The sequence below is a fragment of the Helicoverpa armigera genome, chromosome 17, assembly GCF_030705265.1.
Source record: "Helicoverpa armigera isolate CAAS_96S chromosome 17, ASM3070526v1, whole genome shotgun sequence".
NCBI lineage: Eukaryota > Metazoa > Arthropoda > Insecta > Lepidoptera > Noctuidae > Helicoverpa > Helicoverpa armigera.
The window spans coordinates 2,328,927-2,617,284 of record NC_087136.1 but is presented as its reverse complement, the minus strand read 5'-3'; the positions used below and the strand labels follow the sequence as shown (position 1 = coordinate 2,617,284).

Genomic DNA, 288,358 nt, shown 5'->3' with positions numbered 1-288,358 from the left:
ACCAAAGCGCTGCGGTTGCAAGATTTCATAATACGTGTTCTTATACTGTGATCTGCTTGATAACTAGACGTGGCTTTGGATTAAAATAACTTGTAAAATATGAATTTAATAGAATATTCTAATTTTAGGTATTGTAATAACCATACTCATACACAAGCATCGAACAGTCGAAATTAAAAATAGTTAAAAGTCTTCAACTGTCTTTTAAGAAGTCGAACATACCTAAAAAGTCTTTAATAAATATTTTTTAAATATTTTTCATGATGTTAAAAAAATAAGTAGATTTAACATGTTTAGAATTAAACACACAAACACTTTTTTCCTAATTCTCTGCAGGTATTTATTTATCCTTTTACTTGTCCATAATCACTATAATTTATTTTAGAGTGGCACAGTGTTTTGTATTAATACTAATATAATCACACATAATGCTTGTTAAAGTAAAATATATAGGTATATATTTGACTGTTTATGTAATTGTATCAATAAATACTGCAAGAAATTGATACAATGTTACATTCATACAATTTCAATAGATATTTCATAGCTCCGAGTATTTAATAACCCAATTGCAGTAACACTAAGTATTTGAAATCCTCAAATTCAGTAAGTAACGTTACAATGTCGAACAATTTAACATCAAAATTATTCACGCTATTTCACAAAATATGAACAGTCGATACTCAAAATTGAGAAGGAAGATTTTAAATAATGAACCTTATGCAATTAGCAATAGGTTTCATTATACATTGTACTGATACTCGATGTATAGGTCAAGAGTACAATGGATGAAGTTGCATTAGTTGACATAGTTGTCCTATGTCCACAGTATACTAAGTTTCAGTATGTTAGCATAGAATCTTTGGCTCTGCTGTGATGCTCCAGAAATTCACCTGTGTTCTTACTTGTATTAGACAAGTTTTCGACACCTAATTTGATAGGTTTACCAAGGAGTTCTGATGACGGGATGGAACAAATTTTCATTAATTAGTTAATACTTTATGTTTTCCGATTTTTTAAGTTATTCAAGAAAGAAAGCATGATTTTTACGACTTCTAACTTAATTTGACGAACTTTTCTTCTGTATCCAGAGTACAGTGGCCATTAGCTATCACTGTATTTTAATCATAGTGAAAATAAACAAGAATAAATGAGATTTTTTATCTTTTTACTTGACTACGATACAATTTTGGTCAGTTTCGACTTGGCAACTATGTACCTAAATGCATTAAATACTTTATTATATTTAAGTAAAATAATGACGCCAAACATAAATTAATTATCCACATCCAGTTCCCCAATATCTTTGCACCAGGTATCCGATACAATTTCATGGAAACTTCGCCCGGGAACTCGGCAGCGATTACCGGCATCCGTCCCGCAGCTACCTCTTAATAAATCACCCCCGAGTTATTAAGCAACACGTCTTCTTTTATATTATAACTTGGTTAAACCGTAGTTCGGCAGGTATAATATAGTAGGTACTATGTTTATGAAGTAAATGAAGAAGGCGTTTGAAGGAAACTGTGAAACGTTTAGTTGGCAAAAAGTTGAGAAATTCGTGACCATCAGAATCACTGTAACTCCTCACCGAGGCCCTCAAAATATATATAGAGAGTTGCTACCTAATTGCTACCAGCTAACATAAGTTACAACCAATTGCTACCTCATGGTTTTTCATTTATTAATCAACCAATATAACAAAACCATGAAACTGAGGAACAAATTTGCATAAAAAATTGATGTTTAAAATTAACCAAGGACACAGGCAAAACCTCAGGATATAGGAGGAATAGGTAGTATGCTTACAAAGTAACAACATCTTCGTTTTGTTACTGTATTTCAAGAATTTCTGTTAGATCCCACTTTGTATTTGATACAGATCTTGTTTTCAGGAAGCTCCTTTTAGGTTCGAAGAACTGCAATACCTAGAAAATTTGATTACGAGGTCTCTATGGCTGTACGTTGAATCAGTCTGTTGACTTTGTTTGTCAGTCTTCCCTTGAAACTACAAGTTATCTTCTAGGGGACAGATACTAGCCCACAATAAAAAAAGATGAGAAATCCAGTCTCCGCTTTATTTACATACAAAACAAATATATTTACAATAAAAATTACATAAATGATGGGACATTGAAATTGTTTTAAAACCTCCCACAAAACATTTTTGTAACAGCAACATTTAGTTGACCACAAAAATAAATGACCCTTAACTTATAAAATATTTTCTATTAGAACTCGGAGCGTTATCACCAAAGTTCCAACACAGATTGAACTTATGGATAAATTGATTCAAATATAATATTTTCACGGATAACCAAATGGATAAAGTTGTCGAAACCCTCAGTTATCAAATTAATTTTAGTAATTTGATATTCGTGTTTTTAAACCGATCGCAATAAAAATTTTATTCGGCGGTTTGTTAAAGGATTGTCCGATAAAATTTTAGTGAATTCAAATTGCACGGTATAATGCTTTTCATGCGATTTGATCAGCCATTTTAAATATGAGTTTGAATTAAATTTTGTTTTATTGTAATGGTGGTGCAGATTAAATGTAATATCAATGGCAATATCGTGTTAAGTAGCTAGGCTAAATATACTGGTTCTTTGAGGTTTGATTTCAGGATGTGAAAAATAAATTGTTCTTGTGGGAGCCCTAAATAGTTATTTATATGTACCTACTAGTATTGAGAAAGGGTCATTACTCTTTGTACAAATGTGTTCCAGTTAGTTTGAAAACTAGCTAACTTGTGTCTTTCTAACTTTGATTCAACTAGACGAAAATATAAAAATGGCATATAGTATTTAAATCATGTTGGCACTTCAACGAAGCAGACAGCAATTAATCGTGCTCTTATCTCCAAGGGCGTGGCGTGCTACATGTTAATTCAGAAATTATCACCACTCCTACTTTAAAACGAAAACAAAAGCACCAACAATGATATATAGCAGTGTGCACGCTACACCTGTGTATGACGTCATCACTACCCCCCCTCAACTTACGTGAGCCGAATTTACGAAATAAGGCGGATCACACACTGTCAACAACCACATTGTAATAGGCGTACCTATTTGTAAGTACGAGCGTTGAGGCGCTGTCTGTTGGTTGCACAGTTTAATATACCAACTAAAGAATTTGCAGTGAATGCATCCCTTCTCGACGGAGCGTGGTACATGGTCGTGTGTGACCCCCTTAACTCTGTTATGCAAGTAAATAATTTCACACAAGAGCGAAGAAATTTCTTCAAACCAAAAACATGTACGTAACGACTGAAATCTGAATGAAATAAGAATTTGGGGAGACGAGAGACACTTGAAAATCGGTGGTACGTGCTAAGAATGTATTATGTACCAATTTTTTGTGGAATTTGTACCTGCCGCGAACATTACTGAAGAGGTGATGCGAAGGATTCAAGAATTTGCTTCGGTACTTTCGATTGTTGTAGCAATTCGTAGCGGCGTAGTCGTCCCTCTCCGCTACGCCGTAGCGGGTAATAAAGATTTTCTTAGAAATAAAACTACGCAAGAAAATGCTTATCTATTTTCATATTTTCCCTGTCTACATCATGAATCTTGTTCTGTAGACTTTGTTACAAAGTTGATTTATTTTGTTTTTTTAAAGACAGAATTTAATATAACATTTAAAATTAATAACGTGAACACGTGAGGGGAAAATTTCCCAATGAACATCTGTTGTATCCAATTCAAAGGTACTAATAACCTGCTAGGCTTTATAGCCGCATTTCTGTTAAATTAATGCATTTTCACTGTTGAAAACCGTCGCCGTTATTTCGCGTTCCATACATTCGTCGAATTATGAACACAACACCTTTTAATAAGAGCGACAAGTAAGACCGGGTGCACACAAGAAATTATTTGATACTATATATTTTTTGCTTTTTGTTTAAAAGGTAATTATGTGACATGCCCAATTTTTTTTTTTGTTTTAAATAGGCGTTCCTGAGTCGAGCTAGTTACACGTTCCAAAGTTCTCATGAAGAAGAAAAAGTAAGATCTATTCTGTTGAAATGTATAAATCGTTATATTATTATCACTATTGTTTACCTAGCCTTTTCCTGTGTTAGGGCTTCTGGTCTTATTGGGTGTAGCTAACTACCAGTGTTTTACATGGAGCAAGAAGGGACTGCCTATTTGACCTCGCTCAACTCAGTTACTAGGCCAACTCGATACCTCAAATTTTTTACCCAAAAAGTATATTATTTAGATTGAAAATATTTTTATATCAGTTACAATGTCTCTAAATCGCCACATTATCATGACAGAGTGTCACAAAACTGTCACAAATACATATATTACCGGTGTTGAAGCTCGTGAGTAATTCTCGTGTCATTTCACATACATGTTTGCATCACAATAGTTAGAACGCCCATTAAATATGAACTGCTGTGGAACTTGTCACTATTTTTGGATAAAGTGTTTTATTTAGTTTTTTCTGTCAGATAGTGGATGATAAAACCACATTATAAAGGAACCTACATGACAGGTAATCAGTTATTGATAATAAGTGAATCTTCTAAAATGTCCCACTTGTAAAAGTACATGAGTTGTCACAGTGTGTGCCATTTTTTCAGTGCTTACATTGTGTAATACTTTTTTAATTTATGAAATTGCTGTCACGTCAAAGTTTTATAATCAGCATATACAGATTACATTTTTGCTTGCTCGCCAAATACCAAGAACGCGGTACAAGGCATACTCTTCGATGACTTCGAAGTCTCAAATGTGTCCTCCCCTTACAAAATGTGTGTATAAACCGAAATTCTCAAGCTAACGCCTTGAGGTCGTCGCGACGTGTTGCTGAACATTATTGGCGACGCGCGATGGTGACGCCATTAATTTTAATGCACGCACTGATTTTAGCGTTTTATTGTGAACGTCAAGATTTATACCGCTGCGGTTTGAGTTTCATAAGGTATAGAGTTGATTAATATGGAAATGTTAAAATTATTTGAGGTGTAGGTAAGGTTAGTAGTCCTTATTAGACGCAATTTCGAACAGTGAATATTATTATTCGTAGTGGGTAAGTATTTGATCGAGTGCGATATCAACAAACTCGCTATGAGAGGATTCCGCTAAAATGTTTCATGGTTCACAAAAATGTGTAGTCTACAAATCCGAGTCCACTGCTAGCATGTGTTCACGAACAAATTCACGGTCATTTTAGAAATATTCGCGCGATTTTTTTTATATTCGCCAGAGTGAGTAAACCCGAATCTAAGGCATCGTTCAGACCAAACGTATTGTCGGCCGCTGACTGTGAGCGCGCGTTACGCAGTTTATTGCTTTTCCATATATATTGAAATTGTCGTTCACACCGAACCGACTATACGCTGTTACGTCGTCTGTTGTAGCTGACTCTCAGTGGCCGATTATTTTACTACGCGACTATGCACGGCGGACGTGGATTGGCTACGCGGACGCAGTTGCCGAATAGCGCCGCTCCGCCGCGTACGCACCGCCGCGCCTCGGTACAGCACGTCGATAATTAGTGTCCCTTTTATATAAACTTAAACGTATTAAAGATAGTAACTCATCGAATGTTTTACTGTCATACGAAAATATTTCTTGAACTTATTTGGATAAAGTCTATATTCGAAATATAAAGTATGAAATTGACCAAGAAAACATCTCTTCAAATTTAAGGGATGTACCCACAATCTCTTCTTTTTATTATTTTCGTCTTCCTCTAGAGCTTCGCAAATGGCAACTATCTGAATGCGCATCATTAATTGAAATATCAGTGAAAAGTCTGATTTGAAAAAAAATATGCTAGTTTTATCGTTTATAAAATACTACGAGCAACTCCAAATACTGAGCCCTTTTATGTGTAGAATAGTCAGCCGCTCAGCGTACGCATCTAGTGTGAACCTACAAGAGCCTATTCTTTTGTTCACAAATGTAGCGCATCGTACGCTATAGCCTATTGTCGGCTTGGTGAGTACGCGTACTGCAGATTGAGTCGACGTTCACACTGGGGCAGACAGTGAGTATACTCACAGTCAGCGGCGGACAATACGTTTGGTGTGAACAATCCCATAGTGTTTATTACTGTGCTCACCTGCGTAGCCTTATAATTCAATGGAGCATGCCTGATGAGTACAATTCGAACCTGTACCACTGTACCACAGTTACCACAACAGACAGTACCAAAGCGTAAACCGTGATAGTCAAACACTGAATAAATTCACATTTAAACTAGGAAGCGTCATACTTTGTAGCCCCACCTTTATATGCCTTAGATAGTTCAACTTCGAAGAGAAAGATTTTTTTATAAATGACACGTAGTCAATTTCCTTAGTCAGGAAGAGTAGGCCGGGGGTGGGGGAATTAGAGGGGGGGAGGGGTTGCATGATCATCCATCATATTCAGTTTGACAACCACATGTGTTCTCTGAATTGAACAGTTTCTTCTCCGGGAGCGTAAAGTTGGTACAAGTTATGAGATTCCGGAGTTGATGGTAAGTTATATTGAAAGTGCGGATTTCAGTCAATTTGTTTTTTGTGGATGTACGGTAAGTAATGACAAAGAATACAGTGAAATTTTTAAATTAGTTTTATAAACAGTAGGCAAACATTTCACCAATTTAGTGGTTGAACTATATTATACGTATGAACCGGTGTATTCTTATCCCTTTTTAAACAAATTACGACGGGTAATTTCGTAAGGAAGTAGGCAAATCTGTAGGATTCATTTATTTACAACAACAATTGAGATTTAACGTAGTTTTATTTTTCACAAATATATTTTTAATGTGTTGTAGCATTAATTTTACTGAAATAATATGTAATATCCTATGTTTTTTTTTTAAACGTTAGGGTTTATTTACATAATATTTACATTAATTTAAAAAATTAAAAATAAACTTATATATACAACTTAAAACTAATACATAGCATCAAAAAATTGCTCCTCATCGCTGTCACCTAATATCCTATGTCCCTACAATTTATCGCTAACGCGTTTAACTTACAACGTATACTTACATCTGCCTAGGTTTGTTTGCTTGTAATCTTTCATATTGCGTGACGGATTTGGTTTTTTTAATAGAAACATTTTATCTTCATTTATATCACATACGTTCAAGAATGTACTTAAATCTTATGATATATGATAGTATGTTAAAGTTGTTGACAAGTATCTGATAAAAGCCTGAGTAATTGTGAAGATTGTAAACCTTGGTAAAGAAAAGAAAATATCTTGCGATGTCCTGAGTCGTTTTTCATCCATTATTCAAGTTAATGAGAAACTTCATTAAGGCCGATGGTTGGTTGACAGTTTATTCATAAGGTATTCATGCATCCAATTAAACTTTTTTGTAGGTCTGAAATTGGTCGGATACCCGATACCTGTTCGTTGTAATTTGCACATCCTACATATCAGTACCTTCATATTCCTTAAGTTCAGTTAAGCTTATCGGTTAAATAAAAGTTCACAGTGTGTGGGGGTTCTTAATTTGTTTATTTATCGTGTATCTATATCTTGTCGACATACTGACATGCAATGGTTTTACGCTTTCCTGCAGTGCATTTTTGGTTTCAAACGTTAAGTAGGTAATTTTAAACTTTACCACCTGCTTCCCTCTAAAATAAAATAAAAACAGCAAACCAAAAACCATTCATTTACGTCATAGTTCCCCGTTTCTATTTCCACCCGAAAGATTTTAAAAGCAAAGGTGTAGAAAGATAACCGTACAGTACGTTAGATATTTCAAAACATGAACGTATAAATCAGAGGGTAGTTGAAAAGTACTCGGAAACAACAGATAAATGAGCGTTCTGCTGCATGGTTATAATAAATATAGTTTTGTGGGAATTGTTGCAGTTACGTGCCGTGTTGGGCTGGGAATCGACATGTTTAAGTATAGTAAATAAAAAATCAAATTTGTATAATTGAAACAAGAGTGTCTTCTCCGCAATCTGGGAAATGAACTAAATAATATTTATAAAATAAGAGTTTAATCATAAACTCTTTTTTCTGTGTTATTAAACACAGAAAAAAGCAAAACAAAACAGTGGCTACCTAAAAATAAAATCTAGCATGTCATGCTTTGCGAAAATATGTATGTCATGTACAAATATCTTTTGTTCTAGAAATATAATACCTACTTACCTTTTTACTTTATGTTTATGTTTTATTTTAGTGTATTTAGGTATTTTCGTACAACCTTAATCTTGTATATTTGGTACATGTTATGCCCACGTTTATTTGTCTTATACTTTTACTAGGTAGTCTATATTATGTAGTCATAACATAACGTAGTATTATTAGAACCTTCGTGTAGGTATCTATATACCTTCGTTTAGAGAAAAATAAATAATATAGACATATAATATAGAGGTATGGAAGTGTTTTGGGTAACGCAGGAGTTATAACACTGGCAAACTTTTTTAGCAAGTTGCTACTGGAAGCCACATGCATACTAGATGCTTGGAGGATGAGTACAATAGTCCCTCTCTATAAAGGCAAGGGAAGCCGGTATGAGTGTAACAGCTACAGGAGTATTAAAATGATGTGCCACACTATGAAGTTGTACGAGAGAGTGATAGATACCCGGTTGCGTATGGAATGCTCACTCTCCAAAAACCAGTACGGCTCCGTACGAGGCATTTCAACCATTGACCCAATGTTTGCAATTACCATGATCGCGGAAGAATAGAGAGCAAAGAACCAGCCCCTATATATCGCATTTCTTGACATGGAAAAGGATTTGGTCGTGTGCCTCGAAGTACTATTTGGTGGAGTTTCAGGAGACCGTAGGAGTGACAAAATCCATCCCTGTCACAGAAGGGGTTCATCAAGGCTCGGTTTTGAGCCCATTCTTATTCAGCCTCGTGCTGGGCACGCTCACCGAGGACGCTCAACAGAAAGCATCGTGGACTTTTGTATACGCGGATGATGTAGCAATCTGTACAACGACTCGTGAGGCTCTGAAAGACATTCTGGAGGCATGGAAGAGACAGTTGCAGGCAGGTGGCCTGGTTCTGAGCGTTTCGAAGACCCAGTATATGGAGTGCAACGTGCCTATCCCCCGTACTGACCCGATAGTGGTTTATGGACAAGTAGTTAAAGGAAGCCTGGAAAATAATATTCAGAACCGAGTATCAGCCGCCTGGCTTAAGTGGCGCGAGCTTACAGGAGTTACCTGGGACAGTCGAATGCCCATTAAACTAAAAGGGATTATTTACAAGTCAGTCATAAGACCAGTTCTCATTTATGGAAGCGAGACGTGGGCCGTAACAAAAAACATGTCAGTACCATCCAAGTTGCCGAGATGAAGATGTTGCGGTAGATGTGCGGAGTAATGAGGCTCGATAAGATCCGTAACGAGTACATACGCGGTAGCCTTGGAGTACGCGATGTCGCCGACAAAATACAAGAAACACGGCTGCTATGGTACGGACATGTAAAAAGGGGGCCACCTGAATACATCGGCAATGCGACACTCAATCTCGATATAACCGGTCAAAGGCGCAGAGGCAGGCCAAAACTGCGGTGGTTGAGTGTCGTAAAGAAAGATATGATAATCTGCGAACTCGAAGAGGAAGATGTCCAGGATAGAGCGAAGTGGATGAAGAAGATACGGAAAGCAGACCCCGTCACAAGACGGGATAAACGCTCAGAAGAAGAAGAAGAAGATTAACATCGATAAAAAATAATAGAAAATTTTATAAAGCATAATCGTGGAAAAAAGCCCTGTTACCAAAACACACAAAAATAATCTATGTCACCCAGACAATCGAATCAACAAAAAAGTCTCAAAGTTGTACAAAATATATTTCCATTGGACAGAAATCCTAGTAAAATAAGTTAGGTGACTCGCGAAACTTAGTGAAATAGTAAAAAGAGTTATAAAACTTTTGGTTCGCCGCCGATAAATCGGTTAGTTTGCTGTCTCGTCTGTCGTAAATCGCCAGTTAAATTGGATTTCGGTTAAAGTGGCGAGTTGAACGAAATGGAACTTAATTATCAGTTTTGGATATGATTAACTTTATCGATTAACGTGATCGGGGTGATCGATTGAATCTGATTCGGTTTGAGCATATGTTATGTAGAACCGTATTTAAAAAACGGGCAAATAAACTGCTTCATCATCATCATCTCAGCCATAGGACGTAAACTGCTGAACATAGGCCTCCCCCTTAGATCTCCACATGTACCGCTTGGAAGCGACCTGCGTATAGCGTATCTAATAAACAGCTTGTTGTTAAATTATTGCTTGCATATAGAACATAAAAACTATATGCTATGTAGGTATGTATACCTACTTAATCTCAGATTTCATTCATTTTTGCATTAAAAACATCGCAAAATATTTCAGTTTAGCTTATTGAAATAATGTTCGATTTTCGGGTTATTTATTTAGGTTATGCTTATACGGACTTTAGACATAATTTTAGGAAATGTTATTTGAAATGGTATACCTACTTTCCCTTGAACGAATACAAACATGACGTTACGGAATGTCACTAATTAAATACGATTTATATCAAAGTTCAATTCCAGATGGAATTTAATTTCGCAGAACTGCGTTCATCATCTCAGCCATAGGACGTCCACTGCTGAACATAGGCCTCCCCCTTTGATCTCCACAGATACCTGTTGGAAGCGACCTGCATCCAGCGTCTTCCGGCGACCTTTATAAGGTCGTCTGTCCACCTCGTTGGTGGACGTCCTACGCTGCGCTTGCTAGTCCGTGGTCTCCACTCCAGCACTTTTCGGCCCCATCTGCCATCTGCTCTGCGAGCAATATGGCCTGCCCATTGCCACTTCAACTTGCTAATCCGGTGGGCTATATCGGTCACTTTGGTTCGTCTACGGATCTCCTCGTTTCGGATTCGATCACGTAGAGAAACACCGAGCATAGCCCTCTCCATAGCTCGTTGAGCGACTTTGAGCTTTGAGATGAGGCCGATAGTGAGAGACCACGTTTCGGTGCCGTAAGTCATCACTGGTAACACACATTGGTTGAAGACTTTCGTCTTGAGGCACTGAGGTATGTCGGACGAAAAGACATTGCGTAGTTTCCCGAACGCTGCCCAGCCGAGTTGGATTCGGCGGTTGACCTCTTTCTCGAAGTTGGACCTACCTAATTGGACTACTTGTCCTAGGTAGATATATGAGTCAACAACTTCGAGTACCGAGCTTCCAACAGAGACTGGGGTGGGCTGAACATGGACATTTGACATAATTTTCGTCTTGTCCATGTTCATTTTCAGGCCCACCGTTGTGAAACTCGGTCGAGGCCCTCGAGCATCATACTGAGTTCCTCCATCGACTTTGCCATGACTACGATGTCGTCGGCAAACCGAAGGTGAGTGATGTATTCGCCGTTGATGTTGATGCCAAGTCCTTGCCATTCCAGGAGCTTGAAGGCGTCTTCCATTGCGGCGGTAAACAGTTTCGGGGAGATAACGTCCCTGTCTTACGCCTCTTCTCAATGGAATCGGCTTCGTGCTATGCTCCTGTACTCGGACCGACATGGTGGCGTTATTATACAAACACTTCAACACCTCGATGTACCGATAGTCAATATGGCATCGCTGGAGTGACTCAAGTACCGCCCATGTTTCCACCGAATCGAAGGCTTTCTCATAGTCCACAAACGCTAAGCATAATGGCAAGTTATACTCCTCGGTCTTCTGTATAACTTGCCGCAGCGTATGGATGTGGTCTATGGTACTAAAGCCTCTTCGGAAACCGGCTTGTTCGGGAGGCTGGAAGTCATCAAGCCTGTGTTCGAGACGGTTCGTGATAACCCTTGAAAACAGCTTATAAACATGGCTTAGAAGTGTGATGGGTCTGTAGTTCTTCAACAGGCAGTTGTCACCTTTTTTGAAGAACAACACCACCCCACCCCTGCTCCATGCTTCAGGCGTTTTGCCCTCGGACAGGACGGAGTTAAAGAGCTTCTGGAGGACTTTAAGTACCGGTGTTCCACCCGCTCTCAGAAGCTCTGAAGTGATTCCGTCCTCACCCGGCGCCTTGTTGTTCTTAAGCTGCTTCAGGGCCATCCTAATCTCGTACAGACTGATGTCCGGGATATCTTCGGTATAATGTCGGGACAGCTTGGCTCTTGGATCTCCTGCCAAGCTGTTGACGGGCTTTGCGACCGAAGTGTATAACTGTCCATAGAACCTCTCAATCTCGCCTAAAACCTCTGCCTTGGTCGACGCTATGCTGCCATCTTCCCGTTTCAGCTTAGTCATCTGGCTTTGCCCAATAGACTTGTCCTTTGCGAACACTTTGGAGCCTTGGTTTCGCTGTATGGTCTCTTTAACACGATTCGTATTAAAGAGACGCAGATCGTGTCGCAAGGACTTGGATATTCGTCTATTGAGCTGCCTATATGACTTCGCGTCGTGGGAAGACTGCAACTGTAGCAAGCGTCGTTCAGCCATGAGGTTTAAGGTTTGGTCGGTCAGTTTATGAGGCCTATCTTTACGGCAAGGTCTAAAAAACTTAGCCCCTACCGTGCGGACAGTTTCCACTAGCCCGTCGTTGATCTCGTCCACTGACACTAAGTTCTCGAGGCAAGCAAAGCGATTAGAGAGCTCGAGTTGAAAGCTTTCCGGGTTTTGAATATGGGACCGAGTAGGTCGGAGCGTAGACTTCATCAGACTGGACCTTTCAAGTTTAACATTGATATTCAGTGAGGCTCTTACGATTCGGTGATCGCTTCCGGTTTTTACCCTGTTGATCACAGAGACATCACTGAATATCCGTCTCTTGTCGGTCATGAAGAAGTCTATCTCGTTTCTCGTGAAACCATCGGGACTCAACCAGGTCCATTTCCTGTGAGGCGGCTTCTGGAAGAAAGAGTTCATCATGAAGAGTTCCTCTTTCTCCAGAAAGTCAGCCAGCCTCTGTCCCCTAGGGTTCCGTTGCCCATATCCAAATTGCCCCACTCTCAACTCATCACCGCTTTTCTTGCCCAACCTAGCGTTAAAATCCCCCATAACAACAGTGAAGTGGGTTTTGGAACTATGTATGGCCCTACTTACGTCCTCATACATAGTCTCCACCTCATCATCGGAGTGTGACGAGGTCGGTGCGTATACCTGAATGACCTTCAGCGAATATCTTTCGGATATTCTGAGTATTAGGTATATCACCCTGTTCGACACACTGTCGATGGTTGTTATGTTGTTTACGAGGGACTTGTGAACGAGAAACCCGACACCACCTTGGGACTTTTGGTCGCCCTCCCGGTAGTAGAGCAAGTTACCAGACTTCAGGGTTACGGTGTCCTCTCCCTCTCTACGGACTTCGCATAACCCTATAATGTCCCAATGTAACTTGCTCAACTCCTCTTCCAGCTCGCAGATCTTTTCGTCAGTCCTCAATGTGCGTATGTTGTGTGTTACCAGGGCCAGTCGTCGTGGGGGTGGGTAGCCGGATCTCTTCCGGAGATTCTTAGCACCCCCTGCTCCGCCGTTACCTTGACCGCTACCCGCGCCAGGGATAGCGGAGCTGCCGGGGACTGGGGGCCTGGTTTCTGTGCTTCTCATTGGGGGGTAATTGCCTTTAATCGCCACGCTTGGCAGGCGGGTTGGCGATCGCAGTGAGGGTATGCAGTTGCAGTACGCGGAGGACGCTGCTGCCCGACCTCCGGTTTGTCCCTTAGTCGCCTCTTACGACACCCACGGGATGATTTGGGGGGAGCGCAATTCTAAGCCGGCGTCCCACGGCAAAGCCGGCGTCCCACGGCAAAGCCGAACTGCGTTATTTGATCCATATTGGTGAAATCCGACGTCCATTACGGATTCAAGATAATTATTATTGAAAATAGCTTGCATGGACAGGTGAGAACGGTATTATTTCGCATAAAGTAAATTTCACAGGCTTACCGATTTCATTAAATCGGAACGCATTCCTGTGAACATTTTTCACTTTGTACCGCCAATTATTTCAGTAATTGGCCCGGTTATTTGTTTACGTGATGATGAACGAATAAGGGCGTTTTATACATTAATCGTTTAATATACATAGGTAAGTAGCTTACACATACAGGCAAACACTATCGTCGTTAACTTTTTTGGCAAATTATATTTTATAAAAAAGTTCTTGGCGTTTTTGGTTAAATTGTTATAGTAATATCTTGTGCCTTTTTTGCACTGAATAAACGATTTATCCATCATCCAAACCCATCAAGCCCCATAAGGACGCGGGTAAAACCGAGAGAAACAGCTGCTCTTTAACATATTCCATCATTAACCCGTAACTTGCGACGGATAAGGTCAACCCGAAACCGTCGCCCACACTTAGGATTCACCCCACTGTCACATTTCCCAAAACAACTGCAATATCTAAACGAAATAATATATCATAACAATCATACAAGTCGCGGTAGAACACCCCGTGAATAACAAAAGAGTGGGGGTGGGGGACGGTATTACGTCCACTTATCAACTGTGTCCAGGGGCGACCACTTACAGCTCTAGGGGGTTAATTCCGTAGAAAAAAGGCTGCTCTAAAAATTGCAATTTGTTATTGCCGGTGGTATGGATGTAGGCTTTTGTGAAATACTATGAATAATATCCAGAATTCATAGTTTAGAAGCAGAATTCTCAATATAATATGCGACAAATAAATACAATGGGTATTCAAAAAAATACCAAACTAAATCACATTTTCGCATTTGAGCATTTCAGCAAGCATGCTGACAAACTATTAAAATATTCCTGTCTTCATTAACCTGTTTAATGAAACTACACATTTAGTGCATTTTTCAGTCAGTCTCATTAAAAGGAGCTCCATTAGCCGACAGTTTAAAACAACACAGGTTGAACATTGTCAAACTTAGTTCGGATGCGATAAAGCTTTTAAAACATTGACTAAAGATAGCCTTACATTACGTAGTTTTGTGAAAAGGCGGATAATGTTTGGCTGTGGCTATAAATCATGATTATTGTTGGGAATCCTTTAGATTATGTTATGATCCTTACACACTGGAGTGGGTCAAAGGCCGCAAGGAGAAAGGGCGGAGGATTTAATTCACCGGAGATTGCGGACAGTAGCTTTTGTCCTCAGGTTGGCTGGCGTATGTTTTAGGCCGAGAAGCCAGACGGTTCACCTTGACCAAAGAGAGTGTGGGAATGGGAAATTAAGGTTTCGTAGGTCAATGCCCTCGAAAAGCTCGTGTAGGAAAAGTATTTTTGGGAGCTTTTTGGCACTGTCTTTTGATAAATAGGATGGTTGATTTACAATATTTTCAAAAAATATATATATTTATCTGATACGTATGTACTGACCCTTATCTATATTCCCATTAAAAATTGAAGCAAAACACTTTTAATTCCTTCCTTCCGTACTCAAAATTCAATTAAAAATGCTTTCTTCATTTTAAAGCGATTGGTGACCACAGTAGCCAATATACTGACCGTATGTTACTCTAACATTACAACATTCAACTATCGAACTAAAACATCGAAACCTCAAAAGCTATTTTCCATAAGTTTAAAACTTTACTTTGTAAGTGGAACATCGCATTTCAGCGCCACATGGTACGCAGGGTGGGCGAATAAATCTCTTGGAGCGACTCATCCGCGTTCAGACGACAGAATCAGGACCGCACACTCGCGCCCACTTTTATTATTTAAAACTACTTATATGACAGTTATTGCTAGACATTTAAGTTATTGTTTTTGAATGAGAGGGTTGTGATGTAGCAACAGTTGTAAAAAATTATTAAAGCTTTCTAGAGTTATTAAAAGCACCTTTAGGCTGCTGCATAAAAAGGGAGTGTCAGTCTGACTAACTAAACCAAAACCATGTTTCTTTTGGAGCCGAATATGTTTTTGAACAAGCCCGCAGCCTCAACAGGATCCAGAATCACCAACAACAGATGATAATCATTTATTTTATTTCTTGTAGGCATTTATTGTAACTACATCTTAAGTAAAATAAAACAGAATAAAATAAATAGTTGATCCTATTTCCCGATTCAATTCGATGCGTGGAATTCAATACTGAATATTCAGTTTCCGTATTATTTAAACGGAAGTTATAGTTTTATATATATATACAATGTGTCCCGGGGATAAGTGACCGCCCGAAATTTTTTGAATATTTGTACAAAATTAAGGATAATTTCTTTTATATTTTTGAAAAAAATCATTAAAAAAAAATTATTGTCAGGCCTCTTAATAACAGGCTTTGCTGTTTTTTTTCAAATTTCAACTGACTGTATTTTTGCATTTGTTTGAAATAGCAGCAAACATTGTTCTGAGCTATTGTAGGAAATATCATGTAGTTTATTAATAAATTAAAAGAAAGTGATATTAAGGGGGCATTTATTGGACTTATTTTGAAAAAACTGAAAAAAGGTGTTATTTTCTTTGAATTTTTATTTTCTTTTTTTTCTAATAAATGTTTTATTACATTTTTGTTATGTTTGATAATTTTAATTGATAAACTATGATGTCGGCTAGTCAATAAAGAAAAAAGAATTTAAAAAGATGTAAAAACTTAGGAAATATCTTAAAAAAACTGCAGCACATCACAGTATTTACTAAAAATCATTAAAAAAAAACCAAAGGCGGTAAGTCCCAAATATAAAGGAAATTATCCTTAATTTTGTACAAATATTCAAAAAATTTCGGGCGGTCACTTATCCCCGGGACACATTGTATATATATTAGCATATTTTAAACCCAAAATATATTGCACGAATTCATGACTAACACAGGTCCAGTTAACAAAGTAGGCACTAAATCAAATTGAATATAAATTATTTAATAATTAGGTTCATTTAAGCATAAATCAACGTGTTCCTAACTGGTAAATATACAGCATTTGAGGTTTGTTATCAATTACGAAACAGATACTAGTTTCACAATAAATCAAAGGTCCGATAGTTCGAATTGGCAACAAAAACAAATGCCTAATTACAGGCATTTGGTTGGCCGACACGTTGGTAATTTAATTATTTGAAAAGTCATTGTGACATCTACGGCTACCACTTTAAGCGAATATGATCTATATTGTTTAGCAGCAAGGACCATAGTTCATTGGCATTGGTTGATATTAGTGTTGATTTTGTTTTGATTAGGTTATTAGCAGTCAGTCAGGGTTCAACAAATTCGTGTCTGCCTTCAGGGTTACAGATCAATGTGTAACTTTAGTTAGGTAATTTAAATTGAATTAAGGTCTATCAGAATGTAGCTGTTTAGTTAGAGATGCTTAACTAGCTTACTATATGTACCAACTTGCTTAAAGCTGGCAGTCGCACCCCTTTCTGCAGAACTACTTCTCGCACCTGGATAAAAAGAAGCCAGTATTCTCGGAAAATTAATGGGCTATCACTGAAAGATTTCTTTACATTGGTCCAGTGGATCCTGTTATATCTACAACTGTATTAGAATATGAATATTGAAGAAGGGGTGCTCAACTCCTAACGCCAATCGTGGAACGACTAGCCGCTGTAACAAACCAAAGCTTTAAGGAGTTCTTACACGAAGCTGCGGTTTGTGGTCTGTTGCTAACTTTCTAATGTGCATTGTCATTATATTTAATAGAATGTATTTCCATACGGAATGAGTGAAGTAGTAAAATTATACTATTGGCTAGGTTTATAAGTTAGGAATTAAGACTTCTTCAATGTTTTCTTAGGGGGAAATGTTTCTTATCATCCCGTGCTTGGTAACTAGACTACAGACTAATTTCTATGCATATTTTGATTTAAATCCGAGGCGTACAATATTTATTTACTTTGTACCTACATCCTATTTCATAATATTTCATTTTATTCTTTTGTTTTGATCCTTTTATAAAAGAGATAAAAGCCTTCCAATTTGTTTATTAAAAGCTTATGTCCGAAGGCGCTGTTATATTTTTTCACTAAAGAGGATAAGTTACATATGCCCCAGTTTCAAATAAAACAGTATGAAATGAACAAAAAAAATATCTTCCCACACATTTTTAATTTTCCATATCCCTATAACTCACAACACGGGCCACATTCAAAAGCGGCGAGAAGAAACAAACCCGAAAAAAAAAAAATAAAGCAAAACGAAAATAAAAAACAATATGGCTGCCCGAACGCCATGTAATTCGGCGATAAAGTTGGCGGCCGGCATCAAGCCGCGATTAAAACTTCCCACTGTTCTTTTTTAAAATTTTCGTAGGAAAGAATTAAGTGGTTTTAGTGCCTAACTGTACCTAATGGCAGGCCTAAAACGGGAATCGGACGGACGGTGGAGATTTTTAAAAGAACATTTGCCGGCAATTATCGTTAGCGCGCCATGTCCGAAATCCGTTTTTAATCCTTTCAATTCTTAATCATTTTGCATATTTTAATCATTTTTACTTCGGACTCGTCTGTACAGATTTGCTGGTTATTAGAAAGATTTTAGCCTTCGCATTTTAAAAATGTAAATGTCTTTTTGATTTTTACTCTTTTCCTTGTTAAGTTGATATTTTAATAAAGACAGTTTTATTGCGGAGTTAGAAAATACGTCGGCAAAACTGCTACACAGGAGCAATAAAAATGAAATTAGGAGTAACTTTTTTAATAACACGTCTAATAAATATGAAACAAACAATCATAAAGCGGGGTAACGACAGTTTGCAACCAATCTGCGTAACGTACTTTGTTATACAGTAGGAATTATGTGTACGACTCATGAATGCTCCGCGTTATTGATGATAATAAAATGCTTTGAAAATGGAGTGAGGTTTTTTTACTTTAGTATTGTAAAATTTCATCTTTTGAAAAAAATGCAATGGTAACAACAACGTTATTAAGATTACCCGACAAAAAATTAGACCAAAAAAAATTGGGGGCACGGTAGTACCCCAGCCGAGTCTCGAATAAGGCGGGCACGACCATACTATCCTTTTCTCGAAGCAATTCGCGTCGTTATTACCCGTCATCCTACTTCATCAAAAACAAAACACGATCATAATTCTGTTGTTCCAAAATCGAAACATGAAAAACAAACGTCAAATCCTAAATCGGACAACAAAAGCCCATGTTCAAGCATCCGCAATAAAAAACGTTTTAAAGAGCATCCCTATAATAAATAAATGGTACATATGTCGCAAAACAATGTACGCACATTACCATTGTTTTCGATTGTGGCCCGTATTAAAACCGGTCCGGTTGGAATATCTGACGCGTTTCCGTGTCCGGTCCGGTTATTATCACGGACATTACAATCAGGACGCTTTTGTTTGCTGATCAGGAACTTGGTAAATTGCATTTATTTTTCGTTGTTTATTTGGGTTTGATAGCTGTTTTGCATCGCTTTGGTATGATAAATAACTCCGGATTTTCACTTATATGCAAAAAAATATTTTTTCATATTTTCTTACTTCATATTATGTTTATTAAATTATCTCTATACACATCTTACGTTACTTTATTTATAAGTAAATTCCTTCATAGCTTGAATATCGTTTATAAGAATTTCAACTATTAAAATAAAACAAAAATATTTTCAAATATTACATACTACAAGAAAATAATCTTATTAACCGGCTTTTCCAAGATAATATAAAATGCCAATTTATATCGGGCTCAACCAGCGAATTCTCGCAAAATGCACCATTGAAATGTTCTTTCTATTATTATCTATTTTCGAACTCGTATTACAGTAACTTGGGGTACTAGTTATACAATATAGTGTATTATTACAAGATATTTGTGTTATTATCTTTCAGCAATATAGTTGGGGCAGGCGTGTATCTAAGAATGGAGCGGTACGATTGCAGTATACAAGCTATTTCACGGGCGGTGGCTTGAGTTGTCTTCTGTAGGTAGGCATCCACTGAGATGTTATGCTTGACTTTGAATTAAATCTATAACTTTTATGTCGTTTACTTAGACATTTTTCTTTTGTTTGTTGCAGCGGCTGAACAGCTGTCATCTGTTTAGAGTACCTTTTAAAACTCAATGATTAATTTGACTATCATGTGTGGAACTGTGCTTATGAAAACGGTCGACAAATATTAAGAAAATCATAACATATTTTTAAAATTCTTAGTACTAACTTTGGGGCTGACAAAGTAGTCTCACTTCAAGACATGTCATCGATAGGAAAGAAGAAGAAGAATACTAACTTTGTCAAGCATCGATCACTATTTCCTTATATAAACAGCCGATACCAGGCAGTATCTAAGACGTTACCAAAATCCTCAATGGATGCTATCCTATCTTCAGACGATGGCAGCTCAATCCGTACATTAGCAGTCCGGTCACGCGGCCCAATCGCTGAACTCAGACAGACCAGAATAAATACTGTAAGATAACTCGGCCGGACCCGGGGCGGAACATGTATAGTATATCCTACGAGTCTATGGGGCTTCTCATTCGGTTAAATTTTAAATCCAGTATTGTTGTCGATGGAAAGAAGACGGGAATTTGGAGTGGTGAAGTGGTGAAAAGAAAATTGAGAAGTCGAGTTTCTAATCAGAAGACTGAACGTAAAAATTCTCTTCTATCAGCCGCAGTTTTGAACAGGTTACAAAGTTATTTCACAAGACATCATATTTTACATATATCATACCTACACATACACTAAAACCTTAGATCAACCATGAACTCTTGAAAGATGCCAAACTGAGCCAAGATGATGATGAAAACTGTTGTTGCGTTGCTAAATGTCTGGCACTAAACAAAAGCTCGTAAACTTCCGGCAAGGCTTATTCCAAGGGCACGCATCATGAATGCACATAAAAACATCTGGAAAAGCCCGAGTTGGTCTCGTGGTTTAAGGGTTCCGTACTATGTGCCTATGTAAAACACCATTTAATTTTGTAGGGTGAATACTGTTCGCGTGAATTAATCATATTCAGGTTTGTAGGTAATTAGATCATATTCAGGGGGTCTTTCAACTAAACATGGCTTTCGCGTCCAAATGAAAAAAAATGTTCAGATGAGTACCTACTGGCGGGATGAGGACTTGTAGGACCCCTTGAACCTCTTAAGGAAGGAACCCAAAAAATACGGACCCCCAATACAAAATTCATAACTCACCTTCTTGCGCCGTCGGTCAAAACACTCCTTCGTCCCGCAATGAGTTACACTCCGTACTTAAAATGAGATTGCATTAAATATTTATAAGCTGGCAACATTTTAATATCAAAAGGCTTTGAATGAAACCGTATGTATTTTTTTGTACCGTGAAGAGGCTCAAAAGAAAGCTACCTGTGTTTCAAGGAATCAGTAATTTACATGTATGCTGATGCGCGCGTAGGCTGGTTCAGATTGCCTGGTCTTAAAACATGAGGGCGACCTTAGAGCCTATTTCAGTAATTTCTCTCAGAAATCGTCATACTTGTAAGTAATATTAATACCTGCTTTCGTACCCAAAATTACTCAATTCGCTGAAGTTATTTCACAGATACCATGTAGACTGTAGAGTACTCTAGATGTATAATTTCTAAGCAAGGATTTCTCTAAGGTCTAAGAAAACTGAGTTTCTAATTCCCTAATTCCCAGTCCAGGGCTGCTCCCAGAAATCTCCTGACCTTTGAACGTTAGATAGTATTATTAAGATACTTGAACCTCCCCCACCCAGTAGCAATTTGTCAAACAGATAAGTCGTTTCGTGACCAGAATTATCTTAAACAGTATCCATCTTTTTGAATAATTACAGACATTTTGGCTTAAAAAAGAACAAAACGAATGTTACCTTTATTCATGCAGTTTCTCTGTAGTGATAAGGGAGGAAGCAATTTTGCTCTTCGGAAAGAACCCTTTGAAGTGCCGGGAAATTAATAGGAGCTGTGATTTTTTTTTGTGTAGTATTAAGTGCAATATGTAGGTTGCATTTGGTCCCATATAGGTTGGTAATTTGTGAAAGGATTGGATGTATTTTGCCTTATGTCTGAAATAGTTGAAAGTCCTGATGTTTTACCAAATATTCCTCTTTTCTGTTGGTTAACTTCATTGCTCAATACACCTACCTAAAAGTCAAACTTCTTTATAAATGCGATTTGCTGTAATACGTACACTTACCTACGTAAGTGTGAAAAAGACCACAACATTTACTCCATACATAACTAACATTCGTATTTCGTATTACCCAACCACTAAACCAAGATTTATTTATCTCAACACTACAATGAACCTCGGAGCTAATTTCCATTCGAAAATGGCCGCCTCATAGATCTAGGCACGTAATCGAAAATTCATTTCGCGGCGACACGTCGTACTCCCATAGATTAGTTATAAAATCAAAACGAAATTCCGATTGTGTTCCCGCGTCGTATTTACAAGAGCCGAGGAAGCTATGAATAAATTTCCGACTTCGTTACTGAAGGATCGGCTGCAGTGACTGTCGGTAAGACGGGCGTCAAGTCCCCACGCAAATTATTTTATAGACTACCATTCGTAAATAAATGAGTGTACAGAAGGATGACAAGAAGATTCCTTAGACACACATGCTCACCGCGGTGAGCATGTGTAAATCCCTTCAACGTGGGGGAGGCCCTTGTCCAGCAGTTGATACTGATTTGGCTACGATGACGGAAGATCAAAGATTACCTTAACACGTCCGCGCAGATTTGCTACGCAATGCCGTTCAGAGCACTTAACATGCTCTATCAAACTATATACCTAAAGAATATGGGTCAGTAACAATTTCACACAATTCCTTCCTCTACGGCCACGGCTTCGCAAGTGAGGTCCTTGGATGAACTCTCCTTACCCTTACCTTTTCACCGTCAAAGCCATTCGGCATCAATACGTTCGTTGCTTCATATGTTTGTTTAGAAGTCAACCTTCTGAAGCCACTTATATTGTGCCATCCCACCACTTGATAGATAAATACGCGGTTACTGCAAGGATGGGAGAAAATGGCACCATTCGAAGCTAGAAGTTTATTGTGCCATTACTTTTATGCATAAATCAATTTCTTTTCAATTCTTGTCATTGGTCCAGTTATTGGACTATTTTAATTTATATTACAAGGCTGTTTGAAGCCGGGAGTAGTTATTATTTCTAAATTCTAATATTATTGTTAGTCTTTGGTCCCAGTGGTTGCAAGCGCAATTGGCGTGACGTTTTGTTTCTTTCAGTAATTTTATTTAAATGGGACATTCAGTTCTGTAGCAAAAAGGTATTCTATACATATGGAAAATTTTAAGTGAATCCGCGAGGCATAGATAATTATGAATGCACTGATTTACGTTTTCCAGTCACATACGAGTACTTTGATGACCTATTTTTTGTTCGAATATGTAAGCACGATTTAAACTATAAAATATGTAAAATTATTCATATTTTTCCCTATGATCGGATAAAATTTACCAAGCTACGCATTCCATTAGCCTACCAATAATGAAATTTCAGTGCAATTAATAATAAAGCATGAATTTTCGTGCTTTAATATTTTCTTCGTGATGTTTTCGTGGCGTTTATTTTTGGATATTTTGAATATAAGTATTGTTGAATTGGAGAAATTTTGAGTTTGTTGGTAGGTACAATTGTATTATCATTCGCAGAAATTCTATTAGGTATTCGATTTTGATTCCATTCGCGTAATCATACTGTTTAACCTGATGAGGCAGATGCTATGCCAGAAAATAAAACTACACCCCTTAATAGGGGTGGTGATATCATTTGAACTTGTTTTTTTAACAACGAATCAATATGTTTACATCGCAACATCAACATAGTCTTCTCAAAGTATGTCCCTGTATTCAATATAAATGACACAGCCTTATCAAACCATACCTCTGAATATACCAGACAGTCAGAACTATAAATAAGCATCGCCAATCTAAATATCTTCCGTCCAAAACTGGTCAAAAGCACTCCATATCATCTCAAACAATTAAATCAAGTCCGAGGTCTATTTTGGTCGCAAAATGGACCTCACTAACAGTACTTTGAAGTTGGGATGCGGCCAATACAATCTCATTCAAAGTTACTTGTACCGGAAAATCTTGAAATCGTTTGATTCTTCCATAGAAGATTTCTACAATACTCTACGTATCTTATAGTAATATTGTAAAGGTAAAAGTAAATAGTGGGCTATGTTAATTTTATGTGGCTGAAGAATTAGTTTGTCCGTTTGAATGCGATAATCTCAGGTACCACTAGTAAAATTTTTCAGTTTTAGACAGCCCATCAAGGATATCGAGGACGGCTAAAGGCTAATTTTTATCTAGTTGCGCGCAAAATGATTCCCACGGGCCAAGGCTGAAACCGCTGGCAAATTGGACGAGTAATTCTTGCAATTCCAAGCAAATGAACATACTCTTTAGCTTTATAATATTAGTAGGTATAGGTTATTTTATAGGACCCTTTTTATCAATACATCTGTTTTATACCCAGACAAAGTTACGAGCTACTATTTATAAATAGCGTAAAAATCTTTGTTTATATCTTGTTAGTCGCTATTGTTGTCTGTTTCTTGATATCAGCAATAAGAAAACTTGAAGAAACTTTACGAGATAAACATTTTATGTTTTTGCCGATTTCCAAGCTTTAACAATGTTTGTGACGAGCGACAAATGTAATGTAAGATGTAAACGCGAAAAACGTGGAGTTTGTTTTATTTGAGTTATTTACAGGAATATAATATGGCGAATTTATTTAGGTATACTAAGCTAATTTATATATGTAGGTTAGTTCTATAGAAACATAGTTTATACTTTTATTAAATGGTATGTAAAAGGTAGCTGCATCAAAATGCTGGTAAAAATGGTTTAGTCAGGTTTAAATGATCAACAAATTTGGGGGGCTTTACAAAGTCTAAGTTCATCAATTCATCATCCGTTAAACCTTTTAATCTTACATCTGTAATTCTGTAACTAAATTAAAAAGCTAACTTTGAAGCATCGTAAACCTAAAGTTACTTAATAAAACATAGTTCTAACACAGTCTAAGGTCCACTCAGTCCAGAGGTCCATTAGTGAAACAAGTGCAGCGAAAGGTCGCATTGTAATGGACTTCTCATGTCTTTAAGGTCCTCGATTTAATTTCAGAAAGTGCTGATCGCAATTAATTATAAGTAGAAGGTTTTTTGTAACAATGGACAATGACCTTTGATGTCAAACATTATTGTACTTTGAATTTGGTAAGCTTGTTTTTGAAATGACTTCAAAGGTTTTCTTTGTATTTTTTTTTGGTCGGTACTTCCTGAAAAACGAACATTATTGTTGCAAAATATTGACTAAGTATGTAAAGGACTGGAAGCATTATAATTATGTTATTTTTAACTCCAAAACTGAACTGTGACACAGTGAACTATCCTTGTACTATCTAATCATCATCCTCCGAGCCTATTCCCAATCATGTTGGGGTCGGCTTCCAGTCTAACCGGATTCAGCTGAGTACCAGTGCTTTACAAGAAGCGACTGCCTGTCTGACCTCCTCAACCCAGTTGCCCGGGCAACCCGATACCCCTTGGTTAGACTGGTGTCAGACTTACTGGCTTCTGACTACCCGTAACGACTTGTACTATCTAATCATCTTACAAAATCACCTTCGCATTTTTAATGGACCTAATTTATACCTAAAAGTGCAGTTTCACGGCCCATTAATTGTGAGCGTTAGCATAGAGCGTGAAAAGTTATCAAGTAACAACGATTTGCCTGCTAATACGCGGGAGTATGGCCCGGAACGGCAGCCATTAGCCAGCAGGGAATGCAACGCATTTTTCATCTTACTTTGGTAGCCTGCTGCGTACTGTAAGGGGTATTATAGCAATTATTTTTGTAAGTAAAAATAATGTAGTTACGGGGAATTTATGAAACATAACCGAGTAAATTATGATTTCAGGGTAGATATGTTATTTTGACATATTTGGTCAGGTTTCGTCTCTCAAATAAGTCAGATATTTGTGAGAAAATATTTCGAGAAATACACCTTATAGTGGTCCATTTTGCAGCATAACATACATATGTACTTATATAAATCCAATGTTACGACCGCTTAAACATACCCATGGGATAAACCGTCTGGCGTACCTCTCCAGCCATCTTGTTTCACAAAAACTAAGGTACCTAAGTACCGAGTAAGTACCAAAGTGCTAATATTTCACACGCTAGCACAATGCTCTACTATAAACAGATCCCCTATTCCCTCAAGTGGTATAAATAATAACACTGGAATCGTATATCTCGGTAGGGTGCCCATACTTTGGCTGTACGTTAGGACCCCTGTCCAGTTATACATTGTCTTTCCAGTTTGTGGTCACAATTTATTTATTTACTAAAGTTTTACGGTATGGAGGTCGCTCTGTACCTTTTGTTACCTTTGTGAATCTTTGGGTTTACCTACCTTTTATTTTTTCAGCTCTTGAGGCATGCCATTTTTTTGTTGTGGTAAAGATATGAACAATTTGGCAGTGGTATACAAAGAAAAACATCTCCTAGTATCAAATCAATGGTACCTACACAACGTTCAATTTCATTGAGGATTTAATGATTGAAGAATGATTTTATTCTAATTAAGTAGTTTATTTCAGCAATATATAGCATCCTGCTATCATTTTAGAAGCAGATTCTTCGTGGAAACCTATTGACGTTTTTGAGACATTAAATTAAAAAGTTATCGTGAAATAGCAAAGGCGAATTTCGCTCACTTTTGAAAAATTGCGACGTTGAATTCTGTCATCACCTATAATGTAGGGATTATTATTTAATAACATTTATGTAAAGTAATTTCATATTCCGATTACCAATACGCTTCCCAAAGCTATTAGCGACAGAGTAATATAATTATTATTATTGATTACTCGGATATTGCTACAGTAGGTACTATATGTATACATCAGTTATGCTTAACTTGTATTCCTACGCATTATATGTACTTCATAGAAATCTATAATCAGGACTTTCCAAGTAATACGTTGTAAAAAGCACCCAAAGAATAATTATTTGTATATCAAGCAAAATTATATACCTACCTAATAATTATATCATGATTATAATCTTCATTTTCTTAATTAAATTAAATTCATTCTGTAATTATGAATCTGTTTAAGGAAAAGACGTGCATGCTTGTTATTGATGTTAAACAGTAATTTACTCACATATTATCTGTTTATATCAAGAACTAATAATAACATTTTCTTGACTCGCCGTTAATTAGGTATAAATAATGCTGCCCATTAGTATTTTTTATAAAGTAGGTACTATATAAGGGGGTTGAAATAACGGTATGAATCTATATATACCAATATTTCTTGACTAGTTTCCGCTAATGTAGACCCGCATATCGTAGACCTATTACTACAGATGGGGTTTTTACCCTCACCAAGAATCATAACAGTTTACAAGGTCTCTCCAAAGAACCACAAAAACAATAACAAGAGTCTCCTATCCCTATACCACAATTTTCATTATCAAATACGCGCGCGATTCCCTAACAATGAGTATCGCATACACGCGAAATGGGGCATAAAAATGCCTCGAAAGTATACGCGTTCCCGATTATGTGGTGCTCGAGCAAGCCATGTCAGCTCTTGTAGTTAAAGCCCAGCCAAATTGCGTACATAATTACAACAGTTAAGCTGAGGTATAACCGTTAATGAAACTGAAAACGAGTTAAAGTTTTAAATGCCGCCATGAATGCAAGCTGTTTCTCAATTTCTGTAAATTTGCCACATTTTTATGGCTGCGTTCTCGTTTCGCTGGGTGTTAACGGTTTTTGATGTGATGTGTCTATCTATGTCTATATCTATGTACGCTTTGGGTTGCACAGCCTGGAACCATGGCACTTTATAGTCTTCGTTATATTGCCTTTCATCATTTTTGATATTTCATATTTTACAAACGTCGGTCGAATTAAAATATGACGAGTAAGTTCAATCATTTCTATTCCATAAAAACTGATTCATTTAAAAATGTTATGAGAGCTTGAGATTATTGCAAAAAGGAACATAATAACCTTGATTTATTAAATTCATATTATCTGAATTATAATAATTTGAAGGGTTCACCCAGAAACTTTACATTTCTGGCGTTTACCATAAGAAGCTGAGTAGAAGAGTAATAAATCCGTTGATCCCTTAGGCGTAGTTGATTAACAAACAACTTAACTTACACATTTTGAAGTATTACTAGATTAGTTGCGGTTTGTCTCGAAGCTTAAGCTTCATTCTCCATGTGTCCCTAACCGCCACCTTTACGCTGGAATAAGGGTAATCACAGACGACCACGCAACACCCGTTCATGCGAATATCTTTCTTCAATTTATGGTAGGAGTGAACTAAAGCAGCAAATAGAAATGTTATGAAGGTGGAAAACTTATATGTTTCATCGCTAATCTCAGGGGAACTCAATCAACTACTGGGCTGAAAAAAAAATTCGGTGTCAAGTCACTTATCGAGCAATCTTTTTAATTGGTAGTAGTTTGGCCACACTCATTATTCTTTAAGCATTATGATTATAAAAAACTTTGAATCACCGAGTAAAATATCACATCGATCTTCTTCAAACACAAAAAAATAAATCAAGAACAGACACATAATAACATAAAGTCACTTGACAAACTTCACATCAGATAACAATTTATTCGATCAAAAGTATCGAATAGGATCGTACGAATCGTACGACAAGAGCGAGCGAAGTTTAATTTGCTTCGTATTGATAAGATGACATCATTGGGACATTAGAAACTTTTGTACGATGTCGATGATCAATCACGAGGGGTTTTAAATTGTTTCGAGTTTATAGGAAACATATGAAGTAAAGTCGTGTATATTTGTATGGTTTCTTATGGCTGGAGACTTAATTATGGAATAATTTTTGAAAGTAAAAGTAAAGAAATAATTTCTTAAAGTTTCAGGAATCTGCTTTATTTATTTTGCCGCGCTAAACCTGTAGATAGACTCATAAATGGAAAACTTATAATTAAGACCGTCACTGGACATGACTGTCATGTCAGACATGGAGCGACTGCCTATCTAAATATCTCAATCCATACCCCTCGGTAAAACTGGTTGACAGATTTTCTGGCTTCTGACTATATGTTGCTGGCAACTACCAAAGGTGTTAAAATGACAGCCGGGACTCATCAATTTAACTTGCCTTCCGAAGCCATACCTTGTCATGAATGTATGGACACTCATCTACGGATTGCCAGCGATAAGCGTTGCTTTTCCTAATAATCGATCGACCCATGAGGCAATTAGTCACAAAAATAAACTATTTAGTATCATTAGTACGAAAACAAAAGGTGACTTTTTGCTATCTGGTAATTAAGTCGAATATACACGTACGTTATAGATCCCTGAGGCAAACCAAACTAATGTCCTGTGTCCTCTTGGGATGTACAATAAGCGAAAGGTTTGTTATTAACGACACATCGACAAATAGAGTTATTATTGTTCTAGATATTGGATAAATATAGCTTTGGATTTTTATGTAATTTGTATGTTTTACTTGCATGAAGCATGCTGAAAAAGATGTATGTACTCCCCGGTAAAGAGAGAGAGAGAGAGAGAGTAGAGTCGGTAAAGTCACTCTAAATGACAACATAAATTCTAAATAGGAATTTACCTACCTACTACATATCGAGTTGCCCAGGTAACCTGAGGAAATCAGATAAGCAGTCGCCGAATGTACATTCCTAGTGCTTAGCTGCATTCAGACTTCAAGCCAACGAAGTTAGGAAAAGGCTAGGCAGATTCATATGGAATATACTTTTGATTAAAATTTAACAAAACTCGAACAATTCCTTTCTTCAACAATTTCTACTTCTATATTTAAAGATAAACTTTAAAATAAAGCAGTATGACAATTACAGAAACTTTGTAAACTCCTAGTTTATTTGTTGAAGTTACGTTTCCAAAAGTTTAACTAAATGTATTTAACCTAACTACTGTAGTCTGAACATAAACCGGTGTTTTTATGTAACTTTGTCCTCAAATAGTTTTACTTATGGGCAAGTCTGAAGTCATTCTTTTCAGAATTTATGAACTTAAAACTTAAATGTACTTTTGTATTTTAAATAAATAGAAATAAAAAGAAAAAAATACAACATTGCCGTCTTGTGGTATCGTAAAACGTAAAATTGTATACTTTATTAGATTTTTCATTATCTTTGTTAGTGTTACTGCACTTGAGTCATTTGTTTGAATTTTCGTGGCAGCTATAAAACTTACTGATTCTCTAGTTTGTAACTACGAAACTGCTTCTTATGTAATTCTAATTGTTATATGAACTTTTTATATCCGTTCTTGTAGACTTACTCTATCAGTCCAGACATTACTGATTTGACATTGTGAAAATGAATAGACATAGGTAATGTATGTAATTTCTAGGTATTTTTACTGTACAAAATAAATTGTTTCAAAACATTTAGACAAACATGTAGATTTGTGGTTTTCGTCGTCACTGGTTACCGAGCGTGGGACCTTTTTGAGTTTTGATCCCTTGGGCAAAGTATCATCGGGTTTTTTCCATGTGGAATTTTTCAGAAGGATCCTGAAGTATTTGTACTCACTTGATGGCAATAAACTTGGCTCGTATTACACCCCAACAAACAAAAAATCCTCTCATAGTGGCTAAAAATGCCAAAAATAAATTTCTTATAAGAGCCGTATTAACGCTAATAAGGGTGCGTTTGGGCACAAATTACAAGAACAATAACCTCAAACCCCCCTTATATTTGCTTTATTGTCAGCTTCTTTTTCTTATATGTACTTTATTATAGCAAGCGATAAGGGAGTCAAACTAATAAAAGCAAAAGGATTTGCTCTTAAAAAGCCAACCAACCTTATACATGTTTTGTAATGGCGAGCAACAAGGGAGTAAAACTTATAGCAGCAAGACAAATTCTATTTTAAAGCTATTCGCTTTAAAATCAGTGTTTGAGATTCTGCAACAAGTGTTTTGTTGAGTGATTTTTCACAGTTTGGCAGCGTCAACGAGTATTTTAAAGAAAACAAGAACCATGATTAATTTCATTTATTTTTTTTAGTGTACCTGAATCCGAGAGTATGTTGTGCTTGTTTATTGAGAAAACTGCGTGGGATTTCAAACGTATGATAAAATGTGGTACAAAAAGTGTAATTATATCAACGCGCCCTTGAATTGGAGTAGTTTTGACGTAAAAATGGGAATAATTATTAAGGCATGTTTTTTATAACGCTTTTACAAGGGTAATAATCATTCTCACAACGTCTACAAGATATCTATAAGATTATAAGTTCTGTAATGGCAACATTTATTCCATCTGCTATTGCCATTTTATCTACCGTTAGGGTTCCTTTCATCATTCCGTAGGTGTATTAATATTAGCTATATTACATTTTAGGTATTATCAAAATGGTCGTATTTACGGAGAAGATCTCACTGTCCAAAACCATACCTTCACACTTTGTGATTGGTCGTGAAAAAATAGAAGTTTTGCTACTTTCACCTTCTTGTTTTGTCAAAATTGTAAAGACTATTTGATTTATGATCTTTATTGAAGATGAATGTGAATATTGTAATCCATAATTTTATTACACATTTCTCAGTAGTAATAAAAAATTTCAATACCTAGCAATGGAAAATAATTATTACTAGGTAAATGTAAATAAATAGATATTTTAATAAATAGATTAATAAATAGATTGTAATATTTTTAATAGATCACTCAAAGCCATTGTGAAATATTATTTTTTACTGCCCAGTTTTTGACATCACCACCGATATCCATCTTATTCAACTCAAATTTAGTTGAAAATTTATGTCTTCTTCACTTCCACTACCGTTATATTCTTCTTGACTGATTTCCTGTACTTCATTGTCATCTTCCATAAAATCATTGACGGAACCCTCAAGTGATTTGTTGGTACCGGGTTGTCATTTTGTAGTATTATACTCGTAGCAGTAGAAGTGGTATAAGAATATTTTAATAAGACCATCTAGAGAATAAGACCTTTTTAATGACTATGTAAGTGATTATGGATTGCGTTCATTCTTGTAAAGACCATATAAAATGCAGAATATTGTTTGTTGGGTAGACATCTTATGAAATTCTCCTATGAGTGTAAAAGTATCATAGTTAGCTTATGCATTACTATTATAAGAACAGTTAGCCAAATGAAAAGCTTTTATAAGGTTTTGAATATTATAAGGCTTAAAAGCATTGTAAATGCGCTTATGAGAATAACACATTTTCAATCCTTATTATAATCATGTAATTTGGACATGTTATGGTTTACCCAACCAAATTATAAGAGTAAAGGTAATATTAGCCAAATCTTCTTATATTGTGCCATAATAAGGAACATTGACATGATGAAAGCGATTTTAAAGCAACTATAAGAAATTAGACCTTAAACATATAATTTTATAAGAGTAGCTTGTTTGTTGGGACTACACCTAAATATAATGTGGGGAATGTGTCCTTGCCACGGGGCATCTCTTACACCTACGCTCCTACGTTAATTGTATTTTAGAATTAAAACACCGGTTTATGTGACTTATTTTATTATAGTTTTTATAAGTATTTGCTGTTAAAGCGACAACAGAAATTGATACATCATCTGTTAAAATTTCAGCTATCTAGCTATCATGGTTCATGAGATAAAGCTTTGTGAAAGCGGACGGATAGACAGGCGGACAGGGAAGTCTTAGTAATAAGATACCGTTTCACTCTGTAGGTACGGAACCCTTAAAATGCAATAATTACTTATCATCAGGCCGTGCAGTCTAGAAAGTATGAGTAAACGATCACATTTAACAGTTTTATAAAATCATTCTTATGTATAATATTACTTACACAAAGCTGATCCCTAGATCCTTCTAAAATTGGAAGGCAAACCTGTTTTGAGTATAGGTGTTGATAATGGTAGCGCAGCGGGTCCCGGAAAAATCCGGGGAATCCAACACGAGCGGATTCCACTGCATTTGATCCTTGCTTGCGCAGGCCAAATCCCGGATACACCGGGAATATTGTCGTTCGGAAATAATTCTAAAAGGTATCGCGCAAAAAGAGATAAAAGGTACTCTAAAGCCAGTTCTATTTTAGTTGGAAAAGGATTTAGGCGCGGCTGCAGTTAGTCAGAAGAATATTTTAAAATTCGTTTCAGTCGTTTTTGTTCTCTTTAATAAGGTACATTTTACATTAACCGTTTGTCATTTGCAAGTCAAGCTTTTGATCATATAGCCTTGACTAAACTTGTCTTACATACTGCCTGTATAGCTATGCCCAGATATATAAGGTATGTCATTGAGTACACGGGGGAAAATTAGAAAATGAATTCATTGTCTACCTAATAATTTTAATGAAACTCACTTTCATTTCGTTCAAACAAAATAATGCAATATAAATAACGACCCAAACATCGGTCACAAGGTCGGAAACTAAAACAATTAATTCATCTTTAACTTCAATCACGAAACAAATATTACATCAATGTACCGCAAACCTTTCATCATTTAAATATAGACCCAAAGGTCACAAGAGAATATATTCATTACAAACAAATTCTCGGACAACACGGAAATAACATCCAAATATACGCCTTCTAATATTACAAAGCTGAAAAGTTCATTTGTTTGTCGGTTTGTTTGTTTGCGAGCCTACTGAACCGATTTCAAAAATTCTTTCACTGTTGAAATCCAGGTGCACAAAAGAAGTACCCTCGGTCGGGACGCGGGTGAAACCACGGGAAAACTTGTAGAATTCAAAAAATATTATAAAGTTGAATAGTTTGACCATTTGAAAAATCTTTCAGTGTTAGATAGCTCATTCATCGAGGAAGGCTATAGGCTACCTTTTATGCATGTACTAAAAGAAGTTACCTCGAGATGAGGGTGAAACCGCAGCTCGAAAGCTTGTATCTTAACACATAACAAGTTCCTAAATAAAATACAATCTACATTTCTAATCCCCAAGTTTGAAGAGTGACAGTTTGGCTGACGAGGGCCCCTTACATTCGGCTGACATTTCTATTAAGAGGCAATTTTCATTCCGAAGTGTAATTCTTAAACTTCAACCATGATTGTCAATTTTAACTGAAGTTTTACTTTGATGAGCACAAGGCTCCTGTATGTTTGATATGTTTTTTACTTTTACTGTGGAAAAATACTTTATTGCCGTCTCGATTGCGTTTTGTTTTTTTTATTGTTCTTTTTTTTTTTGGAAGCACGGAGGACTGTGGTTTTAAAGAGGTTATTGCTCTGTTTGTACTTACAGCTTATTTCGTGTTTGTTGAAGTTGTTTCGTATTTTATATGTTAGTTAAAGTTTCGTTTACTTATACCCATTTTCGCAGATAAAATATGGAACGTGAAAATTCATAATGTTAATGTTGTCGGTGAACTTAGACTTGACAAATTCTTCGTTAAATCGTAATAAAGCTTTTGATCTCATATGTCTTTATGATAACTTATTCAAACAGTGTCATACTTACATATGAAATGACAATTTTATGGGAGTTGAAACTCTATAGTGTGTGCGGTGACGCGGTGTTTCTATCATTTGTCTTATTAAAGGTAGCCTTGGGTGGGAATCGGCTTAGATAAATGACAGTTGAAGTTTTACACTGTGTAAAACTGTAATCTATAATGTAGTTTAAGATCTCTCATAAAATCATTCAAATTTCAAATATAGGTCCTAAGCCAAGCGAAGACAGGTATTCAAGACTTTATAACATCTTCAAGAGTACCCAAAGGACGCAAACTCCAGGGTCAACGGAGGCTTTATTCTTATAAGGTCCATTGAAGTAAAATTAAAATGTAACGATTTAAAACGTCGCAAGGGGCATATTACTACGTTCTTTAAAAGGTTCTTTACGATTCTACCGGCTTTTATTCTAGAGAATTATCTCTGAGACGAGCTAAGACTGTCTCAAAGATTTTATGAGGGGGTATGAAAATTTTAGTGTAAGTGGAAAGTGTGGAGTACGGCGTCCTCAAGTCAGTTATGTCTTTTCATTCGATATATATATTGGGACGAATGGCAGCCAAAATAAATATTTTTATTTGCCGATATAAAAATGGGCTTAATATGTAATGGTGGAATACGACATCTCATTTTTGTCGTCATTTCGGAATACGGTCTAAGATATGAGAGAGGAGAATATTCTATAGCCATATATAGCTGTACTTCTAATTTAAAAAAGACGTAACATTTGTTTGTTTGTTTGCACTCGTAAGCAGATTTGAATAATTATTTCATTGTTAGGAAGCTTCTTTGTCCGCAGGTTTCATAGGATATATTTTATCCGGTTAAGGGAAGAAGTTCCCTCGAGCCGAGAGTGAAACCGGGGAAAAGAGCTGTACCTAACAAAAGAGTTTATTAGGCGACAGAAAATAGAAGGTTAATAAAATGTTTAAACTTACTATAATTCTGTAAATGTTTGGTCAGTAAGTATCATGAAGTACAGATATTAATTTGTTGTCAAAAATATGTGGTTGCTATCGTTTCATATCGCCACCGATTATTGTGACCACCCACCATTAATAAAATACCGTCGACTGTACTTTTTACAAGTTGACTATTACGTCATTCGTCACGAAAAAGTCGTGGTAGACCAGTGGGTAAAGAACCAACCTCTCAAGTATAAGTGCGTGGGTTCGAATTCAGGTCAGGTAAGTACCAATACAACTTTTCTAAGTTCGTATGTACTTTTTAAGTATATCTTGGACACCAATGACTGTGTTTCGGTTGGCACGTTAAACTGTAGGTCCTGGCTGAAATTGAACATCCTAGGCAGTCGTTACGAGTTACGGGTAGTCAGAAGCTAGTTAGTCTGACACCAGTCTACCAAGCGGTGCCCGGGTAACTGGGTTGAGGAGGTCAGATAGGCAGTCGCTCCTTATAAACACTGGTACTCAGCTGCATCGGATTAGTCTGGAAGCCGACCCCAACATAGTTGGAAAAAACTCGGAAGATGATGATGATAATGGCACTTTTTACGTGCAGTGTGAAGCTGAATATTACGGCATTATTTAAATAAGTATATTAACGACTACTGAGTATTCTGCAATGTGTAATTAACGGTTTCTCGAAAGTGCTTGAAAGGTTTTTACTGTTTGTTTATTTGTTAGTAAGTAAATAAGATGTTCTTGGAAGATAAAGAAAGAAAGAAGATAAGAATCCTGGGAAAGTACCTACTTATACATTCTGCGGAAAATATAAGTACTTTTATGCTTTAAAGAATCAGTTACTTTTTAAGGGAATTTATATTAAGAGATAAACGTATGTCTGTATTATAAATGGAGAAGAAACTTTTCGTTCAAGTTTTTCTCATAAAAAAAAATTTAAAACCTTCAGTGTAATAGCTGTAAAACAAGTTGTCCTGAAATGTTTTCTACTACAGAACTCAACCAGAACCCACCAATTGCAAATCAAACCGTACATTTACAAGTAAAAAAAAATCGCTTCATTCCGCATTTTTTTCAAAGAGCGACTCATTTGGTTCCTCTCAATATATTGTAACAGCACGTAACTGCAACGAAGCGAATCGCTACGTTATCGACGGACGTTAATATCGCGCCGCTTGCGATCGCAACCAATCGCACAGATTATTGCAACCGCTCTCTGTCTATAAATATGCCGCCGACTGTACTTGCTGTCTGATATATAGCATTCGCTTCGAGAGATTTGTGCGAAACCGAAATACAATACATAATATCTCGTTTTGGTGGTTATTTTATCGCGTTATTTATTGTTTTGGGTGTTTGTTTATTGGGTCAATAGTAAATGTTCTTTGATAGTACGGGATTTTAGTTTGAGCAACGGAATTTGGTGCATTGTTTCTAAATGGTTTGCTTGAATTTTAATTGCGTTGCAAACTATTTTATTCATTTTGGTTCATGTTGAATGTACCTAAAATAATTTGTGCCTGATTTTTCAGATAGGCAATAAATATAGGTACGCTTTTTAAAGTAATCATATTTAAATGACGATTTATAATTCATGTGAAGTCCAAACACAAACTAAATAGTTGTAATTTCACTTTATTTACAATTTGAATAAAATATTTCCTATTTAACCAACCATATTTACGCTTTGTTTAAAAAGTCCGTAATGCACGGAGTTTTCATGTGCATTTTATATCGGTCGGCACGACAGTTCTCAGAACGGCAGCGACAATATTGATTCCATTTAAAATAATTTGTTCGACATACCCGCTAGCTTTAATAAATATTACACTGACCCCAACTCGTATAAAACAATTATTTTTGTCAGAGTAGAAACTGATATCGATTCGATAAATGTAGGTGAAACCGAGAACCTGTAATTAACAGTGAACTATCAATTCGGTTCTAAATGTACGTTGTTGTACGAAAACAACGGTTTAATCGCCTCAGTTGCAATTGCAATATCGCGACACAAATTAGTGTGCGCCTGTAGTTCATACATTTCTGATGGCGACTGTACCTAGTGATAGATTGGTAAGCTTTACAGTAAATAAACTGCATAGAAATCGTGCTCGTTTTAATTTTGTTTTTCAGTGTTCGTTTGTTTTATGTGGTGTGTGCTTTATTTTAATTGCACATTGATTGTACTGTGGAGTAGGTATAATTAAGGTTATTTACATGTTTACCGATAGTATTAAGTACAGGTCTACTCATAATGTTAAAAAACTATGCTAATCTCATAAAACTGAAGAGACTTTTTTCGTTTAAATGCGGATTATCGCGAATTTTCTTCTTCAAAAATTATTTCAGTGTCATATAGCCTATCTATTCAGGAAACCAATAGGCTACTTTGATTTTTATTACTTATATCACTAGCTTTCGGTCGCAGCTTCGCCCGCATCGAGTTCGCCTATTTCGAGTTTTCAAGAGCACTCTTCAAATGTCCGGGATAAAAACTATTCTGTTCTTTCTCTGGGACAACTCTATCTCTGTATACAATTTTATTAAACTCAGTTCAGTGGTTTAGACGTGAAAGCGTGACAGATAGAGTTACTTTTGCTTAATAATATTATTTATATTAGTAGGGATTTGATTATATAACGTAGATATAGATTCCCTTTTCCAAGAAGATTCCCACGTGCCATTTGCCATGCAAAGAGCTAGAAAGTATAGCACGTGCAGCGATGTGGCGCGCGGTGCAACATTTACAACGTGCTGCTCCGTGGCTTATTGCGTTCGTAATGCTTGTTAGGTATCGCCTCTTCTATTGCTTGTTTGATCTGTGGTGCAAGTTATAGAAGTACGGATGATAGCAATCTTTGCAAGGGATAATAAATGTAAAAGTAACTCAGCTGTCACGCTTTTACACCAAATCTTCTTAACCGATTTCAAAAAAAAAAAAAAAAGGTACATAAATAATATAAAAAAAAGAAATTTGGTAAAGGATATTTGTATCAGGATGCCGCTAGTATTTTACTCAGAACACTTTTTTTAACTGGGGTGAAGCTAGTGGATGATGCTAATAATTCCAATTCTGTGAGATTTCTCGTCTGAAGTCTAACGAGGTATGGGGTCGGCTAACCGGATGCAGCTGAGTACCAGTGTTTTACAATCCGTAGTCAATGTATTTATGAACTGAACATATTACCTACAAGTAAATAACCCGCTGCCTCTTACATTTACACACTTCCATCTGGCAGTACATCCCGAGGCAGCAATACACAATACCGGTCTGCATCGCAGTTCCTGCATTTGTTGGCTTCAGCCATTGTCGCCGCGAACAAGACGATCGATCCACTCTTTAATATATGAGTAAATTGCGTTCCTTTAGCTTAGTCTAGTGTGGTGTGGAACCACGTTACCGCTGTGTTGTGATGGCTAATTTATCGTATTGTAGGTAAATGTTCACGTTTTATTGTAGTGTTTATGTCAATTTTGGCTACAGTGGCTGTTCTCCAAATTAAGGAGTTCAGCCGGCTGAGCAGGACATATAGAAGAGAATGTCTAGTGAACAAGCATTTGCGCAGACATAATTGCGCCCTATATTTCATAATTCTCATAGTCCGATAGGATGACAATCGGACACAACAGGGCACAGACCAGGCGCAGGCCCTTTACTTACACGCTTTACAACGGTAATGGGTATCAGCACCAATTTACAGGCTCTGTACTCTGGAATTGAGCTCTGGACACTATGCCGCTGTTAAAACCAACATGCCATAAGTTTCTCTCGCGCTTCCTCACGCGTGAAGAAGTTCCTAAGTTCGAGAAACAAATGAACCTCATAGCATTGCCACTGTTTATACTTAGAAACAAAGTCATAGCTATGCAAGAATGTTGTCAAGTTTCGTATAAGTAAAGTTTGTGAAATGAATGGCTTAACGTTGTGAAGAAATGTTTTTATGTCGCGATAGTAATGATGCAAAGGCGTGTCTGTATGTTGATTTGGTTTCCTGTTTACGAGTTTACCGTTAGAAAGGAAGTCATAATACATATCTACATAAAAATATAAGTAAGGTTCGAAAAAAATGCTTTTTTGAAAGCAAAAGACATAGGTATGCTACGTACTCCCCTATTTATTTACGCAAATTTTCTTTAAAAAATGTCACATCCATAAACAGTCTTTACCACATTATTGACAAGTAAAACGATTTTACTTATAGGCTTGCATACTTATAAAAGTGGTAAAATAAGTGTACCTATACTTAGGATACATTATCAGCATCGTACTTCCTCGAAAACGAAGCGCAAAAATAGTTTCAGACGGTCCTGACACTGTCCAGTGTGCGGACGGACGGAAATCATAATCCAAAGCATTTTGCAAACGCGAAGATTTGCCAGCAAACCTACATACTCGTACTCACTGTACGGCCATTAAGTAAGCGATCCACAGAAGAAAATATCTTTTATTTTTATCTCGTTAGAGTCGGAATTCTTTCTTGTTAGTTCGAGTACTAATTAAGCAGTAGTGAATGCAAATCTTTATTAAGGAAATTAAAGCATTCATTAGTTTCGCTCCAGTTTGCTTGCGGACCTTATTAAAAGAAGTGGTGACATTTTTAAGTAGACGTCTTTGTTAGTGTTGGATGTAGTCGAACTTTTTGAATATGACATGAAAAAAATATAAGCGTGTTCTGTGGAGAATTTAGGTACTTGTTTTTAGGAGTAGACAAACTATATCTACACAATTTGCCAACTATATAGGATTCAATCAATAAGAATGTGACTTTGCTGTCAATATTAGCTATTGCTTAACGAATAATTATTGATTACTGTGTTCTTTTCATTCATTCATCATTTAAATAGAAAAAGGTCAAAGCGATGATACGTAAATGTCGTTTTGAGTTCCCGTAGGTAAAATAAATACCATTTCTTGTTTACGTACCCACGTCGCTGTTTTCGGGGCCGTCACATAAATCTCTGCATTTTACTGGCGCTGATCGCAACGGCGGACGTTTGAATTTTAACACTTCCTTAAAATTGATGCTCGCGACGGATTCCTCATCCGTCTGACCAAAGACCTTATGCAAATACTTGAAAAATATATGTGCAGTGAAAACTTTGGCTTTGTGGATGATTTTAGAGGAGATAATGTACACATTTTGAGAATCTTCGAAAATGTGTAATGCTCTCTGATTTGGTAGGAATTGGTTTTAGGAGCGAAATCGATACGTTCTCGGACATCTATTTTTATTACCTAGTGCTTTTAGCAGTTCCCTAACACAGGTTTGAGAATATACTAGGTACTTATGTCTATTAATATTATAAAGCTGATGAATTGGTTGCATCATAGTAGGTATAAATCCCACGGGACGTAGGTGAAACCACTGGAAGAAGCTGTAGTTTAAAGAAGCAAAAGTATACTTAAAATTACGCAAACATTGTAACACAACGATAACGCTCATGATTTCATCATATTTTTAGTTAAAGAACAAACACGGATCTTTTAAGATTAAAAAAAAACTCGATAAGAATTGAAATCCTGTTTCCAGATGCCCTCAAAACCTTGAAGGTACATCAAGAACCTCTCAGTTTCCAGGTGTATACACGGTTTTAGTACTTAAGTGGTTTCAGTTGTAATAATTCCACTGAAAGATTTTATGACTCAGTTACCGTACAGTTGGCGCTCTGAGCTGCTTTCAGATTTTAAGATGGGATGTGAATATTCTTAATCTATTGAGTGTAGAGATTTTGAAATTTACAATTACAATCAATGTATTAATTATTTAATCTAATCATTAACAGTCTTACTTATAAACGTGAATTAAATAATAAGTTATTCTTAAGGGGTGTTTAAGAAAAAAGCTTACTTATAAACGTGGCTGAACTAAATCATTTTCTTAGCAATGTCTTAAATTAACTGTCAAATTAAGTACCTCACACCCTTGTTTAACCCGCTAATTAGCAAAATGGCTGGATTCGTACCAGTTGATTTTTCATTTCCGGTTTATTGACAGCTCAACTTTTTAATTTTATATTTTACGGATGCCATTGTTGCCATTACACAACGTTTTGATGACAAATATTTTTTTAAGCTACCAACATTCCGGTAGTGTTGGGAAATTAGTATGTTTTTATGTCATTATCTGTTCCTTACTTAAGACATGCTTAAGCAACGTTTATAGGTCAAAATAATTTAATCACTACTTAATGCCTTAAGTAGTAATTAGGTAAAACAATGCTTAGAAGATGATTAGTTGATTTTTATAAGTAAGGCTGTTAATTGTTAAAACAATTAAATGGTTCAGTGACAATTAATACTGCAATGTACAAGCATATAGTGGTTTGAATATAGAATTAAGTTAAAGACCTTTTGAAACAATCGTTCTCTTTTGTTTTCCAAACAAATCTTTGGACGAATTTCCTTTTTTCATTATTGTTCACCCTTTAATAAAAATATTCAGATCTTACACAAGGGGTTTTGCATGGGTTTTACCCACACTAATGAGTTGATTGTCACCACTAGATTGCACAATAATGCGTGCGAAGGGGTGCATATCAAATGAATAGCTTAAATATACATATTTGTTGAACATTCAGCGAGTTAGAAACGAGCAGTTGCGTGCAAATAAATGATACGTTTAGCCACAGAATTGATATGATTTAGCAAAATGGACGCCATTACGGGAGTCAATTATGTTCGTGGAATTTGAATTTTAAAATGTTACACATAGGTATCCAGTTATTTTGTAGCTTTGAATCTATTTTGATAGTTTGAGCTGAGCTTCTGACTAGTGCCTAATTATATTCCGGATTTGAAGTTGCGGATGAAAAAAATATTGTTCGATAAGATTTTTTGTTTTATAGAGGTATATGTAGAGGTAAGGTACATACCTATCTGCTATCTGCCTTTTCGTGGATTGTGATAGCCTAAGTCAGTTGGTCATAACGATGTTAGAAAAAAAAAGAAATCCGGCTTAGTTCAATAAAGACGAAAATAATAAAATTAGGCTGTAACATTTTGATTCAAGCTAAAAAATACACAAGTACCTACATTTTATAACTTTTTATTTCATTAGTACATATTCGCATTAAATATTCAGTCCACAATCTGTTGGTCGGCGTCTATAAGTTAAGGGTAGAACACACTAATATTTAACGAAATAAAAATTCCACTCGCAAGCACAAAACCTTACCTAAGGCTGCGGACACATAATGAATTACACAAAAACCTACAGCCCTTCACTCGGTGACAAATAACACAATGAGATTACGTAGATTGCCAATCATACTAATTGAGTATGGCTCCTACATTTAGTTCATTAGGATCTTCAGAAGGGACTCGTGTTTCCTTTCGTGTGTAACCAGCCTTCTTAATTACTTGCCTAAGCTTTGTAATGAAGAGTTTGTGCGTGGAAATGTTACAATTCTCTGAAAAAAACAAAAGACAAAGGCTTTTTTTTCAAATAATGGTAAATATCTAGGATTTTGGTATCCTAGATATTGATGGTTCTCGTGATTTGACTAGCATTCAAAAGAAATATATCTCACATTTAGACAAAATTCACAATCTTCCAATTTTTGTCTCATTTACGCATTCACACTACGTAAAGCTACCCTTCAGACTCGCGCATTTACAATTACCTATGTGTAAATATTAGAATTGTTACCAATGTGATAGATAAGCGACAATTCAGGACTGATTATAATTTGCAAGTAAAACAACACAATAGATATTATAAACATTTAAATCGCACCATTTTTGACAATCAATTGAAGTACGACGCATTTTCTTACGTACGTAGATAACTTTTTAATCAACGCATTATGTAAATACCTACATTTGCTAACGGCGTTCTAATGAAACATACCCTTAATGACCTAAGCGTGGCCCTAGGGTCTAGCCTAACATTTGATCATTAAAGTAATTGAAAGGCAGCACAGAACACACTAACCCTTCATTGAAAAGGGATCTGGTGAAGGCTAGGCTCGAACATTTTGAGAACAAATGTCAAGTTATTCGTAGTTTATTTATAGACTAGCCACTGCTTGCGTAGTCGCCGGTATGTAAGTCACCAAATCTCTAGTAGTCACTCAGACTCGAAAGCTTTTTCGAACAATCAAGCTCTTTTAAAAAAAAATATGGCATTGGTAATTCCGTACCGAAGTACCTACCTATAAATATGACGACCTCGCTGGCGCAATGATCACCTTGCCCGACTGCCGAAATGATGGCCCCTGGTTTGATTCCCGGTACGCTCAACATTTGTGTGATAAGCATTTGTTGGCTATGGTTTGGGTGTCATGAAGGTAAAGTACCTATATGTAGTTTATCAATTCTGTAGGCACCCGTAAAACAAGCTAATAAATAGCTTACCATGGGGCTAACCGATCGTGTGTGAAGGTGTCGCGATATAAAAAAAAAATATAGATCCTACTCAGTCTGGACGGGGGAATGTGGGAGTGGCAATGGATAGCAGATAGTAACTGTTGACTCATCTGCCTTTATGTTATCGCTTCTCCTTTAGTAAGTTTATACAAACAATAAAATTGTTTTCTTAAAAAACTGCTGACGCAAATACTCAGTCTAACGCAATACGGATATAAAAATATCAAGTTTCGCGATAAGAGAAACTTGATATTTTTATATCTATATAATGTAACGCGATAGTTTTTAAATTAACAAGTCATAATATAAAACATTGAAGGAAAACATGCATATTATAGGTACCTACTAATTTTGGTAGTCGAATTAATATTGTTTACGACTTATTATTTATATTACGCCTCTGTGTTGTAATTACGTTGTATTGAAAAAAAATATAAGATGATGGTGACAGACTGAGACACGCCTTTGATCAATTTGTCACCTTTTAAATGGCTAAAAGAAATGACCTGAAACAAACCACATAACTGCCTCCTTAACCTGCTTCACTAGAAAGCTCTCTGGAAACAATGAGCTGCAGAAAGACTTTCAACAGTCCCGGTCACCAAGCGTTATTTAGCCCTCATTTAAGCTAGGACTTTGTTGGGACAGGAGTCTCCTTACCCGCCCGTTGGGCGTACCTAAGTCCCTCCCCATTTTGTCCTGACTTTATTAACAGCACACATGCGTGAGGACTATGTGTCATCCAGAAAAAACTTCAATTGCCATGAGTATGACGAAAGAGTCTCAATAATTGAATCGTCAAGTGAAGCATTGTAGCATTCACGAGATTGAGGTCATACAATCTATTTGACCCCTCGCAGGGGACTGTTGTAACGTAAATAATAAGAGATAAGTCTTGAGGTTATCGTTAACTGCTAGTACGAAGTAAAGGCAAATAGTTATTCGATTATAACTTTTCATCATCATCCTTATCAATCCTTTAATGTTCTTTTTAATGTAATTAGTTCAGTTGTGTGAAACTACTTAAAGATAGCCGTAGTGGGTGTAGGTATGAGGGAAGGCAGTGTAGGTACAATTCGATCTATATTAGCTAAATTCAGAAATGCAAAGTTAATTGGCGTGAACTATACTAACTTGTAGGTCATCCATTAGTAGATAAGTAGGTAGGTGTGATGATGATGTTCTCCTAGCCGATTATCAGCTACGACGGCTGTTCTCATGTAAGGAGATCAGCCAACTGCGCAGCTAGTATTACCTATAGTGCTCAAGCATCTGCGCAGACACAGGTGCACTCACTATTCCTTCAGTCTCATAGCCCGATGGGAAGGCAATCCGACACGACCGGAGAGAGATCAGGCGCAGGACCGACATTTACGTGCTCTAAGATGCACGGGTGAAGTGGGTATCTAGGTACCTTTGTGGAGGTTTCAAGTTATTAACATTAAGTATTTACTTAACTCCAAGTTTTCTTACTCACGTTCGTTCTGGGCCCGCTGAAGTAATTTCCTTGACATCTCACGTACAAGGAAACGTTTACGTAATTATAATTGAAACACGTGGCGACAACTTTTTCAATTAACTGTGTAAGTAATTAATTTGGGCGAAGACTTGTTCTGAACGAAATATTGCGAACTTGCAGAGGTATAAAGGAAATCGGTCGAGTTGCGTGACAGAAACTAAGAGGTTCAACTGTTCACTTAATGTGCTAAGTACCTAAGTTAGGACTCCTTTGAGATTTTCTAGAAGGAAGGACACTTGTGCCTAAGTTTTTAGAAACGGTATGTTTCTTACTTAGGGAAGTACTTACTTAGGCAACTAGGTACTTCCCATTGAGAAAGTATTTGGATTACCTAATTAATTAACATTAGGGACCTACTTACATGTAGGTAGGTATCACACCAAGGTATGTTTGCTTCTATCATCAACCTTTTACCACTTCCACTGCAAGGCACAAGTCTCTTCTCATACAGAAAAGGAATGACCGTTAGCCACTTCGCTTGTTTGATTCTCAGATCAAGTTTGATTATTCAAAGTGATTTCATACTCTATGGTCCAGTTACGTATACCTATGTTTCGATTTAATAATACTTAAGTTAGGTGTACCTAAAGTTACACGGATATGGCTATCGGTAGGTACCTCTTTTTGCGTTTTTTTTTTAATTTACTTGTTTAATGAACTCTACCAACTCCTACGTGTCAAAGTTCTACCAACTTTAAACTACTTACCGTACCTGAATATAGGTTAGCAAGGAACGTAGGTACCTATTGCCTAGCAAAGGTTAACAATAGAAAATCGATTACCTCTAACCACGGTCATTAATAATAATCGTACCTAGTCGACGGGTTTGCCACATAACTATTACTTTACCTACTGGGTTTGCCCACATACTTGCTATATCACACGCAATCTTGAACTGAGATGAACTTACTATAATGTTTCTCACATGTGACTTGATAAGAGATAACGAGTTTGCCTGGTAACAGTTCTATTCATTTATTTATATCAATGACATCTTATTTACACCTTTGACTTTGGGAACCCTAGAAATTGCTTTAGGTAGGCATCTACTTAGTAAAAAAGATATTATTCGGTAGTAACAATAACCAAATCATAGCTAACCGTCAAATTGAAGCCCATTTGTCTAATCGGTGATTGGACAACTGAAAATGGTTCGGTTACAGTTGAATTGTTCAACCCACTAATATTTCGTTCTGTAGGCGTGACAATTACGTCTATGGGAGATTCAGGTGGTAAGGTATTTTTGTCATTTTGTACTGTACTCGATTGAGTACAGTCATAGGTAATTCCTAAAATTTTGTAATTTTGGACAGTGACTTCTAATAGGTTAAGGTATTTTGTAATTTTGTTGGTGTTAATCGATTTTGTTGCTGACTGCACCAAGGTATGAGAAACATGATCAAATACCCTTTTGCCTGCTTGTATAATGAGTAAGATTTTAATTTTCTTTGGGGGGAAAATTAATAAAATTAAACCAAAATTTAAGATAAGAAAAGTATATTATATAAATAAATAGTTGTATTTAACAACAAACACAATATATTGTCACAAAGACCACTTAGAACTAGGTACATTTAAATATAGCTTCGTCTTTCATGCTTATATTTCAAAAACTATAACAATAATAGAGGTACAATATTAGGATCAGATTAAACAATCAATGTTTTTGTGCATCAAAATTAGGTATTAACTATAACATGTAATATTAAACCTTATTTTCATAGGGTTAAGACAGGAATTTGAAAATCGTCAACTGCGATATGGCATATTGCACTTTAACATGTTTATTATAAAGTTCAATATTGCACAGTATGTATTTCGGCGGATATTTTGAGCAAGCCTCAAAACGTGCTAGTCACATTCACAGCCATTCCTGAATGGAAAGGAATGTTTTGATATAACAATCAATATAACATAGAAATTATTTTTCTAGTACATTTTAAATTAAATAAACAATCTTAAGAGTAACTAATTTACCCACTTATAACAATAATTAATTACATTTATAATACTCAATGATTCTTATACACTAGCTAATAATATAATTTTTTATTTAGGAAATTGTCCACCAATCTAAGGCACAATGGATTTTTTTTTTTTGAGATAAAAAAGGGAATATTTCGAATTAGAGATTCCGATCACGTAACAACTTCAAAACTTTGTCACAAAACAAAGAAATCTTTTCAATTTGTTATACAGTTTAAGTAGATTTATTAATACAAAAAAATAACGAAAAAAGACTAAAAATGCAGATATGCCTCGTAGGCATAAACGTAGCGGCCGGAAGACGTCAGTAGGAATACAGTGATTTTAATCACTGGGCAATATTTAGACACGAGTGTCACCTTAGAAATATAATAGGGCGAAGAAAAGTTAATAGAAAAAACTTTTTGTAGTACCCGTTTTCATTGTGAATATTCATGTATTTTTTTCAATATTTTAAATATTTCGACGGACATTAAAAAAAAATTCTTTCTACCTATAATATTTCAGGGTTTTCACTTGTCTGTTAGAGTTTTACTGCAACTGTGCTTTTGCCCTCTGATGTTTGGCAGCCTGGAATGTGTTGTGCATCAACATGGCGACTGTCATGGGTCCCACTCCACCGGGGACTGGCGTCACGGCACCGGCAACTTTGCTAACCTCTGTTAGAAAAATAAGAAAAAAAGAGTGAGGAACGGAAAAGAAAAAAAAAAAGAATATTCTCCTATTTAAGAAAATTGGAGATATGGTACAGAAAATAAATGTACAAGAAGTTGATGTTATTCAAGGTAAGTTCCAAGGTGCTTGTCTACTTGAGTAGGTAAAATAAATAAAATAGAAAATAAAAAAATCAACAATTATTATCGGAAAATACTTTTGAAAGTAAGACTCCTTGACATACTTATACAAGGTACACGTGAAAAACGTAATCCTTGGCAGTTGAATAATAAACGAAATTAAAATAAAAACTTACCATCATAGTCAACGTCACCAACTAGCCTGGATTTTCCATTTTCGTCAGTAACTTTAGTGATGCCAACATCAATTACCGTAGCACCGGGCTTGATCATGTTTGCTTTGATAAGTTTTGGTACACCTATCACGCAAAAAAAAAAATTGTTTGAAAAAAAGACAAAAAATTATTATATAAAAAGGAGTGAAAAGTGTGAAATACGTTTAAGTAACTTGAAAATTAATTATGTACTTGAAAGTACTGATTCGAGAAGTTATTGAAGAGCTTATCACGTCTAATTAAGGCACACAATAAAATTGCTTCAAGCATTTAATAATACAATTTTCAAATAAATACCTGTGGCAGTAATAATAATATCGGCATTTTGGCAGAAGAATTCCAGCTGTTCTTTAGGTGTATAACGATGGCAGATAGTGACAGTAGCATCCATTCCGAGTCCATTGTCATGTTTCTTGTCACTATGCAACATCATTGCAATAGGCAGACCAACATTCTTTGACCGGCCCACTACGACCGCGTTGCGACCAAAGGTTTCGATGTTGAATCTAAAACAATGTGTGAATTGTCATATCTGTTGCTTACATGATCTTTGGTTGATTTGCTTTCCATTAAAATTCGAAGGGGAATAATTATGACTGTATGTCGAGACTAGTAAATAAGGTATTGATTTTGTTGATTAGATTGATAGTTCCGATTACTTTCTTAACACCTTATTTTTACACATAATACAGAAACAATACGTGTTTGAAAACAAAAATGAACAAAACCCTCAATATTTTAATAATAATTGAAAACTTACCTCTTCAGCATTTCTATCACAGCCAAGGCAGTCGCAGGAACTAACGTTGGCATATCAACACAGAGCTGTCCGATGTTCACAATATGAAAACCATCAACGTCCTTCTCAGGAGCGACCGCATTGCACACTTTTCTCTCACTCATTGTCTCAGGAATTGGCAGTTGTACAAGAATGCCATCAACGGTGCTGTCTGCGTTTAGTGCTTGTATCTCTTGGATAAGTTGGTCTTCTGTTATTGTGCTGTCACGTCTAATGACTTCAGCGTTGATGCCTACATATCTTGCGGCTATGATCTTGTTGTTAACGTAAGTGTGGCTAGCCGGGTCTTCTCCTACTAAGATGCATCGGATAGAAGGTGCTCTGTGTCCCAGGTTAATCCAATTTGCAATTTCTTGCTTCAATTCATCCTTTACTGTTCCTGCCAGTGCTTTGCCGTCGAGGATTCGGGCCATGATGCTGTTTCAACAAAATTAACAAATTATATAAGAAATACATGCTTACAGAGCTTAATTATTGAATTGATTATTTTGATTAGGGACATTAAAAAAAAGTAAACACTCTTTTGATTATTTGGGCTTGTTAATAAATTAATCAACACTATTTTATATTTTAAGGTATTGCACAGGCCAGTCAATAAAACAATATTAATATGTTATGAATTTAGAGTGAGTAGTAAATCATTATCATGTGTGTTCTGAAATTCTTCTAAGTTAACTTTCGATACAATAAAAATTCAAAAGTTGACACTACATTGCTAGCATTGATTCATTGAATCAATAAAATATCATTGTATTATGATTAGAGGCACACAATTATTGAAAGATTGCAAAGTATACTCATCACACATTTAGATAGTGGATATAAGTGTGCAGGTAATATGTAAGTAATCCATAAAACAATAAAATAGATAAGAAAATAATAGTGAAATAATTTTGAAACTAAATAAACTCTCTAATCTCGAAGGCCATCATTTTAAAGCTAAAATACAAGTGAAATTAAATTTAGAATCAAAATAAATTATAACAACACAAATGAACCCAAATACTAAAATATAGAGTGCAAGGTCAAATAAAAAAAAAGAAAATCAAAAAGCAAACAAAAAAAAGTTTGCAAGCCACAACACAATTTCACAGTATTAAAATTTACCTGGCCGAGCCCAAAGAATCAATGTACGTGTGACTTCTCATTGTGGATGTCAGAAGTGAACTGAATACTCGGAGGCGTAGGATTTGCCTCATCGCTTACTGCCAACGTACACGGGTCATTAGGTCAACATGGCCAAACAGTTTACAACAGAGATAACGCATATATTCCAAGTATAGAAACTCATCCAAATTAAACCAGATAATGACAGTTTTAAAATGAGAACATCAATGGGTTACGTAGTTCAGTTAATATCAGCTGGTCAGGTGTAAACTGCTTTTATCCACTTATAGGGGATTTCTTAAAACTGGATACAAGTAAATACTTAACAAATGGTAAGATAAAGCTATTCTGACTTACTACTGGCTGACACAAAACGTACAGAGACAAAATAAAATTAGGTTGCCTGTAATTCTAATTTTGAAATATTAATTGACAGTCCTCGACAAATGTTGAATGAGAAATGGCAGGTTAGAAGGTAATGCTTATTTTAAGTAACAAACTTGTTGAATCAACAGTTTTCTTGAATGGATACAAACTTCCTCATGTTTAGGAACCGAAGTCCAAACATTACTAAGGTATCATGTGTTTTTGGTTAAACAGTTAATTATTTCTACTATACTAACCACGTTTCTGCACTATAATGAGTCTATAATATAGCCTTCACCTCAATGGTAATTCAATCGTCAATTGAGGCAATAAAAAAAGTAATTATTAAATATTTCACTTACATTTTTTAAATTGATTCCTTTTCGAAATTCTTTAAATACTTGGCAGTGCCAACAACGTATACAATACGTGGCTTTTCTGTGGAATGTTTCTAATCAACTATTGAATAGTGTTCAGTACCTTTTATTGGTTATTTTTTTCTTTTATAGTGAACGAAATCAAATCAAAACTTTACTAAACAGCACCTTCAATCGTCATGTGCGAGAAACGTGGGTGTCAAACTTAGCAGGTTATGGTTTTCGAACTTACCTGTTCAAAATAAATAGAATGTGCAAGATAATCAATCAGATTGTAATAGCATAGTAACATAAAACCTTATTTTAGTCGTTTCTTTATCCTTTATGTGATTAGATTAATAAAGAATATACTAATTTACTCTCCTGGTGTGTAATTTGTATTCTATTGTTGTGGTTTTTGAGTGCACCTGCTGGCATTGGTTGGCGGCCTCATTTGACATTGACTTGACATTTGACACTAATTTTGCGTTTTGTTATTCAAAATTTTTGCAACTATAGCCGCTCTACTTATACCTATTGTAAAAGTAGGTAATAATTCATAAATAAATAAAATAACTACCTAGCACAAAGCTATTGTTAAGAAGTGGGTAGGAACCGTTTTATTGTTATAGACGGAATATTTTTCGTAATACTAAGGTTATCATTGTAAGAAATAATATTTATCACTGTAATTAACATGTTACTACCGCGTACAGATGAATCGAACGTTATCTTTGGTTAATACCAAGAAGTAATTAATTAAAGTTGAAACGAAGTAGGAAGAGGCTGTAATACGCACATCTTTTTGTCGTAGACTGATTGGAATCAAATAATTCCAGAAATTCTGTAGGAACTGTTGTAAACTTGAACTAAAAAAAACAAAATTAGGTAGGTTCATACCTACCTACTTAGAATACAATTTGTCATATATATAATACCATACATAATTAATAGGTATCCCCTCGAGAATTTGCCAGCTTTGACATGAGCAATAGGTATAAGAAATGATTAAAAGATGGTACGTACTCCTTCATAATATTAAAAAAAAATACTGTTGACATTTTGATGCTATGTGGTTCATCGCTCAAATATATAGTACCAAGAATCAACGTCAGCGGCTTTTCGGATAAGCCCCTACATGCTTGCAAGTCACGGTGGCGTGCCTCAAGGGTCAATCCTGGGACCCACTGTATACGTTATCTTTATTAATGGTTTCTCATGACGTTCTATTGTATATGAGCAGTTTGATAAAAAAAGAAAACACATAACGTTATCTATTTTTGTAAATTATAAACATAAATGTGTTTTTAAAACCCACGGAATGCCCAATCGATAAGAAGCCATCGCTACGTCATTTATGTGGTATAGAGATATGGCCAGAGAAAAAATACGCACGAGTTTATTATTGTCAATAATTCAGGTTGTTTTCCAGAAGTGCGAAATATCTGGTAAATAATAAAAAAAAATAACGTTAATTTATACGGAAAAACACTCGACCTCCGAATAAAGTTAGTGCAAATAAGATAACGAATAGCGATCATTATTCGGTAAAAATTGCACAATAGTTCGCCGAATTAGGACATAATCTACCTAGTGACAAAGCAATTAAACAAGAAGTGTCCTTGTATATTCTAAAGTTGGTATAGGTAGGTAAAAAGTAAGAAAGTGAAACAGCTAGATCTTCAGTCTGATGGAAATGATTCCTGAAAATACTTCGGGATGTCACCATTGCGTGTATGGCCAAACAATTCGGTTACTTAATTAATAACTATATTATAGTTCAGGCTCAATTTTAGATTGGAACACCATACACCGTGCGCCAGTTAAGTAGGTATGCACCAAATAAATTGAAACTATGAAAATTATAAGACGATATTTAAATATGACGCTCGTGGGTGTGTTCCGTGACGCAAAGGTCATAAGATAACGTATTATGTCAATGTCTCGAAGTAGCAGATAATTTAATTACTGTAATTAGTCATACGCAATAACAACATCTTGTTTCGAGAGCGACTAAACTTTTTTATTGAGATGGAGACAAGTTTAGTTTTTATAAAAAGTAGATTTTACACGCGACGTCTTCCTCGCTATGGTCATCCAGGTAAAAAAGCCAATCTCTGTGTACAAACATTAAAATTTTCGGAGAACAGGCAAACAGACTCGCGTTCGCTCTCTACAGATTTTATTGTTGTGATTTTAATATTCTCAAAATTACAAACAAGTAAACTGACGTTCCCTCTCTGTATTATACCTATTTGATTTTAATATTTTCTAAATTAAACGATTCTTATAAAATAAACCCGTGTAAAAACAGCCTTATCTTGCCAGTTAGATACACGATTCACTAGTAAACGAACTTAAAGTTAACGGAACAATTTTATCTCAATAAAAATGATATTGCTGTGAATTACGTAAGCCAATAATATTAAATTTTCTTATCACATTGCTCATTGGGAAGTTGTGACATATTCACGCGCAATTATTGATGATTTCGTTGATTTTACAGAAATGCGTAGGTAATGCGATGTAAACGGGACGTCTTTAGGTATACCTTTTTTTTGACGTTCAAAATGTACAGTCTACTACTTTTATAAGAATAAGAATATTTATTTGCATAAAAACATGGTATAAAAGGTGCCTATATAGGTAATTTTTATTTTTGCCTTATGATTTTGACCATTAACGTCCATCTAAAAGTGAATCAAAACAAACCAATTTAATTTTGCTAATTAGGTATTCAGTAAAAAAGTCCATAGATAAAAGTCTTTAGACAGACAGTCACGTGAATGAAGTAGGGTAGGTCGTCGATCGTTAGCTAGTACACAACTATAAATAGATAGAATAAAAACATAGTTACGAAACAGTCATGCAAAACACAAACAGCATGTGCATTATAATACTGATAACTGCGTGTTGCTATCTAATTACATATGTATCGATTAATGCGATATTACTTACTATCTTATCGTAATCTGACACGGATAACCTTGCTCTATCGCAAGGTCATGAAAGTATCAGAACTTCATGTCTAATCTGATACCTTTCTCTTGCATTACGAGTGTACGATTGAAGCTTTTGCGTTCTATTTTCCATAAGCAAACGTTTTTTGACGATTTCAACCAATATGTCTAATGTGTTTGATTATAAGAAAATTCCTAAAAAAGTTAGAGTTTTTCAATTCTGATGTTTGTATTTTGTTTTAAAAATATTTTTTCGCGCATCTTTCCGTCGTTTACATAGGTTAATTAAGGCGAATTGAACAATTCTTTTTTAAGTTGAAAAGGTGTACTTCCCAAATGGCTTCCCAGTTTCATCAGGTCCAGAATCTAATGACGGAAACTCAGAGAAATCGAGGGCCGCTCTCGAAAATTATAGGCATGCATAGGTTAAAAACTTGATACTTAGGGCCTATGCACACCCACACCACGTTTTGTAAATGTTTTTTATCCTGCAGAGCAGTTTGCTGTCGATACAAACGCGCGTTTCATCGCGTCTGTATCGCTAAACACGCGCGATTACATCGCGTCTGCATCACTAGAAACGCGCGTCGGCGCATTTAAAAAACGTGGTGTGCATAGGCCCTTAGGTGTATGTCTGATAACACTAATACAACAGTGAAGGATTACAGTTGATTTTCTAAAAACATTAACATGAATCCGAAATCGATGCACCCAATAGCTTTTTTTTTGTTTTAGAAGTCCGTTTAATTTTTTTGTAAAACGTTTTTTTTTTGTATGCAATTTATTTATTAAATAATTAGTTTTTTTTCATAGGTTGGCTTTATATATTTTATAAATTACAATTAATTATTCTGCAGATGAAAACATTACATGAAAATTTTCAAAAGACTCACCTACCAGTCGAAGTACGACGTGTCACCAATTGATATCAAATATTGTATTGCACCCTGCTTTTATATGCAATTCGTGTAGGCCCTAGCTATGTGAAAAGTGCAATGTGGTTAACCATATGCATAGTTTAGATAATTTTGTTATTGATAAGGTGGACTGATAATAATATATTGAGGACAATTACGTCAGTTATATTTTTAGCACATGTAGGAAAATTGTGACTAATTTTGACCGTAGTCATGATGTCATCACAAATGATTTGTAGAAAGACTTTTATAGTAGATACCTTATACCTTCTAAGATAGATGATATCGTAACAGTAAACATATTTAAAACAATATAAGAACAAGGATCATCATATAAGCTTCTTATTTTACAATTGATTCTAACACAATTTCGTTTTGCTGCTGACTAGCGACAATTTACCAAATTCATTGCTGTCTTTTCAATCTTTATTGAGCTCTATAAAAATATACATACAGTTAGTATTTCAGCCAGCTCAGCTCTCCGTCGCCTTGGCAGAACTTTTGATCCTTCAAATTTAATTACTTTTTTACCAGCTCGCATATTTTCGGTACAACTTCAATCTCGGCAAGTTTTAACACAGTGAACGAACAGCTCCAATGAAGAAAGTTACTTTCCATAACCGCTCAGCTGGCTAATATTCAATTAAAAGTTTTTAATTTCTCTCAGACCTTTGGCAATATTTTCTGTTTACGCTGTTGCCCTCGATGAAAAATAAACAATTTATAATAAAGTATTGTAGCAACTTCGCAAAGGACTTATTTGTGTCAGATTGTTTTTGACTTCCATTTGTCGATTGTTATTGTTGTTCCCGTTTTAGTTTTGTGTTGATTATTTTTTTTGTTAAACTTAATGATTTACTGTTGGTTATGGAAACGTTGTTAGGTTAGAAACCTTTTTTTTATGTGTACTTCTACTGTTTTTGTCGGCTGTAAACATGTTTTGACTGTGTATGAAGATCTTAGAAACTATCGTCGCCTGGGACAGTTAAGATTCCTGGTTCTCTATATATGCTACAGCAAAATCCTGTACACCTAGTTCTAGACGACCACAAGCATTTGATATATTTTTCCTAAAACCTTTCTTAGTCCATTAACTAGATTAACTAGATGACTGTTTGCTTCAAAACAACTAAATTCTCCATTCAAAACAGAGGTTTCAATATTCCTGAATAACAATATCAAGAGTTCTGCAGTAAAACATCTTTATTTATTCATTTGGCAACGTTCCACAGTGGAACAAACCGTGGACTCTCAGTTAGACCCTAAACTCAATTTAGTGTAACTTACGCTAAGTGCGTAGTAATTTTGAGACCTCTGTCATTTGAGCGTTCGACTGCGTAGGGTCAATATCAAATGTTGGACTATTTAATAAAAACAGCGAGCACAACAAGTAAAAATGCAGCACCAATTTAAATGTTTAGAATGGAGATATAACCCTTTTCACATCTTACGATAATGTTTAGAAGCGAAAATTAATCATTTCAGATATTGTTTTACTCACCATACCTACTTGCCGTTTGTGCTACTTTCTTTGCCCAACTTAGTATCATGCAGACATTCTGTTGTTCTCTAAACTCTAAACCACTGGTTAAAGGTCGCCCAGGCAAGTAAGAACGACAGTTTTTCAAAATTCTCAGTAACGAGTACACCTATTATGGGATTTTTACATTAACGCAATGAATCACATTAAAAGTTTTACCGCAAAAATACTCCAGTTGTGGAAGCTGTAAAATTTTAATTTCATAAAACCTTTTGCGAACTCGTCTTTAATATCGATATGGTATTGGTGTCGACTATAGGAAAAATAAGTATTGCCAACTTCAAGATTTATATGTCCACGGAGCCAGAAGTGGGTGCCAACATTACAACCAGTGAAATAGTAGATAGATACCTCCGTGTTTGTTTCCTTTCAGAAACATTATTTTTGGACGCTGGTTTTCTGGGATGGATATGCAAATTTTTATGGAAGTTGTAGTTTACAACTAGTCATTCTATTTATTGTAATTCAACCTTTTTACTGTCCCAATGCAGGGCACAGGCCCTCTTATGCAGTGAAAGGCTCAATGTAGCTTAGCAATTTCATACTTTTGAAGTCCGGACGCTAAAGAACGCAGTATAATTTATCCATGTGTTAGGGTTGTTTATCATAATGATACTTGAAATACATTGTCGATAGTATCGATTGATACTATCGTTTTCTCTCTTCGTTTAAATGTTGATTTGAATGTTCAGAGAGAAATTCTACGATTTTTTTTGCAAAGCTGCAGTTCTCCCATTCGTAGAGCAAAAGGCACAATCTTCAACTAATTTATGTAAGATCTCAGCGTTTTAAAGTAATGTCCTTATTTGTTCGAGGGAGCTTGAGAGGCAATTTACTTTAGAAAAATCTAGCTCGTAGTGAGACGTAGGTACTTGCGAACTTGAGATGCATTTCGTTTGTGTGTTTGTGCAACGAAAGTCGTGAACATGTTCTTATTAGGAATAAAAAAAGTTTTTACTGAAAATAAAATTAGCTGTGACAAGTATTAGGTATATGTTAAGTATAAGTCCTAATTTTTAAATAGCTATTTACTCTAACGTATTAAGTCTTCTTACCGAGCTCATATGTACCTACTATATTATGTACCTTCTATGCATTTATTATATAGGTACTTATACTATTTTTTAATATCCATGTGGATTGATTTATTATTTTCTGTAAGTAGAAGTCCTAATAAAACAAATCGTACAAATAGGTATAAAAATAAAACAATATCGAAGAATACAATTTTTAAAGCTGCGTTCACACAGTGTGAGTATTGTGGTCGAGCAAACAAAAACAATATGGCGTCAAACGCGCTGTCATTTTGTCAAAGTGACACCTTTTGATAACCGCGGCGTTGATTACACACGTACCTACCTGCGTTTGATCGTTTCACAGCTTTTTTAAATAGGCTTTTCTAGATTTGATAGCTATTTGTAACACATTTTTCCAAAAAAGGTCACATTATTTTAAGGTCTGCTTTGTTTGGGATAAGGACATTAGGATGAGGAGGCCAATCACCAATGTTTAGGTTATTTATATAGCCGATTACCTGAAATATTTTTTTAAAGTAAAATAAAATAGTATCAACATTAAACATTCCTAATTTACACTTGCTTATATCTTGATCGTAATTAATTTTGTGTCAACATTAAAATCTCACTAATAAACGACTGGCCATCAATCTAAACTACTACAATGTGTACTCGCCCTTAAAACAGTAAACAAGTGAAATCGCGTGCATCTCCGACGAGCGTGGAAAAAGGGGAGAAAATGATATACGGTTATTACTTTATTTTATTATACGTAAAAATATATTAAAGTGAAACTCCGGTCAAAATTAAAAAATATAAATTGAACAGTATTTGAACGAAAATATTGTTCGATATTATTTCAAAGTTCAAAAGTTGTGTTTTTCTTTTGTTTTTTTTCGTGTAATGGGCAATATCTTTTGTCTTTTTTTATCTATTTGTTGCCTTCTTTGCCGATTTGCTATCGATAAAGCTCAGATATCTAATCGCACGATTGTGTATCTAATCGTATGATTGGTTATCCTTAAAAAGAAAGATTTTTACAAGCAAAGCAGGGGTCACAACCACCAAATGTTCATTCTGTTCTAGCCTATCAAATTATTTTAAAGAGAACAGTAAAGAATACTCTGAATCTGTTTATAATAAAATAATTTAATAGACTAGAATAGTATGAGCATTCGGTGGTGGAAATCTCAGATACTGAAAATTATTTCTCGTGTTTAAGTTCAAGTTCTTTGTTCTTTTGGTCAAAATGCACTTATAAATAAAATCTTGTACAGTGGTTGGCCCTATTCGGAATACAGAAATTCATGACACATTAGGCCGTCTAAAAAATAATAAATTGACCATTCAAAAATAGACCACAAACAATATACCAACAAAATAGTCGTTACCAAATTGCTACCCCATCTACCTACGAATGTTTTCTATGTTTTTAAGTGGCAACCAAAATTGCCGGTATTTCGTTGTGGGCTCCACTAAGCGGTTTTTAATGTCATCCGCTCGCGTTGCAATAAACGGTTGGTATATATCACTGTACGGAACCAGAATAGCAGAATGGAAAACACGCTTGCTAGCGTTTATTCTTTGACCCTCTTATTATAAAAACTGCCGCAAGTAGTGGTTTAAACCAGACTGAAGACGTCTTGGTTTGTTACGGTACTTACGATAGTCTTTACATGCTTATTACAAAACGTAGACTAAGAGAAGACTGTTTGGTACTTCGATTTGTCTCTGTGTGTGTGTGGTTCAAATAATATCCAGAGATTATAAGCAACAAATATTTAAATCATTTGTTCAATCGTTCCGAATTCTGTGCGCCGTTCCTTTTTACATTATTTTGTTAAGTCTATTTTGATGAAAAATTAATAACTATGATAATAAAAAAAAATATCTCTGCAGTTGAAAATATTACTTGTTATTATTTAAAGGTAATTTTATATTTCTAGTATCTTTTAACGATATACATGATCCAATTATTCTCTTTTAAACAACTATCGAGTTTGCGCGTATAACGGAACGTCAGCGCGCGTAACCGAGTTATGTTTTGTTTTTAGGTTAGAAATAACTTGGATTATTTTCATCCCGATTTAAATGATTAAATAAGACGTTGTGCATCTAATTAGAACCTCTTCAAAATTAAGTGCACAATAACTTACACACAGAATATCGTGTGCATTAAATTACGAAAAGAAAATGAAACAACATAAAAGTACAAAATTATATTTTATTCCGATGTCTATTTATGCAGTTAAACGCACTGATACATGTTGGACACTGTTCTTCATCACACAATCTTGTTCCCTTGCTCATCTTGGCATTTTTGTACCTACATTTTAGCAAGCTTCCAGTCTTTTACAAACATTGCATATCACTGGCAAAGATACGGCGTGCAAAACGCCAAAATAGTCTTGAATCTGTAAATAAACAGTAAACTGTATGATAATCTGATATATTTTTGAAGTTTCATCAAAATCCATGTGGTAGTTTATGCGTGGAACATAAACAAACATCCATAATAAAAACTTCGACTCTTATATAATTAATAGGATGTTTTGGCAACTTACTTGCCCTGTAAAGGCTACGTACCTTATGGCGAGCCCAGTTGAGCATCATAGGATCATCATGGATTATCATCATGCATTCAATTGACTATTATTTCGAAAAACATAAATCGATATTTATATCGAAAATTGTCGTCAGATAATTTGAAGAGATTTTGTCGATGACGCACACTGTTGGGTCCCCGGACACTTCCAATAGTATTCTAACACATCCAAGTATTCCAAATTACACATATTTATATCCACTTTCGTTTTTTTCATCACAAAACAAATAACCTCAAAATTAAATAGGTAATGTCGGAATTTGACGTTTGTCGACTAAGTACTGCAGTTAAACTAGGGGGCTCGATGGTTTATCTTTTGTACTACAGATAGTAATAGGACTTGCGATAAACTGCGTTTTGTAATAACGTTTTTTCAAGGTCGTACTTACAGCTGGATTAAAGGTAGTACAAAAGCCGATACTTATTTGATACCGCGTTTTATAATAAGAGGGTGAATCTTTATATTGGTGCGATACTTTTTTGTCGCGGCTGTTTTTGTGTGAATTGTTACTTTTCCTTATGTTAACATAATTTTGCTGTGGGGCCCAAACTAATCAAAAATGTTGATCGACTAAAATGTGGCCATACCTAACTGTACTTTTCGTAGCAGTAATGGATATAGTAAGATAATCGTCTCTTTTTTGGTAATTTCTAATTTAAATAACATAAAGGTTTAGTTGTATTTGCTTTGTTAAAAAAACTGACATTGTTTTAAGTTCGGATGCCACGAATCAAAAACAATACAATAAGTAATGTTTTCAAGACTAGAAAATCAATTCTGATCTGAATAAAAAGTTCGAAATTAAGTTTTATGTTGAACAGTATTCTGCTTCCATGATCTTTCACGAAAATTAAAAAAAGTTTCGTTACCGTAGCGATAGTCACTGCTTTTCCGTAAAATATTATATAAGGTATATCCAATCTGCGGTTTGCTGACGATATCGTTCTTTTTGCGTCTACATCAGCAGAGCTCCAAGAAATGCTCCAAGACCTGAGCAAGGCAAGCCGAGAGGTTGGACTTCAAATGAACACGAGCAAGACACACACAATGACCAATAGCACGAAACGTAGGGTCGAGGTAGATGGGCAAGCTCTACACTATGTCGACGAGTACATCTACTTGGGCCAGTTAGTCTCTTTCGACAACAGGCAGGAAAAGGAGATCGACCGCCGCATAGAGAACGCCTGGAAGAGCTACTGGTCCATGAAGCAGTACATGAAAGGGGACCTTCCCCTTTCACTGAAGCGAAAATTAGTCGACATGTGCATCTTGCCCGTCCTAACCTACGGTGCGCAAGCATGGTCTCTTACCGAGTGTCAGAAGTCCAAACTCAAGGTTTGCCAAAGAGCAATGGAACGTAGCCTTTTAGGCATTAAACGGACGGATCGCATCCGGAATACCGTTATACGTTCCAGAACAGGAGTTGCTGATGTAGGCCGAAAGGCGGCAACATTGAAGTGGAACTGGGCCGGACACGTTAGCCGTATGCATCCGGAAAGGTGGGCCACTATTGTCACCCAGTGGACACCCCAGGATGGACACCGCAGGCGGGGTAGGCCCCGCAAGAGATGGCGTGACGAACTGGACACCTACTGTCGAGACTGGTGGACTCGGTCGAAGGATCGGGAAGTGTGGAAGCGAGATGGGGAGGCCTTAGGGCATCTGAGGCGGATGACGGGGAGTAGCGACCCCGCGGGGCTATATATCCGAGTGCTCCAGGGAGAGTATACTGTCCCCCATCTCCGGCTTGCCGGAGTGAAGCATGACGGGGGATAGGTCTCCCGCCTCTTGGCTTGCCTTCACCGGCCGGTCAGAGTGGAGTCGCTAGAGCAATGCTCGGAGGGTAGGTGCCTCGTGGTAAGTGGCGAGTGGGCCGGTGATGCTGGACCCACAGGGAGCGCGTGATCTGCGTTTAAAGTCCGCCGAGGTATCCTCACCCTTCTCAGCCGCTCATGTACCTGTTGCCCTCTTGTTGCTTTTCAGTGACTGATTCCCGGGGGCCCAGTAAGTGAGTTGGCGAGTCTCCACCTGCCATTTTTACGTGTATTTATTACATTGTTATCGGCAGGTGCCATAGTTCCCGTAGTTTCCCCATTCCTAGTCCATTAGCATCCCATCACAATAGCCCAAGTAGTTTTCATCCATAGTTAGCAATAGTTTAGCACAGAACCGGGGATTGTCCTTGGGTACATTTCTATAGTGTATACAGGGATAATCGTCGGTTTTGTGTCACCATTTCATTAAAGTTGTCTCAAAAGGGCTTCAGCGTGTTGGCTTCGGCCCCACGTTCGCCTCCCAAAAATCCGGGACTCTATAGTCCCGAGGTCTGGAAGAGACATACATTTATAATAATAATAAGGTATATTTTCCCAAAGTTTCTGAAGATCAAAGCGTAATTATTACCTAACTATATTACTTTTTAATTATGAACGTCGGCGTCAATATCTTGTAATTAAGTCTCCCTGCCTGCTTTTACTACGCCTACACATTGCCACTTTAATCATTTCAAAATTTCTTGTGTAAAATCTACGGGAATACTAAAACTAATATCGTTGCTAGGGTATTTAATATACGTATAATTTTCACCATATTACCTATTTACGCTTTGACTTTATATTATGATTAATACACCCTCATCGGCCTAGCCTTTTCCTAAATATGTTGGAGGTTTCCAGTCTAACCAAATGCAGCTGAGTGCCAGGGTTTTACAAGGAGCGACTGCCTATCTGACTTCCTCAAACCAGCTACCCAGACAACCCAATACTCCTAGATGAGACTGGTTGTCAGACTTACTGACTTTGACTATGATTAAATCACCATTTAAAGAAGTAAACACAAAACTATCGCTTGCTCCCGAAATAGGCCGCACAATACTTTCCTACTGTCCAGGCCTACTATTAACTCCTGAAAATAAAAATAACACATACCTACTACTGCTCCATTATGAGCTAGCAGTAGGCCCCGACACCGCCTGCGTGGCCTGATAACTAGGCCAAATAACACTTAATAATAGTGTTAAAAGTGTTGACGAACACATAAACGTGATCATTATTGTGTGCTTCGCTCGTAATTATAGGTTTCGAACACGAAATATGGATCCAGAATAGGGTTGATTGCTGTTTTTTTAAGACATCAAAAACTACTTATATTGTTTGAATAATCTTTGTTTTTTGTTTGGTTTACTATCGAGGCTTATTATGTGGTGATGTCTGCTTTTACATGGCTAGATTTTCAGTAGTAATTTGTAACATGGACAACTTTCACGAAAATGCGTAACATTGATTGAAATATAGTAGATAGATACCTACTTAGAGTCCTGCAATATTGTGTAATAAAAATTATTGGAATAAATTGTTTTTCTGTTTATGCTGTTTCAATGCAATCCAAGTATAATTTTTGCTTGTCACTATTCATGAAATATAATACAGTGCGCGTTCTCAATCAGCTTAAGCGTATAAACTTAAAAAAATTACCTTACCCAAAGATGCATTCTGCAATAGGTTACCTAATTTAAATAAATAGTTATTTTAGTTTGAACTGCAATCTCAGCTTTTTTCAAGTCTACGTGTAGCTGAGAGAGCTTGGATAAAAATGCAATAAGTTAGTCTAATGCTTTGAACCGCTAATTTATTGTTCAAGTAGGAAAAATACTAGCGCTTAGGTACTGAGTTCCCGAGATTGGATTCTGCTGTCGGGGACATTTTACGAAGTTTATTTTGATTTGAGAAAATCGGTAAATGTAAAAAGAACTTTTTTAAACATTTCTAATCTAGATTCATAAATAATTTTAGTATATTTATTACTTTTAGTATAATTATTTATTAATTTTCTATACAAAAATCGCTTGCAAGTACAAAATTGCTTTATCTAAGTAGCCTTTGCGATAGCGAGATTCTCAAAACTAACCATGCTAAAAGCCCTTTCTATTATTCCTGAGAAATTAATACTCAATACCTGCACATTAAAAAAATACCGTCAGCTACTTATTTTAAAGCGACTAAAGACCAAATTAAAGGTCAACAACTCTTTGAAAGGCGTTTAATGAATACAGAAGAACAATTTAAAACGGACTCTTCCCCACTCCATAAAGGAAACTCTTTGAGAGCCAACTAATTAAAAAAAAGTTATTAAAAAGCTGAAAACAGCGAGTTGTCAAACTCGATGAATTAATTTAGTTAAAAAATTGAACCTTTTCTTTCTTGTCACTGGGTGTTTTTCTTCGCCACTTTTTTTTTGAAGGAAAGAAGTTTTTCAAACTTTTAATTAATATGTAATTGTATGGCATCCTGTTTGTAAAAAGTGATCGTTAGATTTTTATCGGTTCGATGATGTTTATAATTAATAGATTGTTTGAAACAAAGTTTTAGACGACAGTTGCCTAGTGATAACGACCCCCCAAAAATGGCTTTTGGATAATATTTTTAAAATTTTATTATGCTACGTAAGTAAATCGAAAAAAAAAGTTTCATAAAAGTAAGTCAGCTTCACAGTATTTAATTATTTACGTATATCAACGAGGTTCTTTTTTTAGCAAGTACCCGTGTAGTATATTTTACTAAGAAGGAAAATTAGCGTCAAATATTATTAATTTATAAGTAAAGAAACGTTTCGAAAACTTTGATTGGTATTGTAAGGTTTCCTTTAGAGTTTGTTTAATAAATTACATTGTTCTTACCGCTTAGTTATTTCTTGTCATTTTCCTGTTACATTATACTTTTTTGGGATATTAATAACTTTGTGTTATGCTTTCCAATTCGCACAACACAAAGCACTTGCTTTTCGCCCATAGATATTCATTAGGTATAGGTCTTCTGTAAATTATTGGGGAAATCAAGTATAAAATAAATTGAAAATAGATACTGTTTTGTTGCATTTGTAGATGCTTGAACCACAAGGTAATACTTTCTTTACAAAGCCACATTTGGTTCACATCAGAAAATCACATTTGGTTCACATCTGCTTTCTAAAACTAGCCTTTAGAAAGAAGGGACTCACGACAGCCGCGTGCGGTCAACTCACTTTCTAACCTCAGGTCCATTGAAAGAAAGTGACGTTATTACATACACATACCATAAAAAAACATGAATCCATCCTCTCAATTTATCCAAAACTCCAAATACAAGCTCATCGTAATAACATTTTCCTTCGACGTCATATAAACAAAAGGGGATGGGGATGAAAAATACGTAAAACAAGACAAATGTACCGTAAACGTAGCGTATGAGCGTGATTACTGAAAGATTAGCCTCGCCCGTCTAAGTAAAGTTCAATGAACCGGTCGCTGTGTTACTGATATATCTTTGAGAAGCGATTGGAGTTGCAGTGTAAGCAGAAACAGAAGTCCAGTTCAGCATGTGTTCTAGAACGTTTTTGAAAAAAAAGAAAACTTGTAATGTACCTACATGCTCTTTTGTTTTTATGAAATTTCAAATTTTGAGTCTGGAATGATAGTCGATGGCGAACGCGCCAAAACTGATATTCGTAATTAGTCTACGGCAATTAGTGAATTGATTACAGATTAAATAACTCAAAACATGTTGAAATTAAATATTGTAGCCACTAAGCAACAATTTATCCTACTTTAAAGATTTACGCCGTATCATAGCCTTTTTAAAGCCAGTTTCAAAGCTCGTAAGACTATAAAAAAGTTCCAGTGGTCTTTTTGTCGCATAAATTGTAAAACTTAACTCTGAGAAGTGAATAACTTCGTCGCATAAACGATGAGTTATTTGTTTGTGCACTATTGCAGTTTTCGTTCTTTGCTAGCTGATTTTGAATCGGTGATAATGAATATCGTATGCGGTAATGTTGTGCATTGAAATCGCTTATGTAAAGTACTAGGAATAATAGTAAAAATAATCTTTATTTAGTTTAATTATGTATTTTATTATAGGTTAGCGCAATACTAAAGTTTACATGTTGTTTGCTATCACAAACTTTTTTTCAATCCTCTTAAAGAAAAAGAAAAAGTGAACACAATTATTTACTTATGCTGCCTTTCAGAGGAAGAAAATGCATATTTTTTCCAGACACGCCAATTCCAATAATGTCTGTATTTTTTAATAAATGAAACTACACTAATTCTGGTTTGGCACCGCAGTGTATTCATACAATACACACATTAAAAATAATCACAACCAAATTCGAAGACTACAAGAGCATGCACTAGCCCCAAAATGGGTCTACTGCAAACCCCCTTTACACTGTGACCACGGAACTGGTGTATCTCTCGATCCGATAGGCCGATAGGTATCAATGCACGTCTCACTGATCGCGATTTACTTTGATACAGCCTCGTGATTTTTTTTTATTCGAATTTATCTTACATCAATCAGTGTTAGGACAGACATGCTGATCCAATGCCGGTTGTGTTTCCTCGGATTTTGTTTGTGCCTCGTTTGATCAGGAGTTATGGGATAGTGTTGGGAAGGCGTTTAAGGATTAGTTTTATGCTGCCGTAAATTATTCTGTAAGTAGTAAAAATTGGACGGGTTTGTTTTGAGTAAGTGAATAAAGGTTTTGCTCAAATAAATAATAATTGAATATCTATATTAAGATAATAATGAGATTTTTTTGTACCCTAAAGGCTCCAAAAATAGTGAATCTATTTGATATATTTTTGTAATGTTGAGAAGCTACGTTATCCCCGAGTAACACAGGCTGTATTTTATCCGGGTATGGGCAATAGTTCCCGCGAGACGCTAGGGAAACCACAGAAAAACAGCTATACGTTTTAATTTATTTAGTGAGTTTTTGGTGTTCAAGTTATCTTACAAACTAACAGTATTTTTTTACTTTTACAACAATTGTCTTATCACTATTAATCCTGTCATCATGAAACATTTTCATATTCTAGGGTTAAAAGAGGCTCAGGAGCGTTAACCTATTTCATTCATATGACGTAGGTAACAATATTTTAAACTTATATCCAGTTAGGCAGTGTAACCGAATTAGTACAGTCTGTCCTAAGCCTGACTAGTCCAGTACAAAATTCTATTATTCGTTGTCGCAACACGTACAATTTTCAGCCAATCAGGGCGCTTCGACAATTTTGTTATGCAACCTTTTTTTTTATTTATTGCGCCCTGAGCGTGGCTGTATGTTTACTTTTTAAAGATTTTTTTTTCCTTTTTAGGGTTCCGTACCCAAAGGGTAAAACTGGACCCTATTGTTTTCGTTCCTTTGTCCGTCCGTCAGTCCGTCTGTCACCAGGCTGTATCTCATGAACCGTGATAGTAAGGGAGCTGAAATTTACACAGATGATATATTTCTGTTGCCGCTATAAAACAAATACTGAAAACTAGAATAAAATAAATATTTTGGGGGCCTTCATACAACAAACGTGAACTTTTTGCTAATTTTTGCTCTGGTACGGAACCCTTCGTGCGCGAGTCCGACTCGCACTTGGCCGGTTTTTTCACGTTTTATGTTCTGTTTGTTGGCAATTAGTTTTGATATTTGACTTAGTAGGGCGACAGTGCAATTTGCATTTTGTCCATGTAATGTTTGTCCTAGTTAGCTTTGTATCGAAATAGTCGCTGTTCGCTAACATTATCAGAAGACATGCAATCAGTTAGGTTCCAATTTCACGTTCCTACCTATTTTGTTTTGGGTTCATCGTTCTCAAACTCACTCAAACTCAAAAATTTTTATTTCAAATAGGCCTATGAAAGCTCTTTCGAAACGTCAAAGCTAGGTGCACGGTTCCAAAGAGTTGGTCTCATGGAGAAGAACCGGCAAGAAACTCCATGGACACTCTTTTTAAAAGAAAATAAAAATAATTACAAACATACAGTTTTCTATCTAGTCCTGAGAATGTTATACAATCCAAATTGAGCTAAAAAATGTATTAGTAAATTATACAAAATAATTTTAGTGCAATCGTTACTGGAAAAATAATTTATACAATTCAAAGAAAAAAAAATATATATATTGAGTAACCAAGTTCTTATATAATGCAATTTGGGGTCTAGCTGGCTTGGGCTTGGCTGGTCTGGGCGGAGGCACTCCCGTGCCCGTGGTCGCCGGGAAGCCACATGTGCAGAGAAAAAGAAAAAACAATATTAATTTAACGCCAGGCATCACTGTCATTAATGTAATCCTGAATTTTATAATACGCCTTTTTAATCAAAATGTTTTTAACTACATTCTTAAACTTTTTATCAGTGAGATCGAGGATACATTTAGGTAGCTTGTTATAAAAACGTACACAATTCCCTAAGAACGACTTATTTGTTTTTGTTAGCCTAAACGTTCTGATTCAACCTGTTTTAATAATAACACTACTTTTTTGAGACCTGATGTAAAGCATATACAAAGCATAGTCAATACTGCGATTCATTGAAATAAAAATTCTTATTTACTGTCCTGAATCTCTCGAGATCTCGATACTCCGATTTGCGCTGCATAATTACATTTACAAAGAAAAACAGCAAAAATGGGTACCCAGTATTGGTCATGTAGTTACATATCAAACACATTTACTGCATTTGAATCGAAAATACTACGAAAATTTGATCGAAAACTGTATTGTTGGAATAGCAAACCGACGTAAAGGTCGTCTTGTACCGTGAAAGAATGAATTATTGAACAAGTGATACTCCTTCGATAGACCGACACGCAAAGGTCTTACTTGTTACCACTTGAAGGCTCGTTTACGATGCGACAGTAAAACACTCGCTTCGAGTAGGTTTAATAAGATAAATGAAGTAGCTGTTTTATTGGTTGGTTGTGTGGTAGATGAATATTAAATGATTGGTGGCCGGTTTTTGAGCACTATTGTCAACGGTTTGCTAATACATTTCCCTCTAAATAAATTACCATCAAAGTTCCATAGAAACTGGCAAAAGGATAGAATATTTACAAATAAATGAAAATAGATTAAGCTAGTTAATATAACACAGGCTCCTACCTCAAATGCTACAAAGCACATCAACGGCCATTCCCAATATTCTATTAATCTAGAAACTAGAAATATAATTTTGACATTAGCCTCATACACGTAATGTCATACTCCTTACTAAGTCCCCTGTGAGTTAATCTACAGATAGATAGAGGCACATATTGGCAACGTCCGTTAAACATTGCGTTCTCTATGAATTTGGCCATTCATCGCAAAGATTCAAGCAGAACAACATTTCTGACCAAACATTCAACGTCGAACATCGTCCGTTTGAACCGACAAACACACAGTACAATACTTATATCCGCTTATTTCGTAATTGAAAGCGTAGAGACATAACTAAGTAGAACGTTCAATGAAACAGGATTGGTTTTATAGGTCGTTACTATTCTGCTAACGTAACGCATTTCGAGTACCTAAACCTAAATAAAATAAAGGAAAAGCGAGCACTTTAATTCTAAAAGGTACATTTAGTGAGGGCTTGTACTTATTTTTATTGCGACCATTGAAATATTTTGTTTTACCTGTTTGTGGAGTGAATTGAAATTATTTTAGATTTATGTCGGGTGTAAAAGTGCTCTTAACGTTATTGAAAGCCCTTTACTTAGTACGACTATTTTTGTTGTAAAACATAGCAACCGCTTTTCATTCGGTATTGCAAATAAAAATGTATGTAAAAATGTAATTTTGAAATATATGTATCTACAGCAGATGTGGTTGTAAACCATGGTAGAATTACGATTATAGCAAATATTTTTTATTTTAATTCAAAAATAAATAAAGACCAATCCGTAGATTGTAGCTACCTATTTTCTTCTGTCCTAATGATTGCTGTAGTAGCGAATGATAACGCATTTTGGCAATCGGCCAATAAAAGAACGGCCCAAAAAAAAGATAAAGACCCAGTAGAGAATTACATAAGTAAATGGGTATTAAGAGACAATTTAGGTAATATAGTAGGCGAGAGTACTAAAAACCACATTTTTTTATGTTGGGCAGTAAAAACAAGTAGTTACTTTCTATATTATTTTCTTTCTATATTACAATTAATGCAGTTGAAGTAGTATTAAGAATTCATATAATATACGCATTAATAGAGCTGCTACTAGTAAGTAGGTACTTAAAATCACTATAGATCAAACGAAGCATGAAATGGTCAATAGCTTCTTGAAACCCATAAAATTTATATTGGAAGTAGAAAAGCTATTTCCATTCATTGTAACACATACACTCATTAAATTGTTTTCTTAAGATACAAAACATGTAATTTAAAATGATGTTACTAGCATATTCCAGACTAGAAATTTACCCGCGGTTTCGCCCGCGTCGCGTAGACACTACTGCCTATACTGGGATAAAATAAAAGGAAAAAAGAGTGTTCTTAAACAGTGAAAGACTTTTTCAAATCGGTTTAGTAGTGTCAGAACCTTTAAGGTACAAACAAACAAAAAATCCTCTTTATTATATTTGAAAGATTAAGTAGTATAGATTACGTTGCAAATAGTTACGTGTTTAAAATTGGTTTAGTTTAAACCGTTTAAGTTAGTTTTTGGGGTTATTTATAACGTTGGAAACAAACGTTACGAGCGGTTCAAAACAAGTTGCAAACGGACAGCCTATCTGTCAAACGGTGTTAAAAAAATAACGTAAAATGGAACAACTGATCCTTTTTCCACGAGAGTGTTTTGATGTTTCTGTAGCTGGTGAAATTTAAATACAATTTTGTATACATCTGATAATTTTTGGTTGGAATTAAAATAGTAAAAAGAATTACCAAAATACATACCCTAGCATCATACTGAGTAATTGGATGAAGTACTTTTCAAATAAATATAACTTGTAGGTATGTTACTGGTGAACATTTAAAAGTTGCACATTAAATTAAAAATCTGCATTTTACTTCATATTAACCTGAAATATTATTGAAAAATTACTGATTAAATAATAAACCACTTTCGATTTATTTAAAGGACCTTTAAATACCTTTCAACATAAATGTTAAGGGGGTTCGGTTCACGTATGTTGACTTGGCTGAAGGTAATCACTCATTCGTGTAATAGGTACTTAATTTCATTAATTGGATACATATTAAGCAAAGAGCGTGGGAGTGGGTACCAAATATCGTATTTTCGTGAGCTTCCATATAAAATTACTGCGTTGGAAGAAACACTGTATGGATTAAAATTTTTCGTAACAGTTTTATCCCTGCTTTTTGGACAGAAAACCGATGCATGTTACCTGTTTTTATTGTACTTCTTTATGCAGTGGATGAATGCTTTTAAGAAATTACTATAATTTGTTCATATGATTTGATGGTTTGTAGATAGGTACTTAGATATTTGTGAAATAGATATATAGTCTAAGTTTCGTGTTAATTGTTAGTCAGCAAAGTCAAGATAAACTTGAACACTGGAAAAGATTCACCAAGTTCTACTGAATTAGCAAGTAAATACAACCTTCTTGAATATTCAGCATGTCAATTAAAATTGAATAAGTACACTAAAAGCTTAGATATGATATCTAACCAACGGCACTGATTCGGAGTAAAACAGATCAAGTAACTTACTAAGAAAATAAAACCAGCTACTAAGGCTTTCGCACACTGCCAACATTAAGTCGGCTGATAGTTTGATCGGGCTCATAAATCAATATAGAGATGGTAGTCCGCACACATTATAACGATCAGGTAGGTATCCTCCTGGTATCAAACTTACTTATAAACCAAACGGTATAAAAGTTACTTCTTCTTTCTTCTTTCTATGCCTCCACTGACTCGCGATTAGAGATTAACCGTAGTACCACAAAAACTTTCAAACAATTGCTTAAAAAAATACAGATTACTTATGACGTTGAAATAAGGTCCGTTTTGCAGACACACTTTTTTTAGACAAGCGTTTAACAGATGTTTAAGTTTTTGTAGCAAGGCTGTGTATAGATTTACATTAGCTTCGAAGCGTCTTCTAACCAAGAGGTCAACTATCGACCGACTGTTTGTTTGCAGTATACCGGGTCTCTTAAAGTACTCAACCCAATCAGTCTTATAGAATTTGCTGAGAGACGTCTGGTATTTCAAAACGCTTTTAAGAATACCAAATCCCCTCTCTGAGATAATCGTATTCTTTCTTAATTTAGATGTTAGCTTGTCTAGATCCAAGGACTTAGTTTATCAGTTTATTTGAATTTTATTAAAAATAAATTCCAATACAATTATGCCACTGTCTGTATTAGGTTGAAGACTGACTTGAGATAACGATAAACTTGGCAACCAAATTCTTTTCGCGTGAAGTAATTTCAATTTGATTAGGTTGCTTTTTGGTCGTATAATTATTTTGGGAATAAACACTTTGTCATTGGAAGCCCTTTTTTTACTATATAAACATTTTAAGCTTAGAAAAACATTAGTATATTTATTTATAGTAGACACAAAAAAGTCCTCATTATATAAGAAGGGACCCGTGTACAAAATGTTCACAAATTTTTACACGGTTTATTATTTATTTCTATTATTTATAGTATTTATTACGGTACACAATTGTTTATCATTCAGTTAAAGTTGAATCAATCAAACAAAACACCATGAAATCAGAAATCAACCATTTTTATAGAAAACACTGCATCTGTATAAATAAAAGATCGCATTCACTACGTACGTAGTACCTACAATTCAATTCAGCATATTCAATTTTCGCGGAAAAAGGATATGCTGCAGCCTCACTTGTACTATCTGTAACATAATATTAAAGCTCACACACAGACACAAACATACATACACACATACACACATACAAATGCACGTAACGTCATTCGTTCCTTAATCAAAACCTGGAAATTCGATATCCCGCCAAAAAGACCATCATGGCCGACTTTGCCGCCTCACAGCTGGGTCATGACAGCCATCTTCAATATTTTTTCCAATCTAATTGGTACATATAACGGGTCTACGTCAGTATGTGTATCCTGCATTGAAATGGCTGGTGATGGATTCGTCCGGGAGACAAGTGAAGATCTCGACGGCTGTCCGTCTGTTTTCCGGACACCGACTAATTTGATTTAGATATGCCTATCTTTCCAAGCGAAGTGAGGCATGGATAAAAGATTCAGAAATGGAAATCAGAGTTTTGTCACTCAAAAATACTTGAAAATACAAACGCACACAATAAGAGATCGTTATAAAATAAGGCAATATTAAGCACTTCATAAGCAGCTTACTACTAAAATTTCACTTCAAACCGAACATTACCTAAATTCAATTCCACACCACCAAGCCACTGAAACTAGAACTTAATTTAGCTCAAGAAGCATTCTCATCAAAATGATACACGATTCTCATTACTGAATCGTTAGGTTCCATATTAAGTATAACATTATTCGCGGTACCAACAGAATTCATGCAGACTACGGTATAAATTTCCATAGTAACGAGATGCAGTCTTGCTTCGCGAAGATATCTTGGGATCCTTTCATATGAGAGCATCGAGACCTCTTGATGAAATACGAGTATTATACTCAGATATTCATAGAGTTTATTAGTTGGAAGTAAATAATGTTTGCACGGAAAGCGAAGGAATGATTAGTTGGGGTTGGGACGGCTCTCAATTTTGTTTTGCGGTTGAGACTCGGATTTTCGACGGATTTTCTGCTGGAAGGTGATTTTTGTTTTATTCTAAATGTTGGATAGGAGTGGCCTATTTTCGGACGACGCTTTTTAACATTGAGGGACAGGTTCCAATCGCTTTTTTTTTGTAACTCTTTTTAAAATGTCAATTTTCTACTAACATAGATTTTTGGAAGAAAAATACACACATTTTGTCGCTTTTAACTCCTCAAACGACACAGTTTCAGAATCTTCAAATAACAAAAAGTGTAAGGAAACTATTAATTAAAACCCAGAAGTCTGGAAGTTCGATACAAAGTTTCTTCATAGTTTTTTATCGCGGAAAATATTGAAATTCTTAGCTCGTGACGCGCAAGACTCGCTGATTTAATTTCCTCTTTGTTTCATAGAGTTATGAATATGAGTGCGACAACTTTTACATGAATTGAAAATATCAAATTGTGAAGCGTACTTTTACGTATTCTGATTTTTGATAGTCTCCTTTGTTTAACGAGAGGGTAAAAGGCTTTCATACGAGTACTTATTCGGCTTTTTATCCATGTGGATGCAATGTATTTTAGAAAAAAAGTAAGCGCTACTGTTCAACTATTTGTTGAATTAGTTAGTTTTTATTTGGCATTTGTCAGTCAAGTTAAACTTGAAATGGTACTCAATTTACAACCAACAAGAGTCCTTCAAATTAACATCATGGCTCGCTTCACAACGTTTTAAACCACTCTGTCATAACTGCTTGAACCACTAAAGTTAAAACAAACCATATTCCAAGTTCCCCTTGGATCCGTCCGTTTCACTACTGATAAAGCGCCCCGTCTGATATGAAACTGATTTAATGAACGAGTGAATGGATATTCATTCGGTCGTGAATGTAACGCTGGAATCACGTTCACTTCACTGAATTTATTAGTGTTCAGTGTAGTAACTATATTTTTGATTAACGATATTATGTTATTATTTTGCCGATACTCTTATTTATCCTTTTTGTTTTTCAGTTAAGAGATTCGCTTTTTGGTGCAGCAACCGTTACACTTAAATGTTCTCTATGTTAAAAAATAAATTAACGTTTGACAGTTTGAACATTTGTAATTAATTCACTCTTAAGATTAAGTAACTAAGCTCAGAAATAAACAAAGAATAATAACAAAACAACGCACTAAGTAACATACAGAAATGACGTGTAAACTAACACGCTATAATCAGGGCAGACAAAAAGGTGGCTATTAAGTAAATGTTTTATGCGCCTAATGTCGTGACCTACATACGGCTAATGTCCAAATAAGTGCGCAACTCCGAATTAGTTCCAAAAGTTAGTAAGCATGCGTTTTATTAGCTAACTTGTGTTTGCTATTTGAGGGTGCAATGTTAATGGTAGGTAGCCATTTTGTTTTTGAGATTTTATTTGCAAGGTTACTTAAATATTACTTTATAACTTAAAACCAATTTAGTACCTACTAAAAAGCTTTTAAAGTAAGTACAAAATATACTTTATATTCTAAGGATATTTTAAAAGTCTATCTGTTGTCGTTATCAAAAAAAAAAAACTAAAACACACGTTGCATATAAGCCCCAAAAATTTTTATTTTATTCTAGTCTACCTATTTGTTGTTCCAGCGGTAACGTAAATACATATTTTTTCTTACTATCGACGATGTAGGGTCCTTTGGACATGGAACCTCAATAGTAACTCAAATAGTAACCGTTACGACGAGACGTTCTAAAGGTTAAATGTTACACATGCTACTTTCTAAGTTGATAACACACACCGTTGAAGACTGCATTAAAGTATAAAATATAATCCACGTAGATATACCGGCCTTCAGGGGTTGTAACACAAGTCTTTTGATAAAAGCGCCACACGAGACGACACCCGACGCCATCGCTTCTAGCGACCACGTGGCTTATAGCATGCGCCGTTTTGTGAAATAAATTGGAGAATTCGATATTTTTGTATTATTTTTTGGAATGTTGACAACAATGATTTTGGTGGGTTTTCGACTTTTGGAAAGTTTTTTTCATTTATTCCTTTATTTCAGGCCCATAGAAAATACAAATAAATACAGTAATTTACGTAAGCATCATTATAAATCTAAGTATATGACAGAGCTAACTATTGTTTGTTACGCTTCAATCCCTATAAAGATTAATTGATTGCGTAAGTTTCCTTAATACATGATATAGATCTAATAATTATCCTTGCAATATCTGTTATAGTGCAAACATTAAGCTATCGATAACAAGCTCTTTGTAAATACACAGAACATAAAATAAAATAGTGCAACAAAATAATATAATGTCGCTATTGTCCACTGTTTATCTTAATGTTTTTTGTTTGACAATACAATAAATCCATTGTAGCGAATTATTGGGTTTACGGTTTAGTGGTCAAATTAAATCCTATTTAATTGGCATGCCACAAAATAAATACTAATCTATTGAACTAAGTCCCTCGATTATAAAGCTTATTCGATTCTATTTGTGGTCAAATCTCATGATAGTTTTGTATGATTGGTGTTGTTATTCCGATCGGCTAATCACTACGACTAACATGGTAATTGGCTCGTTAATTGATTATTTATTTAGGGAATATTGTATGAAAAATATTGGGCAACAAAACGTAAATTATAGAGTTATACATAACATCATGTTACTAAAAATCAATCAGAACACCTTACGAACTTTTCCAAGAAAAGACAATCTTTCGAAATTTTGAAATTAGAGCACGTGCTTGATTTATTTATGGAAGGAGAATTTTTATACAGTCGCAGCACCAAGATGATAATCGTGCGGCTTTTTGGTAAAAGTATTAACTTAAAATATTTAACTCACGCAGTCTAGACGTACTGCAAACAGTAAAGTTTTTATGCTTAGAGTTGGCAAAAAATGTGCGTATTCAAATAATACGCAGGAATGTTAGAATTTAGAAGTTTATTATAAGTTCAAATAATAACTATGTTTTTAAAAAGCCTAGCTATTTAAGAATAATTCTATAACTTGATTCAGCTTAATCTTAACAACCATGTTTGCAATCATTTTATTACACTGGAACTACTCTGGAAACACGGATATACGAAAGAGCAAATAGATTTTTAACTATTTTATGCTATTCTATTGTATATCAGAAGTAGGTAATTGGAAGATGAATAAATTACTCATCACCTCCAAAGCTCGAGCTTTTTCCCAACTATGTCGGGGTCGGCTTCCAGTCCAACCGGCTGCAGCTGGGTACCAGTGTTCTACAAGGAGCGATTGCCTATCTGACATTTGTAAACATTATCCTTCACACATTAAGTCAGTATGTAATCGCCAGATATTACATTGTCTTAACAAGTTCCAAAAACAGAAACAAAACAAACTTGGTACACGGAATAAAATCGCCTACGTAAAATACGGGCCGCCCCAGTTATTTTTATTTAGTTGTCCAGCAACTTGCGGAAAATTAACGGTTTAACATACATGCTGCGTTTTGTTTTTATTTGTTCTGCAAGATAAGCACAATGAAAAGGCGCTGGACTTTTGTTTTTACTTGTTTTTATTTTGTCTCACACTGTGTAACTGGTAATACAGGAATTCAGAGGACTACAATTCACATGTTTCATGATATAAGGATAGAAGATACATAATCATAATATTAATTATTGGTTCAGTTCATATTTTACTTTTCAGTTGGGTAATAGGTCATTTGAAAATAGAAAAAAAGCGCAGATATGACTTCTATTCAATAATATGTAGTTCATTTATTTAAGGCGTCGGGAATACAATAAATAAATATACTGAGGTTATACTATACTGTTTTTCAAGCAGCCTCGGATTTGATCCATTTAAAATAGACTTCTATATAGAAGGTATAGGTCTATATAGACAACCATAATTTCACTATCTTTAAGGAAAATTTCTAAAATATAAACTACTAAGAATATGTTCAAAACATAGTAGAATATTAGCCGACAGTGGCGCACGTCCGTCACAGCCATTTCCCGACAATGTGTTATGACAAGACGTTATCTTGTTGGCAGCCAGTATGCACCACACTGTGACGTCATGGCTTGCTATCGAGCAAAGCTTTTTAGGTTCAAGAGGTTATTTTATAAACGGTTGTAAGTTTATAATTAGGCCTTTTGTGGGCGTGCAAGTAAAATGTGTAAGTTGCAGATAAATTTTAATCACTTGGTTGGGTGAATTGGTGAACTACTTCTTAAAAGGCCGGCAACGAATTTATGATTCTTCTACACCTTCTAGGTATATGGCGATGCGTCTAATACTCCTTTGAACATTTAGGTCCAGAGAAAAAAACTGGCACAGATCAAGCTCACTTATTTGAGTTTATCACAAGTTAATTTTATAATAATAATATCCGAGTGCTCCAGGGAGAGTATACTGTCCCCCATCTCCGGCTTGCCGGAGTGAAGCATGACGGGGGATAGGTCTCCCGCCTCTTGGCTTGCCTTCATCGGCCGGTCAGAGTGGAGTCGCTAGAGCAATGCTCGGAGGGTAGGTGCCTCGTGGTAAGTGGCGAGTGGGCCGGTGATGCTGGACCCACAGGGAGCGCGTGATCTGCGTTTAAAGTCCGCCGAGGTATCCTCACCCTTCTCAGCCGCTCATGTACCTGTTGCCCTCTTGTTGCTTTTCAGTGACTGATTCCCGGGAGCCCAGTAAGTGAGTTGGCGAGTCTCCACCTGCCATTTTTACGTGTATTTATTACATTGTTATCGGCAGGTGCCATAGTTCCCATAGTCTTCCCATTCCTAGTCCACTAACATCCCATCACAATAGCCCAAGTAGTTTTCATCCATAGTTAGCAATAGTTTAGCACAGAACCGGGGATTGTCCTTGGGTACATTTCTATAGTGTATACAGGGATAATCGTCGGTTTTGTGTCACCATTTCATTAAAGTTGTCTCAAAAGGGCTTCAGCGTGTTGGCTTCGGCCCCACGTTCGCCTCCCAAAAATCCGGGACTCTATAGTCCCGAGGTCTGGAAGAGACATACATTTATAATAATAATAAATCTTTATTTGCTTTAAACATGGTATTTTTGGTGTTACATAAGATATATAAGGAACAAGCATGTTTAGCTATATAATAGCATGCAAAAATGTATAACTTAAAACTAACATCTTAATATTAAATTAACATTAACCTATTTGAGATCAAAATTTCGATCAAGAAATTCACTGACACTATAAAAGCTACATTTGACTAGCCATTCGTGTAGTTTTGCCTTCAGAGCTCTTACATGTAACAATTTCAGGTTTCTAGGAATTTTGTTATAAATACGTACACACATTGCAAGGCAGTTTTTGTTATATTTTGTCAGTCTTGGTAGGTCATCAAGAACTAGCGTGTATGGATCACGTCTGCTCCGCTGTAATACCTCATTTGCTGACTTAAATAAATTTTTGTTCTTTGCTACGAACATACAAATTTCATATATATAAAGTGATGGTAGTGGTAACAAACCAAGTTTTTTGAATACTGGTCGACATGAGTCGTCAGGTTGCATACCCCAAATCGATCTTATGCACTTTTTTTGTGCAATAAATGCACGGTTCATGTCGGTACTATTACCCCACATGATAAGCCCATAACGCAGCAATGATTCAACGTAGGCACGATAAGACATTATTGCCGTTTTGATGTTTGTTACTCTTTTTACTATTTTTAGAGCATATACAAATTTATTAATTTTGGTACTGAGATTATCTACGTGCTCTTTCCAATTTATATTTTTATCTATGATTATACCTAAGAACCGAGTATGTGTAACTTCTTTGATTGTAGGGATGTTGAGATTGATGTTATTTTTGTAATTGTTAGTTTGGTTAAATTGAATGAAGACGGATTTCTCTAAGTTTATTTTCAAGCGGTTTATATTTAGCCAAGTTAGTAATGAGTCTATTGTGTTATTAATTTCAACCTCATGATCTTTAACAGTATTACATGTTTTGTTGGACGTTACTATGATGGATATATCATCAGCAAATAATATGCACTTATGTGGGGTTATTTTAACGATATCATTTATATAAATTAAAAATAGTACGGGACCAAGGACACTTCCTTGTGGAACGCCATATTTATTTGGATTATATTTAGAATAGTATGATGCCATATCTTTATTATTATTAATTTTGTTTATAACGACGCTTTGCTGCCTATCACCTAGATACGACGATATCCACTCATGAGCGGGACCTCTAACTCCTATAGAATCTAATTTTTTTAATAGTAATTCGTGCGAGACTAGATCGAAAGCTTTTGATAAATCGAAGAAAAGACCAGTAGTGAGATAGTTGTTATTAACATTAGAGAGTATAGTTTTCATGAGTGTAAATATGGCTAAGGATGTAGACTTGTTTTTTTGAAATCCGAACTGTTCTTCAGCAATAATTTTAAATTTACTGCAATAATATTCAAAATTATAGATGGTTTATTTACAAATAACTTTTTACAATAACTTAATAATAAATATATATACAACATACAACTAACTTATTACCTAATATATACACTTACTATAAATAAATAAAAATATTTAAAAAATTGCATCAAAAAACTCCTCCTCATCGCTGCCCACCGGGAGTGTACCCAAGAGGCTGGCAGCATTGCCACGTTGGATGGCAATGCTTACTTTTTGGCCAAAATAAAAACCAGCCCTTGGGTCACCTGAAGTGTCAGCAAGTCGCTTAGCGATATCCTTATATAGGAGATGAGCACTTGGACCCCACGGCCCGAGGGTTTCAACCCCAAACGGCTCAAAGGTATAGTTGCCCACCAGGGTACTATATTTGCGCCGTTTGAGGTCCTCTGCAGCCGCAGCAGCGGAACCAGCACATCGCGCCGAGCTAGGAAGGTGAGATGGTGCAAGAGTATCGACACAGGTCGCGTCCCATACTAAAGACCTACCCATCTTCCACGGGAACAACGACATACCGTCTGGTCTCTTGCCATCGTCGCGTACCAGACCACTGGGTTCTAATATGGCTGGAACGCCGACGGCAACAAGAGCGCGACGGATTATGTCATTGATATTCGCATGCCGTGCAAAACGGCCGGCGCTGCGGCTACATGACAAGCCGTGGTGTCCAAGGCTGCTGACAGCTTCACCGCATGGGCAGCGGTGAGGAGAGCAGCACGGAGCACCCAAACGCAAGCAAATAGCTAGCCGGAAGTGGTGTCGTCAAACAAGGTGCCTATGTTTGACGACGGAAGTGCCAGAAGCCATAAACCCGACTCCCATTCGCCCACAGCCAGAAGGCGCGCTCGCTCTGCAGAAGAAATTGACGTATTAATCAGATTATTCCGTGTAGCTCTGCAGAGCGGCTCATCCCACTGTCTCTGAGAGGATGGGTTGACGGGTAGATCAATATTCGGGCAGGTGATTTTCCAAGCCTCTACAGCCTCAGCCAGGCATGGTACCTCGCAATTGACCAGTGTGGAAGGGAGAATTTTCCTGGTCAATTTCTCAGTACCACGGACGGAGGATATAAAGGCCGGTAAACTTATACTAGAAATTTTGCGGACGCCAAGCCCTCCCATGCGAATGGGAAGAGTAGCCTGAACCCAGGCTCGGTCGTCTAGGGCCACATTTAAAATTGATGATAATGTGTGTCTGATAATTTTGTCAAGTTGTTCCAAAAGGTTTGTGTGCTTCCATAGAGTGGAAGCGCGCAAATAGTATGTTAATTTTGGGCCAAAACAACAATATCTAATGATTGTAATGGCTGAGTGCATGTTAATCAATCAACCTCTTATGCATGCATTTTTCAAACACTTTCGATAAGATGGGTATAAGTGTTATTGGGCGATAATTATTGACATCAAATTTGTCTCCTTTTTTAAATATTGGTTTTACTATGGCGAGTTTTAATCTGTCGGGGAATATACCCTCTGAGAATGACATATTGATAAGGTACGTTAAGATTTCACATAGTTCTTCACAGCAGGCTTTTATGATTTTTGTGTTAATTTCATCGTAACCCTCTGAGTGAGTATTGCTTAAGGACATTATTTCCTGCCGCACTTCGCTGGGTGACATAGGTTTTAAGAACATCGAGTTTGGATATCTACTTGGACTAATGTGTTGATTGCTCGTCTGTGCTTTGATCTGTGGTAAGTTGGTGTAATGATCGTTAAATACAGAAGCTATTTCGATAGGGTCTTTAATGTCTTTACCATTTGACTTTATCGTTTCTATGGTGTTTTTAGTGGGTAATTTATTAATTTCGCTTTTAATAACTGACCAAGTTGCTATGCATTTGTTATCGTGATTGTTAATATATTTTATATTTACGTTTTTTTTTGACAAACTTATACACTTTTTTAGTAAATCAGAGTAGCAATTATATTTATTTCTATTGTTACTATTTTTGTTTTTATAATACAGATACCGTAGTTTGCGTTTAGTTTTACAACTTCGTTTTAATCCTCTGCTTATCCATTTTTGTGTTTTATTATTGTTATTTACCTTAATTCTTGTTTTCGGAAAGCAGAGATTATACAGTAGGCAAAGCCAATCATGGAACTCATTAAATGCAGAATTTAGATCAGTGTTTAGGTAAACATCAGACCATGACAGATTCTGCAAGTGACCCTTAAATTTACTTATGTACTCTAAATTAAAGTCTCTTTTGTAAATATAATATTTTTCAGAGTTTTGTGTGGCAGGTTTAACAGGAAAGGTTAACATTTGTGCAGTATCGTGATCAGACAGGTGTAGAGGTAGGACAGTAGCATTTGCATTAGTAATATTGCTTAATATGTGATCGATACAAGACAATTTCCGGGTTGGGACATTTATGTGGATTTTAAAGTTATAGTTATTTGCCAAGTCCTGGAGTTCGTTTGTTACATTCCCTTTTCGTAGTGTATTGATATTAAAGTCGCCGGTTATCACAATGTTCGTTTTAGATTTGTATTTATTTGATAAGTTATGCATAAGGTTACCTAATTTGATTAAGAATTGATGTGGATCAGATTGGGGTGTTCGGTATACACATATTATTATAATTTTATTAGAAGATATTATTTCTACACCACAGACTTCAAACACATTTTGAGCAGCGTAGTTATTTAAGAATGTTAGCTCTTTAGAATTTAGTCCTTTTTTTACGTATATGCAAGTGCCACCTCTTTGCTTTTCTCTCGAATAATTAGAAGCCATAGTGTAGTTATGTATTTTAGCGTAGAACTCGTTTCCTTTTTTTATAAATGTTTCTGATAGGCAAATTACATCTGGATCATTATTTATTTCTTTTAATTCTTCAATTGTTATTTCCAATAATTCTTTTTTGGACAAGATACTCGCTATATTTTGGTGTAGTATTTTAAAATTGTGTATATTTTCATTATTTTTAGGCACGAAAAAGCGATTGATTTTTATTCTTATTTAAGACGGGAAAATAATAGGGTATGGTCCCTTTTGAAGCCTTTGCGTCGGGTTGAATATTCACGCAACGTTCATCGTGGCTACTTTCTTTTAAGCATGTAAAGTAATAAGGAATTGTCCCTTTCTTGGGTTCATTTACACTGGCGTTTGTATTAGAACTTGATTTGTTACGCACTAACCATTTCCGAATAGCGCTTGGGTTCAAGTATTTATCATTATAGTCACAAGAATCAATAGCATAATTTATTGACTCACATATTTCAAAGTGCTTACTGCGCTTTTTGTTTAAGAAATAGCATTTTTCATATTTTTTACATAGGTTATCTATAGAGTAATTCAATTTATTTACATTTATATTTACATTATTTAGGACGTTCAGTACAATCACACAGTTATTTTTAAACTTATTTAATATTATTTCTAGCTGAGATAAGATTAGTGTCGGATTATGGTCGTTTTCCCCTACACATATAATTAGTTTGTCATCAGGTGAGAGTTCGCTATTTCTACAGTTGACTAATATTTCTCTGGTCGGAGCATTCGGTTTCGTTTCAGCGACGACTCTGTACCTCTCATACTGCGTGTTGGCACGCGAGCGTGATATGGCTGCTGCTAGTCCGACGCACCGCTGGGAGCCGTAGATAACTATCTTCTTTTCGTTAGTTGGTTTCAACCACTTCGTAGCATTAGGCATAGTGTTTAGTCTCATATTTTGTGTAACTTTTAGAGACTCATTTACATTTATGTGGTGACTATGGCGCATAAGTTCTTCAATGCGACCAGTGAGTTTTGAGATCTCTTGTTCTGCGACCTGTAGTTGTTGTTGTAGAGTGTCGATTTCCTGTTTTAGCAATGATATCTTCCCGTAGTCATTATTAGTAGAGGGACCGTCTGACGTTGGTGAGTTTTGTGCAGTGGACATGTTATTCTGTTTTGTTAGGGTACAGTTTTTCTTCTGGTTAGAATGGCTTATGACAGATTCCAGTCTCTGGTTTTCCACAGCTAATTTTTTAATTTGTTCCCGTAAGTCACTGTTTTCTGATAGCAAATCTCCCAGTTTATTTTCTGTACTTTCAAGTTTAAGTGTAAGTTGAGTTATTGTGCACCTCATTTCTGAGGTTGATACTAGGTCAGTTATTGTTTTATCAACACTTCTAGATATCTTGGGGGTACTGAATGATTCATCAGAAGTCTCGCATTCTGTGAGTATGTGTGAGTCAAATAGCATAGTGCTGTGTTGTACTGGCGATTGGTGTAGCGTTTCATCATTTACATTATCATTTATGTTAGCGGCTAGTTGTATCGGAGATACTGGTTTAATGAGTGGTTGCTTTTTCCGTAAGGTAATGTTAGACTGTACATTATCGTCTGCATATTTCTTATTTTTTATACACAACTTACACCTCCATTTCTTTTTAGCTTCTGCGTCCTTAAGACGGTAAGTTGCTTCGGGATAGCCATCGCAGTCTAACTCGTATCTATTATTGCAGGCAGAGCATAGAGCGGTATTTTTTACATAGACCATTTTTTTACATTTGTGACAAGGTACCAGTGGCGACATCTTACGGACACTGTTGTTATTTCTTGTCAAATTTAAGGACATAGTAGTAATAATAACTTACAAATATTATTTGAAAAATGTTGCTCTTAACGAAAAGCGAATGCACGTAGCGGGATTTGAACTCACGGACATTCGTGGATTTGTTGAACGGCAAAAGTAGGACTCCTTTGCACGGGGCTACCGGTACATATTATTCGATGTCGAATTTAGTGTTTGCTTTCTGGTTATTAGATGTTTATACAAACAAACAATCCGTTATGGCAATTTAAATTCAAATCACTTTTTGGCGTCACTTTTTTAAAAACTTTGTTGTTATTTTTTTAAAATGTTAATGTTTTTGCACTAAACTTACTTTAATGTTTATAACGTTTATAGAATACGGTATTTTATGTTTTTACACTTTGTTTTATTATGAATTTAGTTACTTTATGCACTGTTTTTCTAATTACACTCAGAGTTATTGTTTTTATTAATTATTTACACTGTATCTTAATAAGCACTGTTTCACTATATTGTCTCGTATTAAGTACTATATGTGTCACATACTAGTTAAGTTTCATACACTTTAATTCACTATTAATATTTTTAAAGATTTTTTATTACGGAGCACTTTTATTTTGCGTGAGGCCCAGCGCAGCGCCCTCTCGATTTGATTTCTTTGATTTTGACATAATATTATCTACAATTTATCAAAATACATAAGCAGAATACGTAAGTAAATCGACTATTAGGTACAACCCACGACCTAAATTCCATTACCTATCTTATTTTCAACCGTACGATTTTGTCTGTCATTCCATGCTTCAATACAGTTTCGTGTCGAGTGTTGCATGTGGTCGGGCTAGTCGTCAGTCCCCTGGGAAATACTAGCCTAAATAGAAAAGAGCGGCCAGTGAAACAATCAGATGGCATTTTTGAATGCAATCTGTATACGTACCTGCACAATGAACCAGCACAAACAGCACGAAGCCCCAGTTTTTGTTTGGGAACAATTTATAAGCTGTAGCGATAATTTCATTCATCAAAAGCCCTGTTTTTAAATATGATATAATCGATGGAAAGGTCAAAGGTGAGCGATATTCGAAGTACTAATATACATATAAATGTAAACTGTCCATTATTACGAGTTAAAACTATTTTTAATTAAAAATATTAATGTAAACAAAACATGCAGGCCTAATATTTGACAGCACGTCAAAGTCAAACATATCAAAATAAAATGCCTAACGCGCTTTTGATTAAAAACTGATTTGAACAATGAAAATATTCAGATTAACTTTATTTTACCGTTTCGATTTTATAATGTTTAGGTAGGCAGATATTAAAACTAGGTTTGCAATTATCACAATTTGGAATTACCTACAATAAAATTATTATTTGTACATAAATCAAACTAACATACATACGTATTGGAGTTATCTGAAGTCTTCAATACAAGCCCTACAGCATCTCATTATTTAAGGCAAACTCCTAGTAATTGGATCGTGCCACCGGCCACAGTTAAAGCCAGCATTAATTGCAGGAAGCCAGCCAAGATTCCCGCCGAATCACCGGCCGTGCGGGCGGCCATAATTAAACTATGTACTAATTACACTTTACTCAGATAAACTGTTTTTATTGTCCACAAGCTGGACTAAGGCACAGCCGCAAATACAGGTTAAGCAATGCTTGGTTGCTGGTCTGTGGATGGGTTACATGTCATGACGAATTCTTACTTGTTTCAGAAGGCAATATAAACTCACTAATTTACCTTTTTCTAGGCAAAAATGTTCAAATGACAGCATTATAAGTCAGAAAGTCCCTCAACAAGACGTCTTACCAAGGGGTATCGGATTGCCCGGGTAACTGGGTAATTACATAGTTGCCGCCAAAAGGCATTTTTTTCAAACTTGTATGCATTTCTGTTTTTATTACCACTCTGGACAACTAAGTCCCGATACTAATAATAATGAACACTGCACATTCCACAGTACAAAACACTGTTTTAAGCAAATTGGACGTCGGCAGGACGCCAGAAAAAGTAACATGATTCGCACATAACACATTTCGTCCGCGCTTACTTCCATCTCTTTGCAAAGGCTGTATCTACATAATTCATATAACATCAAAGTAAGAGGGGGTGAGGGGGGGCGGTATTCATCCAGGCATAATATTTCCCACTGCAGTTCATTGCCTCTACGAGCGCAGATTAGCATTTCTTCGATCTTATGCAGATACATGTGGCGGTCAAAGTTGGGAGTTAGGACAAATATAAAATCATCTAAGTTTCACAAAAACATAATTATTGTAGGTAATATCATTATCAATCATGTCAGCTGGATAGAAAAACTACATTTAAAATACATATTTGAATGATTACTTTTTTGGGTGCTTCTTGCGTTAATCGTTCATGAGTCTCAATTTTAATGCGAGTTTGAAAATAACACATTACTCGTACATCATTCGTCACGTTTTCTAAATGAGATGTCAGTCGAATATGTTCTTACTTATCGAAATTGTAACCTCTTACTTTAGACCGTAGTTTTTTTTTATAATTATGAAAAAAAACTCGTGATTTTGTAATTGTATTTTTTAAAATTTTATAACTAATAAATAATTTGGCATTTACAATATTTTTAAGACAGAGAAGGATGAAAGAGTATGGGGAGGCTATCACCCAGAAATGGGACAGCATAGCTTATATTACAAAAAAAAATTGTAGCATGTAGCGTCTTTGAAATAAAACTGTTGAAAAAAAAACCTTTAAAATAATTCGCACTTTACCCACAACACAGTTCCATATTTATCGTGCAGTCGATCTAATGCACTTTGTTTATCTCAGTACATGGTGCTACGTGACTGCACAAGGGTACGCCCTCAGGCTACCGATGCGACGGCCATGCTTACACTCCACTCTTATTTGAACACTCATCTTTGATATCCGATCGGAAGATCGCCGAACTTAGATTTTATAGTTTTATATTTTAAAACAATGCAGTTTATGTGTTTGCTGAAGGATATGCTTGTTTGTGTTTGAAATATTATTAGGATTTTGTTTCTCAAAAGCGCGTTTGAAAACTCCGTTTTGTTTTCCTATATATTTGAGAGTTGCTTTCCTTAACACCCAGGAAATATGTAAAGGTAGCAAGACAAGCAGCGCGAGTTTTAAATGTATGTTTATTTTAAGAGTTTTGAAATTATTAAATGTTATTCAAACTATTGAATTCGCATCTATCATTTATGCAAGTATTTTTTTGTCTAAATGGTATTGTTATTGTGCTCTGAATATTTACATGTTACTATTTAAATGTCATTCAAATCATCGAATATGAAAGAGGCTTTCGAGCTTTGGTTAGATGCCTCCATTATCTAATACTTACGCTTGTTTGAACAATTATTTGTAGAGTTCAATATTTTAAAACACTTTTCTCAGCACATTTGTAGATATTTACATAATTTTAAATGTAAAAATATTAGCATTTGCTATAAGTTTCTGCTACGAGACCGTTTTTAGTCTAGACATCTTGCAGTGACATCTTTAAAATTTCAAGAATTTGCTTAACAGTGAGAAAATGGAAAATCTAAATAGTTTTATATTTTTATAAAAGTGGCTAAGTCTAGGGATGGTGAGGATGTTATATGAAAATGAAGACGTAGAGGACACTGCAAACTTGTAGTCGGTCGATAGCTGTTTGTTTGGGCTCATAAACCAGTATGAAGATTGGTATGGTTGCACGCACATTATGAGGCTCAGGTATTCAACGCGTATTAGATGAATTGAAATCATTGAATAGAGCCGAGATTTTCTACAAAAATATTTTTTTTCCAAACATCGGGCCTACTACTGTTTTTACCAACTGTCTGTCGACTGCTTAGTCTGCAGTGTACTCTAAGTTCTAAGTGACTACTTTATTGAAACTACACCTTTATGGAAAGTATAATTTGCTTCTCATAGATCACATTTTATAGTCTAAAATTATTATAAATACACTTGTACAGCAGTATAAAAAGTCTGTAACTAGTTTGTCGTTTTCCTGAAATCGTTTCATTTTAATAACAGTTGATGTTGAGTATTCAAGCTTTCTATGAAACTTCATGTGTAAGTACAATAAAATTACTCAAACAGTTTGACATTTTTATTTTATTTTCATAGCAGTTAGCCTCTTTTTATAGGTGTTAAAATAAAATATAGTTTCCAAATTGAATGGTATTTATTTCAGAAAAATGTTTCGGATAAAATGGCTTATATTTGTAAAGTAAAACGAGAATTCTTTTCAAAATGTTGTTATTTCAGTTTGTTTTGTTCTGCTAAAAATAGGTAGATGAAAATTTGATAATAACTCAAGTTGTTGAGGTTATCAGAAGTCCACTTTACGATACAGCAATTAATATTGCATATTTATCCAAAAAGAAGTACGGCCTTTAAATATTGTTTCCTCGAGTAGCTTTGAAAGACCAAAAAAACCGTTTTCACTACCTATAACAACAAAAAATGTACATGATCAAATTCCACCAAAATACACGTAAACCAACACTTCACACGTTCTACCATACCACAATCACAAACACACGTACAAAATCAGACATCGACAAGTTATTCCCTAGACTTCTCACAGCTGCCAACTTTAGAGAGCATCTTACTAACTTGCGACGAGCAACTTGCGACTTAGAAATCTTTCCACAACTATTTGTAACTTATAAAAAGGTGCGTTTTGAATTCTTGCTGCCGACTGCAACTGCTGACCGCACATGCCGTGCTTGCATGAAGTTGGCCGCAGCTGTACTACTAGTGGTCTTTTTTGCCCCTTTATGTTCCTTCGTAGGCCTTGTATGTACCAGTAGTGCTATTCTATAAGACTTCACTCTAAGCTTCGCATCTGAATCCGCCGTGAGTTACTACACTAGCGCTACTCTTGCAAGCGTGTTTGCGAGTTGAACTAAATTAAACTCGAGATTTTGACAGATAAAGTGTGAGATGACTTTTAGAACGTTTTGAATCGAATGCGAAGTGAGAGTGAATAGCGAAGTGAAATGTGAAGTGAAATGCGAGTTGTTGTTCGAATTTTATAGAATCGACGTACAGGGCCGCGGTAACTCTTTCGAACAATCCCGCAGCCCCGGCAGGCCTTGGCCCAACTACTAGTGGTCTGCGAGATTGTTCGATAGAGTTACCGCGACCCTGGTACATAAAAGGCATACGAAGGAACATGATGGGTTTTAGTCAGTATGAGTCTGACACTCCTTCGCTCTTCTTGCCCACAGCGGGAGGGGTCAGTAGTACAGCTTTTTTATGTTACTTGTTTATAGGTATGTATTTGAATTTTAAATGAAACCGAAGCGACTGCAGTATGTGCAGTCGCTTTCAGTTATCGATGTCAGATCGGCATCATCAGCAGTCGGCAGCGGTCGTCAGCAAGAATTCAAAGCGTACCTTTAGCCTGCACTTTTCTAGCACCTTCCATTAATTGTTGTATTATCGAGTAGGCACGGAATGTCTCTGTGAAAGGTTTCCTATGTTAAAAGTTCAGTTGGAACTTTGTCACAGGTAGAAGCGACTAGCTTTGACACTTTATGGGTACTTTGAATTTTAAATGTAAATGTTCTTGTGTTAGGTTGGTACTATGAAGTGTAGAAGTTAGGAACTGAAAAGGGATGGGTTTATGTTGCTGTTAATGTGTGTGTAATTTCTGTTCTGGGTTTTTGAATATAAAATATTGTGGATGAGGTTTTTATTCCAAACTATAACTAGCATAAAGTAAGCTTTATTATTTTGTTTTTTTTCTCATTGATTTTCCACATTAAAACTATTTTGAGAATTATTAGATACATAAATCAATAAAAATTATCCAGAGTTTTAAAATAATTATGATTTGTGATAACTGTGTGTGTGTGCGAGAGTTCATACATTTACTATCCATACAATTACCCTGAATTGTGGCTTACTAGTCTCAGTTTATAGCATTGATTCGCTTCTGTTTATGTAGAACCAACTTTGTAATAGTACCAACTTCTGATGATGGCCACTAATTGCAATGGAAAAGTTTGTCTGTCTGTTTGTTTGGTAATGCAGACGTCATGAATAAATAGCTCGTAAAATGCTAGACTATTTTTGTTGATGAAAATAGGTACTGAGTACGAAAAAGGAATATGGAGAAGAAGTAGGACTAAAAATTAGGAAAAATAAAAAAAAAGGTTTTATTTTCATTTCAATTAAATTCACTGAAAACGTTCAGGCACCAGTTTTCCTGGACTTTTTGTTTTAATTAAATCAATGGTGGAAAATCCCAAAAACTCCATTAATGTACCTAGTCACGCCGTTATAAATAAATACAAGAGATATAAAATATTTCGCTTTGGTTTCTGCCTACAACCCGAAAAAATATATTTTCCTGTTACAGTTCATTACCTTATGTTTACAGCCAGCAATTAAAATAAAAAAAAAGAATAGTCACATTTAAATACAGAACCTTCGTGGAATGTTTTCGAACAGGCTTTTTTTGAATTGAAAATCGAATTGGCATGAAAAGCTTTTTTAAATATAAAAAAGAGACTATAAGAGGAATTAACCGGGCGACGCATTATATGAAAAGAGTTTTTAATACGATTAATATTTTCGTTTTGTTCTTCCACCATATTATTTAAGGAAATTGAATTTTAATGTTGTTCGTAGCTTTGAAACCGTAGCTACTTATTCATTATTTTCTCCTTCAACTTAATAGCTGCGCTCCTGTCTTTGCAGCTCATTCTACAAGTAATTTTCTAGTTATTTTTTGCTTGATCGTGTTGCGTAAAGTATATTGTTTTGTATATCAAGTTGCTTTTATGGAAACTACCTTAGATAACATATTCCGTAATTAGGTTGTTTCAGATTCCATCACTTCTGATACAAGTAAGATATTTAGAATTTTTGACTTTAAATAAATACGATGATCAAGCCTTTTTATTATGAAATTCTTATGTACCTGATTCATCAATTAATTGATGAATAACAACAGTTTTTTTTCCTATATAACTCACTTTACCCTTCACCAACATAGATATAACTAACATCCATATACATTTATCTATATAAGTACTACTATGTATGTAATCCTGTAACCCAAAAAATAAAACCCCCAACTCAACAGAGCTAGAACCAACCAACCAATGATGAGGTTCACTGCATCACAACCACAATAGTTGACTCCATAATTGCTGCAAACGGCATGGATCATTAAGTGGCCTTGCAACGCAATCGCCCGAAAAGCTCACTAATACCACTGTATTAATTAAAACTAGTTCTATACAAGTTTGTGTACTCCGAATAGTCTGTACTAATATTATAAAGAGGAAAACTTTGTTTGTTTGTAATGAATAGGCTCAAAAACTACTGGACCGTTTTTAAAAATTCTTTCAGCATTCAAAAGCTACATTATTCACGAGTAACATAGGCTATATTTTATCCCGGTACGGGCAGTAGTTACCACGGGACGCGGGTGAAACCGCGGGAAAACGGCTAGTGGAATATAAAGGAGTGTCTGGTCTAATATTGTAAAGGAGATGGTTGTTATAAGTTGGTTTGTATCTTGAAGGCTTGTTACTCTTGTTACATAGATTTTGAATTGGTTCTTATATGCTCTGGTTGTGACCGGGTATATATTGAATGTTGATTTTAAATGTCCTGTTTCCGGTTTGACGCGTAGTAAAACTGATGCTAAATATGGTATCTGTTGCCTGTAAATTGACTCTAGAAGCTATGTCCTATGTGAGGGATCTGAAGATAAACAAGTTTTGTCATTACTTATTGATAATTCGAGTCTCATGAATGTAATATGATGGACGTATGTACTTAGAAGCTGATTGAACTTTGTCAGCAATTGCTGCATACGCTTTGTTATTTAATCTTAATGAAATTTCAACCAAGGAATATTAACACACTGTCGATGTGTCATAAGTAAGACAATCCAAAGATACCCCGTTCCATAGATATCCTGCAGTCTTATTGTTCAACAATAGCCATACCTCTCGTTGATTTAATTTCAATGCTAACTAAACGCACACAAATTAAAGATGCTTTTCACGATCTTAAACTAAACTACTTAAGCCGCAACATAATTACTGAAGCTCGTCTCCGCCGTGACCTATTTCCTTGATTAAATCAGTGTATGTAAGACGGATGCTGGAGTCCGACATTATTGCTAATTCGCATGATTTCCCTCGGTCTAATCAACCAAGTGCTCTGAAGTGGTATGTTTATTACCGACCAGGCTGTTGCAGACCGGCGGCTGTGTTTTGTTTTTGTAGATCGAAGTTTTAATTGATTTGTAGGTGTGCGTTGGGCATTTGAAAGAGATTCGATTGTGTTTTAGGTAACTGCTTTACAAGCGAAGTTTTGAATACAAGCCTGTAAACAAAACAGTTTTTTTTCCTGTTCATTTATAATACATAGTTTCATTAACAACATTTGTTTATTTAAGAAAAAAAAAACACATATTAATAGGAAAGAACCCTCAATACAAGTGAGGATCCTATTTGCACCCTTCGATTTTTTATGTAAATTTTATTACAAGTGCGGTTTAGCATCCGAATTGGATTGGAAAGGGGTGCCTTCTAGCATTGAGTATATGCATAAAAATCCAAGCAAATTACAATTACCTAACATTGTCTAAAAGGTTTTGCGTAAAACCCTTTTTTTATATTTTTCAAATTAGATTAGTAAAACCTTTATTGCAAGAAACTTTTTTTAATTCCAGAAACTAATTTAATTAAAAGGTTTTTTATTACGTTTTGCATTATTGAAATACTTTTATTTTAAATGGGATTGCCAGACAGGTGAGCACTTACTTTCAATATTTAGGTACTAAGAAAAAAATGCTGGTTATTTTATAAAAAAATACTCGTTAAAATAATGATGCTATATTTAACCAGCAGAACTCTTATGGTAATATTATCACCAGGTAATGTTGTTTATTCTAACTACTTCTTGACATTTAGACCTCACCCAAACATATTTTTATTTTCACATGAATCTCAATCAAAAGGTACCTGTAGGAAATCAGTCATTACCTGTGTGGTCTTGCCTACATGTATTAGTGAGGGCATCTGAAAGAACTAAAATTATGCAAATAGTTTCATATGTAGAAGTTAGATGCTATTTATCTAATAATTATATGGTTCTAAATTCCATACCTCTTTTCATACCTTCTTCTCTGTTTTCTTGATGATAAATATACCCTTCTTAATATACATGAAAGAGAATACCAAAACACAAAAACAAAAGCAGCTCTTATTTCCACATAAATTGCGAAGTCGAACCGCTGGTTTGTATTCTACAATAATTATTATGAGAAGTCTGTTGTCGACTACTCTTGGACTGTAATATTAATTTTAAGTAGCAAACCGACGTTATATTCGCTAGCTAAATATTACCTTGGCAATTGTTTTGTGTGAAATATTGCCAGCCAAATACACTTTAATTTACTGCTATATTTGGAGGGAAAATTGTTCTGCTTTCGGTTTGAAAATAGAACACACTTTTGTTTTTAAGATGATTAAGTGATTGCGTTTTGTTGTTCCTTTGGCCTTTTTTAAATGAATTATGAGTATAAAGTTTCTTGACCTTTAAGAGAAGAATTTAATTTTTTACCTATGCATATTGGCTGTAAAAAAGCTGCAGACTGCATATTGAAGTTACGTGTGTTCATTATGAAAGTGAGTGCTATTGATATATTTAGCTACCTAGGTATCCAATATCCATAAATTCTATATATATCGAACATAAGTCATTAGGAAGAAATAAATTCTTGTATGCATAGAATTGTGTTCTCTATTATTTATTCATACACTGGTAATAAACAACAACACCAAATCACTTAAAAAAAGGTCCGCAACTTCTTCATGCTATATGTACTCTATTTAAATTTATTACGGGTCTTTAAGGGGAGGCTACATCGTAAGGTAACCCTCACATTAATAATAAATGGTAAAAATATAGCAGTATGTGTGAACACGCCCTTAAGAAATTCAGGTTGCATTACAGCTATGAAACATAAATTCACTGAGTTTCGAACGTTCGTGACTATGACATCCAATTAAAAGTTTGTCAAACTGTGTCATGTGGTTTAATGCCAAAAATTATACACCTGTCTATCCTCTTTGGTCATCGTTTAATTATAACTTTAATGTAAACCTATCGAAGAATTAATGTTCCTCGTTGACAGATAATGCGATTCCTGAAATACAGAACTCAAGCGAAAACTTCATTTAATTTGAGATTATATTAACATTAAATTGAAAGTAGACAGGTATCTACCTGGAAAAGTCAACAGCAATTAATAATATAGTCAATAGCAGATTTCTTAATGCATATAGTGCCGCCGCGTTTTTAGTGTCAGTTTTCAAGGGAAGATATAATTTTTTGTTCTGACTGGCATACCATACGTATTTAAAAAAAAAGAATTCACTGTGTTAAAACCAGAGACAATCGCAGGGTGAGCGACCCTCTCATTGGTGCTGGAAATAAACGTATCCTATATTCGGGGCACTGGCCACCAACACAGCTCCTAAACTGCAAATTCTAAATTTAAATGCGACGACAAATGGCGTATGTCCATTTAGCGGTCGCTTATGTCAAATGAGTTTTGTTGAAATGTCTCGTCTGAGTTTGGACGAGTTTGGAAATGGGTGGACTAAAGTTGTCATATTATACACATGTATTTATATTAATATTTTAAACCTTATTTTAAGTCTTCTCCATATAACTGGCTGATGAGCTAAAACATGGAAAACCTTCGCAGGGGTAAATTTGAAATGATTTTCATACAAGTGACTTGTTCTAACTTACGTTCCCACGATCTTACGCGTAGAAGTAGTTAACTTATAGCAATATTAAATATGTCGCAATATAATGAAATGCGTAGATCTCTCGGGAACACAATATTTTGGTAATATTCCCCGATACACGAATAACAACTGCAGTTAATACCGGTTTCAGATACAAATGTTTACTTTACTACGACTAAAAACCAGTTTAAACCGAATCTGATCTTATCACTGGAATTACGTTTAAGAAAACTTACTTAATTGTGCAAAAAGGTCGAGGTGTTTGTACTAATTACGATAATTTTGGAGAAAAAAACGGATTTAATGAGTTTAAAATAAACATGTTAGTACAAAGTTGACAGTCATTTGTTTTGGTTGTTTTTAAGTCCGCAATCATCATGCTATCCAGGTATCATGTGAGATTTTTCAATTAGGTACCATTATGTAGGTCCTACCAATGAAATAGTAGTTACAGGTACTTAAGGTCATATGAATCCATTACTCCATCTGTGGGATATTGACCTGTAGGTAGATTTAAAATACAGTAAAATATGTTGCTTATATGATTGACACAAACGGGATACTAAATTCTATCTTCTCATGTCTACTGAAAAAACTCAGGTCAGATCCACTACATAGTACATAAGTAAAGTAAATCTCTTTAATCTCTATTGATATAAAAAATATTTAGGTACCTCTCTAATTAATATACATAGGTAGATAGTTTCGTTTAACCTTTCTAAAAACATAGTTATGTTAGATATTCCCCTTAAACTGGTCTTCTCTATACTTATTCATAGTTTAGTATGCCAGTCTGAGCAGAGTATGAAGTGTGTCTGTATCTTGAAAGTTACTAGGCCAGCAGAGATATCAAGTTGTGAATTATCTCAGCAATGTTCGACACTTTGACACCGATCCGGGTTGCACTAGTTCAGTTATCGGCTCACGGAACAGACGTTTATCTCAATATTCGCTAATGGGCTGAAGAAAAAAACAACATGATAATATGGTGTAGTGTTTTAATATGTTTACGGTACTTTAGATAAATTGTATGGGGGTTTCCTGCGTAGAAACAAAACAGTTAATATTTTCTTCACTCTTTAAAGAATCGTCGTAAAAAGATGCGATAGTGGTGAAAATTGAAAAGCACCCGGAAATAACAAAAAACATAAATTTATTTTTGGAATTAATTAATCATCGCCGACCTTTACGTGTAATAATTTTCAAACAGAGCAAGTCTAAAAGAAACAAATAATAAACATTCAAAAAGTGTTCCCGTACTAAATTCCGGTCAAGCCATTAACGATTCGAACGGTATCACAACAAATCTGCTGCCGCGGCCATATTTCACAGCTTAATTTCTATTGCTGGCCCCCATTGATTTTATAAATTCGCCTTCCCCACTGAGAATTTAATGAAAAACGTGCGTAGAAAGTTTCCGCTCCATTACTTTCTTGGTTATTAATGACGGGGGCTCGTATTCTGCTCACCTACTTTGATAGATTGGCTCATTCGTCTGGCCGAATGCAAACAAAGGAAGTGTTAGAACATCCTAACTATGTAGTTGGGACGTTTTACTAATCATTTTTGTTTTAATGTGGCATGTGGAGTTTGGCTATGAGGAAAACGGGAGTTTGTTTGTGGGTCGGCCGGCCGGAGAGTAGGATTGCAAGTTGGACGGTAACTTGTGGTGAAAATCATTTAAGAGGGAACTAGTTTTCGCATCCGGATAAGATATCAGATATATTTTTCCGAGGTTTTTGTTAGAAGCTATAGACATATAAAAAATGCCTTCTGCAAACAAAACCCACAATCTTTCATATTTGATGTATTTTGTTAATTTATTATGTAGAAATTTAACAAATCGCACCCTTAGAATGAAAGTGACTTAATTCAAAATTCCTGGAATACTCGTTTTTACAATAAACTGACCTTAAAAAGCATAATCTATAACCCTGTAAATAAAAAGAGACCTATTTCTAACTATAACAGAGACTACGCTTATTTCGGTCTCTTTTACTCGTTCCGCTATTCGTTTACGCATATTGTGTGAAAGAGCCAAAACTAGTATTACGTCAGATGCGCTTGCGAGTGAACATGTAAAACATCGGCGAATCTCAAAAAGTGTCCGTTTATTGCGAATACTGCCACGGTAAGTTACATAATATTTTTTGTCATAAAGTGACATTTTGATTAATACGTCTTTATAGAACAAAATATGTAGGTAGTATTCAGTGACTTTTTAAGGATTAGGTCTATTTAGTAAAAAATAATTATAAAAGACTAACGACACTTATAATAATAGGTCTGTCTATGACTAAAGGCATATTCATTATTTTTGTTATTTTTAATATTGAAACTGTTTATTACTAAAATTAAAAAGTTTTAGTTGTAACTTTTTTGGAATATGCCCCTATAATATTAAAGTTGTGTGGTATGTTAAGATATTTAGGTACACAGAGCCACACATCAGTGTATTCAGATCTGTGAATTTCTACAATTTATTGATTGATTCTCACCTTAATTTCCAACACGTTATGATAGGATTTTATTAACCTGATGTGACTTTTTTCCTACACCGTTTTAACGCACTCCAACCCGTATGCATCCGACAGGACACCCGCTCACTTAACATAATTGTATTGGTTTTTATACCAATACTTTAGCATCCTAATGATATCGCTTGGGAAGTTCTTGATATTTTCTCCATTTTCACCACAATTTTCTCCATAGGCAGTCGTAAGATATGAGGTTAAAAGCCTTGGAGAGGTCCAGAAAACATGCATATTCAGGTGTTTTCCTACTTGTATAGTATTGAACAGTCTGTTTGAGGCATAGTATAGCTGTTTCCGTGGATAAGATTGGCTTAAAACCAAACTGGGCATCGTTAAGTATTAAGTACTTATCCAGCTGCTGGTCAATCAGACTGTCAGACCTTTGCAATGATGGTAGCCAGGGATATAGGCCTGTAGTTGCTCTTTTCACTCGAATCTCCAGTTTTATTCTTAACAATAGGCACAACAATAGTTTTAAGTAAATCCGCTGGAAGATACGAGTGACTCAGGCACAAGCTAAAAAACATTGCTAGCACTCGCGGTAGGTAAGTGCTTACCAGCATGCAGCAAATGCTCTATACTTAGGCTGTCATGACCCGGCGACTTGCCTCTCTTTAAGTTGCGTATGACAGTAGCTACCTCCCTGGCCGTAAACCTAATAGGCATGTCTTCAGACCCCCCCACCACCTCAGGCCCACCAGACGACGTACCCAGGGGAGACCCAACCCTAAAGGTTCTACTAAATAGGTTGGCGATATCACCAGGATCACTAAGGCCATCAATACTCACAGGCAGACCCGACCTTTGATTCAACCTGTTCGAGGCTTTCCAAAAACTACCAAAATTCTTTGCGTCATGATGACTTGCAATGATGTCCATTTTTATTTGGTCCTTATTATTTTGGCACCATTTCAATTTACTTTTAAAAACCTTTCTACTTTCCACCATTTTTTCATATAAATCACCATTTTTCGGTCTACCAAACAACGTCCAGGTTTGAAAATCCGAGCCTGTCTGTGTGCGTCCTTCACATGCTTATTCCAGCCCGTTATGTAACTCTTTTTGCGCTGTAATCCGTTCCTACAGTTACTTGCGATTGCACCTTCACAGAGTATACGCACAATTTCCGCATAAATATTGTCTAAAATAGTTTCATGTTCCTTAATTCTACATCTAGTTTTACTACATTCAGTAAATTCTAAGGGAAAGTCTACATTTTTCAAGAGATCATTACAATAATTGCTATATAACTCAGTCTGCTGCAAAGCTCTGTCACCCATGTTACTTTGTTACATTTTGGAAGTGCAGGGGCAGCTTTTGGCCTTAATAACTTAAGATCACACTTTATAATTAGAGGTAAATGGTCCGACCAAGATACGTCATAGAGCACACTAGCGTCTCTAACAGTGTTCCACGCCGCGTCTGACACTACGCAGTGGTCTAACCAACTAGTAGAACCATCCCAACTAGCACACTAGTGGAAATAGCAGCCTATTTGGCAACTGTTAGCTGTACAGTAGTGCTTTAGGGGTTCCGAAACTATCTTTAAGTTCTACTATTGCTTCTGTAGCTGCTCATAGCTGCTCATAGCTGTAAATATCACTAAAGGCAGCAGAAACTGAACCAAATGTCACTCTGGGTTTTACAAGAGATCATTCTACAACCCATTTGCAGCCTACATCTTTAAAAGAGAGTTCAAACAATTATGTTAAAGGTTAAAGCTGCTAAAGAGTTTCTATTGCCGCTGATGTACGCGTTAGAACTGCATAAAGACTCTAATTGCAGACTTTTTAACGGAACTGTATAAAAGATATATTTATCAAATTTCTGCCACTAAAGGTTTCATTGCAGAAGTGATTTGTTATTTTGTGCAGACTTAAGTAGGAATTTGATCCTCTGTTCTGTGTTATAGCCACATTAAGGCTCCACAATAGAAGCAGGAGGTTAATAGACATTGCCTGCTCATTTGGATACATTCTGTTATTTTATTCACAAACACAAGCAAAGGACCCGTAGATTTTGTTTTCTCAATTACTGATAACGAATCAGTTACTTGAATAAATGTTATTAAGACTGAAATAAATAAATACATTCAGAATTTTATAACATTGCATTTTAATTTAATACCCTATGTCCTAATAACTTTCAGTATGACAGTTTCTTTTTATTTATTGTGTCTACGGAATTATTTCCAATATGTGTCATAAACAGACTTAATTCTTAAAAAAACATAGAATGGCAAACATAATTTTGAAATAAAGTGACTTAATTTGAAACTACTTTATATTTTATGTTAAAATATATAAAAAAAAATACTATAAACATAAATTTCCATTGTCATTGTGATCTCAAAAGGCTAATCCACAAATCTGGTAAAAATCAATAGTAAGCCATTAAAAACGGAAAAGATATATTAAGATGTATTCAGTAATATAATTTTTTGATGACGATTTTGCTCATTTCCCACAAATTGCATTTTTTGGATTCGGTCACTTTCATTCTAAGGGTGCGAAATGATCTTATGATTCATATTTGATTATATGTAGGTACCTCATACAAAATGAAAATTAAAAAGTGTTAAGCTTCGTAAATATCTGACATCATTAGGACAAAGCGAGCATTCTGGCAGATGGAAGCCTACATAACGTTATACACTTACTTATATACTTATAAGTAAATAACTTCCCCCGTGAGCTATCAGTAAATCACGAGATTCGACGGTAAATCTTAGGATTTACCCGGATCCAGGATTTTACGGAATAATATAAATAAAAATATCCTACAATATTTTCGCTTATTTTTTATCCCAGATATATGAAAAAACAGTTTTCTCTTTTTTTGCTCCCGAATATTAATGAGAAGGTTTGATGTTATAGTTACAAAAATAAATAAAGTCAAGCTGAGAGGTAACTTGTAAAAGACTGACCAAATGCCTTTTACAAGTTGTTTTTTACTTTCAGAATTAAAAATATAATATCTGGACACCTTAAACACACGGCTGGTTAGCCCCATGGTAAGCACTTTGTGTTATGGATGCTAACACAACTGATAAACTTCATATAGTTAACGACATATATAAATATTTGTAAATAGATAGATACCTATTATAATACTCAGACCATAGCCTACACATATAGACTTACTTTTCACTTCCTTGTGGCTAAAAAGCCAAAAATAATGAATTTCCTCGGATAGAATTGACTATTTTTTATAGCTTTTTTAGCTGTAAATTCTATTAATAACACGTGCCAAACTAAAAATAAAACGCATGACCCATATTCCTACACATTGTTCATACAACTATATTCCATAGAGTCCATATTTCAATCAGGCTCGTATATTACAATTTTAGTACCAACGAACTTATAGAACGACGGGCGAATAACTTGGAAGACATGCTTTGTTCAAAGGTAGGGTTACTCGATCGATACCGAGTAGTGATTGATGAAATCGGAATTATCAATGAGTATCGAGTCAGCCTGTAAGTGGTTTCGAAATTGCCTTCGGTATAACCACTATTATGTCTGAAAACTATTATTAAAATCAATGTAAGACTGTCTGGATTGTTGTCTATGGAATGAGGTCGCGTAACTTTTTAATATGCGGTTGGAACTTTTTGTTTTGACCACTGAATTGAGTGTAGGTAAATTGTCTGCATTTTGGACGTTGAAGTTTGTTAATATTGCAAGTAAGTATTTTAGTTACACTTGTTTAATGTTTTTGGTCTTTACAACCCTTCCTAATACTATAGCAAGAATTGTATTTTTTAATGTTAAGGCACATACATAAGCTACTTATATGGAAAAATTATGGACAGTTATAAAACTTCTCTTCGCTCGATTGACGCCCCGAGGCGAATCAAGATTAGCCTACTACTACTCTTACTAAGATGAATGTGATCGCGTTTTCTTCTGTTATTATGAGTCAGTCAGCTAGAAGATTCTCTTTAGGTCACGTCATATTCCTAGGAGCTAGGACTGTAACTATTTTCGGAATTAGAGCTTGCAAACCGCACTAATACCTGTGTAAACTTGAATGGTGGATGTACAGAATAGAAAACTACAGTGCGGATGATTGTTATTATTTCACGCAAAAACTTCTGAGCGGATTTTAGCTCATGGGTACAAAGAATAACATATAGGCTGCCAGAGCGAAAAATAGTTTTCCCGAAACACGGGTAAAACCGCGGGAACAGTTAGTTTTAAATACTTTATGCATTTTCCTGTAGGTTGGGGCCAACAAAGATAAAGTTTTGTATATTACTTAATTTCAGTACGATAAAAATCATTACAAAACAGTAATAAATAATTAGGTACCTATATCCTACTTGTACTGAAGATATTTTAATATGAAATTCATTATGTTGACTGAAAGTGGAGCTAAGAGTGCGCGGTTTTCGGTTTGTGGTCTATAGGTACTAGTTGGAGTGTTCTAAACGTAGGTACGTTTATTGAAGGACCACATTCTTCTCTTTTGATACCATTTGAAGGTTGTTTCATCCTCGATCGTTCCCTCAATGCTGAGGATCGTGACTCCTTTTTATTTCGTCAACCAGTTGTCTCCATCGGTTACGTTCCGTTGCTTGGTGTAGTGCAGTGCTGACAGATATCTCCAGTTCCTCCGATATCTGGTCTGACCACCGTTTGGGACTTCTACCTCTAGGTCTTTTGCCTTCAATTTTTCCTGTTACCATCAGGCGTTCCAAGTTGTTAGTGTCTCTGCGAGCAACGTGGCCGAAATACCGTACTATTCGCTGCAAGCAGGTAGTGGATAAGCGTTTTGTCTTTTCTAGCTTTAGTTGTTGTAGAATGGATACATTTGTGCGGAAGGCTGTCCATGGTATCTGCAGCATACGGCGCCAACACCACATCTCAAAAGCGTCGATTCTCAGCCTGTCGGCAGCTTTAAAAGTCCACGTTTCCGCACCATATAATGCGATGGAAAAGACAAGAGTGCGGACCAGATGTATTTTGGTCCGATATCTGATGTTTCGGTCCTTCCAGACTTTGCTCAACTGGGTCATCGCTGTCTTTGCCATGCCAATTCGCCTACGTATTTCAGGTTCGCTACTTCCCTTATTTGTTATTAACGAGCCAAGGTATTGGAACTGGTTTACGGTCTCGTAGTCTTGTAGGATATCAGTGCGTTGAAATCAGTGCGTGGTTGTTTCATAAATTAATTAATAATACCTTAAGTACAGTTCGCGCTAAATATCTGTTACAACTTTGTTGTATTTTACGAGCTTATGTTGTTGTTGCCATGTTATATGCTTCTTTACCAAAATCGTTGCGGATAGAAGATTTTTGTACTAACCTTTTTGCTACAAGAAATAAATTAATCTTATACATGTCAGCTTCAAAACAAAATTCTCACACACTCGCAAAACAGTTCGTTATTTAATCACAGTTGTGTAAAGTTCATAATATTATTTATAACGTTTCCCGACATGAACTCGGCTCAAGTCAGACTTCTCACTTTTGCACCAAGTGTTCCAGTGTAGTGAAGTTTGTTTGTGCCTTTGTGCCAAGTTGCAAACTATTGAATCAAGACGAGGAATTCTTTGACTTGTAGCACTGAAAGTATTTACCTAGATACTGTTACTGTTTGTTTTGTAAGTTGGGAATGATGTCAGTAATTAACCTTTGCGAGAATAATTTATTAAATATTTTGTTCAGTGTGTGGAAAAGTTTTTGAATAATTTACGTTTTTCTTCTCTACTATTGTCCGTGAGCAAGCAAAAATTTCTACTTTTATTTCGTTTATGTCTTTTTGTACATATAGAACTATGGATAGGAAAATGTATGTAAGATTTAACGATTTTCCAAATACGAACCTAAAGTTAATAGTTAGGTATAAATTGTTAGTAATGTAATTCATTGATAAATAATGAATCCAATTTCTTTAATCATCAAATAATAATAAATGCATTCATGTGGTAGTCATAATAAAGAGGAGATATCCATCAATTTCGGAATAACTCAATAAAATGTTGGTATGACTGCAATATCATGAAGGTATACGATAAAATTATTGATGGCAAAACAAAGTGAATAATAAACTGAACGACCGCAGCTAATACAATCAACAGTAGCAAATATTCAGTAGGCGGTTACATGTTGCGGTGACTATGATTTGAGAAAAAAGGTCTGTTTTGGTTCAAATGTTTTGGTAATGTGACATATTTTAAAGATCCAAAAACATGGCTTTTAAGCTAGATTATAGTCACTGACAAAAATTTCAATCGTTTTTAGCACGTCATTAGCTATCATTATAATTTTGTAAATTAATGAATTTTAACAGGTTTTTGACAATAATTTAAAAGCAGGTGCAGAAACTGATACGATACTTTGAAGTACAGGTCAAATGGAACAGTTTAGGGATCAAAATGAGTCATATTTTTGAATCTGCAATGCAACCTATTGCAGTCGAAAAGGTGGCAAATGACCCTGTCCATACCCCTGTCCCATTTGTGCCAAAGTAAAGTAAAGTACCTTCACAATCTTACCATTCTCCAAACCTTGACCCCAACCAACATACCTAACACAAATATGAAAAATACACCACAAGTTTGTTAACCCCCCACCGGGGACTTACAATATAATATCCGATACACTCATGCACATTCAATAGTTGCTTAGTGAAAGGTTTTCCATGTTAGAGAATTAGTCACGTCTCGTTGCTCCCAGTTTTTGCCTTAACCCCTGATTTATCCCGGCACTGGGAACGATTTGTAACAACAAAATGAGATATTGTCTTATTCAGTATTCATGTTGCGTCCTCATTGGTGGACGGTGCAGCGAGATTTTTGTTTAATTGCCTTTTGGTATGTTGCGTGTGAGGGTTAATAAATGTTCAAGGATTTTGAGTTTGAGGTTTGTGTTTGCGTTACTTGGTTTAGGGAAGATAAAAAGATTATTAAATTTTTATTAGGAAAAGAGTTTTAGAAGTGTTTTACAATTTGATGTGGTATTAAGTTTTAGTCTCCGGGCAGTGATGTTAAAGTCTTTTAAGATCCTAACAGCCATGTCGGCCCGACTTGGGGATCGAACTCAAGACCCTTTGCAAAGTATTTACGCTTGGAAATACTAGTTCAACAACAGACAGATGGTAACTAAACAAACATCAAAATAATAGACAACAAGCATTATGTAACATGCGCTCAAGAAAATAAACGCGATGCGACCGAACAAATACAGGATGAATGTTTTCGCAAAGAACTCTAGGGCCCTATGTGGCACAATCAGCCGTTTGCATTATGCATGAAACCATCCCGGGGCGCTCGAGAAAGTTCCAGAAGGAGTGATATTAATATTTGTTTGTCAGGTGCTTTACTTGAGCTGTTGCTCTTTTGTTTGACTCGTTCAGCTGTTAGTGGGATTGCTGTGCTTTAGATTCATGATCTCGACTGCTTTCGGCCGTCTTTTGTCTTCATATTTTGTTAATTTGTATAATTGTTCTTTGTAATTTACTAATGTTGAGTATCTAGCATAAGGTGTGCCAATATTTCTTGCTATGCTTACGTAAGTTTGATTATTGTTTAACGTGATTAGTATCTGTCAAAAAGGTTAGCTTGTTACAAAAAAAAACATATCATAGTTTAGTATGTTCTCGGAATTATACTATTTCTTCTTTATCTAAACAACCACTAAAATGTATACTGTTTTCGTTCTTGTTAAAAAGGATATGTGGCAAAATTGTTAGACATCACAAGTAAATTCCAAAGAGATTCTATAGAAGTGTCAGACGTCTGAAATGTAAGATATCCTAGATAGTCTGACGTTCAACGCCAGCCAATCAGTGTTGAACAAGTGAAGGCTTTTAGTCGTAATATATGTCTAACCGAAAATGTTGTACAATATTTTTATAACATGCTGTATATTCATTTGGATTTTATATTTTTTAAACTGGTTCTGAGAAATGAAAAGCGTGTTTTATTTTTTGTGAAAATTATTTTCTATCAAAAAATGATTTTATAAATGAATTAAAAAAAAATACGCATGAATTTACGTCTAGCCTACGAGGTGTTCGTAGGTACCTAAGTAAAGAACAGTTCATGGCTAAGTACCCAGCTACATGCGTCAATCAATCATAAATTAAAGCAAAAGTCAGATGTGGTCCGTCCTTGGATCAAGTCACTTATTCCTCAGTGTTTTTCAGAAACACTAAATATATCTTTTAGTATCTGGACCTAATACTTGACCTTATTCAAAGCTTTATTTAAAATAAGAATAATATTCAAAAATGCAAATGAAATTCTAAATTCAACAATAAAACGTAGAAAACCGTTGAAGATATGCGACTTCTGGAAACCAGAATTTTCAGAATAAATTCTTAAACGAATAGAAGAAATACGAGTATATCTGTAAAGCGATTTCACCTAAATTCGGGAAGGACATGTCTACAGGACTGTTCTTTATCGGCCTTTACTTAAATTCTAAGCAAACTCGTATTCTGATAAAAGTTGAATGAAATGTGTTAAATATACCATGACGTACATATACAATCATACTTTTTTTATTAAATAACTGCCTTATGAATCAAATGTTACCTAGATACCTATATCACAAATGAATTATAAAGATGTGTTTTTTTTGTAGGTTTATTTTTTATTTTTGCAAACCTGGTAGTCAGCTACCAGGTTCTCGAAAATCTCTCAAATCGGACTCAGGTCCGATTTATAATAATAATTTAAAATGAAAAAATAAATATAACCAAACGTGAGTACAAACACGTAGATAGCTGCGTGACTTATTTTTTACGAAATTTCGACACGTTATGATTTACCTATATGTTGTTGATTAATTAAATAGATAAATAAAAAAATTACAAGTTTTAGACGCCTACAACACATTTTTTCTACATCATCCCAAGGCCCAAGGCTAAACAGTAAGCCGTCAAAACAAAAACAATCACTCCACATTAGATAGGTAATTAATTGGGGACACTGATTGATCACTGCCATTCCGATGACGCGCACCTCACTAGGGAATCGCATTACGCAATTTCAATTTCACTAGAACCTACGTATATGATTGATCAAATTTCCCGTCCACTTAGCACTTGTTTGTTTCGCAATTTCTGTCAAATGTATCACAGTTATGTTTGGGGAATTAACTGGGGTTGGTACTGTTGGTACTGTGATATTGGTGCCTCATTTTAGTGTGGAGTGTGAAAGGGAGTTACTTATGTATTTCGATGCTTGTAACTGTCATGGCATACAGTTTGAGATACGATAATAAGTGCTGTACTTACCCAAATATTCAAGGAAGCCAGGTGCTGAATAGATTGTATTCCCACTTAACAATTTACTTTCTATTATTGAACTTTTACATTAGGGTGTGTGACATTTACGAAGCTAAAAACATACCACACTGCACTCACCAACACACAAGCCCAGTGTAGAGGCCTTTATCTAGCTATGGATCTTTCTCGGCGGCCACGACAATAATTTCCATAGCATGCATATCATAACTACAATGTAAGAACCTCCTCAACATTACTCAGTATCTCACGTATCACAAGTACATTATTCGCAGAACTAGGACAAAGACTGTCACGTGCGACCAATAAACATCTCTTAACGACTTTAGCAGCTCTCTTAATGTGTTGGACCCGCACTAAGTGGCCACCAGGCATTCGAGTTTACGCTTAACAATAGACCACTATCAAGTACACGTGTAGCGATTAATATACTAACCTTTGGTATTGGTATTGCCAAAGTGTTTACGGAACACAAGCTTGTGATCTCAAAGCGCAAAATAAATAATTGAATGTCGATAGAATATACCTTTTTGTAAATGTAAAAAAAATAAGATGTATGTGACCAAATTCTGTCAATTGAGAACGAAGATATTGGAACGTTGAATCCAATGGTGCCAACATCTTCAATATCTACTCTCCGATGACAATTCTTATGTTCGAAGCAATGGACAGCCTTTAAGTCACGGTAATGAGACTGTGTCCGATAAAATTAATTGTAAGTTTACTTACTATCTTGCTGACAAGGTCCTAGATTTCAAATAATATTCGAGGAGTATCTTAAGTAGGATTTTAATGAAAAAAAAAACACATGAAAAACTTATGTTTTCAGTATGTCTCGACTGCTCAAAGGCTAAATTTTAAATATCACTGTGCATGCGGACCTAAAGTAGGATGCAGCTTACTTTTTCATTAAAATTAAAATTCGCAGACGCGGTACTCACATTTATTTTTTAATTATGTTATGTCTGCTTGCTAATCATAAAAATTACAGCAGAAATTCCAATAAAATGCATTTTGATATTTAACACATGATATGAATATGAAGCTAAAAAATTATACTCCTATATTGTTATACCAAAACCTAAACAATAAACCTCTAATTTCCAAAAAAAAATGAATTTTCAAACCACAGTAATTTTAGCCGTAGCTTAATCCTTACTTGTTCTGCAAAAAAACCACAACCCGATGCAACTATGTTTTGAAAAACGCGCACAAAGAAGCCTGCACAGGTCAGGCTTAGGCACGCCACACACTAAAAGTAAAAAACTAAGTTCAACAGGTGCTCAAAGGTCTTTAGTTTTAGTTCTCTAGTTATGCCACAAACGAAACCTTTCTTTCTGCGGTCTATGTGGACGAAATAACTGTCTTTTTAAATTTTTGCCAGAGCGCTAACTTTTGCATGAATTACCACTAAAGAAAATTAAAAAGAGCTTATTTTTGTTTTTTGGTTTCATTCAACCAAGTATTTTGTTAATTTTGGCCAGTTTTTTAAATCTTGTTTAACGTCAGTTTTTAATTTTACTTTTCTATCATTCATACTCATACGTTTGGCTTATGAATTATTTGAAGCTTGCACTTTTGACCACTAAAGACACTTTCAGAGAGCTTTCTAATCAAAAATCGGTACTAAAATATAGCAGAATATAAACAAGAAAAATTTCAAAAAAACTGATTCCTAAACCGTAATTTCATTATCTCCGAGTTCTCTCTTTTATATTTTTAACCCCCGACGCAAAAACGACGGGGTGTTATAAGTTTGACGTGTCTGTGTGTGTGTGTGTGTGTGTGTGTGTGTGTATGTGGCATCGTAGCTCCCAAACGGATGATCCGATTGTAATGCGGTTTTTTTTATTTAAAAGGTATGTCAGTCGGGAGTGTTCTTAGCTATGTTTGGTGGAAATCGGTTCAGGTCTTCAAGGTCATCAGCTCGTTTGCTACATGTGATAGGAATGTTACACGCTCAGTTTACTTGCACGTATATGTGGGATCTGAAATTTGAAACACTAATGTCTTTTGGAACCACTGAGCTGGTCTGCTGTTAGGGCACGAAGGTAGGAGACGTAACCCTGAACTGCCTTTTAGTAAACCCATCGAGTCTGGGCTCGTTGAATTTGTCTTGACGAGTTCTCTTCATGTTTCTGATTGACGATAACCTGATGCTGGAAATGGGATGTGGCGGATGAAACCCTGGAATGCCGGAATTAAACGGATAAACCGATTTATAATTTTGGTGAAAATCTAGAATGCCCAAAGGTGAATCTTTATTGTTTCTCAATCTGTGCAATTCTCCCAGAGCCAGTTTGTCATGAGGATTGTTAAACAGCTTCCTTTGGCCGAAATCGCAAATAGCGACCCCATCTTAAGATAAAATAAATTAAATGAAAGAAGGAAAAATTAAGGAGCTCCTTTAAAAAATTAAATTATAAATTTAAAAAAACCCCCGACCCAAAAAAGTACGCAATAATTATGACAAAAGATTAAAAACGCTAAACCCTATAAAAAGCAGAAAATAACTTTTAACACTACGTAAACTAAATTTTGTCGTGTCGGGGGACCGCTCTAATTCATTACTTTAGATACGTGTTTTTTTTTAAACGAATGTTGTAATTAGGTAGGTATCATTTGATGTATGTAAGTATTTATGAAGGTAAAAAGCGGTCCCCCGACACGTCAAAATTTAGTTTACGTAGTGTTAAAAGTTATTTTCTGCTTTTTATAGGGTTTAGCGTTTTTAATCTTTTGTCATAATTATTGCGTACTTTTTTGGGTCGGGGGTTTTTTTAAATTTATAATTTAATTTTATTCTAACCATAAGCTGAGTTTACAAGTCCTAAAGATTTAAGCACTATTGTTGAAATGCGTGGTTTCCACGGAGGAAGAAGATATATCGGAGATGCCGTAAGAAAGTTAGGTCAGGCACCTTCTTATAGATCAATGTAACGTATGTGGTCAGTTACTAGAAGTAACGAGGCATTGGGATTCCTTGTAAAATCAAAACCAATCTGTGAAAGATTGGTCTTGATTGATTGGTGATCTTATTTTGAAAATAATGGGCGGGTTCTATAGAAGGCATTCTCTCGTCCCCCGAACACCTGCATTTTGGCTTGCTACTTCAGAAGATTTTGTGTTTTAACATCTCTGATAGTCATTTTGTTATCCATGGTTGTTTCCTTTGAAAAATAAAAGAGCTATGAAAGAATGAAAACACTTAATAAAATGACAAGCATGGTTGTTGAAACTTAGGTTATGTGAGTTCTTAGTTTAGATAACATTCGTTACCTCATTGCTAAAGTTGTTGAATAACAACTTTTTTCATACTTTCAGCGGTGTTCGTTTACAGCTTTTTGAAATTAGTGTTATGTGAATGTATAATACTTTATTTGTGTTTTATTTTGATGAACAATAAATAATGTACAAGTTACATTATTGTACCACATTATCACACATGTAATAAAGTACCTATTTGTTTTTAAAGTCCAATCAGAAAAACTTACGCTCTACATAAAATAACATTACCTACAGTATTTAAAGCTAAGTATCCCGTGATAAGTGCTAATTTGCATGCAGTTTCAAGTCAACAAAACACCATTTTCCTGAACCCTGAAAAACACCATAATTTCCCAACATTTATTTCACATTCCTAAGTCAACATCCACAAAAACATTAGCCGATCAAAACAAAAAAAAACAATATGTAAACAGTAGCCGCTACCGAGTACCACCGCATCGATCACGTGACACGTCCAATTGACTTAATTTGTGAACCAATGGTAATCGCAATCCTACTAATGACAAACTGAGCCGTGTTATCTCGACTGTGTAAATCAAATTATAATTGAAACGCGAATGCAATGCATACGGACGTATGTTAGGATCGGGCAAATAATAAATTGCTTGATTGAGATCGGTTGCAGTAGTTATCATTTTCGGTAAATGCTTCAACAGTTATTGCAAAAGCATTTTCTAAACGTATACAGTAGTTATACATATATGTACTAATTCAAACCAATCTTTATTCATCCAGTTTTTTCCTTCTCCATACTACATTCAATTAAGTTTTTTTTTTTTGAAAACCCTTTGAGAGCTTCAGACAAAATTATATTTTTAATGAAGATTATTTTAATCTCTGTTCTGTGTTCTTTCAAATTGGAAGTGTCATGTTGGTGTTTTCCGTACGAAGCACAAGCATTTAATTCCGGTTCTCGAGAAGCTCGTTTTATATGAAAATAAATGAATGTCTGACAAACTTGAAAACAAACGCACCGATTCCGCATCCAAGCAGCAAGCACCAAAAGACGAATTTGAAAGAACCCCAAACCCCTTTAATCGGCTTTGAAACTTAGACGTGCCTACCCTGTAATATTATTTTTAAATCCTACTATTTAAATGGTAGTTTTCGTGATTTCATTTAACTAGTGTCAGCAGTACTTAATGATGAAAAACATTAGATGTTCAAATTATACAAATGAAGGTAATTTGCTTACCTACCGTCTGCGGATCGAGATTGCGCGAACCATGATTTTTGTTATTTATTCAGGACTTTCTTAGGTATTATTTTATTGCGGAGATAGAGACTAATTCAAAGTTTGAGTGTTTATTAAGCCTTTTTATTTTTATAGAAATAATACAGATTAAAAAGACCATACAATACTAATAGTCTTTAAAATATATTAGTCGTTATAGATGCTTTAACTCACAAGTAGGTTAGCTTAAGTGGGACTAACCAAATGTTCTGGCAACTAAGTGAGCACTTGAACATACCACAAACGCAAAGCTGTTTCCAATAAAAAAAATCTGTATAGCACTTTCAAAGCTTTAATATATGAAAGGAATTTAAACGTTCGAACAATCGTAGAATAATGTACGTATTTTCAGTTCTCTTTATGCAAAACATTTCCGAGTCAAAATTCACGAAATTCTCGTACGATTTGAATCGGTATTGGTATGGCATATTTTTACTGAACTCCTGTTTTTTCATTTAACTGAATAAAAAATATAAGGCGCTGTCAAAAAACACCAACTTTTTGAAAATCAACCGCAATATTCTCTCTTTGTTATTTAAAAAAACAACGAGTATTTTCATAAACGATAGACTATAGAAAACAGTAACAAAACCAGTTTTTTAATAAAAACAATCTCGTTTTTTTATTTTCCTGGATGATTGAATGAGTAAAGAAAATATTAGTTTTAATCTGAAATATACAAAAGCAACATAAATTAAACTGAAGAAAAAAATAAATATTATGATTCCTCGTTTAATAACACGTACTAATATTTTTCGCACCAATAAATACAATAAAGAATTTTAATTTGATGAACATCTACAAAACCTATATATTTTTTATTTTCTCCATTCTTCCTCAGATACTCCAACTTCGTTACTACAATTCTGGCAAAATGTACGAGTCGACGCGACGTACTATAGGAAACATTATAGATTGATAATGTTATCACACTAATGGTTCTTGCTCACAAGAGCCAAGCCATTCTCTACGGCCAATGGTTCATCAAAGATTTAAAAGGCATTGAACATGTGCCAACATGGCGCACCATTGTCGGGGAACATTAAATATGACCTTCTGACGTTGAAATTTCGGTGACGAATAATTAATTGTGTGCGCCTTTTCACTTAAGAATAGTAACGTTTTTTATTTCAAACAAAAGTTTCATTTAGTATGACATTTTTTTTTTTTTTTTTTTTGACGTATTTTTATCCTTTAATCATAGACAAATAACTTTACAATAACTTAATAATAAATATATATACAACATACAACTAACTTATTACCTAATATATACACTTACTATAAATAAAAATATTTAAAAAATTGCATCAAAAAACTCCTCATCGCTGCCCACCGGGAGTGTACCCAAGAGGCTGGCAGCATTGCCACGTTGGATGGCAATGCTTACTTTTTGGCCAAAATAAAAACCAGCCCTTGGGTCACCTGAAGTGTCAGCAAGTCGCTTAGCGATATCCTTATATAGGAGATGAGCACTTGGACCCCACGGCCCGAGGGTTTCAACCCCAAACGGCTCAAAGGTATAGTTACCCACCAGGGTACTATATTTGCGCCGTTTGAGGTCCTCTGCAGCCGCAGCAGCGGAACCAGCACATCGCGCCGAGCTAGGAAGGTGAGATGGTGCAAGAGTATCGACGCAGGTCGCGTCCCATACTAAAGACCTACCCATCTTCCACGGGAACAACGACATACCGTCTGGTCTCTTCGTCGCGCGTGCCAGACCATTGGGTTCTAATATGGCTGGAACGCCGACGGCAACAAGAGCGCGACGGATTATGTCATTGATATTCGCATGCCGTGCAAAACGGCCGGCGCTGCGGCTACATGACAAGCCGTGGTGTCCAAGGCTGCTGACAGCTTCACCACATGGGCAGCGGTGAGGAGAGCAGCACGGAGCACCCAAACGCAAGCAAACAGCAAGCCGGAAGTGGTGTCGTCAAACAAGGTGCCTATGTTTGACGACGGAAGTGCCAGAAGCCATAAACCCGACTCCCATTCGCCCACAGCCAGAAGGCGCGCTCGCTCTGCAGAAGAAATTGACGTATTAATAAGATTATTCCGTGTAGCTCTGCAGAGCGGCTCATCCCACTGTCTCTGAGAGGATGGGTTGACGGGTAGATCAATATTCGGGCAGGTGATTTTCCAAGCCTCTACAGCCTCAGCCAGGCATGGTACCTCGCAATTGACCAGTGTGGAAGGGAGAATTTTCCTGGTCAATTTCTCAGTACCACGGACGGAGGATATAAAGGCCGGTAAACTTATACTAGAAATTTTGCGGACGCCAAGCCCTCCCATGCGAATGGGAAGAGTAGCCTGAACCCAGGCTCGGTCGTCTAGGGCCACATTTAAAATTGATGATAATGTGTGTCTGATAATTTTGTCAAGTTGTTCCAAAGGTTTGTGTGCTTCCATAGAGTGGAAGCGCGCAAATAGTATGTTAATTTTGGGCCAAAACAACAATATCTAATGATTGTAATGGCTGAGTGCATGTTAATTTGGAGCAGCCTTTCCGAAATATGATTGAAATTTTGTATTTTGTCCTGAATAAAATTCGAAAATGAATTTTCATATATTGGGGAACCAAGGAGACAAAGAGAGTCCTTATCAATTAATTTAATATCCGGGGCTATTGCATTGAATTTTGAAAGTGTGTCTTGTCTGTCAGTATTGTCCGGTACAAAAAGTTCGCATTTGGAGTAATTTAAATTTAGACCTATTTCTTGAAATTTTTTTTTGGAGAAAAGAAAAATCACCAATTACTGTATCTACTTTGCCCCCCAAGGTTCCGTCATCAAGGTACCAAACGTTAAATTCGAATTTAGCTGCCGAATTATTGGGTTTATGGCTAAACTGAAAATCACAGGCCCGAGTGGGTCACCCTGCTGACAGCCAACAGAAGATTCCAGAAGGTTGTCCTGATATAGTAATTTAGATGGATGTCTGTAGCATTGCCAAATAAAACTGTAAATTTGGGGTAACTCTTTTTTCGTTTCTGCCAGCAAGGTGTCCCTATTGACTGAATTAAAGGCATTCTTTATGTCAACCTTCATTATGACCTCTCCTTTGCCACAATTTAAATAGGTCGATAACGCGTGCACGGCAGCCTCGCAGCCCCCTCTTGAGCCGTAACCCAGCTGAAGGGGCTGAAATTTTTCCGAAACACCCTCACTACAAAATTTACAGCAAATCTTGGCTACCGTGCGACGGTAAGTAGTCCCTACGGCAATTGGACGAATGCCGCCATCCCTCTTGCGTAGAGCGCAGAGGTTCGCTCCATACAAGACGTCGATGACGGCCTCGTCCACCTTGCCGGCGAGCATAAGGTTGACCAGGGCTGTAAGCTCCTTCAAGAGTGACTCACCAGCTTCCCCGGCGCTTGGGCAGGTAAGGTCCTTAAGGTGTTGCGGACTCAAGCCGTCGAGGCCGCCTGCGGAACCGCTCCTGAAGGAGCCTATTGCCGTGCTCAATTGTCGACCTGTAATAATGAGGGTATGGGTGTCCGGGTCAGGGGGGTCAGGAAAAGAAAGGTCATCGGATGGGGCAGGGTGTTTGCTCTCCAAAGCGGATAGTGTTTCTGGAGAACAAGGTGCCACCACATCACTGCTGAAAAGAATCCTCGCTGCACCACTTATGTCACCTTCACTTAACTTGGATTCTACCAGGTGGGGGATGCTCCTCGAATTGGTAGAGCCTGTTGTCGGTGATTTAGTGTCGAAATCTCTGGCCGAAACATTACAATTATCTTTAATTTGGGTCGTTAAGGACTTTTTGGATGCCAATTTTTTTTGAATATGTAAGATTCTATAAGGGAAGGTGAGTAAGTTCTCCCAAGCACGTTGCGAGTTCTCCCGTGCAGCCAGGCGGACACAACCTGCCAAATGTTGAGCTACTAAAGCCCTGGCGCCTCGGGGAACCCGCTTTAGGATTGGAATTGTGTTTTTGAATTTTGAAAGTCTTTTCCAAAACGGTTCCAAAGGTGTGTCGGTATCTGGGTTTGTCGGGGTTAGTGTGGGAGGAACTGCACTTTGGGATTTATGTGTCTTCCCAATGTGCACGTTCAAACCCCGCTTACCTTTAAAAAAACGTGCTTGGGGGCACAGCGGGCATCTCAGGGCATCCAGAGATGTTGAAGATTGACAAGCACTTACACTCCCATCACCATTACTATACATCTGGGTGCCTCGCTACTTATTTGTATACACTTACAACTATTAATTTTCCACAAAAGAATATTTACAATAATAAAAGTAACAAATCAAAATAGCACTCAAAAACACAAATAATCAAAATGTCAATTTGACGCAGTCGCGCTGGTTTCGGCACATTTCGGCGCGGGACTCACTGGCCAGCCCCGGCCGGCCAGTGCCGCGCCCCGGCTTCTCAGGCGGTAGCCTGCGTTTTCTATAGAAGGTCAGATGCTTATGATTCTGAGGGTGTTAAAATCGGACACGTATGCATTCAGTACCACGGAGACTCGGCCGTGCAGCAGTTCTACTGCGGCGCCAGCGTGTTCGTGACAGGCGGCTACGGATTCCTCGGCAAGTAGCTAGTGGAGGAACGCTTCAGGATACTATTTCTCAATTTAATAAAAATTCTTCCCTTACAAATGACAGCTAATGTCAATCGATAAGATTTTTTATCCTTGGGTTAATGTTGAAAGTCAAATTTGAATTGACTGCATAAGTTAGGTAAAGTAAAAAAATGCAATTCAATTTCCATATTATGACTCAAAATGAAGTTGCCATTTTTTTTTAAATTAGTATGTCAGTATGAATTTCAAAATTAAAACAGTTCAAGACAGTTCAGAGAGATAAATAATAATAAAAGTAGTATCTTATTTATTCACATATTTACTACCATTATTTTCAAAAGAAAGTTCAACACGAATTTTATGATGAAAATTATTATAATGTGAAATCATGGTCACCCCACATTGCACGATTTAATTACTCCTGCTTCAAGCTTCAGATTTAAAACGGTGATTTTGTGTACCTGGTTTTGTATATCTTCAGTCTGTTTATTTTCAAAGGGTTTCCTTTTTGCAGAAGTAAATCGTTTTCATTTTATATACTGATATAATTAATTAATTGAGCAGCGGGGCTTCGTACGGAACAATGGTATTTCATTTTATTCTCTGCTGTACCGCTCTGCTTGAAAGATGCTTGGAGGAGGCAGTTCCTATTATTACCTCCTTGCGGGAGTTGTAAATAAAATTCTGAATTGGGTACCTACTATATTTAATGGTTCAATCATACCTATAATTAAGTAGAAAATATTTTGTTATTTATACTTGTGTAAGTAATCTTTTTGTTAGATATACTCTCCACAATTACATATCAAACTCAAGACTTTACATATAATAATTATTTATTGCTTCATCACATAAAGCAGGTGATTACATAAAGTAATCCAGCACAAGTCCCACAAAATTTCGATCGTAATTGTTCGTTTAACAGAAAATATTAAGCTAGTAATTGCCAATCAATTAGAACCAAACAAAGTCGAGTAATATAAAATACACTAACCTAATTGTTCAAGCCAAGACCCAGTAATTTCTGTAAATAAATTGATTTCGAATCCAAGACGATTAAAACGAACGTGGTCGTTCATTCTTTAATCGAAAACCAACTTTATTAGAACTACGTAACATCTATTTTTTCCTGTCAGGAATTACATAACACTTCGGTCTTTGCTACATACCAGGGAGTAAGGAATGAAAGCGGAGATGCCACAAGGTAGGTAGGTCGGGCGCCTTCTTGTAGGTAATCAGTTACTAGAACTAACGAGGCGTTCAGGTTATTGGCGATTTAATTTTTAAAATAATGGGTGGGTTCTATGCTTGTATGGGCAGAACTTTGCTATGTTCCTCGTTCCCCAAACACCCATATTTTGGCGCGCGACTTTCTTAAGAGATCTCATCATCATCCTCCGAGCCTTTTTCCCAACTATATTGGGGTCGGCTTGCAGTCTAACTGGATGTAGCTGAGTACCAGTGCTTTACAAGGACATTGCGTTATGACATCTCTGCTGGTTATTTTGTTCTCAATGTTACATACACATGTTGATTTGATTTTCAACACTCAACGTAGTCGAATCCAATTAAGGCAGCTTTTGTTAGCGTTAGACATATCAACGATACGTACCGATGGTTTTGAATTGTAAGGTTTTTGACATGACAGCAAACGCGCTTCAATTACTGAATTTCATGAATCGAATAATTAATGTTTGAGTTCATAGTGTTAGTGATATTTAAATGTTTATTATAGAGTTAGATAATTAGGTTAATTTTGATTGGTGCGTGTGTGGGTTATATTTAGTAATATATGTCTGTAGTTGGTGTAATTGGCATCCCTAATTTATGAAAACCAAATTATTTATTATGTTTGTTAAGTTTCCTAGGATTACATTATAGCCTGGTAACACAGTTTGTAGTGCAGTTTGCAAAGTTTGGTGTATATAACTTTTTATTGTAAATAGCTCAATCTATACCGGTCTAGATTTTCAAGTCTCAAATTACTACTAGATTAGTCTCTAATATTCTACCTTTCCACAGTAACAATTTATTATTTTCTATAGTATAATTTTCTTCCATAAAATTAATACTTCTACAAGACCATTAAGAACTTCGCCGCGGTATAATGCTAGTCAATGGCTTAGGCAGAAAATTAGCATTGCCGGAAATCCTGTCTATTTTAGACGTACTACAATTTAGTACAGTGTTATGCTAAATTAATTTGACCTGAAGCCGGTTTAGTTTCGATTTTCATTATTATGAACCAGGTTAGTGAAATGTGTCAGTATAATATTATTATATTTTGCTTGTGAAATGTTTAGCTGGAAAGCTAGCTTCATAGTAATATTATAATAATAGCCATATTTTCATACTTGTAAATATGAAAATGAAAAAAAGTGTTGATATTCATTACAATGATTGCATTAAATCTCTTGCAAGTCTTTAGGCTGATAGACTTAAGGCAGAGTTTCGAGACCAATATATCTATATATGTATTTTCCCTTATAATATTGTTTTTAATTATATAAAATATCGTGATATAACACTAGCATAACTATAATTTATATGAGATCACAGATTTGTTAAGCTGACCCAAAACAGTTGCACTATATGTGTAACTGCCGATTGACATACCTATAAGCTCTCTTGTTTATCGTATTGCAACTATCTGTAAACATGATCCATGTTACGTCACTGCTCTGTAGTGTATCCTCAACGTGATGTAACCAACGTGACTATGGAGTATCTAGGTTCGTTACCTGCCAACGTGACTGTTAGTTGTTTTTTATTGTATTTAATTTTATGACGTAATTATCAGGCAGGGCAGTGAATGATCCTGTAAAATCCGTCCTAAAGTCAACGAACTCCTAGACTTCGGGCTGTTTTATGTTTTCTGAAAACCGAAAAGCAATTTTAGCCTGATATGATGAAGCCAGGGCGGCATCCAAATCAGTTGTCATTTGAGGAGAACAGTGCTCTAATAAATTGACCTAATTATAGGAAGTGGAATAGCGGAAATTTGGTACCACCAATATTTTTTAACTTGCTAGGCAGTTTCTGCTAAACGACATACTTTTAAAATGCACCATTTTACTTCGTACCTTTCTTCTCAAATCCTATTAAAAATAAAATCTCCCATTAAAACAGAACTAAAATAAACGCCATAAAGTTGCAGAAACAGCAAGTTATAATAAGTTACGTTAATATTATTAAGGTTGTGTATTCGGCATGGTTTTATACAGTGGGCGGGCAGTGGATAGAATTTAATTAACCACTGTGCAGTTGGTAGCTTGCCTCACGGACCTGTCTGTTGGGACGCGGAGGAACCGTGGTCTGAGGTACAAGAGATAGCGGAGTTTTTAAGGTTTTTTAAAGTGAATTTAAGTCTTGTTATATTCTTTTTTTTTAATTTTGTTATGCATTTTCTTTGCCTGTTGCTGTTGAAAAAAGGTTTAGTTTTGTAAAAAAGTGTAGGAGACTTACATCCATCTATACCATTGACCCTTACAAACCTGCGATTGTATAATACTAGCCGTTTTCCCGCGGTTTCACTCGCGTCCTGTGGAAACTACTGAACGGATCAGGATAAAATGTTTCCTCTTTATTGTATTAGTATAGATTAGTAGGTTTATGTTTGGCCTATTTTTATTTTTTTATTTATTTGTTTATATCAGGCAACTAGGGCCCATAGAAAATACAATACATACATAATGAAATTACAATAATTATAAACTAATACATATAAAAAATAACAATAATCATCAATTCTATTTGTTTACACGAATAGGCGGTGTCGTGTTGCACTGCGTGGTGTCGCGTAGCCTCCCGCGGAATCGCCGGAAAACGACACCTTTCGGCCAAAACTGTTCCTGGAACATGTCGAGATGTTGAGTCGGCACACGTACCACAAACGACTTGAAATTAGTATTGTATCTCGGCTCCAACTTCTCGACTCTTAAGGTCCAGCTCGTCTTGACTCGTATATACTCCACGATCTCCTCGACCTTCGTGGAGTGAAAGTTCGTTTTATGTTACTCAAATTTTTTGTACGTTTTTATTTCATTTTTTACTCCAAATGTCATTACTTATTTTCAATTTCACTACATGCTTACAGCATTCAGCCAAAAACAGCACAAATATCCTATAGCGTGTACCAAAACGGTGGCCACACAATACCCTGCCGCTCACTCACCCTACATAAGTTATTACCCTCCTCATAGTTAAGTTACAACTTGGTTTGTGGGTCAGTCTTACCGTCTTGGGGATAAATGTTAAGGAAAAAAGGGTTTCTCCGTCTTTATCAAAATATTTGATGAAATTTTAATAGGTTTTCTGGATATGTTGGGTCACGTACGTCTCGGCGGATTTTAAAAATGTAGTCTGATGTGGTTGGAAATGCGGGTTTTGTATGGTAGGGTTGACTGTTGACTGTTTTACGGTGGAAGGTTTCTGTTTAGGCTTAGTTTATTATTGAAATTATTTCAGTGGTTTCTGTACATGGGAAACAATCCATTTTGATAACTGTAGTGCTTATTTAAAACACATTTGTGCACTTTTATTAGCACTCGGTATTAATAGTACTAAAAACACAGTGCAGCGTAATGATGATAAGTAACTGATCCAGTACCTAACTAATATTTTTGTTTAACTTACCAGTGAATTCATCTTAACAAGATGCTTTCTATCTTAATGTTGTAAGTCCGTAGCACTTACAATAGATCAAATTCCCTTAACATTGTAGTCGCAGCTAAAACAATTGAACTTGTATTCTTGCAGGCTCTCATCAGCCAAGTGTTCCCAGTGTGGCAGCAGGTAAATTAATTAGGCGAGCACCCACTGCCCACTGGGACAGAATTAAATACGAAACGGCAACAATGTGCACTGGCCGGGTTCAATGTAACCAAGATTTAGTGCGAATTGTTCAAATAAAATGTCCTTTTTTGTGTGGTAAATGCGAACAAGAATATAGATCCTTCAATGCATTTTTTAAAGGCATGAACTGGACTAATTATATCCACAAGAAAATGAACATAATTTAAAAAATATACAGAAAACGAAGAACTTATTGCACGTTACAGAAAACTTTAAAAGAAAAAAAAACAGCATCCACAACTCGGTTCAAAAAAGGAAGCATCTCTTTGACGCAGTCTGGCCATATTAAATTTCGAATAAATATACACAAAATCCTGGTCATATTTTTATACTCAGAAATGAAGTGACGAGGTAATGCTGATGAAAGAAGCCACAATTCTTGGCACGCCTTTGCCTTGATCAGATTATTCTACTTTTAAAATGAAGCCACGAAAAAAGCGAGATCACGGAACACGGATTTTTAGTAATATTTTTCTTCGAATTAAATAAATGAATGTGTGAAGCTCATATACATGTTATATGCCTATATAAGAGCAAGGTTGTTGGTACTTACAAATTGTTCTCAGAAAAATCTGTTTGTTTAATATTCCTAGTCTCTTAGATGTAAGTAATTTTCATAGGAAGTGGAGTGTTTTTGTAACACGTATTCTACTTAAATACAGTTCATAAAATTTTGTTTCCAATGTCAGATTCTGTATTATTTAATTAATAAGTTTCATATCAATAAATTTAAACCTAGCGAATATTATATACTTATTGAATTTTATGGTGGTGTTAAAAAAATTTACAGCGATAATACGTATGAGGGATTCTCTCGAATTTCGTGGCCTCAGCGGTACAGCCTATAACTTTTTCATAGCGCAATCCAATTTTTCACAAATTAATCCGCGGTTCTCTAAAATCCTTTGATGGATTGCCTGACATGTACGGTTATTGAGTTACCTTTGTGACGTCACACCTCCGTTATGTACTCTATGTCGCCATATTTGATACGCGTCTGTAGTAATGGGAGTGCTCTAAATTAATACCTTTTTGAGACACATTTTATGACTTAGGCCCAAGTTCATTGATGACATATACGTCAGTTTTTCTGAAAACCACTGTTTACTCTGAAAATTGTGTGTGAAATAAATAACCAGTTTTTTTGGGAACTGAGGTTTATGCTGTTGGTGAACCTGGGCTCAAGTTGGAAAATTTTGATGCGGTTTTGTTTTAGAGTAATTCTTGTTTGAGACTGTATCACTGATATTTTTAGAATGATTTATTCTATGAGGAAAGAAAATTGAAAACATTAAGCTGTTATAAGTTTTTTCACTAGATGCAATATTTTTTATTGAAAAGTAATTGTTTTTCAAATCAATACACTACCACCCACACGTATTTCTTTCACATAAAATCATACTAGAGGAGACACAGTAAAATGATAATGTCAAAGTTTATGGCGCCCATGGGAGTAGGGCGGGCTATTGTTTGACCAGATGTCCTCAAGGTCAACCGATATAGGTTAATGGCATTACGCGACTCCCGCTTGGTTCCCAAGGAGAGATTTTGACACGCATTTATTGTTTTGCGATGTAATATAAGACTTTAGTAATATGTTGATAGGTATGTTTTTCATGTAATTGATTAAATATTTCTATAAGTATGATCTAAATTGATTTACCTACTTATTGCAAAGGGGACCTATTTCTGAAAGATCAAAATGGAATGTTTATCATCCAAATGAATGTATAGAATCAGCCCACTGGCTTGTTGTTTCCTTCATAGTTAGAAGAATTAATGTTTAACACATAAATTAATATTATTGTCTTATGTAAAAGTAAAAAATCAAAGCCCTGTTTCCCTTTTAAATTGGTCAACTCACAGCAACAAAAAATAATCCAATAGAAATTATTGTTTGGTATTGGGGTTAAACCTCACAAGAAACACCTAAGTCATACAGAACAAGTAATTAGCACCAATACTGAGCTGCAATTACAGAACCATAGTATAACACTTAACTATTCCTGCTGCAAATGTGTTGGTACATACCCAACAATTACAAATATACACACACATACACTAACACACACATCTACAAGAATCGATAGTAACGCACGATAGGATGTTTGAATACCGGTTATGGATTTTAGAAGCACGGAAATGTGATTTGTAGGTTTACTTGCAGGATTTGGAATAGCCTCAGAACCAACGATATAGAAGACTATGAGAAGTAATGAACTGCCTTTTGTTACTAAACCTTTCAAATGAAGTTTTAATTATAATGTTTTCAAATTTCAGCTCAAATTATATGACTTAAGATACATGCTAATCATCCATGATTGCCTTCACAAACTTTCAAAACTACGAATCTGTTCCAAAATTATCAAATAGAGACCAAGACCAAGTTCCAATGTTATCAGAGAAGACCGTTTTTGAACCCTAAAAACCCCAAGATCCAAAAACTTACACCATTCTTTCTAAAACTATGGTTTAAACCATAAAACGGATGAAGGAAACGGCGTTGCTAATTACTCCCCGTTAAGCAGCACAAACTGGCTGTAGGCCAGTAAAGCGCTTTAATGAAGAAGAAGGGCGCTTTCGTCAGCTGCTTTAAATGGGCCAGCGATCCATCTAAAGCAAAAACTTATTTATTCCCAGTTTAATTTAAAACAGGCATTTATCGACCTATTTTGTAAAGGGAAAACAAACGGTTCAATAATGTTACACACCCTCTTTCCTGATGGACGTATGATAGAAGTAGATAAACGTTCGTTAGTATCTATTTCATTAAAAATCCCATTCGGAAGACAGATTGAAAAAGTCTTAAAATCAGTGTTAAAGAAAATTGGTAGTTCCACCACAGTGTTAGGCAAAAGTGGATCTAGAGCCCTCAATAGGTGTAGCAAGTATATTGAATGTAAAATATCTTCCTTAATATAAAAATAAAAATTCCGTCACTACTTCTACAGCGAACCACTGCAGTAATCGGAGGTGTGCCAACGACACAAATTCAAAACAAAAGCCACTCACTTACCGTAATCTATAGATAGAAACGTTGCATAAAACGCCTAGCATTAGCGGCATAGATCTTCAGGACATTATTCATCCTCGTTGCCAAAACCGAATTCTCCAGAATTACAATGTATGCGACGGGACCCAGAGAGACACTTATTTGTAATGCGGTTATTACGGCCCTGGAATTGAGCCAGAACGAAAACTACTTAACTTTAAAAACTGGGGCTACCTGTGTCTCATGAATACTGGCCGGCCCATATGCTATTGAGGGTAGAGTATGGTATGTGGAGTTTCCTCCTAACTGAAAATTTTTGTACACAATAAAGGTGCAAAAATTGTTTTTACAATGGCACTTTTAGTAACTACGAATAACTGAATTTTAATTAAACATGGGTATTTTTTAAATAATTACATTTACATTTTAAATATCTTAGTTATGAAATGAAAGAAAATTGCCATTCAAAACATGTGCCTATAATTTATGTATACATGTATATTTTATGTTCGATTAAAAGTGCAATCACCTTTTTACAATGACTTTTATATAAGCCTAATTTCGTAGAATCACATTTTCAAATTTTATATTCTTTTGAATAATACAATAGCTGGTATGAATTGTACATTTTGTGCACTAAAGCCTTTGATCTGTAAAAGTAACAACAGAAAATAAAATACATATATTTTAAGTGTGAAAGAAAAATGCAAGCTCATAACGCTGACAGTAATATCTTTGAAAAACTTCATTTATTCTAAACACGAAAGGATAATAAAACAAGAAAAAATATGATCTCAAATATCTATGAAACTTAATACTACGTTACAACGTCGTACCCCGATTCGACTGCACCGTATAATTTTATACTAGTTTACGAAAAACATATTGCGAAGGAAACTTCATTGATCTATGTGCTTGCCAAAATCGCTCTTACGGCTAATAAAATCCTTAGTCAGCAAGAATCAAAATCGCTTGTACCTTAACGAGTTACGAAGTCAATTTTTGTGAAGAAAATGGGCGGTTGTTATTGTGGGTTTATTATATGTATAGAAATGTAAGACTTTTGAAGGTTGATAGGTGCATTAATAAGTCAAAAACTTTTGTATTGAGGGCGAAGAAAGTAGGTTACTTTGGTAGGTAAGTTGCATGTCTGTCGCAAAACTAGATTACATAGTAAAATACTTGTAGAATAGGAATTAGTAAAGAAAGATAAGGTATGGTTTGGGGAGGTTGCGTTCTGCATTGCCGTATTCAATTAAATGTTATTTTACTTATCGCGATACACGCGATAGGGATTGCAGTTGTAATAGAACTTAGATTAACGAATGAAATATTGTCAATTAAGTTTCATGTAATTGTTACTTTTAAAAATTAGGCCAATGACCGGCAAATACTAAACGTTTAAAATCATTTAGCTACGTAAAGATTTATAGCTTGATGCAGAATTTGATAGAACATTATAGTTACGTTATATTACGTTGCAAGAAGTAGATCTTATGAGAGATAAGACCAACTGTGCTAAACAGGTAGACTAATATTTTAGTCATATACTAAAGTAGTTGTGATAATGATCCAATAAGTTTCGTCAAAGATTTGGTAGGTTCTGGCTGTACTTTTTCTTCCTTACTAAAATTTTGTTTCACGAAAATATATTCATTTGTAGGTAAGTTTTGGAGTAAGTAACTCCAATATTGTTAGTCGTGTAAATGTAGTTGATTTTCCATTCCCCTCGAGTACGATTATATGGAAAACATCAAGTAGAAACCGGAGCTCTTAATAATATATTAGAAACGTGTTATGCTGTGAAAACTACAGAAGGTTACTTACGTAAGTGTGTAGTCGATAAGTCAGGTTTGAATTATGTATGTCGGGTTTCAATTATATCATGTGTATGTAAAGTACTAAAATAATTGCAACATCCGATTTCCACGATTAAATACCTAGTTTACTAACTGTATTTACCTACAATCTCGCATTTTTTGGTGTTTGATACTTATTTGTAAATATTTTAAACAATATGGTAATTTGATATATAATTATATTATAACAGATCGCGTAATAGTGTTGCTTGGAAGTTTGTTCTTCACTGCTTCTTCTTTGCAGCCATATAGTATAAGGTTTTGGGGGTGCCGTAATTTTTGTAATTTTGACTTTGACTCTGAATCGGAGATAAAATGTTGACATCAGTTTCATACAAACTATGTCAAAAAATCTCTAGTCGAAAAACAATGGATAGATCAGTAATACCAATCCGAAGTAAGTAGGTACTGATGTATATGAAGCTGCAGATATAAGAACAATAAAACTATACGACGCACTCATTGTAACTCATAGCCATTTGTAAACAAAGAAAAAGCGAATGTGAACCAGAATAGGTGTGATAGTCGTAAAAGTCGGATATTATTGAACCGTGGCAAAGCGATACAACGCGTATTGAGAGGTAGGCGCCCATACACTTGTAGGCAGGAAAATGAGGCAAGAAAATCTGCATTCTAATTTCGTACCCAGCAAATTACTGTTAAGAATCTTGCTCCTAAAAGGTTTTTTGTAATGGCAGATAAGGTAACGACTGCAATTTATAAAAACAACAAAAAAGATAATCAGTCAGATCTCTTAGGGTTTGCAAATGATTTGAAGGGAGCTATTTAGAGTTTGTTGTAAAGGTTGACGTTGAAATATTACTTATTGTAAAGGCACATTTCAGTAAGCAGATTTTCATTCTAACTGTGAGCTAATGAGCTATTCTTCGGATAGTTGTTGTAGTTTTTCGAGTACTTTAAGATCGATAGTCATGATTCCAAAATTTTCCTTTCCCTCTAACTTCAATGAGCCTTGTTTTTATGCTAATAGCGCTGTTTTACTTTGTTTCAAAGTTACAAGGCAAACAAACAATAATTGTCGTATTCGAATTTAGGCCCAACACTCAAACTCACCTTGAAAGCAAAAAAGCATCCGAAATGTTCAAGTATTTCGTTTCTGTCGGTTGTTCCCTACAACTTGGCCGGTAATGTAAACGTTTTCCTCTAGGAAATCAGTACATTCGTATTCAAATGATTATTGTGCCGACCACACGATTACATTTATTTGGGCTATTGCCACTGTTCGTACTTTTGTTAGAATATTTCTAACCGGACTTTGCATGGGAACTCTTCTCGTAATGCTGTGTTTTGGCTTTTCGATATTTTTTATCTGTTTCATAGGATGCAGGTTGAATAAAATACGTCGAGTAATAGTAACCGCACACTGGATAATTTTAGTCAGCCTGTAGGTTGATCGGGAGCTGCATAAGTACGGAAATGTTCGCACATTACAAAGATCAGGTATTTAGTCGGTATCAGATCTACTGAAAACTATGATTGGAGTCGTTTTTTTTTTTCAAAGAACGTCCTGACGGTCTTTGAAAAAAAAAATTGCCATACTACTCCTCTGGATCAACTGTCCTTCGACTATTAAGTTGCAGTGAGCATTATTGAAAATATGGTGATAAAATGGTAATCTTTATCAAATATTTCTTCATAGTTTTCCACCAACAAATAGTGGGTAAATGCATAATTGATGAAAATCGATGCACAACTACAGTCACGAAGAAGTATCTAAAATGTCGTTGCCTTTTGTAAATCGATGTGTATCATCGAAACCGATACCGATATGCAGCATCGATACAAACTGATACCTTTTGAATCGACCTAGAATCGATACATTGAGCCTTTTTCTAAAGCTTTAATGAATGTGGCGTAATACGCTCTCTGCGAAAAAAGACGTCACTGCATGCAACACGGCAACGCTCGGCGAAATATGTGATGTGGTCTGAATTATTAGAGCAAACTTTTATTCGATATTTTATTACGTATTTTGGAATCAATCATATTTCGATTTTATTTTGGTTTTGAATACTTTATTTAGCGCACCTGTACAGTGAAGACTAAACAGTCGGCCGACAGTTGGTCCCATTGTTGTTTTTTTTTAACAAAATCTTGTATTCAGTCAAAGTTTTTAGTCCGTCTGATACCATAATGGTTAAATACTCGATCTTTGTTATGTGCTACCTTCATTTCTATACCAATTTAAATAAGCCCGTACAAACTTTAGGCCGACTAAAAGATTCAGAAAAAAGACATTTTGTCCACATTTTGTGACGATTCAAAAACCCTTTAAAGATACACGTCAAAAGATAATACATAAAAGTCAACAACAAAAGCAGTGCCTCCTATTTAGTGCACTATACTTTGAATCTGCTCATAATGCAGAGTTTCGTTCCACTTAAGCAAAAAGCCCGCTCCAGTTATAATTTTGCCCTCACTTTTTATTTCTCGACTATGTCATGACCCCTTAAGGCCGGGGTGGTTCGTGCGAGTCACTTTACGATACCATTTTAAGCTTCCAAGTTAAGAACGCCGGGAATTATGTTAGTAAGGGTTAGCAGGTGGGGAGATCTGGATTTGTTCGGTTATTAAGTTATGGGCTTTGGATGTTCTTGGTCTTGTTGTATTGAGATCTTCTTCTTAGGTTTTGTAGGCATTTTTATTGTGCATGGAAGTTGATACAGCCTTCGTGCCTTGTTCATTAATGAACTGAACTAAAAGAACTTGTTAAAGATTTAAGTTGTCAGTATGTTCGTTGTCCGTGAGGATTCAGTGATAGCTGCTGCTATAGACTGTGCGAAAAAGAAGTTTATCTCATATTAGTTAATTTTTAAAGAATATAGGAACACAAAGGTCCAAGCCAGTTTGTAAATCGATGATAAAAGTAGCACGATTGGGTTCCGTTACACTATACTCTACCATACTTCGACTTTAAGTGTTCATAATGTAATTTCTCAGTCATCCACAGAAAATAGTTAACATTAAAAGCCCTAAAAATACTCTAGAAAAACTGGTGTAACAGACGTAAAACAAATAAATGTGCATAGTAAAACTGTCAGCCCTGTTTTGAGTGCATACGATGAGAGCTGGAACTGCGAATATTTGCCGTCCACTGTGTGTGCCGATTTAAATTCGTTAGAACCACTGTAGACCTTGTTTATTTTGTTGTAGTTAAGGTCAGAATATATATTTACTTTTAGGTACCGTCAGTTGTGGAATAACCACTCAAGAAAAGGCTAGTTTATAAATATTTGTACTGACTGATACAGGCTGATCATTATTTAACCACAACTAAAATAGCAAAAATGTTTACTAAAATTAATTTCATTATTTTTAAGTAACAAAATACACAATGTCCCTGAAGCTTTCACTTTCAGTTACAGACAGTATTTCCTCACTAATTATAGATATTAAGCTATATTTAGTCATACAAGGCTATAATGTAGGTGACCTTTACAAAAAAGCTTAAACAAAGTATCTCAATAACTGACCTTTGAAAATATAACATAAAGAGCTCAACTTATTACAATTATTTTCCAAATAAAATACCGTATTAAATAACCTAATCAAATAGCGTATGAGGCGAAAACTTATTAGGATGGTCACACGGAAGAAAGAAATGAGCGGAGATGCCAAAGGTACGTAGGTCAGGCGCCTTATTGTAGGTCAAGTAACTTGTACTACTGTAAGTAAGCACTATTACAACTTGTAATTTGATTGGTAGTTTTATAAATATAATGAAGTGTTGTGTGTGTGATTTTATATAAAACGGCAGTAATGTTTCTCGTCCCCCGAACACCCGCATTTTGGCGGCGCTACTTTCTTAGGACATTTTCCATTATGACATCTCCGCTCGTTTTGTTTTCCATGGGACGGTCATAGCGCCCTTATTTGCCATCAAAACATGTACAGTCTCATTCCTTTGTGAGGTAGGGTGCGTTTTGTTCTAAGTGTTTGTTCAAGACCCGAACGCACCTGGTTCTTTGAATACTATGAAGAATAGTACAAACGTTGGTCTCTCCCTAACCAAATACAGCGATAGAGTTTGTTCAGTCTAACAATAGTATGTTTAAGGAATGAGATTTTACTGGTTAAAGTTGTTGGTTTTGATTTATTAGTTACCTGTGAGGTCCTTTGTGGGCGATTGGGTACAGGTCTCGTGTCAAAGTAATTAATTTGTAATTTAAGGAGTAATGTCAATGTGTACGTACTCATTGAAAAGCGCTCAAAAATATCTCATTTTTATTTGCTCCAAAATTAAAGGTTTAAGCTATTTTTGCATAAGGCTACCTAATATTTTTATACCTAACTACTTTTATTCGAAGAAGAAAAACTGTTCACAAAATTACATCTCTAAGAAGTCCTGGAGTTTTAATAAAACCGACCTTTCCAGACAGCATTTTATCTAGATTAATCTAGATAATATTCATTGCATTTTCTATTGAATTAAATAAACAGAGTGCAAAGGATCTTCTGTATTTTTAATGCAAGTGCAGTGGTTATCTGCAAAATTAGCGAATACTTAATATCTTGTTAAACGAGGAATATGCAGGCAGTCACCTGATATCTTAAGAGAGCTTGGCTCGTGCGACAAAGTGGATGGACCACGTTGCGCAATGTTTTTAGACTTTAATGATTAAAAATAGCAATTCAATTGAGTAACATTTTGTTACAAAAATATTTGTATATGTGCCAAGTACGTGGACGTATCTAAAAAGATAAAATGACATAAATAATTGGTATGTCTAATCGATATAAATTTGTTAATTATTCACCTTGTTTCTCCTATTTTCAATTTTAATATAACATTTAATAACCTTTATTTACTTAAAAATTGTGCTGAAATAATGTGAAATCACTTGTATCATACAACAATCTATAATAATTTAAAATACATAGCAAAAACAGCATTCAAACATAAATGACCAACAGCATTATCTCGAAATTCCTACACAATATTTCTAAGAGGCCCCGCCACCGACGCACACAATTTTTATCCAACCTTTGTTCTTCTCAGTACTAGCTCAGAGCTTGTGGCTGTCACCTTACAACTCCTCTTAAGCTTGTCTTTCATAATATTCTTTCTCTTTTTATCTCAACCGCTTCTCAGAACATTATCTTTACCGTCTATTTATAGGATTAAAAGCAGCATTAAAACCACCTTCCTTTATTAAAAAAATTTATAATATCACTATCCTTTGAGACTATTTAGTTCTTCATTAATTTTCTCTTCCGAAATAATTATTTGATTAATAAGTTCTGAGCTCCTTTACCGGGATATACGTATTTGCGAAATTTCGACATTATGACATCCCATTTTCAATATGAAATGAGATTTCCACGACTGTATTATAAAGAATTACCATGCCATGTGTTTTTATTTATTTGAATGTATAGTACTATTATGTAAAATAAGTATGATTAGATAATAATAAATAGTTGAGTTAATTATAATTTAATCCAGCTTTTTAAAAGAAGTTATTTTATATTTTTCTTTTTAAAATAGCAATTTTAATAAATAAAATACAAATATTGCTTATAAATAAATATAAGGTTAAATCTTCATCAGTAATTGAATTATTTGTTATCTGCGAAACTACTGAACCGAATACAGATACAGAAAGAGCTCCAAGAATTCTTTATAGGTATAAAAATAGGATTTATTTCTGAGTGCCGTAGATTACTTTATATTAACTTTAAATATTGGGATTTTTAAAGCAGATTAAATTAAAGATTTATTTATAGACGTTCTTTAATCCTCTACTTAACTTATTTTATGTTTATTATTACTAATAATGAAAAACATCTATAGCTTCAGTTTTTGTTTATCAATAAACATTTTTTAATTTGGAAAATATTCTCCTTATTTTTGTAGACATACTTGTGGAGCAAACAAGGCGTGCGGTGCAAGTTCCCCTGCATTTAGTGACGAGGGCTTAGGCTGTGACTAAAGTGGTAATTACAGCGTTTTTGTATACAAAAAATGGTTATTTAATTGTATACTTTGATCCTATTCTTCGGATTATTTTAATAGTGATAAATGCTGTATAATGTTTACACTTCATTTAAGGAAGTATTTCACTTAAACTAAACGGGTGTTTGTCAAAAACCTAATAAAATGTGACTTTAAATCAATGTCCGTACAATAATGACGATTGATTTATCAAACTAATGTATTTTGAGCGAAAGTCTTATCAAGATTATCAAGCCTTTAGTTAAGTGCCTATTCAAATGGAGTATAGTTTTTATACCATTGCGGCTTTAAATTTTTCAGTTGAAAGAGTAGATCTATACTTACAAAATATAACATTTCTTATGAGAAAGATGATTGAATACGTAAACACAAAAAAACTCGTTTCTCCATCTGAAACCAACTTTGTTATATTAGTTTAAAAGTTTTTCAAGTAGTTTTGTTACTGTGTGAGGCAAATTTATGACCCAAAGTTTCCTAAGTTTTTGCGTTGTAACACGGGGAGGGGAGTCGATAAAAATTAAAACGTTTTACGCAGTTAGATATAAAGACAATATACATAAGTACTATAATGAACAAAATAATTCGAGTAATTTTTGATAAAAATGAAAGTTTTTGTTAACTAATTATAAAGAGACCATTTCATTTATTTGTACAAACTCCGAAACTGCCGCTGATTAGAAAAATCTTTCACTACTGTAAATATACACTATTGCCAGGTGACATAGGTAGTCTATATTATATCCGAGTACGCGGAGTAGTTTCCACAGATCCACTGACACTGGTAATATTTGCGAAAAAGAGCTAGTTCAATTTCTCTGACCACCTGACTAAATTGCTATTCCTCTATATTCCGGATCCGCAAATAACTTATAACAAAAACTCACTTATCCCAAAAATCGTTGTCGCTTATCACCGAGCTCTCTCCCTACAAAGCAGGTCGCAGTGAAGTGCCCTCACGGTTGTAGGTCGACGGTGTTTACACTAATTGCTGAAGACAACTAACACGAACGCTCAGTCTGAGATTCAGACTCAAACACAGGTACTCCTGTGTCGGTACTAAATTACCCTGTGGCTGTTTCTTTGTAGGTAAGCGTACCTAAGTGGTGATCTGATGGTTAGAAGATGAATGTAATGGTTGTTTTATGATAATTCTAGGTTATATTTTTTTGGTTTTTGTGGTTTAATCCTATATATCTATACTGTGCTAAATGCGTTCCTAGCATAGCCATAGGCTTCCTTTTTAAAAAGTTTTTAATTGAAAGTCATTTTAAGTATTGCCTTACCATGAAAAAAGTTGTTAAAAAAACTTAGGATATTTTTTTAAAGCCTTAATGATTTAATTTATTTATTTATTGGGTGCAGTGGTGATCAAAGATCGCACTTTATCGGTGTAAGAAGTAGCACCAAACCATCACAAAACAAATATTTTCCATTATTTTCGATTATCTAAGTGGCTTCAAACAGAACATAGGTGCCATAAAATCCTGTCAACCTTTGAACTAAAGGTGTTTGCGCTAGTTTAAGTGCCGTTCTAACCATAAACATGTTTTTGTTCGAAATGTTTTCACCACACCAGATTAACGAGGTGAGGTTTTAGTCTTTATTTTAGTTCTGGACCTGTTTTGAGTTTTGAGTTTATTGGATTTTATTGATGTTGTGTTAGAACTAAACGAACGGATGCTGGGAATGAACTAAAATGTATTCCTAAAACAATAGAATACAAAATACATAAGCCACTTTATATTTAGTTAACACTTTAATAAGTTGTATATTATTGCATGATAATTGTTTACATAAAATTTTAGCAATAGATGCCTTACAAACTGATATAGGCAAAAAGTATCGATTCTTATATGCTTATACCTAATCTTCTAAGACCTAAGGCATACAATCGACTCACCTTTCCTACGTTCGAGGTCAACAACCTCCCACAACAATACAAAATCTATGCATATCACCGGAAAATATCCAAAATGTGTGTTAAATTTATTAGAAAATAAAGTCATCCCGTCTTTTGTGGGACGATAACGTTCCGATTAACGCTAGCCCACTATCCCGGTCTAACCCTCCACCATTCATGTGAAATCGTTGCGACCCACGCGAGCAGTTGAAGGGTTAATCGCGTATTAGATCCAGCTTTTTGACTAAGCGTCACTTGGGAGTGAAATATGGGCACTATCTGCTCAAACGAGTTGCTGCGTAATTGAAATTGCGTTTGGTCTTGAATTTTAATTAAAAAAAATGTGCATGCTGTAGGACATATAGTGCAGGAAACTTTAATGTTGTCTACTGTGGTGCGTAGAAAAAGCGGTAAATGGGCTTTTTTATTCAGATAAATTATTAATATACTGTTTTATGGATATCAGAGTGCTTGCGCTCCAGAAGTTAGAAGCACCGTACCGAAGACCAACGATATAATATAATACCCAACGATGATGGTTTTATGATTTTGGACCAATTAAAAAATCTGATACATTTCTATTATTCATGTCATATACATCAGCATCAATAAATGCTATGGTGGCATCCTCACATGTATATCATCCTCACAGAGCATAACATATTCGTATAATACTAAGCTTAATCACCTTTTTCTCCCAAACCTCATAAAAACTGAACAAATAATCCGACAAACTTTAAGAACAAAACTACATAATGTTGTCATGTATCGCTACCGTTCCGCCTGCGAGATTGCAATGTGAAACTTATTCTATTCATTACCGGTTGTACTCTTCAGTGCGTTAAGAAAGTTGTTCGGTGGCAACTCTACGCTTCAATGAGTGTTCTACGGAGTTGTGTTACTTACTGTATGTTGTACTGAGTATGTAAGTTGGAGGTTCGTTTCTTAGTAAAAATTTTGATGTGTTTGAAGTGATATTTCTTGATACTTTGGTGTTATTCTCTATTAAATCTGTCTAATAGCAGGACACGTTTTACCAAAATCTTAACTAACTTAAGTTTTGAACTTGCTGGTCTCAGGAAATAATACGGCAATTTGGAAATTATTCCAGTGTTAAATTGCCCATGTATCTAGGAAAGCTTCGGAATCTTTTTATTTGAAGTAGCTTATTCTATTCATTACCGGTTGTACTCCTCAGTGCGTTAAGAAAGCTGTTCGGTGGCAACTCTACGCTTCAATGACTGTTCTACGGAGTTGTGTTACTTACTGTGTATGTAAGTTGGAGGTAGGTTTCGTATTAAAAAATTTTATATGTTTCAAGTGATGTTTGGTGATAACTTTGATTTAATCAGGCTATTTGAATTCACTGTTCACCAAAACGTATAGGTAATAAGTAACACTGCATGTTACACAAAAGTAATTAAATATTTTTGTACATAAATAAATGTAAATTATTTTGTAAAACATTTTTGATTAGCTGCCACTTTCATTACCCATAGTAGCAATTATGTTAAATAACCAAATTTTTTTTCATAATTGCAAATATCATTTCATATTTCCTTTACGAACCCCCACACATTTATATAACATACCGTGGTGGGTTATTATAATCTAACATCAATTCAAATATTAGCCCAAACACCAAGAAACAAAACATTCATAATTGTTTCCAATCCAATATCGCAAGCAAACGTTTACCGCACCGTTACGCCTCGTTTTTAACCAAAAAGAAACTAAAAAACAAAGAAAAAGAAACGACTTTTACTAAAGCAACATTTATTGGTATCTTTTTAGGGTTTTATTTGGTTTTGTGTGTACTCGCTTTATAATTCCGCAAACGGCCATTCTCTTTCGTTCCGGTATTGTTTAGTTAGGAGCGGATTAAACCAGTTTCAGCTGGTTACTTAGGTCGTAGTTAATTTTAGTAAACCAATACTGAGAATGGGCGCCTTGAGATTTTTGTGGTATTGTACTAAGCTGTGTTTGGTGTATTATTTTATAGTTTTCCTGTAATTAGGTATTAAAAGGTTTCTTTAGTTTATTTTTTGTAGGTACACGTATTTGTGTTTTATGCGAAACAGTTTTAATTTAGACTTGAGTTTTTTAAACGGAAATCTTTGAGTGATTTACAGACTTTACAATAATACCATATTATTTAAATTGGTCCCGATTTTTGCCAAATATAGTGATATAAAATATATTTACAGCATTTAAGCATTAGTATGAAGATGACAAGGAGACGACAATTAAACCAAAGAATACATACTATCCATCTTTCTAGTCCTACATTGAGGTTATTGCATCTCAAGTGAAGTAAGCATATTGATTATGCAATATATTTACTTGCACTGCACGACACAGTGACGTGACGACAAGCTACGCTGCTACGCGGCTACGCGCTACGTCGTAGTACGTGCTACGAAATGGCTACGAGACGCGGCGATTGAATAAACATGTCTATGAATATCGAATGTGTGACTTTGTTTTTATAATGAAGCTTAAGAATGTACGGAGAAAATATTGTATGTAAATGTGAACTATTGGGCTATTAGGCTCTGAAATATCTTTATTTTTCTATATTTTTTTAGTTACACATTCAAGTCTTAATTATAATTATGATATGCTGCAGGCAAGAGTACCTAAAAATAAATATAAAAAAGTTTGGTTGAAAATCCATTTGGTATTTTTTTCTTTGCAAAAATTTTTAAAATTACATTTTAACATTTACTGCAAAAAAATAGGTTCTCAAATATTTTAAATTTCCTATTATTTTTTAACCGATATCTGCTTTATTTAACCGGAACTCGGAAGTTACTTTTTTTTACTGCTGCTGAAAATCCGTATGTAATGCAATCGGAATTCAGGAAGCTATTTTATGGAATAAAGCAAAATGAAACATAACAAATCATCATCATCGAAAGAGATGGCGGGATGACCTGGATGCCAACAACCCTGATTGGTGGGAGGACTCAATAGATGAAAAGTAGAGGCAAAATGGGAAGGCCTTTGCTCAGCAGTGGGACAGTACAGGCTAAGAAAAAAAAAAGAAAAAAATAAACATTACACAAAACCAGTTTCTTTTTTTTCATAACTACCTATCAACCTCCTTTGATGTCTCTTGTCTCTATACACACACACACACACAAATACATATATAGACAAATATTTACTACGTATACAGGTGTTCACTTTATAATCCACACACAGTATCTTCGCTATTTAATTGCTGCACCTCACTGTATTAAGGTACGTTTTGGAAGCGAGCTACCGACCGCACGAGTTGCACTAATATTGGTTTGTATGTATTTAAATTTTTATGGATGAATATATTATCTGTAAGTATGAATTCGTTTCGGATCAATTTGTATGTGAAGTCATCAAATGACCTCTCTCGCTGTGGGTTAGCAGCGTGGGGAAATGTCAGACTTTTTGCTGACTAAAACCCATCATGTTCTTTGTTAAGCCGTTTATGTACCAGGGCCGCTGTATCTCTTTCGAACCATCCCGTAGCCCCGGCTGGCTTTGGCTCTGGTGGGTCCCGCTGAGGTATTGTCGCCCTCAGATATAGACCGTTTTCTTGCAGTCGCTTTTTGTGCGGTCGGCAGTTGCAGTCGGCAGCTTGCTTCCAAAACGTTCCTTTAGAATGTTAGGAACTTGCCTGAAATACTGTGTGTAAACATATGCCAACCCTGCAATGCTTGCTGTGAGTCCACTTGTAGCTTTGGCCAGTAATCTAATGCCTTGGACAGTTGAACTAACTGGAGAAGCCATTGCTGTGGTTCGTTTGCCGTGCTTCGTGTTCAGTGTCGGCCATACTAATATGACGAGTTTCAAGTTGATGCTTGATAATCTTGTCGTGATGCTATGTGATTATCATAATATTTAGTGTTACCTCATTCCTAACTGATAGACTTTTTAGACGTTTTCGCAAAGGGGTGTTCATGGCGGATCCGGTTGTTAAATTCTCTAAGTCAAATGCAGAACACGAGAGAGTTAATAGTTGCGTAATAGATTTGTTAAATAAATATGTTGATAAGCTATAGCGATATCCTCTTGGATCAGATATGTTTTGTGTCACCCGTAACTAGTGTAGCTTCCCAATAGTGTAAGAACTTTTCAAATCGGTTCAGCAGTTTCGGAGTTGTTTATTTTTAAGGGAAAATTTAAAGATGCACCCAAAGTAACCCAAAAACCAACCATCAGTACGTATAATTCAACCGATTCAAACGATTGGTTGGTTCAGTAGAACTAGCGTATAACCTATACACACTTACTTCTTTACAGAAAACAACCCCAATGTTATTTGTGTAGTAAAAGCCAATATAACTCAATGTATTCTATTTGTAGCCATTAGCACAGCACAATTCACGACCGTTAATTATGTAGATAACCGAAGCAAACGTTCAGCCAATAATAAAACAGCGACAAAGCGCTTTTTTTCCTGTTTCCCTTTCCTATATATTCCGCTGTATTCAGCGGCTGTATGTATTCGTATGCTATAGATATATAAACTTTCTTTGATCTTGTTCATTGTTGTTTTGAGTTATGTTTCAACAATCTACTGAGTATTTTTTTGGGTATCGTCGTTGTCGTCACAGTTGTAAAGCGTCCATTGCTGGGCAAAGGCCTCCCCCAAGCTGGGGACATTTGTCCACGCTCACCACGCTGGACATGCATGGTGGAGAGTGTAATTACTGATATTCTTATATAACTTGGGCGGTGCTGGTACTCAACTCCAAGTAAGGCATACATGGTCTTCCTACAAAAACTTAAACATGTGTCTAAGACTTGTCTAAAAAAATGTGGTTGCAAAATGGATTATTTCAACGTCATAATCTGACATTTTTTAGACAAGTCTTAAACTGACGTTTAAAAGTTTTTGTGGTAAGACAGTTAATATCCCACTTGATGTTGTTTGGTGGTTATACCGTAACCAGTCCACCAGAGCCAAGTCCGTTTTTCAATCGAGTGCACCACAGGCAGGATGATGTTGGTTTGTCCCCTTACTCCCCTTTGGTTTCTTGGGTATTAACTTAGTGATTATGTAAAACTTTTTCTTTTAGTCTTCTAAACGTGAAAGCCTTTAGGTATATCATTTGTCTTGAGACCTATGATTATTCCGCACAGTTGATCTAAAGAGGAATATGTTAAATCTTTTATTGGGTCTTGTATTTAAGAATATTTTTGGTGAATTTGGTGTTTATACAAATGGAGTGTACTTTAGATAAAACAAAAAAAAAAAAACAAAATTACTTAGGTGATTTAGCAGCATATTTTAAGTAATTTTATAAAAGCCAAAGTAAAAGAATATATTTTAAGAAATAAACTAAGTTCTGTCAAGTTCTTGCCTAGTTTTCAGACAAACCCCAAAGGAAAAGTGTATCCATTTGGAAAATCTCCAAAAACATAATTTGAGTTATAAAACTAATAAAGAATCAACTGAAAACATTCCACATAAATATACTTTGTTTTTTCAAAATATTTTCATTTCATAAATATTTCAAGGAATTGTTTCTAAGAACTTAATTCTTTAGTTAAAGTTGAAATAATGTGAAAATAATAGATTGTGTTGTTTACTTTGTAGCTTTTATTTATTATTTGTTAAGCATTGATTACATTTCAAAGTTCATTGAAGGCATCATCTCTAGTCTATTTTCAATTTAGTAATGTCCTTGTTTCTTAACTTGTTTTCTTATTTTTGTTGAGTTATTATTATGTAATGTGAGTGGTCCTCAAAAAATAGCACAGGTCACTAAACTTGTGTTCGTTGATAATATACTTTTTGATTGAAGCAACTATATGTACGTATGCTTTTCGACATCTTTTTTCCGACTATGTTCCTAATTAATTTTAACACCAACTAAAACAGTACACTCCTCAAAGGCCACCAGTAGTAAGCTTATCAGCCACATATAATATCGGTACAGTAGCTATTATTGCGAGCCTAATACAATTTGCCGGTCCACCGGCCTCAGTCCCTTGGTCTCCGAACAATTAGTATTGCCGACGTTATTTTTGTGTCACCCTTATTCCACCTTTTCTTGTCTATCTTTGTGTAACGAACGCTGAAATTCGTGGTCGCCCCTAGGGTAGATAGTGGTGTAAACGCCTAGGAATCGTGCCTAATATTTTTGTTTGTATTTTTTTTCGGCGTTTTTCCTCGTCGAGTCGAGTTTGTATTGTATTAATGTTAATGTTATTTGGCTAAGAAGCTGTAATTAAGATAGTATTAGTTGTAATGTAGATGTTTCTGTTATATTCTGTTAGTATTCTTTTCAGGGAGTCTCTCGATCTCAGTGGAGTGTACTTGGAGAGGCCTATGTCCAGCAGTGGACTGTGATAGGCTGATGATGATGATGATGAGACTCTCTTCTAACCATAGCCGAGTGTAAGCAAGAAATTTCGTAACACTTTCTGTAGACTTGAAATTAAATCATGAATTATGGTTTCAGTTTTAAATAGCGTATGTATCAACTATTGCTTATTTGCTTATCAACCAAATTTAAGTATAATAGCCAGACAAGTGTTATAATATTATTACGGACTCAGTAATTCTAACAGACTTTGTAACCTAACAAAGTCACATAAAGTCACAAAATACAGCCTGTAGCGCTGATTAAGGCCAACTGTAGATGCATAATATTAAACTCGTCAGTCCCCTGGGCCAGCCCTTAATTTAATTACGTATTTGACCCAACTGTAGAGATCGGCTTACAGAAGACATGTCAAATCTCTATTCAATTATGTTTGTGAATCAACGACAGTGTTTGGCGAAGTTAGATTACATTGTTATGGCATAATATTGGCTTTGGAATAGTCACAGGTCATCAAAGTTGTTATTTAGGATTGTAACAGCCAGTTTTGTAGGTGGGGAATTATGTAGGGTAAAGGCGGGATAGACGCCGCAGTGGGATAGATGCCCCATTTTTAAAAAACCTAACTTCCCATGCTCGTGATTAAGAAACAACCGTTTAACTAGAAGCCACAAGCACCCCGCACCTAAATTAGCCACGTGCCATCGAGGGGTGAGGTCGCGTTTCGCTCGTGTGTGAATTCATCTCCACGGCGAACTTACAGCGAGCGTAAAATTTTTAAAGGTGAGTATTTGCTGTTGTATAACTTTATAAGTAGATATTAATTCCATCAAATTTTTTATTACGTATGTATATTGTTTCATGAAGTATACATTTTGATGTAAATAGTTGCTCTATTGTATTTATTTATTTAAAAAAATATTAGGGCATCTAACCCTGTCAAAAAGGATAGTTGCCCTGATTTTTTACGGTATAGGTGCCCCTAGGGGCATCTATCCCTCCATACACCACGTGTACCGTGAATGTATTATAAGTGCTTTGAATATATATGTTTTATATTTTTCATGTGATTTACAGTACAAACAGTGAAGATGAAGACAATTCACCTAAGAACAAAGTTAAGGAATAGAAAACCAAAGGTTTGCCGGTTAAGAAGACTAAAAGAGATGGACAGGATGAGCCTAAAGATACAAATAAAAATAACTGCATAGAATGCTCTGAAAACTATGAACAAACTAAGTCTAAATCCGACTGGATTCAATGTGTAATGTGTCAGTGTTGGTTACATGAAACCTGTACACTTTTCAGAAATTTTTGCTCGAGATGTAGAAAACTTAAAGCACTGTCCGGTTAAATATTATGATGCTAAGTATATTGTGTTATTTTATAGTTTTTAAGAAAGAATGATTTTGCATGTTGAAACTAAATAATTAATATTTTATAATAAGGGTTTAAAATATAAAATACATTATTTTTGTTGAACAAATACTTTTAGAATTTTATTGTGTTAATTTTAATTAATCTGATAATGAATATAAAAAGATTTAAAAAACTGCAAAATACTTTTTATTTCAAATAAATTAAAGTTACGGTGCGGGATAGATGCCCTTCATACTTAAGCAGTATGAAGGGCATCTATCCCGCACCGTAGGCATCTATCCTCGCTAGTATTTTCAAGGTGGGGCATCTATCCATAGGGGTAGGCATCTATCCCCAAAAATCGAGGTCTACGAAAAGCTAAAATCTGCAAAACGTGTAGTAAATAGGTCCAAAAAGACAAATTACAAATAAACATAAAGGATTAAACTAGTTACATTCATAGGTGTTATTAATGTAGAACCAATATTTATTAAATTATAAGCATATTTCAAAAAGTGGGGCATCTATCCCGCCTTTACCTTAGCTATTTTGAGTTTTTCTGTGATTGGGATTATAGCGTCACGGTAAAGGTAATTTTGACATAATTAGCGATAAGAAAAACAGTGTGTTAGTTAATAGTGTTTTAGTGTAACCCAAATAATTATGGGGTCGTCTTGTTTTTAAGTAGGTATATTTATAGTATAGTTCTGAAGTATATTATTAGTCAGGAAAAATTCCCTTTTATAGAGGCATTTACCTTCATCCGGGTACAAATCTAATTTAGTAAAGGACCTTGAATTACAGATCCCGGGTGGACTTATAAAACCTGTCCTACCAATATTTAATCTTACGATATTGTCCAAAGAACATTCCAGAATAATCCTAAGCATAATAGGATTACATGATTGACTGATTTATCAATCGCAAAGACTGAGAGTACCCACACACTGCAAACTTTTAGTCGCAAATTTTGTTTGGACTCATAAATCAGTATGAAGATGAAAGTTAGTACTCAAATACAATAATCATGTATTAAGCCGCTGACTGAAAACTTTTTATTGGAATACAGATTTTCTTTTAAATAATTGCTACTATTTAGTACGGTCAACTGTTTGCCGACTATTTAGTCTTCTGTGTATAGGCAGGCTAAGAGATTCCAATAGGTTCAATTCGTAACTCGAAATACAAGTGCTATTTCAACTACGGTACGCAGAGGGGTTTAATAATTGATAGTTCGTAACAACCAATAGACAGGCTTATTTTATTATTAACTTCGATTGATTGGAGGACTAACAATCCCAAGAGGTTTGCAGAGCTTACCTGATTACCTAGTTAATGGAAAGGTATTGATTGACAACCGTGTTACTAGGTATTGGGTAAGGTAAGGCGGGTAAGGCTTAGTGCAAACAGTTTTGGAAATTCCTCGAGAGATTAACCTAACAAAGGTATGGCCTATTGTAGGAAAACAATAGGTGTGAATATAATTACGAATAGTAGTGTTGTTAATTTAATTTTTCTTTTGCTGTTAAAATATTTTGGACGTAAATGGGGCGTAGATTTTTTTATAATTAATTACGAAGAGGTAGTGGTAGCCTACTAAGATAAATAGCCAAATATTGTGTGTTCAGTACATTACGGCTACTAGCGACCTTTGCCAGCTGTCTCCGAAGTAATTAGTGCAAGCATAAAAAGGGTCCTAAAAGCAATTTCCGAGGGAAAGAGACAGATTAAGTATAGAATTATTTATTTACCAGTCAGGTCAGGATTAGAGCACTTAGGACGACCAATTTGTGTAAGGGTAACAGGGTAATAGGGTAAGGGTAAGAGCTATTGCCTTGTAGGACTTAATAATATTAGTTCACGCAATCTTTTCCGTATATTGTGTAGGCGACACATTTTCTCTACTATCTAGGTTCAGGATTTTCTAGGAATATCATTTTGAATAAGTACCAGTCTTTACGTAAATAAGAATACTCTGGTCTAGATACAAATTGAAATATAGGAATATTTAAATTTGTTGTGTGTAACCCTAAAACCCAGAAATGCAGTTTTTCACTAAATAAAAACCTTCGCTTGTCGTCAACTTAATTGACAAAAATAATTTTAATTACAAAAAAACTGTTAATACTTCATCATCTCAAAGGTCAAATAATGTTAGCGAAATCAGCAAAAGTAATATTCAGAGCACTTAGCTGACATACCATTCTTATAATCGGATATTTCTCGATTCTTGGTAATCGGAATTGCTTTCCTTTGATCGAAATGAAAAATGCCAGAGTGAAACTTTTTCTCGATTACTTACAATCGATCTTACGTGATTACGATGACTGGACGGGCGAGGGTAAAATGTCCTTTGTCACAGATTATTTTGGGAGAATCTAAATATATAAAACTCAAAGGTGACTGACTGACTGACATAGTGATCTATCAACGCACAGCTGAAACCACTGGACGGATCGGGCTGAAATTTGGCATGCAGGTAGATGTTATGACGTAGGCATCCGCTAAGAAAGGATTTTGATCAATTCTACCCCCAAGGGGATAAAAAAGGGGGATGAAAGTTTGTATGAAACTTGCCCACGCAGACGAAGTTGCGGGCAACAGCTAGTTGAAAATAAAAGCTGTGAGAATAAAAATGATGAATGTTAAAAAAAGCTTCTTTGATATTTTTTTCATGATTACTATCGTCATCTCGGCAAACGTAGTGTAGGACGTCCTCAGGCACGGTGGAGTGATGATTTGCGCAAGACTGCTGGCAGGAGCTGGATGCGAGAAGCCGAAAATCGAATTCAGTGGCGTGCACTTGGAGAGGCCTATGTCCAGCAGTGGACTGCGATAGGCTGATGATGATGATCGTCAATATTTTTTTACAGTTTGAATATTAATTTTTCAAGAAAATAAAGATAAAATCTATCCTATTTACAAGAATCTGCAATCAAAACAAAACACGCCCCGTGACATGTACATACAAAAAACTCTACAAACATCCGATAGTTGGACGCCGTTCGTTCCGCCTTGAAAGCAATATATTTCAGTCGAAGATTTGTGCATTTCACACTGTTGGCTTGACACCGCTGTCGTGCGACAAGGGGGTAAAAACTGAATGAATAGTAGTGAGGAACAAACAAGTGACGGCTCGGATGAATGTCACCTACTCTGTGTCTTGGCGGCTGTTTGTATTTAATTCTAGTTCTTATTGGTTCGTATTTCAAGTGGAAAATGTATATTGTATTTTTTTATCGAGTACTATGGAGGTGAATGTTTACTTGTTGTTTTGTGCTGAGAAAAACTTTAACATGTTTTTCTATTTTACACGATTATTTAGCCAGTGGTACATGTATCCATTTGCGATCAAAACATCCAAATGCAATTCCACGAATCGTTTCTAATGCAACCTAATTTAATGTTTGAGAAAACTAAAGACATTTTCTTGAGTAAAGACTCACACATTATTCCATTAACACCTTGGAAACAACGAATTTATAAATAAAATGTATTAATGTTATAAAAATGTTTGTTTCTCGTAATTCTTCTTTTAATCATCGTCATTTACTTTTAATTATTTTTATATTTTTGTTTGATTGACTCTTTAAATGAAGATTTACACTAGTTGTCAAGCGGTTGTTACCCTAACAAAATGTTAAGCAGTCCACCTCGGCAAGAATCTTGAACAGTAGAACAATAATAGTACAGTCAACAAAATTACTTGTTTTTCAGGAAAATTATAAATGTTCTAAGACAATGTATGTAAAGTAATATTTTTTATTTGAAAGGTAAAAGAAGCTTTTACTAAATGTAAATAAGTGACTTCTTGAGGGAAATCATTTTATTTAATATTTAAATGTCTTAAAAGGAAAATAATCTATACATATAATAAAATGATAGGAAAGTCAAAACTGTACATTGAATATTTTTTTAAAAGAATACTTGGGGGGTGATCTATTATCGATTCTGAACCCAAATACATAGTTTTTAGAATTTTTGTCTGTTTGTCTGTATGTCTGTTTGTCTGTTTGTCTGTATGTTTGGTCTCACTGAACTCGAAAAGTACTACATAGATTCAAATCAAATTTTGCATGAATATTACCTGGAGTCCGGTTCAACATATAGGATATATATTATCACGCTATCACCTACGGGGGATGAGCAATGAACGGTAATTTCTGTTAACGTTTCTGCAACAGCGGGTGCAATAATGACACATATTTGAATGTTGAACTTTGTTAGTTTATCGGCCTATTATCAATCTTTACATAAAAATTAACGCTTTTATAAGTAACTTGAGCAAAAACAGAATTTAAAGAAATAATATCCTAAAATTATAGACGAAGAAAATCATGCAGAAACAGATGTGCCATAAAACTGGTAGTAGGTAAAATATCAATGAAAACAGACTTCACTTTGTCATGGTATGTTCGTACTTTCAAGAAAAAAATATATATGACGACGTGTGTATTTCGCTACTATAAAAACACTACAAGAAATATCAGCGCATCATCAGGGACATTTTTATAATTCTCTCACCATCAGAAAGCTACATTATCTGTGAGTAACATAGGGTATATTTTATCCCAGTACGGGCAGTAGTTCCCATGGAAAGCGGCACCCGCGTCCCGAAGAAATTATGAACTTCCCCACATTCTTAAAATCTCTACATACATATATTGTTCTGACATATAAGCTATACCTCTCATAAACATGAATATCCATTCATTTCACCCAATAACAAAAATGCATCACACTGAAAGTGCATTGTAAGTCTAAGATTTAATTATTATTTAAAAAAAAAACATTGTAATTAATATTCAAACATCCTTAAAAATAAGTTCCTGGTTTTAATATATTACATTATTTTGAATTCACTTACATATAAATAGAAGATCCTTATTAATATACTTTTTGAGTAATGAACAATGTAGGCAAAATACGACCGAAAACATTGTGTCCCTTCTAAAATTAACATCAATGGGAATGACTACCTGTCACAATACGTCAACAAGATGTCAACAGACGACATGTCTCTCGCAAGCGCTGCTAAGCGTGAGGTAAGGTAAGTTTCTATAGCTTTAGAAACATGCTCAGATACAAAGTGCAAATTAAAGAAATGAGAGGTTTCTCGATTTAATACAATACGCACGTAAAATGCTTTATTGCCCCTGAAAACGTACAAATTACGCGTCGCAGACCAGAGACATACTTGCTTTCAACTTCTGATCACAAATACACCGTTCACGATTACGAACAGTCACAGTCAGACCCACGGACTGAGTCTAAAAAAACACCTTTTATATCATTGATATCATTCAGTTACAAAAACAGAATTGCTATCAAACATGTTTTTCGTTAAATGTACTATTATTTTTTTGCAAACATACATTCCCAACTCTGATCTCATGGAGTTGGCGCCCGGGTGTCACCACTGTGCGGACTGTGCGACCTATCGCTCCCGGCCCTGGTTTAAACCATGGTCTGGGGCGAGAAGAAATGGGATGACAAAGAATGAGGCGGCGGAGCGACTGAAAATTCCCAACTCTCATCCCAGCCACTGCAGTAAGACACCACGAAAGCCGGATGTCGAGAGACGACTCCCGGCCACCGTAGGCGTGAGCGATTAGTTTTGAGTGGGTCATCGACCTTCCGGCTTCTAGGAGACCCGTTATTTCACGCGCCCCTCAAGGAGATTCAGCAAATCCCTGTGAGGCCCACCAGGACCAAAGCCTGACACTACCTCACGCTGCTCAAACTGATGGCTGAGAATTACGTAACTTTCCAGGATGCCTTGCAACGTGTTGCAAATTCCCAGGCCTTTGGGAGCTTGGTAATCCTTTTCTCCACTTTTACTTGAGTTTTGTGGTACATGAACAAATTAGAATAGTAATTAATTAGTTTTGGTCGCGGGGACTTGGTCGTCTTCATCACGTATTTACCAACTCTTAGTGTTCATCATGCACACCGACTTCTGTAACTTTATTGAAGGATCACTAAGATTGTTTCAATTAGTTTAACTATGCTACTATAGACCGTTGTCGAACCTTTTTACATCAATTCTGTAGAAGTGTGAATATCGAATGTGTAATATATCGAATTTCCGTATGTGCATTGCACAAAAACCTACGTTATGATTTTCGAGAAGTCAAAAGAGTCGGCCTGCTAAGAATTACATTCATCGTTGGTTAATTAATACATTTTCAGAAACCACAATAACAGTAGGAACCAAAGCGAATGATCATAGAGCTCTGATTTTCTCGAGGTGATCAAGTCAGTTCTGGTCTGTTCGCTCATCAGATCTTTGAAAGCGGTTCGATGATAATATTACTGTTGTCCTGTTTACCTACGTATGACACAAAATATGGTATTTAAACGTCCTCCGCACAGTGCACAGAAAATCCCCGAAATACAAGTAGTGAAACTATGCGCTTGCCTGATGACTCAGTCATCATCCACCCAGCTATTTCCCAATTGTGTGGGTGTTGGCTTCCAGTCAAACCGAATCTGTTTGAGTACCAATATTTACTTGGAGTGCCTATCTGAACCTCTCCCTTCAACCCAGTGAACTAGACACCACGTTATCCATGGTAAGTAAAACTGTTTGACAGACTTTCTGGCTCCTGATTTGTCGCAGCTGCTGCAGAAAATGTACAAATGACAGCTTTCAAATGCACATGCACATGACCTTTGTTTCCTGTGAGAATTACGTAATATTTTTTCAAATCGGTTGACTAGATCCAGAGATTTCCACAACGTCACAAACTTTACTTCTTCTGTTCAGATAAATAGTCACACATCGTCGACACCACCTTGAATGATCAACCCGTGCTGCTGCTGAGTAGTAATCCTAATTATACTGTTATGTAAAAGAATACGCCTACGGCATAAGTAGTATTTTGACAATACCAAATTGCCCACGCAGACGAAGTCGCGGGCAACAGCTAGTATTAAAATAAAATTATTCCTCTCAAACAATATTTATAATGTTCTCTTGGGCGAAATGAGCTCGACAAATTCTCAGAAAACTTGCTACTCTACTTATTAGCTACAAATTATGTAAAGTATTTTTATTTATGTATAGTACTTAAGGTGCCTGAAGTTTATAATGAAACTAGCCGTTTTCCTGCGGTTTCACCCGCGTCCCGTGGTAACTACTGCCCGTACCGGGATAAAATATAGCCTATGTTACTTGTGGATAATGTAGCTTTCGAATGGTGAAAGAATTTTTAAAAACGGTCCAGTAGTTTTTGAGCCCATTCATTACAACCAAACAAAAAAAGTTTTCCTCTTCATAATATTAGTATAGATTAAGCACTACTTATATACTTTTCTGCCGATAGTACAACAGTCAACACAATTTACAAAAAAGGCAAAATAACAGCGCGAACAAACGACGCGATTTTTTTACTAAACCAATGTAATGTAACACATTCTGTTGATAAATTATTTCTGGGGCACACCCACTTCATTCAATTTCCCAAATAAATAGCTTATGCTAGTGGCATTGGGGGAAATTATTTATTTACCCACCTCTTTTCTCGCCTTTTGCTCAATATTACACCTCAATTTATTCATGAGTTTCACATGTTTTTAAGAATGCCATTACGAGGCTCAGTAGGCACCTCTTTGAATGCGATCACATTCAAAAGAATTGTTAACCATTGTTCAGTGTATTTTAAGCAGCTACTTTCTTTTAGAGTTTTGATGTATTTTTATGGATTAAGGTACTTTCTCTTTAGTAATATGTGGGTGACTGGTGACCACGTATTTTATGTTATGAATTAATCTACCTCATGTATACTATACTACCACCTTCACCTGTTGCCAGGCCCTGGTCTTGATGATTAACGATGCCTGCAACCTTTCATAGATAGTCACCTCATCTTTCATTTGTTCGCCTAAGCTACGTTTATCCAAATCTAAGCGGCAGCGAATAATGATCATCATACCATAGAAACTGAGACCAATAACAAACACAATACATCTTCATTACAAGCAAGCCCAGATTTATACCCTAACCCGTTGCTAGGCAACCGATCCAAATTGACCTAATGAGGAACTAATATGTATTAACCGGACGCGGCTGAGAGCACAAATTAATTAAGTTACGTTCACTAACTATAAATCTTAGTGTTACCTAGTATTATGTGCAAATAGTTGTTTGCAGCTCAATTAGGCGAGGAATGCTTTATTGAGTGCAAGGGATTAATAAATTGATGACACGCCACGTGATTATTTTCATGCATTATATTACCGAGGAATAACGGTTAACCCACACTAAGAATTAGGTAAGTTTCTGTACGAATTATAAAAAAAAGCGAATGTAAAAATTTGACTGACATGTTTGCACAGCCATAAATACGAACTCACTCGATTACACACTTACTCGATTTTTTGGTGTTTGTTTGTACCCTGAAAGCTACGAAACTACTGAACCCATTAGAAAAAATATTTCACTGTTGGGTTACATTATCCACGAATAACACTACAAGCTATGGGAATTTTACCGTCGCCGTTACATAGCCGTATAGGTAGTTCCCACGGGACGCGAGTAGAACCGCGGGTAAACAGCTGATCGATCGACTAATTAAAAAATAAAAAACAATCATTTCAACAAACTATTATAAACCATTTTCATTTTCTATTTAAGTAAATTAATTAATTATATCTAGTGTGAGAATTCCACAAATCAATTAGGAATACTTAACAAAGTAAAAGCTTAGCAAATTGTTTGCATAGCATTAAGTTTCAAGAGTTTAGAAAATGTATCTAGTGCTATTATAGCGTTTAATTTTAATAACTTTATAGTCATTAACAGATATTTGATAAAGTATTTTATAACAAGTTAGTATGAAATTGATTCTGTAATAGTAAGCCAGAACGTTTAAGTTTCCATTACTAGAGGGCCAATTAAATTAAAAAAAATGATTAAGGGTAGGGTAAATACATAAATTTAATTATAAACTGTAATTTATGCAGTAAAAAAATGAATAGGTACTGTATCTAAAAAATATCCCATTTACAGCGACAATTAAAACGCCAAAACTATAAAACAATATGCAATTTATCTTCATCCCAAAGGACAGCAAACAATTCGCGAATCGACTCACAAACAAACCCAAATAACGGACCCGAAACAAATTAATTTTTCAACTCTAACATGTTTGAACTTAGTCAAACAGTTGAACCAACTGTCCAAAAGCTGTCCTTATCCCAATCTTAAATTGGCCACATTCTAACCTACGGAGCGGAACAATTCCAATTACATTCCTGGCGAGCACAAACCGGGTGGGCCGAATTGTGTGAGGAATCCCTGAACTTTGTACCATCTTTAATTAATAACGGAATGGTATTGGACTCGGGTTGAATTCTAAACGACAGTAGCCGACCAGATTGCGAGCCTCGATGGACTTGGCGAAAGAATCTCAACAAGTTTTGTTTGGACTTTGACAGCCATAGACGCTGATGTCAAAGCGACTCTCTGATATTACTCGATGTTTAATTAATGGAAGCTGCTCATTAGATGTCCGCCAGTAATTATGAAATTCCATCTGATCTGTGTTTTTCATTAATAAATTACTTCCCATCTTAATTTTCCGTCTAAAGTAAAGGAATATTTTTATAGCATAAAGTTTTGCTAAGCTTGTAGCTTTTAGATTGTGTAAAGGTGATACGTTTGGGTAAAAAATGTTTACCGCAATAACCTAAACCTTTTAGAAACTTTTTTTCTCTTGAATAAACTCTTGTTAAAATTCTAATTTCTTAGAAACATTTCTTCTGGCACTTGAGAGGTTTTCCCGCAATTCAAGGCCGTAATATTTCTCTAAAAGATTCAGCATTTAGGGAAGGGTTCCTTCCCGCAATTTTTTCACTTAAAATTTTACAATGCTTATAGAGTATATCTCGCAGCCATCTGACGGGCTAAAAGGATAGGAAATTAAGACGCTTTTTGTCCCATTTTCGTTTCATAGACGTTTGCACTTTTCAACAACAAAACGTGGAGTGAACAGCGAAAAATGCAACAGCAGCTTTGTTCGAAAGAATTGAATTAAAATGGCGACTGGGAATTTCTCTGTTTTTCGCGAAGCACGCCCGAATACCCGCAAATGGACAATTAGCCGCTTGCGAAAGACGAATAAAAGCAAGTGTACTTGGTTTTTAGCGCAAACATTGTAATTTTTGACGGGAAAAATAATATCTTTCCTTTTATTTGGTCGGTGATAATGTTCTGCAGTTTCCTGAGCTTTTTATAAACATTGTGCAGCTGTTGCTACATTAATCACCTTCTGAATAGTAAGTTAGGTTATTTTGCAACTGCTGAAGGGAGTGCTGTGTCCAGTTAGCCCCTGCTTTGCCTGAATCCATATTTTAAAACAAGATGATTAGGTTATGAACAACAGATCTTTTTATCCTGTTTAATAGTTTTTGATTAGGTATTAAAATTAAAAAAATCAGGTTTTTTTTCATATTGCGAATTGGATTTTTTTTTTTACTTAAAATAATAGGATAGCCAAAAATAACTTTGTATTCCTAGATAATGATTATTTTTCTCTTCATAAAAGCCAATACTTACATACATATTACATATTGACATGCGTTGTTTATTTTACACTAAAGGCATACCAAACTGCCTGTATTTGTTTACATTTGCATTGAAAACACTTAAAACAATGTGTGATAAAATTATACTTATTTAAAATAAATAACATTCGATATTGTTTTAACCATATTTTCAATAAATAATTTATTTTATGAAAATGTTTTATTTTAATTAATTTGCCATGTTTACAATTATATTGTTTTTGAATGATCAACTAAATATAAACCTGTTGTATTTTTTTTAATTGTTTTTTTTTTAAAGTAATGATAAAAGAATCATATCGCACCATATAACTCGTGTTAGTGCATACGCGAGAAGAAATAACAGTTTCCAACTATAATTAATAAGTTCATTTTGTTCAGACGATAAATTTTATTTTTCTGAGCCTTTAGTCAGTAACAATCTGTGGTTAATTAACTTTGCAATAATTACTTCATTATAAGAAAGACAAACTCTTCCCCTAACTTTCACCCGCATCCTCAGAGAAGGGTTACCCGGATAAAACATAGCCTTGACACTCACAAACAACATAGCAAAATATATAGGTACATACATACATAACAAATTCAATTTATATTTTTAAGAATTTTCTAACTCGTTTTATTTGATGAAAAATGTTGACACTTATAAGAAATCGCATAGTAATATAGCTATTGCAAAGAATAAATTTTAATTAAAAGTCTTCCACTATTTGCCCAAGAATACGTTAATTTATAGTGATAAAGACTTAAAAGTTCACGGCAAAATTTCAGTAAAAGCTAAGTGGATTTAAAATTTTGACGTTACATTACGTTAACAGTTTAGCACTTTTACTGGAACTACAGTTTCACAATTTGTCTACTGAAATGTATAAAATTGTACTTTTATCGACAAAGCATTGCTTGCCGTAATCACTTTACTCTAAATATACTGCCTAAACACCCCATGTAGTAGTATACCTTCTACAATATTTTAATAATACAGATTCAAGAGTAGCCAGAAGTCAGACAGTCTAAGAACCAGTCTTACCAAAGTATCAGGTTGCTGTCGGGTAATGTTTGAGGACTCAGCTACATCTAGTTAGTCCGGAAGACGACACCAAAAAAGTCAGGTAACGGCTGAGCAAAAGACTAATAATAAACATACAACATTCAACTTTGTGGAAATATCATTATTCCCAAAACCATTATCACAATGAATAAAGTGTCACCTGTAAGTCCAAAAACAGCAGATAATACCTACAGCACTAAGGATTAATGTAGCAATCTATTAGTAAAATAATTCCGCGGAATCGATAGATTACTCGTACCTTGTTATCCCAGATTATCTATTACAAATTAATAACGTACAGTACAACAACAAAAGTCGTGGTGGCCTAGTGGGTAAAGGACCAACCTTTCGAGTATGAGGGTGTGGGTTCGATTCCAGGGTCAGGCAAGTACCAATGCAACTTTTCTAAGTTTGTATGTACTTTCTAAGTATACTTAGACACCAATGGCTGATAAAAAGGTGAAGGAAAACATCTTGAGGAAACCTGGACTATATAGTCTGAAATCACCAACCCGCATTGAGCAAGCGTGGTGATTAATGCTCAAACCTTCTCCATGTGAGAGGAGGCCTGTGCCCAGCAGTGGGACGATAAAAAAGGCTGTAACACGTAACACAAAACAAGTGTATCTACAGATGGCATAAAAATGATATCATGATTGTAGTACCTATATAAAAAGTTTCACATAGATTTTCGTTACAAACAACGTAAAAAAGCAAATTATGTTATTTCTCAATACATATAGGTAGATACCTACATAAACTGCACACATACATATAAGAAGTCTCATTTACGTCTCATGCATCTCAGCCAAAACACTACAGCCAAAGCACCTATCTCAAATTCGAAAAAGCTATTTTTCCTACCAATTTAACGCTAAAAACACGCCTTCCAGATTTTCAAAGAATAAATTATAATGAGAAACTCACAAAGTATCCGATATCGCGTCTTGTTTATCCTCTCGTTGTAAATTCATCTCGACGGTAACTCTACGGGGGTAACTCGGTTATCTTTTGGGTATGCTAAAACATCGCATTTACGTATCACACGAGAAAATGGGGAAAAACATTGAGCGACGTACAAGGCAAATTTACTTAGCATAATACTCGTAAGATTGTAAACTTTCCTGGATAGCAACTTGCTTGAGACACGTAATTGAGCCCGATCTCTATCGAATACTGATGGGAATTCTTATAGTCTTGTCGGTAATTGTGGTGAAAAGTATTATGTACATTAATGAGTTAAATAACCATTAGACTTTAAATAGCCATGACTGAGTATTAGATGTGGTCACTGCTTCTCAGGGTAGCCAAACACATAGAAGTCATTGAAATCTGATTCTGAGATCAACAATAGACTCATATTGATGGTTGACGATAATTTATTTACCAGTACTGGAACACAGCAGATCTTGGCAGCATCCTATCTAGATTAGCAACATATTCCTAACAGGAAAAATTACAAACAATCTCTTCAATCTTCCTAGCCCAATAAAACCTCACCTGTCAACCGCCAAGCATTCAATAACCACGATATCATTAATACAGCATAATACGCGTAATATCATTATCAGGGCAATGAAATATCACACTCATATCATATCGATACATCCTACATCAAATTCACAATATCTTCATAGGGAGGAACATGGAATAAGAAACATGAGCGGAGATGCTATAATGACGGTAGATCAGGCACCTTCTTCTATGTCAAATTCGTATGGTGGACTTGACTAAAACGATCAGTTACAATGGAACTGACGATTCGTTCGGGTTCTTTGAGATACTTATCTGTCAAGAATTTTTGGTATTTCAAAAAATGGTCGGGTCCAAAGAAGGCGTATAAAGGCGAAGACAGTAACGTTCCTCGTCCCCTCCTCACCAGAATTTTGGTGCGCTACTTTCTTATGCGATTTCCCGTTATGGCACCTCCGCTAGTCATTTTGTTCTTCATAGGGCGAAATGTGACAGATATCAATAAAGATATGAAAAGGGTCGGCCCGTCCCACTTATGTTTCCCGATTGTTATTACCGCAAAAATTGCTATTCAACAGTATATGGATGTCTGTCTATGGCTGTTAGGATTAAATTTACATACGTGAAGTGGCTTAGTGTAAGTGTGTGTGAGTGAAATAGATGATACTTTGAATTTAATAATAACAAAAATAAAATATATCAATGTTGATATTTTTATTAAAAATGATAAGTATTATAATCATATTAGGATTATAAAGAGTTGGCGCTTTCCATTGCAAAATACTTTTTGATCTCTAACATTAGCATAGATCAAAAACAGTTCAAATATATTTTACAACATGAATTTTATTTACAAATTACCATTAATCGTATTTATTTCCAACGTGACCGTTTATAAATTCAAGCTATTTAATTTTTTAAATGTACCAGTCCATTGACCTAACACGATTGCGAAATAGCCTTCGATAGCCGCGAATAAAAATAGCCAGTCGATACAAAACCTCTTGGCTATAAAGAAACGAAATGAAACGGAAATATAAAGAAGCTCATGAATACAACAGTTGGTTTTACCTTTTTTTTAAACGGCTTTACAGCTTTCCAGACTAGTCCTTGTAGTTTTTATGAGGATTACTAACGGTTATGGTACTGGCTAGAGACCTGGACCCGCAGACTGTAAACTTTTAGTCGGCCGATAGTTTGTATGGGCTCATAAATAAATTGAAGATGACCTTTCATCTTCATACTGATTTGAGTCGTTGCGGCAAATACAAGATCTTTTTAATGTGCGTACCATTAGTATGCACATTCAACAACATTATCAGACCGACTGAAGACAGATTGGAATCAAGATATTCTTTAAAAAAATATTGCCAACTATTTTGTCAACTGTCGCCCGACTGTTTAGTCTGCAGTGTGCTTATTCTTAACCGAAATAAAAAAGAATTGAGGTCTTCAAGCTAGAAAAATATTGGAAACATCTTTCGAAGGAAAATAACTTTTGAACTACATCAACATTTTGATAGGCCTTTCCAAGAATCAGGAGAATAAAAGCCTGTTTTCCTTAAACATAATTTGTTTTATTACATTTTCTTTTTTAAATAAACATTCTATTGTATCACGAAATAACTCGTATTTTTCCATTGTTTTCAATGATATATTTATAACGAAGTTGGTTTACAGTGAGGCTGCAAACTATATCAGTTTAGACTTTCATATGCTCAGTTACAGCTCTTATTACAAGGGCTTAAAGGTCAAAATAGGCGTATCAATTTGTGAAAGTGGCTTAACACATTTACGGCTATGGCAAAATGGTCCCTTAGGTGATTTTATGGTGCATACGCTACGAAAAAAAAACGTTTTCATTGAGTATAGAGTTGGTATTTTAGTCTAGTGGTGGTAAAATGTTCATATAACTTCGGGGTGTTTTAAAGGGTGTTTTGACAACTTATTGGGATGAGGAAAAGCGTTGATTACATGAGGGAAGTCGTGGGTTACATGGTACTTTTTTTTCCTAGTTGAATCATCGATAGCCAGTTAATTATTCAATGGCAAAACATCATAGCGGGTGTTCAGTGCAAGTTTGATTCATTACAGCAAAAAAAGATACGACAACTAGCAGACAATATTAGGAAATACCAATTTTCTCAACCAATAAATAAATAGATACCAAAACACTGTAGGTACTATAACAAAAAAACGTCTGAAAACCTAAAACAGAACAACTAAGACATCACCTTAAAACACCGTAACATGATACATACCTACATAAGTGGGAGTACAATTCCACATTTTGTTCACATCTTCTCAAAAAACGTTGACATTATCAAGTATCAAATGTACCGTGTTATCAACTCCTCCAAATGTGTTGTATTGTCGAATATTATATACAAAAGTGTGCAAACTAATGGATCGCAACGAACCGAGACGGGAGGCGTACTTAGTGAAAATAGACACAGGTTTGACATATTCGTTTAGGAATATATACTACCTTTTATGCATGGTAAATGGGTATCTTTTACATCTTTGCAGATGCTGTAAAAGTGTCAAAAAAAATTATGACAGTGACATTTGCGCGTGTGGTCGCCATATTTTAACATATCGTCATGATTGAAGGTATATTGCTGTATATGTTTTGATGCTTATCTTATTAACTGGAAGAGAACAATGTTTATTAACTTATGTAAAACTGTAGAATTTTACCTATGCAATTTTTTTGATTTCGCATGAAATAACGAAACTGATAAACTTTGATGCATAGTGTTAGGTAGACTGGGTCATAATAACGCTCTATTAGACATGTTTCGCATAACAGTGCTTAAATTATAAAATAATAAAAAAAACTGACAATAATATATTTCGCATTCACAAACATCGTTCTTGTTACCACCCTTCTTTATATTATGACCGACACTATTCGGCATTCCAACCGAACCGTTAAACTATCGAATGTAAAACGTTCTTACATTTTAGTGATGTGTATATGGGCCTGCATTAGTTATACGCGTCACGTCCCTATCTATGTATGTTTTATTACTCTGTAACGGCGTCTGTGGGTATCCACTAGTGCAACTGAACGAGATACGACACTATTTTGATGTTAGGTTTAATTGTTGTGTATTTACGTGGTTAGAAATGTTAAATTCGTCTATGGAAATAGCTGAATAAAAATGTTTTTATTTTACGCATAAATTGGATAAATTGGTGGGTTCCGGCTGTCATTTGAACATCATAGCAGTCGTTACGTTATTCAGAAGACAGAAAGCCTGACAACCAGCCTTGCCAAGTGGTATCGGGTAGCCTGGATGGAGGTAAGATGCAGGCAAGCGCTCCATGTAAAATACTGATACTCAGCTGCACCCTATCGGTTAGCCGACCCCACCATAATTGGCAAAAGGTTCGGGAGATAATCACTTATAATACCACAAGAGCTTCAAAATAGGAAAAAAATGGAAATGCCAGATAATTTTGAAGCTCGTGTGGTATTCGGGGGATTATTTTTCCGTCCCAAATGTCGGCCACAACCTGTCAGTTTGACATAGCAACGACCAGAGAAAATATTCAAAAAAAATTATCAGTATAATACCATGTAGGTTGTACCACGTGACGTCGAATGGTGCAATTCTATTGGTCGATATTTGGGTCGGAAAAATAATCATTTTTATTTTAGTTACTAGATGTTTAATACAAACTCAATAAATGGCTTGCTTTCCTAACTCAGAGATAATGTTTTATAATCCTCCTCAATTTGTCATGAAAAAGATTTGTTGAAAATAGGTATCGATAGATTTATCGAGTCGTGTCAAAGTTTGCCAGAAATAGCTCCATTGAATTAAAGCCCGCATTTTGGCGCGGACTAAAAATAGTTTATGTACTCGTATTAATTGCAATCGAGTTAATTGAAAACTCGCTTTTATTCACTCGAGATGAGTATTTGTTTGAGCGCGATTTTTTGGAATAAAACCGCAATCGCTTTTGAATATTTTTATTAATAGAAGCACTTACTCGGATTAAAATGAAGGGTTGCCTTTTTATGGAATTTAATTTACGATAAAAGCAATAATTTAATTTGTCGATTGTTCAAAAAATACACAGAACATTCCTAAACACGAACACGAAACAAAGGTCAAATAAAAAGTGTAAAAAGTGAATCTTCCGCTTCGCTCAAAAAAGGCTCAAACAGTTTTAACCACATTTTTATCCACGCCAAACAGAAAGCACGCCATTAAAATAAAACAATATCTCTTAAATGTTCCTCGCCTATCTTCTCTTTAATAATCCAAGTTTGTTCGCAGTGAGGGAGCGCATTGCCCAGTTTATTTGCGAAACCCTCAAAACTTCAGCTGAAGCCATGAAACAAATAGCTTTTGAACTCACCGGTCTCGGGAAGAGCTGCGTTTTTATGATACTTTTTTTTTCAAATATTTTTTAGTGCGTCAGTACATGCGACTGGTATTTGGGAAATTGCATCTATTTTTTTTGTATTTTTTTCACAATCTAGAATAACATGATGATATAACCAAATGTGGATTAAAAAACGATTTTTCAGTAAGTACCTACATTTACATATTTATAGTTGCAAAGAATTATTTCATTTAATTTAAAACAAACTCTATTTGAGTTTTGCATGTACTTGCATACGAAGGATTCATTCACACTCCAAATAATCAAATATGTTATGTAATTAAATCTTAAACAAAATAAACTTAACAATACATAAGAAGCGATAAAGACTAGCCCGGTATCAGTTCACTAGCGTACAGAATGAATTTTAAACGTGAACTGTACTCGTAGACAATTGAAACTTTGCATAATGCATGAAACCGACTGCGCCGAGGGAGCTATCGAACCAGCGCCCGCTAAATATTTGTGGTCTTAAAAGTGTAACTTCAAGAAAATTGTTAGTTTGCAAAGATGGTTTAATCTCGCGTGGATGTAGAAAGTTTGGTTTAAATGCAATTTTGTTAGGTGCTTTGGTGAAACTGAATACAAAGTGAAATTGAAATTCGACACTTTAAACTGGTATTAACTAACACATGAAATAAACTGAACTATTTCATTGAAATTATATAGGTACATATTTTTATATATATGTCGTAGCCATATCGTAGAATTGACCACTTCATGAAAAACTCGAGCATTTCATGAAATGGTCGCGTTTCATGAAATGTTCATGTTAATTTGACCAGATCGTTAAATCGTCAACATTTCTCGATTTTGTCATCCATGTCTGGCCTTATGGTAAAATAGGGTATCCATAAAATATTTAATATAAATCCAAAATATTTTGGGTTGGGGGAAACTCGCGTAGAGCCATTGGAGTTTAATTTAATGAAATCTACAAAGAAAACATGTTATACAATACCATTCCATTTTCGAAACCAAAATCATTATAACGTCTGTTTTCTGATTAAGGACAAAGGTCGAGGTCAGGGTTTTGACTGACAGATTTAGAATAACTTTTTTATTTAAATGTCATAAAAATCATACTTAAAAAAGGTCAAAAAAATTACCTTTCATACGTTTATTCCCAACTTTTAAAAGTTATTTTTTTACTCTAATTTGACATTTAGAAAAACGTCACACAGATTTTTTAAAATATTTTTTGACGTCATGTTAGTCCTTCGAGATTATTTATAATAACAGTCAGTATCTTTTTCCAAATAAAACGCTAGTGAGAAAAAATAAAAATGTAGTTATTTACTACATCAAAGGTAGTTTGTGGTTCCTTAACATTTCAGTTCCTATCTCGCATTCAGAATCGTGCCAACGACATTTACGATGTGGCATTCACTCGTATCTTCACCTAGACTTCTAGACCAAACACATCTTTGCATAAATATCTACCATACTTTTTGGTTAAGTTGTTGGTTCATATTTGAAAGGAGAGTGGGCGAAATGTTTGGATGTTGGTCTACTTTCCCTCAATTAATGAGTTGTATATCATTTGAAAGGTCTTTTTAAGCGCAACACTTCGTATTAACTTACCTCTGACGAGTTGTCAGTACTTTAGAAACTAGAGCTTATTTAAAATTAAACTATTAATAGTTATTAAGTTAGTGAATCCCTTCTCTAGTAATCAGTTATATTTAATTACTTATATACTTTCTTATGTACTCCCCTTATGTACTTACCTTATGAACTTTCTTATATACTTCCTTATACCTATACTCTCTTTATGTACTCCCCTTAGGTATATATGAACACAAATCGTTCTCACAACCATAAATGTAAAAACCAGTCGCTTAGCCATCAAAGCAAAAAGCGTTCAGTAACATCCACCATATTTATCTTACAACATTCATAGACATGATCCGTCCTATCTCAAAGAAATAGAAGCATAAAAACACGCATAATATTTGACGAAACCTTTTCACATACCTAACGGTTTTACATAAAACAAGAATGACCTTCGAACATAAAATCGAAGTTAGGCCTATCCAAACTTGGCTTAAACTTTATATGGCCCATATAATATGGTGAGGACAAGCTACATAAAAACCATACAAAATACTTGGGACACAACACTTTCTAACTCAATCTAACTTTAAAATAGTTTCGTTGCCTTGACGACCGAAGAAAACTAGATAAAAGCAAGGGAGAATGGTATTAATATCGATATACTTTTTACTTTAGCCGGCAGTTCTGCGAGCCGTAATATTATGGAACTTTTTGTAATAGTGAAAATTTGGTGGTTATCTCTTTTGTGGTATAAAGTTGCGCTTGAAAACGATTTTAGGAAGTATAACCTCCTTTTGAAAAGCCCATCAAATGAGACCTCTGTGAACAATGAAAAAGTTTGAAAATATCCTAACACTTGAGTCTATATCTTGGTTAATTACTTTGGAGACGTTACGCAAAATAACCATTAACTGAAATAAAGATATGTCTCTTAAAAAATGAGTCTAGTAAAGTCTATTTGAATCCGTATGAGCAGTTTTTTATTGATTATAACTGTGTAAGTTAAGATTTTGCTCTCCATGTGCCTATGTTGCCGCCTACCTAGGGACTTACACGGGAGGACATTATGCTAATCACTTTAGAAGGGTTAAGGTGCGTATACGCCTAATCAATGATCAGATTACTGCGATATAAGCCATTTAACCCTTTAATGCAGCTTAAGTACAAATTAATGACGCATATTTTTTTGTTGTATTTTTTTTTTTGATAAAAGCTACATATTTTTTTGGATTATCTTTAATCGAATTGCAAATGTTTCTCGATAAGAAATTGTTTTTTTTTTCTTAAATTAAACCATTTGGTGGTTCTGCATTAGATAGTGGGTAATTTTCCTATTTTTACTTCAGTTACTAGAAAAAAATGTACTGATTCATATAGTGAGACGTTTCGTTATGATAAAATACCTACATATTTTATACATAGGTTTAACAAAGCACCGTAGCGGCTCATAACCAAATCTTAAGCCAAGGGAGTACAATGATGCTTATCTCGACTTCCATTATAAAAGAAAAATAATACAATTTATTAGAACCAAGTTCGTTATGTTGTCTCTTTTGGGGATGCTATGAGTGATACACTGAAGCGATTTGAATATGACCTTTATGTTAATGTGATTGAGTTCAAATTAGTGTGCCGTAATTAATATTTTATTTTACTCTCAGAGTAGCTTTGTTCTAACGATGGGAAGGTCTAATATTGTGCTTACAAAGTTAAGCAAGATTAAAAAAAATGTTTGATTTTGGCTCGTTAAGTGGAAACTACGCCTATATTGTATAAATTATAAGTTTAAAAAGTTTTACATCCAAGACTCATTCAGCACAGGCACAGGCAAGTTTTAATTTTCAGGCTCTAGTAGCCAGTAATTTTCCCCCATTGAACTCACCCGAACTGCCCGTAATCCGCACCCATAAGCCTCATAAGCCCCCATAAGCCTAGTTCCCCAGTTCACTTCACACTCGCCAGGCTCTCTCAAATCTCGCCTCATTACCTTCGAGAGCCCGCACGAAGACGCACTAAAGATACACGTCCAAACAACTACACAAGATCAAAATGGTAAGGTACTGCAATAAAGATGTGCATTAAATCTGATGAAAACTGCTTATATTCTCTTGAAATTGCAAGAGGCAAAAAAAAATTGATGTAAAAAATCTACACCTGTGCTCATAATAAATCAGTAAGTTGTCTTAAAATTCAACGCAAAGAGTGCAGAATCAATTACTAAATTATAACACACACTCAACTAACCAGCACTCCTAACTACCCTATTCAACAAAGAACCCAACCAACTACAAAACCGTCATACAGACTTAATTTTTCCCCCATTGAACGCACCCGAACTGCCCGTAATCCGCCCCCCATAAGCCTCACCGTTCCCCAATTCACTTCACACTCGCCAGGCTCTCTCAAATCACGCCGCATTACCTTCGGGAGCCCGCACGAAGACGCACTAAAGATACACGTCACCGCCCTAATGGAAAACATCATGAGTCCTGACATCGGCCCTCCCTGAAGAGACCAACTCCTGTTATCCGCAGAATTATATAATAAAATGAAATTGTCAAGTGCGAAACGGCATTATGAGACGTGGACACGTTGGATTTGGTATTTCTTTTGGGTGTTGAAGTGTAATTTTGTGAGGACTATAAGTAAGACTGTAGGTAAGGTCGTAAAATCGGGTCGGTATCAATATGATTTTCTGAGGACATTTTTTTTATGAAAGTTACTCTTCGAAGCCAGTGGTCAGTAGTGAAAGGATGTACTGTAACTGGGAAAGTCTGAAAACAAAATGGTTTTCAGTTTGTTATTAAGTACCAAAATTGGCCTACAAGAAATTAAAACGATACGTTAACTAAGTAGATACTAAAAATATTCATTCATCCCAAAAAAAAAAAAACAATATTTTCCAAACTCTTTAATATAATAATAAAATACAATATTCTTGTCTACGAAACCAGTCTTTAATCAAAATTAAATGTAAGTTTGCAGAAACACGGCAGTTAAAAGAACAAATACGAGCATTTAGTTGAATAGGCTTTTGTTCTAGCAAGAAACAAAGGCACATTTACCTCTTAGGGCTTCATAAAACTATTCAAGAACCTTCAAATACTTGCTAAGTCTTAAAAGAGGGTCTGGAAATAATATCTGCTTTGGAATACCCGCATACTGCAAACTTTTAGTCGGCCGACAGTTCGATCGGGCACTTGATAAAGTAATGAAATGTAATTATGAAATCACGCACTCAACGACGATCAGGTATTTCGCCGGTATCAGGCCGACTAAAAACTTACTGCCACACTCAGAGTCAGTTAATGGTTACTTAAGTGGCTCCTTAGTATAGATTTAAAAAAGCTCACTCTCAGAGACAATTAATGATCCGTTAGCATCCCTTAATGACAATTAAAGTTAAGTAAAGCAAAACCTTTACTTAACTTTCTAATGATTGATTTTGACATTTATGTTTAAGGTTATAAAAGTAAATAAAATATTTTAAAAAGTCTCAGGAATAGGAATGTTTTAACAATAAAGTAAAGATGAGTGATTTGCTTGACTTTATTGATTTTGTAGACTATACCAGAAGGTTTAGAGTAGTGGGGCCAAATAAGAAGCCCAGGAGGAGTAACATTAGAAGTCTATAGGAATATAAAAGGGTATTTTTCTATCAATGTTCAAGCAGTCACTGGGACAAACTTGGAATGTTATGATCTAGTAGCCCGGTGGCCTGGCAGTACCCATGATAGTTTTATTTATAACAGCAGTGCAAGTAAACAAAGACTGAATACTGGTGTGTTAAAAGGGATAAGTTTAGGGGACAGCGGGTATGCAGTTAGCAATGTGCTACTGACACCGTTTTTATCACCAAATTCAACTGCACAAGAAAACTACAACAGAAGCCAAATAAAATATAATGTGGAATACTGTGGAAAGATGCTTTGGCATTTGGAAAAGAAGGTTTCCTTGTCTCCAACTTGGCATGGGCATTAAGATGGATACAGTTGTGGCTGTTATATGTGCTTGTGCGACACTGCATAATATTTCCTTAGAGGTTGATGATTTGGTTCCAAAGAACTGGGAATCTCCTCATATTGAGAATGATGATGTTGTCCTGAGTGAAAGGCGTGAAAGCACAACCAACAGCAATGGATTTTTGGTGCGACAATCTATATAGAGGTAGTTGATAGATTTTTCTCATAATATAATTTTTAATAAATAAAAATCTATAAAATAAGAAGAATACTTTTTTAATTGTTGAACAAGAGGCCAATTATGTAGTACAAAGTTTATTTGACTTCCTCGTTGATCTAGTGGTCGCAAGCGCGGCTGCTGTGCTCGAGGTCTCGGGTTCGATTCCCGGGTCGGGCCGAAATCGCTTTTTGGGTTTTCTTAAACTTTCACAAAGCAGCCCGTAGTCTGGAAGTTGGTGATTGATTCCTGATTGAACTCCTGTGTTATACTATCCCATGCTGCTTGTTTCTTGGCGACTGACTTGCCATCTGTTATTTAAGATTCCACGATTGGTCTCTTTTTAACTAATTGTGCTAACAAAGCTTTTTCGTCCGCCGTGAAATTAGCCACACGTTTGCGTGGGGCTCTTGTTCTTGAAGACTCCTAAAATGAAACAAGCCCAAGTTAAATTCTTCAAATACATATGTGCAGCTACTAATGTACATAGAAACGAAACTTACCATGATATGTTAAGATAAAGCTATTTATTTCAGAGCTTATCACACTTTTCCACACACTTTTCTTTCCTGACGGTTAACGGAACAAGAATTTTAAACGTAACCTTGACACTGACAGTACAATATTGACAGTGATACCAGAAAAAAGTTTCCATGTACTTTATATCATTTACATGAAAATTGATGTTTTTAATTAAAAACGATCCCGAAATTAACAAATTCTTATTTCTATTGTTGATATACAAGGTTTTAATGTATTTAAATAACAGTTTTTGCTACTTAATAATTTCACATTTTAGGGTGCGGCTACACCTTTCGTTTATCGATAAGCATTATCAAAGACAATTTGACGATACTCTGCCCTACGGATACTTAAAGCTGTCATTAACTAATGAACCCTTAAATTTCGTCTCTGGGATGTATCGTTCATTAACAGATTTAATGATAATTAGTTAAGGACTCATTAGGACTAATTTAAGTATCCATTCTGAGTGTGGCAGTTAGATTGAATTCTCGGTTTTCTTATTAAAAAAAAATTCTAACAATCGGGCCACTTGTCGGCTAACTGTTTTGTCAGCTGTGTGCCAGTTTCAGACTTATGTTGAATAGGAATTGTGAATATTTTTCTAACATAACTTTACGTCTGCCAGATTTATGTGAAAGTTAAATTATGCCAGTGTTATGCTTAGATTTAAGTGTTTATTCTTCTTGAATAAATGTTACAGTCTGGGGAAATAATAAATGTATTTGAACACACAAAGTGAGTGAGTTTTATTACAAATGTTTGGGTATCCTTGAGAAAACTTAGCGTAGGAATATAACGTACTTACTATTCTCTATAGTCCCCGCCAAACGTTTTGTCGTCATAGATCATTGCGCAAATCGCTGCGCAGAAATTCATTTTTAGGTATCAAATCATACAGGTATCGTAGGGATTTTATTTGAAAACAGAACACATTACTTACTATTACCTAGTAAAACTTTTTTTTACTTCTATGAAATGTGTACGTTCATCTTACTTTATTCGATATACGAAAAAAAGATATATTAACGGAACATTCGAATACGGAATCCTATAAAACAGTGAAATGGATAGGCGTATTCGATATGGGAGTTATAATGGGGGCCCCGAGCGACTTTGTTCCGATGACGTCACGGGATAATAAGTTCACTATTATGTACTTTGGTGTATGGGGAAGTTTTGTTACTAGTTACGGATGTATATGTGCATAGACGTAGATTTGTAGGTAAACAGATTATAACGGTGTAAACATTTTAATGTAATGTGGGCAATTAGGAGATTCTCGTTTATTGCTTTTGTTTCGAGTTTTGCTTGTCTGTACCCACACATGTAAAAACAGTCACTATATAATATAGAGTTCATGTATTTTTAATTAAATATACCTACACATTTTATATATTTTATGTGTAGTACTAACATAGTTTATAAGTATAATTGTTACTAACACTATGAGTCCTGTTTGTTTTGTTTTGTTTGTCCATATGTATAAATATAAATATTGTGTATTTGTGTAGTACTAACATAGTTTATAAGTATAATTGTTACTAACACTATGAGTCATGTTGTTCGAAACAAATGTTTAAATAAAATAAATATAAAAACAAACTACAAAATGTAGATTACATTTATTATAGATGTAATATAATTTAGCGGCAATGGATATTTTTTTAGCTGTTTAAATAAGCTGTTTATAAAACGAACCTATTTTCATACTATTTAAAAATCAACATCATAAAATATGAAACAGCTGACGTTCACCGAATTAATTAAACGATTCGAATTTAAAATAAAAATTGAAATTAATTTCACCAAAACCAGAAATTGAAAGAATAATTCTGAAAATGTAATTCAAACAAAGTTATGCAAAATTCGAATTTCAATTATGATGCGGTAAAAATATTTGAACTGTGTGGTAGATGTCAGTCAGTATATTCAAATAAATTATTATTAAATGTTATGAAAGGCCAGAAAATCCCTTGGATTGTGTAATCAGCTTAGCATAAAACATAAATCGTGCTCCAAAAGAAAACCACACAATAAGTTTTCACACGATAATTAAAATATATCGTAAGTAGATATTGAAAATCACAAGTGATTATAATAATAGTTATTTCCAAAAGGCTGTTTATTAACGATTTTCAATATACAAATCACATGAAAAAACAAATAACTTTAGAGGATCATGATTATATGATCCTAAACCGTCGCAATCAAAACATTTATCTCCATTACTAAGAATGAAAACAAAGACAATGTCTAGTCAAACAAATTAAGTAAGTATGTCGGCCTTCGAATATATTCAGTTCAGTAGTTCCTAAAACATTAGGCTTTCGTAGCTGAAAATAATCGCTGACATAAGAACAAAGCTCTTTACAACAATACAATAAAAACACAAGAGGAAAGATTACTTACAAAATATTTTGGTGATGAAACATTGATTCTGTCTTACAAAATAATTTCGATAGGTACTTGGCGCTGTTAAGAGTTTATGGTGTCGGGATATGTATGAGCTAAAATCGGGAAACTACGGAACTCTACACGACCGGTTTTTTAATGTTTATTTACTAACTACATAGATAATAATAATGAGTGTCTTCATACTTCTTCGCTCCCAACATTTTGCAATGCAAAAGATTCCCCCCAACCATAAAGAAAACCAACATATTCGCAGCAAACCAAAAATCCTCTGGCACATGAATTAAGTAAAATATTCCCACAGTAAACTCATAATATTCTTCAATTTCCAGGCAGCGAGCTTTGCCCTGAATTTCACGAAAAAAGCCTTTTGAATAAAACGCATCATACAAAACATGGTTGGAATGTGTGAGCATGAGCATGCTTTTAGAATATTGGTATTCGTGCTCACGTCGGCGACCGCGCGAAGTGGCACTTACGCCATTCTGCACAGGACTAGTTGTTCCATATTATTATTATGTAATGGTCGAGACAGCGAGCTCTTGACTAAAAGTAGATGGTAAACAATTCTGAGAAATATTCGCATTTTTAATGGATGAAAGCTGTAATGGAAATTGCCTCTTGTTCGGTGAAATGGTGACTAAATAAAGGGTATTAATTAGGTCTTTCTCGTTGCAGTAATTAATGCGAATATAGTATCGATCGATGTTTCAAAGTAGACACGTATGTTTCGATTTTTATAACAACAGTGATGAGTGATGACATGAGTTTCATAAGCGAGGTGACAAAATTTATTAAAGATTTCACAAAAGTTGTCGAATCTTATATTATACACATAAGACGTAACTATACGTTTGGATGTGTTGATATTTGTAACAATTTCACGAAAAATAGCAAATGTTACACTTCAAAATATTATATGGGCTACTTTTACTTAGGTGGAGAAGCACTTCGAACCATGGGAACAACTAAGTAGTTGCAAATAAAATGAAACGATATTAGTACATTTTCCATAACACAACAATACTATTTTCCTGTCGTCACTCCATTAGATATCATGGATTCTAAAAAACTTTCTGAAGAAAACGAGCAGTAACTTTTTCTTTTTAATATTTTTTTAACTTTCTTCGTGAACACTTGTTAAGTTCTTACATATGTGTTAGTTGTTACGTCTCCGGACTTTTATGTAAGGAAAGAGAAGTTAAAAAAAAAAACATTTTAATAGTTAAATGGTTTTCTTTTTTCTGAGCTCTGATTGTTCAGTATTTTTGTTTGTATGTATGTCTTGATTTTATTTTGTAACTATTTTTGAAATTGTAGCTAATTCTCCCCTCGCTATTCTTGAATGTAGAAACTACTCACTATGAATGAACAGATTGAACTAAGAACGTTTTTGTACATGGTTTTCAAAACTCTAATTTTTATTACTTAGTAGTTTCCTGTCATCTTTCTTTATTGTGTGTCTGTACAAAAATTTGAAAATAAATAATAAATAAATAAATAGTTTTTGTTTATTTTTATAACATTAAATAACGTCAAAACTCGAAAAGATTCTCCAACACACTTAGTCACGTCACGTTTCCTGTCACCTTATTTTAATAAAAATAACTAAATAACATTATTATTAATAGTGTTTCACGAACATAAGGTGTCTCCTGTCCAGCCCCTAGGAAATCTATCCTCCCGACACGTTGTCCCCGTTTATAATTAATCATCAAGAAAGTTTATTTACTAGAAACACCGAATTATGAGATAACTTTAGCTTATAACGTTTTAGAGAGTAAAAGTTAGGTTAAGCGTAGTTCACTTGATAAATATTTAGATATCTTCGAAGTTTGTAAGAAACTTCTTATGTATTAAAGTTCAATAAAATATGGAGAAAATAAATCTAATAAGTTGTAAGAATATTTTTATAATATATTTGCTAAATGTGCCGATTTTCTTCACCACTTTAAAATAATGAAATTTCGTGTCTCATTTATAAAACTTTCAAAACCAAATTAAATTTCAGCAAAGGCTTTAAAATATTATTATTGCTTTTACCCTTTTATTGGACTATTAATTTTAATTTGAGATAATATTCAATTAAATCTCGTAACGAGTATAAATCTTATAATTTAATAATATAAAACATTAAGAGAGGTCTAAAGCTTTAAATCTAATATTAAAAGTTTGTGTTAAAAGATAATCGTAAATCTACTATTTCAATATTTGGGTCGGTTGATTAATGGGTAGAATTAAATAAAGAAGGTTGAATTCTTTTAAAATGTTCTCTACTAAACCACCCCTTTTTCTTTTTCATTTTTTGTTATCAAAGAAAAGCGACACGAAATCTGAAAAACAAATGAATGTCTGTCGTCTGATTATCGTAAAAACAGTGCTCATAAACTCTTTTCTTTGAGTGTATTTATTTTGAGCCTTTAATATGTTTTTACAATGTACACACTATACATATATACAAACTTAAACTACTTATCTTTATACAAAACTAAAAATAAATACTATATACAAAATATATATAAACATAAAACATAAAATATAAAAGAGCATCGATCAGGCGTCGAAGTATTCCTCCGCATCACTGTCCTCCGGAAACGTGCCCAGAAGACTGGCTGCATTGCCACGTTGAATGGCAATGCTAATTCTTTGTCCGAAGAATAAGCCAGCCCTCTGGTCACGCGAAGCGTCGACAAGCCTTTTCGCGATGTCCTTATAAAGTAACCGCGAACTCGGGCCCCATGGTCCGAGCGTTTCGACCCCAAACGGCTCAAAAGTATAGTTCCCAATAAGGTTACTATACTTGCGCCGCTTGGTGGTCTCTGCAGAAGCAGCAGCCGCACCAGCATGACCTGCCGTGCAGGGAAGATGCGATGGCGCCAGGGTGTCGACGCACGTTGCATCCCACACCAAGGGCCTACCCAACTTCCATGGCAACAACGTCATACCATCTGGCCTCTTTCCATCGTCACGTACCAGTCCATTAGGCTCTAACACGGTTGGCACGCCTGCGGTGGAAAGAGCACGACGGATAATGTCGTTAATGCTGGCATGCCGTGCAATACGACCAGCACTTCTGCAGCACGACAGACCATGGTGCCCGAGGCTGTCGACGGCTTCACCGCAATGGCAGCGATGCGGAGCAACACAGGGAGCGCCTAACCGTAAGCATGTAGCGATGCGTTGTGTCATCCAGCATAGTGCCTATGCTAGATGACGGGATCGCCTGTAACCAGAGGCCCGACTCCCACTCACTTCTTTGAGCAAGTATTTAAAGTAAAATTTCTTAAACTTAATAAATTATTTTGGAACATTAATAAATCGCTGTAATATAACAAAGCGTAAATAAGAAACATAAACCTGTGAACATGATATAGTTAGTGAGATAAAGTGATTTTTTCACGTTAAGCACACCAGTCATGCACTTGGCCAGACGGGGTCATTGACCTTACAAACTTACACTTTTACATTATTCTAGAACAAACTAAATTAGTTATGCAATACGTCGTTCACTTAATTAAGTTACGTATTATAAATAACGAGCTGTCTAGAGTGTTTTTAATATAAGTTTCATGACAGTAAATTACTTCTAAGTTACATCAGTGATAATACTCTTCTACGTTATTGGACTAGCTTCATAAGTCCTGGTATTTTGTTTATTTTACAGATAAACTGAGAGAGATACAAATAATTTTGAGATAAATTTGTTCTAACTGGGTTCATTCTATATTTATTTTTAGTAAAAACTACTACTATTTAAAGGTTATAAAAGATTCATTAAAAAACTATTCTACAATAGAGATAGAATATAAAAGATAATTCCTCAATCCTAAATCAATAATACAATACCAGAAGAAAGCTTTCTTCACAAGTAAAAAACCGATGTCGCTTGTACCTTATTAACTGACAAAACCTTAAAACAAATGCAACAAAGTACAAACGAAATGAAAACGTGGTTCCCAAGTGCTACAATATTAAGCAATTTGCTTAATCCTAAGTCTCGTTAAGTGGCGGGTAGTCGACAAATTGCGGAGCTAACTGACATCAGTCAAGTCATATCTGGGTTTAGGATAATGAGCGCTCCAGAGCGGACGTGTTTTTTGCTCTATCGGGGCGCTCACTCCGTAATTGGGATGTATTTTTTATTCGTCTATCTGTATTTAAAGTCTTAGAAAACTGCGAGTTATCGTGAATGGATTTACTCTTGAGTTCACAAAGGAAATGGAGGATTGGAGTTGAGCTGGTAAACGTTTGATGCGCATTTAATTTTATGCTGAATGAAGGAGATTCGAAAGGTCGATAATGTAATAAGCAGATGGTTTTGAGGTTGTGGAGTTATCCGAGGTAAGATCAAACCGTTTTGTACGTTCACAAATTAAAATAAAAATTCATTTTTCGCTGGACGACCTATCGGTTGAAGATAATCACATTGTCCTTAAGTTTATTTAGTGAAGATGTTTTAAAACTCGCTTTTTTGTTTAAATTAGAACAAATAATTGTTGTTTATCTATCCCCTAAGGATAATTGTGCACAAACGTCAAATAAGCACTTCAACATCCTGTCATTAAACATACTCGTATATTTACGTAACGCTAATCAAAATTTTCCCACTCGTTGAACCGTGAATTCCATCAGTTTATCATTCAAATTACCAATAACATAACAATTAGGAGTATTTCGCTAAATTATAATTCGAGTCGCGTTGGGAAATCATAAATTATTGTTCGCCACGTAGATTTTACATAAATAATCGAATGGTTGCTTCCCGTGGCTTACGGGATAGGGAGGTAACTGGCGTTACTTATAATTTTGACGATTTATATTAGAATCGCTGTTTGAATACTAGCCTTTTATAATGAACTAGCTGGTTTCCGCGGCTATACTCACGTCTCGACACTACTGTCAGAACTTGGATAAAACATAGCCACGGGGATAATGTAGCTCCAACAGTGAAAGAAAATTACAAATCGATTCATTAGTTTCGGAACCTTTAGGCTACAAAAAAACAAACTTTTCCTCTCAATTATATTAGTATAGATGAATAAGGAAAGAATATTTATATATATTCCTACATTTATTTTCTTTACCTAAACCTTAGTTTTAACTAATTTTGACTATAAAATCGGGCGTCAAGCTTCAATGAGATACGATCCTCCTGCATCACTGACTCTGAACTCCTGGTATTTTGGTCCTTTGTCTATCCTCCGGGAAACCACAATCATTCAGCCCACATTCGTTAGGAAAATCCGTGATATTTTTAACTATAATTTATTGTTGATGTAAAACAAAAGGATTTATGTTATGTTGTGCATTGTTATATATAATATATCTGCATTAACGAAGGCTGAATATATCTATAAAGCTTTTTGTTTGTTCATTTTTGTTTTGGAATAATAAAATATTCATTCGGGTTCCAGATAATATGTTCGTAGTTGATAAAATCGGATTACTTTGTCACGAATGGATTTAATTAATTTGGTATTTTGGGGCGTAAAAACTGCATAATCTTTTATCCAATAAACCAAAAAAAGTACTAAAATTAGGACTACCAGTGAATAAATTGTGAAAGTTAAGTTTATATCAATGATCCTCTCACTATCATTCACAAAGATTTTAATTTAATTTCAACAAACGTCACAAAAAATTAAGAGTTATGTCTGTACGTCATGTCGTACGAACATTGAAAACGAAAAATCCAATTAACTGAATGCAACAGTAGAGAAGCTTCGACATGTCCATGTATTTCTCTGATCACTGAATTCAGGAGTTTTTGCGATCAGAGCAATTTTCAGGATCCTACATTAAGCTGAAAAAATTAAGCTTATTTACAGCATTGAAGAGGCATTTTAACCGACTTCAAAATTAGAGATTCTTAATCTGTCTGAGTATATTATTTTATATGTACTGATAATTTTATTTGATGCTGAATGAACGTAGTTTTTAAAACATTGTTTTTTTACCGAGTTTGGCGTTTATTTATTTACATTTTAAGTTTATGTAATTTTTTACAGTTTAATAAAACAAGGAAGTTCGAATCAAAAATTCGTAAAGAGTCAGAATTTTTAACCAATCAAATATACGTGTCTAAAATAAATACGCGCCCAGTTTGAAATGAAAAATATCGGCGACTAAAAGGACCAGTTTCAGGGAGGACCAATTTTTTGTGAAGATTTTTGAACGGGGTATTTAATATAGAAAAAAATGGAAGCGATATTTTTTCGTAAAAATCCTACCATTCTATGGTAGGCCTAAAGTGCTGTACTTCCATGCTGGCATTATTTAAAAGATGAACCGCATCTATCCGGTTTATCGAGGTTTTCTATTTTGAATCCTTTGCCATGCATGAACTATTCCGAGGCCTAGTGCAGAGCCTAGTTTTTTAAAAGCCTGCGTGTGGCATATTTTATTTAGAATGGGGACCAAAATCCGGATCGATTTAAGTTTTGGCTGACTAATATTTGAAAGAAATAGAGATAACACCCAAAATACTTGATAGGTATATGTTCTTTATAATTATTCATTTTTAAAACTGCATGTGTTAAACAAAATTCTACGGAAATTTTTACCATACCAGTTTGTCTGATTTGAGCATCTCTATAATTGGAAACCCGGTTAATTGGTATACTGCGAACGATATTCAAATATCTTTCATTGGAATGTTTTGTGAGTCTCACGTATTTTTATTTTATTTTTCCAAATTAGGCACGTTTTGCTGGGCACGGTTATTTTTGGACGCAGTTATATATATAAATTTACAGTTCTTTTCTACATATTTTAGGAATGTTTTGCTTTCTTGAATTTGACCTATAACCCGTAATCAACTAAGATCAAGATAGAGTTTGGTTAAATGTGTACCTAATTACTGAAATCTTTAAGAATTAAAAAATAAATAAAATACCTCTTTTATGACTAAAATATTGACTAATAACCCTCATCTACAAAACAAATCATCAAACACTAAAAAAGACACAAAAACCTTTAACAACGCGATTTCCATTCCAATCTTCGGAAACATCATAAAACTAGCGTCAATTTCACCGCGGTGCCACGCTTGATGAAACTCTAACAAAGCCCAAGCCAATTTTAGTCATGTCAGAAGGAATATGTAGACGGATCGCGGTAAGCGATTTTCGATTATATCATGCACCCACATGCCCGTATCACAGCCGTCTTTCAGAGGAAGATAGATTGCGCAGTTGGCGCTTATCTATAACCACTTTGACGTCATCCAGGCCTTTTAAAACGGGCCCGCATTTAACAGTTTTTCGCGTTTTTAAGTTGGGCTGGATGTGACGGTAAGATGTTTTGATTTGATTGAGTGTGTGTGGAATAGTTTGTGTGTTGTGTGTCTTTTAAATCATGCCTACTTTGAGAGAAAATAATATACCTAAACGTTATATTTGTATAATGGATGCTATTTGGACTTAACATGCAAAACAAACTATTATTATAAATACCTAGATCAGCATATAATCTCTGAAACCTTAGATCTTTTATAAATGGCTCGTTATCCCAATTATAATGAGAATTATCTCGTTTGCTTCTAATATTTTCTTTCTCATTTTCAAATAACCCAGACATCAAATACAAAGAGCACTTAGTGGAATCAAATGAATGAAATCCATTGTGCACTCTCCCACACATAATTAATTTTTCTAGGCGGGCCTTTGACAAAATACCTAAGCAAACAAATTGACTTCAATCTATTTTTATATTAAACATAAGTTAACTTTAAAACTCAAATAAATTGGGATTCCAACTTCAAACCAACTTCGGAATGATGAATATTTGATTTTTTTAATAAATCTCACGGTTCTTAACTCAGTTATGAACGAAAGAACGGAGTAATCGAATTATTCAAATTGGCCCGTTAGAGTCGTCAAATTAAAACATTGATTTAATTTGCCTACCCTAAGAACAACTCTGGCTGTGGAATTTCTAAACAATTCGTTGAATAGAATCTGTGGAATTGGAGTTAGTATTTTAACTAGACTAGAGCTTTGTAGGTATTGTAATATTTTGTCTTTTTGGGATTGCCACCGCAAGGTACCTATATAATTGCGCATTTTTAGAAACAAAACGTTCACAACACACAAATATTGCATCGATCAGCTGAAAATTCAAGCCAATACATTCACGCTACACCAAACCCTTTAAACAAAGGGCCAAAATTACTATCGTATCGTACAAATAGGGCTCATAAAAACTTCCACCCTTTAATACTGTGTCAATGCTAAAGTATGTTCGTCACGATAGTTGCACAACTTTGATAAGCATGTTTATGGCGTCGCCCGCCAGTTTTCATGTTGTTTTATTTACATTTGATGGGTCGAATAAATCGAAATCGGTTCTGGAATTAGAGCATTATGTCTTCTTATGGTTGTGTGTTTTGTTTTACGAACCGTTTTTTATCATATCTTTAGGAGCATGATTCTTGCATAATTGTCATCATATTCTATCTGGGCTTAACATTCTATCTGAGCTTCTGTTTATTTTACCCGGCAACACAATAGCCCTTGGTAAGTCGGATTGACAGACCTTCTGACTTCTAATTACCTGTAATGACTATCAAATTCGTACGAATAACGGCTGGAACTCGCCATTTAATAAAAAAGAAAAACAGAGCAACATGTTGTAAAACAGTTCAACTGTTGTTACTTGGTGTAAACTTTTCCAAGGTGCCTATAGTAGATTTAAAATTATAATAAGCAATTTTGAAAGTATCTCATTCTCATTACAAGATTCCAGTCGAAAGTCAAACGGAGTGCGAAGATATCTATGCTATTTTATTAAGCTTGACTTATTTTGTTAAATTGCTCATGTTTGGTTATGACAACCGTTGTTAGTCAAAATGTAATTGCGTAATTAATCTTCATATATTATTTTACAATGAACAGCTAATTGGTCACTTGTAATTAATTTAATAATATTACAACAGCACAATTATGTTTTTGAAATATTAATTCTACTGTCATAGTAGGCAAGTGGCAATTTATCTCATGATCATTTTGGTTGATATTAAAGCTATTTTCTTTTATTACTATAAACTAACTTATAATAGATTTTTCGAGATAAAAGTACATCGAATATAAGCGTTTTATTAGCCAATTTATAGTGTATTTATTTAATCTGAAATCTCATTTTTCAGTCTAGGCCACACGATCGGATTGACAGGTCTTTTCATAAGTTTAGACGTTAATAACAGACTATGCCAACCATCAATTTTGTATTGGATTATTAACCTGAATCTTGATGCATTGAACAAAATATTACTCTTGTTATGATCTTATATTTCGCCTTTTAATAAATCAGAATATACTATTGTGACTTGTAATTAAAAACATATTGGTTGTTTTGATTTAATGAGGCTTAGTTTTATATTAGGTAATAATTAGGTAACTACCAATATTTCGGCCATTTACTTGCGAGAAAGTTTGTATTTATTATGAACTATATTCACTTACGTTAAATACTATATTTTGTAAGGTACCTACTTCAAATTTTGACTGCCTGATTTTATACATATTCATAGCACTATTTGTGTGGTTATTTTACCCAAATAAATAAATGATCAAATCCCATAAGCACGAACGAATCTTCTAGCATAAATTCCAACCTTCTAACTGTCATCCCAAACAAAACAAACGTCATTACCGTAGGCGTTATTACGTCATCCAACTCAATTATCCAGTACACTAAGAGAGCTTTCCAACTAGCAGATTATCCGCTCGGTTTATCTATGCGATTTTACCGAGCGACAACCTCGAGCCTAAACAATTGACAATTACCAGTCCAGTATTAGTTAGATTTTATTTGTCATCTTGCAGTTAATTCAGCCTATGATGCTGTGTACTGCTTAACCGGACTTTTCCTGTAGATGCCTAGAATTTAAGACTAAAAGCCAGGGTTACCAGTTAGACCCAAGTCACCCAAATGTATGTGTCTACTCGCGACTTTTGGACGTGTATTGGCAGCAAAATCAAGTAGTGTATAAGCGCTGTAAGCCCAAAAACAAAATAGGTAACGTGACGTCACGAAAACAAATGCCGTCCATATATTATAAGAGCGGCCTACATAGCTGGGTCATCTAAGTGTTTTTGTCCCGGCTACATAGTGTTAATTTCCCAGGAGCAGTCAATTCTGTTGAGCCATCAATCTACGTCACTGTAACTAAAGCTTTTTAGACGTGCGTGTGTCTATATTATATACATATTATATGTGTAATGCATAGGAAATGTATTTGGTATTTTCTTGTGATGCGAAGGAAAATTGTGGCGTAATATATTTTAGTTCGGTATATGCTTTATATTGCTTTCGTCGAATGAGGACAAAAATTATGTTCCTGGCCTGTTATTAATCTATTTTGCTATCGATACCAGTCAGTCTTATATTTTGAACTCCTTGTCCAAAAATGTTCTAAGCTTACAAATACAAATGCGATTTTGTCTCGGAACCTTTTTATAAATATCTAGTACCAGGTAATAGTAACTTCTCTTCACTGTCACTACATATTTTAAAGGGAAAATATCAAAATACAAAGTTATGAAAGACGATACTTAGAGAAAATAAATTCAAAGAGAAACAGGCTTCAGCACTATAATACGTAAAGATCTCGAGTGTCACTTATTTCACCCCTTGCAGGTATCACCTAGCACACACTGCAAACTTTTAGTCGGCCGATAGTTTGCTCGAGCTCATAAATCAGTATGTGGAAATGAATGGTAGTATGCACATTACAAGGATCAGGTATCAGACTGACTGGAAACTTTCAATGGAGTCAAGATTTTCTATATACAAATGGCAACTATTGGGCCAACTTTTGGCCGACTAAAAGTTTGTAGTGTGCACGTACTCTTACTCCTTAGAGAGTTGAAAGCGCATAGTGACGACGTTTGAAGTCAAAGCTACAATATACGATATCAAAGATTTCTACAATATGGCGCAGAAAATGTCTAATAATATCTCTCACTGCATATTATATGGAATTACACTCCTACTCAATAAAAAATGTAGCAAAGGTGTTATATTTTTTACCTGAGCATGTCATGCTTTTGACATGTTAATAAAATAGCAAGCAGTATTGGGTTTCTTTGCGACTTTTTCAATTGTTTAGTAAAAAAGACGAAATTAAAATAAGCGTCTACAAAAACTTCGAAAGATGTGACTTTCATTCATTAGTAACATTGCTTCATGCCTAAATATCCAATTCTGTACCCTAGTGATAATGTAATATTACTATGACTCACAGATTGTTGTGTCAATATCTTTATTTCTATATACGAGTCCTTTACTTTTAAAAGGTGAGTATAAAAAATATGCACATGTTTACCAACACCGAATATTAGCAATACCTAAATCCCACCACAGAATATAAATTATGGCCAAAGAAAAAAACCTCGCGCGTAACATGCGTTTATAAGGAAAGCCTAATTCGCTGCGTTACCGCAACAAGTTAACCAAGATTTATTAGCCGTAACGATCCTTGTAAAATGCTAACATAAATCAGTAATACGCTCCACGGAACCGCTTTTGTTACCAGAAACCGGTAAGGAGATACGTTTCGTACCAGAAAAGTATTATTCCCACTAAGTATTTCTTCTTTAATATTGTGTAAGAAAATTAATTCGGGGTGGAAATTTCTTGCTTCGTAATCTACAAAAGTATTGGCGCGAAGAGGGCTCCTGTTAAGCATTACTTGGAAATAAAATCTCTGTTATGCTTGGTACGCAGAAATACAAATATTGTGCTAACGTAACATGAGAATCACGCCTGTTTCCCAGAATTCGGTAAACAGAAATACCTAATAAAGGTACGACTAATAATTCACTAAATGTGTTCAAATCCTCTTTGATAGGCCTCATTAGTCTATGAACACTCCTAGCTGCTACTGAGCTCCTAGTACCTAATTTAGTCTCTACCAATTTATGGAAACTGAAAGCATATGGAAAACTATTGTTGTCTTGTTGTTATGTATTTAGTAAGATACCTACTTCTAAAGGTATACAAAATAAGTGTTAGAGATTTTAAGTTGTTTAGTTTATAACTGAAGCACTCCATTTGAAACAGGCTTCATTGACATTTACAAGCCATCAACCTTACTAATGCATTGTAAATACAACATGGTCGAACTAAAAATTCAATTTACAGTCTGATCCAATTTTATTACGCGCTTCAGTATTCATCAGTTGGTGCGTAAAAACCTATTAAAATTACTTCTGCTGTATTGCTTTTGCAAAAACTCCGTATTAGCATATCGCGTTTGACGATGCCACGACTAGAGTACGCTTAATCGACGCCTCGCTTTGCCTTCGTCGCCTCTCGTAAATATTCGGCCTAAAAAAATACAGCAAACATTTACTTTCAATATTCAAACGACATGTTTAATCTAGAGAATGAAGAACGCGTGTTTACTTTATTTGCAATAAATATTGGTAAACAAAATGTAATGTTTGCGTCATTAGGTGTAATGTGTTTATTCAGATTTTTGCAACGGACGCCTACGGTACTGTTGTTTTTGGCTTTCAGTTTATTTTAGGATTTAAATTAGAAAAGAAAAGTTCAATTCAATTTTCAATCTCCAATATTTATTTTAAATCGTATTCGAGAAAAATATTATCTTGGAGTTATATTTAAATAGAAAATCTATCAAGGGAATTCTAAAAACTATTTTCACTTAGCTCCCAGACTAAAGATGTAATTTAAGTTACGTGTAGCCGAGCCACATTTAACGACTGCGGTTAATGACTAAACCTACTCATCTTACTCATTAAAACTACGAAAATATTAATTTCAATGCGAAAACGTGAAGATATAAAATCGGTTCGTAAAATTTTATGCGTAATTAATGGGAATTTATTCTACTAAATTAAGTTTGCTTGCTGCGTCCATTTTAAGTAATTACTTTAGCCCAACTTCGGTCACAGCGGCTCCATTCGATTATATATTTTTATTAACTTCTGTGTGTCGTGTTTTGATTTTTGTCCTAGCACAAAAATTACATAAAAATACTTCAGCAGTTTAGTAGTATCAATTTGGTTCCCTAAAATCTACAAAATAGTACCTACACATATACTTACAATGTTACTTGTAATAATTTAAAATATTGCCTATCGTTGCTATCGTAAATTATTTCACGCGTAAAGAAACATTTAATGAAATTAAAATAGCAATTCCAGCAATAATTTGTTGACAAACTTCCCAAAATGATGTTGGTTATCCATGGACGTATTAATCTTACTCCGAGAACTTACGAAGTCTGTCCCCAACTGCGGAACATCAGAAATATAATTTAGTTTTCCATTTAAGTTGGAAATAGGACACTTTGCATACAAATTCTCCTTCTAAACTTGTCATGAGAACTGTAACTTGTCTGTGTTGTATATCCTTTACATCGTACTTAAGAGACCGTTGCACCTTCATTTGTTTCGGGGTTAACATCAAGTTTGGGCTCGAATGTCGACACAAAAACATTTTGGTCCGCGACAGGCGTATTCTGAGGCTCGAAACACACGCGTTTATGACGCCTCTGCGGGCCAGCGACATCAAAAACCGCTTAGCGAGTCTCCGACTAGCACCTCGGGTTGGCTAGCATATACTTTATGTTGGTCCAAGTTGTAAAACGTTGGTGTCTCCCCGAAGGGTACTATTCCTAGTTTCATGTTGTGGTGAAGTTTTTGTGTGCGAAGGAAATGCTGTACAATTAACTATGTAAGTACAATTTGACGACGCAAACGTGCCTTGTGAGAGCACAACTTTATTGCTTGCTGTTGTTAATGTTTATGGCGTAAACAGGAATTATGTCCTTTTTCATTAGGCTTTAAGTTAGGGCGATAGCTGTGTCAAGTATCTTATCCCACCCAAAACAAAAATGTGAAAGACTGCCAAGTTCGATAAAATGGGAATACTTCGCCTATAAAAGAAGTGAGATCTGAATAAGTACCAAGTTCCATACACATACCTTAGTTAAAAATAGTTACTTTTTAATGATGTTACTTGGCAAGTTTTCACATACCTTGTTATAAACCTACTAAACGCAATGAATCAAGTATTTAATTTTCTATTAAAACTTGCCAAGTAACATCATTAAAAAGTAACTATTTTTAACTAAGGTATGTGTATGGAACTTGGTACTTATTCAGATCTCACTTCTTTTATAGGCGAAGTATTCCCATTTTATCGAACTTGGCAGTCTTTCACATTTTTGTTTTGGGTGGGATTTCATTTATTTTTGTAAGGTTGTTTATTTTATTGTTTTCTTATTATTAAGTTTTGAATATGCACTTCTTACAAAGAAATAAACTAGATTTAACTAAATGGACTAGATTTACCAACTGACTGACATGACATGTTATCATATATTATGTTCGTGGATCAAAGTTACACATTCGTTATTTTCGAAAGTGACTCACACTTGGCCGTTTTCAGATTTTTACTTTACTTTGACTAAATACAAACCTTTGTAACGAATTTCAGATCGGTACGACCATTCGAAGATATATTATATAAATATAGATAAATTTAGTTCGTGTTAGTTCCTTAGGGGTATAAACACCTTCATTATTTTGAAACCGACTCACACTTGGCCATTTTCAGATTTTTCCCTTTACCTTGACATAAAGAGTTACCTCCATGCCAAATTTCAAGTCAATACGACCATTGGAAGTGGTCTAGGTTTTTGATGAGTGAGTCAGTCAGTCAGTCAGTGAGTGTATAGTAAAAATAGCGATTTTCTAACGTCAATATCTCAAGACCTACAATAGGTATATTAATGAAATTTTGTATTTTAGATAAGTGAGGGGTTCTCAACAGATACTAGAAATTTGATATGCGTAAATAAAATAGATTTTGAGTTATAGGGGGGTCGAATTTGGCCCGAAATGGTTCGTGTAATATAACCCACGGCCGGTGTGTCGCTTTTTTGCTCGAACTTGGCAGACACACTGCCGTGTGTCTAGATTTGAGTTTGCGAAGATAAAAGTACTAATAAAAGGTACTGTGTAGTAATTATACTTATATGCAGAGTTACAATTATTACAAGTTATTTAAAAAATATATCTTTATAACTACTTATACTGATTATGAAATTAAACGATTGAATAGGAGTAGGAAGCAACTAAGTTTGCAGTACCACTCCAAATTATATTAATAGAAAGCTTCTACCAGTGTCAAACAACCTTCAATTTTCTATATTTATCCTTTGAGAGCTCATAATTTATTAAGCCTACGCTATTTTACAAGTGGGTGGGTAAAGATAATGAATGTAGTCATTTCTAATAATCAGTCTTAGAGTATCCGCACACTGCAAACTTTTAGTCGGCCGATAATTGGTTTAGGCTTATAAATCAGTATGGAGATGAATGGTAGTACGCACATTACAAAGATCAAGTAGGTACTTAGCCGCTGTCGAACTGACTGAAAACTTTGATTAGACTAAAGAATTTCTTAAAAAAATCTTGTCCATCTATATCGGATCAACTATCGACCGATTGTTTAGTCTGCAATGTACAGGGTGCTCTCACAAAGGTTTGTATGTGTTCCAGGAAAATTAAAATAATGTAACAAAATAAACTCTAAAATTACAGTCATCAAAAATAAAATTTTGAGAACCTCATCAGAAAATATCGGAATACCCCTCAGAATTCCAATAAGCCTTACATTTGCAATTATCCAGCTTTTGAGGGTCGGTAATTGGCAAACCTGGTAGACACGAGCGTTAATATTATTGCGTGCATCCAAACAGCAAATTACAAGTGGGCTGGGAGCAAAGAGAGCCACGAGCCACCCTTGATTGGCATTGCGATGGACTTCGCGCCCCGCTAGCTTCGGAAATCTGATCAATCCCCCGTTAATTTACCAGGAAATGTTTGCACTATCCCCCGCCGTAATGTAGTTACTGTTTCATTTTATTTGCATTTGAAACATATTTATTTTCGGATCGTTCATATTTGAATAAGAGTTGGTTATCTTTGTAATGCATTAATTGCTGCAAAAAGCTTTGTTTGTGAACAAATAAAATGAATGGGAATTCTTTTGTTGGACCACAATTGCTGTATTTCGATCCTATAAAGGTGAATAAATACCTCAGAACAGATTTTTAAACCACATTACCCTTACTTTCTTCACAGAAATACGTAGGCCATTCATCATAATTATAATCCGCACATAGCCATGTGTTCGCCGTCACCTACACAATGGGAGATGAAGGCGCTCGTAACTAAGATATTTCGAGAGTCATACAAACATACGGCCAACCGAGGTACGTCGCCACGTCTCGTTGACAGAATTATAGCTGTTGGTGTAAGGCATAAGCGGTTGCTTTGTTGCAATAAAACATAATAAATGTATTTTTTTCTTTCTAGACATTCACAACTTATTGAGTTTTGAGACCCCAAAAAGTTTGCAGACATAATGTTACTTCAAGTCAAATATTTCAGATTCTTTTTTTTATTAAGACTTCATTACATAAATGAATACATTCTTCCTTGAAAACAAAAAAATCAGTCACGTGAGATATATTATTTTAAACTATAAGATTATTCTGTCACGTGATTGTGCGGCGTATGATCACAGATCTATGTCTCAGATGCCGATAATTTTACCTAAAAAAACCACCACATAAATGTAGTCTCACTATACGTCGAATTGCAAAACTTTCAACTTTTATATCACAGCACAGAATCTGCTATACTCAAAAGTTAGGGTTATAACACACCTATCATTGTATTTTAATATCCACTAAAAATATTTTTATTTCGTCACCCGCGTCACCTCTCACTTGCAACTCGCAAGTTTTACGAACCACGGCCGTCGTAAAGTCGACACAAGTCGCAATGCGCGTCGACTCGGACGTGAGATGTCACATTCATGGTGTCTGATGGATTTATGCTCCTCAATGGATCCACTGATGTCTTTGTTACGGCCACGTTAGGGGTTACAAACACTGATGCACGCGATCTCATGTTTGGTACTGTTTTTTGTTTTGTTATGTTTTTAGGGGTCTCATTTTGGGCAAAAATATTTTTGGTAGTTTGATGCGGGTAGGTATATATTCATTTCTGTCTCGTGAATTCCGTTACTAATGTAGATTTGTTTACCTGCATGAAAAATATCAAACGCAGGATGTTTGATGTTTTCATGATGCTGTTCAATTTAAAATACCTCGAAACGATTTGGTTCGTAAGAAAGTATGGCCGATCCCGCTACAGCAGCGCTCTCAATATATTCGAGATTTCTGCGAAAACATTCTCAAACATATTGATATTCACTTTATAAATGGATATAGAGTAAAACAATGCCTCAACTCCCAGGCTGGGGTCACAAAACTCTGCTTAACTTCATCAAGATTCAATTCACAAAACTTTGTGCCAACAGTTAGGAGTACGCACAAAACAAACAAACGAACACTGGGACCAAGAGTTTGACAAACCTGACTTTGTACCAGGTTTGGTATTCATATTAACCGCTATCTGAGAAGATTACAAGGCCGTAAGGGTAATTTCGTATGAGTTAGTTTTAACCAAACATGTTGTTGGGAATGATGATAGAAAGTATGGAAGAGCCCGATTTATGTATCTACCTGCTTTATTTTTTATTGTTAAGGTAATAAAATTAGCTTTTTTTATAATAGGCGTTTTAGAATCGCAATTAAGTCATCAATCACGGCTTATGGCTATCATGGCCATGTAATGCCCAGGGCAATGATTTACCCTCGGTCCGAAAATAAGTAATTACACAAAGTGTTCAATTAAATTAAATATTGTTTTAAGTTTGCGGACACCTCTTCCGAATATTATAAATTTCATTTATCTGGAGCACTTCTAGAGGTTCTCTATAGCGATGGAAAGTCCCTTCAAAGCATACAATCTTATTGGATCAGGCCTTAGCTAATGTTTGCGGAGTCCACGCGAAACTGCTGAGATTCAATTTTATGTTCCATTGTCTTTAGTTGACCCATCAGATTTGCTATCTGCTGCGCCAGGACCCCTATATCATCTATTTTTGAAGAATATATTGAAAACCCTTTTCTGGCATATTTCTTTATCAAATAATTGGACGAAATGCGGGGCAGTTTGTTTGTGTACATTTTATGCGTTTGAAGAGTGTAAAAGCGGAAATTTTATTGATATGAGTGTGTGCATTTACTTAATTTTGGTAGGTAGTGTTTTAGTTATGTCAGTCAATATATAAAAATAATGAAAGCAGACTCATTTCAGAATTATTTGCGGATCATAAAACGCCTAAAAATATTTTATTGTGATTTCTTTTAATAATCTATGCCTCTGCTCAACAGCCCAGGTTTAGACACCAAATTAGCAAAATGCTTGGACACTTGTGATTAGAACATAACACTTTACTTGCTAATTATGCACCATGGTTTACAATATCCAGCTTATGTTTAAAACCTATGTAGAACAAACGAGTAAAATAGGTATAATACCATCATATGAAAATATAACTGAGCGCTATTTCAATAGAAATAGAACACCAGTTCAACAGTGTCATATGACATGACGTAACATAAAACGTATTGAATATTATAATATAGGTAGCATTTGTGCACGGGGGGAAATAACTTATGCAGGATATCGAACCATATAATGCCTTATACATTGTTCTTATTTGAATTTTATTTGGGTAATATGAGTATTATGTTATGGTATGGAAAATGTATAAGTGCTCCTGCGTAGATATTTTATTTCACGACTGGGGATGAACCATAGGTACCTACTTGATTGATTAATGCTTGCATATGTACGGTTCTAGTATGCGTTAGTTCGGGAGCTCTCACTATTGACCAAGTTGCCGAGTCATATAAACACCTACAGTTAAATGTGGCTCTTATATCTACACTTTTATATACTGATATAGCCCAAAAAACTACAAAACAAAAGCATAATTATTAGAAAACCCACACTGCCCTTACTCTTCCCGACCTGACCCAGGGTGTTCAGATAACTGTCATTGATTGACTTTTACACAGCCCCGCTCCTTTTGTAGAACGCACCCTTGTAACGACTTCAAAAGATACCGCCAACCCTCTTTCTGAACTTAAACGGGCAACCCTATATCTTGTGGAGCATCTCAATAGTTTCTTGTTTGCTATCTACTATTGGGTGCAGGTGTACTATCGAATTTGGTTACCTAAAGTTATTTGGAACACGGAATAAAATTTTACACTTACTGCGCCGTCTTTTGTTTCTTGTAAAGTCGGTTTTAAAAGAACTTTTGGTAAAATAAAAGCTGTGTTATAGCCTATTGGAAATAGATGACGTATTTCAAAAGGATGAATAAAACATGCAAGCTACAAACGCAGATTTTGATTTAAAGATTGAGGAAATTTATTTTTATGACTTGACTGGCTCAGTAGTTAAAAGTTTTATTGCGTAGTACGAGGTCCTTGAAGTAAATGCATTCTCCGGAATATCCCAGACCAAAGTGTCTGAATAATACAGTCAATTATCATTTAAGTTTTGTTACTTTTATTATAAGTTCCGTCAAATATTTTAGCTTGATTTTAATATTAACTAAGAGGATTAACATATGAATAATACCGGGATACAGGTGTTTTGCAAGTCGTATGTGTACCGAAACAAAACTTTACATCCAGCATTATATTGGCATACTATTCTTGTACTGGTGTTAAAATGGTAAGAAATTAAACTTTTATTTTTAAGATATTACTTGAAAAATAACACTTGAAAATTCTAGTTATACAGTAGTCAGAACAGTTAGAGCTGAAATCTTGTGATGGGCAGATGTCATGGTACACTGAAGACAGTGATAGGTTACTCTCTTTAACCAGGTGCGGGACTTAGTTCCCTCGGAATATGGATGAAGTAGAGAGTAAAGATTAGTGAAATATTATACCTATGTGAAGACTATTCAAACCAACCATTTGCTGAGGAAAGCGTTGAGCTAACGATATCATGGGCTTTTGTGCAAGAATCGCGCGGTGACACTGTCGGTGAAAAGGGGTAGATAGTGCCTCCAGATATATCTTGGTCTTAACGGCTTCTGTGATATGCAACTTAGATATTATATGCCCTCGGTAAGTAGGGCGATTAATTTCTTTGCGATTTGTTTTTATTGTGTATAGATAAATATATTATTGGCTTGGATTTTTTGATCCTATTCAAGCACCAAGTCTAAACTAATTAGAATATGTGTGATACATAAGTAAAAATGGAATAACAAAGGTTAATTGTAAGATTAAATAAACGCTGAGAATTAAAACATTCGATAACTAATTGGCATTTGGCAAACTATTCTTGCACCTCATATTTGTGAGAAGAGCCTGCACAACATACAATCAAAGAGTACCTAGAGGAGAAATAGTTTTAATGTAAAATGATTGTAGGTACCTACTTTTCTAGCTATAAGATTATAGAACTTGAAATATTTGCATGACTAATTATAAGTCGAATATAGTGAAACCATATTTTTTTTTTATTGTATCGACCATCATATTGTACCTATATTCTGGCAAATAAATAAATTTCATTTCATTTCATTTCAACAGTGGGATTGCTTTTAAGTAAGACATAACTACAACCATTTTGATGACGCCAATGACGCGTGATCCAATAAAAATGCCAAGTGAACCGCATGCAAGCAATAAGAACATCTCTTTATCTAAATCAAATCCAATAGCGTTAAAGTATTTTCACTATGAAATTTTGTCGTCGTATATCCATTTTTTGCTCAGAACAAAATATGGATGGATTTTTATTAACAAAGGAACCGAAAATGGAATAGATATGAAGCATATAGCGGACGAAGCGACGTCTTTCCGTCACTATCATGTTAGCGAGATTCAAAAGATGTGGAAAAATGATTTATTCCTTCATTTCGAACAGGCTTGCTTATCACAATGGAAATATCTTTGAGTAAAGAATGAAATCTCAGATATTCATACTTATTTCAGCACTTATGTTGCTATGGTTTAAAAGTAGTGGAAAGTTTTCTTGTTTGCAATAAGTTCAAAATTAGTATGGGTACCGTTTGTTTCCCTATAATAAATAAAGGAAGTTACAACAATTTTCAAAATGAATATAGACAATTTAATTATAATATATTTTTTGATAAACACAAAATATTCTACATAATAAACTTCTAAATATTCAGATTTTATACATGATATTTTGGGTCTGGGATATTGGCTGAAGAGATAATACATATTGGCTTGAGGAAGGTATATTTTGGTCTGAGCTAACACGTCTGATATTCTTTTCATATAAGATGTTCTCTATTTTATAGAACTAAGTAAGATATAGATAGGTATATGCAGGTTTTATATTAGCAAATGTCAATGATGAGATCTAATATTATTTAAAAACTAAATAAGACTGTAGGTACCTACATAATAAATGAATGTGTAAGTATTTGAAATATACCATTTCTGAATTCCTCTCCTTCATATTATGAATCTAACATCAACATTACAACTTTCCGTATACTGAACAAATTTTGGTTGTACAAACAAACGAAACGTAACATTGGAACAACTTATTATATTAGTTATATCAACTGTGTTATAACTTTTATGACATAGAAACTCGAATAATAACAATATCGAGTTGTTATAGCTTTAATTATGGCTATGGGGTTGTATTCTACGGACCCTTGTCTACGTTGGGGGTTATAAGGCTGTGATGTTTGACACGATAGCGGTCAGAGAGAATCTCTCAATTTTCTCTAATTAACATTGAAAAGTTACGAGAATTTAACTGTAAATAGGAGTGATTTAAAGGTAGGTATTCGTACCACTAACATTCTGGTTATATATTTTTAATTTAATTGGATCTTAAATAGTGATAATTATGGCAAATGACTGTTGCATTGACCAGCAAGACGTTCAGTGCAATGACAGCTAAAGGAATATGGCACATATCTATAGGTTTTACTTAATTATTTTTATCGCCATCACTGTCTCTCAGTCCCCCACCTAATGGCAATGAGCGGAACTTTTTGAAGATAGTATTATAGTCACAACTAACTCGTTCCTTAACGCTCTTAGTGAATATTATATTCTAATGACACACTTACAGTTTACTATATGAGTAACTGTTCTTTTGTCCATGTTAATTTACCTTCATTTTTTTCTTATTAGAAATATTACACGTATACAGTAATTAGAATAGAAACCTAATATATTATTTAAATTGAATAATTTTCAATTTTATTGAGCTCAATAGTTACTTGTTTTTATATGTTGTATTTTGAATGGCTATCTATAGTACATACTATATGTTTCAGTGTACATATGCCACTAAAACTCGTAACTAGAGTTATGTCTGAATGTCTATAGGAATGTTGCAGAAATTTGATCTATAAACCTGAGCTCTCGGTGAAAACTGGAGTTACGTTACATTGTTCTCTATATAACAGTTATTCCCTAGGGTTTCCTATAACTGATATTGATAGAGTTTGTTATCATTCAAATAGTCTATTTATTTATTTAACTTTATGCAATTATAAAATTACAAAGGCGGACTTAATGCCATGGGCATTCTCTCCAGTCAACCTTAAGGTGATGCAGAGATAACATGGTAGGTGCATTACTTACTTAGAAAGACATGTATAAGACAACTAGAGATTAACATTTTAATAGAATACTAAAATAGACGTAAGTAGGTACATAAATATTATTACAAATATATAACATACAAAAGATTAAAAAAATATATATATAATAATATATATACCTATATATAAACATATATCTATATAATACATATACTAGCATATAATATTCCAATGATTATCATAATGGTGATTCTTCTAGCAATTTATTAAGCAGTAACTTCCGCACGGCACTTTTAAATGATTGCTTACTGGTGGACTTCCTGACTTCTAAGGGCAGCGCATTCCACAAAAGGATAGACTTAATATGAAAAGAAGAATGGATAGTATCAGAAGTATGAGAAGGACAGTGAAGAAGAAGGTTGTGAGAAGAACGGAGATTTCTGGAATGACCGGAGCAACGGTATTGAAAATGAGGAGTTAGATACGTAGGAGGAGTTGGAGAGTTGAGTAACGAGTAAAGGGTCGTCAAGGCGCGCAGCGATCTTCTCTGGCGAATGGGCATCCATTTCAATTGCGTCCTATACTCAGAAACATGATCGTACTTCCGCAGGTTAAAGACAAATCTTATGCAATTGTTGATAAGTCGATCAAGTTTGTTGAGCAAGTCCGCATTGAGATCGTAGTAACACACGTCACCATAGTCAATTATAGGAAATATTAGGGACTGCACAAGCATTGCTTTGGTCTTCGGTGGCAAAAAGTTCCTTAACCGATTTAGATGACGTAAGGTTCCAGTTACACGCTTACTGACGCTAGCTACCTGAGTTTGCCAACCAAGTGTAGTGTCAAAATATAGGCCGAGGTTCTTGACATTGGGGCTAATTGGAATAATAGTACCGTCCAGAACAATCGGTGGAGAGTTAGCAAAATCCACCTTGCTCAGCATGCGAGAACCTCCCACAACTATAGCCTGACACTTTGTAGGATTAACGGAGACTCCAAATTGGTTAGACCATTGATTTATGATCGATAAATCCCCATTGAGTTTATCAATGGCTATATGCAAATCCTCAGGCCGAGCCTGAGTGTAAAGCTGAAGATCATCAGCATACAAATGATACGCACACTGAAGATTATGAGTTATAAAGTTGATAAAGATAGAAAATAATAAAGGAGAAAGAATACCGCCTTGTGGAACACCAGCCACTAGATCACGCCAATTAGACAATGTCTCATCAACACGAACAGCTTGCTGGCGACCACGAAGATAAGACGAGAACCATTCCAGAGCAATAGTCGCAAATTGACTCAAACTGCACCCTGTCTAAATCCCTCATCTCTGTCTGTCTGGTTTTAATTATACAAAATACGGATATATAATTGGAAAAATAATGGAAAACTACAAGCTCTTATGGAATTATTATCTTAACTAACGGAAAGCCTTCTAAAGTCAGCATGTTCACAAAATGTACCTACAGGATGCGTTAAAGTTGAACCTTAAAAATATTGAATTTTTATTACCTGCAAGAGAGTGATATTGTAATGGCATAAATTACCAAGACCCAAATGTACATCCCTCAAAATTTATCCATTTTGAATAGGATCATACATTCAAAAATATTATTTTCCCCATACGAATAAAATTCAGACGGCGAAATCAAAATAAGTGTCAACAAGAGTTTTGGCGCGCGAATCCGTTTCGGAGCGTACTGATCATTTTCGTTTTTTTTTATTCTTTTTTTTATTGTAAGCTTCAAAGTGTGGCAGTGCCAAAAACATGAGTTTATGCAGAAAGACCCAAACAAAATGGCGCTGTGATAAATGAACTCTTTTTTGTTTTGGGTACAGTGGGGTCTGTATGACGTCACGATAAGGATATTGTGACGTAACATTTGAGTTTGCAGTTCGGATTTCAAAAATATTTATATATTTTTGTTTTATATAGACGCTTGTGTGAGTTCGCATTTTTATGCAGATAGGTATGTATGTATGCGTGTGCGTACCTTGAACTTGCAATTTGATCAATGGTTTTTTGTTTCCACAAAAAATCTTATAGCTTTTAGGATGTATGTAATTTTGTATTAGGATAGATGAGATCAAATAATTCTATTACCATTACCTGGGTACATAAAGTGCACCCACGAAAATCTTGCTAAAATAAATAAGTACAAAGGTAATCATTTTTACACACCGTCAATAAAAACATATCTAAAAATATAAAACCCTTTTCATTAACGGAACCCATTAAACAATTTTATGGGGGACGAACGTTAACCTACTCAACGGACGTTTGCCGTTTCAAATTAAAACGGTTTGTTTTAATCTTTAAACTTAGATTAGGGAGGATTAATAGTAATCTTAATACGGTTATAAATTTAAATTAATCTTAACAAAATTGTTCATCAGCCTGTAGAGTTTATAGACAATATTTCATTACAGATTTTACTGGGCCGTAGTATTTTAATTAATGGAGTTGTCCCGCTCGGAATTAATGAATGTTGTGAAGGCTATACGTCACACTCGTCGATGCTTTCAATCTTGTTCGCATATTTTTAGTTGAGTCTAAAAGTTGATAGTAATTTTTGATGTTTGTATTTATAGACTATCGCAAGAGTTACGTGAGTATTATAATTTATAGAAGACCAAAACTAGTTTATTTCACCATTACCTATAAGTAGAACGACAGATGTGTCTTTTGAATAGCTTCAATTATGGGCAGAAGGATAGGTACCTATGTACCTCATTTAGCTCTCACTGTTTAGGCTAGAAATATCTCAGATAATATATCTAGCTATCATCGAATACTGTCAGATTTATATAAATCAAACCTTGTTTATCCTTATAGTAAACAACAAGTAAGTACTCCGAATGTTTTATCTTTGAAACTCCTCAAAAGAATCCAATTTGAGTCTAAAAGGAACCGAAAGGGAAGAATGGAGGAATATAACATAATTATTTTCAATAACTTAAAGTAAATAAGGGTATAGCAACAAGATACAAGGGGTCCAATTTAAAAGTTTTAACAATGCCTTTTACTTGTGAGTTACTCAATGTTGTATTGCAAAGGATACTTGTAGGTACAAGTTTTACAACGGTTGTAGTGTCTACATTGAATGTTTTTCTGTTTTAAAACACACTTTCGCATGGATGCATCGAAAGGACATTTGACATGATACTTACTTTAAATAACATACTTCAACTTGTTTTAATACATATCTCAAAAATTAGATTTAGGTAACTATTTCGTTTAGGTAACATTAGATTTAATAATAATATGTAAATCTTGTCCATAGGGTTAAGTTTAATGAAAACTGAACTTTTATACCTCTACAGAATCGGGTAATCAGGTAAACACAAAAAAGAAGCCCACAACATTTAAAATGTTACGTAAACTGAACTCAAATAACGTTATAAATTAACCCACGCGAATATATACGAAAAATAAAATACCGCGTCCCTAAAACCCCATCAATATCCGAAAAATAAAGTACGAGGGGAAGGTCGGGCGCGTAACTGATACAGGTACGGTAAAAGAATGTGGAACATTTAAACAATTTTAATCGTGTCATCGTTACAAGGGATGGGGAGGTTTGGTAACAATGAACGAAATTGGCCGAGGATTGCGAAGAGTTTGCGTTGAAAGAAGGTCATTTAATAACCGACACAAAGGGCTGGCAACGGGAATGGAAGTGCTTGTAATAATAATAAAGTTTAAAAAATATTTGCCGAGACGTGGATAAAATTCCGAATTTAAGTTTCTTTTCTTTATTTTTTTTCTTCCTTTTGATGTGAGTTGAATTTAGGGCGACGTTACTTGATACGCTGTAAAAAATTGTAAAGAGCTCAAATAAGATGGAAGAAATTAAGCTAAGTCGCTTTATTTCTGAGTCAGTTTCTTTTGTACGGCGGAGGATAAATTAAAAAGTAATTGTTCCGATCATTTTCCTATAAGACAAATTGCTTGGGAGTTAAGCAAGGCTGACAATCTGGTGTCTAGCGCGGACGTCTTGGGCCATTAATCATTGATCCCGACTCTTCAGGTCCTTCAAGAAATTGTGGAGACTTGTTTTATATTTCCCTTGCTAAACTATAAATCATTAATATTGAGGTCTGTGATATTGTCAGAAGATAGACGGAGGATTTAATTTTTCATACAGAATAATAGAGCAAGTTATTCTTATTTAAAATTAGTCTTTTTAATATATATACAATATATATTAAAAAGACTAATTTAAAAAAGATATTATATATATATTAAAAAGACATAGACAAGATATATAATATTCTTTAGTCTTATTTAAAATGCGAAGGTTAATTTAAAAATATACATTTTTGTAACACTTTTACGATTATTGGGAATTTTACTGTAGAATTTATTTTTCAAATGAATTGAATTTTTGTTGGTTTTCAAAATATAACAGGCATTGTTTTCTTAATAACTCATTTTCATTTCTATATTTTTTTTGCAAATTTGAACATTTTCGACAGTTAATTCTCAAAATTCGCTTACATTAAAAGGAAAGGACCAAATTACACTCGGTGGAAACAAAACACAGCCCACAATAATTTTGTAAAAAGAACATCAAAACAAAATACTGTCGGGTTCTGATAATATCCTACTGTCAGGATTAAGTAACAAAAGTTAATTGGAAAATATAAGCTTTAATTTAAGACAATTACAGGGGATTACGGAAAGGCGTCGGTGTGACGAAAGTGGCTAATTGGTTACTGTTCACAGACATTTTCCAGTATACCGTTTATTCCGTATATTTAAGGTGATTACAGAGAGGCATTCGATGTTTTTGTACTGGAACGCTATTCATTACTTTCATTTAGTATATCAGATACCATGTAAATAGCGACAAGATTTGTAATTATTTAAATGTAAACGTGAACGTCAATTTAAGTGACTTTTTAAACTTAAAATTATTTATTATTTCTATATTAATGATTTTACTTCCTTCTGTTAGAAATACTTACCTTATATACCTTATAAAAATTAAATTAGAGTTTATTGACGCAAAAACAATATTATTTTCTAACGTTAAAACATGACAAATGCACAAACTGCAACAGGTTGGCAGCCCTTCTACAAACATCATATCAATTCGCCCTGAGTAGTTCTTACAACTTGAGCGGAGGACAAACAAAGCTTTCCTTTCATTTCTACATCAAAAGAAAGAAATAAATATCCGATATTTCTTTCTTTCTTTCTTTTTATGTTGCGTCCAATGTTTTAAGCGCGATTAAAATGTTTTGTACTAACTGTGGTTAGCTATGGAAGGTACTTGAATTTGAATCTAAAAGTTAATTCTAAAACTATGTGAATATTTTACAACATGTCTAGTTTAGAATTTATTTACTAATCCGCAGTTTATAAGAATAGTATATTTTTGATATCGTGAAAAAAGTAATTCAAATTAAACATTTTACCTAGATACAGAAATTAAGGAAAAAAAACAGTCTCCTCATTAAAACAGTCAAATATTGACTTACTACAAATCCGTAGATTTTAATCAATGACGTACTCTCAATCGGTAAATAACAAATTACTAACTTTGATATCTATGTAAGGAACGTCCTTTGTGTATATTTACAAAGGCTTGTAACTACACAACTGAAATCATGAGGCCTTTTCACTAGCCAGATGATTTGCAACTATTTATTTTAGTGAATGTGAAAAATTTTGTACGGCTAAATATGTATGAAATAAAGCCTTCGAAATCTAACAAACTATTTATATAGCTGAAAACTGAAAAGTCTGATTCATAATAAATAGTGTATGTAACTTATTATTTTCTTCTTTTCATGATTCGATATCTTTTTATCCTCATCGAGTGAGCAGTTTTCATTGCCTAACGAGCCCAACTGTCAGAATTTTCTCAAATCCGTCTGACGGCTCTGACGTGGAATTTGAAATATCAAACCAGTTGTGAAACTGAATGTGAAACATTACCATTGTAAGGTACCCAACACATTTCATTCCGAAAGCCGTATTCAAATCCGTTTACCATAATTTGATAGAAAACATTCCATCTATTGTTTCAACTCCATGTTAGCTGTCAAAACAAAAACAATTTCGCATCCACCCTTTAAAAAGACTGCCACACAATAACAGTACCTAAAACCGAGAAAATTTCTTTACAAACTTGTTATAACGGGGAATCCAATAAAACACTGAAGGAAATTCGATGTTTTCCAGTAAAACAAGCTATTTACTGTACACAATTCAACTCAGCCAATAGTTGGTTGGCCCAATAGATATGTGAAACAGAAAAGTTGGATGGTAGTTGGAATAAAAGCAATAAAAGTTGCCCACAATTCGGCTTTGAACGGACATGTTGTGTGTCGCGAAGTTTTGTTTTCATTTTATTTTTTGGAACAATGGGGCGTATCTGTCGCGATGGCTTTTACGTCTCCATAATATGGCAAATGGGTAAAACAATGTTCATAACTTCAATCAATTGCTTTTGGGAAACTATTGAGGAAGTTTCGTATATGAAAACGATTCTTGTATCGAAACTAGATATCCTAAAAATAGGTAGATATGACGGCTTAACTGTTCAGAGGCGTATTTTTTTATTTAGGATTTCTTCAGTACCAAGTTACTCGTAGCACAAAGACCATAAAAAATACTTTAAAGAGAACTGTATCATCCATTTTACAATTAATTTAGACACTGCACAGAAATCCTCACTTCTATATTTAGACTTGTGTTTTGAGACAGCTAGCAATATTGTCACTTTGCCACTTTTGTATTGAAAATCGTGCAGTTAATAATTTAAGTGGTAGAAGAAAATTACAAACTTTTAAGATTTCTCTATAGACTGTGAAACAAATTGTTCATTATTTACTGATTTAAGATACCTTGTAACTAATTAAAAGTCAGACTTACTTAGAGCTAATGAATAATTAAATCATTGTTTTTATTTACTCTGTTGAGCAGAAAATATTTTCTTATTTTATTTCTACTAAGTAATAGTTAATAAGGTTTCTCAAAGAACTCTTGATTCTACAATAACTTTCTTGCATTTTCCGAAAAGCCATCAGTGCCAGTCCGATGATCTTTAAAGACGGATTTTCCAATTCTGTTTATCGATAATACATATTTGGAATTGCCAATTCTATAAACTCACAATGATGTTTGTATTTAAAATTATCCAATTTATACGAACAGATTTTATTTACGTCATAGACTTCTAGGACACACAGTCCTTCTTAAAAAAGCTATACTTTTATTTTCAAATACGTATGATGTAATTAAAAAAAAAACTCACTAGTGTTCCAAACAGGCACTATATAACTACATAGATACTTTAATGCGTATTTAAAAGTGATTTTCACTTCTCATTTACCCAAACTACAAAATGAAGGTACCACCAAAAATCCCATAAAAACTTTAACGACAAAAGACAATAATGAACCCTTATCTCCCAGCTTTAACCGGGGAAGGTTTCCAAAGCGAATGAGCTTAGGACAAAGTATTTTAAGCTTATAATTGATACGTCCTCAGAAACGGTGCATTGATCCGCTTTCGCTAATCTTCTAACAAAACGCCCTTTGCTCCCGATCGCAAGGGTGATTGAGTTGGATTAATTATACCTTATTAATGGGTTTTATTTTAAAATGTTCTTTTTTGTTATTTGGGTATGGATTATTCTATTTTTAGTTCTATTTAGCAACGCCTGTTTGTTCGTCTCTCACGGCCTAACTACTGTATTTGGTACATCAATAGTCTTAAGCCTGAGAAAGGCATAAGCTACTTTTTATCCGACTGCGGGAAGTAATTCCCTCAGGACACCCTTGGGTCTAGCTAGTCCTGATATAAATTAATGGATGCTTCTATATCTTATATAGAAAACGGTAGCAAGCAATTGACAACTGTCGATACAAAAAAAACGTCTAAAACACCGATAGTACATATCGAGTGGAAAATCATTCAGTGTGAAAAGGAATCCGCCACTATGAAAACCACCACATACCTACCTGATACGAAATCAATGATTTCCCCATCACGAAACTATCCAATTTGATAGACTGATAGACTGCCCAACAGTCGTACACCACATCCCTTCGGTGCGCCACGGGAACAACCCGCGATCTAATGCAGCTTACACGAATTCGCCGCAAACGGAAGCCGCAGCAACACCGTGTCGCGTAGTGTGCACCGACCCTAATCGATTCTGATTATCGATGAGTAATCTTGCGATAGTGTGTGTATTGTTAGTTATATGTATTTGTGTTTATATTGAATACAAGTTTTGTCTTATGGATGTCGTTTAGAAGCCCACTCTTTACCTGCTAGCCGTTACGTACCTATGGTCTTATCCACACAGTAGAAGCATTTTGAAAATAAACAAAACATTATTTATTTATTTATTTATTTATTTATTTATGAGTATGGAAGACTTACAGCTAAGTACAATATAAAAGATGATTGTGTGACTAACTGACAGCCAATTACAAGTCTTCACTTCTGAAACTAGTTGGAACATAAAAAATAACATATGTACATTCTAAGTAAAACATTAATTTTGAATTATTGAATGGACTGAGTTATCAAAATCGTTCAAGGCTATTGAAACAGAACAATTAACAACACACATGCATACATACACACACATTTGATTATCAAGATAAAGTCTTCAAGCAAAAGTTTAAATATGGAGCAGAACTTACAAATGGTTTATTTGGCACACTTTAAACTACCCAAAGTGAGTTGAGATATAAGATAAGTTTAGAAACTCATTAGTTTAGAAGTGTGTTAACTTAGAAAATACACGTAAGAGCAGCGTTTAGCCTCGTTTGAGTTAAACTACGTGTACAAAGATCTCTCAGTTAGCAATTTAACTTATTTATGAAATATTATAAAGCTGATATTTTGTTTGAACACGCTTATCTCAGGAACAGCTTGATCGATTTAAAAAAATCTTTCAGAGTAAGAGCCTGTAGGTTACTTTTTATTATTTTTGTAGATCCTACGGGAGGCGGGTTAAACAGCTGGCGGAAACTAGTAATTGCATAAAAGTTTAGAAATATGATCATTACTGTTTTAATCAAATTCAACGGTGTTTAAAAAAGAAAGCTGATTTTTAAGGATCCACTAAAGTCAGGCACTAACATAGCCTTATAAAAATACTATTTTTTTGTTTATAGTCTGTTTTTTAATCTCGTAGACTAAATTGACACTTGCAAAATGTCAAACTTCCAAATAATTTTGCTAGCTCTGTGGTGCAGTGTTGTACTTACGATACCGGTTCGTTGAATCGTAACTTTTTACAATAAGTCATCCTGAAATAATGGGCTTATCCTTGATGATTACGCATGGCTTTGCGTGGTCAGATATCCCTGGCAGTTTGTAGCACGTCGTACAGCCATGTGTACGTACGTGAATTTTAAATATAAAACTTTGAATGAATATTAAATTCGTCTATTATAGATAAAAAGTTACGATTCAACGAACCGGTATCATAAGTACAACACTGCACCACAGAGCTAGCAAAATTATTAGAAAGTTTGACATTTTGCAAGTGTCAATTTAGTCTACGAGATTAAAAAACAGACTATAGTAAGTATTCAAAAATAAAGTCATCCAAGAGAAAATTGCGATGATCTTATGATGAACAGTATTCAATCGCCTCGAAGCATAGTTAAACCCGTACTCCAATGGGCTTTCATTAATTACTTCAGAATTCCCGTTCCGATTTAATTAATAGACTGTCGATGTCTGCCGTGTCTAATAATTTCACGATCTCCTAGTTTGTTAGTAAAAGGATATTTTCGATAATTAATGTTACACTGTAGACTGTTTATGAAAAATGATCTTTAACACTTAGTAATAAAGTTTAATTTGAGGTAACACATTTTTATTCGGTCCAGGTAGGTACAACGTTTCAGATTACAAGAGTAATCTAGTGAATTGATTTGTAAAACATTTATTTTGTATTTCTCTTCTTTTATAGGTATTTGACGTAAGTTTCGGTTTATTAATTTTGTCAAAATATTTAAACTGCTTATGGCAGAGTGGAGTGGACGCACCATTGCGCACAATATTGCAATTGTATGTAAAACATTATTGGCAATAATGTGAATATTTAAGTGGTTAGCTTCATTTGTCAATATTGTCTACACCACATGCCTTTGTGAACGTTGGAAAACATTTTATAGCTTATTGGAGTTACAATATACATAGAACTGAAAGTAATATAGGACACGCTAATCTCAGGAAGCCCCGAAAAACAAAACTGTTTACCCACGTGCGTGAATTAGTTCCCACACGGTTCCAAGTAGTTCAGTTTATTTCAAGATTATCAGAATCCAAAAAAACTAGACAATAGATCAAGCAAGGTCACACTAGCTATACAGAAACAATCAATTAAAATAACAAAAAAAATATTAGCGGATACGTATGATCGTAAAATGAACCCCGTTATGTATGCCTGTCAGACATACCTGAAAAGCCGATATAAAAGGATAGGTTGCGCCTGATTAAGCCACATTTTCCACCGGCTACATAGCGGTTAAGTCGTCAATTCCTTTTTAATTAAAATTTAATGAAAAAATCCTTCATTCCAGCACGCATTTTGTTGTTAAAAATTATTTCGCAGTTTACTCTCCAGTGTGAGCCGATTTACGATTAAAATTTCACAAAAATAAAATGCCCATTTAGCCTACATTAAGGAAGGACGGTTTTCGGTCATCTGGCCTACACATTTAAAATTTCGCAACAAGCTCTCGTAATTAAATAAAAAGGTGAAATAAGTATTTAAAATTACAGCAGTACGCAGGTAGCATGGTGCTTGTATTATTTCAGGCGCCGCCGTGCTGCGTACAGCGATTATTAATTCAGCATTTTTATACTGAAAAACCGGCCAAGTGCGAGTCGGACTCGTGCACGAAGGGTTCCGTAAATTACAGTTAAATCAACCTATCTCAAAAACTATAAGAGATACTTTGATCAAACCAAAAATCGTTGAAAGAGTTAATTAGCATGCATCACCTCTATTTTTTTTAGAATTTTATACCCCGTAGTTATAAAAATAGAGGGGGGGGGACATACTTTTTACGACTTTGAGAGCTGATATCTCAAAAACCGTTCACTTTAAGAAAAATGTTTTTTAGAAAACTTTATATCATTTTAAAAGACCTTTCCATTGATACCCCACACGGGTATGTACATCGAAAAAAAAAATTTCATCCCTCAGTTACATGTATGGGGGGCCCCACCCCCAATTCTTTTTTTTACTATTTAGTGTCATATTTTTGTAGCGGTTCATACAACACATATTCCCATCAAATTTCATCACTGTAGTACTTATAGTTTCCGAGTAAATCGGCTGTGACAGACGGACAGACGGACAGACGGACAGACGGACAGACGGACATGACGAAACTATAAGGGTTCCGTTTTTGCCATTTTGGCTACGGAACCCTAAAAATGTAGGTATGTGTAATTTAAAAAAAGTTTCGTCGTATTTTTGGAATCTGATATGGATAGCTTTATCTGATATACAATGCTTTTACTTTGTGACATTGAACCGAAAATTTGTGTGAGCAATGACATTAAGAATTAACAACTTCAAATGACGCGAACAAATCTTAATTAATTAATACACAAGTACAAAAAAATAAAACTTTAAACTCATTAACAAACGCTTCCCCAAACTGTAAAAGCACCAAAAAACTCAATTAACTATAAAACGGAAGGTATTGTAGCGCAAATAGGCAATTTACTGCTATTTGCCAAATATAATTGGCGAACTGTAATATAAAACGGCTCTTTTTGCGTACCATAGTGTAATTCGCAAGATTAATTTGAAAATGTGCCCATGAGATTATGAATTTTGGCACGTTAACTCCATTACAATGAGCTGATGTTTCAGGGGATTGTATGCCAATTACAACATACATATATATTACTGAAAATGCTGATACTAATTGACTGTGAATGGAAAAGTTCATATGGCTTTTGTTTCATGACATACCTAAAAAACTTCTGATGTACCCCGAGTTCACAAAAAATTTAAGTGGTTCATTTATTTGGATGTATACTTTTTATTCCATTAATTTCTTATATAATTTATGGTTATTGGTAAATAGCGTCGCTACATTATTGAACTTAATATAGTAGAGGTATTGACGAAATGATTTACGATGGTACACCAATACCCAACGCACTGGTACGCAATCATAATATACATTCAACAAAATATAGTTTCTGTTTAAATATAAAACCGAATAGAGAAGGCCATTACGAAAGTGATTAAATTGCTAGGCCAAAGCTTCATTCAAAATTAATGAAACCTTTGAAAGAGATGATACCACACCACTAATATTCTGATAGCAATAATTATGTACAGCACGAATTTCAGGGGACGACTTAATAACGAAATTGCTCTATTAAAATAATTGAAATTATTTTCGCCTCTGTGTAGGTAGTTGGTAGTCGTAAATAATAATAAATTGCTGTTCTTGGAAGCTTAGAACTTAGTTCCTTTTAACAATAACAGTTATTTGCTTGTTTCAAGTTATTGCAGAGATGGCTAGTTTCCGGAATTTTATTTGCATCTTGGAAAACTACTCGTGTTTGTATATCTTTTGGATGGGTCGATAAAATGACGAATATTGCGACTTCAATGAAATCTTAATGCTTGCTTATCTTTTACAATTTGTTTGTAACATAACTATCATTATTTATTAAATCACGACATATTTGTTTAAGATAAGTAATGTATCAGTACCAGCCCAGTACGGTGAGTACGGGCAAATCCCCCAGCTTGGAAAGGGCCTTTTTTCAGGGAGTGGTTATTTTTCGGCTATAAATAGGACGACAACATAAATAAATAATAGTAAATGTTTGGCGTTTAAATTTCAAGCTTTGAATCTTGCAGTAATCAATAAACCTCTGCATACAGTATAAACACGGCAGATACCAAACATGTACTCAAACCCGAAACACAATTACCCCATTTGATTTGCACCCGTCAGCGCCCGTTCCCACATGTCATGCCCACACTGATCTGCAACCAAACCTTTAATACGTCTATTTAGATAATTTATAGCACAAACATGTTCAAACCATACTCAGAACGCACACACTACCAATTTTTAGTCGGCCTATAGTTGATTTGGGATCATAAATCAGTATGAAGATGAATGGAAGTACACACGTAACAACGATCAACGATTTGTTCGGTATTTGACTGACTAAAAACTTTGCTTGAGTTGACGATTTACAAAACAAAACAAAACAATTTTTCCTACCGGCCGACAGTTGGTCGACTGTTTAGTCTCCGGTGTGCGCGCACGCTTAATGGCTACCTATCATGAACCGTGACAGCTAGTCTAAACATGATTTTCAATTTTGCATAACTCTAGCAAATTGATATTAAATTCTGATTGTATGGACATTTGCATGTCCGGCGATTAGAATGTTTTTGGTACATTTGTAATTTGGTAATTAATTGAGTTTGTATGATGTAATAATATATTAAACAGTTGATGTTATCCATTCTACTCTAAAATATAGTCATAAATTAACATAATACGATAACGTTCAGGGCTAAGTTGATAACTGTCTTGTGCCCTAAATTATTCACAAATATTAGTGCCTATATATTTATTAGGCAAAATCTATTTTTTAACTTAGGTTCTTTATGCAATTTTATAAGATACAAATAATAGTTAACATTTTTTATCCTGCTAGGCGAGTTACCCGCTGCCTATATCAAAACTGCTACTAATTTTCATCTCAAAAAACAGCCGGTGATGCACTAAATCACCCAGCACGAGACTATATGACTATACTATCCAGTATATTGAAGTCCGTGAGATTAAACCGACGTTATTAAACCTTACTAGCGAACACGCCGCGCGAAGCTCTGACACATTTTATTTACGTACATAAGTATATTTGGGGGCACACCTTCCTTGAATATTCAACCTTGTATTTAGGAAGCTAGAGTTGAAATTTGAGTGATGTTTGTGGTTATTTAGTACCAATAGAACGGTGTGTAGTATCCTATCAATTTTTATTCAACTCTTTGCTTAGATGTCTTGTTTATTGATGTTAATGTTGCATGGATACGATATTTTGCGACAATGACAAAAATTTTTTTGGGTTTGCAAATTATTATTATCTGTAAACTATTATTTTAAATTTCGTTTAATAGATGGTAAAATAATGTAGGTTTTTTTTTCGTTGAACTAAAGCTTTTTTATTTTGATGTTATGTCCAGTTTATAGTATAGTGGCACTTAAAGGACAAAACAAGCGTAGGATAGGTCGTATAGGGTACCTTATCAAATAGGTGGCAATTACAAACATTTATCATTGTGATAAAATAATAAATTACATATATCAATTTATCATTGTGGTAAAATAATTAATTACATACATCAAAAATGTTATGCTGTCTTTTCTTCAAAGATGTTAAGTAGCTTCACTTTACACAAAAGATATAAAAAGTTTTTAAACCTCCTTTTACACGTCATTGTGAGTTATACAGCATCCGCCACTTAAGCAAGATTAGCTTTTACTGTCCAGAGCTTAAGGAAAAATAAACTTTAATATTATATTGGTAAAAAAAAATTATACGTAACAATCGTATCTTAATTAAGTGACATCTCATCATCATCTCATATCATCATCATCACCGAGCAGGCAGTGATGATGATGATTAAGCAGAATATATTCAAAACTAACCTTAAGATTTCACAAATCGATTGGTTGTTAATTATTTTCAACTTATGTCTTTCAATTTTAAGTATGAATGTCTAAGTAGTTTCAAATTCAGACGAAAATAGCCGTGAACTCATGAATCAACAAAGACTAGCCTCCATTTTCCTTAAACTGATCCGTTTGTCGAAGGAAAACTCGGTTCTAAGTACTGAATTTTATGTTTTACTCCAGCAAATACAATTAGCTACTTTTTGAAGGACAACTGATCTCAAGCTAAAACATTAATAATATTTTTGTAAGTAAAATGTTTTAATATCTTAAAAGAAAAAGTACCGATGAGATATAAATAATATCTTTAGTTTACAAGTTAATATAAATTAGGGAGAACAAAAGAAGTTCGTTCATCCTGAAACTTTTAAAAGCGTAATAACTTGGATAAAAATTATGAGTCCGTCTATTATGTTTTTTGGTTAATTTTAGTTATAAACAAGATAGCAGTGTCTCACTGATATCTTGATTAAATTGTTCGTAGAATATTTTGAAGGAGGACTTTGAGACTTTTGTTTTGTTGCTGCATGGCGCAAAACAAAAGCGAACTGATGAACGATTTAGGTATTAATCGTACTATAGATTCTCCAAAATAAAGATTTTTATATTTATTTTCAGTATTTTTTCTCTGAATCTAACTAAGCCATAACTCTTGATCTCACTGGCCTGTCCTGCGATTCTATAAAATTCGATCAACAACTCGCATTTCACTTCGATTCGTAATGTCATTTCATACTTTAGGGGAGGTAGGGGAGGGATGGGCACTTTTTCACATTTATTGCATAAAAAATCAGATTTTACAGATAATCAACTTTTATTGCCATTTCTTATGTTTGGCTAGATAAAATCAAAGAGCTATCCTAAAAATTACAATCAGTTTCAACATTACGAGATATTTAAACGGTTTAAATAAAACCGTCGACACGTCAAAATTTTGTTTAGTCTGACATGCTTTAGTTGGTACTTACGTAGTGTTTAAAGTTACTTTTTGCTTTTTATAGGGTTTATCGTTTATAACATTTTGTCATAATAATTGCGTACTTTTTTGGGTCGGGGGTTTTTTTAAATTTATAATTTTATTTTATTTCATGGTTTTTTAAAGGAGCTCCTTAATTTTTCCTTCTTTTTATGATGGGTTCGCTATAATGCGATCTCAGCCAAAGGAAGCTGTTTAACAATCCTCATGACAAACTGGCTCTGGGAGAATTGCACAGATTGAGAAACAATAAAGATGGACCTTTGTTGATCCAGGGTTATATACCATTCTAGGGTTTCATCCGCCACATCCCATTTCCAGCATTAGGTTTTCGTCAATTAGAAACATGAAGAAAACTAGTCAAGACAAATTAAACGAGCCCAAACTCGATGGGTTTACTAAAAGGCAGTTCAGGGTTACGTCTTCTATCTTCGTGTCCTAACAACAGACCAGCTCAGTGGTTCCAGAAGACATTAGTATTTCAAATTTTAGATCCCACATATGCTTGCGAGTAAACTGAGCGTGTAACATTCCTATCACACCTAACAAACGAGCTGATGACCTTGAAGACCTGAACCGATTTCCACCAAACATAGCTAAGAACACTCCCGAATGACATTCCTTTTAAACAAAAAAAAACCGCATTACAATCGGATCATCCGTTTGGGAGCTACGATGCCACATACACACACACACACACAGACACGTCAAACTTATAACACCCCGTCGTTTTTGCGTCGGGGGTTAAAAAGAATGGTTTGCGACGGGAAATTCCTAAAGATTTAATATAACGAGCAATACAAGAGGTATCAAAAGGTTAAAAAATAAAATTAACAGCTGATAAATATGGAGTCCCTAGATCAAGTTGGCAACGGTACCTGAAACAAGATTCTATAAAGGATTTTTAGCGCAGATTTATAACCTCACAAATTTTCACTGAAGAAGAAGAACAAAAATTTACAAATTATACATTACATGGTATGTCCAAGCCTCCCTACCATAGGGAGCATTGGACACTTTTGACTTAGTTTATAAAAAAAAAATCGGTAAAAAAACTTAAGTAAAACGGTTTTATCTTATGTGCACTGAAAACTAGAAAATAAAAAATAGTTACTTACCTGTCAACCTACGTAGGTGGTCCCGGTCATATTAGACTAAAATAAAAACGTGGGACTAAAATAAAAAATACTCTGGACATTGAAAGAGCAATTGAGCTGAATCGGGGGTCAAAGGTGTTCGTACAATCTCTTGGAAGAAGCCACTTGACGAAGCTGACCACAACAAGTGGAGAAGTCGTTTCTTCGGTGCCGGCAGTCCTTTCGGAAGTGGAAAATTTCTATGGCCGGTTATACGCATCGCATGCATCTCGACCTGATCCCGGAAATGAGGATTCTAGAGCCACATTAACACGCCATTTCACCGAAGACCTGGCAGAAGTCAGCAGTGGCGAAATCGAGATCGCTCTGAGACAGCTCAAAAATGGAAAAGCCCCTGGCGAGGATGGCATTACAACAGAGCTTTTAAAAGCAGGAGGCAAGCCCGTACTGGGGGAGCTCCAGAAGCTTTTTAATGCCGTCCTCTTTGAAGGGAGAACTCCAGAGGCGTGGAGTAGGAGTGTTGTCGTCCTGTTCTTCAAAAAGGGAGACAAAACCCAGTTGAAGAACTATCGACCCATTTCCTCCTAAGCCACGTATATAAGCTGTTCTCAAGAGTGATCACGAACCGACTTGCGCGAAGACTCGACGAATTCCAACCACCGGAGCAGGCTGGGTTTCGGAGCGGATACGGCACCATAGACCACATCCACACTGTGCGGCAGATTATACAGAAGACCGAAGAGTATAATCAGCCCCTGTGTCAAGCATTTGTGGACTATGAGAAGGCCTTTGACTCGGTTGAAATCTGGTCTGTTCTGGAGTCCCTGCAGCGTTGTCAAGTAGATTGGCGATACATCCAAGTGATGAGATGTCTCTACGAAGCCGCTACAATGTCCGTCCAAGTACAGAATCAGCAAACAAGGCCCATACCGTTGCATCGAGGAGTGAGACAAGGGGATGTTATTTCCCCGAAACTGTTCACTAATGCAATGGAGGATATGTTCAAGACGCTGAACTGGAAAGGACGCGGCATCAACATCAATGGCGAACACATCTCTCACTTGAGATTTGCTGACGATATCGTCATCATGGCGGAAACGCTGCAGGACCTACAACAGATGCTGAACGACTTGGCTGAATCTTCTCTACGCATCGGCCTACGGATGAACTTGGACAAAACCAAGGTCATGTTCAATGAACATGTTCTACCGGAACCGATTGCGATACACGGCGCCGTTCTCGAAGTTGTTCGGAAATATGTATACCTCGGGCAGACATTGCAGTTAGGTAGAAACAACTTTGAGGACGAGGTGAATAGGAGAATTCAGTTGGGTTGGGCTGCATTTGGGAAGCTACGTCGAGTCCTAACATCGTCGATCCCACAGTGCCTAAAGACAAAGTCTTCAATCAGTGCGTCCTACCTGTCATGACCTACGGAGCCGAAACGTGGACACTGACGGTACGGCTGGTCCACAAGTTTAAAGTCGCTCAGCGGGCTATGGAAAGAGCTATGCTCGGCGTTTCTCTGAGGGATAGCATCAGAAATGAGGTAATCCGTCAGAGAACCAAGGTCATCGACATAGCCTACCGAATCAGCAAGCTGAAGTGGCAGTGGGCTGGCCATATTAGCCGAAGAACCGATAACCGTTGGGGTAAACGAGTTCTAGAGTGGAGACCACGCCTCGGCAAACGTAGTGTAGGACGTCCTCAGGCACGGTGGAGTGATGACTTGCGCAAGACGGCTGGCAGGAGCTGGATGCGAGAAGCCGAAAATAGATCTCAGTGGCGTGCACTTGGAGAGGCCTATGTCCAGCAGTGGACTGCGATAGGCTGATGATGATGATGATGAAAAACGTGGGCCCCATAAACTATTGCTGTAGTACCTCTTCTAGAGGTATAATAGATGTGGATTGCATCGACTTACTATAATCGTAACTGGAGATTTTGACAATCAATCATTAATAATAGAAAATACACATACCTTTCATTAGTTTTCTCTTTATAACGATCCGAAACCGCAACAAAATATTTAAGTACTTTTACGAGTGTTTGTTCTTGACAACTCACAGAAATGACAGATAGTCTATGGATGAACACCGTTACCAGTCGGTAACGTAAACTACCCAATAAAAAAAAAACTATGATCAAATCAGAATAAAAGGACCCCCCTTTTATTCTGATTTGATCATGTCTCCCAACTGCCCATCTCTCCCCTACCTCCCCTATAGATAGACAGATTTTGGCAGATCTGTCAAAATCTCGAGTTTAATTTAGTTCAACTTGTCAACACGCTCGATAGTGTAGCGCTAGTGTAGTTTGACCATGTCAATCACGAAACTTTAAGGTAGAATTCCGTGGGTCGCGATTGTCGCAGCTCTCACTTCGACTTCGTTCTAAAGGTAGAATTCCGTGGACGCGACAATAGTCAACCTATGAAAATGTATGGCACCGCTGCCGAGGGCCGCGACAGTCACGCGCGGACGACGAATTTCGTGAGCCGCTCGCGGCCGTACGCTTCTCAACATGGTCTAGCGCTTAATAACATCTATAGAATTTTAGTAAAACCAGAATTAAATTGTTGACAATGCCGCGAGCAGCTTACGAAATTCGTCGGCCGCGCGCGACTGTCACGGGCCTCGGCAACGGTGCCATACATTTTCATAGGTTGACTATTGTCGCGTCCACGGAATTCTACCTTTAGAACGAAGTCGAAGTGAGAGTGATGTCGAAGTGAGTTGTGATATTTTATAGAATCGACATGCTGATTATATTATAGTCCAATAATTGAAATAACAAAGTGAACATTTTAAATATTATTTATCAAAAGACAAAATCGAGTTCTTCCAACCCTTACACATCATTACACAATGAAAATATAGTAGAAAACTATCTTACCTTTTACCCAAAGTGATTCACAAACTTACCTACAGATGTTCAGTAGACCCCAGCCACACTTCGAAGCCCCCGAGTCAATGGTAATAGTTGCAGAACTTTGACAAAAGTTAACTTTACCATAAATTCTGTGAAGTGGGGTATCGTAATTTGAAGGCTAGTGTAATGGATCAAACTGATACCGTTGTAAATGGATAGGTGATTTATTGTGTTCGGAACTGCCTTTAAGTTAGGAAGGTTTAGTTACGATGGTACTAACAGTTTATTGTATTACTTTTTTTGGACGTCGTTCGACGACATCCTATGGTTTTCGTCGTATGGTTTAAAAAAATCTTTGACACTAGCTTGTTAGGTGAGAACAAGACTTTTTTTGGAGGTAGTTCGTAAGTATGCTCTTGCAATAACATGTCAAATAATATATTGTCAATTTTAAATTATCTCCGTATTCCTAAAAATAGTACCTAAATAAATGACAGTGCAAAGAAAGGATCCTATCCGAAGAAAATTGCTTTTAACTAAAGTCACTTTACAACCATTGTATTCTAAACGAATTTCAACCCTAAATTTTCGTAATCGGAGTATGAGTTACGACTCAAGAACCTACCAATTAGGTATTAAATTATATGACGTTTTTATCTTTATGTTTTGTACCACTACACAATCATTTTTTTTATATTTTTTTTAGCTTAAAACAATTGAATATTGAAACAAGTGTTTGGAATTAGGATTGGAATTGAATCTAGGATGTTTTCCTAGAGGTTTACCTAACAATAAAATTTTCTTACTTGCACGCTTCATTGAAGAGCAATATTGCAAAATACAGGACTAACAATTAGGTATTATTTACTGTTTATATTTACTCCTTTTATATTGTTAAGAAGTATTTGCAGCAAATAGAACATTATTTATATAATTGTATGTATCTACATTATATCTTTAAATAAAAAAGTGATTCTGAGAATCCAAAATGGTTATTTTAATTTTTGTTTTATTTTATGTTATACCATAGTATAAGTTATATGCAGAAACTACAATAAACAAGTCATGATTTATGAAAAGCCATTCGATATTTTTGATGTGAATCGTAAAACTGTTTTCATATAGATACGATACTATTTTGAATGTTTAAATGATTACAGATAAAGTTGATTGCATTGCTCAGAAAAATAGAATAAGCATTTCTTGGGCGGTTTCTTAGTACCTTTATCCTTAACTGTTCATTTTTAAGAGAAAGTTAGTAGAAGTATGCAGTAGATACTAATTTACATACGAACATATCTACTGGTATGACTACTTACTAAATACTCAGTTTATCTATATCTCATTGTAACAAAACATATCTATAACAATTAAATCGATAAAATAAATAAAAAAAAAAAACAAAAAATAAACAGATATCTTGTTTCCCGCATAAAAATAAAAAACAAAACGAACAAATTTGTAAAATAAATTAATCTGAGGCCGCCAATACGACCCAAAGATTTTGTATGTTTTTAATTGATATGACTGAAATGATACCTCATTTGGCAAAAATATAAAATCATTACGGAACATGAGAATATCTATTTTAATGTTTCAGCGAATTTAATACCAATGAGGTTCGTTATAAATTAATTGGTGTCTGAAATCTCCTTTTCTGGGATACAGTTCATTCCATTAGTCACCCTGTGTACTAAAGTTTCTTGTTATTCATTTTAATTGTTTTGTCAATGCATATACAGATATTCGTAGAAAATATTATAATAGTAAATTATGAAGAGTAGACATTAAAAACATATTTTTGAAAGGAAGAAAATAATAAATTGAAAATTGTAATGTAGTTCAATGTAGATTCAAATGAATTACGTAAATGTACCTTTCTCATAGCAAAACAATTAGTCTTTTTTAGAGAAATATTAATGTTCCTTCTCCCCTGCCTTCCAACAACACCAAAATATAAACAAAAGAGAACAAGAACCTTCTGCCCAATATAATGAGTAAAGATAATTATTATTATTACGCAGATAACCGTTGTACACGAGGCATGTTCATCTCGGTTGTTCCGTCTAACATGACTAAAACATAGTTTAGTTATGCTCTAATAATTTAAACTTACTCCTAACTTATTCGTTTGTTTAGATAATTTTCAGCTCCGCTTCTCATTATAACGCGAATTAAATAGAATTTGCTACCTTAGTGCTGATACATACGGTTGCTTCAAATTAATGCACTTAACACACATCAACCCATTTTCGTTTCTTTATTATCAAGAAGCCCACTGTTTTTTTTTTCTTAAGACTTCAAAATTTAACTTACAGCCATGATTCAGTTCAGACACAATTTAACAAACCATTTCATTTTTGATCGCAAAAGGAATGTCAACAAAAAGATTTTTCAATACAGCATTTGAATCCCTGAAGTTTCTTTCTTTCAAGACCTGCACGAACCTAGATAGATAGATTAGAAACTACTTAACCTTTCATTAATAGCCTTTTTAAAGAGGCGTACTGTCCGCTCTGTTTTTCTTTGCCATGCAGTTTTTAACGTCATTTTTGGATCGACAGTTGTCAATTGTTTTGCTAATGTGAAAAGGCTGTATATCTTTCTTGGAGCATTACAAACTTCTTTGCGTGTTTTTTTAATTGGATCGTTATCTTCCACAGCCGTGTGTCCCCTCGATCGAGACGCGGCAAACAGTAGGTTTTACTCCGTCAGCACCCCAGGGGTGTAACACGCAGATTTACGCTATTATCTTCCCGCGACTCCGCCTTCACATAATTAATTGGACAATTCTTACTGTTAAGACCTCGCTCTATATAATTTATATTACTTTAAGGTGATGCTTATGTTTTCTTGTAATTGTATGTGTGTAAGGACAAAAACGTTATACATTCGTGGTTATTTCCATGGGGATATCTTCTGTCTGTGGGTTCTCTCCCTTTGTACCGTCTATAAAATTTAACATAAAGGATCTCTATTTTGTGAATAAATGTTATGAACATGATTTTTTTTACATTTATTTGTTTGCTAAGCACTTTTAATTCGTTCACTTAAAAAAATAGTAAAACTAATTCTGCATGAATTGACTCAAATACAAATATTTAAACTATAAAATGTCTATTTGACTGACTGTAATTTTTATCGACGAAACAACTTATAATTACATGTCAAAAACAGTTGTTGAATTACAAAACTCATTATCGATAAAAGAAAATTTCTTCGAAACCATGATTAAATTATGATGAGATCCGTTTAAGAAGATAAAGTACTTATTTTATGATCTTTTACATGTCTTTTGTTTTATCTTCAGGTATTCAAAAAAGGTTTCTGAGGTATTAAATAAATATATTTTAATAAGCTTCACAAAAACAGTTCTCTTTAATTTGTTGCAATTTTTTTAATTGACTGTTTTTTCCATTGCGATAAAAAAATCTTAAAAACCTATATCCTAAACTGCGGGTTGCTAAGATAATTTAGCTAAAATGATCTTTATCCTATGGGAATAAGTAATTAATTGCATCGCTCTATGACCCATAATCCCTTAGTTTTACTTCTAACTGCACTCATGGGACATGTTTAGTTAACAACATTAGTCCACTCAGTCCTTTTAACATAAAACTGGCTAAAGTTAAATAATTTGAGCGAAAAGCCTTCAACCGCTTGACCATCATTTTATAACCGTTTATTTCTTTAGATCGTAATTTATTTAGATTACTCGCACAGTACCTACATACAAAAGAGTAACCATTGCTGGCCAAATACCGGATCTTTATTATGTACATACTACCATTCCTATTCACACTGATTTATTAGCCCGAACAAACTATCGGCCGACTAAAAGTTTGCAGTGTGTGGAAACTCTTAACCCTAATATACTCATGATTGATTTTTTCTCTATTTCCAATGATTTGTGTAAATATTTAGTTTGTGTGAATAGTGTATAGAGCAAATATTAACCGACCAAACATAATTCTCGTTGCATACATATTTTATGCGCTCAGTTTTAGGGTTCACTATTATAAATTCATTGTAATATGATGTTCCTGGTATTTGCTATGGAATTAAATAGATGATTAATGGAGGTGTTATGTTATATTAGCTTTAATTGTGTTTGAGTTTGCTTTAATTTATATTAAAAAATATATATCAAATGTGAAATAACATTAAATTAAATGAAACCTTTAAATCGTATCAGGTCTAAACCGCCAAATAATAAATTACAAAACAAATGAACCACCATAGCTTAGGCAACCCACCTGAACATTTCCCATCACATAATTAAATAATTAAAACGTAAGCCACAAAACCAATACAGGCTTGTTTTTCTTTAATCCCATGATCAGGGCGAAAAAATATATACTGAACCCTCTTTCTACCGCAAGTTTCGATGTTGCCGATATAACTTTATAGAGCATAGGTATATTTATGGGTCTATTGTTATTTAAACTTAACGAGGTATGTGTAAGGGGGTATATAAAAAAATCTATTGAATCCGCAGAAGCAGATTTCCCCAGTGTACTCACGGCGACTGACCGTTGGTTTACCGAGTAGAATTGGAAAAAATGGCGCTGGCAATTTTTTGCTTTTTTCCATTCGTATACCTAGTGGAGTGTAAGTAATTTCGTTAATTAGTAGTTGTTTTGTGGCGCTGTACTATTTTTAGTTGGGGAAATCCCTGGACGGCCGTTTTCATTTTATCTGTGTGATAAATTCAGTCGGACTGCGCTCCCATATTGCAAGGGAAATAAAATTATTGTATGTACGTATAGGAAAATGAAACGTTTGAGAAAAGCTTAGTTGTTTTGCGTGCTGAAAGGCGAGTTAAAGCAATAATTATTATGATATTCTTAGTTGATTTTGACAAATTATTTTCTTTTCATCTTCCGAGCCTTTTCCCAATCACGTTGGGGTCGGCTTCCAGTCAAATTATTTTCTTTTATTATATTATAATATTTACATTAATTTTAAAAATTAAAAATGAACTTATATATACAACTTAGTTGAATATAATTTGTTACTCATGTTATGTGGCTTTGAATTATACCAGCTATCGTTATAATGAATGCACCAAAAAGCGAGTCCTTATATTAAAAAGTATTGAATAAAGATATTCTCAAGAACTTTGTTAGTAAAAAATTGAATAGACTTGGAAAAGTAACTTCAAAACAACACAAAAACATTTCACATTTTGGCGAAAATTCCACTCAACCCTTACAGAAAACTACAATTTGATAATCAAAAATATACGTTACACTAGCGAGTAGCCAAATGAAACCATTTCGCATTACCGTCGACTCGAAAACTTATTTAATCTAACTTTTGATAATTTTCACGATTTTTTTTTCTGCATCTCTGTGGGGAGGTCTAGCTAATGTCACTTTTGCATTACATTTAAAGTTCCTTAGTATTTGGGTATAGAATCACTTTATCCACATTACATCCTTGGCTTGACGCCAGGACGTTGCTGTTTTCATTTTACTGCCAACCATTTTCTGAATACTCCAGACTTTATTGTAATAACAAAGGAAAAATTGAAAACGAAGCTGCTTGATATTTTGTCTGTGAAGGGGGTAATTTTGACACACTGTGCGCCGAAGAGCGATGACAAGCGACGCTTGTTTACTGATGGTAAGAGCTATGCACGCACGACGACTTGGTTTGCCGCATAATTATTGTTTAAGAGGAATATTACGTCGGTTTTACTTTGATACATGTTAAAAATGTTAATGTTCAGCTAAAAACATCTTATTCATAAAAACATCCCAACAATGCCATTACTAAAATGTAACTTCCTCTTCAAAAAAAACTTTTAAGTTAAACGGTTTTATCTCATGTGCACTGAAAACTAGAAAATAATAAAAAAAACTGTTACTTACCTTAAACCTACGTAGGTGGTCCCGGTCATATTAGACTAAAATAAAAACGTGGGGCCTATTACCATGGGCGTAGCCACACTGGGGCAAGCTGGGGCACTTGCCCCACCCTGGGCCCTGGCTCTGACCTATAAGGTGTCCGGTTAAACAATGTTTTTTTTACTAACTCTAACTAACAACATATGTAATATCCGTAAGTTATTGCACAAAAAAATTGTCGACTTTGAAAAGAGCGCGATCAAAACAAAACGCTCGCTCGAGTTCCCGAACGTGCGCGGTGCGCGCGTCATTTGAAAGCGAGCCGCATTCCCTAAAAGAATAGTTGCTATGTGGCGTAGCGAGTCGAGCCGTCCATCTAATCCAAAAAATAATTCATTGAAGGAGATGGAACTGGTAGATGTGATCAAAATTTCGGAAATGCAATTTTATACTAGTGTAAAAACCGCGCTCGTTATTTTGCTTGCCCAGCCATGTACGACCTGTACAATAGAACTATCGTTTAGCACAGTGGATATTACCGGCGGTCCGCGGACCACTGGTGGTCCCTGGAGGCATTCCGAGTGGTCCGCGAAGCTTAGCTGCGCGACGTTGCTATACGTTATCTAACTTTATTTTTATCGACTTATCTATGCGAACGAGGGGGTTTTCGTATAGACGTAAATCGGGTGTGTCATACCTAGTCCCCCCATTCATGAAAATGTATATTTGGGCGACATTTAACGTAGTTTTTTTGTTTTGAGTCTTAAAAAATAATTAAAATTTCGCGCTCGCTTCGCTCGCGTATTCAGAAACTATGTTATGTTTGTATTGGTCGGGAAACAAAAGGTTAAGTACGTTTGGGCTAAATTTTACGTAATGTTTAGTTTAAGTCCGTAAAAAATTTCACGGTCGCTTCGCTCGCGTATTCAGATACTATATGCCCTTATTTTTGCATTTGTCAACAAACAAAAAGTTAAGTACGTTTGGGCTAAATTTTACGTAATATTTGGTTTGAGTACGATAAAAATTTCGCGCTCGCTTCGCTCGCGTATTCAGAAACTAAATGCCGTTATTTTTGCATTTGTCAACAAACAAAAAGTTAAGTACGTTTATGCTAAATTTTACGTAATATTTGGTTTAAGTCCGTTAAAAATTTCACGATCGCTTCGCTCGCGTATTCAGAAACTATATGCCCTTATTTTTGCATTTGTCAACAAACAAAAAGTTAAGTACGTTTATGCTAAATTTTACGTAATATTTGGTTTGAGTCCGATAAAAATTTCGCGCTCGCTTCGCTCGCGTATTCAGAAACTACATGCCGTTATTTCTGCATTTGTCAACAAACAAAAACTTAAGTACGTTTGGGCTAAATTTTACGTAATATTTGGTGTAAGTCCGATAAAAATTTCGAGCTCGCTTCGCTCGCGTATTCAGAAACTATATTCCCTTACTTTTGGCTTTTATCCTGTGTGTGATTGTTTATTTTATGTACCTGAAAATATAAACCTCTCAAATTAAGAGATTAACAATTTTGAAATTAACGGCCCAAGATACAAAAAATCGGAGGGCCCCCGCCCTCCCCCGGGGGATAGGTTGACTGCTGCCCCACCCTGAGCCCAAAGCTGGCTACGCCCATGCCTATTACCTAACTATTGCTGTAATACTTTCTTCTAAAGGTATAATAGGTGTGGATTTCTACTTACTATAATCGTAACTGGAGATTTTGACAATCAATAATCAGCCGTAGCGGCTTCACCAGCGAACGCCGAGCTCACGATCTACCAAAGTATAAAGATATGCTTTGCCATAGGTAGGATTTCAGAGGGGCCCCACGTTTTTATTTTAGTCTAATATGACCGGGACCATCTACGTAGGTTTAAGGTAAGTAACAGTTTTTTTTTTATTATTTTCTAGTTTTCAGTGCACATGAGATAAAACCGTTTAACTTAAAAGTTTTTTTACCGATTTTTATTTTCTAGTTTTTAGTATTTAATGAAAATACCGAATATTCCTCATTCTATATATGGGTCAGCAGCGGTGAGGGAGTGCCAAACTCTTACCGACTAAAAAACTGTTGTGTTTTGTCGTAGGCCTTTTCTATACCAAGACCACGGTAACTCTTTCGAACAATCCCCCAGCCCAGACAGGCCTTGGCCTTGTTGGGCCCCGCTGGGGTTGCTGACAGTATTCTACTTGACTAGCCCTTTCATTTGATACCCATATTGAGGGGGTTGTGGAAAAAATATGTAATCCGCCATTTTGTACCGGCGGCCATCTTGGATTTACAATGTTATTGATATTACTATATTGTATTGTCATCGGAATCCAAGGTGTGTACCAAATTTCAGATCAATCTGACAACAGGAAGATACTTAAATTTGAATTACTAAATTTGACCCAAGAAAGAATAAATAATAAAACAAACAGGGTGAGCTAAATAAAACCGTTTAATAATAAAACCTGTCCACTTTTAGTTCCTATCCTCTTATCTAAAGTACACAAGAATAAAAATAACGAACAATGACACCAGTGTTCAAGGCACAGTAAACTGTTGCAACTTGCAACAAACTTAATCAACAAAAAGGTGCAATGGGACAACTATTTTTTTTCCTATAAAAAGAACTTAGCGTAACTTTTTGAAACAACGAAAAAATGTAGTCTTAAAATCTCTTGCCAAAATGATGTTGTAAAATCATGCCCACTTTTTTAAATTGCAAAAAGGATCAGGAAGAGCGAGATGTATAATGGATGGCTTAATAATTTTAATCTGGGGTAGGATAGTTTTACACGAAAAAGGGGGTTTCGGTTTTCCGTAGTTATCTATGAATAGGTACCAACACCAGATTTTCTTCTATTCAGCTGTAAAAACAAATTCTTCTCACAAGGAGAAGGAATCAGTGTTTAACTACGTTTGCTAAGAGTAGATTCGGTATTAAAGACTTTCAAGTCAACCTTTCCTCTACGATGTTTTTCTTCACCGAAAACCAAGATACACTTGAAAGGACATTATAACTTTGAAAGTTACACTGATATTTCTAGTAAATAATTCGTAAATAAATTCGTAAAGTGTGTGTTTAGGTTTAATTCTGGAATTAAACCTAAACACACACTTCTCTCGCAACTGTTTTAATCACTAGGTCACCACAACTCGTAATATACATTCCCATCAATACATATGCTTTATCCAGGTGCGTTTCCTTATCCACTTCTTCTTCTTCTTCTTCTTAGCGTTTATCCCGTCTTGTGACGGGGTCCGCTTTCCGTATCTTCTTCTTCCACTTCGCTCTATCCTGGACATCTTCCTCTTTGAGTTCGCAGATTTCCATGTCTTTCTTTACGACACTCAACCACCGTAGTTTTGGCCTGCCTCTGCGCCTTTGACCGGGTATATCGAGATTGAGTGTCGCATTGCCGATGTACTCAGGTGGTCTCCTTTTAACATGTCCGTACCATCGCAGCCGTTTTTCTTGTATTTTGTCGGCGACATCGCGTACTCCAAGGCTACCGCGTACGTACTCGTTACGGATCTTATCGAGCCTCGTTACTCCGCACATCCACCGCAACATCTTCATCTCGGCAACTTGGATGGTACTGACATGCTTTTTTGTTACAGCCCACGTCTCGCTCCCATAAATGAGAACTGGTGCGTTTCCTTATCCACAATACAAACAAACAGCCAGTCATTTCATACGTCCGTTGTTTACCCAGTTAATTCGGGTTTCTCTAAGAGATTAGCAAGGGCGCGATATGAGCAAGTTCAACCTTGCTACATTAATCATCTCCAAAGATATCGTTGTGAAACAATAGAACTAGTTATTGTTTTACTAGCGTATCTCTCCCTAATATAGTCGCTGTTGTAACAAGAGTATTAATAATTGTCACGTCATTATAAACTTTAACATTTGATAAGATAAGGGTATTAATACGAAGTAGCGGCCTGAAGGGTATGGAATTGTTAATCAAATTAATCATGACGTTACTGGTTCAAATTATTATGAATATTTTGGAAGTTACGAAAGAAAACACAGTCATGGTAAGAAACAGATCTTGATCAGTGTTGAAGTATGAAAAAGGCTTCAACCAACAATGGAACATAACAATTTAAATAGCAAACTCAAAACTCAAAATGACAATTGACAATCTCATCTCAACAATGAAAATGTACACTCTCCTAAAATCTAATTAAAAAACTTCCACCATTATTAAAACGTCCACATACTGGGGATTATGAAAAAAGTTCCGTATTTCGTTCAATATGTTAAACTTCCTAAAGGATCGGTTACACGGACGAAAGTTCGCGCAAACTTAAGTCTTGGTTTATTGTGATTGCTCTTAATACTTTTAAGACGGTCGGCGCATTGCGGTGTAACTGTACAATCGGAACTTAGTCAAAGAGAATAAAACTCGCAACAATATGCAATGGGTGCTTTTACTCGGGCGAAAGCGTAAACTCAGTTTAGTCGTTATTCTTAAAATGGGGCAATCGAATGGTTCGGAATCACGATATTCTGTGATTGTGTTGATTGTTCAAACTTTTTGGTTAGCGTTTGCGCTTTCTCAGAATTTTATTCGAATTAATGTGTTTTATTTAGTTCAAAGTAAATGCAGTTTTATTTAGTTCAAAGTAAATGCGGTTCAGTGATGTGTTCTGTTATGATTATGTAATCGTTGGTAAGTAGGAGTTAACGATTGAAAAATAATAATTTGTCTTCTCAAGAACGTCAGTATATCAAAAGCAAATATAAAGCTATTTTAAAGAATCCCAAAACCTTAATGAACCAACCAGCCACCACAATCACACTAAAAACCAGCTAAATTAACAACCGAAAATAAAATTTGTCACGCAAAATTCACCATTAAACTTTATTAATAACTCGAGTTTCGGCCGAAAATCGCTTGTCACCGAAATTTAATGCAATTCATTTAATACTGACACAAAATAACTAGCGGTTATTGTTTCCAATACGAATTCAATGGAATAAATTCAGTCGATGATTATTTTTATAAGTACATCATTCGTCGGTTTCATTTTACAAAATCGTTTTAATTGGACTGATTGCCGATAATGGTGTTGTTAATTGTGAAATTGGTCGCTTTTAATGAACTTCGGGTAATTACTTAGTGACAATGAAGGTCGCGCCATTGTGAACTTTGTGGTCAGGGAAAATGTAGTGTTAGTATTTTAATAGAACACAATATTTAAAATACCTTATAAAATATTTTATCATTTATTTTCTAAAGTATCATATTTAATTTTGAGTTTGTGGATCGTGTATTTCGTTTATAAAGTAGGTAAAGTTCTTCCTTTGTGGATTAAAATCGTTAGTAAAATTACCCATCTAAAATGCACTCAATTAAGCCCCTAATGAAGGCATCGTATTAAAGGCCGGTTTTGTTAGTTGCAGAAGATCCTTGTATCACAAGATGTCCGTAGTACAATGAAGAGCCTGTTGTGTACCATTGTTAGAGCCACCATTGTTCCAAACTCCAGCCAAAGGGTTTCGCCTTTTATGCCACGAGGAGAGCTCTCGCCGCCTCTGATAAATTTACTTATAGCTGCAAGTGAAGTGAATGGCAATGAAAAGTTAAACGGTGCCTTTTTTAGGGTTCCGTAGCCAAAATGGCAAAAACGGAACCCTTATAGTTTCGTCATGTCCGTCTGTCCGTCTGTCCGTCTGTCCGTCTGTCCGTCTGTCACAGCCGATTTACTCGGAAACTATAAGTACTACAGTGATGAAATTTGATGGGAATATGTGTTGTATGAACCGCTACAAAAATATGACACTAAATAGTAAAAAAAAGAATTGGGGGTGGGGCCCCCCATACATGTAACTGAGGGATGAAATTTTTTTTTTCGATGTACATACCCGTGTGGGGTATCAATGGAAAGGTCTTTTAAAATGATATAAAGTTTTCTAAAAAACATTTTTCTTAAAGTGAACGGTTTTTGAGATATCAGCTCTCAAAGTCGTAAAAAGTATGTCCCCCCCCCTCTATTTTTATAACTACGGGGTATAAAATTCTAAAAAAAATAGAGGTGATGCATGCTAATTAACTCTTTCAACGATTTTTGGTTTGATCAAAGTATCTCTTATAGTTTTTGAGATAGGTTGATTTAACTGTAATTTACGGAACCCTTCGTGCACGAGTCCGACTCGCACTTGGCCGGTTTTTTAATGAAGAATTTTTGGCAAAGGAAATAAATCTGACAGCCTTTTATGCCAGTATTAACACGCAATGGGGTGCGATAAAAAAATAATTGCTTTTTTAAGAAGGTTCAAAAATATTAAGGTTTTAATATACCTAGCTAAGATGTGGTGAGATAAGTGAATACGTTTTATATTAAATAAAGTTATGGCTCATAATTCTTAGGATTATGTCTCCTTCGTAACGGAAGCTTAAGAAATGTTTGCTTGGAAATTTGGTAATTAGGTTGCTCAAGTACTTAAGATTAATTTAAAGCAGGGTAAGCACAGCTCCAGCGCCGGTTTTGAAACCAGGTTTATCTGGCTCCAACAAAAACTCCATCCATAATATAAGTTGAAATATTTCAGCAATTTCATTAACAAAATTCCAAACTTTGTTAAAGTGAACGTTGAAAAAAGCAAAAAAGCGTTAATTTGCGAGTTAAACCGATAGTTCATGTTCACCATTTTGTTAGACTAGACTTCGAATCTAAAAAATAATAAGACTAGCTGAAGTATTAACAAAATTGTTTCATAATTTGTTAGGTACGTTAGTTGAATGAAGGCGGAAAGGTAGTGAAGTTATAAGGTTTTAACGTTTCACTAAACTAATGGCTTGAGGTAAAGGAAAACGTAACGTAGCGTAAAGTCGTAGACACAATATAGTTGAATATAGGTATAATATGCCTAAGCGCTTATGGCCAAATCATAGTCAAAGCTGGTAAGCTAAGCTATGATACCTATATTTTGCAGTTTTACGCTAGCATGTTGATTGATACTGAGAAAAGAATTGGTGACATCGAAATAATAAAATAATCTGCCGTCATCACAATTGTCGATACATTTCGCTCCAATAGGATGGAATGCGTGAAAAATCAAGTGTTTCCACTTGAGAGCGCCGTAACCGTAGACCAACGAACCCTTTTTTTTCAATCGCATAGGTAGCAGATTTTCAATCAATAAACCACACATTTCCTACATTACACGCGAGGTTCCCTCGGGGTCCTAGGAACCGGTAGAAAATATCAAAGCTAAAACCACGTTTATTGCATTCGTTGCGTTTTTTCTTCAATCTCCGCGTATTTTTATTTTTAGAAAACGGCGATGGATCGTAGAAAAAATATAGGGCTATAGATCGTTTTGTATAGGGTCTTTGGGGCCATTAATCTCCGTCAGAAGTCAGAGAGCCGACCTCAAAAATTCAACGTCCTTGCATTGTCCAGCCTTTCTGTGCCGAGTCATGGCGCGACCATGGTACCGAGATGTGATTGATAAGTTTCACCAACTTTATTATAAATAACTCCTCTTTTGTATACGACGTTTGACATAGTCACAACAAAAATATCCCACATCGCATTGAAAATGTTCTGCACAATGTAAAATTAATCATGAAGTGTTATTAATTAGGTTGGCAAAACCGTAAAACTGATTAATTTATTCAGGTAACACAAATATTCATTAACCGATATTGACCAAACTTTCATGTATTATTATTATTATAATATGGTTACCGTATTAGTTGAGAATATTATCAAACCAGTGCAGTTAATTATGGAGTAATACGTTTTTATTTATATTTAAGTAACTTTTAGATGTAGAATTTGTTTACGGAAAATGAACTAAAAAGTAGGAGCTCGAACATTGCAATAATAACTAAGAAGATGTATGATATAAGAGTCTGTTTTAAGGCTATACATTATTAAATAACAAAGCAAGAGTTTCGTAAAGCTTGTAATGATCACACGTTGTTCCAGAACTTTTGCATCGAGTTTCAACTCCACAAAGTCACAGACATGACGCGATATAATAATTCAAAATTTCAAGACATCTCACTTCTGTTACAAAAGTAATTTGCAACAAAACATTTAATTACAGTCACAATCTTACATACAGTTCGTAACTCGATCCAATTCGAACAATGGTATCTCCCTCGTCAAATCATAAAAGATTATTCTAAGTCACTCTTAAAGTTATTAATTCGACATGAAACGTTAGATAAATCAGTACACAATTCCTCGAGGGGGGAACGGATCCTCACTGAGAAATGGCCTGTTTTGTTTAAAACCATCATTATACTTGATGGAGTCTATTGTTTTGGGAAAGTGCGGGTCGAAATGGAAAGGATTATTCATTTCTCTCAGTCAAAAGGCAGTTTCTAAAGTTCCGCAACTTAAAATGTGATGACTGGGAATAAATTCCATTTGTTTGGCATCGAACTTTGTGCTAATTAGCATAGTGCTGTGTAAGTAGCGGCGCATTAAACTAGCTATAACTCGCGACTCCTGCCATATCTATCACACTTAAATGTGGAGCTTACGTAGGCGCCAGTTCAAGTTTGCAATATTAGCTTTTCTGCACACCAATAAAAAACAGCGCGACTTACGAATGTACTCAACTGAATAGCAGTCGCACATAACCCTTGGCCCATTTCATAATTTATTTCCCGTGATAAAATAAAGCAAGCACATTTTCGAACGCAATTTCTATATTTAAAGGCTTTCCGTTTCGTTCCTTCGTCGGAATTTTATTTGAATTAAAATGTTTCTTTCATTACGGACATAAAAAGTGTTTGAGCATACATGGCCGTTCGCGCTGGACCAAGTGCCGCCACTAATATCTTTATTGCGTCTATACCAAATGTTTACGAGCCCTGCCCACGCTTATTGTGGCCCAACACGACACAACAAGCCGCTCTTTTCGTAATATACTGTCGATTTAGTTTGTCGTTCGCCATTTTTTTTTATCTTAATAACACTATTTACTGTTATTGCTCTCACAAACTATTAATGTATTATTGGAAGACGTAGCGAATTGACAGCCGTCTTTATTTTCATGATTCTTCCTTATTATTTGCCTGAGTTTCATTTGTTTATTGTTTGTGTCCTTTGATGATAATGGACCGCAGACTTTGCCAAACTCGTTACTTAGTTTCCAAGTTAATTCTTTTCTGTTTTTTATTTATTCCAAAATCAAGTTTATTGATGCGAGTAATTTTTGTTCGCTAGTTTTAAAAATACGTATTCTGTAAGGTTTCCATTTCTTTTGGTTTAAAGTTCCGGAAAATTTAAGGTTTATGAGTTGGTTGTATAAAATATTATCTGTCATCCCACCCTTAATGGTTTCCTAAGATGCACTTTAAACTCGTAAGTACAATTTGAAGCACTTACGTTTATGTATCCCCATAACCATTTGAGCGTCATCCCGCAAGTGTAAAATATATGTAAGTATATAACAAGCACAAGCAAAGGCAGGAGATAAGCTTCATTCACGTAAAGATATAATATTTCTCTGATGATAAAATACCTTATGAATTCATGAAGTAAAAAACAAAATACTATCATTTATTCAAAAATATTTTACATGCACTGGTATTATGTAAACTTTTCATTAATTGAACATTTTGTTTCATATAAGTATGTCATGTCAATAATACAGTGACAGTTACAATTACCACCAAATCGAGTGCGTACATCAATTGCAAAATTAGAGTGGCTGCCAGCGGCACACCCAAGGGATGGCTAAGTATATCATTATAAATCATCCCATGCCAATTTCGGGCACTTCATTACCAAACGATATGTGTTCGCGTAATATATGGAGGTCACTTCAGTCCACGACTGTCAGCTCGACAAAAAAAAAGTGTGGAAATATGGAAGCCTCGTATGATATATCCAACCCTTGTCAAACTGCTATACTCAGACCGATGTTATTTGAAAATAAATAGGTGGCCACCTAATTTGCATAGGATGTCCCTCTGTTAAAGCAGATAGGGTATAGTGACGTTTTTGTATTTATGTTGTATACGACACTTTTAGTTCTGTCCCGTTTTTGTGGGATCCGATACTTTTACCCTTTGAGGGTTGAACTTTAATGTGATGTCATAATGTTGGTGTTTTTAGAAGTGAACGGGGTAAGTCGTAACTAGTTTACTCTTGAGGATGTCAGTTGCTGTTATTTGAGTAAGGATGCGTATTATTTTAATTGAGAGGTTATGGAGTGCAAGTTTTATGGGAGAAGTTTAAAACACTAAAATGAGTTATAAAATTTATCAAAAGTTAAGTTGAATACTAGAATAATATGTTACAAATTATTTTGAATGCCCCAATAATAGCCCACGAAATGTTAATTTATATCTTCCTAATTTCACCTCCACCTGTTAAAAGGGATCCCAAAATCAGTAAACAGACATATAATCATATATACAAACAGACATAACTGTATTCACCCTTATATGAAGAGTGCTACATCAAAGGTCTCGATTTAAATGCCATCAGCACATTTTTTGTGTGAACAAATATTTCACATTTGTCCATTTACATCGAGGGTTCATCAAATTGGACTTAATTAAAGCTTCGGTACATACTTCGTGGAATTTTAGGTATATTGTGTGTTAGGTAATAAGTACCCTTCATGTAAGTGATGAGAGGGCGAGAATAAATAAATATTTTGGCCTAAGGATTGCCTTTAATCCGTATTTAAAAAGGACTTTAAATAGGCTGACATGTGACTAGAATTTTGGTAGATGTTAAGTTTTATTTTTTTTCAGTTTAGATATAGTAACAATGCATTGAATATAGTATGGCAGTTTTTCTGTCGTGGTTTGATTAAATCAAAGAGAATGTAAAAAGTTTCATTAAAAATATGTACATATATAATTTTTTTATAAGTAGTCCATGTTGGTAATTTTAATTTCCATGTTATCGTGGTACATCTACTTAATAGCAGAATGTTGATGATGTTATTTAAAGCTCAGCGTAATTTGCTTTCTACAATTGTTAAATAAATTACACAATACTGTTGTTGCACATGGAACATTTTATGTTTCTTCGGTTCATTTCAGTTAATGCATGCAACATTAATCGCGACTGTGAACCAGGTATTTTAAGTGCTTGTAATATTTGCACGAAGGTAAATCCTTTTTTTGTAAGCTGTACGTTACAGATCCTGAGATATTACTTTTTAAAAAATATTTTATGTTACGTATTACTCACGAAAGTAACTGGATAGATAAATAATAACAAGGCCTTTAAAATCAACCAAAGCCTTAACATAATAGGAACATTTTAGTTGGTTACCAAATTTATTAAGTCTGATAAGTACTAGTACTAAAACAATGATCAGGTATCCTACCTGATCATTGTTGATGCAAACTACTATTAATCCCTATTCTGAGGTCCAACTATCGGCCGACCAGAAGTTTGCAGTTGCGTGATAATTTTTACTCTTTACTTTACTCATTATATAGGTTATCAAACATAAATTAAATAAAGATTTTTTTTTTATTTGACTTGGTAAAGCAACGAAATACCTTAGGACAGTAACACATGGACAATATTTATTTATCCTTCATGCTCTTAGTAAGGGTAAAGTCGGCAGTCACAAATAAATTAATTAATTTAACCCCACTCAACATATTTTTGAAATTCATCAAACATTTTCATGAAAGTCCCGAAGTAATGTAATTAGCGTGATTTAAAACTGATGGGGAAGAACTCCGGAAAATTGTAATAAAGTTCTTCGTCCAGTAAAAGAAAGATAAATTCAGCTGAAAATTTAATATTTATAAAATAAAAAAATAAGGTACATAAAATATTCTTCTTTAGTAAGTGACGATTCATTTCTCGAAAAGTGTATTTCAATATTAAATATTTATATTATGCCAATGATCATCACATGAAAAAATACTGACAGCTGATTCGATATTTAAAAAAGTTAAAAGAAAATAAAACTTAAAATATTAAATGGTAAAATTATCATGTGCTGAGAAACATACAGTAATGCTAATAAATTCGATGTTTCTTCTCTCACTGCCAAAAGCGAAGTTAAGTATCTCTTACTGGTTTTATTAAAGGTAAAATGAAAACATACTTAACCCTCTATCAATTAAATAATACCATTCTATAATATTTTGCTCCTCTAAACTCACTTGGCACATCATCGCATTTCTTATTTATAAATTCACATATTTTCTACCATTACTCAGCTCCATTTTAAAACTAAAAGTCGACGGTCGTAAAAAAAGAAAACCAGTAATGTGAAGCAAATAAAAATGCATAAAAAGACTGTGGAAACGGAAAAAATATTAATTAGCATCCATACAGACATAAAATGCAGCTGCTATTTCACAGGCATTAATTAATTAATGTCTTATGACTGAAGAACGAAGATAAACATAGCTATAGCATCGCATCGAGTGGAATGAGTATCTAAAATCAAAAATACGCCTCGGTTATGGAGTGGAGTAATTTTAAGGGGGCCAATTGAATTCAAAGAAAATCTTAACAAAGCCAAGACCGACCAATTTGCAACAGCAAACATTGAAATAGAAATTCTGAAATTTGTGACGAATAAACTGTTTTTAGCTCGTAAATTAGCATGGCCGCCCGATCGCGATGGAAATCATTTTCACTTAAAACTGGGTGGGGGTGTAGGGTGAGCGATTGAGCGATGACGGCATAAATAAAAGTGTTTGAACTTTGGCACAAATTGCTTCTAAGCATTGTGGATGTAACTGAATAACAATCATAGTACCATTGTAAGTAGGTGTACATTTTTATCATGACTAATTTGCGCTAATTCCTTTTCTTAATGAGAAGATACCTAAGCTCCGCAGTAAGACATTCAAAAAAGGTGACATTAATGATGATGTTAAAATCTACAGATATTGAAAGAAAGGTAGATACGACAAAGTCAACCTCACATTTTATCACATGACTAAAACAAACATCAACTCACCGCAGTAATTTAAAAAACGACAGAAAAATGAAAAAATAAATACAATTATTCAAATATAATGTCTCGCTTCCCGCGTTCACTGCGCCAGTGTGAACAGACGGCGTGCCTCTGAGATAATAAAATTTAAAAGGGCAAACTTCGTCGTCTATAGGACGGAATGAAAAGTGATTTGCCTAATCCACTTCTCAATTTTCCGACTCACTGGTCTTTGAGAATTACAGTCACTATCGACCACAGCGCTCTTGTATGTGCGGCTTGAATGATAAAAATTATGATTATTTGTTTATGGGGTAGGTTTACAGGTTTTTTTATGGTTTTTTTTTGTAAACTTGCTGATTTTTTTTACGTGGTTTGTGACTGAGAAACGTCTCTGTAACTTTCAATCATAAGTAAATGGAACAGAAACTGATGTTGTCTATAATACGGGAGTGCCAGCAATTATGATAACAACAGCACTTCTACACTACTGGATCATACTGGCAGTATCGTCTGATACAAGCGGCAGGCTTTGTGGCGTCTGGAATGTGTCGCTCACAAAATAAAGAGTAGAAAATTTGCTGGTGTGAAAGCACTGTAAATGGCATACAGAGAATATAGTTTTTTTACAAATCACTGCAGATATTTTAAAAGACATAATCCCGTCTAGGCTCTGTTGTCTGTTTTCTGTTGTAGCCTGTCATGTATTTTAAGTCCAGCCTAACTAATAAAGTAACTAAAATGTCCGAATACGTTTTGAAATGGATATATTATAGTCGAGTTTCACTGTAAAACATAATGCTTGTAAATCTATTCATATTAAGATGACGACCCGTTGACATTCTAAGCACGTATTAGTCCAGCTTTATTTAGATCTTTATTTTTGGACGTCTTAACTAGACAGTAATTATGCCGAAAATATTTTAGGTTTATTTTGATCATGGCATTAAAATCCATTTCTGAAAACATTTACAAGTAATTTAGTATCAATTTTGTATAAAATTGAACGAAATAATCCTACAAAAATGTTAACATGTAAACATACTTATACTTATTGTAATTTTTACCTACATACAATTTGTGTAAGTATATACATTCTTGATATACCTATACCTACATAGAGTAATTACATATGTTTAGTAATACGGTATTCAGTAATACCAGCTATGTGCTAATTGGGTTTCGACCTAATCCCTCTAAATGTATTGAATATCTTTATTTTAACTATCGGAATTTCAGGATCATTATTCGTATTTTGTATAGTCTGCGGTAGCGTTATTATATTCCTTTAAATTTAATTAAATTCAATATATTCTATGGTAATTGTGTTTATAAAATCTTAATACTTTTGAATAGTCAATACATATTAGATTAATTTGAATTAGTATTTAGACAACATGGCTCGCTCTCTTTTTGACCATTTAAAGTAGTTGGCCATTACAAGACACCATGGAGTATTATGTGCCTACACTAAAATTTAAGCTCTTTTGCATAGTTCTTATTCCCGATAATATTGATCTCTGAACCAGAAATATGTATTAAGTTATATAAAGTCAGTTAAAAATGCTAAAGTTTGAGTACCAACACTGTTTCCAAAACTATATACAATATAAAATAGCGTCACTATTTATTATGAACTACGATTTATCCTATTTCAACAATTGAAAACCACATGCGAGATCCGAATTATTATTAGTACTTACATCCAAGGGACTTTGAACTTAAACTGAACTGTATAGAGATCATAATCCATTATCGCAAGATTCCTTACCCACGGGGGAGTTTTTCTCAAAAAGATAACAACTCGAGATCCTATTGTCGCCAGGATCTTTATATTAATTACAGACATAAAAATGATTAATCACCAGAATCTGGAAACAATGCTTAGGAATCCGTATTTATTGGACGCCCTCGGCCGGTATTTGTCATCAAGACAAATTATTTGCCCAATGTTTGTTCCGCCATTTTTAATATTTCCCCCTTCTCTCTCTGTCGTTTATTTTTGTGTGATGTTATTTATTTGATGTTGATATCAATTTATTTGCACCTCAGTTTAGGGGATGCTATATTTATAGGTATGAAAGATGCTTTGTGCTAAACTTAATATAATTCAACCACTTTTGTACATCACTGTATCTATTAATAAACCGCGTAAACAAATTACATTACTGCATAAATAATACGTTTATTTATAAGCCATTATGAATGTTCAGAAAATTGCAAACCAAAGTAAAACTAAAATCTAATTAAAACCCCAAAACGACATTCATATATTTAAATACTTTATAAAGCAATATAATAAAACAAGAACTATTCATAAGCAATGTTCTGTCAGCAAGTATTGTATTTAGCGTTATTATATTCCTTTATAGCAATTAAATAAATAATACGGTATCTGTGTTTATAAAACTTTATTTTTTGAATAGTCTTTATCAATATTATATTAATTTGTAAATATGTATAATTTTAGAAGTTTTCAAGTATTCAAAATTCGCTCACTTTCTGACCATTAAAAGTGATCGGTCAATAAAAAACACTATGACGTATTATGTACTTACACTAATTTTTTAAGCCCTTATCGTAGTACCTACCTTTTCCCTTTTATCCATGTAAATTGATCTATCTCTCTTTCAAATATAATAAATAACATTAAGTCTGTTAAAACAGCGTTTCAGTACCAACTCTGTATCCAAAGCTATACATACAATGGTGTCACTATTTCAGTATTCATCATAAACTACGATTATCCTATTTCAACAATTGAAAACCACATGCGAGATCCGAATTATTATTAGTGCCTACATCCAAGGGACTTTGAACTTAAACTGAACTGTATAAAGATCATAATCCATTATCGCGAGCTTCCTTACCCACGGGGGAGTTTTTCTCAAAAAGATAACAACTCGAGATCCTATTGTCGCCAGGATCTTTATATTAATTACAGACATAAAAATGATTAATGACTAGAATCTGGAAACAATGCTTAGGAATCCGTATTTATTGGACGCCCTCGGCCGGTATTTGTCATCAAGACAAATTATTTGCCCAATGTTTGGTTCGCCATTTTTAATATTTCCCCCCTTCTCTCTGTCGTTTATTTTTGTGTGATGTTATTTATTTGATGTTGATATCAATTTATTTGCACCTCAGTTTAGGGGATGCTATATTTATAGGTATGAAAGATGCTTTGTGCTAAACTTATAAGAATTTAACTGGTTTTATACATCACTGCATTAATAAGCCGCGTATTATATGACGTCTTTGTATAAATAACTAGCCGTTTTCTCGCGGTTTCACCCGCGTCCCGTGGGAGCTACTGCCCTCACCGGGATAAAAATAGCCTATGTTACTTGCAGATAATATAGCTTTCTAATGGTGAAAGAATATTTTAAATCGGTCCAGTAGTTTTTGAGTTTATCCATTACAAACAACAAACAAAGTTTTCCTCTTTATAATATTAGTATAGAAGTATAGATACGTTAGTTTATGTATGCCATGAATGATCACAAAATTGCAAACCAAAGTAAAACTCAAATCAAATTAAAACCCCGAAAGTAAATTTCGGTTAGCCACCTGACCTAGGCATATCTATATTTCACATAATTTGTAAAGCAATATCAAACAACACCTATTCATAAGCAATGTTCTGTCAGCAAGTATTGTATTTGTTAAGAAAATAAACTAGTAACGTAACCCTCTTCACAACTATTGCTGAGCACTTAATTCCAAACCCCAAACTAGAGCTGTGGCACAATTTCGCAGAATTTCACAAAGAAAACCTCAGGAATCTTAGTAATCATCTGGTCAACCTTTGATCCTTCAAACCTCTATACAATTGACCGTTGCTAAGAAACACTTCACGGGACCTCCCACCCCCCTCATACTGTACCACAATTGATTGTTTAACGGAGGGGGATATACGGCTAAAGAGGTCAACTTATGTTGGTCTTTACACGTTTTTCAAACAAAGCAAATCAATAATTCAAGAATCGGGACGCCAGGGGTCCGTTGGAAATATTTCCTTTTATTTTCGCTCCTGAGAGATGCTTTTAAATTTTTTATAGACAAACTTGAGGTTTTAAAGATAAAGGCTAAGTAAAATTTGTTAAGTGTTTCGCCGCCTTTTTGTAATGGATGAACAAGTTCAGGTATTTTTTGCTTATTTTTAGAACATCTATAGTATATGAATAGAATATGAGTGAGTTCTTTGGAAGAGAAGTTACAGTATTAAATTCCAAAGTCCGGCATCGAATCAACTTTGATCAGATTTGCATGTGTCCATTACGTGTCTCAATATTTAATGCAGGTCGTAGATGGCCAAAGCTCTAGTACAGCTTAATATCACATTTATTGTAAACAAAAATGATGTTATCTTTTAATTTTATTAGACTTTTCAGAGGAGCTATAATCTAGTATCAGATTTGCTCATTTTCGTAAAAACTGAACCTAATTTTTGTTCAGAAGTGCCAAAATTTGTCTCATCACACAAATAGGCTAACAAACAGGCACATACTTCCCATGTAACGATATTATCTAGTTACTATACTTTATGTAAGCAAAGGCCAAACTTCAAAGGATCACAGTTATTTACAGCAAAAAGCAAAATCCGTATAAACCGATTTATCGTAACAAAGTTACTTTATAAGTACGAAGGTTTAATCTAACGAACCTAATTAGTCAAGGTGGATTTTTCCGCGTAATTCAATATCTTTAAGCAAAATTCCTGAATGTTTTATGTCGAGTGTCCCCTCTTTGATTTATTTTGTAGCCGGTTCTACGAGGAAAACGATGATATTGGTAATTTTGTTATTTTACATTTTTATACAGATTTCTATGTAATTTTCGTGTACACATGTTTTATCTAACTTGACGCCATCATCACGCTATATGTAAACAAATGACGGAGGAAGAATAAATAAATGCAAACGTTTATGCATAGCAATATTTGTCTGGCATGATTTTACGGGATACCCCTGATGTCATGTATAGGTAATAGGGAAGAGAAGAATGAGACTAAGAAGCATATCCCAAAGTATGTATTAAAATCAAAGTTTTATATCGTTCAAGTAAGTTACATTGCCAGTAACTTCACCTACCATAAGTATATTTGCACTAGTTCCACAATCCCACGTATTCTCAATACCTTTCAATCGGCTACAAAGAAAACTGAACATGAAACTGGAAAACTGAAATCAATTCCAAAACCCTAGACAAAGAAATCGTGTAATATAAATCGGAATAGTGTGAAAGACGTCGATTTCTCCGTAGGCAGGTAAGCATTTCTCTTCGAGGAAAGTAAGAACAGTTGAACGAAACAGTTTGACCTTGAAATGTTGGCGTGAATTATTTAAAAGTTGCGCGCAGATATTTATTGGTTCACCTGAAAGTTGTGGTGATCTCGAGACTGCTCGAGAAAGTGTTTCGAATACCAAACGTATTGCTACTCTGATTGCGATGTTGTTGAAGATGTGTTTATGAAATTTTAATACGGCATTCTCGTTTCGTATCGATAAAATGAAGATACAATAGATAGAATTTTATTTCGCAAATAAATAAGATCGCGTTTTTGATTCAAGTAAGAGATAAAAGTATTAATCATTCATAGTTTAATTATTTTATATAGCCTATCTTGAAAACTGAATTGGAACCTATTTACGAAAGTACATTAATTTATTTCAACGGAAAATTCTTTGAGGCAAGTAAACATTTAGCAAATATTATTCTTATTTACCCACCACCCTTTGTCCATGAAAAACAAAGTCCGAGCTTTAATTTATAAAAAAAAAGGGAACGAATAACATTTCTGGGGTTAATTTAGCGGTCGCTTAAAATAAATCTCTCTTTTCTTTCATTTGTTCTTTCTTCCGATTCGCCTCAGTTTGGTGTGTGAGGAAATCGGCCGGTCTGTGAAGTAACTATATACAAAACATGAAAGAAAATCAAAGGTTCGGCCCTCGGTTTGAAGATATTTATGGAGAGTTAAGGCGGTATTTTGGGCAGTCATAAAATTTGGAACCACGGAAATTCCTGTTTACAAAGATATGGTTTCTATTGACTTTGTGTTACAGAAGATGTTTTTTTCAGTTGATCATTTGAGAAACCATGTGGATGTCGAGAAGACGACAAGAATTTTAATGTGGATTTCAGCCGCATTAACAAGTTTTATTGGAAGCAAGCTTTCTCCCGCGGTTTCACCCGCGTCCCGTAGCCGGATGGTGACAAAAACTATCCTATAACCTTCTCCCGGGTTTAAGTTACCTCCCCTCTAATTTACAGCCGAATCGGTCAAGCCGTTTTCATGTTATGTCGTGACAACGGAAAACGGAAAAATATACATAGATAACAAACAATACATGAAGCGAATTATGACTAAATTAATGCTAGTTCATCAAACGTATATCTTTCGAAACTTCAATCAAACTAACCCTACAGTAAACAAGTTCACCTATACATAAAACCTAGACACCCACAACAACGCCCGAAACAGCCGCAATCTATCACCATTTCTCGTCCAAGTTCCTCCCACGATCCTCCTATCAAATGATCTCCCAAACGTAAGAACATTACTTGAGATGCCTACAAAAGGCTAGCACAAATCTAATTCTAGATTTCCTTGGGCCATTCACATTGGAACAGTCGTTTAACACATTGTGCTTCGCTATGGAAATAAAGGCTTATTTTCTCAAAGCATTTGTTCCTTTCCAGAAGATGTATTTTGGATGCGAAACAGTTTATCTCCGGAGTTAGTAGGTCTTGAGACACAGGGGCTGGAAGAATGACCAGTTTTTTTCTTTTTTGTAAGTACTTGAAGGGGATGGGGATGTGTAGTTTATCACCTATCAGTAGATTCATTATCATGATTAGCCTTTTTATTATATCACTGCTCTACTAATAGGAGTATAAAGTATTCAAAATCTATTTGTCGAAAATAACATGTTGTAACTGCCAACTGCCAACAGTTTTAATTTCGACAATTTCTAAAATATGTAACATTTTAATCCTATGTTCATATAATACATTTTTGGTTTAAAATTGCCTTTTGTTCAATCCGCAATTTTGAAAAGCCGATTCGTTATTGGATATCACCACTTTGGTTCAGATTTTTTCAGACAAAATACCTATTTAGCCACATACCGCAATCAAAATAATGATAGTAGGAATTTCTTTTTGCAAAAACCATTTTCATGTTGACATAAAGCTATTTTGTATTTTTGTCACAAATAATTTATCAACCTTTAAAACGTTTAGATAGCAAGCCACGTTACATAGTTCTATATAGGCCCTGCTGAAATATTTACTTTATTAAACTTTTAGTATTTTTGTGAGACTGCCTAGTTATCACGATAAAAGAGATGGACGGATGTACCTATGACCGGACGGTGATCTTTTATTAAGGTTACGTTTTTACCTTTTGTGTATGGAGCCTTAAAAAACGGTCAATACCATAACCCTTGGTAAGCCAAGAACTGAGTCAGACTTATTATTTCAAAATTGTTGTATAAAATAAACGTCAGTGTGTCCCCCGGTTACGTATCGTCGTTAGGAGTCGAGGTAATCCGTTTTTATTGTCGCACCACTAATGGTGTCATTTTTATACAACCCACCGAGATATACCCGTTAAATTAAAAGCTAATATCCTTTTAGGCATTCTGAAAGTTGTACTTACCGAATATTTATGATGAATTGCTTATGATGCACACTGGGACTCAGGTGTATCCGCTTAGACTGGAAGCCGGCCCCAACTATGTAAGTAGGTAGTTGGAAAAACTTTGATTGACTTACAAGTTAGATAGAATAATACGAAAGTGTGGAATGTATAGTTCACGCAAAAAATGTTGAATAGATTTTGATGAAACTTCACAGTAATGTAGCTTATAAATCAGAGTATTATAAAGCATGTTTTATCCGGGTGCAGAAATTATTAAAATGCTATTGATTTCTCTTGTGATGTGAACAAAGTAAAACTGGTAAATAAATAAAAGTCGAATTTAATTATTGATGGTTCTTTGATTACGCTAAATGTGTTTTACAAAAAGCAAATTACTGACTGAATTAAGTAATTAAATATTAAATCCGATATTGAGTGAAGTGTTGATAAATTGAATATTAATATTAAGTTTTTATTTGTATAATGATTAATGTTGAAGCTAGTAGTTTATGAGGTAGCAAGCTAGCTATTTACATAACGTAGAAGTTATAAGATCAAATTGAGAATTATTGTGCCGTGAGAGAATTTATAGGTAGGTTGCTTTGTTAAGTACGATTTTTCACCAAACAAACTTTTATCATTGTGATTCAGAATTTAGCTTTTCCTTAGACTACGGTATCTATCTGTAATATTTCTGAGTAACAGTTTTTCTTTAAATAAAACTTCTTTTATGTAGTAATATAGTATTTAATCGCGACGTTTGGGATCACGGTCACGGGCAGACCACTGCAACAATCTGAATTTTAGGGATAAAAAAATAAAACAACAAATATAAATTATCCGTCATAAAAACCATCGATATATTTACAATTGTCAATTATTTACATATTTACACGATTGCACACTATTACAGTAATAATTGAACCGTATTTACACAGTACAGTACTTCAAACAATAACATTAAACAAATAAAACTTTAGATATGTTAACTTTACTATGAAAACAATGTTCCACGTATAACTTTAAGCGGTGTTTTGGGTCCCATGAAAACATACTGGTCCGTTGTTAGACCGACATTACTTTTCATTGAATGATTCTACCAATACGCACACACGCGCAATATTAAACGCGTAGGTACCTATTATTCTACGGGGATAGAAGAGTACATAATTACCAACACAATAACAAGTTTTCATCAACATTTAAAAATACATTGACCTTCGAGTAACTGTGACTGATGTCAACAATTTCCAAGAAATAACGATATTTGTTTTATTTATTTCCTACTGCAGAGTTGTATCGGTAATAAAATAAGGCAAAACATATTTCTCAAATGCAGAATCAAACCAGTAAGGCGTATTTGTTCCGGCATCGCTTTTTGCCAATCTAATTGAACGTTCTTCCAACCCAAACCACTTATCTGTGCCGTTTTCCCTTTATTCTCTTCGCAAATCCATGTTAAATGCGAATTCCAATAGAAAGTAATGTCTGCCTTATGGAATTTTGGTAACAAAGTGCAAAAACGACTTATAGAAACATTTTGACAATTCCAAATTGTTTTTATTTTTGGTGATAGGGTGAAGCATTACGCTCACAAAAAAGTTAATGCTCACTGGTTAATTTGCAAATATATTGTATTATATTTAATTGTAATATTTTGTTGTTTATGCAAAACTAAACATAAGCTATAAAATCAATAACCTATCTAAATATACTTTCAAACTTAATATTTAAAAAATGGCACTGACTATGGCGTGACCTATGTAGTAAATAATACATTTTCAGAATACTTGTAATGATATTCAAACTTTGATAAAATAACTTTACTAAAATAAACACACACAGAAACAGTAATTAAGAATTATTTGATAAAACTGCCTATACAATTTGCAAACTAATATAGAAATATGCTTCACCCTTAATAAAATATAAATTCTGGCATCCCGCAACATGGCCACATAAACTAATTAAAAATACAATTTATGTACTTCATATGCGAGATGAATTGCATCCATTTGCATAGAAATGTTAAACTAAGTTCGTATGCAAGAAATGTAATAACATGGTCGTAGTCTAAAACTGTAAACACAATTATAATTAGAAGCGGACTTTTTTAAGTCATTTGCATTGCATCGACTTTTAAGACATATCTAAATTCATTACAAATTGTCACTATCAATTAAAATAAATTATTTCTTATAGAAATAGTCAATTTAAAATACAAATTCTTTGGTTTTAAAAAAGGGGCAACAATTCCTCGTATAGCATCATTTAGACCATAAAATAACCACACAATAGTTAGGTAGTGTTTACTCCAACTATGTACAATAAGGATCGTATATTGAAACTCCTACATATCAGTCTGCAGTGTAAAATATACTCTAATTACATCATCTCGAAGGTTCATAATTGCTATGTGGGTTCTTCGAGTTCACTTTTAGTTTGTATTTGTGCACTGTCAACGGCTTTCAAAGTGGTTGATGACGTCAGCGCTATCAAGTCTTCGTCGATGGTAGTCAATTGAGAGTATTCCGTCTTCGGGTATATCGTCCTGTATTTATATTTTCTTGATTTTATCTGTGGGAAAAAACGTTTCTTAAACATTTTTTTACATAATTAATGGTCTTTAGTTAGCTGTAGTGTACTAATTAACTCTTGAAAAAAATACCTGGGTATTTACTCGTATTGAGTTACAAAATGTTCACGAAAAACTATTCAGTGCAAGCGTATTCTAGTTTCTAACCAATTCAGACGAAAAGCAATTTGATTTAAAACTTCATGTTTTTTCACATTTTACACATTCAGTTACATAGCACAATTTTGTATCGCGGGTGAGTTTGTGCCGCAAATATCACGAATGCTAAAATTCTGCCGCAAAAAAACTTGGAACACCTATTGTTTATTGACATTCAAATATATTCACAAATGTTACAACTGAAATAGAACTTTATAACATACTGGCTGTTCTCCCGCAGTTTCACCGGGTAACTTCTTTGCGTAGGTACCCGGTTGAAATCGGATAGTTTATGTTACTTGAGAAGAGTGAAGCTTTCCAACAGTGAAATAAAATTTCAAATCGGTTCAGTAGTTTGGAAGCCTTAAGGGTCCAAGGTCGCCAGGAAGTAGTGGATGCGGGTTGCTGCAGAACGAGCAAAGTGGCGAGTCTTGGGAAAGTCTTTATTTAGCAGTGGACGTCTTTTAGCAGACACGACGAGGGTGAAAACAAAAAGAAAATCCTATTTGTACTATTATAGAAAAGATTATCCTGAGTATTTATTTACCTTAACAGCAATGATAATGACGACAGTAGCTAGTAACACGGCAGCCACACTCCATACAACCACAGAATTTCGTTCTAGAAGGTTCGTGGCATCCTTTGAGTCTTCTATAAAGAACGAAGCTGTGATGTGAGTGCGAATGTTCTCGGCTATCCGCCTCTTACCAGCTGATGACCCGTTTAGACATCCTCCTGGAACAATGTAGCTGTTTTAATAATAATAAAATAGTTGTAGAGTAAGTTTCATAATAGATTTGGCAGTGACTGACTGTTGTAGCTACAGTGATTAAATATTTAAGAGGAAATAGATAACAGTTCTCTTATAGATAATGCCTATCTAAGGAGAAATAAAAAACAATCATGAATAATTATATAATAATATTTAAAGCCGATTTATTCAATCATCAGTTAACTTCGTTAAGTTGATATTTTCTAATCACAAAATCAAAGTCAAAACTTCCTATTGAAACATCGGCTCTTAGTCGACGAAAAAGTTATTCGATATTTCGAATATCTTAGTGTTGTATTTCGATTCTAATTGAATTCTACGAACATGACACCTATTTCCCGCTTAACCGAATAAAATTTCACCAGAGAAAATGACACGTCATCCTACCACGAATCTAACTGAACATTGGACAATAGTAATAAACGTGGTTTTCCCCGAATTTCCTAACCCGTACCTTTCGTACACAAAGCCTTGAACTAACAAAAGGTATTTGTTGAGGATATCAATAGATCTCATAGTTTACCTTTCACTTGGGGGCATTGCCAGAATGTAAGGTCAACTGCGAATTTAATTACTTTGCGTGATTGGAAATATTCTTAGAGTTGTTTGTAACGATAGTGATTGGATTTTATGTACCATAGAATATGGTTTTCAAATCCATTAATAATCTTTTGTATAACTTATTTAGAATAAGACAAACACAAAAATATTTTTAAACGTTACCTTTTATTGTCACGGCCCATATGAATACTTTTTTATACCTACATACTTTATACCTAAGTACCTACAAAAGCTAAGTAGTTATTCCATCTTTTCTTTGTGTCCGTATTAAAATTATTTACAAGGACATCACATAATTGACACGGCCATTACCAATGATTATAACCTACTTTCCAAGAATTCGATTACAGAACTTGGTCGCGAATGACTTTAAGAAAATAGGACATAGAACGTCGTAAATAAGATGAAGCGCTCTTTAGAGATTTATAAATCACAAAACTTGGTGCCGTTTACTTCTGGATGTACCCAAAAGTTAGTCGAAGGCTTTATTTCACACTTCTTTCTTGTGAGCTTAATATGACGTATTTTAATATTTGTTAAGTTGCTTTCATTAAAAGATGTAGGTAAATACTAAAAGAGGTAAAAAAGTACCTATTCCTTAATACACATAACAACAAATGAAAATTTCTACGTCTTTAGAGTGCAAGTTAATTTCAAATTATATATTGAGAATATGATCATTGTTGTTTATTAATATTTTTTCTATCGATGTTAGTTATTCGAGTAGTCGTGGTGGCCTAGTGGGCAAAGAACCAACCTCTCGAGTATGAGGGCGCGGGTTCGATTCCAGGTCAGGCAAGTACCAATGCAACTTTTCTAAGTTTGTATGTACTTTCTAAGTATATCTTAGACGCCAATGACTGTGTTTCGGATGGCACGTTAAACTGTAGGTCCCGGCTGTCATTGAACATCCTTGGCAGTCGTTACGGGTAGTCAGAAGCCAGTAAGTCTGACACCAGTCTAACCAAGGGGTATTGGGTTGCCCAGGTAACTGGGTTGAGGGGGTCAGATAGGGCAGTCGCTCCTTGTAAAGCACTGGTACTCAGCTACATCCGGTTAGACTGGAAGCCGACCCCAACGTAGTTTAGGAAAAAGGCTCGGAGGATGATGATGATGTTAGTTATTCGAGTAGTAAATATTTATTTAAAGAATTAGTGCCATTTTTTAAATCCCTGGAATACCTTATAGTTATCGACATAAGAACATGATTTCGTTTCAAAAATAACTATGAAGTAAACTTACCTATATCCTTATCACAGTGACAGCAATCCGTCTGATTGCTATTTACGAAAAGCGATACCATACTCTCGGTGCAGCATGGCAAACATTTGTGGTTCACTCTGCAAACAAAAAATGTGTTTATACTACCGTTTTATTTGCTCTACACAAGCCACAAACAACGGCATGTACTGACCTACCCTACATATCAGCCGATGATAAACTTCCACTGAAGTTCAATTTAGCTTATACGAGTAAACTTTGAAAATTCTGTTTTGAATGATAGTTAATAGTAGAAACAATTTTTGTTCAAACCTACTCTTCATCAAACGTAAAATGTCGTTTTTGAGCCAACTTTTACTTGTTATTGTGCTTGGATTAGTCAGTTATTCTCATTTTAGTTAAATTTAAAAACTACATAACTGATTGTATCTAACAAATGCTTAAACCATTAATAAACAAAACAAATGAAAAAGGGATCAAATATTCAACTAAGTACCATTAAGAGCCATTATTTACTCAGCTGCGGCAACCCTAGGTGTTTGGATTGATTCAGTATGTTTATGAATGTTTGTTAATAATTATTGACACTGAAGCACTCACCTATCTAAACGAAGTGGATGGGCACACGTGACGCAGCTGGTTGGCCCAGGTCCTGAGCAGGACCTACAGGAATCATGGCATGGACGACAAGTCCTCGATCTAGGCTCATAGTACTGGGAACTAAGGCACTCCACGCATAAGCCGTTCTCAAGGGAAAAATGAGGGGGACACGACGTACAGCGCTGCGGCCCAGCGCCATGACAGTCTTGGCAGTAGTGGTGACAGCGGCGACAGCTGTCCTGCCAGGGGAAAAAGTTCTGGGGACATTCGGGCCGGCACTCGCCAGCCGCTAGCCTCCAGTCAGGAGGACAAGATGCACATTGATCTCTTCTAGGACCCGTGCATGTTTCGCACGACAAGTAACATTTGGAACAGGTTCCTTCATCAGGGTAGTAACCGGGAGCGCACGTCGCTCGACACGTCCCCGACTGCAAACGTAAGGCACCAGCACACATCGTGCAATTCAATCTTGACACACAGCTCTTACAAGTGTGTGGACAAGGCGAACATCTTCCTGCCGTCTGATACGAACCCTGTCCGCACTCAGCCACGCACCTAAAATAAATATTTCATGTTAACTGAACACTTGAAACCGTACAGGAAAAGTTCTATATGGATAAAGGGCCATTACCTCGATCCTTGTAACAACAAGGGACTCGAACAAGACAAACAGTCCCACTCGTTCGATCCGCTACATTTCTCACAGGTAGAATGGCAATTTTTACACCTTCCCCCTTCATAGTACTCACCTGCAAAAAGTCACTTTAAGTTTGCCGGAACAAAAAGGAGAAAAAATCATTATTGAAGAACATTACTTACTCGTATCGCATTTGTCATTGCCATTGGGGAGACAAGTCCCACTCTTAGTGAGACTCCATTTCTCTTGGCAAACAGAACAAACGGCACACGTGCAAATTGAACAGCCAATTGGACACCTAAAACAACACGGAGTTTTGTTCTTTAAACAAGAATAAATATAAAGACGACAATTAAACGCTCAAACATTGCACAGTTCAAAGCGAGGCGTTTGAAATTCTCTGCGTTCGCAAGATTGACGACCGCTGTTTCATCACGAAATGGAATGCAAAGTTAAATTATCATAACAATAACACTTACGGCAAACATTCTCTTCTTTGGGCGTCGGCATAATATCCTGGAGGGCATTTTGGTACGCACCGATTTTTGAATGCGTAATCACCAATGCGACACGAAACACAGGCATTTTCGCTGGGGCCGTGGCAAGATTCGCACGTTTCGTGACACGGCATGCATCCAAAATCATCTTTTTGGTGTGTTCCCGGTGGGCAAGCCGCTAAACAAGACCCATTGTATAAAACATAGTTATGGGCACAAGAGGAGCACATGTCTGCTTTTTCAGAGCATGTGTCGCAATGCTCAGCGCATGGGAAACATGCATTTGCATCGGGATCTTCATAGTATCCGTCGGGGCACTGTTGTAAACAAACAGCTAAATCAACTACTAATAAATGGGCGGGCGCGCACGTGAGACAGGAATCCTGGCCAGCGCCGGCACATGTTTCGCATGACTCGTGACACGGCCAACAAACTCCACCTTGGTTAACGAAGCTTCTCGGAGGACATCGAGACACACATGTATTATCTAAACGATAATGCTTGCAAGCAACGCACTGAGTTGGCCCCTTCCCATAACAACCTTGTGAATCACATTCCGGATCGCACAGTCTTTGTACTTGTTTATCGTTGGCATCTGCCAAAACATTTTTCCTTTGTGCTGAGGGAATATTTTTGGGGTAATTGCGTCTATCAGAAATGCCGAGTTCGATTTCGTTGAGGAATTGTGAGTACTCCGAGGCGTCGTAAACATCGTTAATATGATAAGCCTTCTCTTCCTGATAAACATTGTTTGAATTAAAATAGCTTTTATTTCGTAACCGTATCGGACTCGTAGCCGTGCCGTAAAATATTAACTGCCACTTTTTCAATATGCCCGGTTGAGTGACGTGGATATTACCGGCGTTTAATATCTGAAGGGTCCAACGCCCTTCGGCACTTTCTCCCCAAAAATGGACACTTAAAAACGGCCAATCGTCGAAGTTAGAACTCGTTGCGTCATGCGTCCTCTCAAATAAAAGGGTGGAAGTAGTCCCCATTGGCGACGTAAGCAATATCCGTAAATTTCCTCTAGGGAAAAAGCTGAGTGAAATTTTACATTGAACGTGTTCCAAAAATCTGACCTCGTTCATCGTCCCGCTGCACCCATTCACATCCATGTGCACTGATATCGTATAACCGAAAGATGTTTCAATAGACTTGTCCTCGTTTATTTCTTGTGACTTACAAATGTGCTGAGGGGGTACGTTTGTCCATTGTTCGGCTAATGTTACCATCTGAGCGGCGTCCATTAGTCCATAGCCAAACTTGTGACTCACTTTTCTTTTTACGCCATTTACGATCCATCCTTCTTCCTTTTCTAACGGTTGTGACCGAGAGGTCATTACGACTAGGTGTTGCATGTCCCGCCACGTCAGTAATGGATTCGCTTCTAAAGCTAATGCACAAATACCGGCGGCTAATGGCGCCGATGCCGATGTGCCTGTGTGGTCCACTGTACAGATGTGATCAGGCCTTAATTGTACGTCCATATCTACAGTAGCTACACTTTTATCCCGGCCAGGCGTTCCTGAACTGTAGGTTGAAGCTATTGTTGATGAGCATTCTTCTAAATACCACGGTTTATAACCCCCTTGAGTCGCACTAGAAATAGAAATAGTAAATATACTATTCGCATATCCATCACAATTGCAAGAGTCCGTATGCCTGCCACCGTTTCCCGACGCCCATATAAAAATAGATCCTTTCCCCCCTCTTCCGTTCGTCACACCATTTATAAACGCCCTGAAACAAAGCACTTTTTAATGAGCTCGCCTGTAACCATTCCTCTAAATCGCATGCAATTAGACAATACCTTCTAGCCAAAGGGCCGGGGCCGTCAACTGTTTTGCCGTCGTCCTCAGGCCCCCAGGACGCGCTATAGATATCTATGTGGTGAGTGTTAAAGCCGAGTGCTTGGGCTTCCACTGCGTCGTTAACAAGTCCGTCGAGCATCCTGACTCCTCCAATGCTGGCGTTGTAAGCGATGCCGACCCCGCAATATCTATTGTAGGCGACCGCAGCCACCTCGCCCGCGCACCGGGTGCCGTGTTTATTGTCGCCATTGTCCTGCGGTGTCGGGTCCGTGTCGTTCCCATTTATGTCTGTCGATGCAGCAGGATCCTACAATATCGGGTTTCCGTTCAATACACTTCAGTTACGTAATACATGAGCGCTAAAGAGAAATCGTTTGTTCCAAATTGGGTTTTCATTTGACAGTTCTTAGCTACCGTGATAAATGGGTGTTTCAATATACTTTAAGAAGATATTAATAATATTTACGTAATTCTGTGAAAGGTCCGGGTGGTTGGGTTGTATACCGTCGTCAAGGATAGTGATGACGACTCCTTTCCCAGTGTATCCCTTTCTCCAAGCGTAGCCGACGTTCATGTCTAATCCGTCCGCAGCGCCGCCGTTCTGAAATAAAAATAAGGTTAATATCTGGAAATAAGTTAGAAATACACTCAAGTGGACGGATATTACGCTTTGTGCAGTGAATACTTAATGTAAGCGTTGGTGTTGACTTAGAATGCAAGCGTAGCGGTCGGACGGGAAATGTGCCGGAATATGCTGGAACACGGATAATGCGAAACGAAGTAAGAATTAGTACCTTCTATAAACAACTGTCGAGGCTAGGATTTAAAACGTTCCACTTCATATCATCTGTCTTTCTTAGGAGACCTTATGTCTAGATTTTTATGTTAAGCAAAACTGTTTGGTTAAGAAAAACGAGTAAAGTTTAGAATAATATGCAGCAGTAAGAATCTATTAGCCTTTAAAGCTAAATAATAATCTAATATTATTTTCGTCGACGAGAGAAACTAAAATTCTGTAACATTATAAAGCTCCATCAAAATATTTCCGAAATATAGAAAAAGTATATTTCGCTATCGCTCTTCACGTGATCCACAAGCCCCAGTACATACGAAGTCGCGTGCAAGTAATAGATACGTGCGTGCCACAAAGGTGGTTTACCTGACATATAACTATGCACGTCACAATTTTCATGTTTCCTAACTACAGAATATAGCAGTAATTAACATTTTATGCCCATAAAATAAAATAAAGCTATTCATTTAGTTGGTCGTAAAAATATTTGCCTCCAAAAAAAAACTACGCGTAATGACTAAAATAAGGAGGCCATCATCATGCCATGATGACGAAAATAAAATTTTTAACATTGGCTGTATGAATATAAAGCTCAATTTGGGTATTGAAACATGTTTTATCTCAAATGGCTCACACATTACGTAACTAATTGCAAGGTAACCCAACAAAACATATTAAAAGCTCTTCCAAAGCTAAACTAAATTCATCAACCCGCCGAAACACCTCGGTATATTTTATTCAAGTAAATTCATTCTCACTTCAGTCAACCCGTGTACAATAAAACTGTACCCGAATAAAATAGGAAACATTACGAGTGACCTTATAGAACAATAGTACATCAAGGTCAGGTGTAATATCCTAAAGCTACGTACAGACTAGGCGTTTCAATGTACGCGTCGTCAGTGTGCGTACAGACATTTTGAATGCACCATGAGGCGAGAGTCAGAATGCGTGATCATTTTATATGGCTTCTGTCAGCGGCTTCAGATGCGTCCTGTGGTAACTTTCTTGTGTATCCGGACGAAAAGTATCCTAAGTCTAGCTTTCGTCGATAAATGGTCTATCTAAAACTGAAATAATTTTCCATAATGGAACAGTAGTTCCTCAGATTAGCGCGTTCAAAGAAAAATAAACTATGTCAACAGCTCTATAATATCAATTTAGCAAATTAGATTATATGGAGGTACTGAAAAAATATTCGCTATAATATTAACTACGAGTACTGTAAACGCCCAGTCTGTACGGTAGACCGCACATCAGTGGTAACTGTCATGCACCTTAACTCAATAGTAATAAGTACGATTTTCCTATAAAACTGTTACCACTGACCTGAAGTTGACTGTACGTAGCTTTACGTCAGCAAGATGTACGCTTTATACTCGATCTAGGGACTAAACTACTGAATTAGTAATTCCCCCACTATTCTTTGTCGGATGAATTTTAGCGCAAAGTTCAAATGATACCGTCTCGCTTTATTCAGCTGAAGTTCAGCGACTCGGTACACTCGTACTATTAAATTATGCTTAACATCTGCCTCTGAAATGTTCTGCAATATTTTGTACTTGGTCTGAATTTTAAGTTGTACATTATTTTTATATGTTCCCTAATTGCTTGATATTGTTGCTGTTATCACGTAAGCATTTTGAGAATTAATTATTAATAATAATAATTAGCCCCGCAGGGCATCTGAGGCAGATGACGGGGAGTAGCGACCCCGCGGGGCTATATATCCGAGTGCTCCAGGGAGAGTATACTGTCCCCCATCTCCGGCTTGCCGGAGTGAAGCATGACGGGGGATAGGTCTCCCACCTCTTGGCTTGCCTTCATCGGCCGGTCAGAGTGGAGTCGCTAGAGCAAGGTTAGTCCTGCTCGGAGGGTAGGTGCCTCGTGGTAAGTGGCGAGTGGGCCGGTGATGCTGGACCCACAGGGAGCGCGTGATCTGCGTTTAAAGTCCGCCGAGGTATCCTCACCCTTCTCAGCCGCTCATGTCCCTGTTGCCCTCTTGTTGCTTTTCAGTGACTGATTCCCGGGGGCCCAGTAAGTGAGTTGGCGAGTCTCCACCTGCCATTTTAACATGTATTTAATAGATACATTGTCATCGGCAGGTGCCATAGTTCCCGTAGTTTCCCCATTCCTAGTCAATTAGCATCCCATCACAATAGCCCAAGTAGTTTTCATCCATAGTTAGCAATAGTTTAGCACAGAACCGGGGATTGTCCTCGGGTACATTTCTATAGTGTATACAGGGATAATCGTCGGTTTTGTGTCACCATTTCATTAAAGTTGTCTCAAAAGGGCTTCAGCGTGTTGGCTTCGGCCCCACGTTCGCCTCCCAAAAATCCGGGACTCCATAGTCCCGAGGTCTGGTAGAGACATACAAAATAATAATTACACAAATTGGTATTAAGTGGTGTTGGAAATGCCATTAAAAAACTTAACATATTTAGTGCATTGAACAGTAATAATAAGTTTGTGTAACGCTCATTAACGGCCAGTTTCTTCATCAAAAGTTAAAGTTAAAGTAAAGTTATGGCTAAAGTAATGTCTAAAGTAAAAGTAACGGTTAAATTCAATTTTCCTATTAGTTTTGCTGTCACTTTAGCCTTGAAAAAACGAATTTGACCGTTACTTTTACTTTAGACATTACTTTAACTTTAACTTTTGATGAAGAAACTGGCCGTTAATCACTACATTTGCTAGCTATGTCAGCCAAACATTCTTACACTCGATAAATGATCACAAATAATACAAATTAACTAACCACCTATTCCATTACCCACATAATTAGGGAAAACAAAAATTACGCAAGATTTTTTATTGTACTCTCTTTTAAAGAGAGAGAGAAAAAAATATTTTGCATTTTAATGCGTCCTTTAATTGTTATGAAGGGCCGGACGCTCATAAAAACACAATGGGAAGTACTTTATCAGGAGAACCTAAACGTTTAAAAATCTTTGTATTTTTACTTTACATTGTCTATATTGTCCTCATTCACATTCCATTCTTTCATTAGATGTTTTATTTATATTGAAGTACTTAATAATCAATACAAAAAATCTAACCCAACCATTATAAAACACTAGACTTATACAAAAAAAAACCGGCTTCAACACTAACCTAACTACTCATAAACCTTCTCTTAAATCTGACAAATTGAATACAAATTGGTTCAGCCAAACGTAAGATAATCGTGCACAAACATACATGCAGGTCAAACTAACAACCTCGTTTTTATGTTGGTTAAAAATTGACCTTAAGCAACATGACGTTATTGGGTCATTCTACTTTACATTCTAACCAAACTCGAACAAACAATTCTGCAGACTAAAACAACGCAAACATTTCAAAACTCAATTATGTTAACGCGAAAGATCAAATCAGTGTCATTTAGTTGCAAAAATAAAGTAAATTTTGACCAAAACAGAAATGACGCAATTTTACGTGGAATGACCCATTTTTTTACTTTTCGTAATGGAAGATTCCTTAACAGGTTTCATTAAAGAAGATGGTTAGAAATGGGTTTAAAATACCTCAAACAAGAATTAAGGCAAAGATGTGATAAGGAAAAGTGATAAAAATTATAGTTTTATTTTTGTCTGAGCCTTAAAGTATGAAATAGAGTATATAATATTCAATGAGTTGTTTATTTTAAGTTTAAGTTTAAACCGAATATAATAGATATTCATTAAATTATACATAACTTGTTATCTGCTTACCAAATACCACTGCTCTTTGAACAGCGGGTCAGGGAAGGCAGGCGCGCTGGACTGCCTCATGACATGCCTCGGCCTCGACTGATGGTCCCTCTTGGACCTCCGCAGCTCCCTCTGCTGCATCACCCATCTCACCTATCAAATGAAACTTAGTTAGTCATGTTTGTGTTAGGCAATGTTAAGTAATAAAGCTCGGTTTAAATCTAAAGACTGGCATTTGCAGACAGTCTTGTCCAGTAAACTGCCATTTATTTAACGTTATGTTAAAAGTGGCATTTTATTTCTACTGATAAAAGTATTTTTTAATACATATACTGGTTCTTTACCCACAAGGCCACCGCAAACACTTTCGAAAAAGCTAGGCAGATGATGATTTTTAAAACATAATTTTTGGGTAATGATTCAAAAAAAGTCTGAACTCAATGGAACAAGACATACCTAGATTTTTTAATGTGTAGATATACACTCAGCGGCACGGAATCTGGCCCAAGCACATTTGGGTCTTATAACCATTATTTAAATGAAAAATCAGAATTTTTATTTTAAAATTGTTTAATTTACTCATTTTCCAAAAGAAAATGACTAACAGACAACAGAATTGTGAGAATTATCATTAAGTTTCATTGAGTTAGAAAACAGAGTCCCTTACCGCAATAATCACCAAAAACTTTTAAATTCAACATTTTTAACAAAACAGAAAGTTATCGAATTTTAGTAATGGATGTTTCTTCCTCTTGATCTGATGACTGCCTGCATACGATCTGGCATGCTCTGGATCGTGTTTTTTATCTCCACCTGAGAGATCTCCTCCCAGGCAGCTACCAGCGCAGTTTTCAGTTCACTGAAAGTCCGTGGTGAGTTACGACTTGCTTGGACCTGTCTTTTAAGCATGTTCCAGACATGTTCTACAGGATTCATGGCTGGGTTTCTTGCAGGCCAGTCCAATTTTTGAATACCGACCTCGAACAAGTAATCGGTTACTCAAAGAACTGTGTGAGGTTGAGCATTGTCCTGCATTATACGAAATTCTTCACTTCCTATAAATCCCTGACAGGGTAAAACATGATTTGGAAGGATCTCTTCAATATACCGCACTGTTGTCAGACGACTTTCGACAGCCAATAATTCAGTACGGGCTTCTAAACTTCTGCCTCGGCAAACCAAGATGGACCCACCATGAAAACCAACTGTTTGCTTGGTAGTGGTGGGAAGAAACCATTCTCAGCGCTTTCCCCATTCACGTTCACGGCCGTCTGGAGCTCTTAAGACGACTCTGCATTCATCGGTCCATAAAATTTTACTCCATTAGTCATGCGTCCAATTTGCATGTTCTCTTGCATACCTAAGTCTGGCTACGCGTTGGTGCGGGAGAAGTTCCGGGCCTCGAGTTGGTCTTCGAGCACGCAGATCCCGTTCCTCTATCCTTCTTCTTATTGTGCACTTATGGACGTTGACTTCTCTTGCTGTTTGCAAAGGCTGGCGTATCTCTAACGCAGTGAGAAACCCATTTTTCATTATTGCACGTACGATAAATCGGTCGTCGTGCGCCGACGAACACCTTACACCCCCACTTTCTGGTCTTCTTGTGTAAAGGCCAGTCTGGTCATGCATTTTCTATGCATATCTTTCACTTGTACGCGGTGCACTTAAAGTTTCAACCATCTTCCACTGCGTACGCCCTTGACGTCTTAGCAACTCTACTTGAGCAACTTGAGCTGCTGTAAGGGTAATTTTCAGATCAAATTGTGAAAAAAAGAGAAACAAAAAACGATCATAATCATTATTTTTTTTTGGAACGTGTTAGTACTTCGGCAATTTCTATCTGAATTTAAACTTAACTTTCTGCTTTGTGTTCCAACAACGGAATCTGTTTCTAGTGTTATAAAAGTTAAACAGACACACATTTTTCTGTATTTAAATTAACAAATACGAAAGGAGTGACAATATGTCATATGAAATTAGAAGTTAAATCAGCTATCTGGGCTGATATCTACTTGTGTTTGTTTGGGCCAAATTCTGTGCCGCTGAGTGTAGTATAGTAGATAGTCTATAATCATTCATCTTTAAAAATACGGGTAATATGGTATAATAACACATTATTATGGGTACATGTCCAGTAATATATTTTAATGCATGCTTGCCTCCATTAAAATAAAGCGTGGGCACATGTAACTCTATTTATCAACCTTTAATGTACACGAAAATATGGGTTGTCAAACAGACCGAACGCCCATTCTCTATAGACAAATTTAATGTCTTGTCGATTAAAACTACATAAGTAAACCTATAAAAGTTTTCCATACTATCCAAAATCATTAATGTAGGATCGTTAGTTACGTTACAAAATGTGGGTTGTCACGTTTTAGTCATAAACGGGCCATATTAACAACGTCTAGAACTAGTGAAGTTGGCAACACTGATAATACCTATTATGCCTTAACTTAGGATATTGGTGTTACTAACTAATTGTGTTTCGGAGGTCAAATACTTGCTCCTCGTGAAATTTAAGCGTATTATGCGAGAATTGGTTATTGTTTTGCTGTTGTAGTGTTTCTTTTGAACTTAAGCATTATTTATATTAACTCAATATTCTAATTCCAAGATGTAAATACACACGTTTAGTTTAAATACTAATATTAACGATGAACACAATGGCATAGGTGTAAAATGATATAGGTACCCATTATGGATCCTTTAGAAAAACGATTTGTTGATAAAACGACTTATCATACAAATCGATACTAGAAAGTAACAACACCTACTCAATCTACAAATAGGTTAGTATCACTCAATGTATTAAACGTCCAATCGATCTTTACATCAACAAAACTATGTCTACTAGATATAGATAAGTACCCAAAACATGGACAAAGTGATCTTTTCATCGGCCCAGACTCTATTCTAGGCAAGCAGTCAACAAGAAAACTTCATGGTTGACTAAACCCCATTCAAATTGGAAGATTAACCAACTAGGATCCCTTAAGACAAAATCCGTCAATATAGTTTAGAACACTGAGTAAGGAAAGATGAGCAGAGTTGCCATAGGTAGGTCATGCGCCTTCTTATAGGTCAAATTCATACGGTAGGTATGACCAAAATGATCAGTTACGAGAGAACTAACGAATTCTTTGGGATCTCTGTCAACGATATTTGGTATTACAAAAAATTATTGGGTCCAAAGAAGGCGTATAAGGGCGAAAACAGCACCGTTCCTCATCCCCCGGCATGACACTTATGCGATTTTTCGCTATGGCACCTCCGCTAGTCATTTTGTTTTCTATGGCATAGAATCAATTATTCAAAACGGTACAAGTCATGATATTGGAGGCTGTAACTTTAAGGATTATCCCAATGAATAATTTGATGGTGGACCGATGTCAATCAAATTAGCGTGTATTGATTGACCTCGTAAACAGAGTGGGGCTTACTGGGGCTACAGTTTCAGTGTAAGACAATTTGGATAGGAGTGTTGAGTTTGTGAAACGATGGTGAATTGTGGTTTTCCCTTTGTTATTTACATACACCGTATTATATTATTTTGTGCCTGTTTCAGCTGATCCTAAAATTGCGTAACCGTATCCTAAAATGTTCGCACAAATTATCTTCTCACATTTTTTGTTTGTAATTTCATGAAACTCACCATCGAAAGAATTAAATTTTTCCATGCTCATACACACGCTTATATCTTAATTAATTTATTAAACATGAGCCTATTACTATCTTGATAATTAGGCCGAAACTTAATAACTAAAACAAGTGATGTAAATAACCTATGTCTGGTATTTTTTGCTGAGCCATTAATTAACTTTTTTAATTACATTTTCAGCCCTCAGATAAAGTACCTTTGACCTAGAAAAGTTGTGTAAATATTAATTATCTTATTTGGTTTTAATCTCTTTTTTTCTCGATGTTTTTTAGTTACAGATAAGTGGGAATATTTTGATGTAATTAATCTTTGAGTGATTAATTTCTTCTAAAGTAAAAGTAACATTATCTTTTTCAAAATGTGAATCTTTTTAAAATGTGTCCAGACATTATTTTTAGTACAGAAAAAAAGGTCATAATTGAAATAGTCTAAACAGGTTGGACTATTGAAAATTAAAATACAATGATGAACAAAATTATTATAACGTTTGATGACGTATGATACTGACTACCACGTTATAGCGAAGAATTAAGCAGAACATATCTTTTAAGTATAATATTAATATGATTTACCTGTGGGTCATTTTTTAAAGTGTGGAAATGGCTGAGGCTGGCGTTCGGTGATCTCTTACTGACGTGCGGATGTGATAGTAAGAAGTAGTGCTTCAAGTTCCCAATCTGCAAAGGAAAATAGACTTTAGTGAAATGCCATTAAGTTCAAAATGGAGTTTTCAGTTTATTTGCTAAGTAATTTTTGAGCTTCTAAAAAAATGTATTACTAGAAAAGGAAGAGTCACAACAGAAGTCTCTATTTACGTCAACTGATATATTCGCGATAAACCATTATGATTATAACATTAAAGTTACTGTACCAATAACTTATTCACGAGTCTCGATATTTGATAAATAAGAGATAAACTAATTGAAGGTTCAATATAATATATGTGTGTAACACACATAATCTTATACAGTAAAGTATTTACGACCAACTCAGAGCATGTAATATGTATATTATATATCGACACACGCAAAGATTTTAGTAAATCGTCGGCTCAATCCTAAGCTACGTCGTAGCAGCTACGAGATTACGTGGCTACGACGTAGCTCGTAGCATCAGCGTAGACACCTTCAATGAACGATATAAACTCATTAATATGTTTGTATATAGCATATATAATTTATACATTATTAACTTGTATTATTCATATAGGATAACTTAGTTCATTATACTTGACAAACAGGATGTTAATTTGTCATTAGCTATTATAATTGTTTTGTATTAATAGGCTAATCCCGATTCGCAGTACCGTAATCTATCGATAATTTGTTAATCAATCTGTAATGAATTGCTAGTGGTATTTGAAGGGGAATATCGTTCTACTAAATATTAATCCTTGCAAAATATTATTACGTCTATTTATCTCTATGGCACTTATACCTACCATCATCTCTATTTAGTTTCATGTAAATAATAACTTTTGATTACAAAATAATATTTTTTCGCAAAAAATCACATGTATTTAAAAATAAAAACAGGAAAATGAAAGATAAAAATTCCGGGAAAAGAATGAAAACACGAAGAAATAACATTTATTATTAACTGCTCGGACATCAATCACAAGACGTTAAGATGTTTATTTTAATGTATTTTTGCGATACAATTAGGAAAAATATAAATTAAGAAGAAGATAGCAGGAATTTTCTGTGTCTGTCATCTTCATAAATTGACATCTTAAAAATACCTCCCTCTACTCTAATGTTGTGATTTTTTAATATTTGTGAAACCGAAATGGCTAGTTATACAAACTGTGTAACTGTGTGCCGAACATTAAATCGACTTATCAAATAAACAGATGAACTTCTATTCTAACAAGTAACATTTCATAATTAAGTTAGCTATTCATAAATAGGTTTAAAATAATTGTTTTTGATATTTTTTGTCATTGAAATCTACACAAATAGCGTATATATAAAAAGATAAAATCTCATTTAAAGAACCGTTTCATATAGCCATAGAATATAAAGTACCTAAAATCAACACAACGCAGAGGCTAAAAACTCAAACACATTTTATCCACCATAAAAAATGACAAGCAATTGTTATGTCGGGGATCGAATCGGCTATCATTTTGTCCGACAAAAGGCCGTTGTGTCCAGCACTGTGTCACTGATACCCACTGTGCACACCCATGCAGTTTGGAACTTCGAACCCTTGGGGACGTTTCATTGTGTCAATTTTGTCGCTATTGGAAAAACTGTTTGTAACTTTTTGTTTATGTAATTTGATGTATTTAAATATGATTATTATTTTTTATGTCATTTTGTCCGACAAAAAGAAGTTGTGTCCACGACTGTGTCAATGATACCCACTGTGCACACCCATGCAGTTAGGAACATCGAACATTTGGGGATGTTTCGTTGTGACAGTTTTGTAGCTATTTGAAAATCAATTTTTTGGGAGTAGTTTATTTTTATGTAATTTAACGTACTTGAATGTAAGTAGTTTATTATTTCGGCTGTCGTTTTGTCCGACAAAAGGCCTTGTGTCCGCAACTGTGTCAGTGATACCCACTGTGCACACCCATGCAGTTTGGAACGTCGAACCCTTGGGATTGTTTCATTGTGTCAATTTTGTATCTATTGGAAAAACTTTTTGTAACTTATTTATTTATAAGTAATTTAAGGTAAATGTAGATGGTTTACTATTTAATAAATAAGGCATGGACGGATTTTGATGAAAGTATGACCATAGGTTAACACCAGAATAACGTAAGATAATTTTTATACGGGTTTTAGAAGAAATTCGTTCACCAAGCTAGTAACAAAACCGGTAGCGGAAGGTAGTTAAATATATTTTAATGAAAGTTTGATACAAAAGGATCAATTTAATAGTTATAATCCATTTAAAACGTTCAAAATAAGGTCAAGCACTTTGTGACTGTTTATCCGTACTCTAGCCAGCCCATTGTTACAAACGGCACTAATTAATTTTAGAATACCTTTGTACAGTTATAAAACCATTATTTTGTCGGAAATTTGACAATTGGGTACTTTGTACCGAATTGAGTAAATAATTAATTAATTATTTTCGGTAGGTAGGCTGTTACTAGGTAGTTAAATGGAAAATTGGCTGTGGTTATGTGATATTCGTCCGTTTTTGAATTACTCGTCAAATAGAACTTTTGACAGCTGTGTCAGAATTCTACCTCAAACATGTGTTGTTATGGGTAGAAAAACATTGCCGTTTACCATGATAAAGCCACTATAGAAGCAAATATTATGTTAACGTTCAAATATTTACAATAATACTAGTCTCTATTTCCACTTTATTGTTATGTTAATAGTCTTTTCAATACTTTTGACGGACCTTTCAACAAAAAAAACCTTGTTAAAAATATTAATCCGGTACAAATACTCAATGGGGTCTCAAGGAGGGCGATTAATTTCGAATTAATCAAGCTAATGATCGCAATTGGCAGTAACCTGAGCGGCCTACTTAGCGTCACACGGCGCGGATTATCATAATCCCCCGGGAAACATTACGAGTTCAAATGTGTGGCACGTCGCATACATACCTAGGCAATAACTATTTTACGACTTATTGTTGAAAGTTCATAGTGTAAAAAATAAAATTGATTATCATTTACTCTTAATTGCAAATGAACAACATAATACCTACATTAGTTATTGACAACATTAAATTAAATCGGAACTTTTTTTCGTTGTCCTTGATCACAGTACCATTATTGAACTTTTTATCTTTAGAATTCTTAAGGACACAATGAACCATCCACTGCTGGGCAAAGGCCTCCACCATAACCTTCCATTTTTCTCTGTCCATCGCTGTTTGTAGCCAGTCCGGGTAGTCATTGACTATCAATACAAAAAAAAATCTATTTCCCAACAAAATCTTTTGTAACCGCCGTGATTTCGAGTTTCTCAAAGGAATAATACCTAGTAGAATTTAGTGGAGCAAACGTTTGGTTCCCACTAAGTGCTATCTGAGTTCACACGAGCATAAAGTGTTGAGGTTTAAGATTGCATTGGTGCATAACTTGTGACCAGTTATTGTGCCTCTGGGAGACCAAGATAAGGAGCTACAGTATTTCACATTTATATTTCTAACGTCACAAGTACATGCAACAGGTTTTTCTTAAAATATTTTTGGGGTGGTACAAGTAAGTATTGGAATTTTTGGAACGTAATCTTATGATCCTTTACTTATTTTGTAACATATTTTTCGTATTATTTAAAATATAAACCGATACATTAATACTTGATTTGTTCTAATCGAAGTGTAGGTATTCGATTCGATTCATTCATTATATTATTCATTGTTTTTTTGACACCCTCAATCTTCAGTTCGCTTCAACGGAAAATCTTGCTTATTTTTTAGGCTTGTACAATTCTTTAGTTTTAAGTATTCAAGACCATTCCAAAGCTAGGTCATGTTATCCTATGAGGTAGATAGATAAAATTATTCCTATATTTACTACGTATTTGAGTTGTTACCACAGAACAGGTTTCAAGGCAGTTTTCCTCATGATAAAATAAAATGATTGAGGTCTGTTTTTCGCAATTATTTAGGCAATATGAGTAATTAGCCATGTTTTGCCAGTAAATTAGTCAAACGACTGTTCTACTGTAATTCGCCTTTACTTTATTTACTAAAAATTAATTCGTATAGTAACAGACATCTTTCAACATAAAGACCATAAGAACCTTAATAAGTACTTTTAAGTACAATTATAAGAAGTGAGAACATAGTAACAAAACATAATATTGCTCTAACGATATTCTAATAAGCCAGCCGGCAAGCTAAATGTTTTCTCAGTAGAAAGTTTGCGCGAGATCTTACTCTATATCTTACTTAACACACTCAGTTGTGCCTAATTTATGGCTATGAGAGACCTTTAGTTCTGTTTATTGGGCTGTTTGCAGACAAACAAAGGAGAATCTAACGTTACTAGGGAATCTTTGTTTGTATCTACACTATTATAAAAACGTAATGTGTTTGTTTGTTCGAGCTTTACGAAATAGCCAAAGAATTTTTTAATGTTCATGTTTTTTTAAATACTTTCAGAAATATGTTTAGTTGGTAAAGCTGTTTGCGTCCGAGCAAGTCACAAATAATGTTCATGTTCTTACCTATAAAGCCCTCTTTTCTATAGATACAAATATTTAATTTAATTGATAGGTATAAATCATTATCCAAAAACAAGGAGCAAATAAACAATAGTGCTTAGCCTTTTATCAAAATAGTCTTCATATAAAACAGTCCCATCTATGCCTTTATAATTGCCACTACTCGTCTTCCTAAACAATAGTTTAAAAGCAATCGTAGCTCAAACCGTCTTACCACAAAAACTTTTAAACGTCAGTTTATGCCTTGTCTAAAAAAATGTCAAATTATGACGTTGACATATGGTTCATTTTGCAGCCAAAATTTTATTAGACAAGTGTAAAACAGGGTTTAAAGTTTTTGTAGTAAGGCCTTAAATGTTTATTGCAGTGGCCATCGATAGCCAATAGAACTTTAAGTGCAGATGAAACGGCCAATGAATATGCGCACTATAATATAAAGTACGCCACAGAACAAAATGACGAGCAGAGATGCCATAACCGAAAATCTCCAAAGAAAGTAGCGTCGCCAAAATGCGAGTGTTCCTGGGGCGAGGAACATACTGGCCTTATACGCCTTCTCTGAAACTCTAATCATCAATCAATGAAGTCCCATCTTTGTAAGATGTGTCTGTGTCGAAGAACCTGAGAGTCTCAATAGTAACCGAACATCTTGGTAGTGCCTACTGTACGTTATTTGACCTACAAGGTCTGACCTAGAAGCCTTATGACATATCCTCCCATCTTTCCTCCCTCTGTGGCTGCAGTGAATCGGCCGCTTCACGAAGACTTCTCCAAGTGCGTTGAAGCGAGATTCCAATTATCCATAGCTTTTGTTCCGTCTCACTCCGTTGCGCCATTGTCACACTCGCACATTCAATGAATATTTTTCATTCATTTGTAGGTTTAATTAATATCTATTTTAGAAATGTTCTATGGAAAGTGTACCCTTCCGTACCCAATGTGTTCGGTATTGTTGTTTAATTGATTTTCAGCGTTATCTGCGCCCAAACTGTAATGGAACGTGTTTACTGAAAAGGCTTTTACGTATTTGTAACACGCGTTAAACGAAGGGTAAGCTCTATTCTATTAACATGGTATTTTAAGGCTTTTGTTTAAAAGGATCTTCTATTATTTTAAATCAATCTTATGTATCTACGTTTATTAAATAACACAGAATAATTTAATTTTGAATTTATGTTATTTGAAATAAGTTTGTGTTCTAAGTTCTAAAATCTAGAAGACTCAAAGATTTTAAATTAAAATCGAAAGTAAAGTATTCGATTTCGATTTGTATCGAAACCTTAATCTGAACTCAGACAGAATGACCTTAATGACTATTCCCCGAGGAAACAAATTTGTATTGAGCTTCTTCATTATTTATTGATGGATTTTAAAAGTCGAGGGAATTTTACACAGTATCAGAGTGATTGACCTTTGACGCAGGTAAATTATAAATAGCTGCGACTATAAAATATAACGTAAATAACTTTTTAGATAAAAGGAAGTTTGTCATTAGTTGAACACTTAGAAGTTGAACACTAGTTGTTGCAGTTCTTTGTCAGCTACATGAAAGACCGTCAGCAGTATGTTGATTATAATGGGTTTGAGTCGGAGCCGTACTACACACGGTCTGGAGTAAGCCAAGGCAGCAATTTGGGGCCTCTTGAATTTATCATCATGATAAACAGCTTGCCGGAAGTAGTCAGACATGCTACATGTTTATTGTTCGCGGATGACCTCAAGTTGCTGCTCGAGGTAAGGGACGAGTCGGACTGTACGCGACTCCAGGATGATATTGACAGAGTGGTGAAGTGGAGTCATGACAATAAACTATACTTCAATGTATCCAAATGCTCGGTAATATCCTTTACACGTTCGCGAAGCCCTGTCTGCTATGAGTACAAAGCAGAGGCAACACCCATGACACGAGTGACGCAGGTGCGTGATCTGGGGGTTCACCTCACTCCAGAACTCACGTTTCGCGAGCATATTATTAACATATGTAAGAAGGCGTTTAGAAACCTAGGCTTTGTACTTAGGCAGTCGCAGGGCTTTACGAATATAACAACAATAAGGGTATTATACGACGCACTAGTTAGGAGTCACTTGGAGTATGGTGGTGTCATATGGGCTCCACACGAGGCCAAGTACTCTATCATGCTGGAGCGCGTGCAGAACTAGTTCACGCGCCACTTGTACTGGAGGCTGTACGGGGTGTATCCGCTGTACCCGCTTATGTACCCCACATTGTTCGTGGTGGGTATGGTCGGGTACAACCAGCTGAAGGTGAGGCGAGAGTTTGCTCTTATAAATTATTTAATAAAATTACTCCGTGGAAAGGAGCACAATCCCGGCGTACTACGGTGCTTGTGTCTCTGTGTGCCGGACCGCTATGTGGAGAGACGACGGCGCCCGCCACTGCTGTCAGTGCCGACTGCCAGGACCAACCTTCTGGCCAAAACGCCTCTCACGCGAGCGATCCGTACTATTAACGAAATCCAGAAAAGTATTGACATTTTTTCTTGCCAGTTCAGTGAACTCGCAAAGATGATTTTATTTATATTATGTTATGTAGACTAGGCTTGTAGTACTTTTGTTTTTATTGTTTAATTTTTTTTTTTAATTGTTATAATTTTCAACTTTATTTTGTGTAAATATGTATATTGTGTTATTACTACCCAAATGTGTTCAATTTTGTAAAAAATAATATAAGTGCCTCACTAACGCATTGGATTGTATATCTGTAATGTTAGTGATAAGGTTGAAGAATAAATAAATAAATAAATAAATAAATAAACACGGTCCAATTCTTCCAATTCCAATTATCTAAGTACCGATAAATCATCGAAAACCAATTACAAACACTAAACTCTCATTCAAGACAAACAGTATGAAGGCCAGGCTTCCAATAAAAAAATTGAAACACTCAAACTGAAAACAAACAGTACTTGAGGAACCTCGCAACTTCTAACGCCATCTGTTGGCGAACCATTGTAACTACAGTTCGATGCGAGGAAACTTCCAAGCGTTTCGAGGTCGCCTATTTTTCCTTAGCGATTTACATTCTTTTCACATTTAGACCAAATGAGCGTACCCCGTAATGAATTTGGGAAGTACTCTCCTGTGTTATGACGAATTTTTATAAGGACCTCGTTTAATATAGACTTGATTCCGTCGCCACGGCGATGTTTTTGAGCACGATTCTGTGATTACTTTTTGATAGTTTCGTTGGGTGCCAAATAGAAATGCTGAATATTATTTTGTTTCCAGATTGTTGTTCAAAGGTCAGAGGGTAAAATGTTGTTCGTTAATCCGGAAATTGTGGCTACATTTAAAGCTTTAGACTTGAGTTATGTTAGAGTCTAAATAGAATCTACGTTAATATGTTTCAGTGTGTCTATTGGTGCGTAGAATTTCGTAAAAAAAGTGGACCGTAAGAAAAGTTTGCGTGGGCCACAGTTGTGTGAATACCCCGTGACAAATAAACAACTAAAATACATATAAAAAGGGACATCGTTCCCCATCGACGTTTGATAGGCAGTTAATTGATGGATTGTGATACCAGCATGATCCCCACGGTACCCCAGTCACGAGGATAATTTATTTTGCTTTTGTTTGCCTTCCCTTTACTATGTGATAAACTCTTTTTCCTTGCTTCCATATTTTTGACGGTGGCAGATGAGATTGGTTGGTGATTGATAAATCGTAGATTTTAGTGTTGTTATTGCTGTCTATAAATTTTGGATGTTTTGTTGATGTTCACCTTGAACTTTGTTGAGTGGATTCATAAATAAATATGTATAAGGGATGGTTGTGTGAGAACTTTTGGACAAAAAATAATGCTTGTTCTAGTATTCCTCTTTTATATTTTTTCCTTATAAAAGGCGGTTGTTCTAGCTAAACAACACGTATGAAGTGTACATCAACGGACAGCTCGTTGATGATTGACAGTCGATAAGCTCGCTAATACTCGGTGTAACGCTCGAGACACGTTCCTGCCTACTCGTATAAATAATACAGTTTGGTTTAGAGTTTAGCAGTTCAGCAACTTTGAAAGATTTACGAATATTAACATAATATAAGTTATTGAATGGTAACGCGTTTAAGTACCTAACAACTTTCTATTCTCAATATATTTACTTAAATTGCAAGAAAAAGCTAAGTTTCCAAGTTATTATGCTAATACCCAGACCATATGATACTTTAAAAACAATATGAAACAAACTTAAAAGTCAATGTTATTCCCCTTATAAATAAATAAAAATAAAATAAAAAGCCTTTTATTTCTTGCAACAAGGTGTTTACAGTAAGTAATAGTGTAAGAGAGAAAAAAAAAAAAAATTAAGATAAAAAATAAAAATACTATCTAATACTGCTTATAAGCTAATGGTTGATGGGTTGATCAGCAAGAACCCCTCCATGGGTGAAGGCCTCCTCCAAAGACGCCCATTTCGCTCTGTCTTGAGCTGTCTCTATCCAGTGCTGGCCAGCTGTTTTTATAATCTCGTCATGCCATCTCGTGGGCGGTCTGCCTCTGCATCGTTTCCCTTTTGGGCCTTTCCATGTTGTTACTCTTTTCGTCCATCTTTCGTCTTGCAAGCGGGCTACATGTCCCGCCCATTTCCATTTTAATTTTTGGGCATGGTTTAGAGCATCTGTGGCTTTTGATATGCTTCTTATTATTGTGTGACGAACTTTATACCTTTTATTTATATTAAGCATACTGCGTTCCATTCCCCGTTGGCATGTCGTTATTTTATTTCTAATTTTTGTTGTATATTTCCAGGTCTGGCAAGCATATGTGAGGCACGGTATTAGGCATGAAGTCATAAATTTTGTCTTTAGTTTCACTGGCATATTGCTTTTAAATATTTCTTTAAGACTCCAATATTTGTTCCAGGTGCATTGTATTCGCCGCTCTACTTCTAATTCATTGCTTTTTCTGTCGAAGCTAATTTGTTTACCTAAGTAGGTGTATATTTCCGTATATTCCAATATTTCATTATCTACTGATATTGTTCCTTTCGAGCTGTTCGTCATTACCTTTGTTTTTGATAGGTTCTTTTCCAATCCTACTTGTTTACTGACCTCGTTTAAGGATTGAATCATGCTTTGCAGTTGAGTGTCCGATTCTGACAGTAAAACCAAATCATCTGCAAAGCGGAGATGGCTCAAGTATTCGCCATCTATTTTAAGACCACATTCTTTCCAGTCCAGCTTCCTCATTATCGATTCAAGGATTGCAATAAATATTTTTGGTGACATTGGATCTCCTTGTTTTACGCCTCTTTCTATGGGAAAACTTGGGCCGATTTTTTCTAACTTGACTCTACTTGTGTTGTTAGTATAAACGCTTTTATTCCCCTTAAGTCAACGTAATAAATAAAAAGTAAACATTTCAAAAGCCCATACTATATGGATGTGTATTGTAAACATACATACCTATATTTTATTGAATGCCTTTTTACGACAAACTTCAAGAAAAACAGGTGGTCCTTTAGACCTAGTACGACCCAATAATAACTCTTTTCACAGTAATTCGTCAGCACCGGTCCGGATAAAGTCCGAAGCAAGAACTTTTGTAACTGAAAGTACTTCGAACTTGGTGCCGATGAAGAAAAAACTTTTCTCTCTGACAGTCCGTGATTTCAAGCATTTTGTGTGGTTGTAATCTTGGCGCTAGGCACATGTTTTTGTAGCTGTTTCTTAGGGTTTTATATTAATTTTACTGAAAGTTATTTAACTTTCGCGAAAAGGGAATATACTTTGTAAACTAAAAGTGAAGAATAAATAAATGGAGAAGACAAATATTATCAAGCTACTTTACTTGCAACATAGAACACGGGCTGTAGTTTCTAATTCAGTTTTCTAGCAGATATAAAATTATAGAGAGCTTTGGAAATAAAAAATATATAAAGCGGTGCGAAGCTTAAAAATGTACTGGCATAAAACACCTAGTTCATCTTACGAAACAAAAAGTAATAGCTGAGTAAAGCAGTAATTTGAGTACTAATTCAGGGCTTTTAGGCGTCATTACAAGGCGGCTTATTATAGGTAAAACCTTTTACACTAGACCGTAACATGCCGAAATGTTCCTAATAGTTCCGTCAGTACAATTTCAGAGCCACATAAACATTAAAACGCCTGAAAAAAATGGGAAAATATTAAACAAATATTAGAGATTCGAATCTAACACTAAAATTAACCGTAAATTACCGTTGAAGTCATATTAACCCTCCAGTGACGGCGTGACACGTAACAAAAAGCTGTTCATGTTTCATTACTTTCAGCTTGAGCGCCGTTAACCATGTAAATAGCAGTGAAGGGTTATTCAACCGATGGCCCTGGTTTGGGGTAATAGCTGACCTCTAATATTGTATATTTATTTTTATTACTGATGTAGGATATGCGACCTTAATATCTGATATTTCGCGTGGTTTTGTAAGACATATTAAGCACTATAACAACAGATTCAGGATTTCCTCCCGACTCTTAGCTACCATGTCAGTTCTTAATTTTCATGATAAAAACTGAAAGGTAATGGAAATGTTAGAATGAAATTTGAAAAGCCTTAAAAATACCTGCCAAAGTTATGAATATTTTATAGTTATTAAAAAGGAACCCTAATTTATACAAGAAAAATATAATGTCCAGGAGCGTTTCCAGAATAAAATTCGCTTTTCTAATTTAATATAAATCTTAACAAAGTCTAACCTAATTTAAGATTCGTCGTTAACTTCGAAAAAATGATTACATTTAGAGTGAAAAACATTAGTATTCGTGTCTCGTTGTTTTAGAGATAAACCACGGTACGTACCTGCCTTATAAATATGTACCGAATTTCTGGTTTTATTTGCAATGTTAGACTTTACCTCGCTTCACCTACATAATTAAATTCTTTTGTGGGTACTAAGATACGAAGGCTCGGGGGAGTCAGTCTATGTTCAGGGTATAAGAATTTAAATAGAAAAAATGGGGTGGTGGGTTCACACATAGTTGGTGAGAGTCTGAGTACGGTGGTAAAGAATATCTTGAATACTTTAATAATAACCTGTCTCCTTAAATATATAAAAAATTGCAATAAGACATATTCCTGACTATTTTAAATTAATTATTTTCCAGGTTTATTAACCCAATATTAAATACAGCACACTGAATAAAGTAGCAGATTAAAATCGCCTTGAAGTTTCTAAAGTCAGGTAGAAAACTAGCTGAGCTTATAGACCGGTATCGATGGGAGAACAGGTGCACAGCCACCTTTGAAATAAACTGCAGTAACAAACTACATAATCAAGATCGGGTTTTAAGATGTTGCAGACTCCTGGCTGGGTAGAATAAAATTATCTACTGCTGCGCTCGTTTTATATTACAAGAAAGCTGAAAGGGTTGTGTTTCTTGATTTTCTTGAAGAATATTTTTGCTGCGTGATAATAAAAAAGGATTGAGATTTTTCCGTAAAGGCACAAAGTACTAATAGGCGTTTTTAATGTGATAATTCCGTGTAATATGTGTTTGTCACGTTTGAAGAAACATTAAGAAATGGCTGAACTGATTTTTTCTTTGTTCATAAAGCCCTACCTAGGTTGTATTATGTTCTACGGTCCTGCCAATAAGCAGAAAGATGACTCGCAGTGCCTTTGTTAGTAATTTTCGAACCACATCAATAAATCTTGCTGCCCAAGTATGACTCAACTAAAATGTTGTTTTACACCTAAAATCAGGTTACCTACATTGTCCCGGACAAAGCTTTCTGCAAACTTTAGCTTTGCCTTAGAGACCACCAGATAAGAATATAGTACTTTCCTCACTTTCAAGTACTAAAAATATAATTGTCGTTCGCACTCGATATTCAACTCTGCTATGTAGTAACAAAGTTGAATTTGGATTACAACGCATTTAGTTTCCTGAAGTAGGTTAAAAGCATTAGCGAAGGTATAATTATGTAACCTGTACTTATTCTTTTCGCTAAAGCAAGTCTTTAACGAATTTAATATTTAGTTTTTTTCTTTACTTTTTCACTGAAATAAAAGCATTATCAACTTATTTCTAGATTACTAGAATTACATTTTCTGATTTTTGAGAAACTACAGACGCGGAAATAATTTGTTGTATAAACCGATATATATTTAAGTTTTAAGGTTTTACCTTCTACCCTTGCCTGAAAAAAACATGTAGGTGTTTCATATTACACAATTTTTATATTATGTATCGCTCGCAACGTAATATACTTTTTTTAATAAAACCTGCGAGCACGTGTTTTCTGCATTCATTATGACATACCTTTCCAGTATCTGTTGACAATAGAGATGATGACTATACCTACTCGTAGGATATTGTATAAAAAACATACCTACATAGTATAAGTACCTATCTATTGTAATGGACAGTGTCATTTGAGGACTATCATGTTTTTAAATCAGACACAAGAATCTTAAAACAATATTTCTACTAGATCTATCTCATGCCTGTTCACGATACAATCAAAAAGTACTGAAAGGATTTTTATGCGGTTTTTGCCAATAAATATAGTGAAAAAAAAAAGACTAACAAAGTGGATCGCTCTGGTGAAGTAATAGCATCCGGCTTGCAGTGTTTAATAGAAGAAAACAAAATTCTCCTCTCTAAACAGCAATACCGATTTTCGGTAATACCCAAACATAGTACAACGATCGCAGTAGTTATATAAAAGGTTTAACTACTCCTGGGAATCGACATATGTTTACTAACTGTAATCTCTCTCCCCTACCGTTTGATCCAGCATCCTATGAGAAACCGTTCATGTGTTTATAAGTACCCCTTACTTTGGCGGCAATAGTACGGTTATAGAGATGGGATGGGGACTGAGATGTAGTGATTTCTGATAGCTATAGTGCATTATATGTATGATACAAGATATATTATGTATAAAAGGTGAATAGTAGGCATACCAAATATAAGGTATGTCAAAAAATATGGGTTAATGTGTACGGCAAATTCTTACATTTAAAATTACATTTAAAATGTTACTTAAGATAAATCTTTCATTAATTTTATTCAAATTAAAACGAAACAAAAGCTGCTATAAATGTTACATTTTCAATTATCTTCCCACAGTCTTCCGACACTTATTTACTGAACACCTCTGTAAGGAAAAAATCAAATGACAAAAAAAAAGTCTTTCAAGTTTTATGTTCGGCATTTTTATGAAGATTACAAAAAGAACGTTAATATACTTTACTCACATTACTTTTAACGACGGATAAACTAAAGTCAAAAACAACGTACCTAGGATAATAAAAATCTAGGTCTCAAAGGCAATATTTAGCATCAACAGTTCGGTAAGTACCTTATTATGCTGAATATGAATTGGGATTATACCCTCGGTTCTTACTGCATAGACAGTTTTGTCGTATTTATGATCTAGGCTATGCCAGAAAATTGTAGCATTCCAATAATTTGTTTAATGTGAGTTGACTTAACTACAGATTTTGCTTAGATCCATTCTGACACATTAAGGCCACGTGGTATTAAAAAGCATATGATTATAGTAAGATCGGTACCTATATGTATTTCTTATTCTGACAAAAAAATCTATTTAGGTACTGTTAAGTATCTCTTTTCATCCTCTACGCTTGAATGGAAAATGTTTAAACCAAAAAAATACTCAAATTGTATTTATCCAGAAAAGTGAAAAAAAACCCTCGAGTCTTAAGCAGAAAATATATCAAACTGAATCCACCCACACACTCTTACACCGGAATCCTTAACTACGACACAAAATGTCAATGATCATATGATTTATTTCGGAAACTGTTAGTTAAGCACACAATCCTACACAAGGCACTTAACATTGACCGTAGGAACTAAAACAAGGCGTCTATAAGTAGAGAAAACCTACGCGTGGCTCATCACCCACGCCTTAAAGAATATGTCAGTAACAACGAAGACTTTTACCTTCAACCTCTAAAGGGATTTAAATCAATAAATAGAAAGTCTCCTAATAAGGTTTGTGGGCCACTTCAATCAAATAATATTTCCCTTTGATTTGTCTTAAGCAAGAAAATAGGACAGATAAATCGTCACACGTGCGGAGAATACAAGACTATTGTAAACAATATACTAGCCACGTGTAAGTTACATATATAATATTATATTCTATAAATAGTACAGGTAAGATAGAGGCGATGGATTGCAAGACCTCGTCTCTGAAACGTGATCGCGAAGCATACATATTTTCTCGCCCGTTTCTCGAAATATCAACTTGCTGGAATAAAAATATTGTGTGAAGCTTTACTCTACTCTGCATTCTTTCAAATATTTCAGTTAGTAGGTATATCTTAAAAAGCATCTCAATATGAGGCAAGTTGTACAAAAAACAAAAAACGGTCTTTCAGACTTTTGCTAACGTCTCAACTCAAATTAGTTAAATGGGGTGTAATGTGAGATAAGTTTGTATCTAGTCTGTGACACATCAACTGTAGTGTTATGTAGTACGTTCGCTTCGTGTCATAATACTATTGTTATCTGGATATCAATAGACCCATCTGTAGACAATGTAGGTACTTGCGAAGGGCAGCGGGGACAACTGAGTTACTGAATAGTGTACATGTTTGAATTAGATCTTGCGATTGACTTTAGGGGTAAGGCTAGAGTGTATCGGGTGCATTGCAATGGTTTAGGTAGATTATAAAGCCCAATTTTCAACATAGTCATAGAGTCTGCACTTCTTATAACCAACAATAAAAACATATAACAATTCTTCGTATTCTTCGTAGAACAATAAAAAAGAAACAATAGTACCTACAACAAAATCTAAAACCGGCCAAGTGCGAGTCGGACTCGTGCACGAAGGCTTCCGTAAATTACAGTTAAATCAACCTATCTCAAAAACTATAAGAGATACTTTGATCAAACCAAAAATCGTTGAAAGAGTTAATTAGCATGCATCACCTCTATTTTTTTTAGAATTTTATACCCCGTAGTTATAAAAATAGAGGGGGGGGGACATACTTTTTACGACTTTGAGAGCTGATATCTCAAAAACCGTTCACTTTAAGAAAAATGTTTTTTAGAAAACTTTATATCATTTTAAAAGACCTTTCCATTGATACCCCACACGGGTATGTACATCGAAAAAAAAATATTCATCCCTCAGTTACATGTATGGGGGGCCCCACCCCCAATTCTTTTTTTTACTATTTAGTGTCATATTTTTGTAGCGGTTCATACAACACATATTCCCATCAAATTTCATCACTGTAGTACTTATAGTTTCCGAGTAAATCGGCTGTGACAGACGGACAGACGGACAGACGGACAGACGGACATGACGAAACTATAAGGGTTCCGTTTTTGCCATTTTGGCTACGGAACCCTAAAAATGACATTTGAAATGTTAGAAGGAATACTCCTTCAACAAGCTTTAGCCAAACCTTGCCCTTTACTGAGTTCTATAAATAAATTATCAAAGATTCTAACGAAATCAATACAGATATTGCGATTTACACAATTATACTCGTTAACATGAAACATTAATGTGGAATAAGCATTTGGGTTCATTAATAAAAAATATCTAAGCGTATTTTTTTCTGCTGTGTTCAAAATTGATATCGTATTCGATATATTCGATTTTTTTTTTATTATATGAGTGACTCATACATATAAACATATAGAACACAAATCACTTAAATATACTCACATTGACATCTTAATATCAATTTAAGGATCATATCCCGTTATTTCCAGGATTTGTTATCCAGAAGCCGACGTATAACGGAGCGACAAAGTTGAACCTCACGTGTGCTCATAATTTTACCTTTAACCTTCAAACTGGAGTTGCGTGACCCCGACATCGAAAACCGGTGAAAGTATTCCCGAACGAACTTTTTGGACACTCTATTAATATTTATAGACGTAGAGGGTTAAAATTAATTTAGTTACTTAATCAAATCGTGACTATTTTTATAATAAACATTTTGGGTAATATTTAAGTGTCATGTTTTCACGCGTGGGCGTTTTTCTATAACAAAATTACATGATTTCAGGAAATACTAATATATTCTACGAAGAGTTATTATTAAATAAGTAGGTTTCTAGCGAGAATTCTATTGAGAAGGTTCATTATAATATCATGAGGCTTAACTTAATAATTCATCAATATGTAAATTGAAACTTACTTCTTGCTTCTGAGAACCTATAAATTGAAAAGATTTTATCTGATCACTGGGTTCTCTGAATTTTTCGTAAAGCCTAATTTAAAATTCGCGTCACTTACCCATGAGACAAAAACACGCAAATACTTTCGGGGAAAATCTAATTTCTTTAAAAATATATATAAAATTAAGCTGGGACTCTCGGAAATATTAATTTCCGGCGACTTAAAAATACCGCCGCGAACCATTTCTTGAACAAAAAATATGGTGACCCCAAAAAAAAATCGTCGGATTAATCCTCTCATTAATCCTCTATCTTGAGGCCTCTGTAACAATTGATTACGTCACGAGGAGATCATCTCTCGTCTCCCTCTCTTTACGACGAATGTCGTCATTTGTCTTTGAGATTTTTCCGTCATTTTCTTTTTTTTGAGTCGGAGCTTAAAATGTCATTTGAAATTAAAACGGATTACGGTATTTGACGGGAATGAGGATGAACCAGCGTCCTTACCTGTGCTATAGGTGCTTATGTTTTTTAACGTGATCAAGAAACGCAAATATTTTTTCCCTTAACTTAGTAATGACGATTCTCAAGGAATAGGTATTTATTTTACTTCTTAACTCATACATTATATCGGCAGCTCTTTTTGTTGGAATAGCAAACAACTACCTACACATATGAGTGATTTTCACCTCGTATCCACATCAAAAGGGATCCGACTAATAGGTATTATTATCTTATAACGGTCAGGTATATACAGTAAGATACATATTATAAATTAATCCACTTTCAATTACCGAGTGCTATTCACATATTGCTGGTTCTAATGTAGGTGCTAATCTAAGTATTGACAAGTTATTATCCTATTCATTAGAAAAGTCTTATTAAGGGAAGCGAATTCCTTATATTTTCTACATGATTAACGATAATCGAGACCTATATACATAATTATGTTTGATAACATTTTACACTTCATAGTTATTACGCCGACTTTATACTTTTAAATCGCTTCCGTAAAAATTACGTAAGTTTCGTAAGTTGTAAGAAGTTCTAAAAAATACTACAAGCGACATTTATGTTCTATCGTTAACTTACGTGATCATAACTTACAAGTCCAAGGTCGGCTTTAGGTAACTACATGAAAGTGTCAAACCCTATAACATCAATAAAATAATCTAAATATTAATAATTAATTTAGTGTCAATATAAACAACTAGCTATCGCCCACGGCGTCAACCGCAAGGTTTGTTCACAAAACATTACCTTTAATTATTATGTCGATATAGCGCTTGGGGAATGCTGTTTTAAAATTATTTATTCAAAACGGATCAGTACTTAAATGTCAGTCTACTATATACCTACACATAATAATATAAGATAACATAAACAAACATGCAAAATTGTATATAGAATCTTGGCCAATTCGGAAATATTTCACAGCATACCAAAGAAAAATATATTTAAAATAAAAACGCTTTCTGTAGTCGATAAAAAAGTTCAAATAACAAAACCTAATTCGAATTCCAAAAATAATTTCAACAATAGAGATGCGAATTGCTTCTACTTAAAACAGTTCCAGAAGCAAAGGAATTTACTATACAGCCTTTACGTGAGTTTGTAACTAAAATATTCCATTTCATAGTCAAAAGCATCAGAGTTATGCCTTTCATTTACAGACGGTTTACTAGCAAAATGGCACGAACTCCAGAACAAAGTTTAAATAAAATTAGCCTCGAATATTTAGCGGTAAATTGCTTGGTTCATTTATATTTCTTTGGCTGATGGAAAATCGTCAGCTGTATGAAAAATCTTGAGTGATGAAGTTTTTAAGTTGCCTCTTTAGACTCCTACATGGCTTTATTGATATCTGTACGATACGTTGATACTGTACCTACATTTATTTTCTAGAAGATACTCAAAATAGTAATAGAAAAAAGAATCATCACTTTTCGAACCATTTTACGAAAAGGAAAAAAAAAAAAAAACGTTGAATAGCAAAAAGGCGTAACACAATTACCAAAGAGGACGTAGCAAAGAGTTTGTGAGCTCCATTAACTAAAATGAAATTCTAAATTCAAACATAACCTAGAATAATTTTGCCGCCTAAACAGAATGTTGAGCGCTCCCCCAGCGCGGAGGTATGTATTTTGCTTATCTAATCGTGACTCGGCTGTAAAGCTATGATTATATCATTATTCCTCTTTGATCACTCCATCTATGAATATTTGAGTTATTCGCTACTATTTGTTTTGCAATAATGTTACGCTCCTGAATTTTTGCACGAGATATAATTTATGTAGGTTAGGGGATGAATTTTGTTTTGTATTGAATAGAGAATGTAAACATACACTTTGAAAGCCATAAAAGTTTCACCATTTTTCAAAGTATTATAGGTGAATATGTTATTTCATACCAAGCCCAATTTTTCCATATCTAGTTTCGAATCCGTATATATTTTATCAATGTATTCCATGTAGATAATTCCTAGTATTTCACAAAAGCTCAATTTGAAATACAATAGCATTGAGCATCGGAGTAGAACTCCAAAATATTAAAACTAAGTAATACTTCATTGCCACCATGTTCGAACATAAGTTGACAATAACATTTAACTATAACTCGATATAGCCTTAAATTCTCCGATTTTGGGCCGAGAACATGTGGCGTAAATCTCACTAGTTTTATCCGAGACATTTATCAAAGTTTCCCACAAAGGGACGCTTAGTTTCCTTGAAAGTTGAAAAGTAACAGAACTTACGCGTTTACTGTATTAACGAGAACTTACAAAACCTTTTACTTAGAAATCAGAAGTACTTATCTGAACTATTAATCGAGTTTCTTTGAAATATAACATCAACACTATTACGATTGCATTGAAAATTTATTATAGAAACCGGTAATGAACCGTGGGACCTTAGTTTTCTCACCGATGTCATGCAAGTTTTTGATACAAGCTTGGGAAATACATCAGTTTAAAATATCTATTCTGAGTTGATGGTTTTTACTGGCAATAATAGTATATTTTATCGTAACACTAATAGATAGAAAAACATTATTTTATTCGGAAAAAATAACATTTACAAGATTTCAAATAAGTGTAGTATTATGTTGCAATAAATGCATAAACAATTCACATGAAAAGTTGTTATAGTTGAGATTACGAGAATTGCTGTTTTCATTCACATCATAGCCTGTTCAGAATGATGATTTATGTGCATAGATCAAATAAATTTGAAGTTTTGCCTATTAAACTGTTTGTACGAATAATCAAGAAAAGTCAATGCATATTTCTACTTTGACTTTTCATATAATTATCATAATGTCATCATAATCTTTTAAGGATCAAAGTGATGTTTATACTACAAGTATTTTCCAAGCAAGATCTTTAGAAAAGACTGTTTCACGCTATTTTACCTTTCCCAAACTACTGCATACTTCGTCAGTATTTTAGCAAATCCGCTACAGCCATTACATTTTATCGAGACTTTAAATCTAAACGATACTACCGCGTCTAGTATTAGAACTACTTGAAATTCTGCTTGAACCGTTTATGAACACGAAAGGAAGTAAATAATTGATTCCTTCAATGTTTCCAAAAGTGATCACATAGTTCATATTTTTCCATCATTCAGAATGACGAAAGATTTTTTCAAGACAGCAAAAACACCATCATTCAAGTGATTCCAAAACTAACATTAAAGCGGAACTAAAACCCGGCTCTTTATGAGAAATGAAGACGCGCCCGTTCCAAACAGTTCATTAATAACGTCCATACAATAAGCTTTTTCTTAGTTCTCGCAGAAATGAAAGAAAAACAACGCAAGATAGATCACTTGTCCGCAGCATCCCATCCACACTTACCTCGCCGTGATTAATGAAGCCATGTCTATGCGCCAGGTCGTGGGCCCGCTCCGGCCCGCCGGGGACGAACACTGCGAACTGGTGATGGTACAGCGGCACACAGACGTCCAACACTGTCAGTACCACGACCACGTAAGCTAACATCGCGCAAACCGCGCATCGCACGCTACTACCTAACTAAGACCCGAACCACCAACAGAACCATTATAAGTCTCAACACTCGCGAATGTAATTTTGACTTGTTCGAGCGACGTCCGTTCTATACGACGTCTCCGCGAAGACTGACTCCGCGTGACTGGAGGTCTTTTGGTCTGTTTTTCCCGGGCGCATGCGCGAAACTTGGCGCCCTTTCTTAGTCCACTCTACCCAAACGTATTGTGTGTAGCGTCAATTGTCTTGAATAACTAATTGGTTTCCATCAATGTACGTACTTTAACGAGGTAAGTGATTAAACTAATTTCTTTAATTAAATATGAAACATAATTTTCTAAGAATTATAGCTGTGTTAGATGTAAATCGGTTGGAAGGGGGTATTATTAAAGAAGTTCAATTATAAAGTAGTTAAAGCTTTTTATTTGGGGATATATAAACTTAGTAGTATACTATCAGTGAGATGTTTTAGTGAATAACGCAGCAGGCAGCTGTGCGGCGACATTAAACTACAATGTGGCACAATAACGCAGTATTAGCACAGTCGTGGTATGCGGAAAGCACTAACAATACCATTTAACTTTGAAGTGGTATTGTAAAGTTCCGTTTCGGGCCATATAGCAATATATTTATAGGTGTCGGCGATGTATTGGCGGAAATAACTTTCCTGTGTAAATGCCGGAAAAAGAATGGAACTGCTCTGTCTGACAATTTACCGGTACTGCGGCTTTGTCTGTTTAATCTTGAAACTCTATGCGATTGAAAAACTATAAATTGTGAAGAGTATGTTTATCTAGCATAACTTTTTATACGTTCTAGAAAAAGTGTGAAATACTTAACTTTTCGCTAATACACGCCATGGTTGCGCATTATTGATAATTTTATGCTACTTGATTACAGCTAAGGTCTCATCCTATGCAGCTCCACCAATGCATAGCAGCACTTATACTCCATCCATTCTTATATCCATTTAGGGAATACCTAATACATAATCCAAAAAAACATGTGTTACCAAATGATAAAATATTGTGCTATAGCAGATTTGAATAAAAGGCGTTGTGTTTATTTTATGTTTGGCAACACACGCCCCGTTTTACGAGTGTTGATAAACATACTCGTATACTTTACAAGCTCAATTAATTTTCTCTTACGCTTTCTGGATTGATAACTTTTGATAGACAAGTTTAATATTATTTATCACTTATCGGAGCTTTGAAATAATCCCAGTGACTTTGAGACACGAAAGTACCTATAACTGAAAATAGTCATCAATGGATCCATATTACCATTTAATTAATCCAATAAATATAGAATTTTATGAAAGAGCATGTTATTAAGTAACTTTTTAAAAAACATTTCTTGAAATATAATTCTCTACATATCTAACGCCTTTTCGCTCGATCTACCACTACACCAGTGCTGTAAAGCTTAGCTCAAAATATCTGACGTTCCATGAAGCAAAGTGAGCAAGTGAGATAGGTTAGAGCGTTCAACTGCGCGTGACGTCATAACCGATCTCCTTTACGACGGATAACAAGGTGCTACGAGCCTTTGAAATGTTCACAACCTATCGGCTCAGGAGGCTACTGTATTACTATATTGAATACCTTACACCTTGCGTGGTAGACGGCTACTTTGATTTTCAATAGAAATGTAAGTGGCAATTGCTGTGGATATCCCGACTTGTGACATGATTGTTTTTTTTTTCTTTATTTATTTATTATTAAACATCCCAATTCAAAACCTTCTCCTTTTTCGGGAGTCGGTTAAAAAACTAAAAAACTAAAATTTGTCTTTTATTTTATTAGAAAGACAGATCCACATCATGAAGTCTGGGCCTCTGCAGTTTCGTATATGATATTTCTAGTTAAAAAGCGTTTGAACAAACCGCTTTCCTGTCATCACAACCACGATTACGTCATCAGTATACTTTAATTAGACTTGTACGCGGGGTTTTAGGAAAAATATTAAATTACGCTCGTAATTAAGAGGCCGGCGATTTGTGAGCGACACACTTTGAATAATAATGTCGCTGGATGCTGCCGAAACAATTATGATATTGGATTTGAGCTGTGGCTGTGTCTGTCATGGTTTTGATATTAAGAGACAGAGTGAAATGTAAGTGTAACCATTTTTATTAGTTCCATATTACCCTTCTCAGTTTTTATAAAAAAAGTTGTAAATGGAGTACACTATTTTTGAATATTCACATGCCCCTTGCAGGGCCGCAGCTTTTACTAACTTTTGTACCTTGGCAAATAAAATATCTTTGTCTTTGAAAAGGTTCTCACCGAAACTAACCGAAAACCTAATATAGCATTGAATGTTACTGATTGAGCCAGTCGATCCCAAAGAAACGTATGGCATAAATTACTTCTTTCAAATATTATAAATGAGTTCACACTCCACTTACAGTTCTTATCGGCAAGTTATGACGAAGCCGACTAACTACTGCAGTTATCCCCACAAACTGACCTAACCCTTGACCTTACGTACTTAAGGGAAGCTATACAAACGTCACTTACGTCATACTTCGACTGGTTCCATCTTACAATTGACGTTGCTATGCATTAGTGTTATATTTTGTCACAACGTGAAACCCAATTTATTAATAGTTACATTGTCGAACAGTGTTAGTTATATTCATAGAACTATTCATTGTTTTGTCTACTGCGAAAGATACCTTGATGGTTTCACAATACCTATAACAAGCTTAACTTATAAAAAGGGGCAGAAATCTTAAATCGTGCTGAAAGTACCACACGTGTTTTTCGACCTGGAATTTGAACCTGACAACTTATGTAGTTTAAAATTAACTTATAAGAAGAGAAAATATATCAAGATAGAACTCACTTTCGTAAAAAACGTATACATTGTAAACATCTTTCATAATTAAATATTCTGTTTCACTAAGCTGTTTCATTTCACAATTTAAAAACAAAACTTTTCACTACAAAGACTAGCAGCGTATAACAGCGAGTAATACATTAAAACATACTAATAATACATCTATTATCGTCCGGAGCAGAACAAACTTCGCCTTAGTTTACTTAAGCAGACTTTTTAAAACATGACTTTTAAAGCGTCGGTGAGTTGGAAACTCCAACTCGGGGTATTCAATTGGAAGTGGGCAGAGAAATTCAAATGCCTTATTTGTTTTACGAACTTGCCAACTTAAAGTACGCGGTATGAAGTTGTTCTAGAAACTACTACAGGTGCTCTAGGCAGCGGGAGCGAATAAACACATTCAATTGTTACCAGTTCACAGTTCTCGGATTCTCTCGCTGTATTGCTTTACAATTATTTTGGATAGATCAGCTGAATTTTGTGGAATATCGTGTGTTTGTTGCGTTTCTATGAACTTTGCGTTGCATGATTCTGCTACAGTCATCGTGTGTGCATTGTCATTAAATATACATATATTATATGAATGCGTGACAATATGACAATACAGTTACCTATAATAATTACTACAGATACATATTATGAACAGGCTGCATATGCAACTGTAAAACAAAGCATGTGCGTCGCATGGCTTCATTTCATATTAATAATAGTTGAGTAGGTATGTGAGCAATACCCGGCACACAATAACTATAGCCGTTGCATTCCAGGTGAGGACAATATCACATAGCGGTGTATTCAGGAATCGAAATGCAATACTGGAGTTTTGGATAAGTATGAAAGATTTGTGGAGCGCACTAATATAGAATAGATGGTCTTTAGATCTCAAGAGAGAAGTCATTTCGGTTTAATTGAGAATCAGTGTAAGTACCAATGGTGTTAATGAGTGTAGGATTGTAAAACGGAAATAACATTCAAGTTAAACAATGAACTTGCTCACCAACAGATCTATTGTATTTATCTTCTGCAGTTTTTTCCCCTAAGCACAAATTAATGTAGAAGTATAACGTCATCTGTATTTAAAGGTATAGAAAGACGTCTGGTACCTGTTCTTCCTATCAACTTTAGACTACAAAATAAGAGTCATCAACATTATCATCTTACCTGTACCATAAAGTCTTCCTGGAGCAGACTGTCTGTTTTCATGTTTCGTGTAACAGTTCGTTCAGCGCGCTCTCTAATGAATGCATACTCAGAGCCATCAGCACATCAACCCCGAATTACTTGAACATCCCCGTGATATAATTGAACCGACAAAGTGCCATTGTTAACCCTATAATACGCTCTAAGCTAAATGAGACTATAATGGGCCAACTTAACAATAGAAATAGCTCAATGGCCTTATAATGAATTGTTATAGAGCCTCGTTCGTAAGAAATCCCGTTGAATAAGGCACCTACGTCTTGAATGGAGAGATTTTATAGATCCGGTCTGGCTGTATTGTTAGTATGAATAGCAGTCATTATCGAAAGATATCCACTTCGTGAATTGTGTTTGAATAAAATTTTGTAAGCCATTGTTGGGTTGCAGTTTAATTTAGTGGTTTGGGATTATTATGTGTGAGTAATGGTCAAATATGAGTTCTTTTCGCACATTTTGAATGGTTTCAGCCACAGGTTGTACTGGTACACTAGGTTTTTTTCAGAAGCATGTTCGAACACATTGCTCACCATAAAAATTGGACTTAACTGACACTAATGATTATATCTTGATAAGAGATTTCTATGTCAAACTTATTGATTGTACTTACACATACCAACAAATACACACTGGTCAATACTTTGGTTCTCAAGCAACAAAGAATTTGATACCAAGAAAGTCCCTGGTTTGTACAAAAATACAGTGTCATATACAAACATATATTATTATTTAACCCCAATACAGTGAACACGCTACAATAACCATTGTCTGCGAAACATTAACGTATTCTACGGGGCGCTACAATATGCTACGAGGGTGCTACGAGGTGCTACGAACTGCTACGAACGGCTACGACACTCCCAAGAAATGGTTATTTTGTATGATATTTAGTTGTACAAGGAAAATGGGTGGGTTTTGATTATTATGATGATTATGACCTGGTTAGACGCGATTATTATTATTTGTAGTGGGTGCTCAGTTGTATGTGGCTTCAAATGCGTTACCCAGGAATCATTTTAAAAAGTAAGATGAAATTAAACACTGTCCTTTAAACTAATGAATTCAATTTATGAATATCACACACACATAAACATATTAATATTATATTGAAGTTCATTATGTTGATGGTTTAGTTGTTACTTTAATCACTATACTATTTTAGTAATAAACTCCATTAAGCCTTGCATATGAATCCAGAACTATATAAATAAGCACAAGAAATCTAAAGCCGTTCATACCACCATTGCAACCGATACAAAAAGCATAATATTTATTGTTTAATATAAAGGACATCACGACGTACAACAGACGTACCGACAGTTACAGTTCATAAGGCTGCCCACGCACATCAGACTTTTTGTAGGAAAGGTAATCGAGCCAATTTTTTGTAGGACGTTCTGACAAGGGTCTTTTTGTAGGACGTGTGCGTTGCACTATTGCTGTCAGTGTTCCATCTATACTCCATTTAAAATAACATTAGAAATTTATGTAAACCTTTTTTACTGTTTGTTCAACCGATTTTGACTTCTATTCCGTAGACAAAAGAACGGAATTGAAAGCAAAATAGTGGTTACAATACCAAGTATTTACTGCAGCCGCTATTAATCATACTACTAACGCAATAGAAGTCAAAATCGATTGAACAAACAGTAAAAAAGGTTTACTTAAATTTCTAATGTTATTTTAAATGGAGTATAGAACAAAATGAGTAGCGAGGACGTCAAAACGAAAAACTCTTTTAGGAAAGTAGTGCGTCAAAATGCAGGTATTCGAGGGACGAAGAACGTTACTACAAAAAATCGGTCACTGATTTTTTGTACGAGATTATCACCATGTTTGGGCAGCCTAAGCGTCACGTTGGTTCTTATAATCCGTGAAAGCGTTTCCACGTTTGACGTATCTACATTCCATTTGCTCTTAACCCTTGAACGCAGCCATAAAACTAACGCGTATGTGCGTTAACTCAACGTCGGTATTTTGTTGCACGTCATATAGAAGTAATAAAATTCTGGGTGAGGGACATTATAGGGTACTAGCTTCGCTCGCGTTAAGAAGTATTATTATTAATTAGGTATGGTTTTTGCGGCTTTACTTTTGTTTAGCGTGTGTAAAAAATGAGGGCCTACAAAACTTCTTTGTACACAATATTCTTTACTAATCTGTCATTAGGCGCTAAAACTATTAAGTTATTGGGTGAGCAAGCAACATAAAACTGTCCATGAGAGAAGCAATGTCCTCTCAAGTCAATACCCGCAAATTTGAGAGTTTGAGTTGTTACATAGTTATCACCATTCCTGTCGTGGGTCATAATTGAAAACTTGCTCCAGTCATTAACCACATATTTGACAATTTCTGTACGCACCTCCATTGCTCTGTCTTGTGTTCCGTACATTAAATAAGAGAGAGCACGAAACAAACATGCACCGCCACCAACAATAGGGACGACAGTACATTCTTCAACTTCTCCATTAACGTTTAGATTTTCTTTAGCCATTTTAAAAAAAGTCTAACCAACAAAACCTAAACTTAAACCAAACGAAAACAAAACAAATGCCAAATACAACGCAGTCTATGACCAAAACGACTAACCAAAACAAAATGCCAAGAAAAGAACCGTCAAATATAATCCACTAGAAATATTTATGTTTAATAAGTCAGTGAGGAAGGCAATCCGCAGCAACCAAACAAACAGATTACCTACAGTTCAGTTCGAAGGTAATTAACTGGCGGAGAATCTTAACACCGCGATTCAGAAATGAGACGAAAATGCACAGCGCCATCTAATAACGGTAGGCAGAACTTCTCAACATTTAGAACTAAACATTATTTTGTTCGTTCCATTACGTACTGATAGGTTCAAACTAATACATTTTACATCCTTCATCATCCCTTATTTTATCATCCGTGGGGGTTGAATGGGGGTTGAATTAATCAAAATCGTATGTAAGCGAACGTCATCATAAAATTCTGATTCGTCATCAGGACTTCTTCATAAAATCTAAGAAGATGTATACAAACTTTCATCCCCTATTTTATCCCCTTAGGGATGGAATTTATCAAAATCCTTTCTTGAGGGTTGCCTACGCCATAGTAGCTTTATGCATGCAAAGTCTCAGTCCGATCGGTTTAAAATTGACAAAGTTTCATACAAACTTTCATCCCCTATTTTATCCCCTAGGGGGTAGAATTGATCAAAATCCTTTCTTAGCGGGTGCCTACGTCATAACATCTACCTGCATGCCAAATTTCAGCCCGATCCGTCCAGTGGTTTCAGCTGTGCGTTGATAGATCACTATGTCAGTCAGTCAGTCAGTCAGTCACCTTTGAGTTTTATATATTTAGATTAGCCCAGTTTTAGTGAGAAATGGGTACATAGGAACAAAAAGGCATGATATAATTATGTACTAATCAAAACAACGGGTGATGAGAATGGAATGCTTTGGTTTTCATGACAGTTTGAACAAATTATTTTTATTTAATTAATTTAATTTTATAGTCTAAAACGCATGACATGTTGCCTGTAAATAGTGTAGCCTGTAATAAATGTGAAATCAAATATTTGATTGTTGTGTGATTGCTGCGTAAAAAATCCCAAAGGTAATATCTAACGTCAAACAAATATCATACGTTTGTATTGGATATGCAAATAATAGTAATCGGAAACTAGATTTTATAGGGAAATAGAGAAATCATTACTATTTTCCGAAAAATAAACTATATTCACACCTACAGAGAAAAGAGGATAATAACGAGAATTTATTTACATTTATAATCACCTGTCCTCCACGTGGACATCTCTTTTGCGTAGGATAACCAAGTTCTCGCATTTCTAAAGGTCAATACGCACAAAACACCCGCTTTGGCAACATAAGCACTATGACCGCTCTCGAACGTTACAGACCACATTTTTGCACCACTTTTAACCGACTTCAAAAAAGGGCGTTCTCAGTTTGACCTATATATGTATGTACATGTATATGTCTATATGTGTTGACCGATTTTGATGAAGTCGTCTTTTTGTAAAAAGTTTTTATCCCTTAACGTACATACATATATCGTTGTTTAAGCTAAACAAACTGGCTCCCAGTTCGGGCCCAGTGGTTCCAGATTCATATAGTCGAGAGTTATACCACCCTTGGGCAATATTCAATTAGCGGACGAATTGGAAGCGACTGTTCCGCTGTTTGTCGCTTCAATCGCTGCAAGTGGCGACTGAAGTGTTGTACTGTGCAGCGATGAAGCGCAACAGCGGATGGATTGCGAAAGTGTATAGAAATTGAAGTTTTCAAGAAGATTGGTAATTGTTGTCGAGTGTTATTGCTGCTGTATATTTTAACAATCGTTGCCAGGAGATTACTTTGTATTTGAAAGCGTATAAGGAAGAATAGTGACAAAATTAAGGCTCATATTTGGTATTTAATTATGCAATGAACCTCATTTAAAAAAAGTTTATTTCCTTCTGAAGTAATCCAATGGGACCTGAATAAAAATATCTCTCGCAAAAAAAAAACAGGCATTAATGGTGTAGTAGATCAGTTCATCTCTAGATGATTGCATACCAAGTTCATCTTAAGTTATATCACAGGTCTTTACGAAAATCTAAAACTAACATTCACACGTTTAATTACATTAGAATGGAATTCCACAATTTCACACGATTTCACACGGAAATAACAACTATATTAAAATAAAACTATAGTCTGGTAGGAATGATTTCATATAATATACAGATGTTATATTTATAACATAGAAACAATATAAACTCAGTTCACAGCAATAGGTACAAGTGTTATTCACTGACACATCATACCACAGATTATACGAGAAGGTTCTACGTTATCTGAACAAACCTGGGGTACACACTTTACCACAGATCCAAAAACGTGCGAGTGGTATCCCCAAACGAGTAACCAGATCAGCCTAACGGATTATTTGAGACGATTGCCACTCCGGCTTGGGGCACTGCGAATTCGATCTGTCGGTACCCCTCTATTGAGGTAATCTCTGTGGATACTCTTTACGTGTACCTACAAAGTTTCTGAAAGGAAAAGCAAACTGTAGTAGCAAATGTAAGTGATATGTTTTCAAATGCAGTGGCTTATCTCAAAACATGTAAAATATTGGATCTTATAAACCACTCTAATGTCAAGTTTATATCCATTTCAAAAGCCATATTTCAGGGTCGTTGAAAACTTTTAAAAAGAAATAAAAAAATGAAAATGTTCTTTCTTTTATTAGGTATTATACCTTCTTTTTAAAACATAAAAGCAAGAGGTTGTATGAGAGCTTTCCTTCGCCAAAAATAACCACATCATCATCGTCATCGACTTTTTTTCTTTTATTAGATCTCTAGATTAACGACTTTGCTTCGTTTCAAAGAAACTTTTATTGGGACATAAAAACCGGTACATAAACTTCGCCATTAAAGCCAGAGACTTTAAATTAACCAGAAAAGTAACTGACAGTGTCATTCCCTAACCGACAATGTTATACATTATTTATTAACCGATTTTTATTGAGGGATTCTTATTCGATAGCAAAAAGAGAACTCAAAGTATGCTCTAAAGCCATAGTCATTTTGTTTTTTTGATATTATTTCGCACCAACACGTTCCGCATTGATAAAGAAAATATCGTGGTAACATAAAATATTTGCGAAATATTAAATTGAATAAATTATACCTGATGCTCCCTTCTGATCTCACCTTTCAAGCAACTTCCACCACGGAGTTAAACTGAAAAACAGTAGCATAACATGAACAAGTTACAACCATACAGCTTTTAACAGATTCAACGGCGCAAAACCCCGTTTATCCCTTAGATGGGTATAAAAATAAGCAACAACATGTATAATAATGGTTGTCATCCCATAACCTACAAGTAAACACCGCCATGTTTTCATAGGCAACCTCTTGAGATCCCGAGTTTTATGCTCTCGTGAATCCATGGGTTTTATGGGAAAAATAACAACTAGAATTTCGTTTAAAAAATATGGTAATGCACCAGTAACTTAAAAGGTTTTACGATGGAGTTTACATGTGTTTTAAATTGCGTCTGGGTAAATTACAAAATTTCAGATTTTTTTCATGTGAACCGAAATGGGTCACGATTAGTCAATTATTTTTTGTGATAGCCCTTAACTACATCTTGGAATAACAAACTAATTCTTAAATAATTGAATGCACCTACAGCGCTAATAAGGGCACGGAAAACTAAATAAAAATAAAAGCAGTGAAATGTTGTAAAATTAGCCTAGTCAAGCGACTTGTTATGTATGTTTATACATACATAGCAAATTGTGTATTCAATATTTACTTCCCATTCCAATAAGGGATTACACACATGCGTAGTAAGCAAATGGTTTTCCTCTGTAGTAAGGATTATCGTAACAGTTAGATATATCGCGCTTGCTACTACTACATGTTGCTTCTCAGAACACGAGCCTTACAGGAAAAAACGCAAATCATGCTTTACATGAACTTTGAGCCAAATCAACACAGCTTAACTAAAATGTACAGTAAATATTATTTTCTTTCTAAAAGTTCAGTTAAATATTATAGGTGTGAACAAGTACACGTTAGTTTCAAGCATTATTTTATATTTTTGGTACATTTGTAGGTAGGTATACTGTAGACTTTTACGGTGATTCTACCGTATTTTACCTTTAACGTAAAAAAGAAGACTACCAATTTGTCTGGAGAGCTCGTTAGCTCGTACATTAAATTTAATAAAAACCGGGGAATAAATAAGAAAAAAGTGAAGACACCTAAAGTCTTGCCGACCAATATCGTCGTGCAATTTTTAAGTCACTCCCCCCATTCCTCGGCTCATTACCCTAACACGTTCCCTTAGGCGATAGGAAATATATTAGCCGCACCGTAAAACGTCATCACGCGCACACGCCGTGCGATATCTCGTTAGTTCTCAATTTGAATATCGGCCAATCAACGAGCGACGCCACGGCTGGGGCGACCCCTTCCCGATTCAATTATTTTGTTTTTTGCGCTCGCAACACTGTGGGTAAACATGTTTTCTTTTTTAGAAATGTTCGACGCGTCCGTTGGTTGCTAGTTTCAGTTTTTTAGTCACTTTAGAGTTGACGTGCGTTACATAGATAAACGAAGGCACTGCACTGTTGTCTGTGACGAATGGAATGATATTTCGATATTATAACGAGAAGAATGCCGTTTTGCCTTTAAGAAAAATGCCGAAATCTTAATGTACTATCATCAGGCCTTTCATCAATATCAAATTACTAAACTAATTACACACAACAAAACTATTCACTTAGTTTCTTTTTCAAATCACTGCCTTAACGAAATAATATTTAACAAAAAGTTTTTCAAAAATCGAGCTAGGTATTCTAGCTAAAAATGTTTTACCTATAGCAAATAAAGCGTGGAAATTTTTGACAGCAGTACCCGTAACTTGTAAAAGCCAATCAGGTATAACAGGGCTGGAGGCAAATGTCAATACCGACTGACGTGTGATACGAGAATCACGAGAGCCTGGAAATGTATTTTTTATTAAAGTACCGTAAAAGGTGAAAAATAAGTTTTTGGGATGGTAAGATAGAGCCTAAAATCGGGTAGACATGTAGTTCTTCTGTATCATCTTTATTTTGAGAAATAGTATATTTTGTAAGATAGAAAGTACAATTATATAGTCAAGTCATGTATTTTTATAACTAATTAATATTTAAAAATGTAAATATATGGAGATCAAAATAAAAACTCAAACCATACAAATCTATCTACAAGCTACACAAAAAACTCCTAACTCTGACATAAACTATGCTGAAAATCGCATTACAATCGTTTCAGTCAAACGTGAGACAATCGCGCACAAATACATATAAATCAGGTCAAATAATTGACAATTCCTTTTTTTTTAAGTCGGTTAAAAAATAACCTGTAAATAGTCGTTTTGAGGTTAGTAATCTCATGTTAATAGAGGTGACTTTCAGATTCACGTAATTTTATTCTACGTACATAATTCGCTGGAGCAATCTGATGACCCAAATCAAATCACCGACAAATAGCTAATAAAACTAATAGCAATCGTAAAAACGTTTTCACGGAGATTATAGCCCAACATTACATAGTGCCTACAGAAAATTATATTATTAAATGCCATAAAAACTTCACGCCTCACCGTATGCTTAGATATCGGAATTATGTTCGAGTTGCGTGTCGGAAACATGATTAAATTAACTTCAACGCTAGAAACGGCATGCTTTATGAAATGGTCTAGGGTATGTAAAGAAAATAGAGTAGTTTTTTTTGGATTTATACCTAAGTTTTCACAGTAGGTAGCCGATCACACGATCATTTTTAGGCACTTAAATATAACTTTGAAACGTTAAAAAAGTTGACGGCGTAATGTGCCAAAGTTACCATTTGCTTACACGATTTTGGCTTGCATTTATTAATTTATATGTATATTCATAATTATAGGTTCGTGTTTGTAATTTTTATCACGTAATATATTATTTTTCTTATATTTCGCTCAGAAGCGCACCAATGTAAGCAGCATATTGCTAATACAATGTTGTATTTTATTTGCAATTTTCCTTTTGGAAACCAAAATGCCTTCGCTACAATATTGGTTCCGAAGAAACTCCTTGTGCATTTTGCTAGACAACACCCTATTGAGTTTTGTTGTTATTAATCCTCTATTTGTTACTAAGGAGATAATATTACTCTTAGGAAAGTTACAAAGGTTATTGATAGGAGTTAAATGCCAAGTCAAGCAACACTCTTCCTTTATGAACTCTTCAAAGGTCACTAAAGAAACAAATCAATTAGAAAGTTAATTATTGTTAAAATAATCCTAGAGTTTATTGTACTAAACTTTGTTAATAGACTTCCAAAATTCAACAATATTTGAGATATATTAATTATTCTCATTAAAGAAAACTCATATCGTATTCAAACATAGGTTCTAATTAAACTTTGATATGCGAGCCTATTCGCAATATATTCCGATTTACTTAGAAATCATTAATTTTAAATTACTTGAAGGCAAGCCCTAAATAAACAAAGCATATTAACTTTAAGACAAGTATCTGTTTTCGAGTCTGAGCGGTTTGTTACTGTTCTTAGGTTACTCGCCATTATATCATAATGAGGCAAAGCATTAAAAGTTATCTAAAGAAAGATAAATAAGACTTTTGTCAGTCCCATTTGAGTAGAAAAATTAAGTAAAATATGAGTTCTGAAATGATCTCGCTTTTATATTTGACATTAGTTCTAATAGTTAGGGCTGCGGAATTGTTCCGGGCTACGGGATTGTTCAAAAAAATTACCCCGGCCCGAGTACACAAACGGATCCAGAAGGTATATTATGGTTTTATTCAGCAAGACTATGGTACACCCTCACGTTGCACCAACAGAATTAGGGTCACTTTATAAACTGATTTATGAATTACCAAAACAATAACTGAGCGACACACGTGTTTATTGTCTAGAGTCTAGAGTATCAGCTCTTTACACGAGCCTGGCTCCTACTTATATATTATGATAAGTACCTTCATGAATTTGATAGTGCTCAAGATTAGGTTGGACTTAAGTTTAATATCTTGATTATACCTACATTCTAATCTAAATAATTCCTTAACACCAAATTGCTTTGTGCTAAATTACCTATTAATTACAAATGACGTTTCATGAAGCGGAACTAAATATCAGCATACCTAAGAATTGATCACTTAAATCTAGCAATTTGTTAAAACATTCCATAACTTGCATACAATTGAGCTAAACTATGTATAATAATATTATTTCAAGAGTATTCAAGCAAAACTACGCGATTATTAACAGAGTTTTAGTAGATTTTAGAAGCCAATTAAGCTGCCAGTTCGAAATTCAAAGTATTTGCAGAACAAACTAGACTAGATGGTCCATTTGGAGCATTAGTATACATAAAAGCTGTCGAATTATAAAAGTTTGAAGTTTCGAGGAACGCCATTTTAGGTTCCGTATTTACTCAAACTTGTTGAAGGGTAAGCTTTTACTCTTTGACTTTTTATTGTTTAAAATGTGTGTTGTAAACTTACTAGGTACTCATAAAGTCCTACATATAAAAAATCGGGATCAGAGTTCCAAATCGTTCACGGAATAATCATAAGACTCGAAGTCAAATCTATTTTAAT

The 288,358-nt window shown here is 35.1% G+C and overlaps 2 protein-coding genes and 2 long non-coding RNA genes across 8 annotated transcripts; 1 reads left to right on the top strand and 3 right to left on the bottom strand.

Moving 5' to 3' along the window:
* Positions 1 to 46,612: 46,612 nt before the first annotated feature.
* LOC126055777 (bifunctional methylenetetrahydrofolate dehydrogenase/cyclohydrolase 2, mitochondrial) lies at positions 46,613 to 54,746 on the bottom strand. Of its 4 annotated transcripts, XM_049846375.2 has the most exons (6): positions 50,762 to 50,991; positions 50,034 to 50,131; positions 48,888 to 49,343; positions 48,425 to 48,633; positions 48,089 to 48,211; positions 46,613 to 47,777 (listed from the first exon to the last, which is right to left on the bottom strand). In XM_049846375.2, the coding sequence occupies exons 2-6, from the start codon at positions 50,123 to 50,125 to the stop codon at positions 47,650 to 47,652; spliced, it is 1,008 nt and encodes a 335-aa protein (XP_049702332.2). In that variant the 5' UTR covers positions 50,126 to 50,131; positions 50,762 to 50,991; the 3' UTR covers positions 46,613 to 47,649. The 4 variants fall into 4 exon arrangements, with proteins under 4 accessions (XP_049702332.2, XP_049702334.2, XP_063894922.1 ...); XM_049846377.2 differs by lacking the exons at positions 50,034 to 50,131; positions 50,762 to 50,991 and adding an exon at positions 54,609 to 54,746; XM_064038852.1 differs by lacking the exons at positions 50,034 to 50,131; positions 50,762 to 50,991 and adding an exon at positions 54,613 to 54,725.
* Positions 54,747 to 59,394: 4,648 nt separating this feature from the next.
* LOC135118023 (uncharacterized) lies at positions 59,395 to 60,249 on the bottom strand. Of its 2 annotated transcripts, none has more exons than XR_010277316.1 (2): positions 59,753 to 60,249; positions 59,395 to 59,602 (listed from the first exon to the last, which is right to left on the bottom strand). It is a non-coding gene; the product is annotated as an uncharacterized LOC135118023 (long non-coding RNA). The 2 variants fall into 2 exon arrangements; XR_010277317.1 differs by having other exon boundaries at positions 59,775 to 60,249.
* A 1,205-nt stretch (positions 60,250 to 61,454) lies between these two features.
* Positions 61,455 to 247,926, top strand: LOC135118015 (uncharacterized). Its single transcript, XR_010277304.1, has 2 exons — positions 61,455 to 62,153; positions 247,211 to 247,926. It is a non-coding gene; the product is annotated as an uncharacterized LOC135118015 (long non-coding RNA).
* Positions 236,739 to 274,308, bottom strand: LOC110370407 (furin-like protease 2). The gene is made up of 12 exons (XM_064038820.1): positions 274,013 to 274,308; positions 253,469 to 253,573; positions 249,254 to 249,385; positions 245,211 to 245,345; positions 244,744 to 245,051; positions 242,913 to 244,673; positions 242,616 to 242,731; positions 242,428 to 242,545; positions 241,797 to 242,351; positions 241,218 to 241,315; positions 239,190 to 239,377; positions 236,739 to 238,485 (listed from the first exon to the last, which is right to left on the bottom strand). Exons 1-12 carry the CDS (start codon positions 274,154 to 274,156, stop codon positions 238,321 to 238,323), a joined length of 3,825 nt encoding a protein of 1,274 aa, XP_063894890.1. The 5' UTR covers positions 274,157 to 274,308; the 3' UTR covers positions 236,739 to 238,320.
* Between the last annotated feature and the right edge of the window lie 14,050 nt (positions 274,309 to 288,358).

Coding starts and splice junctions, on each gene's coding strand:
- LOC126055777 (XM_049846375.2), bottom strand. CDS start 50,125: ATGAGGCAAATCCTACGCCTCCGAGTATTCAGTTCACTTCTGACATCC. Junction 48,634..48,887: donor GTGATAGAAATGCTGAAGAG/GTAAGTTTTCAA, acceptor ACATTGTTTTAG/ATTCAACATCGAAACCTTTG. Junction 47,778..48,088: donor TGGTGACGTTGACTATGATG/GTAAGTTTTTAT, acceptor TTTTTCTAACAG/AGGTTAGCAAAGTTGCCGGT.
- LOC110370407 (XM_064038820.1), bottom strand. CDS start 274,156: ATGTTAGCTTACGTGGTCGTGGTACTGACAGTGTTGGACGTCTGTGTG. Junction 242,352..242,427: donor TTGTTGTTACAAGGATCGAG/GTAATGGCCCTT, acceptor TATTTATTTTAG/GTGCGTGGCTGAGTGCGGAC. Junction 239,378..241,217: donor TCACTGTGATAAGGATATAG/GTAAGTTTACTT, acceptor ACATTGTTCCAG/GAGGATGTCTAAACGGGTCA.